The sequence below is a fragment of the Loxodonta africana genome, chromosome X, assembly GCF_030014295.1.
Source record: "Loxodonta africana isolate mLoxAfr1 chromosome X, mLoxAfr1.hap2, whole genome shotgun sequence".
In the NCBI taxonomy this organism is placed as follows: Eukaryota; Metazoa; Chordata; class Mammalia; order Proboscidea; family Elephantidae; genus Loxodonta; species Loxodonta africana.
In genome coordinates, this window is record NC_087369.1 from 66,225,214 (window position 1) to 66,513,571 (window position 288,358).

The window sequence follows — 288,358 nt, forward strand, 5'->3', positions numbered from 1 at the left end:
TTGAATTATATATGATGTGGGGCACCTTAATCTAGTCATACCTGAGAGACCAAAATAAATATGACCTCGTCTCCTGCCCTGACAAGTTTTGAGGTGAGAGAGACCCAGACACAGGCTATAACAACACACTATATAATTAGTGTTGGAATACAGGGGTCCATAGGAGCAATTGGTGTGGGAACTCAAAGGAGCACATTCCTCCCGGGGGGACAGAAGTACGCAAATAGGAACGGGATACAGGGTGGGGAAAAAGAGAAATCAAATGGGGAATAAGAGACAACGACTGAGATAAGGGGGGAGTAAGCAGAAAAATAAGCTACATTGAGAAAAATGGAAAGTTGGAAGTAGAGAGTGGAAGTAGCAGGCAAATAAGGACAGAATTCCCCTGCGGAGGTGGAAAGAGGCAGGACCACTTCCTCCCAGGAGTGGGGGGGGTGGGAACTGCAGGGGGAGAGAGTTCAGACCTAAGAAGATGCTGGAAGAGAGGGGACGCTTTCTGGACCCTTAAAGTGGATGAGGTAAGCTGAAGTTCCCAGTTTCAGGGAAGACCCTGTGGGGCCTCCGGGCTGTGGCTTCAGTGTGCCTGAAGACCCCTAAGGTTTAAAGACAACTTACGAGAGGTTCAGGACCTAACAGTATCAAAGTGATTGGCTTTAGAGGTGGTTGGACCCGGTTCGAGTGGGAGAAAGGAGGTGGCAGAATTCCCTTTGGGCCTCAGAAAGGAGAGATCTGGACTCAGTTCGGGCCTCAGGAAAGAGGGCTAGGGACACGGTTGGGACTTCAGAAAGGAGGGATTGAGAAATCACTTAGGTGGTATAAAGGGAGCAGAATCCAGTTTAGGAGGGAGATAGGAGACTGCAGGACTCCATTCAGGCTGGAAAAGGGGCCTATGCCCAGTTTAGGCCCTAAAAAGTAGGGATTGGGACCCTTTTGAATGGCTGAAAGAATACAGCTGAAGTGGGAGAAAGGAGAGCAAGGACACGGTTTCTGGTCTGAAAAGGGAAAGGCCAGGACCTTTCAAGGGGTACACAGAAGGCTTAATACCATTGGATTTGGGAGTGGGGTATCCCTGTTGCAGAAAGGGCAGGACTGGGAGGCACTTGCAGATGTGGAAGAGGGGAGCTGTGTTGGGGAAGAAGTGGTGAGTAGACTTAATAAGAGCAGAGGGAGAGGGCATATAGGAAAGGGGTGGGGGGGTGGGGGGTGGGGGGTGGGCGGTGTTGTGGAAGGGGCGGTGCTAGGAGGTACTGCAGAGCCCAGACAGGCGGCCAGTGTTGGGGGAAAAGTTGCATCCAGAGAAGTGATGCTTTTAGGAGTGGGCCAGGGGTGTGGACAAGATGTTCTGTTGCTCTGACAGCAGGAGGTGTGTGTCTGGAAATGAGCTGGTTAGAGATTGTCTGGTCCACCAAAGTGCATGTGCGCTGAGGGCCTTGAAGAAAGGCTTGTATTGGGATGGAAAGTGGATGAGTCTGAGATGAGAGGCTCTAATTGGTGTGCCTGTGTACTATCAAATTGCGGTAGGGGACACACGTTTGCAGATTCTTGGAGGCAAAAGGAGCTAGTGCTTAGAAGCCAGATGACCTGGGTTCCTAGGCATGACAGCCCAGATGTTGAAGGGTTTGGGGAACAACTTTAGGTGAGATTTCCTCCCCCCAACTCATTCTCCCCTAACACAGGTCCCTTCCCCTCAGGCTCAGCTCTTACTCAACCTCCCAGAGCAATGGATAGGAGAAATGACCCGTTATAGAATGCCCCTGTTTCAGGTGAGTCCTTTCTTGACTCTTAGTAGGCAGTCTGCCCGGTCCTAAGTTCTGCTACTGCTCTTGGGCTCCCTACCACCCTGTGCTTGTAATGCCCTGCCCAACATGTCTTAGCCCTCCCCTGCATGGTGGAGGGGAAGGAGAAGAAAACCTGCCTGACTCAATCCCCTGCTGCCTTCCCCTACCCCCTTCCTGCATCAGTTATTGCTCAGAGGAAGAGGGGGCCTTTGTGGACAGAGTGGTCTGTAGGGAGGTGAGATGGTCCAGAAGATCATAATCTTAAGTGAGTAGGGCCCTCTGCCTCCTTCTGGGAGTCTGGGACTTCTCTTTTCTCCAGATGTACAGGCTGAGTCCACAAAAGAGTGAAGTAGAGAAAGTATATTCTTTTAGTGCTTTAGTATAACTGTATAACCTGTGATTAAATCTTCAGTCTTTGAAAATGTCGATTACTTGCTTTGGAATCTGTCATGATTGTTCCTTTGTAGAAAAACAAGGTAATCAAGATTTTTTTGTTGATTAAACCATGTTCCTCTCCCAGGGAGCAAAACAATGAGCTATACCATTGAGACTAGAGATAAATGAACAAAACCAGGACCCATCTTGTGAATGAAAACAGGATGGCATCAAGAGACCTGCAAGACATCAACAATAGGTCACTTTATCATTATGTACACCTCAAAGAAGAACCAACATTCCTGGAAATCTCTAAACTCTGACCTTCTCCCTGAAAAACCCTCCAGTTAGCCCTTTTGGGGCAGACAGAATTTGGGAGGAACCTATCCCCTCTGTCTCTTGGATACCGGTATTCAATAAAGCCCTCTTGCTCTTTACCTTCCTCCTGTCTCAGCATCTGTTTTGTGGCAGGTGGCTCGAATCCATGATTTGTGGTAGCAAGAGCACAGTGTCTTTCTGATGTATATCCTAATGTTAACAACCAAGCACCCCCTGGCCATGGACCCACCAGGTGCCAACTGGCCTAAGGAAAGCAAGACCAAGAAGGCCTCTATTAAGGCTACTACTGAGGCCATACCTGCTGTCTCTCTGGTCTCACCTGCCAATGAGATTACTACCAACAAGTCCAAAGTAACTTTGCAGGCCTTAAACCTGCCAATACTCAGGCTTCCTCAGCCACTGCTCAGCCTAAAAAAGCCAAGAAGACAAAGAGAATTACTGCTAAGGCAACCCAAGGCTCCCAATCCCCATCTGGCAGTGTGGGTGCTACTACACAGATCAAGACACCTTTGCAGGCCCTAAACCTACCAGCCATCCCTCAGACTATACAGGCTCCAATTGCCAATAAGTCAGCCAAATCCCAGGACTTGATAGCCTCCACCAAGCCTAAGAAAGCTTCCAAGGCTAAGGAGGCTGTTGATAAGGCCACAGCTAGTGCCATCAAGATCTTACTGTCTCCAAAGGAAAATGAAGAACACAAAAGGCACAAGGAAAATATAAGTGCCATCAAGATCTTACTGTCTCCAAAGGAAAATGAAGAACACAAAAGGCACAAGGAAAATATAAGCCCAAGAGACAGAAAGGGCCACATAAACCAGAAACTCCATCAGCCTGTGACCGGAAGAACTAGATGGTGCCCGGCTACCACCAATCACTGCCCTTACAGGGAAAACAACAGAGAATCCCTGATGGATCGGGAGAACAGTTAGATGCAGACCTCAAATTCTAGTAAAAAGACCAGACTTAATGGTATGACTGAGACTGGAGGTACTCCAGAGGAGATGGCCCCTGGACTCTCTGTTAGCCCAAAACGAAAACCTTTCCCAGAGCCAACTCTTCAGACAAAGATTAGACTGGACTAAAAGACATAAAATGATACTGGTAAGGAGCGTGCTTCTTAGCTCAAGTAGATACGTGAGACTAAGTGGGCAGCTTCTGTCTGGAGGTAAGATGAGAAGGCGGAGGGGAACAAGAGCTGGTTGAATGGACATGGGAAATACAGGATGGAGAGGAAGAGTGTGCTGTCACATTATAGGGAGAACAACTAGGGTCACATAACAATGTGTGTATAAGTTTTTGTATGAGAAACTCAATTGTAAACTTACACTTAAAGCACAATAAAAATAAATAAAATAAAAAAGGTCTTACTGGCTCCAACTGCCACCCAAACAGCTACCCAAGGCCAAACTATGAATGAGACAGCCTATACCCTGGCTCAACAGCCTCTTCCCGAACCGAGAAAGCCTCCAAAGCCAAGAAGGCAACTGCTAAGTCCATAGATACTGACACTGAGCTCTTAAACCCGGTGCCATCAAGTCGATTCTGACTCATAGCGACCCTACAGGAGAGGCCGCAAATGCCACTGAAGCAGCAGCAGCTATCCGGCCCAAAAAACCAAAGGGCAGGAAGGCTTCCAATAAGGGCCCAAATTCTGCTTCTGAGGTCTCTGAGGTCCCAGCTGCCACTCTAATGATCACCAACCAAGCCCTGGCAGCCACCTTCTGGGGCAAGAGAGGTTCCAGGCCTTGGAAGGTTGCCGCTAAAGACTGGGCAGCTGAAAGCCAGACTTAAATTGCTGACCAAAGGGCCCAGACCAACATAAGTGCCCTTGAGACCCAGACTGCTGCTGCTTTCCAGGCCCCGGAAGATGACCACCTGGCTCAGTTGATTCTGGTGCCCACAACCAGGACCCAGGACAAGAGGAACTGAAAGGTGAGATCTCTGGCATCACCAACTTTGACTTCGAGTCTCTCTTTTTCCATTCCTCTATACCTGGTGTGTCCATTTCTTCTATAAAAGTTTACTGAGCATATTTACTTTGAATGAGATCCTGTATTCAGATAGGAGATGCTGAGAAGAATGTGATACAGTTTTTGCCCTCTGGCAGTTCACAGACTGGTGGGGACATAAGACATTCATACATTTAGGTACCACCTGGATGTAATTCACTTTGTATTTACATAGTAGCTGCCACATACCAGGGCTTGTGTTGGGCATGTTCACACAGGTTATGTCTTTATATCTTGAAAGTAACACTTACCAACTAGGGATCATAGTCCCAGCTCTACAGATAAAGAAACTGAATCCCAGAGAGGCAAACTGGCTTGTCCAAGGGGTATAGCTAGTACATAGTAGAGTCAGTAGTGGACAAAGGAAGAGGAGGAGCCTCAGGCCCTGCCTTGGCTTGCTTCTGGCCTGGAGGGGGAATGAAACTCCTGCCTGGAAGACAGTGAAAGACAAGTCTGGGACTCAAAGTGACCAGTGGCTGGTCAGGCCCCACTACAGAGAAGGGCTTAAGGGGGCTTTCTGTGGGAGGCAGGGTGAAGAGACAGAGCCATCTCTTTCCCCTGGTGATGCTGGGCATTCCTTCTTTCTGATGATGCAGTTCAAGCATCAGAATGGAGATAAGAGAGGTGGCAATAATTGCAGAAGGATAACATGGGGCCGTAGGCCTCCTCGACCCAGAGATGTGGCCATTTTGTAAGAAAGGGTAAGAATTCAATGCAGCTCAGTCTTTTCTTCCTCGCCTACACTCTTCTCTGCCACCCTTCCAAATTTTCTGCAGGCTGCTGCTGCTGTCCAGGCCCTGGCAGATCTCCCCATCTATTCCTCCTCTACCAGGAAAATAAGTTGGTGAAATATCTGCTGGTTAAGGACCAGGCAAAGATCCCCATCAAAAGCTCAGGTAGAGTCCTATAAACCCTCCCCCGAGCTTTGTTCTCCACTCCGCTCCTCTTCCTATGCCCCGGCACACAACCCTTTACCTTTTTGGCCTCCTCTTTCCCTCATATCTCCACCCCTGCCCTCCTCCCACTATGCCATGACTATTAACACAGTTCAGGACTCTGGCTGCACTGACCCCACAGGACTGCCAAAAGGGCTGCAGCTCTGTGTCCCCTGCTCAACCCAGCGGCTCTCGCCTTTCCCTTCCTGCAGACATATTGAAGGATGTCATCTGAGAATATGATGAATATTTTCCAGAGATCGTTGAATGAGCAAGCTATGCTCTGGAGACGGTGAAGGGGCAGCCCTGGGGGGTGGGCACAGTGAAGAAGCCTTGAATTAACATGTTTTTTTCTGGGAAGAGGAAACACTGGCGGCGTAGTGGTTAAGTGCTGCGGCTACTACCCAAAAGGTCGGCAGTTCGAATCCGCCAGGCGCTCCTTAGAAACTCTATGGGGCAGTTCTACTCTGTCCTATAGGGTCACTATGAGTCGGAATCGACTCGACAGCAGTGGGTTTGGTTTTGGGTTTCTGGGAGGGACCACAAAGACTTGCTAATCCACTGTGCAGATGGGCAGAATGGCCTCCGGAGGGGGGTAGACGAGCCATGGGTCACAGAGCAAGTCAGTGGTAAAAGCACAGCTAGGACCCAAACCATTCAACTAGCCTTGGCTTCTGTCCACTGCTGGACATGCCCTGTAATGTGTTTCAGATGCTTATCTCTCCCTTCCATTCCCCATTCTCTGTCTCCCTGGATTCCCACTAATCACAAGATGATGTTAAAAAGAATAGTACACTTAGCTTAGTGTTTTTTTATTAACTTTTATTGAGCTTCAAGTGAACGTTTACAAATCAAGTCAGTCTGTCACATATAAGTTTATATACACCTTACTCCGTACTCCCACTTGCTCTCCCCCTAATGAGTCAGCCCTTCCAGTCTCTCCTTTCGTGACAATTTTGCCAGCTTCCAACTCTCTCTATCCTCCCATCCCCCCTCCAGACAGGAGATGCCAACACAGTCTCAAGTGTCCATCTGATATAATTAGCTCACTCTTCAGCAGCATCTCTCTCCTACTCACTGTCCAGTCCCTTTCATGCCTGATGAGTTGTCTTCGGGAATGGTTCCTGTCCTGTGCCAACAGAAGGTTTGGGGACCATGACCACCGGGATTCCTCTAGTCTCAGTCAGACCATTAAGTATGGTCTTTTTATGAGAATTTGGGGTCTGCATCCCACTGATCTCCTGCTCCCTCAAGGGTTCTCTGTTGTGCTCCCTGTCAGGGCAGTCATCGATTGTGGCCAGGCACCATGTAGTTCTTCTGGTCTCAGGATGATGTAGGTCTCTTGTTCATGTGGCCCTTTCTGTCTTTTGGGCTCTTAGTTGTCGTGTGACCTTGGTGTTCTTCATTTTCCTTTGCTCCAGGTGGGTTGAGACCAATTGATGCATCTTAGATGGCCGCTTGTTAGCATTTAAGACCCCAGACGCCACATTTCAAAGTGGGATGCAGAATGTTTTCATAATAGAATTATTTTGCCAATTGACTTAGAAGTTCCCTTAAACCATGGTTCCCAAACCCCTGCCATTGCTCCGCTGACCTTTGAAGCATTCAGTTTATCCCGGAAACTTCTTTGCTTTTGGTCCAGTCCAGTTGAGCTGACCTTCCATGTACTGAGTATTGTCCTTCCCTTCACCTAAAGCAGTTCTTAGCTACTAATTAATCAGTAAAAAACCCTCTTCCACCCTCCCTCCCTCCCCCCCTCGTAACCACAAAAGGATGTGTTCTTCTCAGTTTTTACTATTTCTCAAGATCTTATAATAGTGGTCTTATACAATATTTGTCCTTTTGCCTCTGACTAATTTCACTCAGCATAATGCCTTCCAGGTTCCTCCATGTTATGAAATGTTTCACAGATTCGTCACTGTTCTTTATCGATGCATACTATTCCATTGTGTGAATATACCACAATTTATTTAACCATTCATCCGTTGATGGACACCTAGGTTGCTTCCAGCTTTTTGCTATTGTAAACAGAGCTGCAATAAACATGGGTGTGCATATATCTGTTCATGTGAAGGCTCTTATTTCTCTAGGGTATATTCTGAGGAGTGGGATTTCTGGGTTGTATGGTAGTTCTATTTCTAACTGTTTAAGATAATGCCAGATAGATTTCCAAAGTGGTTGTACCATTTTACATTCCCACCAGCAGTGTATGAGTTCCAATCTCTCCGCAGCCTCTCCAACATTTATTATTTTGTGTTTTTTGGATTAATGCCAGCCTTGTTGGAGTGAGATGGAATCTCATCGTAGTTTTAATTTGCATTTCTCTAATGGCTAATGATCGAGAGCATTTTCTCATGTATCTATTAGCTGCCTGAATATCTTCTTTAATGAAGTGCGTGTTCATATCCTTTGCCCACTTCTTGATTGGGTTGTTTGTCTTTTTGTGGTTGAGTTTTGACAAAATCATGTAGATTTTAGAGATCAGGCGCTGGTCTGAGATGTCATAGCTGAAAATTCTTTCCCAGTCTGTAGGTGGTCTTTTTAGTCTTTTGGTGAAGTCTTTAGATGAGCATAGGTGTTTGATTTTTAGGAGCTCCCAGTTATCTGGTTTCTTTTCATCATTTTTGGTAATGTTTTGTGTTCCGTTTATGCCTTGTATTGGGGCTCCTAACATTGTCCCTATTTTTTTTTCCATGATCTTTATCGTTTTAGTCTTTATGTTTAGGTCTTTGATCCACTTGGAGTTCGTTTTTGTGCATGGTGTGAGGTATGGGTCCTGTTTCATTTTTTTGCAAATGGATATCCAGTTATGCCAGCACCATTTGTTAAAAAGACCATCTTTTCCCCAATTAACTGACACTGGGCCTTTGTCAAATATCAGCTGCTCATATGTGGATGGATTTATATCTGGGTTCTCAATTCTGTTCCACTGGTCTATGTGTCTGTTGTTGTACCAATACCAGGCTGTTTTGACTACTGTGGCTGTATAATAGGTTGTGAAATCAGGTAGACTGAGGCCTCCCATTTTCTTCTTCTTTTTCAGTAATGCTTTGCTTATCCGAGGCTTCTTTCCCTTCCATATGAAATTGGTGATTTGTTTCTCTATCACCTTAAAAAATGACATTGGAATTTGGATCGGAAGTGCATTGTACGTATAGATGGCTTTTGGTAGAATGGACATTTTTACTATGTTAACTCTTCCTATCCATGAGCAAGGTATGTTTTTCCACTTAAGTATGTCCTTTTGAATTTCTTGTAGTAGAGCTTTGTAGTTTTCTTTGTATAGGTCTTTTACAACCTTGGTAAGATTTATTCCTAAGTATTTTATTTTCTTGGGGGCTACTGTGAATGGTATTGAATTGGTTATTTCCTCTTCGATGTTCTTTTTGTTGATGTAGAGGAATCCAAGTGATTTTTGTATGTTTATCTTATAACCTGAGACTCTGCCAAACTCTTCTATTAGTTTCAGTAGTTTTCTGGGGGATTCCTTAGGGTTCTCTGTGTATAAGATCATGTCATCTGCAAATAGAGATAATTTTACTTCCTCTTTGCCAATCCGGATGCCCTTTATTTCTTTGTCTAGCCTAATTGCTCTGGTTAGGACCTCTAGCACAATGTTGAATAAGAGCGGTGATAAAGGGCATCCTTGTCTGGTTCCCGTTCTCAAGGGAAATGCTTTCAGGCTCTCTCCATTTAGAGTGATGTTGGCTGTTGGCTTTGCATAGATGCCCTTTATTATGTTGAGGAATTTCCTTCAATTCCTATTTTGGTGAGAGTTTTTATCATAAGTGGGTGTTGGACTTTGTCAAATGCCTTTTCTGCATCAATTGATAAGATCATGTGGTTTTTGTCTTTTGTTTTATTTATATGGTGGATTACATTAATGGTTTTTCTAATATTAAACCAGCCTTTTTTGCATACGTGGTATAAATCCCACTTGGTCGCGGTAAATTATTTTTTTGATATGTTGTTGAATTCTATTGGCTAGAATTTTGTTCAGGATTTTTGCATCAATGTTCATGAGGGATATAGGTCTGTAATTTTCTTTTTTTGTGGTGTCTTTACCTGGTTTTGGTATCAGGGAGATGGTGGCTTCATAGAATGAGTTGGTAGTATTCCGTCATTTTCTATGCTTTGAAATACCTTTAGTAGTAGTGGTGTTATCTCTTCTCTGAAAGTTTGGTAGAATTCTGCAGTATAGCCATCCGGGCTAGGGCTTTTTTTTTGTTGGGAGTTTTTTGATTACCGTTTCAATCTCTTTTTTTGTTATGGGTCTATTTAGTTGTTCTACTTCTGATTGTGTTAGTTTAGGTAAAATTTTGGAATTTAGGTAGGTAGTGTTTTTCCAGGAATTTATCCATTTCTTCTAGGTTTGCAAATTTGTTAGAGTACAATTTTTCGTAATAATCTGATATGATTCTTTTAATTTCAGTTGGGTCTGTTGTGATGTGGTCCTTCTCGTTTCTTATTCGGGTTATTTGTTTCCTTTCCTGTATTTCTTTAGTCAGTCTAGCCAATGGTTTATCGATTTTGTTAATTTTTTCAAAGAACCAGCTTTTGGCTTTGTTACATCTTTCAATTGTTTTTCTGTTCTCCAATTCATTTAGTTCAGCTCTAATTTTTATGATTTGTTTTCTTCTGGTGCCTGATGGGTTCTTTTGTTGCTCACTTTCTCTTTGTTCAAGTTGTAGGGACAGCTCTCTGCTTTTGGCTCTTTCTTCTTTTTGTATGTGTGCATTTACCGATATAAATTGGCCTCTGAGCACTGCTTTTGCTGTGTCCCAGAGGTTTTGATAGGAAGTATTTTCATTCTCGTTGCATTCTATGATTTTCCTTATTCCGTTCTTAGTGTCTTCTATAACCCGGTCTTTTTTTCAGGAGGGTATTGTTCCGTTTCCAAGTATTTGATTTCGTTTCCCTAGTTTTTCTGTTATTGATTTCTAGTTTTATTGCCTTGTGGTCTGAGAAGATGCTTTGTAATATTTCGATGTTTTGGATTCTGCAAAGGTTTGTTTTATGACCTAATATGTCGTCTATTCTAGAGAATGTTTATGTGTGCTAAAAAAAAAAGTATACTTTGCAGTAGTTGGGTGGAGAGTTCTTTATAAGTCAATGAGGTCAAGTTGGTTGATTGTTGTAATTAGATCTTCCGTGTCTCTATTGAGCTTCTTACTGGATGTCCTGTCCTTCTCCAAAAGTGGTGTGTTGAAGTCTCCTACTATAATTGTGGAGGTGTCTATCTTACTTTTCAGTTCTGTTAAAATTTGATTTATGTATCTTCCAGCCCTGTCATTGGGTGCATAAATATTTAATATGGTTATGTCTTCCTGATCATTTGTCCCTTTTATCATTATGTAGTGTCCTTCTTTATCCTTTGTGGTGGATTTAAGTCTAAAGTCTATTTTGTCAGAAATTAATATTGCTACTCCTCTTCTTTTTTGCTTATTGTTTGCTTGATACATTTTTTTCCATCCTTTGAGTTTTAGTTTGTTTGTGTCTCTAAGTCTAAGGTGTGTCTCTTGTAGGCAGCATATAGACGGATCGTGTTTCTTTATCCAGACTGAGACTCTCTGTCTCTTTATTGGTACATTTAGTCCATTTACATTCAGCGTAATTATAGATAAGTAAGTGTTTAGTGTTGTCATTTTGATGCCTTTTTATGTTTGTTGTTGACAATTTCATTGTTCCACTTACTTTTTTTGTCCTGAGACGTTTTTCTTTGTAAAGTGTGTGATCCTCATTTTCATAGTATTTGACTTTATGTTTGTTGAGTTGTTACGTTTTTCTTGGGTTTTATTTTGAGTTATGGAGTTGTTATACCTCTTTGTGGTTACCTTAATATTTACCCCTATTTTTCTAAGTAAAAACCTAACTTGTATTGTCCTATATCGCCTTGTATCCCTCTCCATATGGCAGTTCTATGCCACCTGTATTTAGTCCCTCTTTTTGATTATTGTGATCTTTTACATATTGACTTCAATGATTCCCTGTTTTGAGCATTTTTTTAAATTAATCTTAATTTGTTTTTGTGATTTCCCTATTTGAGTTGATATCAGGTCTCTGTCTCTGTCACTCAGGTCAACTCTTTAAATCTGTTTTTGTTGTTCAGTGTTCGTAGATTGTCATGTATGTGATCGATTCACTTGTTTTTCCGAGTCTTTGTTGCAACAGGGATCCGAGGTAGCGTCTACCTAGTCATCCATCTTGGCCCCGCCTCCAGCTTAGTGTTTTATTTGCAGTGTCTTACTGATTTCTCATTTAAACAAACAAGCAAAAACCCTCAAAAACCTACATACCCAAAGAGCTTCAGAATGCTCAGGAAGCTGAGGGATGCCTAGGCTGAATTTGGTGATCTCATAAGCTGTTTTTTTTTACTTGGCAGATGTTTCGAGCCAATCTGAAGGAAACTGATAAGTAACTTGTATATTCTCATCAGCACTCAGGAATTCTCTGCAAGCATAGTGGGAACCTAAGCTGAAGGGGACGTGGTGGTAGGGGAGTTTTGTCCACCGTACTGCCCCTTCCCTGTCCTTTCTCCCCACATCCTCTTACACAGTCATAAAAAATGGGGCTTAAAAAGGCCCTGGTCCAGTTCCTGCACCTGGTTGGAGCTCTGGACATAGTAGTGGTACCTGAATGTGATTGCTTGAATGGTATCGAGACCTGGGGTGGGCCATTCCTGCTGTCAGGTTTTCTGTCTCTCCAGAGGCTTCCCCGGAAAGTCAGCCTGCCGTTGCTTGTCTCTTCCTGCTGGTACCTGGCCTGACCTTGTAGAGTGGTTTTCAAGAGAGGGCTCCCTGGTGCAGGTAGATCATGATTCTCGAAGGGCAGGAGAGTCATCAGTGGGGCTGTGTCTAGAGCTCTCAAAAGGCTGAGGGACCTGGGAGAGAAAGAAGGAATTCACAGAGGCTGAGTGCTTGTGTTGTACCAGGCTGACAGGCCTTCTTCCATCTTGGTAGCGTGGGGAGGGGATGATGTGATTTTCCCCACTTTACTGAGTAAATGTCTTGCCCGGGATTGCATAGAGCCTGGAGCATAGACTGGCAGAGAATTCTCCTAGGAATCTGGTAGAGGCTAGCCTAGTGAGCTGGCTGATGTGTTTTGCAAACAGTTGCTGGAATTAAACCTTCTTTCTGTAGTATTACTTCCTTAGGACAAAGGACACCCAAGCTGGGTCTCCTCATGGTGATTCTGGGTGTCATTTTTATGAATGGCAACAAAGCCAATGAGGGTGAGTGCCTGGGCCTGCAGCTGAATGGGTGGTCATGATCTGAATTCCATGTGTTCATTTTCTGCCCCTGTCTCCTCTTGCCTCCCTTGCAGCTGTCATCTGGGAGGTGCTACACAAGTTAGGGCTGCGCCCTGGGTATGATTGAGCTCTCTCAGTGCTTGCTGTCTGTGTTGTCCTTTGGCAAGAGAGGATGGTCCACATCTACCACGGCTTTCACCAGACTGGGTCCAGTACAACTAGATGGTGCCTGGCTACCACCACTAACTGCTCCAATAGGGATCACAATAGAGGATCCTGGATGAAGATGTAGAAAAATGTAGAACAAAATTGTAACTCGAAAAGAAAGACCAGACTTGCTGGCCTGACGGAGACTGGAGAAATCCTGAGAGTATTGCCCCCAGATACCCTTTCAGCTCAGTAATGAGGTCACCCCTGAGGTTCACCCTTCAGCCAAAGATTGAACAGGTCCATGGGACAAAACAAGACTAAAGGGGTGCACCAGCCCTGGGGCAGGGACCGGAAGGCAGGAGGGAACAGGAAAGCTGGTAATAGGGAACCCAGGGTTGAGAAGGGAGAGTGTCGACTTGTTGTGGGTTGTTAACCAATGTCATAGAACAACGTGTGTACTGTTTGATGAGAAACTAGTTTGTTCTGTAAACATTCCTCTAAAGTACAATGAAAAAAAATGAGAGAGAGAGAGAGGATGGACCCAGGATTGCATCAGCCTGGTGGTCTGGTGGAGTAGGTGAGGGGTTCTGGACTGGGTAGAGGGCCTTGGGTTCTGACTTGGGCGAATGGGGAAATTGTCCTGAACTCTACTCCCATTCTCCTCTATCTCTTCTAAGCTGAGATCTAGATAGACCTTCAGGACATCCCTGACAAAGAACCATCTGGCCTCACAGGTTGCTTCTAGTGACCATGAGCTCACTACCTTCCTGGCTTCCTTTGACACTGCTCGTGCTAGAGAGGTCTCTTTTATGTCGGGAAGTGACTCTGCCTTCATCTTGGCAGTTATGGTTTCTGTTCATAGTTTATTTTTCCTCTTGTCAGTGTTAGGCACTCGTTCTTCCAGGAAGTGAGGAAGCACGTCACAGAAGAATTTGTGAAGTGGAAGTAAGTGGTGTCTTGGGCTTTTGTCTGGCCTTGAAGTATTCTCAGTGTGCTGGTCTGGTTCAGAATGTGCTTAATCAGTCCCTTTCTTACACTAGCTTTAGAGAGATGGGCATCCTCTGTTCTAGAACTGAGGTCTTCCCACAATTCCCATGGTTGAACCTTTTCAGGGCTTGACCAGACCAAACACAAAGTCTTTGCTGCAGGGTGTCCTCAGAGCCAGGGGCCTGCAGAATTGGCCGTCTGTTGAAAACACACCCAACAGGAATTTGGGTTTACTCCTCGCAGGTGTCAGGATATTTTGGCCTTCCTGTGACATCATACCCTGCACATGTTTCTCCTGCAGCACCAAGTGACTACTTTGCACAGGGCCAATGAGAAATGGCTCAATATTGGAGGCCAAGAACCTGAACTGTATTTGGGAGTGAGTCTGCGGCTGGAGGGTCTTGGAAATCCTTTTCCAGGATCTTAGTTTAGTGCTTGCTTGGGTGAGTTGCCACCTGGTACCTGGTGGCTAGACAACAGGTTTGCTTGGCCAGAAGCAAGTTTCATTTCCTCTCTCCAAGGTACCTGAACACAAGAGAGTTCCCAACAGCAGACCACCTGAATATAAGTTCTTCTGGGGCATGCACTCCTACCATGAGAATAGCAGGATGATAGTCCTCAAGTTTCCGTGCGAGGTAATAGGAGAGATACCCTGACTTGGCGTATAGGGAAATGGACTATCTCTGGCTGGGGAAGGCTACATGTAGGAATGGGAAGGTAGAGAGCAGCCTGAAGATCATATATGAAGATTATGGAGCCTCATTTATGTTCTAGAATGCTGCTAGATGTATAGTTTAATTGTCTCATTTATTCCTCATACCTATTCTTATCGTTTCCCATATTACAGATGAAGACACTTGGACTCAGTGAGGTTAAGTAACTTGTCCACAGTCGCATAGCACCTAAGCTAAGAGCTGAAATTAGATCTCAGGACTGACACATGATAGAGCCCCATAACCAAAAAAACCAAACCCAGTGCCGTCGAGTCAATTCCGACTCTTAGCGACCCTATAGGACAGAGTAGAACTGCCCCACGGAGTTTCCAAGGAGTGCCTGGTAGATTCGAACTGCTGACCCTTTGGTTAGCAGCTGTAGCACTTAACCACTACACCACCAGGGTTTCCAAGAGCCCCATAGTAGGTGCTTAATCTATAATTACAAGGACTATTTTTCTTATAGTGATTATCATTTCTATCTCAGGTGGAGAAGAAAGACCCCAAGGGCTGGGCTTCTCAGTATCATGAGGCTGTGGAGATGGAAGTCCAGGCTGCAGCTGTGGCTGAGACTGAGGCCAAGGCTGAGACAAGAGCCCAAATGGGGACTGGAGTGGAAGCTGTGGCTGGGCCCTGGAACTGGGATGACATGGATGTCGACTGCCTAACAAGGGAAAAGTTAGACAACGAAGCTCAGGCCTGGAGTAGATTCGCATTTGAAACTGAAGCTAGAGCCAATGAAAATGCAGACGCCAGCAACACTGTTGACTTTAGTGGAGGAGCTAGCACCAGAACTAGCTTCAGCTATAGTGCTAGTATTAGCTTTGGTGGTGCACCCACCCCCAGTGGTGACTTTGGTGGTGCAGCTGTCATTACTTTCGGTGGTGCACACAGCACCAGTGCCAACTTCAGTAGCACAGCCAACGTTAGCTTTGGTGGTGTATCCAGCACTAGGTCTAGCTTCAGTGTTGGAACCAGCATTAGCTTTGGTGGTATACCCAGCACCGCCTCTAGTTTCAACAATGAACCCAGCATTAGCCTTCGGTGATTCCAGTACCAGTGCCAGTTTAAGTGGTGGAGCCAGCTCTGGCTTTGGAGGCACACTTGGCACATCTGCTGGCTTCAGTGGTGTGCTTGGCACCAGCGCCAGCTTCGGCAATGCACCCAGCCCTAGTGCAGTCTTCAGTGGTATACTCAGCACCAGCACTAGCTTTGGCAGAACAGTCAACACCAGTGTCTGCTTTGGTGGCTCTTCCAGCACCAGTGCTGGTTTTGATGGTATACTCAGCACTGGTGTTTTCTTCATTGGTTCCTCCAGCACCCGCACTGAATTTGGTGGCACACTAAGCACCGGTATCTGCTTCAGTGACTCTCCCAGCACTAGTGTCAGCTTTGGTGGGGCACTCAGCACCAATGCTGGCTCTGGCAGTACACCCAGCACCAGTGCTGGCTTTCACCAAAGCTGGTTTCAGGGGAGCAGTTAGCACCATTGCTGACTTCGGCACTCCTAGCAACAACATTGGCCTGGTGGAGCTCCTAGCACCAGCCTCTGCTTTGGCAGTGCATCTAGCACCAACCTATGCTTTGGTTCCTCTTCTAGTACCAGTGCCTGCTTCAGTGGTGCTACCAATGCTAGCCTTCATGATGGACCCAGCACCAGTACCAGTTTCAGCTTTGGCAATAGGTTAAGCACCAGTGCCAGATTTGGTGGTGGACTGAGCGAGCACCAACCAGTGCTGGCTTCAGTGGAAGACCAGGCACCAGTGCTAGCTTTGGTGGTGAAATGGTTGGCAGTGATGGTTTTAGAGGTGGGCTGGGCACTAATTCTGGTTTTTGCAGCACACTTGGCACCAGTGCTGGCTTCAGCGGTGGTCTCAACACCAGTACTGGATTTACTGGTGAACCCAGCACTAGCACCAGCCTCAGTGGTAGACCCAATTCTATTGTTGGCTTTGGCAGTGGACCAAACACTGGTGCTGGCTTTGACAGTGAACCAAGCATTGGTACTGGCTTCAGCAGTGGACCAAGAAGCAGTGCTGGCTTTGGTGATGGAGCCATCAGCCTTGGTGCCTGTAGCTTCTCCTATGGTTAGTGAGGTTTCAGGTAATTACAGCCTGGACCCATAGGGGATGGATAGAAGAGCTTGGGATTATAAGAAACCCATAGGTGGGAGGGAGATGGAGGCAATGAAGGAAGTATGAGAAAGCAGTATATTTGGTGCCAAAATGTGTTTGTCTTTGGTGTTTTGTTTTCAGGTTTATTTCCTATGTTTACAGGTACTGCTAATGAATTGCAGCAGCCTTTCCCATGGAGCCAGGGTATATCCTTGGAATCTTTCCCTGCACAGCAGTCTAAGCAGCTACTACTAATCAGCTGAAGGTGACATGCTATGTAAAATCTGTTTGCTTTCCTGCTTTATTGTTTACTCTCTGTGTTCTGTCATTTTTTCTTGGTATCAGAGTTACGTTAAATTTGCCAAATGAATTGAAAAGTTTTTTTACTGTCCTTTAATGTGCTTAGGTTTTTGTGAGTGACATTTTAGGTTCATAGAAAAGCTCAAGATCAGCATAACTCTTTCGGGAAGGTAGGGGTCCACCTTAGACTAAGAAGCAGTATGAGTCTCATGGGATAAGGAAAGCAAATATGCTTTCCTGGGGAAAGCATGGCAGACAAGAGGACAATGGCTTGAGCAAAATATGGAGGAGGAAAGCCTGGAGCAGAAGGCAGAGGGAGGGGGACCAAACAGTAAGTATACTTTCATTTTGAGGAGTTTGGGTAAGAATGGAAGTATAGGGGGATGTAACAAGAGGTAGATATGGGAACAAAAGAGAATTTTCTTGGGATACAAGAGAGAGACTTAAGCATCTTGCATAGCCTGTGGAGGAAAAACCAATAGAGAGGGACAGGCAGTAGATATGGAAGTCAGAGACTGACTGATGCAGTCCATCCCTGAGAAGATAGAATGGGATAGGGAGCCAGAGAATAGAAGATGACACTGACTTTGAACAGGATTTAAAGCTATCTGTGGAAGCAAATAAGTATAGATTAGATTCAAGCAGTGATCAATAACCTTGTAGTAAATTCCAACAAAAAAGGGGATGTGGGTCTTCCTGGGCGGTTGTGATAGAAGGACAAGGGAACAAAGGCAGCAAGTGTTCCCAGTACTGGCCCATAATAGAGGCATGGAGATGGCTGAGATGGACAGTAGGATCCAAGTTAGCTAGGGATGGAATAACAACAAGGAGGAAGAGGGCTGATGCAGTACAAGTACAAATATTGTTCATTCAAGAAAGAGCACTTGCCTGTCTTCTGTGTGGCAGGCACGCTACTAAGTGTCCTCTGAATAACACTGAGAGCTGTAAGGACTGGGAAACCAGTGGACAGGCATTGAGACGCTTGTACTTAAGAACTTGTTGCTGTTTTTAGGTGCCATCGAGTTGGTTCTGACTCATAGCAACCCTATGCACAACAGAACGAAACCCTGCCCGGCCCTGTGCCATTCTTACAATCGTTGCTATGCTTAAGCCCATTATTGCAGCCACTGTGTCAATCCACCTTGTTGAGGGTTTTCCTCTTTTCCACTGACCCTCTACTTTACCAAGCATGATGTCCTTCTCCAGGGACTGATCTCTCCTGACAACATGTTCAAAGTAAGTAAGACGCAGTCTCGCCATCCTTGCTTCCAAGGAGCATTCTGGTTGTACTTCTTCCAAGACAGATTTGCTCATTCATTTGGCAGTCCATAGTATATTCAATGTTCTTGGCCAACACCACAATTCAAAGGCCCAGTTCTTCACTCTTCCTTATTCATTGTCCAGCTTTCACATGCATATGATGCGATTGAAAATACCATGGTTTGGATCAGGTGCACCTTCGTCTTCAGGGTTACAACCTTGCTTTTCAAACCCCTATAGAGGTCCTTGGCAGCAGATTTGCCCAATGCAGTGCATCTTTTGATTTCTTGACTGTTGCTTCCATGGCTGTTGATTGTGGATCCAAGTAAAACGAAATCCTTGACAACTTCAGTCTTTTCTCCATTTATCCTGATGTTGCTAATTGGTCCAGTTGTGAGGATTTTTGTTTTCTTTATGTTGAGGTTTTTTTTTTTATGTTGAGGTGTAATCCATACTGAAGGCTGTGGTCTTTGATCTTCATTAGTAAGTGCTTCAAGTCCTCTTCACTTTCAGCAAGGAAGGTTGTGTTATCTGCATATCACAGGTTGTTAATGAGCCTTCCTCTGATCCCGTTGCCCATTCTTCTTCATATAGTCCAGCTTCTCGGATTATTTGCTCAGCATACAGATTGAATAAGTATGGTGAAAGGACACAACCCTGACACACACCTTTCCTGACCATAAACCACTCAGTGTCCCCTTGTTCTGTCTGAACAACTGCATCTTGATCTATGTACAGGTTCCTCATGAGCATAATTAAGTATTCTGGAATTCCCATTCTTCACAATGTTATCCATAATTTATGATCCACACAGTCGAATGCCTTTGCACAATCAATAAAACACAGGTAAACATCCTTCTGGTATTCTCTGCTTTCAGCCAGGATCCATCTGACATCAGTAATGTTATCCCTGGTTCCATGTCGTCTTCTGAAACTGGCCTGAATTTCTTGCAGTTCCCTGTCGACATACTGCTGCAGCCGCTTTTGGATGATCTTCAGCAAAATTTTGCTTGAGTGTGATATTAATGATATTGTTCTATAATTTCTGCAATCTGTTGGATCACCTTTCTTGGGGATAGGCATAAATATGGATCTCTTCCAGTCAGTTGGCCAGGAAGCTGTCTTCCATATTTCTTGGCATAGATAAGTGAGCGCCTCCAGTGCTGCATCTGTTTGTTGAAACATTTCAATTGATATTCCATCAATTCCTGAAGCCTTATTTTTTGCCAATGCCTTCAGAGCAGCTTGGATTTCTTCCTTCAGTACCATTGGCTCCTGATCATATGCCACCTCTTGAAATGGTTGAACATTGACTAATTCTTTTTGGTATAATGACTCTGTGTATTCCTTCCATCTTCTTTTGATGCTTCCTGCATCGTTTAGTATTTTCCCCATAGAATCCTTCACTATTGCAACTCAAGGCTTGAATTTTTTCTTCAGTTCTTTCAGCTTGAGAAACACCAAGCATGTTCTTCCCTTTTGGTTTTCTACCTCCACCTCTTTGCATATGTCATTATAATACTTTGTTTTCTCGAGGAGCCCTTTGAAAACTTCTGTTCAGTTCTTTTATTTCATCATCTCTTCCTTTGCTTTAGCTGGTCGACGTTCAAGAGCAAGTGTCAGAGTCTCCTCTGACATCCATCTTGGTCTTGCCTTTCTTTCCTGTCTTTTCAGTGACCTCTTGCTCTCTTCATGTATGATGTCCTTGATGTCATTCCACAACTCATCTGGTCTTCAGCCATTAGTGTTCAACGAACTAAATCTATTCTTGAGATGATCTCTCAAATCAGGTGGGGGATACTCAAGGTAGTGTTTTGGCTGTTGTGGGCTTGCTCTGATTTTCTTCAGTTTCAGCTTGAACCTGCATATGAGCAATTGATGGTCTGTTCCACAGTCGGCCCCTGGCCTTATTCTGACTGATAATATTGAGCTTTTCCATTGTCTCTTTCCACAGATGTAGTCGATTTGATTCCTGTGTGTTCCATCTGTATAGTCACTGTTTATGTTGGTGAAAAAAGATATTTGCAATGAAGAAGTTGCTGGTCTTGCAAAATTGATCATTTGATCTCAGGCATTGTTTCCCACCAAGGCCATATTTTTCAACTACCAATCCTTCTTCTTTGTTTCTGACTTTTGCATTCCAATCACTAGTAATTATCGATGCATCCTGATTGCATGTTTGATCAATTTCGGACTGCAGAAGCTGATAAAAATCTTCAATTTCTTCATCTTTGGCCTTAGTGATTGCTGCATAAATTTGAATAATAGTGGTATTAACTGGTCGTCCTTGTAGGGGTATGGATATTATCCTATCACTGACAGTGTTGTACTTCAGGATAGATCTTGAAATGTTCTTTTTGACAATGAATGCAACACCATTCTTCTTCAAGTTGTCATTCCCAACATAGTAGACTATATAATTGTCCAATTCAAAATGGCCCATACCAGTCCATTTCAGTTCACTAATGCCTAGGATATTGATGTTTATGAGCTCCATTACATTTTTGATGATTTTCAATTTTCCTGGATTCATATTTTGTGTATTCCAGGTTCCAATTATTAATGGATGTTTGCAGCTGTTTCTTCTCATTTTGAGTCATGCCTCATCAGCAAATGAAGGGCCTGACAGCTTTACTCCATCCACGTCATTAAGGTCTACTCTACTTTGAGGAGGCAGCTCTTCCCTAGTCATTTTTTGAGTACGTTCCAGCCTGGGGGACTCATCTTCCGGCACTATGTCAGACAATGTTCAGCTGCTATTCATAAGGTTTCCACTGGCTAATTCTTTTCAGAAGTAGACTGCTAGGTCCTTCTTCCTGGTCTGTCTTAGTCTGGAAGCTCACCTGAAACCTGTCCTCCATGGGTGACCCTGCTGTTATCTGAATACTGGTGGCATATCTTCCAGCATCACAGCAACAGGCAATCCCCCACAATACGACAAACTGACAGACATGTGGGGGTTTAAGAAGTTAGGGTGAGGAGAAGTCTAAATGATGCCAAGATCCATGGTGTGGCTGCTGACGGGGAGGAGACGATCACTGGCACTGAGGGGATCAGGGGCCTGGGAAGCCAAGGTATTCATTGCTTTGTTCATGCGGACAGTGAAACCACTCAGGAGGCAGCAAGAGTTGGAGTAGAAAGGAGTACTGTGGTTCAAATGCTAGATTCTTCTCTAAATGCAGGATGAAGGTGTCACGTACCCAGTCACACTGCTCATCAAGGAACAAGACCCACAGGCACTCACAGGGATCTATCTCCTCTCCCATCTTTGGAGGTGCTGCCCCAGAACCCTTCTCTCCAGGAAGCCCTCATCCATTCCCCACTGCCACAGCACCAGAGCCACTTCACAGTGTAAGGATCTTAAGGACAAAAGGAGAAGCCTTACAATCACCTCTTCGCCCTTCCTGTAAGCAGTAAGAGATGACTTTATTTGTCAGAGAATAGGAATTTAGAAGAAAAAAACTAAGCTTCATCCAGACTTAGACAGCTCCTCAGTTATAGTCAGTAATCAAGACCTGTTTTGGAGCTTGCTGAGAATTTCTTCACTGGAGGCAGGGCTCTCCCAATGAGACCAAGGCCATAGTCTTCTCATGATAGGACAGGAGCAGGAATAGAAGCTCCTCCAGGTGGGAAAACAGTAAGGAGAGGCAGTTTGGCCTCCTGGAGAGTGCTCAGTAGTGGGCAGGAACAGTGTCCAGAGCTTCCTCAGGTTCTCGGGTGATGTCCACATTCTGAGAAAAGAGATCCCAGGATTAATAGGAAGGAGAGAGAAGTGCACGGCCCCAACCCCTCTTCTGCCTCTTGTCCTCACTGCTAGGTTCCCCTGCTTCATCAAGGCCTGGACCCTGACCCTCCCTTGAGGCAGTTCTGGAGGTGGGGATCTCATCCTGAGATCCTTTTTGGCAGGACTTCTCTAGGCCAGCATCTCTATGGTGCCTCATGTCTGGGCTGCAATTCCTGTATTTCTGCTAATTATTCTATCTGTTGGTTCAAAACACCCAGGATCTGTGGAGTTCTGGGGAGCTTTTCTGTGGAGGAGGGGCTTTTACTGTGCACTGTGTCCACAGCCAACCTATGCCATGGAGTCCCGCACCTACCTCAGGCTTCTCCCGATGTGTGTTCACTGCCTCCACATTCAGGTAGATGGACTCCACTTTGCAGCCTCAGAAAAGAACAACCCCATCCGTAAGTCTCCAGTATAAGCATAGGTTTTCCCTGAGGTACCATCCCTGCCCCCTATACCCGCAGCTCCACACTGTGTAGATCGGGACTGCCTTGTAGGAGAAGAATTTAGACTAGCTGTGGGTTGTGTGGCGTAGTTGTTAAGTGCTATGGCTGCTAACCAAAGGGTCGGCAGTTCGAATCCGCCAGGAGCTCCTTGAAAACTCTCTGGGGCAGTTCTGCTCTGTCCTATAGGGTCGCTGAGTCGGAATCAGCTCAGCAGCACTGGGTTTGGTTTGGTGGGTTGTGTGGGAAAGACCTAAGAGGCAACAAATGAGGCTGTCCTTCCAGCTCTGCCCTTTATAGTTTCTGAGTTCCCTGGGCTCATTTGTAAATGAAGATGATATAGTTGATCTCTGGGGCCTCTCCCAACTCTTGTGGTTTGTGAGACAGCAACCTTTATAATATTTGGGGCTCTGGATCTTCCAAGCTATGTTAGGTGCCAGAGTGGTAGAAGAGACCTGAGGCCACTGCCTTGGGATGATCAATCTTGGGTAAAATTTATTAACGGAACAATGTGGTTAAGGCAACACCAGAGGTGTGGAAGGGCACAAAGGCATTCTAGACTGAAGAAGGTGGAGGAGGGCATCAGTGGGGCCTAGGGCTTCTAGAGAAAGCCCAATGCCTGTTGAAGCCCCTTAGCTCCATCCTGGTAGATTACACCTTACTTCAGGCTTCAGTATGCCATTCTGCTCTGTTCACACCCCAGAACAGATTTGATTTGGTCTCTTCCCTGCTCACGAACCTTTCATGGCTAACTAATGCTCCAGGAGAGAGTCTAACAGCCCAGGCTGGTCTTTGAGGCCGTTCTTCAATCTAGCCACAACCTACACTTCTTCTGGTCCCCACTGGGCCTCCTACTACAGCCTTCCAGGTCCTTCACCTGCCCCACTCCCCACCCAACAAAACCTATTAAAATCAAATCCTGCTGCATGTGAGCCCTTCTGCAGCTCAGCACTCTGATAGAGACAGAGGAAGTTGGGGCCAGACCCCAAATTTAGAGGCCATCCCAGGCCTTCCCTGTTCTCATCGTAGTTCCACAAGTCCCACCTCCACCAGGACATCAAACTACCTACCAAGGGAACCTCCCCCAAGACTCTGCTGGGCACATAGCAGGCACCAGGGGCATGCTTATGGCCTCTATGTGCCTTTCCTTGGATGAGGCAGGGCACTCACCATAAGCCACAGGTGTAAGTTTGAGCACTGTGTGCAGAGGGCACTTGAGATAGGGCAGCTCATCTGGAAAGGAAGAGAGAGCAGCCCTCAGAGAAGGACAGCCCTGGAGAAGGGCACTACCTTCCAGGATCCAGGCTTGCACCATCCTGCCCCTTCTCCAAGGTCTGCCTCACTGGGCCATGGGCCCATGCTCCCATCCTGTGTAGGGGGCAGTGCTGAAATCAGGTTGGGCAGGGAAGCAGAGAGCAGAGAGGCGGCCTCAGGAGCAGGGAGGGAAGAGGGCCCTGGGAAATGCAGACAGACTTTAGGTTCCACAGGAGGGCCAGGCTGGCCACCTCAGTGATGGGTCTACCTCCTCACTAACGGCCAACAGGAGACCAAGGCAGGCCTCCGTCTTGCCCCTGGCCTTGGGCCTTCCACAGGTGCTCCTACCTCAAAGGCCCATAGTTCATCTTAGCAAGTGTTTCCTGTGACCCTACTATGTGCAAGAGGCCAAGGCTGAGGTCTCTTGCCATTTGAAAGGTTCTGCAGCTTTCTCCTCAGCCCAGGCTGCTCTCTCTGACTCTTCACAGGCAGCCCTGAGAGGAGGGGAAGATTAGGCCCATTTCATGGACGAGAAAACCAAGGCCCTGAGTAGGAAGACACTTGCCTGAAGTTACACAGCCAGGAAGTGGCAGAGGTGGGACTTGAACCCAGGACCCTCTGAGGCCAAGATGTATGCTCTGCCCACTGCAGTCTGCTGCCATGCTCTTGCGGGACTCATGGTGTCATGTGGGCTACACACCCACCTACTCACCACTCTTCACTGACACCCACCCACCCACACTGCACATACCGCTCCCCATCCATCTTCATTCAGCAGAAGCTCCATTCCTCCTCGCTTCCCTGCCCTGAGGGTTCTCCTTGGCCTGCCACCACCCTCCTGGCCTCCTGAGACATCAAGTTAGGCATATCCCAGGGCAGCCACCCTCCTCATCCCCCTCGTCTTCATCACCATCACCATCATGCCCTGAGCAGTTTATGTGCACTCTCTTGTTCCATCCTCATGGATACTCTTTGGGGGTTACTGTTCCCCACTGAACAGATGAGGAAACAGAATTAGAAGAAGGAAGCGACATGCCTGAGGTCTCAAACCCAGCTCTGCCACTGCCTCAAAAAAAGGCCTTGGCCCAGCCTTTTCTCTCTCTGGCCCACAGTGTCCCCCTCTCTCACAGGACTAGATGTAACTCCGAGGTCCTGTGGGGCTGCAGTCTTAGTCACATCATCCTTCTGAGCCCCAGTTTCCTCACCTGAGGAATGGGTGTGAGAACATCTGCTCTGCCCTTCCCAGCTCCCCAGGCAATTGTGAGAAGCCCTATGCATGAAAGCAGGTGGAAAGTGGGAGTGGAGAAAGCAGTGCACAAGCAGGAGGTGCACATGCTCTCTCACTTTCCACACATATCTGAGAGGGTAGAGCCTCTGAAATGCACTTGGGATCAGCTCCTAACCCTGCCGCCTTGGGCCCTGTGACTTTGGGGAAGTCACTTCACCTCTCTGAGCCTTCATTTCCTCATTTCGACAATGGGGTTAGAGTGCCTGCCTTACGGTCTAAAAAGATAGCATAGAACAGTAAAGATGTGAGCAGTATTAGAAATCTAGCGGCCCAAGAAACCCCAAGCAACCCTCATTACCTTTTACCAGTGAGGAAATTGAGGACCATGCAGAGGAAATGACTTGTCCAATGCCAGGTTCTCAAGTTCCCTGGGTTCCAAATCTGGATGACCCCTCATTACACGCACTCTTTGTTTTGAAACTAGCATCATAGAAAAGATCCAAGTCTACAGGACACTGCAGACTTCAGATATCAGTTTCCTTTGTGCTCACATACTCTCAAAATATCCTGGAAATGCCAACACTTCAGCATCCACATGAGAAATGAACTCTCACACCTGAAGGTTATACAACAGTCCTTTGCCTGGCCACCTGCCCTAGTGTCAGGTTCACCATACATATCCAGTGTATAGATACCCTGTAAATATAATGTCTCAAAATCATAATTTGAAAAAATTTAAAATGCAAACATTGCTATCTTGGGGAAATCATTCCTCCAGCAAAGACAGAAACCTATAATCAGGATCATGTGGCCATGCAGGCCTCACTATTACCTGATGACAGCATGCTCCAGCGAAACACTGGCTAAGCTTTTTCAGGTTGAAGCAGACTGTTAATGTTGGCTTTGGAAATGTTAGCTCAGCATAATACTAATACTAATGCTAATATTAATACTAATACTAATAATAGCAGCTAACACTTACATAGCCTACACTATGTGTCATGAACTGCTCTACGCTCTTATTTAAACTTGTCTTATTTAAATCTCATCACTATTCTCTGCATTTTACAGATGAGGAAACTAAAGCCAGAGAAAAAAACCCAGAACTTGTCTTATTTAAATCTCATCACTATTCTCTGCATTTTACAGATGAGGAAACTAAAGCCAGAGAGGTTAAAGTAATTTGCCAAAGGTAATACAGATAGTATGTGGCAAAGCAAAAATTTGAACTCAGGCACCCTGGTTCTAGATACTGTGCTCTTAACCACTAACATATAAAGCTCCATTTTCTGGTGTCAGAGTCTCAAGTCATGTACAGCTTTGCACAGCACAAACAGAGAGGAAGGTGGTACCTGAGCTCTTATCCAGGAAGTAAGCCAGGAGGCACCGCATGACAGCCTGGTGGCAGATCACCAGTACATTCTCCTGTCGCTCTAGTTCCATTATAACTGGCTCCAGTCGCTGAACCAGATCCTCATAGGACTAAAGGTGAGAGAAATACTTGGGTAAGAAAGGGAGATGAGGCACATTTACCCAGAGTGGAAGAACTCTAGACTAGGAATCAGGAAAACTTGGCTCTGGTGCCAGTTCAGGTGTTCACCCAGCAGTATGACCTTAGGCATTTCACTTCCTTCTTAGGGTCTCAGTTTCTCATCTGTTAAATGAATAGATGTAATATAATGGACTGCACGTGATACATATTAATTATAATATATATTATAGCGAAAAATATACTAGACTAGATAAAGATAATAAAATTTCCCACTACAAAATACCTAGAAAAGCAGGATGAAATACAAATATCTTCTACCTGCATTGCTGAACTTTCAAGAAAATAATAGAAATTCATCGGGTTCCAAAACAAAGAAAAACCTAAAAAACAAAATGGTAAGTGGATATAGAAGCCACAGTTGCCATGGAGGCATTTGCCAATCTTAGTAACCAAGAGGCTTGGGTTTTAAAAACCTTTTAGAAACAGGAGATAAGGCCCTGGGTGTGCATGGCTGGGGAGTTGGGACTGAGACCTCCTTCATAAATCTGAGATTCTCAAAGGGCTACACCCTCAGTGAAAGTGTCGATTAGAAAAAAAAAAAATCCACAGGCAAAAGGAACCAATGAGAAAGTATATCAGTCTCTGCTTGGCCCTTGGTGGAAAAAATTAGGAAAAGCCTCCTCTAAGAATGTATAACCAAAATTACACTACCTATGAGATCTACATACCAGCAATCACGAAGATGATGCAGGACAGAGCAACATTTTGTTCTGTTATACATAGGGCCAACATGAGTTGAAGCCTACTCAATGACAATTAACAATAACAGCATGTGGTATACAAAATACCAAACTGAGAGTTTAATAAAAAGTGGTCCCAAGTTGTTAGTTCTCAGGAATGCCTGAAAGAAACAAATGAAAATTCCCTCTGGATTCTCTCAACTTGGGCTGCATGGGATTCCCACAGATAAATTCTTGCTAAACCAAAGGTCACATAACACAAGGAAATAAGCTACCTTGAGTGAGAGTATGCAGAAACAGGAGGAGAACCCTAAGAACTTAAGATAAAGGATGCACAATATAAAATAAATATACATGGAATTTTTAAAGAAATAAGAATTGGAATAAAAAATGTAAGGAAGAAACTAGATGCTATCAAGTATATGAGGTAGACCTGAAAAATAATTACATAGAATTTCAAGAAATGCAAAATACATTCATTAAAATTGAAAACTCGAACAATGAGGTAAACAGATTAGATACAACTTAAATAGTGATTTGGAAGGTAGAGCTGAAGAAATTACTCAAACGCAGCAAAGAGATAAAAAGAAGTTAAGAGACACGAAGGATACAGATGGACTATCAGATGTCTAATTGTATGTCCAGAAGGAGATAATATAAAGAATGTGAAAGAAGAATATTTAAAGATATAATGCCTGAGAATTTCCTCGGATTGATGAAGAATCCCAGTCCTCAGATTCAGGAAGTCCAACTAATTCCTAGTAAGGTAAATATAAAGAAATCAATATCTAGATATATCAGAGTAAATTTAAAAGCAACAACGACACAGAGGGCTTAAAATAAGCTAGAGAATGTTGTATGTACATACAATGAAATATTATGTAGCAGTAAAGAGAAACAAAGTTCTGATACATCCCACAACATGGATGGACCTTGAAAACATTATGCTGAGTGAAATAAGTCAGTCGCAAAAGGACAAATACTATATGAGCTCACTTATATGAAATAAGCAAATGTGTAGAAACCAAAGATTATTAATGGTTACTAGGGGTGAGAGGGAGGGGGAAAGAAGTTTTTGTTTGGGGGAGGGCATTGAGTTTATGTTAATGGTGGTGGAATATTTCAGAAAAGGATAACAATAATGGCAGCACAACATGAAAAATGTAATCAGTGTCACTGAATTGTAAGTATGGAAGTTGCTGTGCAGGCGAATGCTTTGGTGTTATATTTTTACCACACACACACAAAAATAAAAATAAGCCAGAGAGAAAAGGAGCAAAAATTAGACTGATTACATACTTCTTAGCTACATTAGAAGCCAGAATATAGTGGGGGCAATATCTTCAAAGTGCTGGAAAAAAACAACTGCCAAACTAGAGTTTTATAGTCAGCTAAAGAATCTTTCAGGATTGAGGAACCCTCCCACAAAAGACGTTTTTAAACAAAAAGAAGTGAATTTACTACCAACGTGCCCTCACTAAAGAAACTTCTAAAGGAAGATGGAAATTGAACCCAGACAGAAGACTTGAGGTGCAAGAAGAAAGAATGAGCAAAGGAATTGGTGAAAATATGGTTAAATCTAAGTCAACATAAACTCCATCTAATAAAAACAACAGCAGTAATAATTCATTTGAGGTTTAACACACAAGGTTGAACTGAAATACAAAACAACTAACATGTAAGTTAGGAGAGGAAGTGACCGGCAATTTAAAGTTCTTGTTTTGTTTTAGGAGAAGGTTGGAGATAATGATTTTATAGTTTGTTAATCACGCATAGTAAAATGTTAAGGGTTACCCCTAAATGAATCTTAAATAGGGATGTAAAAACTCTATCAATCCTAAAGAAAGTAGGAAAAGAGAAAAAATAGGCTAAGCACAGAGAGCTTAAAAGAAGAGCTCTTGAAATAAACTCAAATAAGTCAGTAATTACAATAAAAAAAATAAATGTAACAAACTTACCATTCAAAAGATAAATATTTTCAGTTTGTATTTAAAACAACAAAATCCAAGTATAAGCTGTTTACAAGAGAAACAAAAAATACAGAGAAGTTGAAAGTAATTGAATAGCTAAAGAAGAACCAGGTAAATGCTAACCAGAAGAAACTTTGTGTAGGTAAAATAATATTAAATAAAATACACTTTTAGGCAAAAAGCATTATTAGAAGAGAGGTTTGGTCACAATGTAATAATAAAATGTACAATTCACAAAGAGGATATAATTGTTTTAAATTTGTATGCCTCTAAAAACAGTCTCAAAACATATAAAATAAAATGAGGGCAAATAATGTCATTTCTGAGGATGAAGATAAAAATGTGAAAGTGCTTTGTAATTGAACAGAATATCTATTGTTCTAGCTTCCCTGATGTCCTGCTTTTTCTGGTAATTTTTCCCAGGAATTTGTATCAGAAATGGGCTATGACAAATAAATGCTGTAAAATGTAGCTTGACTAAGTGGAAAAAAAAAAGTGGAAGCTGGGTTAAAAACAATGAGGATTCACCCGATATGGGGGTAAGGAACTGATACTCTACTTCCTGTGGTAGCAAAGCCGTTGTTTAAACTATTCGCCATTGTCCCTTGAGACTCCAACCAAGTGGGGGTTTTAATGAACTTGACAACAAAAAGTAGAGCATGTTGAGATACTTCAAATGCCTTCAGTGAGGACCAGAGACAAGATTCACGATACAGTGGGCCCTCCTGAAAGCAGAGAGGGAATAAGCAGGCAAATATGTAGCTTTATAAAAAGTGGAATCTGTTAACAGGAATCTGAGATTGCCAACAGCCAGATAATCACGTGCCTAATGGGATGGCAAAAAAAAAAAAAAATGGGATGGCAGCTGCTACAAAATATGCTTTACCTTGTTTCTGAAGCTGTTCAGGAAAGTGAATCCTGGCAGTTGAATGGGGATACTAGGAAGGAGTCCTAGGAGTCAGGCCATCCCTCCAAACCTTACCTCTCCTTTGGGGTAGCGATAGTGGTATTTATCTTGGTCCCGTAGTGCAAACTCTTCAGGGTAGTGTTTCTGGATTTCCTCATAGGTCATCTCCTCACAGACACCCTGAGACACAAAAGAATTTTGGGACGTAAGTATTCACACAGTGAAATTCACACAGCCTTTACCATAGTTCTGAGACCAATAATCCTGGGACACTAGCATATGAGCATCTAGGTCTCTGTAAACGCAGTCTGGGTTCGTGCCTATTGTCTGTGCCTATGTGTGTGCAGGAGGTGTGTGGCTGTGTGCATGTGAGAGTGAATATATGTGTACAGGTATGTTCACTTGGAGTGTATGGTGTTTTTATCTGGTGTTATCTGTGGTGTTTTTATCTGGTGTTATCTGTGGTGTTTTTCTACGATTGCCCCATTAGGTGTGTAGGTATACATTGTACATGTAAATATATATTTTTAATAAATATGTGGGCATAAGGAGTTCTGACTGTGTTTACATGTGTCTGTGCAGCATATTTATAATATGTACTTGTGGTATGTTTAAGAACCTATGCCTTGTATTTGTGTGTGTATTTGTCTCAGCATATGTAGTGTGTTTGTGTGTGAGTGTGTTTGTAAGTACAGGGTGTCTGAGCACCTAATGCTGTGTCCTTGTGTGTGTCTCTGTGGTAAGTCTCACTGTATGGGTCAGCGTACCTGTGGCATGTATGTCTGTGAGTGTCCTTGATTATGTCTCTGGGGTATATGACCAAGTATCAGTGGCCCTGTGTCCAGTGTGTGCCGGTGTCTGAGGGTTATGTGAATTTGTGGTAGTGTGCTTGAGGCCATGTGTCTGTACTATGCGCATGCCTACAGTATAACTCTCTGGGTCAATGTAATGTATGCATAAGGCAAAGAGTGCATTTGTTTCTATGGTGTGTCCATATGTGTCTCTAGGTGTGTATGTTTGTGTGTCTGTGAGTATGTGTGTGCGTGTATGGTGCAGGGGTGCTGGTAGAGGTGTTTGAGAGGGGGCCTGTGTCTGACTAGTGGATTCATGTCTATGGTGGTGCTAGAGACAGAGATCAATCTGATTTGTCCCTGTCTTTACTGTGTTTGTAGGATAAATGGGGGTAAAACCAAACCAAACCCAGTGCCATCGAGTAGATTCCGACTCATAGCAACCCTATATAGGACAGAGTAGAACTGCCGCATAGGGTTTCCAAGGAGCGCCTGGTGGATTCAAACTGCCGTCCCTTTGGTTAGCAGCCGTAGCACTTACCCACTATGCCACCAGGGTTTCCAAAAGGGGGTAGACAGAGGAATAAATGGGAATACACAACAACATACATGATACGGGCTGTGGACACCCAGAGTCAGGGCTAGACATCTGACCCAGCCAAGATCTACCTGGAGGAACTGATGTCTAGTTGAGGCCTTGGAGTCGTATGTTTTGGCCTTCACTTGATCCCCAAGACACAAGTATAAATTCTGGCACATGGCTGGTTGTAGAGGAGTGTTTGTTGAATTAATTAGGGTACCCACAGGAACTGGGGTAGAGGAAACCCAGGGAATGAACCCAGGATCAACCCTACCACCCTCCAGTAGATCCACCCTTCTCCATCTTACCGCATCAATCTCGTTCAGTGCCTTCCACTGCTCATAGGGGACACCCAGGGCTTCAGCTGTCTGGATGGTCCTCTTCATGTGACTGGTCCACACCTTCAAGGAGCTGATGCCCTGGGACTGAATGAAGTTGGCTAGGGCATAAGCATACTAGGGTGTGGGGGCAGGTAGAGGAAGAGAAAGGATGGAAAGAGAAGTGAGAGAGGACAGGGTAGCCATGAGAACAAACTTAGATCTGCTACAAATAGTGGAGTGGTGATAAACAAGCAAGAGCAGAGAGTTTAAATGCTCCCAGTTTACAAAATGTCATACTTTTTCCCATGTGACTAAGGGTCAAGGGAATAGAAAAGAGTATGTACTTTTTTGTGTACGTGTGTGTGTGTTCAGTGTGCTTGCTCACTGAAACCCCTATTCACTTATTCATTCATTCAAACAGGCTCACCCCTAACATTCGTGGAGACTGGGACAAGAGTACAAATGGAGGCACACCACCCACAGTCCCTGTGCTTTCTCTTCCAATTCATGGCTCTGTTGTTCACTTCTAGATGCCTAGAGTACATGTGTATGGATAATCCAGTGACATGACCAAGCTCTACCCATACCCCACTCCACACATCCCCATGCCCCACTAATAGCAACCCCTTGGCCACCACTGGGCCTAGGGGTGCACATTCCTATGGCATGGGTTAACTTCAGAAGTACAGACTCTGGGATAGGCCCATGCAAGCACTGGAAGCAGGTGTTGAGCTATATGGGCAGAGAATTTCAGGGTTCTGGGTATGCAGAGTGTGGTCTAGAAGTTTGGGGGAATAAGATTTGGTGGGCATGTCCCTTTGACCCTTTGAATTTCTCATTGCTTGAGCAGGGGTCCTGATACTCGGTTCAAAGAGCATTCAAACATGTATTAACTGTGTGTGGTCCTGTGCTGTGTGCTGGAGTGTTCTGTTCTCAAAACGTGTCCAGTCAAGTGAGGGGAACTGACAGCACAGTGAAGTCAGGGCCATGATTGTTGACACTACAAGGGGCTGTGGGAGCCCACATGAGCAAGTGATTCACTTTTCTTGTGAGTATTAATCATAAATGGTGTGCGTAAGGAACGTTTGAACAAATGCATACATACAGGCACACACACACACACACACACAGGTATTTTACAGGTACATTTTAATTATGCATTATCACTCAGCAGTCAGTGTGCTCTGTGGAAGGAGCCCTTGACTAGCAGGTAGGACACGTGGGTCAAATTTTCCCAGTCCTTTACGAAGTCCCTGTGCACCCTTGGACAAAACCCTATCCTTCTCTGCCCTCTAAGAAGCCCTGGTGGCTCAATGGTTAAGCACTCAGCTGCTAATTGAAAGATCGGCATTTTGAAACTGTCAGAGCTTCCACCAGAGAAAAGACCTGGCAATCTGTTACCATAAGACAACAGCTGAGGAAACCCTGTGGAAAAGTTCTACTCTGTCGTATAGTGTTGCTATGAGTCAGAATTGACCTGATGGCACAAAACAACTGTGTCTTCTACTTCCTGCCTGTAAGATGCTAATGGCATTAACTTACCTAGCCTGGTCTCTGTGAGGCTCACATTAGATGGAAACACCCGGAGCACTCCCTGGCTCACAGTATGTGCTGCACAAGTGATAGCTACTGTGAATATGGTGACCATTGACGGGAAAGTGCTTTGTAAACCATCCGTGGTGCACTATGTCCACGGGAATGAATGTTGGGACCAGATGAGTGCGTGTACGTGTGCACGTTCGTGTGTGAGGGAGGCAGGCCATGTGGGGGTTGCCATGGTTCCAAACTGGGCCTTGAACTGTGTGGGCAGGGCACTGTGGCCTGCTCCAATGGGGTCCAGACAGAAACCAAGAGACCCTTGGCTGCAGGTGGTGCCATGGGGTGGAAGTGACACCTCCAGTGGACTCTTGCTCTGCTCTGAGGACCTGGAGAGGTGAGAGTCAGAGGTTAGCTTCTCCTATGCCTGGAGGATGCCGGTCTGAAGGTAACAGAAAGGGAACCATTAGGACTGGCCCTTCTGGTCCCCTGCCTTGCCTGGGGCACCTGCTGAGGAGGTCAGGCAGTAAGGCCTGGTTTTCAGTCCTGGCTCTGTCTTTTACCAGCTGTATGACCTGGGGGCACTCTCTGCTCCTCTCTGGGGCTTGGGTTCCTCACTCAGAAAACCGGTAATGCTGACCGCACAGAGCTGTTGTGAAGATTAAATGAAGCCACACATGCATTACTGTGCATAGTAGGTGTACAGCAGATGAGGAAGCTCCCTCCCTCCTGTAGTACATTCTCAACCCCTTAGAGATCCTCCCAGGAAGAGTAATACCTGTGCCCCCAAACCCAGGGACAGGGCCAAACACTGGGAAAATGTATCTTGTGGTTTAACCGGCACCCATTATCGGTAGGTCACTATGCTCCTTTGGAAAGAATAGGCCAATGCCATAATAGAATCAGTGATGGGCCACAACTGGGAGAGATAGAGCCCAGGGCCAGGTGAGAGATGAGGAGGGGAAGAGAGTTGAGGGTGGGGTTCCCGGACCAGGCCTTGGAGCAGGAGCTGGGCCTTGGGAGAGAAAAGAGGGCAGGAGGGAAGTAGTGGGGGACAAGTGATGACAGCGTAAGGACCTGTGGCTAGGGTGGGGATGGGGAATGTAGCATCATCCCTGAGTCTGGGAAGAGAAGATGGATTCAAGGGTGGGTACTTCAGGGCAGCTGTCCGTGCAAGTGATCATTACCAGCTGAGAGAGGGAACAGAAGAGGGCAGCCTAGGTGGGGGAAACTGCACAAGCAAAGGCACAGAGTTGTGAGAAAGATGAAGGGATCAGTCAGGACGGGGAGGAGGGTAGTTATTGTAATGGGGCTAAAGAAGCAGTCAGACTTAGGCGGGCGTTGAGTGCCTGGATGGACGCCATTCAATGGATGGTCAAGACTGAGTGGCTGATGGGATAGAAGAGGGGGAGTGACCAGAATCTGCTTCTACCCCATCACTGGGTCCTCTCTCCTCATGGCACAGGCAGTGGCCACCTCCCCCACCTGAGCTGGCCCAGCCAACCCATCTGGGTGCAGAAGGCTTACCTGCTTCCCCCGAGCTGAGAGGCCAGAGTCACCTCCAATGCGGCCTCTGAGGTTGAGTTCACTCTCACCATGCCGGCAAAGGTAGATGGAGCGGGGTGTGACGTGGATGTTCATGAGGTAGTAGACCGTGCGACTCTGGATGTGGTCCTGTACTCGGTTCACCATGTAGCGGGTGCCCACATCAAAGATCTTGATGTAGGACAGGTGTCTGGGCCAGATTCAAGCAAGAGCAATGACAGCTCAGGGCGCTGACAATGGTGGGGCCGATCCCAAGAAAAAGCCCCAACCATACACCCTGTTTTCAAACCTCTTCTACAATAAGATGCCATGTGTTGCCCTGTTCTGGGTACCTCTCCTAGAGACTTGATTCTGGGCCACTTTAAGGAGCTCATTGCCTGCTATCATTTCCCCCTTAGCTCCTTTCCTCACCCTCAGATTGAACCAGACTGTCTTTTCACCTTCCCTCATCACATTTCCAGCAGCTGGGGTCCTTTCCTCTGTGGTTCATACCTCTATCATACTCTGAGAGGGCTTTTCCTTTCCCCACCCTCTGCAATCCTGAGCCAAGCTCTGTCCTGCTGTTCTTTGAGCCTCTGCTATGAAGTTTGTACTTGATATTCTACAGGCAGCTGCCAAGTGGACATGGTATTTTGTCTGTGTGTGTGTGCATCTCTGTTTGTGTGTCTTTACACTCACTCAGAAAGGGGAGAGGGCTGGGTTCTTTCCCATCAGCCATGCAGTCAACAAGCACACTCCCCTTTGCCCTTCGTGCTTGGAGTTGGGACCCAGTGTCTCTCATTTGGAAGCTCCTAGACCAGTCATGAACATATACTTGGAAACACATGATTAATGCTCAACATCCACTCCACAGTCACTCAATATCTAAGGTGTGCCAAGTAGTGAGACATGGGGATATAGGAGTGGTGCACGACATCATTGAAGAACTTGTGGTTGCTGCACCCAGTTCCTTCTTTTCCCCTCAATTTTGTACTCTATCATAAACTAATAACTATACACAGAGTGATAATCAAACTATTTAATAACCTGTCTTCAGAAGAGTGGAGGGGGCACTGACCAATCAGAAAACCAGAACCCTGGAACAAAACTCCTGAGTTCTCTGCTGTGCCAAGCATTAATACTTTAGTTGCATTGCAGGGAGTTCCAGGAGGTCCCTGGGAAGAGGTGGAGGAGGCTAGGGCAGTGGAGTGACACCAGCAACACTGGTTGCACAGTAACAAAGCCAAATGAATTGAAATAACTGCACTAACTCGACAGAGGTAAGGGAGCAGCTGATGGGTTTAGTTCAGAAAGCCTCTCCTTTGATCTTCCAAGAGAAGTCTTCTATGCCTGCACCAGGTTCACCATGTTCATTTCTGTCAGTCATGTCCAATGGCTCCCTCAAAACACTTGCATTTGCTAAATACTTCCTGTGCATCTGGCAGAGAAGGGGGGCTTTAAAGTAAATAAATCCTCATAACTATTCTATCGAGCAGAGATTATCATCTGTTTAACAGGTGTGGAAACTGAGGCACATAGAAGGAAAGTGATTTGTCAAAAGTCAACTAATCAGGAAGAAGTAGACTTGGGATTTAAACCACAGAATGCTCCCCTCTCCTAGGACCCTCAGAGCCCAGGGGTAGGGAATATCTGATGTAGCCTTGTTGCTTGGTTACCATCTGTTCCTGACACACTAAGTCCTGGGTAGCTCTGGGAAAGCTTCCAAATTCCTCATCTAAATGTGATATTTTATGTGCCTTCACACACTGGTTCCACTTGGCCTCACTTACCTCACTATCCCATGCCCATACCCATAACTTCTCTGTCTCATTCTAGCCTTCATGCCTTTACTGTTACCACTGGAATACCCTCTGTACTCCTCTCCTCTTACTTAGATATAACTAGACCTTTGTATGTTCCCTTTGCTGAAAAGCCATTCCTTGCCTGGTTCCCAAAATGTAGCTCTATGCATCCATCTCTCAAGGGCCAGCATATTCACCTGCTCCAAGAATCCCTCTTTGAGCCCGGGGCCATATGAAGTCATGTAGAGGCCCTCCACACCAAAAATATGGTAGTTAACGCCCACTCCCCACCATGTATAATTTTAAATAAAAAATATAAACTATATATTTAAGTTGAAGGAGATCCAACCAGGTTCTGGTTTTATTTTTTTCCTTCTTGTCTACCTTGATGCTGTGTTTAAAATATCAAACATCAAATGCTTTCAAGATATTTTTCTTCTTATTTTTTGGTAGCACCTACCTTGCTGGCACCTGAAGCACATGTTCAGTGTATCTTTTGGGTAATCCAGCTCTCCCAGAAATTCCTCCTGCAAGCTGGGCTGGGTCCCCTGCTCTGTGCTTCTAAAGCCAACCCACTTGGTTTGCCATCCTCACAATTCTGATCAACTGCATACTCACTGTCTTTCCCAACCACTTGAGCATTCTGTCAGAACAGGGCACAGCTTAGGAACTAGGCCTTGATACATGGACTGTAAATGTCTAATGATGGAAAAATGATTAAATAAAATTGATTTAGATCTGTCTTCTTCATACACAAACTGACTCATCAAACACTAACTGAGCCCCTGTAGGAGTCTAGGCCCAGGGATGTGGGTTTTCTCAATGCTGTTCTTTCACTACAGCCCCTCTCCCTCAAGTTTCTTTCTCCAGGTTGCTGCTAGCCCTTATGGTGCCTTTGTGGATATTTGGGGGAAAAAGTGCCCCTTCCTCAGGGCATACATGGCCCCACTACAGCACACATGTCTTGGTGAGAGAAGCAAGGGTACCCTTGGCTTGGGTGGCCATATAGAGTCAACAACCTGCAAAATTGTACATAAAGGCCCTGATTCTCGCACTGAAAGTCCAAGCCTTTTTTTGGCACTTTTTATGATGTAGGGATGTGGGTGGGGGAGTGCCAGACTGGAAGTTTGGAGATATGAGTTTGAATATATATTCTTCCACTGACTCATTGTGTGACCTCAGGTAAACTTTTGCCCTGATCTGGGTCTCAGTTTCCCTGTCTAAAAATGGGACAATAGCAATGCTTGCCTCTCAGGACTTCAACTGGGCAAGGGTGAAAAAAATGCTCTTTTAAACTCCTTGGGTGGTAATGACCATTTGAGGCCTCCCTACACATCTCACTTGGGTCCCAAAGGATGTGGTTGATCAGATCCTCTCCCAGAGAGTAGGTTTCTGGGAACTCCCTATATCTGCCCTGTACTGCCAGTTAATGCTTTTTCTATCTTCAGCTGGTATTATGGCTGAAAGTTCCATGTTTTTCATGTGACTTCCCATATCCCAAGACATTATGGAAACTACCTGAGGATGGAGCCCACCTGTCCTTGTCTCTACTTGTATGCCCCCTACATACACTACAGCTCCAAAGGGCCAAGTACTTGTGAGAAGAGACGTGACCAGGAGACAGAATTTGTGATTAGGCTCCTAGCTCTACCCTTGACTTGTGATGGGAGCTTGGGCAAGTGATTTTAGCTCTCTGAGACTCAGTTTCCTCTTCTTAAATATTTATGATCATAAGATCTACTCCAGCCTCCTTTTTAGGGTTGCTGTGGGGATTCAATGAAACAAAGAAGGTAAACATGTTTGGAAACTAAAGTGTCATTCATGTGCAAAGAATGCTTTTGCAAGAATAATAGCATTAACCACAGTAGGAAGGCATTTGTTTCCAGAGATCCAGGTCCAGATCTGTCCATATCATTCAGGAAAGCACTACTTTAGTCATCTCATTAACACCTTACATACCAAGAAATCACTGCCTCATGGATAATTACAACCAGCAGGGCCCTTAAAGACAGAACAAGTCCAGCTCTCTGATATTACAGATATAGAAGTTGAGGCCCAGAAAGGGAGGACATTTTCCCAGGTCCTCCTACAGGCCATCACAAATGAGCTCAGGATCCAGACCTGGATGTTGGGGTGTTGGGCTCTTACCTGTCCAGTTCTTCATCCAAAGGCTGGTAGTTGACCTCATAGCACTCGATCCTCTTTAGAAAGTCTTCCAGAACCTTTTCCCGGTCACAGTCTATATAATCAGGACTGCCGAGTTTCACTTGCTATGAGAAGGGTAAAGGATAAAGGAACCAAGGGAGAGAGTGGGAGGCAGAGACTCTGACAGTGTCCTTAGGAAGGTCCCTTAGAGACCAATAAGTCAAACATCCCTCATTATAAAGGTGAGGAAACAGAGAGTTGGAGAAAGGGTCTTGACCAAATTACAAAATCAGTCAATTGCAGAGAAGCTGACATTGTGTAACTCCTCATCCCGAATCTCTGTGTGGTCAAACAAGTCCTGTTACATTATTTTCAGTTTCAGGACATGTACTGTTTAAGAAGAACATTTACAAGAGGGCTGGAAATTGTCTTGTGAGAAACAATTGAAGAACAGGAATTAGACATCTTGGTCTAGAGTCCTAATGGTTTACATGTATGGAGCGTTCACTGGTAAGTGTTTACATCTTATCTTTGAATTTCTGAAGAGCTGGCATCTGCTAATCTCTCAATACCAATCTTCTTCTCCCATATTCCCCATCTCAGGAAATGGTACTCTCATCCACCCTGTTATCTGAGCCTAAAAGGAATCTGGGAGTCATCCTAGGTTTCTCCCTTTCTATCATCCCCCACCTTGTAGCAGTCACCAAATCCTATCCACTCTACTTTCTAAGCATCTCTCCCACTGGCTTCATTCTCTCTTTTCTGAATGCAGAATGGGACTCATTCCTTTGTCTACAGTCTTCTTTCTTCTAATTTATTCCCCATTGTGACGGTTAAGATTGTGTGTCAACTTGGTTGTCCCATGATTCTCAGTGTTTACATGTGATCACTCCCATGATTAAATCTGCTGTGAGTAGCCAATCAGTTGAAAGGGATTTTCCTTGGGGGTGTGGGCCGCATCCGAATATAAGCAGACATTTTGGCTTTTTTGCTCACTGTGGATCCTGTGGCTGCCTTCTGTTCATCTGACCTCAGCTCTTGGGACTTGAGCTATCAGCTTATCTGCAGACACTGGAATTTGTCGATCTTCACAGCCTGAGAGCAGGAGTCCTACTTTCCGACCTGCTGATTCGCCAGCCCCTGAGGCTATGCAAATTAAGAAGAGCCTCTATCCTGATCCATGGACTTGGGACGTTCCAGCCTCTACAATAGCATGAGCTATTTCCTCGATATAAATCTGTCTCTGTATATTTACTGGTTTTGCTTCACTAAAGAACCCAGCCTAAGACACCTGTACTGGCAGTCAGAAGGGTATTTCTAACATTCACATCTGACTGTGGCATTCCCCTGCTTAAAACCCTTCACCATTTTCTCATATCTTTTAGGAAAAAGTATAAACTGTTTTAGCATGTGGCATATAGCTTGTCATGATTGGGCCCCAAATGATCTCTTCATCCTCATCTGCCACTGCTCCCCTATTCTTCGACACACTTTGCTTTAGTCAGTGTAAGCTACTGGAGATGTCATACTTAGTATATGTCATACTTAGTATATGCTATTTCCTTATTTCCCATTCTTTGCCTGCCAAACTCCTACACATCCTTCAAGATGCAGTTCAGTTATCATCTTTATTGAGAAGTCTTTCCTGATCCACGTCTGCCCCCATGCAAGGTTAGGTCCTCATCACTGTGCTTCCACAGCCTCCTCTGTTCCCTCATCTAAGCGCTGATCTCACAGAGTTTTGTCTATATACTTTTCAGTCTCCCTCACAGGAATTTGAGCTCAAGAGCACGACTCTATCCATTTCTCTATCTTTAATGCCCGGAACGGTGCTTGCCCCAGCTTCTGAGGGCGGATGAAGAGGAATTGGACATGTCCTGTGCCCTAAGAGGTAAAAGTAGGACCAATCAGTGGAAATTATGGGGAGGCAGATTTCAGCTTGAGTTTTTGGGCTGCATTTGAAAGCAATGAGACTTTTGTCTCCAGAGATAAAAAAAAAAAAAATTCTAGAAAAATATTTAGCTGAGATTTCAAGTATCTGATGGAGGGTTGAAGGAAATGATCTTTAATGCCTCTGCTATTCCTGAGCTTCAGTGATTTGATGAGCAGGGAATAGTAAACTATGTAAGTGATATAGTTCTATCTACATTAGAGTTAGGGCTTTTGCGTTACATAGTTAAGCCTGAGGTCTCGTCCCAGTTCTACCTCTTTCTGGCTGTGCCTTTGGTAGCTCACTTCTCCTCTTGGAGCCTCCGTTTACTCTCTCCTACTTTGAAATGATCCCTAACATGCAGGCATGTTGGGAAAAATCAGTTAAAAACAAGCTTGGTAAATGGTGCTTTTAGGAACTCTAAGTATGTTGGCTTTATTTAACTTCGTAGAATCATTGTGGGCCAGGATAATCAAGGAATGTTTTCTATAGCAAATGCAAGAAGCTCGGGAAGGACTTGAAATACCTCCTTTACTTTCACAGAGGTTTTTTTTAGGCATGATCCAAACCTGAGGCAAAGTAAAGGGGACCAAGTAACTGGTATTCCTTACCTTGATGTTTTCTGCAATGATGCCAGGGTCATTACAGATGGACTCAATGAAAAATACCTATAAGAGAAACAGAAGAGAGAATTCCAGCAAGAAATTATGTTTGGTAGGAGCCAAACAGAGCTCAACCCCTTCTCAATGGCTCTGAATCATCCTCTGACAACATAATGTTCTCAGGCTTCTGAGTTTTATGAGGCAAATTAGCTCTAAATTGAAGGGATCCAGATTGTTATTTTGTGTTTTTTAATGGTTTTTAGTTCTTATATATACTTCTTGTAGTGGTTATCTCCCCTCCTTCCTCATTCCCAACCCCCATGGTGTCAAGCTGTCAGCAATCATCTTCCATTGCTTATCATGGTACTTCCTCTTTCCTGTTCTGCTTTGTTGCTTCTAACTGTGACCTGGAAAGACAACCAAATTAAAGTGTTTGAGGCTATGGTACCTGATTTGGTTACTCTGAGGCCTCACGTCTGCCTGTCTCTGAGATTTGTGCTGGACAAGTAAGCTCTAGATAAAAGAGTGGGAATATTATTGTACCTTGTAACCATGTTCTTTAGCAAACTGAAGAATCAGTGACCGCCGTTCTCTGGTAGTGTTGGTGGCGTCAAAAACCTAAAGGTAGGTGATGAGATTGGCTTACTCTGAGTCTGGCACTGACAGAGCGCCTACTCTTTGTCCATCCCTGTGCTAAGTGGAGGGCTTTCAGAAGGGGTAGAATTTGAACAGGGTCTCAAAGGATAGGAAGTATTTGGAACTGGCTTATGTCAATTTAAAAAGCACTCATTGAGCCCAGAACTGCACCCAGATCCTGTGGGTAGAGAACAAGTGTGGATTACTAGGGCCATTTTATATGTGAAGTAACTGAGGACTAGAGAAAGAACTTATCTTGACCAAAGTCACTGACAGAGCAGTTAAGGCTCCTTTCTTATCACTTTGGAGGTCCTCAAGAACAGAAAACAACTTTCTATACTCAATATCTTAGATGGGACTTTTTGCTTATTTGAAAATCTCTTCTCACGTTAGAATTTGTAAATCCTACCCCAAGACTCTATAAGATTAAATTGACTAGATGCTTACGTAAATCACTAGAACTCAAAAATATACATACTGCAGTCTAGTATGGAAACCCTGGTGGCATAGTGGTTAAGTGCTACGGCTGCTAACCAAAGGGTCGGCAGTTTGAATCCACCAGGCACTCCTTGGAAACTCTATGGGGGAAGTTCTACTCTGTCCTATAGGGTCACTATGAGTTGGAATTGACTTGATGGCACTGGGTTTGGTTTTGGTTTTTGGTTGCAATCTAGTATGGTCCCACTGAACTCTTGGGGGTGGAGCAGTAGAGCATAATGTTTAATAAAAGTGTGGACTCTGGAGCTACACAACCTAGGTTTCAGCTCTGGCCCTTCTTCTTATACCCTGCGCCACCTTGGAAAATTATTTAATCTTTCTGTGCCTCATTTTTTCTGGGCTATAAAATGGTATATAATAAAAAACCTATCTCAATGGACAGGGTGAAATTAAATTATTAGTACACGCAAAGTGCTTAGAGTAATGCATGGCACGTGGTAAATGATCAGTGCACATTAGCTGTTCTTCATCCCAGCAGAAACCAGAGGAGAAAATGCAAAGTCATTTACCGCAACATGGCCTTCCTCATGGCTGAGATAGTCATGGACATCCTTCAGGGCTGCCAGGGCACACTGCCTGAATAAGACCAAGAAAGAAACAGAGACCTATCCTGCCACCCCACCCCCACCCCATGACGGATTCCTCCATTTTTTTCTGCATTATCTTCTGAATCATCTCACATATGTCCTACATTAATTTATGCATCTATCAAACACCTACACAAGGTGTCTTACGCTCTAGGTACCATACCAAGCACAGAAAGGTCACACAGTTGAGCAAGGCTCTGTGTGCACAGCTTAGGAGCGGGAATAAAGTGACATGTTCACGAAAAGGTGACTAATAATAGAAACCATAATATTAAGGGCTCCAACCTTGGGCTAATGGAGCTCAGGCTGAACTGATTTATGAATAATGGTAGAGCCTGAATATATGATCTGTGAAATAGAAGGCATTCCTGGCATGGGGTACAGTGAAAACATAGCTGTGACGGTGGCAATGTATTTATACATTCAGCAAAAATCTCTTTGGAGATTATTCTTTACTAGGATAAACATACCACCATTTGTCTGTCAGTTTGTCATCCTGTGGTGGCTTGTGTGTTGCTGTGATGCTGAAAGCTATGCCACTGGTATTTCAAAGACAAGCAGGGTCACTCATGGTGGGTAGATTTCAGTGGAGCTTCCACACTAAGACAGACTAGGAAGAAGGACCTAGTGGTCTACTCCTAGAAGAACTGACCAGTGAAAACCTTATGAATAGCAGCAGAACACTGTCTGATATAGGCCCGAAAAACAAGCCCCTCAGGTTGGAAGGCACTCAAAATATGATTGGGGATGAGCTACCTCCTCAAAGTAGCATTGACCTTAATGATGTGGATGGAGCAAAATTTGGGGGACCTCCATTTGCTGAGATGGCATGACTCAAAATGAGAAGAAACAGCTACAAACATCCATTAATAATCAGAACACGGGATATACGAAGTACGAATCTAGGAAATTGGAAGTTGTCAAAAATGAAATGGAATGCATATTTAACAGCCTAGGCATTAGTGAGCTGAAATGGACTGGAATTGGCCATTTTGAATCAGACAATCATATGGTCTACTGTGCCAGAAATGACAAATTGAAGAGGAATGGCATCACATTCACTGTCAAAAAGAACATTTCAAGATCTATCCTGAAGTACAATGCTGTCAGTGATAGGATAATATCTATATGCCTACAAGGAAGACCAGTTACTATGACTACTATTCAAATTTATGCACCAACCACTAATGCCAAAGATGGAGAAAGTGAAGAATTTTTGCCAAATTCTGCAATCTGAAACTGATCAAACATACAATCAAGATGCATTAATAACTACTGATGATTGGAATGTAAAAGTTGGAAACAAAGAAGAAGGATTGGCAGCTGGGAAATATGGCCTTGATGATAGAAACAACGCCGGAAATCCCATGATAAAATTTTGCAAGACCAACAACCCACTCATTGCAAATACCTTTTTTCAACAACATAAATGACGACTGTACATGTGAATCTTGTCAAATGGAATATACAGGAATCAAAATGACAACATCTGTGGAAAGAGATGATGGAAAACTCAATAACATCAGTCAGAACAAGGACAGCAGTTAACTTTGAAACAGACCATCAATTGCTCATATGCAATATCAAGTTGTAGCTGAAGAAAATTAAAACAAGTCCATGAGAGCCAAAGTACTACCTTGAGTATATCCCACCTGAATTTGGAGACCATCTCAAGAACAGATTTGACACATTGAACACTAATGATGGAAGACGAGATGAGTTGTGGGATGACATCAAAGATATCATACATGAAGGAAGCAAAAGGCCATTACAAAGACGGGAAAGAAAGAAAAGACCAAAATGCACGTCAGAAGAGACTCTGAAACTTGCTCTTGAATTGGGTGGGTGGAAGAAATGATTAAATAAAGGAGCTGAATGGAAGATTCCAAACAGCAGTTTGAGAAGACAAAGTATTATAATGAAATGTGCAAAGACGTGGGATTAGAAAACCAAAAGGGAAGAGCACTCTCAGCATTTCTCAAGCTAAAGAACTAAAGAAAAAAATTCAAGCCTCGAGTTGCTATTTTAAAGGATTCCATTTATGGGCAAAACATTGAATAACACAGGATGCATCAAAAGAAGATGGGAGGGAGGCGGGGCCAAAATGGAGGACTAGGTGGACGCTACCGCGGATCCCTCTTGCAACAAAGACTCAGAAAAACAAGTGAATTGATCACATACATAACAATCTACGAACCCTGAACAACAAACACAGATTTAGAGACGGAGAACGAACAAATACGGGGAGGCAGCGATTGTTTTCAGAGCCTGGAGCCAGCGTACCAGTCAGCGAATTTTCTGGAAAAACTAGTTTCCCAGTGATGGCTCGGAGACAGCAGTCCATATCAAACCACATAAAGAAGCAGACCATGACAGCTTCTCCAACCCCCCCAAGCAAAAGAATCAAAATCTTTCCCAATTGAAGATACAATCCTGGAATTATCAGATACAGAATATAAAAAACTAATTTACAGAATGCTTCAAGACATCACAAACGAAATAAGGCAAACTGCAGAAAAAGCCAAGGAACACACCGATAAAACTGTTGAAGAACTCAAAAAGATTATTCAAGAACATAGTGGAAAAATTAATAAGTTGCAAGAATCCATAGACAGACAGCATGTAGAAATCCAAAAGATTAACAATAAAATTACAGAATTAGACAATGCAATACGAAGTCAGAGGAGCAGACTCGAGCAATTAGAATGCAGACTGGGACATCTGGAGGACCAGGGAATCAACACCAACATAGCTGAAAAAAAATCAGATAAAAGAATTAAAAAAATGAAGAAACCCTAAGAATCATGTGGGACTCTATCAAGAAGGATAACCTGCGGGTGATTGGAGTCCCAGAACAGGGAGGGGGACAGAAAACACAGAGAAAATAGTTGAAGATCTCCTGACACAAAACTTCCCTGACATCATGAAAGACGAAAGGATATCTATTCAAGATGCTCATCAAACCGCATTTAAGATTGATCCAAAAAGAAAAACACCAAGACATATTATCATCAAACTAGACAAAACCAAAGATAAACAGAAAATTTTAAAAGCAGCCAGGGAGAAAAGAAAGGTTTCCTTCAAGGGAGAATCAATAAGAATAAGTTCAGACTACTCAGCAGAAACCATGCAGGCAAGAAGGGAATGGGACGACATATACAGAGCACTGAAGGAGAAAAACTGCCAGCCAAGGATCATATATCCAGCAAAACTCTCTCTCAAATATGAAGGTGAAATTAAGATGTTTACAGATAAACACAAGTTTAGAGAATTTGCAGAAACCAAACCAAAGCTACAAGAAATACTAAAGGATGTTGTTTGGTCAGAAAACCAATAATATCAGATACCAGCACAATACAAGGTCACAAAACAGAATGTCTTGATATCAACTCAAATAGGGAAATCACAAAAACAAACAAATTAAGATTAATTAAAAAAAATAATAATACACATAACAGCGAATCATGGAAGTCAATAGGTAAAAGATCACAATAATCAAAAAGAGGGACTAAATACAGGAGGCATTGAACTGCCAGATGGAGAGTGATACAAGGCGATATAGAACGATACAAGTTAGGTTTTTACTTAGAAAAATAGGGGTAAATAATAAGGTAACCACAAAAAGGTATAACAACTCCATAACTCAAGATAAAAGCCAAGAAAAACGTAACGACTCAACTAATATAAAGCCAAACACTATGAAAATGAGGATCTCACAATTTACTAAGAAAAACGTCTCAGCACAAAAAAGTATGTGGAAAAATGAAATGGCCAACAACACACATGAAAAGGCATCAAAATGACAGCACTAAAAACTTATTTATCTATAATTACGCTGAATGTAAATGGACTAAATGCACCAATAAAGAGACAGAGAGTCATGGACTGGATAAAGAAACACGATCCATCTATATGCTGCCTACAAGAGACACACTTTAGACTTGGAGACACAAACAAACTAAAACTCAAAGGATGGAAAAAAATATATCAAGCAAACAATAAGCAAAAAAGAAGAGGAGTAGCAATATTAATTTCTGACAAAATAGACTTTAGACTTAAATCCACCACAAAGGATAAAGAAGGACACTATATAATGATAAAAGGGACAATTGATCAGGAAGACATAACCACATTAAATATTTATGCACCCAATGACAGGGCTGCAAGATACATAAATCAAATTTTAACAGAACTGAAAAGTGAGATAGACACCTCCACAATTAAAGTAGGAGACTTCAACACACCACTTTTGGAGAAGGACAGGACATCCAGTAAGAAGCTCAATAGAGACATGGAAGACCTACTTACAACAATCAACCAACTTGACCTCATTGACTTATACAGAACTCTCCACCCAACGACTGCAAAGTATACTTTTTTTTTCTAGCGCACATGGAACATTCTCTAGAATAGGCCACATAATAGGTCATAAAACAAACCTTTGCAGAATCCAAAACATCGAAATATTACAAAGCATCTTCTCAGACCACAAGGCAATAAAACTAGAAATCAATAACAGAAAAACTAGGGAAAAGAAATCAGATACTTGGAAAATGAACAATACCCTCCTGAAAAAAGACTGGGTTATAGAAGACATCAAGGAGGGAATAAGGAAATTCATAGAATGCAACGAGAATGAAAAGACTTCCTATCAAAACCTCTGGGACACAGCAAAAGCAGTGCTCAGAGGCCAATTTATATTGATAAATACACACATACAAAAAGAAGAAAGAGCCAAAAGCAGAGAACTGTCCCGACAACTTGAACAAAGAGAAAGTGAGCAACAAAAGAACCCATCAGGCACCAGAAGAAAACAAATAATAAAAATTAGAGCTAAACTAAATGAATTAGAGAACAGAAAAACAATTGAAAGAATTAACAAAGCCAAAAGCTGGTTCTTTGAAACAATTAACAAAATTGATAAACCATTGTCTAGACTGACTAAAGAAATACAGGAAAGGAAACAAATAACCTCAATAAGAAACGAGAAGGGCCATATCACAACAGAACCAAATGAAATTAAAAGAATCATTTCAGATTACTACGAAAAATTGTACTCTAACAAATTTGAAAACCTAGAAGAAATGGATGAATTCCTGGAAAAACACTACCTACCTAAACTAACACATTCAGAAGTAGAACAACTAAATAGACCCATAACAAAAAAAGAGATTGAAACGGTAATCAAAAAACTTCCAACAAAAGAAAGCCCTGGCCCGGACGGCTTCACTGCAGAGTTCTACCAAACTTTCACAGAAGAGTTAACACCACTACTACTGAAGGTATTTCAAAGCACAGAAAATGACGGAATACTACCCAACTCATTCTATGAAGCCACCATCTCCCTGATACCAAAACCAGGTAAAGACATTACAAAAAAAGAAAATTATAGACCTATATCCCTCATGAACATAGATGCAAAAATCCTCAACAAAATTCTAGCCAATAGAATCCAACTACACATCAAAAAAATAATTCACCATGATCAAGGGGGATTTATACCAGGTATGCAAGGCTGGTTTTTTTTTTTTTTTTAATGCAAGGCTGGTTTAATATCAGAAAAAACATTAATGTAATCCATCACGCAAATAAAACAAAAGATAAAAACCGCATGATCTTATCAATTGATGCAGAAAAGGCATTTGACAAAGTCCAACACCGATTTATGATAAAAACTCTTACCAAAATAGGAATTGAAGGAAAATTCCTCAACATAATAAAGGGCATCTATGCAAAGCCAACAGCCAATATCACTCTAAATGGAGAGAACCTGAAAGCATTTCCCTTGAGAACGGGAACCAGACAAGGATGCCCTTTATCACCGCTCTTATTCAACATCGTACTTGAAGTCCTAGCCAGGGCAATTAGGCTAGACAAAGAAATAAAGGGCATCCGGATTGGCAAGGAGGAAGTAAAGTTATCACTATTTCCAGATGACACGATCTTATACACAGAAAACCCTAAGGAATCCTCCAGAAAACTACTGAAACTAATAGAAGAGTTTGGCAGAGTCTCAGGTTATAAAATAAACATACAAAAATCACTTGGATTCCTCTACATCAACAAAAAGAACACCGAAGAGGAAATAACCAAATCAATAACATTCACAGTAGCCCCCAGGAAGATAAAATACTTAGGAAAAAATCTTACCAAAGATGTAAAAGACCTATACAAAGAAAACTACAAAGCTCTACTACAAGAAATTCAGAAGGACATACTTAAGAGGAAAAACATACCTTGCTCATGGATAGGAAGACTTAACATAGTAAAAACGTCCATTCTACCAAAAGCCATCTATACATATAACGCACTTCCGATCCAAATTCCAATGTCATATTTTAGGGGGATAGAGAAACAAATCACCAATTTCACATGGAAGGGAAAGAAGCCTCGGATAAGCAAAGCATTACTGAAAAAGAAGAAGAAAGTGGGAGGCCTCACTCTACCTGATTTCAGAAGCTATTATACAGCCACAGTAGTCAAAACAGCCTGGTACTGGTACAACAACAGGCACATAGACCAATGGAACAGAATTGAGAACCCAGATATAAATCCATCCACGTATGAGCAGCTGATATTTGACAAAGGACCAGTGTCAGTTAATTGGGGAAAAGATAGTCTTTTTAACAAATGGTGCTGGCATAACTGGATATCCATTTGCAAAAGAATGAAACAGGACCCATACCTCACACCATGCACAAAAACGAACTCCAAGTGGATCAAAGACCTAAACATAAAGAATAAAACGATAAAGATCATGGAAGAAAAAATAGGGACAACCTTAGAAGCCCTAATACAAGGCATAAACAGAATACAAAACATTACCGAAAATGATGAAGAGAAACCCGATAACTGGGAGCTCCTAAAAATCAAACACCTATGCTCATCTAAAGACTTCACCAAAAGAGTAAACAGACCACCTACAGACTGGGAAAGAATTTTCAGCTATGACATCTCAGACCAGCGCCTGATCTCTAAAATCTACATGATTCTGTCAAAACTCAACCACAAAAAGACAAACAACCCAATCAAGAAGTGGGCAAAGGAGATGAACACACATTTCACTAAAGAAGATATTCAGGCAGCCACCAGATACATGAGAAAATGCTCTCGATCATTAGCCATTAGAGAAATGCAAATTAAAACTATGATGAGATTCCATCTCACACCAACAAGGCAGCCATTAATCCAAAAAACACAAAATAATAAATGTTGGAGAGGCTGCGGAGAGATTGGAACTCTTATACACTGCTGGTGGGAATGTCAATGGTACAACCGCTTTGGAAATCTATCTGGCGTTATCTTAAACAGTTAGAAATAGAACTACCATACAACCCAGAAATCCCACTCCTCGGAATATACCCTAGAGATACAAGAGCCTTCACACAAACAGATATATGCACACCCATGTTTATTGTAGCTCTGTTTACAATAGCAAAAAGCTGGAAGCAACCAAGGTGTCCATGAACGGATGAATGGGTAAATAAATTGTGGTATATTCACACAATGGAATACTACACATCAATAAAGAACAGTGACGAATCTGTGAAACATTTCATAACATGGAGGAACCTGGAGGGCATTATGCTGAGTGAAATTATTCAGAGGCAAAAGGACAAATATTGTATAAGACCGCTATTATAAGATCTTGAGAAATAGTAAAAACTGAGAAGAACACATACTTTTGTGGTTACGAAGGGGGGAGGGAGAGGGTTTTTTATTGATTAATCAGTAGATAAGAACTGCTTTGGGTGAAGGGAAAGACAACACTCAATACATGGAAGGTCAGCTCAATTGGACTGGACCAAAAGCAAAGAAGTTTCCGGGATAAAATGAATGCTTGAAAGGTCAGCGGAGCAGGGGCGGGGGTCTGGGGAACATGGTTTGAGGGGACTTCTAAGTCAATTGGCAAAATAAGTCTATTATGAAAACATTCTGCATCCCACTTTGAAATGTGGCATCTGGGTTCTTAAATGCTAACAAGCGGCCATCTAAGATGCATCAATTGGTCTCAACCCACCTGGAGCAAAGGAAAATGAAGAACACCAAGATCACACGACAACTAGGAGCCCAAGAGACAGAAAGGGCCACATGAACTAGAGACCTACATCATCCTGAGACCAGAAGAACTAGTTGGTGCCCGGCCACAATCAATGACTGCCCTGACAGGGAGCACAACAGAGAACTCCTGAGGGAACAGGAGATCAGTGGGATGCAGACCCCAAATTCTCATAAAAAGACCATACTTAATGGTCTGACTGAGACTAGAGGAATCCCGGCGGCCATGCTCCCCAGACCTTCTGTCGGCACAGGACGGGAGCCATCCCCGAAGACAACTCATCAGACATGAAAGGGACTGGTCAGCGGGTGGGAGAGAGACGCTGATGAAGAGTGAGCTAATTATATCAGGTGGACACTTGAGAGTGTTTTGGCAGCTCTTGTCTGGAGGGGGGATGGGAGAATAGAGAGAGAGGGAAGCTGGCAAAATTGTCACGAAAGGAGAGACTGAAAGGGCTGACTCAATAGGGGAAGAGCAGGTGGGAGTACGGAGAAAAATGTATGTAAACTTATATGTGACAGACTGATTGGATTTGTAAACGTTCACTTGAAGCTTAATAAAAGTTAATAATAATAAAAAAAAAGAAGATGGAAGGAATACACACAGTAACTGTACCAAAAAGAATTGGTCAGGAAGGCAGGGCCAAGATGGTGGAATAGACAGACGGTTCTGGTGAGCATTCTTACAACAAAGACCTGAAAAAACAAGTGAAATGTGAATATTTATGACAAGCTAGGAGCCCTGAATATCAATGGCAAGGTTAGAAAATAAACTGAGGGGCAGGGGGAGGAAGAGACAGTTCGGAAGTGGAGAGAAGGTACTGGACCAGAATCATCGGGAGCCCTCGAGCGCCATTCCTGGGAGCAGCTGTGGTGGGCCAGTACTAGCATTCAGCTGCATTTTCCTCAGAGAGAAGAAGCCAGCCACACAGCCTACTCACACCTCTGGAACCAGAGAAGACCGGCGCTCTCGGCCAAAGCTAAGTACTTGAGTATATTTTACTGCTCCCCCCGCCCCCACCCTGCTACCAAGCTGGCTTCAGTGGCTGATTTCCCCGGGTTTGAGATAGGCTCTGTTGAGCACCTAGAGCCATCCTCCCAACCTGGGAGAAGGAATAAATTTGCAATTAGGGGAAAAGATAATTTGCCAGCTCCACTAACCAGGGGAGCTCAGGACAAGAGTGGCTTCTATCCAGGCATAAACAGTCCATGGACTTTGAGTACCTTTCCCCTCTGCATGGACCTGTGTGGGCCTATTTCATGAGAAAAAGCTCTTGCTGGCAAACTACAACTGTTTCAGCTGTGCGGTGGAGAAGTGCGTATTTGATGGTTGACATTGCTTTGCCTCTTAAACAGGGTCCTCGCCTACCCACATCAGGGGCATAAGGACTGGTGGCTCCACTCAGGTCACCCAGCCACCTGTGACAGGGGTCCAAGGATAACTGGTAACTCCCAGTCCTTACAACCAAAAACATCAGGTGCCCATGGTCCGTCTTCAGAACCTACCCACCTGTACGCTCTAGGGAACGGGGTCATTCTTTCCTCAGAGATGCCTGGGGGACGATTCTCAGCCCCCTGACTTGTTCAGAGTGTGACACCCTGCTGCAACCAGATACCAGTACCTACACCAATCACCCCTTCCCTCTAAGACTGTAGGACAGAGCCTATACTACAAACTTGATGATCAGCTACCTGGACACCTGAGCTGAATTCATAGAAAAAAAGTGAATGACCCCCTAGACTGATATACCTGATAAAAGCTCTAGCCATCTGGTGACAGGACATCACAGCTCCAAAGGTGAAAATAATCAAGCCAGCTCACTCAAGCAACCCATCTGGGCATATCAAAACAAAACAAAACAAAATCAAGAAGCTGGGATACAGTGAGCAAACATAAAATAAACTACTACAATAACCTATAGATGGCTCGAAGAAAAAAGTCAATATCAAGTCACAGAAAGAAACAGACCATGATCGCCTCAATAAGCTCTCAAAACAAAGAATCAAGAGTTCTCCTACATGAAAGTGCATTGCTGGAATTACCATAGGCAGAATATAAAAGAACCCTTCAAGACATCAGGAAGGAAATCAGGCAGTATGCAGAACAAGCCAAGGAACACACAGATAAAGCAGTTGAAGAAATGAAAAAGATTATTCAGGAATATAATGAAAAATGTAATAAGCTGGAAAAATCCATAGACAGCAACTAGAAATTCGGAAGATTAACAATAAAATTACACAAGTAGACAACTCAATAGAAAGTCAGAGGAGCATAACTGAGCAAGTGGAAGGCAGAATTTCTGAACTCGAAGATAAATCACTTAGCACCAACATATTTGAAGAAAAATCAGATAAAAGAACTTAAAAAAATGAAGAAACCTTAAGAATCATGTGGGACTCTATCAAGAGAAATAACCTACGAGTGACTGGAGTACCAGAAAAGGGAGGGATAACAGAAAAAACAGAGAGAATTGCTGAAGATTTACTACCAGAAAACTTCCCTGATATCATGAAAGATGAGAAGATATCTATCCAAGATGCTCATCAAAATCCACATAAGGTAGATTTTAAAAGAAAGTCACCAAGACATATTATAATCAAACCTGCCAAAACTAAAGATAAAGAGAGAATTTTAAGAGCAGGTAGGGATAAACGAAGTCACTTACAAAAGAGAGTCAGTAAGAATAAGCTCAGACTACTTAGCAGAAACCATGCAAGCAAGAAGGCAATGGAATGACGTATATAAAAAATTGAAGGAAAAAAAATTGCCACCCAAGAATCACATATTCGGCAAAACTCTCTCTCAGATATGAAGGTGAAATGAGGATATTTCCAGATAAACAGAAGATTAGGGAATTCATAAAAACCAAACCAAACCTACAAGAAGTAGTAAAGAGAGTTCTTTGGTTAGAAAATCAATAATATCAGGTAACAACCCAAGACAAGAACACTGGGCAGAGCAATCAGAAGTCAACCAGACAGAGAAGTCATAAAAATAAATCAAGATTAAAAAACGCTCAAAGCAGGGAAACAGCGATGTTATTATGTAAAAGAAGACAACATTAAAACAATAAAGAGGGACTAAGTTTTTTTTTTTTTTTAAGAAATGTACTCATAGATCTTCCATATGGAGAGGAAGACAAGGCAATACAAAAAAATAAAAGTTAGGTTTAAATTTAGGAAAATAGGGGTAAATAAAAAGGTAACCACAAAGGAGACAAACTATCCTACACATCAAATAAAATATAAGAAAAAAATAGAGACTCAGCAGAAACAAAATCTACAACAACAAATATGAGGAAAGGACAATATATAAAGATAATCTACTCAGCACATAAAATTAAGTGGGAATAAGAAACTGTCAACAACACACAAAAAAGGACATCAAAATGATAGCACTAAATTCATACCTATCCATAATTACGCTGAATGTAAATGGACTAAATGCACCAATAAAGAGACAGAGAGTGGCAGAATGGATTAAAAAACACGATTTGTCTATATGCTGCCTACAAGAGACACACCTTAGACTTAGAGACACAAACAAACTAAAACTCAAAGGATGGAATAAAACATATCAAGCAAACTACAAACAAAAAAGAACAGGAGTGCTAATATTAATTTCTGACAAAATAGACTTTAAAATTAAATTCATCATAAAGGATAAGGAAGGGCACTATAATGATTAAACGGACAATATACCAAGAAGATATAAGCATATTAAATATTTAGGCACCTAATGACAGGGCTGCAGGATACATAAAACAAACTCTACCAACATTGAAAAGTGAGATACACGGTTCCACAATAATATTAGGAGAGTTCAACACGCCACTTTCAGTGAAGGACAGGACATTCAGAAAGAAGCTCAATAAAGATACGGAAGATCTAAATGCCACAATCAACCAACTGGACCTCGTAGACATATACAGCACACTCCACCCAACAGCAAGCAAGTATACTGTCTTTTCTAGTGCACATGGAACATTCTCTAGAATAGACCATGTATTAGGTCATAAAGCAAGCCTTAGTAGAATCAAAACATTGAAATATTACAAAGCATCTTCTCTGACCATAAGGGCATAAAAGTAGAAATCAATAACAGAAAAAGCAGTGAAAAGAAATCAAACACTTGGAAACCGAACAATAAAAAAAAACAATACCCAGCTCAAAAAAGACTGGATTATAGAAGACATTAAGGATGGAATTAAGAAATCTATAGAATCCAATGAGAATGAAAACACTTCCTATCAGAACCTCTGGGACACAGCAAAAGCAGTGCTCAGAGGTCAATTTCTATCAGCAGACGCACACAAACAAAAAGAAGAAAGGGCCAAAACAAAGAATTATCCATGTAACTTCAACAAATAGAAAGAAACAAAAGAAATGCTCAGGCATCAGAAGAAAACAAACGATAACAATTAGATCAGAACTAAATGAAATAGAAAACAGAAAAACAATTGAAAGAATTAACAAGACTAAAAGCTGGTTCTTTGAAAAAATTGACAAATTTGATAAACCATTGGCCAACCTGACAAAAGAAAAACAGGAGAGGAAGCAAATAACCTGAATAAGAAATGAGATGGGCGATATTACAACAAGCCCAACCAAAATTAAAAGAATCATATCAGATTACTATGCAAAATTGTACCCTAACAATTTGAAAACCTAGAAGAAATGGATGAATTCCTAGAAACACACTACCTACCTAAACTAACACAAACAGAGGTAGAATAACTAAATAGAGCCATAACAAAAGAAGAGATTAAAAAGGTAATCCAAAAACTCCCAACAAAAAAAAAGCCCTGGCCTGGACAGCTTCACTGCAGAATTCTACCAAACTTTCAGGGAGGAGTTAACACCACCACTACTAAAGGTATTTGAGAACATAGAAAAGGACAGAATACTCACAAACTCATTCTATGAAGCCAGCATACCCCTGATACCAAAATCAGGTAAAGACACCACAAAAAAAGAAAATTACAGACCTATATCCCTCATGTACATAGATGCAAAAATCCTCAACAAAATTCTAGCCAATAGAATTCAACAACATATTAAAAAAATAATTCACCATGACCAGCTATGCAGGGATGTTTCAACATTAGAAAAAAAATAAATGTAATCCATCATACAAATAAAAAACAAGAATTACATGATTTTATCAATTGATGCAGATAAGGCATTTGACAAAGTTTAACACCCCCTCATGATAAAAACCTCAGCAAAATAGGAATAGAAGGAAAATTCCTCAACATAATAAATGGCATTTATACAAAGCCAATAAATAGCCAATATCATCGTAAATGGAGAGAGCCTGAAAGCATTCCCCTTGAGATCGGGAACCAGACAAGGATGCCCTTTATCACCACTCTTATTCAACATTCTGCTGGAGGTCCTGGCCAGAGCAATTAAGGTAGATAAAGAAATAAAGGGCATCCAGATTGGCAAGGAAGAAGTCAAAGTATCTCTATTTGCAGATGACATTATCTTATACACAGAAAACCCTAAGGAATCCTCCAGAAAACTACAGAAACTAATAGAAAAGTTCAGCAGAGAATCAGGATACAAGATAAACATACAAAAATCAGTTGGATTCCTCTACAGCCACAAAAAGAACATTGAAGAGGAAATCACCAAATCAATGCCATTTGCAGTAGCCCCCAAGAAAATAAAATACTTAGGAATAAATCTTACCACACATGTAAAAGACTTAAACAAAGAAAACTACAAAAACACTTCTACAGGAAACCAGAAGAGACCTACACAAGTGGAAAATACATACCTTGCTCATGGATAGGGAGTCTTAACATTATAAAAATGTCTATTCTACCAAAAACGGTCTAAGGATTCAATGCAATTCCGATCCAAATTCCAAAGACATTTTTTAATGAGATGGAAAAATAAATCACCAACTTCATATGGAAGGGAAGGAGGCCCTGGATAAGTAAAGCATTACTGACAAAGAAGAAGAAAGTGGGAGGTCTCACTCTACCTGATTTTAGAACCTATTATACTGCAGCGGGTATTATACTGCCACAGGAATCAAAAGAGCCTGGTACTGGTTCAACAACAAATGTATAGACCAATGGAACAGAATTGAGAATCCAGACATAAATCCATCCACATATGAGCAGCTGATATCTGACAAAGCCTCCAAAATAGTTAAATGGGGAAAAGACACTGTTTTCAACAAATTGTGCTGGCACAACTGGATATCCATCTGCAAAAAAAATGAAACAAGACCCATACCTCACACCCTGCACAAAATGAACTCAAAATGGATCAAAGACCTAAATATAAAATCTAAAATGAAAAAGACCATGGAAGAAAAAATAGGGACAATGTTAGGAGCCCTAATACATGGCATAAACAATATACAAAACATTACGAACAATGCAGAAGAAAAACTAGATAACTGGAAGCTCCTAAAAGTCAGCTGTGAGTAAAAACATTACCCACAGATTGGGAAAAAGTTTCTAGCCATGACATTTCTGATCAGCGCCTGATCTCTAAAATCTACATGATGCTGCAAAAACTCAACTACAGAAGGAAAAATAACCCAATTATAAAATGGGCGAAATACATGAACAAACACTTCACTACAGAAGACATTCAGGTAGCTAACAGACACATGAGGAAATTCTCACGATCATTAGCCATTAGAGAAATGCAAATCAAAACTACAATGAGATTCCATTTCACTCCAACAAGGCTGGCATTAATCCAAAAAACAAAATAATAAATGTTGAAGAGTTTGTGGAGAGACTGGAACAGTTATACACTGTTGGTGGGAATGTAAAATAGTACAAACACTTTGGAAATCAATTTGGCACTTCCTTACAAAGCTAGAAATAGAACTACCATACAATCCAGCAATTGCACTCCTTGGAATATATCCTAGAAACATAAGAGCCTTTACATGAGCAGATATATGCACACCCATGTTCATTGCAGCACTGTTTACAATAGCAAAAAGATGGAAGCAACCAAAGTGCCTATCAATGGATGAATGGTTAAATAAGTTATGGTATATTCACACAATGGAATACTATGCACCGATAAAGAACGGTGATGAATCTGTGGAAGATTTTATCACATGGAGGAACCTGGAAGGCATTATGCTGAGTGAGATTAGTCAGTTGCAAAAGGACAAATTTTGTATAAGACCACTATTATAAGAACTTGAGAAATAGTTTAAACAGAGAAGTATATATTCTTTGATGGTTATGAGCAGGGGGAGGGAAGGAGGGTGGGAGAGGGGTATTCACTAATTAGATAGTAGATAAGAAGTAATTTAGGTGAAGGCAAAGGCAACACAAAATACAGCCAAGGTCAGCACAACTGGACTAAATCAAAAGTAAAGATGTTTCCTGAATAAACTGAATCCTTCGAAGGCCAGCATAGCAGTGGATGGATTTTGGGGGCCATGGTTTCAGGGGACATCTAAGTCAATTGGAGAGTGGCGTCTGGGGTCTTAAACGCTAGCAAGCGGCCATCTAAGGTGCATCAATTGGTCTCGACCCACATGGACCAAAGGAGAATGAAGAACACCAAGGATACAAGGCAATTATGAGCCCAAGAGACAGAAAGGGCCACATGAACCAGAGACTACATCATCCTGAGACTAGAAGAACTAGATGGTGCCCGGCTACAACCAATGACTGCCTTGACAGGGAACACAACAGAGAACCTCTGAGGGACCAGGAGAGCAGTGGGATGCAGACCCTAAATTCACGTAAAAAGATCAGACTTAATGATCTGACTGAGACTAGAAGGACCCTGGTGGTCTTGGACCCCAGACCTTCTGTTGGCCCAAGACAGGAACCATTCCCAAAGCCAACTCTTCAGACAGGGATTGGACTGGACAATGCAATGGAGAGGGATGCTGGTGAGGAATGAGCTTCTTGGATCATGTGGACACTTGAGACTATGTTGGCATCTCCCCCCTGGAGGGGAGATGAAAGGGTAGAGGAGGTTAGAAGCTGGTGGAATGGACAGGAAAAGAGAGAGTGGAGGGAGGGAGTGGGCTCTCTCATTATGGGGAGAGCAATTGGGAGTATGTAGCAATGTGTATATAAGTTTTTGTGTGAGTGACTGACCAGATTTGTAAACTTTCACTTAAAGCACAATAAAAATTAAAAAAAAAAAAAGAATTGGTCAGTGTTCAACCATTTCAGGAGCGGGCATATGATCAAGAACTGATGGTATTGAAGGAATTGACGGAATACCAACTAAGATGTTTCAACAAACAGATGCAACACTGGAGGTGCTCACTCACGCTTGCCAAGAAATTTGGAAGACAGCTATCTGGCCAACTGTCTGGAAGAGATCCTTATTTGTGCACATTCCAAAGAAAGGTGATCCATCAAAATGCAGAAATTATTGAACAGTACCATCATTAATACCACACACAAGTAAAATTTTGCTGAAGATCTTTCAAAAGTGTTTGAGCAGTACATCTACAGGGAACTGCCAGAAATTCAAGCCAAATGCAAAAGAGGATGTGGAACAAGGGATATCATTACTGATGTCAGGTGGATCTTGGCTGAAGGCAGAGAACACTGGAAACCTGTTTACCTGTGTTTTATTGACTATGCAAAGGCATTTGACTGTATGGATCATAACAAATTATGGATAACATTGTGAAGAATACGAACCTGTACATAGACCACAAGGCAATCATTCAAACAGAACAAGGGAATAGTATGTGGTATAAAATCAGGAAAGGTATGCATCAGGGCAGTATCCTGTCACCATACTTACTCAATCTGTATCTCAGCAAATAATCTGAGAGGCTGGCGTACATGAAGAAGAATGTGGCATCAGGATTGGTGGAAGGCTCGTTAACAACCTGCAATACGCATATGATAAAGCCTTGCTTGCTGAAAGCAAAGAGGACTTGGAATACTTACTGATAAAGATCAAAGACTACAGCCTTCCATATGGATTACATCTTGTCTTAGGCTGGGTTCTCTAGAGAAGCAAAACCAGTAAAGTGTATACTTATATAAAATGAGAGATTTATATCAAAGAAATGGCTCACATGGTTCTTAGATGCTGTACGTCCCCAGTCCATGGGTCAAAAAAGAAGATTCTCCCAATTCGTGTAGCCACAGGGGATGGCAAACCCAAGATCAGCAGGCTGGAAAGCAGGGGTCTTACAGAATTCTGCTGATTCAAGAAGCCACAGGGACTGGTGAACCCAAGGTCAGCAGGCCAGAGAGCAGGGCTGTAGCAAGCTGTGAAGACTGAGAAATCTCAAGTTCGTCAGGCGAGTTGCTAGTTCAAGCCCCAAGAACCAGAGCAAGAGCCAGCTGCAAGATCTAGAACAAGAAAAAGCCACTGCAAGGCAAGCAGGAAGGAACTAGGAGGAGGAGGGTGGAGAGATGACGGCTGAGGGGGCAGTGAGCTGCCACAGGCCTGGACCCCACTGGTATCACTCAGCAGATTCTATTATGGTATCATGGATCACATATCAGGTTTCATAAGGATGTGATCACAACATTACGCAACTGCCAATACACTGAGAATCATGGCCCAGCCAACCTGACACATATCTTAACCATTACACACCTCAACACAAACAAAACAAAAATCCTTACAACTGGACCAATAAGCAACATCATGATAAAAGGAGAAAAGGTTGAAGTTGTCAAGGATTTCATTTAACTTGGATCCACAATCAATGCCCATGGGAGCAGCACTCAAGAAATTAAACAACATATTTCATTAGGCAAATCTGCTGCAAAAGACCTCTTTAAAGTGTTAAAAAGCAAAGATGTCACTTTTAGGACTAAGGTGTGCCTGACCCAAGCCATGGTAACTTCAACTGCCTCAGATGCATGCAAATGTTGGAAAAAAAAAAAAGATGTCACTTTTAGGACTAAGGTGTGCCTGACCCAAGCCATGGTAACTTCGACTGCCTCATATGCATGCAAAGGTTGGAAAATAAAAAAGGAAGACCAAAGAAGAATTGATGCCTTTGAATTATGGTGTTGGCAAAGAATATCGAATACACCATCGACTGCCAGAAGAATGAGCAAATTTGTCTTGGAAAAAGTACAGCCAGAATGCTCCTTAGAAGTGAGGATGGCAAGACTTCCTCTCACATACCTTGGACACGTTATCAGGAGGGCAACTGTTGCTGAAGAAGGGTGTCATGCTTGATAATGTAGAAGGTCAATGAAAAAGAGGAAGACCCTCAATGAGCTGGATTGACACAGTGGCTGCAACAATGAGCTCAAGCATAGCAACGATTGTGAGGATGGTGCAGGACCGGGCAGTGTTTTGTTCTGTTGTGCATAGGGTCACTATGAGTCAGACCGACTTGACCACACTTAACAACAGGATGAACCTATGAATCAAGAAATGAGACCCAGGCTCTGCTATGGAATACTCAGAGTCTAGTAGTAGAGAGAGACCTTGAGGTTGAATGAATGAGACTGAAGAAACTGGAGTGGGCCAGTCTTAAGTGCTAGGCTGAGAAGTTTCTACTCTCTCCTGTACAAAGTAGGGCACTGTTAAAGGTTCTTGAACAACGATGGGCATAACCAGAAACAGGCATTGGGCAGGGTGGTGGAAAGGCTGTCCCAACCACCCTTTAAGGGTCTAGAGGGCCTCCTCCCTGATCAAGGTTGCTCTGCCCCACTACACCAATATCTGAACAAAGGCGTCCCTCTGCCAGGGAGCAGCTCCCAAAAGGCTGAATACTTACTTCCTGATTAATTGGGCCTCCATGTTGTCTGGGAGAAAGAATTCATAGTTCCTGTAGCTCACTGCTTCTCTTCGATACTGGCCTAAATTAAACACTGAAAGCAGGGGGCCACCAGTGAAAAGGTTGGGAGGGTCCCAGTGGGACCTCAGAGGTGAAAGGAGGTAAAATTTGTAGCTACATAATGTACTTATAAGAACACAAATTATGACCACCAGATGATTTCTTCCTCACAACAACCTTGCAAAGTAGGAATGACCATTTCCATTTTACAAATGAGGAAAGTTGATATAGGAAGTAACTTTCACAATTAGTAAATGGGGAGCTGGGACTCAAATCCAGGCCTGTTTGACTCCAAGCCTACTTTATCATGAACCCCAACACTTTTTTTCCCATATATGTACCTGTATGTATATATGTACATGCATGCATATATGTGTATTTTATGTATATATGGAAACCCTGGTGGAGTAGTGGTTAAGCGCTACGGCTGCTAACCAAGAGGTCAGCAGTTCGAATCCGCCAGACGCTCCTTGGAAACTCTATGGGGCAGTTCCACTCTGTCCTATAGGGTCGCTATGAGTCGGAATTGACTCAACAGCAGTGGGTTTGGTTTCTATATATATATATATAGAAATGCTGCCATTTCAACATTTTTTACACGTACAGTTCAGTGACATTAATTACATCCATCATATTGTGCAAGCATCATCACAATCCATTTCCAAATTTTTCCATCGACCCTTAACATAAGCCCAGTACCCCTTAGGCAATGACTCCCCCTTTCCTCCTCCCTCCAGCCCCTGGAAAGCACTAATAAATTGTAGTCTGTATACATTTGCCTATTCTAGATATTTCATATAAGCAGGATCATATAATATTTGTCCTTTTGTGACTAACTTATTTCACTCAGCATAATGTTTTCAAGGTTCATCCATGTCATATCGAGACTTCATTTTTCTCTATGGCTGAGTAATATTCCATGTATGTACTACATGTTTGTCCATTTATTTGTTGATAGACGTTTAGGTTGTGTTTTTTATCTATTTTGAATAGTGTTATAATGGACATCAGTGTACAAGTATGTTTGTATTCCTGATTTCAGTTCTTTTGGGAATATATCTAGAAATGCAATTACTGGATCTTATGGTAATTCTATGTTAACTTTTTGAGGAACTGACAAAATCTTTTTGTACCATTTTACTATCCCACCAGCAATGGATGAGTGTTCCAATTTCTCCACACCCTTACCATCTCATGTTGTTTTGTGTGTGTGTGTGTGTGTGTGTTTTAATCATAGCAATCTTAGTGAGGGTCAAGTGGTATCTCACTCTGATTTTTTTTTGCCTTTCCCTAATGACTAACGAAGGAGTCCTAGTGGTGCAGTGGTTAAGCACTCACCTTGCTAATTAAAGGATGACAGTTTGAGCCCACTTAGCTGCTCCATGAGAGAAGGATGTGGCAGTCTGCTTCCATAAAGATTAAAGCTTTGGAAACCCTGTGACGCAGTTCTACTTTGTTCTATAGGGTCATTGTGAATCAGAATTGACTCGATGGCTATGGTTTGCTTTTGGTTTTTTGGCATATCTTTGTTGTCCCTTATTTCCTCTAATACTGACACATTTTGTGTTTTACTGATTTTTTTATAATAATTTTTATTGAGCTTTAAGTGAACGTTTACAAATCAAGTCAGTCTGTCACATATAAGCTTATATACACCTTACTCCATACTCCCACTTACTCTCCCCCTAATGAGTCAGCCCTTGCAGTCCCTCCTTTCATGACAATTTCGCCAGTTTCTAACCTTCTCTACCCTCCTATCTCCCCTCCAGACAGGAGATGCCAACACAGTCTCAAGTGTCCACCTGATATAATTAGCTCACTCTTCATCAGCATCTCTCTCCTACCCATTGTCCAGTCCGTTCCATGTCTGATGAGTTGTCCTCGGGAACGGTTCCTGTCATTGGCCAACAGAAGGTTTGGGGACTGCGACCACTGGGATTCCTCTAGTCTCAGCCAGACCATTAAGTCTGGTGTTTTGAGAATTTGGGGTCTGCATCCCACTGATCTCCTGCTCCCTCAGGGGTTCTCTGTCGTGCTCCCTGTTAGGGCAGTCATCGTTTGTGGCCGGGCACCATCTAGTTCTTCTGGTCTCAGGATGATGTAGTCGCTGATTCATGTGGCCCTTTCTGTCTCTTGGGCTCATAGTTATCGTTTGACCTTGGTGTTCTTCATTCTCCTTTGCTCTAGGTGGCTTGAGACCAATTGATGCATCTTAGATGGCCGCTTGTTAGCATTTAAGACCCCAGACACCACTTTTCAAAGTGGGATGCAGAATGTTTTCATAATAGAATTATTTTGCCAATTGACTTAGAAGTCCCCTTAAGCCATAGTCCCCAAACCTCCGCCCTTGCTCCGCTGACCTTTGAAGCATTCAGTTTATCCCGGAAACTTCTTTGCTTTTGGTCCAGTCCAGTTGAGCTGACCTTCTGTGTATTGAGTATTGTCCTTCCCTTCACCTAAAGTAGTTCTTATCTACTAACTAATCAGTAAATAACCCTCTCCCGCCCTCCCTCCCTCCCCGCCTCATAACCACAAAAGTATGTGTTCTTCTCAGTTTATACTATTTCTCAAGACCTTATAATAGTGGTCTTATACAATATTTGTCCTTTTGCCTCTGACTGATTTCGCTCAGCATAATGCCTTCCAGGTTCCTCCATGTTATGAAATGTTTCACAGATTCGTCACTGTTCTTTATCGATGCGTAGTATTCCATTGTGTGAATATACCACAATTTATTTAACCATTCATCCGTTGATGGACACCTTGGTTGCTTCCAGCTTTTTGCTATTGTAAACAGAGCTGCAATAAACATGGGTGTGCATATATCTGTTCATGTGAAGGCTCTTATTTCTCTAGGGTATATTCCGAGGAGTGGGATTTCTGGGTTGTATGGTAGTTCTATTTCTAACTGTTTAAGATAACGCCAGATAGATTTCCAAAGTGGTTGTACCATTTTACATTCCCACCAGCAGTGTATAAGAGTTCCAACCTCTCTGCAGCCTCTCCAACATGTATTATTTTGTGTTTTTTGGATTAATGCCAGCCTTGTTGGAGTGAGATGGAATCTCATCGTAGTTTTAATTTGCATTTCTCTAATGGCTAATGATCGAGAGCATTTTCTCATGTATCTGTTAGCTGCCTGAATATCTTCTTTAGTGAAGTGTGTGTTCATATCCTTTGCACACTTCTTGATTGGGTTGTTTGTCTTTTTGTGGTTGAGTTTAGACAGAATCATATAGATTTTAGAGATCAGGCGCTGGTAAGAGATGTCATAGCTGAAAATTCTTTCCCAATCTGTAGGTGGTCTTTTTAGTCTTTTGGTGAAGTCTTTAGATGAGCATAGGTGTTTGATTTTTAGGAGCTCCCAGTTATCTGGTCTCTTTTTGTCATTTTTGGTAATGTTTTGTATTCTGTTTATGCCTTGTATTAGGGCTCCTAAGGTTGTCCCTATTTTTTCTTCCATGATCTTTATCGTTTTAGTCTTTATGTTTAGGTCTTTGATCCACTTGGAGTTCGTTTTTGTGCATGGTGTGAGGTATGGGTCCTGTTTCATTTTTTTTGCAAATGGATATCCAGTTATGCCAGCACCATTTGTTAAACAGACTATCTTTTCTCCAATTAACTGACACTGGGCCTTTGTCAAATATCAGCTGCTCATATGTGGATGGATTTATATCTGGGTTCTCAATTCTGTTCCATTGGTCTATGTGCCTGTTGTTGTACCAGTACCAGGCTGTTTTGACTACTGTGGCTGTATAATAGGTTCTAAAATCAGGTAGAGTGAGGCCTCCCACTTTCTTCTTCTTTTTCAGTAATGCTTTACTTATCCGAGGCTTCTTTCCCTTCCATACAAAGTTGGTTATTTATTTCTCCATCACATTAAAAAATGTCATTGGAATTTGGATCGGAAGTGCGTTGTATGTATAGATGGCTTTTGGTAGAATAGACATTTTTACTATGTTAAGTCTTCCTATCCATGAGCAAGGTATGTTTTTCCACTTAAGTAGGTCCTTTTTAGTTTCTTGTAGTAGTACTTGTAGTTTTCTTTGTATAGGTCTTTTACATCTTTGGTAAGATTTATTCCTAAGTATTTTATTTTCTTGGGGGCTACTGTGAATGGTATTGAATTGGTGATTTCCTCTTCGATGTTCTTTTTGTTGATGTAGAGGAATCCAAGTGATTTTTGTATGTTTATCTTATAACTTGAGACTCTGCCAAACTCTTCTATTAGTTTCAGTAGTTTTCTGGAGGATTCCTTAGGGTTTTCTGTGTATAAGATCATGTCATCTGCAAATAGAGATAATTTTACTTCCTCCTTGCCAATCCGGATGCCCTTTATTTCTTTGTCTAGCCTAATTGCTCTGGCTAGGACCTCTAGCACAATGTTGAATAAGAGTGGTGATAAAGGGCATCCTTGTCTGGTTTCTGTTCTCAAGGGAAATGCTTTCAGGCTCTCTCCATTTAGAGTGATGTTGGCTGTTGGCTTTGTATAGATGCCCTTTATTATGTTGAGGATTTTCCTTCAATTCCTATTTTGGTGAGAGTTTTTTTTTTTTAATCATAAATGGGTGTTGGACTTTGTCAAATGCCTTTTATTGATTTTTTTTTGTAGTGAACTATTTTGATTCTCTTCTTCCCTTTTGAGTGTTTGTTTTGTTTTTGTTTTTAGATATTTTCTTTGTGGTTACCACGTGTATTACATTTAACATCTTACATTTATAACAACTTGGATTAAATTTATTCCAATTTAACTCAGTAACCTTTGAAATCTGTAAATGTATACTGTTTTCCCCCACCCCATTTATGTTGTTATTATCACGAATCACATCTTTATGCATCATGTGTCCTGCAGCATACATTTATACTTATTTTTATGCACTTGTCATTTTAAAGCATGAAGGACATAACCACTAGAATTACCAAGAAAAATACCTTAAAACTTACCATTATATACCTACTCTTGTAATTACCTGTAAAGGAGTTTTTTTTTTCTATCTACAGCTTCAAGTTATTGTCTAGTGTCCTTTCTTTCCCATCTGAAGGACATCCTTTAGCGTTTTTATAAGGCAGGTCTACTGTTATAAACTCTGTGAGCTTTTATTTGGAAATGTTTAATTTTGTCCTCATTCTTGAAGGATAGTTTTTTTTTAATTGTGCTTTAGATGAAGGTTTACAGAGCAAATTAGTTTCTCGTTAAACAATTAATACACATATTGTTTTGTGACATTGATTGACAACTCCACTACCTTTCAACACTCTCCCCTTCTCGACCTTGGGTTCCCCATTATCAGCTTTCCTGTCTTGAAGGCCAGTTTTGCCAGATATGGTATTCTTGGCTGACAGTTCTTTTTTTCCAGCATTTTAAATATGTCATTAATTGCCTTCTGATCTCCAAGACTTGTGAGAAGAACACTGTGTTTCAGTATTTATGTTTGGTTTCTTTTTATGTGTCTATTTTTTATTTAAAGTCTCATTTTTTTCATGCATCATTTTCCTGATTTTCTTTAGCTCTTTATATTTTCCTTTAAATCTTTGAGCTTGCTTAATATTGTTGTGTTATATTCTTCCAATCTGTTTACTATTTGGGCCTCCATAAGTACAAATTCTCTCTCTTCATCTTGTTCACTTGAATGGATCATCATTTCCAGTTTGTGGCCTTGTAATTTTTTTGTTGAAAGTAGGACATTAAAATTTTACAAGGTGTTAGCTTTCTCAAGTCTCCTGAGTGTTTAGTGTTTTCAACAGCACTACTTTCTGCAAGAAACTCTTAGATGAGCAGAGCCTGCAGGCTTTGCTTACCATTTTCTTTCCCTTTCTGTGGCAACTCCATTTCAGTCCAGACCAAGGGTTCCGTCTCTCGGAGGCTCCCAAACAGAACAGAAAACATACTCTAGTCGATTCATCCTCCAGGGGGCACAGATTTGTCTTTGGTTATCGCTCCCTCCTCTGCTACATGATGGTTGTGTTTCCCTCCAGACCAAGTTTGCAGTCCTTTAGTGCCTCACAAACTGGTTAGAAAAGCCACACTAAATGAACCATCGTCTGGTGGGTGTAGCCCTCAGTCCTGATCGCTGCTCCCTCCCCAACTCTGTGAGGGCTCACTTATCTTGGAGTCAGAGATAGAGGCCTGTCACTATGCTCAGGTGAGCAATGGGCCAACAGGGACTGTGGCAGCCATCTGTCTGGCACGCTGGGAGGGTGAGGTGCAGTTATACCCTGAATGGAGCACCAGGGAGATCTGATCTGTTTATATCAAAGCTAGAGATCAGGACCCTTCCCTGTGCACAGGTGAGCCATGTGTTGCCTGGAGGAGTGGGCTCTGCTGTAGCCATCAGTTGCGAGTCACTGTAGCCATTCATGATGGCTTCCAATTTGTAAGGCTGGGTATGGGGGGGTGGAGACATTGGAAAAAGCTTTTTTTCTACCATAACAGATTTGTTGTTGCCTTGGGTCTGTCTGCAGCTCCTTGCAGCTGTCTTTTGTCCACCATTTTATAGTCCCTCAGGGCTGAGCAGATTTTTTCTCATTGCATTTCTTGGTGCATATGTGGAGAAGGTTGGGAACGTAAATCTGTTTGTGCAGTTATCTTCTCAGAATCCCCACATACTACATTTTTATACATTATGTCCCCCGTGGCAAAAGTTTATACTTATTTTTTATGCATTTGTGAGCATAAAGTATGAAAAATGTAACAACTAGAATTACCAAGCAAAAATATCTTAAAACTACCTTTAATGGAGATATTTTTTCTATGTACAGCTTTGAGTTAATGTCTAAAATGTCTAGTGTCCTTTTTTTCATATGAAGAGCTCCTGTTAGCATTTCTTGTAGGTCATGCCTAGTGGTTACAAACTCTCTCAGAATTTGTTTATCTGGAAATGTCTTAATTTCCCCCTTATTCTTGAAGGACAGTTTTCCAGATATAGAATTCTTGGTTGTCCAACACTGTTAATGCTTTACTCCATTGGATAGATAAGGAAGCTGTGATCCAGGGGGTAAAAACAATAATCAAGTGTCAAACAGTAAATGAGGTAGTGGCAGAATCATATTGGGCTTTCTGAATCCTAGTCCAATGTTCTTTCATTTCTCTGTATCATGAGGGAGAGCCTAAATTTGCTGCCCTCTCTAGGTCATTCCCATTTGTAATGGTGAAATAGTAGAGAGGAGGGAAGAAAAGGAGGAGAAAGCAGATAAGCAGCTGAAGAGGTAAGTCATATTTCACTCACTCATTCAACAAAGACTTTCTGAAGCCTACTATGTAAAGCAGGTCATGAATTCTGGAGTCTCAGCGATGAAGCAGATCCTCATGATGGGACCCTTAAGGAGCTCACAGTCCAACAGCGGGTCAAAGAGAAAACTAGTAAAGAGAGATCTCTCAACCAGTTTAAGTGTTTTAACGAGGCAACACAGAGCCAAGCAAGAGAGTGAGGGGAAAGAAGTACTAATTCCACTTGGAGTGATCAGAGAAGGCTATTGATACTCTTGTCTCAAATACTACACTGAGAAGCTTCCGCTTTCTCCTGTGGATGTTCTTGAATGACTGGCTAAGGAGCTCAGATTTAAACCTGCAGGCTAAGGGGGCCCTTGGAAGCTGTAGGCATGGTTAGCTTTGTACTTTGAAATATGACTCTGGAGGTCTCTGTGAGAATAGATTGGAGTGGAGCAAATGGAAAGCAGGGGCATTAGGGCAGAGACCCACCTGCTACTGTCCTATGTTTCCCTACACTCAAGAGTGGCTCCTTGAGCCTGAACTCCTCCACATAAGCTATTCCTTCTCTCCATCTCTTTTGCCAATGTCCTACTCCTTCCACAGGACCCAGCGCAAATACACTCTATCTGGGAAGTATTGCTGCCTTCCAGTTAGTGATTCTCTCCTGTGAGCCCCCTTAGCACTCTGTTGCAGAATTCCCAGGTGACAAGTGGTACTCTTGGCATCCCCAGCCACACTGAGAACTCTCCAAGGACAGGGCGAGAGTCTCATCCATTTCTGCTTCCCAATGCCTAGCATGGCGCATGGAAAACTCTTGAGGAACTCTTCAAAGTGAATTATAGAAAGTAGATGAATGGAATGAAAAAATTGGAGAAAGAGAGGAGAAGACCTGGAGAGGGAGAAGCAGGGAGACAGGTGGATACAGTGTTGTGATGGGCAAGAGAAAGAAGGATGGGGATAAAATGAAGAAAAAGAGAGTGTGGGGCCAACGTGGGATTATTTTCTCTTCCTATCAGTAGAGCCAGGCATTGAACCTCATATAATGAAATTCAGGCTTTGAAATCAAATAGACCTGGGTTAATATCCTGGTTCTGTCACTTACTGGCCTTTCAGGGCAAGGCACTTTTTGGGCAAGGTAATCACCTCTTTACCCTTAATTTCCTCAATTATAAAATGGTGATAAAATTGTAATTCTAATAAAAATGGTAATATTGTTATGTTAATGATAGTAATTGTAACCAAAATAGTTGTTTCTCATTGGCTTGTTTTGAAGTCTTGAGATCATGGAGCTCCTTGAGAGCAGACATCTGACCTTATTCGCTTCTCTACGTTCAGTGCCCAGCGTGGATTTGGTCACAGAGTATGTGCTCAATAATTTGTGAAATTTATCAGTGTAGTAGTAGTAGTAGTCTTATTACAGGAATGAAGGTGATGAGGAATTTTTGATGTGAGGCCTTTGGCCCCTCTGAAGCCTTCTACTTTGCTGTGTTTTCAGCCAGTGATCTGTAGGGGTCTGGATAACACAGGGTTCCAGAAACATACCTTTAGTTGGTGTTCCTATCCAGTTGAGATATCTTGTGAGCTTCGTGGAGATGTAGGTCTTTCCTCGAGCTGGTAAACCCACCATGATCACCATCGTGGGGGAATTGGTAAACTGTGGGATGGATGCTGGAATACAAACAGAGCCTTAAAAACTTATCCTCAGGTTCATATGAACTTCTGGTATCGGTTCAGAGATACAGGGTTGGAAAGAGCATCTCTTCCACCATTACAACAAGATTTAAAAAAAAAGCTGTAAAAAATGCAAATTAATAACTTTTCTTGAACTCATCAGAAAACTGAGGTTGCAGGGCAAACAGCTAACCCAAAATCTGTAGAGACAGGCATCTGTAGAAACAGGACTCAAGCATTTGCTTACCTGACATAAATACCACTAAGATTCAGCTAAAATATTTTAATGAATTACTAAAGACCGGCTGTGGGCTAGTATGAGTATGAAGTCCCTAGGGACTGTAGACAAAAGAGATTTTGCACCCTTTTACAGATTTCTAAGGAATCCCACCAGGTGGTGATACGGAAGACTAGGGAGAATCCTGAGAAAGATCTCCTGTAGTTCTGGGTTGGGGAGGGGAACAGCAGTCAATGCTGAAATTCTGCCCAGACCACTTCCACCATATCCCTTATGGAGCAAAGCCTTAATATTCACGGGAAAAAGCAACAGAAGTGTAGTCTGAGAGCACTGGTGGACACACACTGCAACTGACAGAAAGGAATGGTCCAAACCACTGAAACTCTGTACAGACCAGTCTACCCTATTGTCCCTAAGGGACAAAAACCTTAATCTGCAGAAGGAAGGGCAACAGAAAATGAGGGCACTGGTGGAAACCTACTACAACTCGGAAGGAAAACAGGGAAAAAATGCTCTAAACCTACAGGGAGGCCCAACAATATATCTGGAGGAGGGGCAAGAACACTTCTGAAGGCCACACCTCTAAGAATCAGGATAAAATTGTATAAGACTGAGTCTTAATCAGAACATTAAAGAATGTCCCTAATCCTCCACTCACCACTAAGGGACTAAATGCATCAAGTAAAAATAACAGTGGCTATGGGAATATATATCTGAAAGAACTGAAAACAGGGACTCAGATACTTTTACACCAATGTTCATACTAGCATTATTTACAGTAGCCAAAAGGTGGAAACAATCCAAGTGTCCATCAACAGATGAATAGAGAAACAAAATGTGATATATGCACATAATAGAATACTATTGAGCCATAAAAAGGGATGAAAGTCTGATACATGCTATGATATGGATGAACATCGAAAACATCGTGCTAAGTGAAATAAGACAGACACAAAAGAGAAAATACTGTATGATTCCACTTATATTAAAAATCTAGAATAGGAAAATTCATAGAGATAGAAAGTAGATTAGAAATCACCAGGGGCTAAGGGGCCTGGGGTATGAGGAGTTATTGCTTAATTGCTTAATGGGTACAGAGTTTCTGTTTGTGGTGATGAAAAGTTTTGAAAGTAGATAGTGGTGATGGTTACATAACATTGTGATTGTTATTCATGCCACTGAATCTTATACTTAAAAATGGTTAAAATGACAAATTTTATGTTATATATATTTTGTCACAATATAATTTTTTTATTTGGATAAGTTATAGGACAGCATTACATTACAAAAAGCAATGCAAATCCATGGTACCAAAATTACAGAAATTATACAGCAAAAAGGAGAAAATAAAAACCACTCATAATGAGTCCACCTAGCCATGGCCATTGTTACCATTTTGCTGAATAGCCATCCGGATATTTTTTCTAAATATTTAAATTTCAGTAATATTTTGTAGTTTTCAGTGCAATAATCTTGAACATTTGTGGTCAGATTTATCCCTAAGTATTTCATACTTTTAAATTCTATTGTAAACGGTATTTTTTGTTTTGATTTCCACTTGTTTATTGCTATTATTTAGAATGCAATTGCTTTTATTTGATCTTGAGTCCTGCAACCTTGCTACACTAACCTGTTGCCTATTGGTTCTAGTAGCTTTTTTTTTTTCTGAGGTTTCATCACAAAGACAATCATGCCTTCTCTGAATAAAGACAGCTTTTTTTTTCTTTTTTAAAATTCAAATGTCATTTTTTTTTCCTATCTTATTGTGTTGGCTAAAACTTCCAGTAAACTGTTGAATAGATCGATAAGAGAAGACATTCATGTTTTGTTCTTGATCTTTGGAGAAAACAAAATTAACATTTTAGCATTAAGTCTAATATTAGTTGCAGGTTTTTTTGTACGTGCCCTTTCACAGGTGTAGGTATGTCCCTTTTGTTTGTAACTTGCTGAGAGTTTTTATCACAGATGGATGTCGGATTTTGTCAGATGCTTTTTCAGCATCTATTGAGGTGATCATGTGGCTTTCATCTTTTAGTCAATTAATATGATGAATGACATTGATTGATATTCAAATATTAAAAGTCTTGCATTTCTGAGATAAACCACACTTGTTAGTAATGTATTATTCTTATTTTTATCTTATTGTGGTAAAACATATATATAAAATATTTGTCACTTTAACTGGTTTTAAGTGTATACATTAATCTAAAAAAAATAACATTGGAATGCTTCTAGAAGAGCTACAAGAGATAGACTGTCTCCAGGGAGCAGCGCAAATGGAAGAATCAAGGCAAAATATATATATATATAGTCTGAAGAGACAAAGAAATCATCAGAACCAGACACAGGTATGACAGATGTTGGAATTAGGGAATTTAAAATAGCCATGATTAACATGTTAAAGACTTTTTTGGAAAAACTAGACAATATGCAAGACCAGAAAGGTAATTTCAGCAGAGAGATATAAACCATAAGAAAGAATGAAACGGAAACACAAGAGAAAAAACACAGTAACAGACTGGAACGATGTCTTCAATGTGCTCATCAGTAGACTTGATACAGCTGAGGAAAGAATAGGTGAAGATGAAGGTAGGTCAATAGAAATTACATAAAATGAAATGTAGAGAAAAAAAGAGGAAAAGAAAAAAAGAACTGTAGGACAATATCAAACAGTATAATATTTGCATAACTGGACACTAGAAGGAGAAGAAAGGCAAAATGGGGCAGAAGAAATATTTGAAGAAACAATTGCCAAAAAATTCAAAATTAGTGACTGACACTGTGGGTCAAAAATTCAATTCAACCTTTGTCTTTGGTTCCTGAAAGATAGCCATTGAAATTTCTCAAACAATCAAGGTGCGTTTGTTTTGTAAAACATCCAGGTAATACTTAAGGATGTACAAATGAGTGGGAGCCCTAAAGACCACACCTGGTCAGCCAACCTTAGGAAAAGAGGAGGGCATGATGCAACCAATCATAAACATTCAATGATTCAATCAATCATGACTGTGTAATTAAGTCAAATAAAGGCCCTGAACACAAAAGTAGTTGGGTTTCCAGGTTGCTGGAAGATCTCAAAGCACATGGGAAGGTGGTGCATCCACTAGGACATGGAAGCCCAGCACCAGGAACCCTCCCAGACCTCATGTCTCTTTGGTTGTACTCTCTTGGGTTATAATAAATGGGTAACTGCAATAGGTAAACCAAAAAAAAAACCAAACCCATTGCCAATGAGCTGATTCTGACTCATAGTGACCCTATAGGACAGGGTAGAACTGCCCCCATAGGGTTTCCAAGGAACATCTGGTGTATATGAACTGTTGACCTTTTGGTTAGCAGTCATAGCTCCTAATCACTATACCACCAGAGTTTCCATGAATTCTGTGAGCTGTTCTAGAGAATTAACAAAACCACAGAGAGAAATGGGGGTGAGCAGGGGCTGGCATCTGCCTATTTAGCAGTCTGAAGGACAGAATACTTTTAATTTGTGAACTCTGACTTAGCTCTGCATGGTTAATTCACAGAATAGCTGCATATGCACTCTATCTGAAAGACAGAGTCCTTCTAACTTATGTGAAGACATAGCTCCGGGTGACCAGGAGTCAGAGAAAGACTGTGCAGGCACTCTATCTGAAGTACAGAGTCCTTCTCCCTTGTAAGGTCTGCTCTAACTCTGGGCAGTTAGGGTCAGAGAACGTGTCATGTGTGTGGCTGGCAACGAGGATAATGGAGATGTAGGAAGATGAAGACTGGATCCAGTTTCAGGTGGGAATTAAATTCATGCTGATCTTTACCATGCAATTATCAATAAAGGTGGGATTGGCCCACCTTGTCCCTTTAGTGTAGTTAATGCAGGCACCAAACCACAGGAGCAAGAAGCTCAGAAAACACCATGCAGGATAAATATCCCCAAACCCTACACTCTAGCTAGCAAATTTAAACTTCAGAAAGCCAGGAAAAAAAACAAAATCTTGAAGGAAAGGGGAAGGAGGAAACATCTTACCTAGGGAGGAACAAAGAGAAGTTCAGCAGGCTTCAGAAACCACATAAGCAAGAAGACTGTGGAACGAAACCTTTAAAATGTTCAAAGAAAGAAATCTGCCAGTCCAGAATTCTAAATTCAGCAAAATAATCTTTCAAAAATGAAGGCAAAATATTTTCCAAAAAAAACAAACTGAGGAAATTCATCACTAGTGGACCTGCCTAGGAAATTTTTTAGGTAAAAGGGATACGAAACAGGTCAGAAAATTAGATCTACACAAATAAATAAAATGAAAAGAGTTGGAAAAGGATAAATGAAGGCAAAGTATAACCTTTTATTTTTCTTATTATTAGTTGTTTTAAAAGATAACCATTTAAAGCAGTAATAGTAACAATGTATTCGGTGTTTACAGCATATGTAAAAATAAAATGATTGCAACAATAACATGAAGATGGGACATGAAATTGGGTGTAGTATTATGTAATGATGGATTCTCATTTAAAATGCACATTGTAAACTCTAGAGTAATCAAAAAGTTTTTTTTAAAGAACATACAAATAATAAGTAAATAAAACAAAAAACCAAACCCAGTGCGGTCAAGTCGATTCCGACTCAGCGACCCTATAGGACAGAGCAGAACTACCCCATAGAGTTTCCAAGGAGCGCCTGGCAGATTTGAACTGCCGACCCTTTAGTTAGCAGCCCTAGTACTTAACCACTACACCACCAGGGTTTCCAAATAAGTAAATAGAGGAGATAAAATGAATCATAGAAAATGTTCAGATGAAACCAGAGAAGGCAGAAAAGGAGGGGAAAAAGGAACAAAGAACAAATTCAATGAATAGAAAACAGTAAGATGGTAGATTTCAATCCAACTATATTAATAATCACTTTAAGTGTTAATCACCTAAGCAAATCAATTAAAAAACAGAGACTGTCAGATTAGGAATAAAAGCAAAATCTAACTATACACGATCTACAAAACATACAGCTGACTCCAGTTCTGGGACCTTCTTTTATCTCCCACTAACTAAACTATAAAGCCTTAATAGAATGTATGGAAACCTACTTGAAAACTGAAAAGTAAGTATTGACAAGTTGATCAGGGATAAACACGAGTTTGAAGTACCACCTAAACAGTTATGAGCTCAATGTATTTTCTCTCTCTCCAGTACCCCAGGCCTGAATTTAACATGGCCTGAAACCCAGAAGTGAACACTGTTTAGCAGACAGAGTGAGGTACAGGAGCCTTGTAGTTTTGGCTTGAGGAGTGAAAAACAGAACTCTTAAAGCTATGAATGAGAAAGTGGGGGAAATCCTCTGGGTTTTTATTTACTCTACTTCTTCTTTGGTTCCACAATGGGCAGTGGCAGCAAAGGTGGTCCCAGCAAAAAAGGTGTGTGGATTGAATTGTGTACTCTCAAAACAGCGTTGTAAATCATAATCCCTTTAATTCCATATGGGAATAGAATTTTCTTTGTTATGTTAATGAGGTCATATTAATCTAGTGTGTATCTTAAGCCAATTACTTTTTGAAATATCAAAAGAGCCCATCAGGCACAGAAGCAAGGAAGCACAGATTGGTGAAGATAGATAAAATATGAAGATCACCATGGAACCGAGGAACAGAAGCTGAAAAGAGACAAGGACCTTCTTTCAGAGCTGACAGAGAAAGAAAGTCTTCTCCTAGAGCTGGTCCCCTGAATTTGGACTTCTAGCCTCCTAAAAAAAATGAGAAAATAGATTTCTGTTCATTATAGTCACTCACTTCCGGTATTTCTGTTATAGCAGCACTAAGAAACTAAGACAAGTGGCCCAGAATGAGCGTCTTTAGGAATCAAAACTCTGAAGAAAAGGAACCTCCCTTTAGGCGGAGCCATGGCTCCAAGAGGGCAATATGAATCCTTACACTAATTTTTCCTCTCTCTCTATCCTCCAGCAACTTGTTCTTGGAAGTGGTACAACCATGAGAGTGGACAGTTTCTGAACAGAGGACTAAAATGGGAGTCCAAGTAACCAGGAAGCACTGGGAAGAGGAAGGAGCTTTAGAAAGCAACCGCATAAAGTTGTTTTGAAACTCTGGGGTCACCCCTGACCTGTGAGTTCTTTGATCTAATTTAACTAGCATACAAAGACTTAGAAAAATGAACTAGCAAGTAGATCTCCAGCCGTGTCCCAGTTTACCACTAGGTGGAGCATATGCAGGACAGACCTAAATAGTTCTGCAAAGTCTTTGAAAACGGTAACCTACAGAACGCTGAGGCAAAAACATCAACCTACTCCATAGGATATAAATAAGATTAAGAGTCTCAAAACAATTCTCACAATGTTTAGGACAAAAACTAAAATCGATCAGCATACAAATAACTATGAAAACCTCAACTAACATGGAAAAAGACAATCAATAGACGTGAATGATGAGATGACAGATTTAAAACTATTACAAGAATTCTTCAATGAGCAATCATGAACTATCTTGAAATGAATATTTAAATAGACTTGGCATCAGGCAGAGCCAAGATGGTGGAATAGACAGATGCTTCTGGCGAGCCCTCTTACAACAAAGACCAAAAAAAAAAAAAACCAAGTGAAATGAGTATATTTATGACAAGCTAGGAGTCCTGAACATCAAAGACTAGCTTGGAAAACGAACCGAGGGGCAGGGAGAGGAAGACACCATTCAGAAGTGGAGAGGAGTTACTGGACCTGAATGGTGGGGAGCCCTTAGGCACCATTCCTGGGAGCAGCTGTGATGAGCTGGTACTGGTGTTCAGCCCCAGTTTCCTCAGGGAGAAGCAGCCAGCCACACAGCCTACTCACACCTCCAGAAACAGAGAAGAATGGTGCTCTCGGCAAAAGCTAAGTACTTAAGTATATTTTACCAGACCCCCCCACCCCAATCCCAAGCCGGTTTCAGCGGCTGATTTCCCTGGGCCTGAGATAGGCCCTGTTGAGCACCTAGAGCCATCCTCCCGGCCTTGGAGAAGGAATAAATCTGCAATTGGGGGAAAAGATAATTTTCAGCTCTACTAACCAGGGGGACTCAGAACAAAAGTGGCTCCTGTCCAGGCAGAAATGGTACATGGACTTTGAGTATCTTTCCCCTCTCCATGGACCTGTGTGGGCCTATTTCAGGAGATTAGGCCCTTGTTGGCAGATTCCAAACAATTCCAGCTCTAGGGCAGAGAGGTAGGTGTTTGGTGTTTGACATTGCTTTGCCTCTTAAACAGGGTCCTCACCTACCCACATCAGGAGCCTAAGGACTGGTGGCTCCACTTGGGTCACACAGCCACCCATGACAGTGGTCCAATGATAACTGGTACCTCCCAGTCCTTACAACCAAAAACATTGGGTGCCCATGGTCTGTCTGCAGAACTCACCCAACTGTATAATCTAGGGAACAGGGACACGCTTTCCACAGAGACACTTGGGGGTCGATTCTCAGCCCCCTGCCTTGTTCAGAGTGTGATCTCCTGCTACAGCCATATACCAGTACCTACACCAATCACCCCTGCCCCTCTCAGACTGTAGGACAGAGCCTGTACCACACACCTGATGATCAGCTACCTGGACACCTGAGCTGAATTCATACAAGAAAAGTGAATGGACTCCCAGAATGATATACCTGATAATAGCTCTAGCCATCTGGTGACAGACGTTAGAGCTCCAAAGGTGAAAATAATCAAGCTACCTCACTCAAACATCCCATTTGGGCATTTTTTTAAAACAAAACAAAGCAAGAGGCTATGACACAGTAAGCTAGCATAAAATAAACTAATACAATAACTTATAGATGGCTCGGAGACAACAGTCAATATCAAGTCACATAAAGAAACAGACCATGATCGCCTCAACAAGCTCTGAAAACAAAGAATCCATAGATCTTCTAGATGAAAGTACATTCCTGGAATTACCAGAGGCAGAATACAAAAGGTTAATATACAGAACCCTTCAAGACATCAGGAAGGAAACGCAGCAGTATGCAGAACAAGCCAAGGAACACACAGATAAAGAAATTAAAAAGATTATTCAGGAACATAATGGAAATTTTAAAAAGCTAGAAAAATCCATAGACAGACAGGAACCAGAAATTCAGAATATTAACAATTAAGTTACAAAGGTAAACAACTCAATGGAAAGACAGAGGAGCAGAACTGAGCAAGAAGAAGGCAGAATTTCTGAACTTAAAGATAAAGCACTTGGCACTAATATATTTAAAGAAAAATCAGAAAAAAGAATTTAAAAAACTGAAGAAAGCTTAATAATCATGTGGGACTCTATCAAGAAAAATACCCTACGAGTGATTGGAGTAACAGAACAGGAAGGGATAACAGAAAATACAGAGAGAATTGTTGAAGGTTTGTTGGCAGAAACCTTCTCTGATATCGTGAAAGATGAGAAGATATCCACCCAATATGCTCATCGAACTCTCATCGAAAGTCACCAAGACATATTATAATCAAACTTGCCACAACCAAAGATCAGAGAGAATTTTAAGAGCAGCTAGGGACAAATGAAGTCACCTACAAAGGAAAGTCAATAAGATCAGACAAAAAAAAAATTTTTTTTTTTTACTTGGGAGAAACCATACAGGCAAGAAGGCAATAGGATGACTTTTATAAAAAAAATTAAAGGAAAAAAAATTGTCAGCCAAGAATCTTACATCCAGCAAAGCTGTCTCTCAAATATGAAGGTGAAATTAGGACAATTTCCAGATAAACAGAAGTTTAGGGGATTCCTAAAAAACAAACCAAAACCACAAGAAATACTAAAGGGAGTTCTTTGGTTGGAAAATCAACATCAGCTATCAATCCAACACTAGAACACTGGGCAGAGAAATCAGAAATCAACCCAGAAAGGGAAATCACAAAAATAATTCAAGATAAAAAAATGCTCGAAACAGAAACAGTGGTTATTATGTAAAAGAAGACAACATTAAAACAATAAAGAGATGAGGCAGGGCCAAGATGGCGGACTAGGTAGACGCTACCTCGGATCCCTCTTGCAACAAAGACTCGGAAAAACAAGTGAATCGATCACATACATAAGAATCTACGAACCCTGAACAACAAACACAGATTTAGAGACGGAAAACGAACAAATACGGGGGAAGGAGCGACTGTTTTCGGAGCCTAGAGCCAGCGTCCCAGTCAGGTTACCTTGGCGCCGAGATTAGGTCTGGGCCCAGGGGAGCTGAACTCATAAATCATGTGACGGCGCAAACAAGGGGCGCAGCCCTACCCCCCTGAACTGAACTTGGGAGGGGGCTCAGCCGGTCCGCGTGGGCGGCGTGGCGACGCGGCTGGTGGGAGAAGTCCTCGGGAAGCAGTGACTGGTTTTGGAGCCGGGAGTGCAGCATACCAGCCAGGGAAGCTTGGCACCAGGCTTTTGACTGGGTGCTGTCATGGCGGAAGCACGGGGCGCAGCTCTACTTCCCTGAACTAACACCGGGAGGGGGCCCAGCCGGTCCGCGGGGGCGGTGTGGTGACGCGGCTGGCAGAACGAGAAGTCCCCAGGAGGCAGTGACTGATTTTGGAGCCGGGAGACCAGCGTCCCAGCAGGGGAACCTTGACGCTGGGCTTTGGATTGGCAGCGGAGGATCTGACCGCGGCTTCAGCGGGCCAGACCCCCGGGGGCAATCTCCACACAGCCAGCACACATAGGCGAAACGCCCCTCGGGAATCTCAGATAAAATAGTCATTCCAAGCAAGACAAGCAACTCTGGCTATATTCTGAGGTACTACTCTCCTATCTCTCTGATCCCTCCCCCACCCTCCCCAGGTGGCTTCATTAACATAGGAATTTCCTGAGCCAGAGGGAGACGGCTCCGGCTCCATGGCGGCTTTGCTTCCCCCCCGCTTTTTTTTTTCTTTTGGTCTTTTCCTAACCCACTCTTCCGGCCTGAGAGAGGAACCACAAAAAACCCAGGGACCAAAAATCCATCCCTAATTGGACTAAAAACACAGAACCACCTACAGCCAAGCGTATATGATCCAAATCTCGGACTTTCATCCTTACAGGGAACAAGGTGGCAGTTCTAATCCAAAGGCAGTTCTGATAGGGATCTGACTGCATTTTTTTTTTTAGCGGATTTTCCGGAAAAACAAGTTTCCCAGTGAAGGCTCAGAGAGAGCAGTCCATATCAAACCACATAAAGATGCAGACCATGACAGCTTCTACAACCCCCCAAACAAAAGAATCAAAATCTCGCCCAAATGAAGATACAATCCTGGAATTATGAGACACAGAATATAAAAAACTAATTTACAGAATGCTTCAATACATCAGAAACTAAATAAGGAAAACTGCAGAAAAGGCGAAGGAACACACTGATAAAACAGTTAAATAACTCAAAAAGATTATTCAAGAACATAGTGGAAAAATTAATAAGTTGCAAAAATCCATAGAGAGACAGCATTCAGAAATCCAAAAGATTAACAATAAAATTACACAATTAGACAACGCAATAGGAAGTCAGAGGAGCAGACTCGAGCAATTAGAATGCAGAGTGGGAAATCTGGAGGACCAGGGAATTAACACCAACATAGCTGAAAAAAAATCAGATAAAAGAATTAAAAAAAAATGAAGAAACCCTAAGAATCATGTGGGACTCTATCAAGAAGGATAACTTGCGTGAGATTGGAGTCCCAGAACAGGGAGGGAGGACAGAAAACACAGAGAGAATAGTTGAAGATCTGCTGACAGAAAACTTCCCTGACATCATGAAAGACGAAAGGATATCTATCGAAGATGCTCATCGAACCCCATTTAAGATTGATCCAAAAAGAAAAACACCAAGACATATTATCGTCAAACTTGCCAAAACCAAAGATAAACAGAAAATTTTAAAAGCAGCCAGGGAGAAAAGAAAGGTCTCCTTCAAGGGAGAATCAATAAGAGTAAGTTCAGACTACTCAGCAGGAACCATGCAGGCAAGAAGGGAATGGGACGACATATACAGAGCACTGAAGGAGAAAAACTGCCAGCCAAGGATCATATATCCAGCAAAACTCTCTCTCAAATATGAAGGCAAAATTAAGATATTTACAGATAAACACAAGCTTAGAGAATTTGCAAAAACCAAACCAAAGCTACAAGAAATACTAAAGGATATTGTTTGGTGAGAAAACCAATAATACCAGATACCAGCATGACACAAGGTCACAAAACAGAACATCCTGATATCAACTCAAATAGGGAAATCACAAAAACAAATTAAGATTAATTAAAAAAAAAAGCTCATAACAGGGAATCACTGAAGTCAATATGTAAAAGATCACAATAATCAAAAAGAGGGACTAAATACAGGTGGCATAGAACTGCCATATGGAGAGGGATACAAGGCGATATAGAACAATACAAGTTAGGTTTTTACTTAGAAAAATAGGGGTAAATATTAAGGTAACCACAAAGAGGTATAACAATTCCATAACTCAAAATAAAAGCCAAGAAAAACGTAACGACTCAACAAACATAAAGTCAAACACTACGAAAATGAGGATCTCACAATTTACTAAGAAAAACCTCTCAGCACAAAAAAGTAAGTGGAAAAATGAAATTGTCAACAACACACATAAAAAGGCATCAAAATGACAATACTAAACACTTATTTACCTATAATTACGCTGAATGTAAATGGACTAAATGCACCAATAAAGAGACAGAGAGTCTCAGACTGGATAAAGAAACACGATCCGTCTATATGCTGCCTACAAGAGACACACCTTAGACTTAGAGACACAAACAAACTAAAACTCAAAGGATGGAAAAAAATATATCAAGCAAACAATAAGCAAAAAAGAAGGGGAGTAGCAATATTAATTTCTGGCAAAATAGACTTTAGACTTAAATCCACCACAAAGGATAAAGAAGGACACTACATAATGATAAAAGGGACAATTGATAAGGAAGACATAACCATATTAAGTAATTATGCACCCAATGACAGGGCCACAAGATACATAAATCAAATTTTAACAGAACTGAAAAGTGAGATAGACACCTCCACAATTATAGTAGGAGACTTCAACACACCACTTTCGAAGAAGGACAGGACATCCAGTAAGAAGCTCAATAGAGACACAGAAGACCTAATTACAACAATCAACCAACTTGACCTCATTGACTTATACAGAACTCTCCACCCAACTGCTGCAGCGTATACTTTTTTTTCTAGCACACATGCAACATTCTCTAGAATAGACCACATATTAGGTCATAAAACAAACCTTTGCAGAATCCAAAACATCGAAATATTACTAAGCATCTTCTCAGACCACAAGGCAATAAAACTAGAAATCAATAACAGAAAAATCAAGGAAAAGAAATCAAATACTTGGAAACTGAACAATACCCTCCTGAAAAAAGACTGGGTTATAGAAGACATTAAGGAGGGAATAAGGAAATTCATAGAATGCAACGAGAATGAAAATACTTCCTATCAAAACCTCTGGGACACAGCAAAAGCAGTGCTCAGAGGCCAATTTATATCGATAAATGCACACATACAAAAAGAAGAAAGAGCCAAAATCAGAGAACTGTCCCTACAACTTGAACAAATAGAAACTGAGCAACAAAAGAATCCATCAGGCACCAGAAGAAAACAAATAATAAAAATTAGAGCTGAACTAAATGAATTAGAGAACAGAAAAACAATTGAAAGAATTAACAAAGCCAAAAGCTGGTTCTTTGAAAAAATTAACAAAATTGATAAACCATTGGCTAGACTGACTAAAGAAATACAGGAAAGGAAACAAATAACCCAAATAAGAAATGAGATGGGCCACATCACAACAGACCCAACTGAAATTAAAAGAATCATATCAGATTATTACGAAAAATTGTACTCTAACAAATTTGGAAACCTAGAAGAAATGGATGAATTCCTGGAAAAACACTACCTACCTAAACTAACACATTCAGAAGTGGAACAACTAAATAGACCCATAACAAAAAAAGAGATTGAAACGGTAATCAAAAAACTCCCAACAAAAAAAAAGCCCTGGCCCGGACGGCTTCACTGCAGAGTTCTACCAAACTTTCAGAGAAGAGTTAACACCACTACTACTTAAGGTATTTCAAAGCATAGAAAATGACGGAATACTACCCAACTCATTCTATGAAGCCACCATCTCCCTGATACCAAAACCAGGTAAAGACATTACAAAAAAAGAAAATTACAGACCTATATACCTCATGAACATAGATGCAAAAATCCTCAACAAAATTCTAGCCAATAGAATTCAACAACATATCAAAAAAATAATTCACCACAATCAAGCGGGATTTATACCAGGTATGCAAGGCTGGTTTAATATTAGAAAAACCATTAATGTAATCCACCATATAAATAAAACAAAAGACAAAAACCACATGATCTTATCAATTGATGCAGAAAAGACATTTGACGAAGTCCAACACCCTTTTATGATAAAAACTCTCACCAAAATAGGAATAGAAGGAAAATTCCTCAACATAATAAAGGGCATCTATGCAAAGCCAACAGCCAACATCACTCTAAATGGAGAGAACCTGAAAGCATTTCCCTTTAGAACAGGAACCAGACAAGGATGCCCTTTATCACCGCTCTTATTCAACATCGTGCTAGAAGTCCTAGCCAGGGCAATTAGGCTAGACAAAGAAATAAAGGGCATCCGGATTGGCAAGGAGGAAGTAAAATTATCTCTATTTGCATATGACATGATCTTATACGCAGAAAACCCTAAGGAATCCTCCAGAAAACTACTGAAACTAATAGAAGAGTTTGGCAGAGTCTCAGGTTATAAGATAAACATACAAAAATCACTTGGATTCCTCTACATCAACAAAAAGAACATCGAAGAGGAAATAACCAAATCAATACCATTCACAGTAGCCCCCAAGAAGATAAAATGCTTAGGAATAAATCTTACCAAGCATGTAAAAGACCTATACAAAGAAAACTACAAAGCTCTACTACAAGAAATTCAGAAGGACATACTTAAGTGGAAAAACATACGTTGCTCATGGATAGGAAGACTTAACATAGTAAAAATGTCCATTCTACCAAAAGCCATCTATACAGACAATGCGCTTCCGATCCAAATTCCAATGTCAGTTTTTAAGGGGATAGAGAAACAAATCACCAACTTCATATGGAAGGGAAAGAAGCCTCGGATAAGCAAAGCATTCCTGAAAAAGAAGAAGAAAGTGGGAGGCGTCACTCTACCTGATTTCAGAACCTATTATACAGCCACAGTAGTCAAAACAGCCTGGTATTGGTACAACAACAGGCACATAGACCAGTGGAACAGAATTGAGAATCCAGATATAAATCCATCCACATATGAGCAGCTGATATTTGACAAAGGCCCAGTGTCAGTTAATTGGGGAAAAGATAGTCTTTTTAACAAATGGTGCTGGCATAACTGGATATCCATTTGCAAAAAAAATGAAACAGGACCCATACCTCACACCATGCACAAAAACGAACTCCAAGTGGATCAAAGACCTAAACATAAAGACTAAAACGATAAAGATCATGGAAGAAAAAATAGGGACAACCCTAGGAGCCCTAACACAAGGCATAAACAGAATACAAAACATTACCAAAAATGATGAAGAGAAACCCGATAACTGGGAGCTCCTAAAAATCAAACACCTGTGCTCATCTAAAGACTTCACCTAAAGAGTAAAAAGACCACCTACAGATTGGGAAAGAATTTTCAGCTATGACATCTCAGACCAGCGCCTGATCTCTAAAATCTACATGATTCTGTCAAAACTGAACCACAAAAAGACAAACAACCCAATCAAGAAGTGGGCAAAGAATATGAACACACACTTCACTAAAGAAGATATTCAGGCAGCCAACAGATACATGAGAAAATGCTCTTTATCATTAGTCATTAGAGAAATGCAAATTAAAACTATGATGAGATTCCTTCTCACTCCAACAAGGCTGGCATTAATCCAAAAAACACAAAATAATAAATGTTGGAGAGGCTGCGGAGAGATTGGAACTCTTATACACTGCTGGTGGGAATGTAAAATGGTACAACCACTTTGGAAATCTATCTGGCGTTATCTTAAACAGTTAGAAATAGAACTACCATACAACCCAGAAATCCCACTCCTCGGAATATACCCTAGAGAAACAAGAGCCTTCACACAAACAGATATATGCACACCCATGTTTATTGCAGCTCTGTTTACAATAGCAAAAAGCTGGAAGCAACCAAGGTGTCCATCAACGGATGAATGAGTAAATGAATTGTGGTATATTCACACAATGGAATACTACGCATCGATAAAGAACAGTGATGAATCTGTGAAACATTTCATAACGTGGATGAACCTGGAAGGCATTATGCTGAGCGAAATCAGTCAGAGGCAAAAGGACAAATATTGTATAAGACCACTATTATAAGATCTTGAGAAAGAGTATAAACTGAGAAGAACACATACTTTTGTGGTTACGAGGAGGGGAGGGAGGGACGGTGGGAGAGGGTTTTTTACTGATTAATTAGTAGATAAGAACTACTTTAGTTGAAGGAAAGGACAACACTCAATACATGGAAGGTCAGCTCAATTGGACTGGACCAAAAGCAAAGAAGTTTCCGGGATAAACTGAATGCTTCAAAGGTCAGTGGAGCAAGGGCGGGGGTTTGGGAACCATGGTTTAAGGGGACTTCTAAGTCAATTGGCAAAATAATTCTATTATGAAAACATTCTGCATCCCACTTTGAAATGTGCCATCTGGGGTCTTAAATGCTAACAAGCGGCCATCTAAGATGCATCAATTGGTCTCAAGCCACCTGGAGCAAAGGAGAATGAAGAACACCAAGATCACACAATAACTAAGAGCCCAAGAGACAGAAAGGGCCACATGAACCTGAGACCTACATCATCTTGAGACCAGAAGAACCAGTTGGTGCCCGGCCACAATCGATGACTGCTCTGACAGGGAGCACAATAGAGAACCCCTGAGGGAGCAGGAGATCAGTGGGATGCAGACCCCAAATTCTCATAAAAACACCATACTTAATGGTCTGACTGTGACTAGAGGAATCCCGGTGGGCATGGTCCCCAAACCTTCTGTTGGCATAGGACAGGAAACATCCCCGAAGACAACTCATCAGACATGAAAGGGACTGGACAGAGGGTAGGAGAGAGATGCTGATGAAGAGTGAGCTAATTATATCAGGTGGATACTTGAGACTGTGTTGGCATCTCCTGTCTGGAGGGGGGATGGGAGGATAGAGAGAGTTGGAAGCTGGCAAAATTGTCACGAAAGGAGAGACTGGAAGGGCTGACTCATTAGGGGGCGAGGAAGTGGGAGTAAGGAGTAAGGTATATATAAACTTATATGTGACAGACTGCCTTGATTTGTAAACTTTCACTTGAAGCTCAATAAAAGTTAATAAAATAAATAAATAAAAAATAAAGAGGGACTAAGAAATATAGTCATAGATCTTCTATATGGAGGGGAAGATATGGTGATACAAAGAAATAAAAGTTAGGTTTAAATTTAGAAAAATAGGAGTAAATAAAAAGGTAACCACAAAGGAGACAATCTATCCTACACATCAAAATAAAATACAAGAAAAAAAAGAGACTGAGCAGAAATAAAATCAACAACAACAAATAGGAGGAAAGGACAATATATACAGATAATCTACTCAGTGCATAAAACTAAGTGGGAAAAAGAAACTGTCAACAACACACAAAAAAGGACATCAAAATGATAGCACTAAATTCATACCTATCCATAATTACCCTGAATATAAATGGACTAAATTCACCAATAAAGAGACAGGGAGTGGCAGAACGGATTAAAGAACACGATCCAACTCTATACTGCCTACAAGAGACAAACCTTAGACTTAGAGACACAAACAAACTAAAACTCAAAGGATGGAAAAAATATATCAAGCAAACAACAATCAAAAAAGAGCAGGAGTGGCAATATTAATTTTTGAGAAAATAGATTTTAAAGTTAAATCTATCATAAAGGACAAGGAAGCACACTATATAATGATCAAAGGAACAATATACCAAGAAGATATAACCATATTAAATATTTGTGCACCCAATTACAGGGCTGCAAGATACATAAAACTAACTCTATCAGCATTGAAAAGTGAGATAGACAGCTCTAAAATAATGGTAGGAGACTTCAACACACCACTTTTGGTAAAGGACAGGACATCCAGAAAGAAGCTCAATAAAGACACGGAAGATCTAAGTGCCACATTGAAACAACTTGACCTCATACAGAACACTCCACCCAACAGCAGCCAAGTATACTTTCTTTCCTAGTGCACTCGGAACATTCTCTAGAATAGACCACATATTAGGTCATAAAGCAAGCCTTAGCAGAATCCAAAACATTGAAATATTACAAAGCATCTTCTCTGACCATAAGGCCATGAAAGTAGAAATCAATAAAGAAAAAGCAGGGAAAAGAAATCAAACACTTGGAAACTAAACAATACCCTGCTCAAAAAAGACTGCATTATAGAAGACATTAAGGATCGAATAAAGAAATCCATAGAAACCAATGAGAATGAAAACACTTCTGATCAGAACCTTTGGGACACAGCAAAAGTGGTGCTCAGATGTTAATTAATATTAATAAATGCACACAGACAAAAAGAAGACAGGGCCAAAATCAAAGAATTATCCCTACAACTTGAACAAATAGAAAGAGAGAAACAAAAGAAACCCTCAGGTACCAGAAGAAAACAAATAATAAAAATTAGAGCAGAACTAAATGAAATAGAAAACAGAATAACAATTGAAAGAGTTAACAAGACCAAAAGCTGTTTCTTAAAAAAACTAACAAAATCGATAAACCATTGGCCAGACTGACAAAAGAAACACAGGAGACGAAGCAAATAACCCCAATTAGAAGTCGGATGGGCAATATCACAACAGACTCAAATGAAATTAAAAGGATTATAACAGAATACCATGAAAAATTGTACTCTAACAGATTTAAAAACCTAGAGGAAATGTACAAAACTCTAGAAACACATTACCTACCTAAACTAACAAAAACAGAGACAAAATAACTAAATAAACCTATAACAAAAGAAGAGATTGAAAAAGTAATTTAAAAAACTCCCAACAAAGAAAAAGCCCTGGCCCTGATGGCTTCACTGGAGAATTCTACAAAACTGTCAGAGAAGAGTTAACACCACCACTACTAAAGGTATTTCAGAGTACAGAACGGGATGGAATACTCCCAAACTCATTCTATGAAGCCAGCATAACCCTGATACCAAAACCAGGTAAAGACTCAAAAAAAAAAAAAACAAAATTACAGACCAATATCCCTCATGAACTTAGACACAAAAATCCTGAACAAAATTTTAGCCAATAGAATTCAACAACATATCAAAAAAATTGATTCACCACCAAGTGGGATTCATACCAGGTATGCAGGGATGGTTCAACATTAGAAAACAATCAATGTAAGGACAAGAACCACATGATCTTATCAACTGATGCAGAAAAGGCATTTGACAAAGCCCAACACCCATTCATGAGAAAAACTCAAAGCAAAATAGGAATAGAAGAAAAATTTCTCAACATAATAAATGGCATTTATACAAAGCCAACAGCCAACAACATCCTAAACAGAGAGAGACTGAAAGCATTCCCCTCGAGAACAGGGACCAGACAAGTATGCCCTTTATCAGCAGTCTTACTCAACATTGTGCTGGAAGTCCCAGCCAGAGCGATTAGTCTAGTGAAATAAATAAAAGGCATCCGAATTGGTAATGAAGAAGTAAAAGTATCTCTATTTGCAGATGACATGATCTTATACACAGAAAACCCTCAAGAAACCTACTGAAGCTAATAGAAGACTTGACAAACTTACAAAAATCAGTTGGATTCATCTACACCAACAAACAGAACATCGAAGAGGAAATCATCAAATCAATAGCATTTACAACAGTCCCCAAGAAGATAAAATACTTAGGAATAAATCTAACCAGAGACGTAAAAGACCTATACAAAGAAAACTACAAGACACTACTGCAAGAAACCAAAAGAGACCTACATAAGCAGAAAAACATACCTTGTTCGTGGATAGGAAGACTTACATTGTAAAAATGTCTATTCTACCAAAAGTGATCTATAGATACGACGCAATTCTCGTCCAAATACCGGTGACATTTTTTCATGAGCTGGAGAAACAAATCCATCACCAACTTCAAATGGAACGGAAAGAGGCCCCAGATAAGTAAAGCATTACTGAAAAAGAATTACAAAGTGGGAAGCCTCACACTACCTGATTTTAGAACATATTATACCACCACGGTAGTCAAAACAGCCTGGTACTGAGACAACAACAGATACATAGACCAATAGAATAGAATTGAGAATCCAGACATATATCCATCCACATATGAGCAGTTGGTATTGACAAAGGCCCAAAGTCTGTTAAATGGGGAAAAGACAATCTCTTTAACAAATGGTGCTGGAGTAACTGGATACCTATCTGCAAAAAAATGAAACAAGACCCATAACACACACCATGCACAAAAACCAACTGAAAATGGATGAAAGACCTAAATATAAATCTAAAACAATAAAGTTCATTGAGGAAAAAATATGAACAAAGCTAGGAACCCTAATACATGGCATAAACAGTACACAAAACATTACCAGAACTACAAAAATAGCAAAAGAGAAATTAGATAACAGGGAGCTCGTAAAAGTCAAACACCTATGCTCATCCAAAGACTTCACCAATAGAGTGAAAAGATTACCTACAGATGGGGAAAACGTTTTTAGCTATGACATCTCCGATCAGTGGCTGATCTCTAAAATCTACATGATACTGCAAAAACTGAACAACAGAAAGACAAATAACTCATTTAAAAAATGGGCAAAGAATATGAACAGGCACTTCACTAAAGAAGACATTCAGGTAGCTAACAGATACATGAGGAAATGCTCACGATTTTTAGCCATCAGAGAAACGCAACTCAAAACTACAATGAGATTTCATCTCATCCCAACAAGGCTGGCATTAATCCAAAAAACACAGAATAATAAATGTTGGAGAGGTTTGGAGAGACTGGAACACTTCTACTCTGCTAGTGGGAATGTAAAATTGTACACCCACTTTGGAAACCGATTTGGTGCTTCCTTAAAAAGCTAAAAATAGAAGTACCATACGATCCAGCAATCCCACTCCTTGGAATATATCGTAGAGTAATATGAGCCTTTTTACGAACAGATAAATACACACCCATGTTCATTGCAGCACTGTTTACAAGATGGAAGCAACCAAGGTGCCCATCAGCGGATGAATGGATAAATAAATTATGGTATATTCACACAATGGAATACTATGCATCGAAAAAGAACAGTGATGAATCTGCGAAACATTTCATAACATGGAAGAATCTGCAAGGCATTATGCTGAGTGAAATTAGTCTGTTGCAAAAGGACAAATGTTTAGGACCACTATTATAAGAACTTGAGAAACAGTTTAAACAGAGAAGAAAATATTCTTTGATGGTTACTAGAGGGGGGAGGGCGGGAGGGAGGAAGAGAGGGATTCACTAATTAGATAGTAGACAAGAACTAATTTAAGTGAAGGAAAGGAGAACACACAACACAGGAGAGGTCAGAACAACTGGACTATACCAAAAGCATGGAAGTTTCCTGAATAAACCAAATGCCTTGAAGCCCAGTGTAGCAGGGGCAGGGGTTTGGAGACCATGGTATCAGGGGACATCTATGTCAATTGGCATAATAAAACCTATTAAGAAAACATTCTGCATTCCACTTTGGAAAATGGAGTCTGGGGTCTTAAATGCTAGCAAGCAGCCTTCTAAGATGCAAAAATTGGCCTCAACCCAAATGGAGCAAAGGAGAATGAAGAACACCAAAGACACAAGGTAAGTATGAGCCCAAGAGTCAGAAAAAAAATGGGCCCATAAATCAAAGACTACCTTAGTCTGACACCAGAAGAACTGGATAGTGCCCGGCTCCAACAGATGAGTGCCATGACAGGGAGCACAACAGAGAATTCCTGAAGGAACAGGAGAGCAGTGTGATGCAGACCCCAAATTCTTGTAAAAAGACCAGACTTAATGGTCTGACTGAGAGAGACTAGAGGGACCCCGGAGTTCATGGTCCCCAGACCTTCTGTTAGCCCAAGACAGGAACCATTCCCGAAGCCAACTCTTCAGACAGGGAGTGGACTGGACTATAAGACAAAAATGATCCTGGTGAGGAGTGGGCTTCTTTGATCAAGTAGACACATGACACTATGTGGGCAGCTCCTGTCTGATGGAGAGATGTGAACGTCGAGGGGGACAGAAGCTGGCTGAATGGACATGGAAACACAGGGTTGAGAGAAAGAATGTGCTGTCTCATTAGGGGGCGAGCAACTAGGAGTATATAACCCAGTACCCAGTGCCGTTGATATATAAAAAATAGCAAGGTGTATATAAGGTTTTGTGTGAGAGACTGACTTGAATTGTAAACTTTCACTTAAAGCACAATAAAAATAATTTTTAAAAAAGAAGCCATAGAGACCAGAGGGAAGTGGCACAACACTTTTAAAGCACTGAAAGAAAAGAATTGTCAACCCAGAATTCTATATCAAGATATCCTTCATGAAAGATACTGAAATAAAAATATTTTTAGTGAAAGAAAACTAAGCAAATTTGTAGCCAGCAGACTCACTAAAAGGAGTGCTAAAAGATTCTTCAGACAGAGGGAAATGGTAGCAGAAGGGAATTTAGAATATGAGGAATGAAGGAAGTGCAAAAAATGGTAAATATATTTTTCTGCACTTTTTGAGTCCTTTAAAACTTGTTGGATGGTAGAAAGCAAAAAAAGTACATAGCATGGTATAACATTGTATGTTAGGATTTTCAGTGTATGTAGACGTAATAGATAAGACAAATATAGCATGAAGGGAGAAGCATAAAGTGACATGAAACATAAACTAATGTATGCATATCCTGGATCATAATATAAACCTTAAGAAATTTAAATTTATTGAAATCATATAGAGTATGCTGTCAGTCCATAATTGAATTCAACTAGAAATCAAAAATAAATTGCAGGAAAAATTCCAAGGACTTGAAAATTAAATGACACACTTCTAAATAATTCATCAGTCAAAGAGGAAGTCTCTCAGTGAAAATTAGAAAATATTTTAAACTGAATGAAGACAAAAATACAGCATATCAAAATATGTGGGTGCAGCTAAAGCAGCACTTAGAAAAAAATTATAGCACTAAATGCTTATATTAGAAAAGAAGAAAGATTCCAAATAAGTAATCTAAGATCCTACTTCAGTAACCTAGAAAAAGAAAAAAATAAACCTATGTGAAGGAGAATGGAAAAAGCAGAAATCAAGACATGAAACCAAAAAAACAGTAGAGAAAATAAAGAAAATCAAATGATGGTTGTTAGAGAAAAATCCAATAAAATAGATAAGCTTGTAGCAAGACTGATAAAGAAAAAAGACTGAATACACAAATTAACAATATCAGGAATGAAAAAGGGAATACAGATTTCACATATATTAAAATGATAATAAGGGAATACAACAAACAACTCTAAGCACATACATTTGACAGCTTACATGAAATGGACAAATTCGTCAAAAACCACAAACTGCCAAAACTCACCCAAAATGCAATATATAATATGAATTCCTCTATAACAATTACTGAAATTGAATCTGTAGTTTAATATTCCCCACCTCCACCACCAAATAAATAACCAGGTAGATGGTTTTGCTGGGAAATTTTACCGAAAAACATGTAAGGAAGAAATAGCACCAAGTTCTATACAATCTCTTCATGAAAATTGAAGCGGAGAAAACGCTTCTCAATTGATTGTATGAGGCTAGCGTTACCCTGACTCCAAAACTAGAAAAAATGATGCAAAAAGATAAAAGTACAAACCAATATCCTTCATTAACATAAACACAAGTATCAGCAAATCAAATGTAACCATATATAAAATAAATAATACACTACAACCAATCACGGAATAGAAGGAATCTTCCTCAACCAGATAAAGGATATCTCCAAAAAACCTCCATCTAACATCATACTTTATGGCAAAAGGCCATAAAGTTATAATTTGTCAAATGTATGTGCTTAGAGTTGTTTGTTGTATTCTCTTATTATCATTTTAATATCTGCGAGGTCTATATTCTCTTTTTCATTCCTGATATTGTTGATTTGTGTATTCACTCTTTTTTCTTTGTCAGTCTTTCTCTCTGATAAAAAGGACAAGGCAAGGGATGTCCACTCTTACCAGTCCGACTCAACATAGTATTGGAAGTCCTAGTGAATACTATAAGGCAAAAAAGAAAATAAAAGGTATACAGTTTGGAAGTGAAGAAATAGAACTGTTTCTGTTCACAATGTGATTGTCTAAGTAGAAAATCTGAGGAAGAACAAAGCAAAACTCCTAGCACTAATAAACAAGTTTATCTAAGTTCACAGGATACCAGGTCAGCACACAAAAATCAATCATGTTCTCATAAACAATGAAAACTTCAAAACAAAGCAAAAAATTACAATAGCGGAGGTAGAGACAACTTGGTGCCCTAGACAGCCGCACCATGCTGTCCCTCTGCATCAAAGACCTAAAAAACTAAGTAAAACAGATACAAACATCAACATTAAATGAAGGGATAAAGAACTAAATCAAACACCGAATGGAAGAAGAAACTGACAAAAAACAGAGAACGAGGAGAGATACAAAGTGGAGGTCCCCTGCCAACTAACATGGCACAGCATCTCCATCTTGGAAAAACACCAGCAACAATACCAGACAGGAGTACAGGAAAGCAACTTCATGGAGCTCCCAACAGGAAACAGAGCACCTGGTAACCAAATAAACATACTTTCCCACCACTCACCCTTCTGGTAGCAGCAAGAACTCCTCCAGCCTTGCAGCCCCCATCACTGGAGTCCACAATACAAGACCCCCTCACCAGCCCACCCTGCCCCCTCCTACCACGTGGCTTTTTCCCCCCTCTTTACTCCTTTTCTTTCTCACTCCCATCTAGTCCCCTACACCACCTCCCCGCATTTCTGCAGGATCCTGCCCCACCACAGTGGCCAGAGAGCCACCAGCCTGACACTGACCCAGGTCCATCCCACCCCAACTGGCTGAATCCTGCCATGCCACCATTTTTGTTTGATTGTTTTCTTTTATTCCTTTTCTTTCTCCCCCCCCCACCTAGCCCTTTATGCCACATCCCCCCATCTCCTGCTGAACCCTTGCAGTGCCACAGTGGCTAGGGAGTCACCAGCCCACTGTCACCCTGGGTCTGCCCCGCCCCCACCTGCTGGCTCCCACCACACTGCCACTTGTTTTTCCTTCTTTGTTTTTCCTTTCTCTTCTGTCTTTTCTTTCTCCTTCCCACCTAGCCCTTTATGTCACTTCTCCTCCCTTCCCACTGCCACTTTTTTGGCTTTCTCTTTTCCCTCCTTCTTCTTTTTCTTTCTCACTCTCACTTAGTCACCTCCCCCCCTTCCCACCAGCCCCCTGCCATGTCTAAGGACCTGCTGATGCACCAGGCACCACTGCCCCGGGTTTGCCCCACCCCCACTCAAAGGCTGCCACCATGCTGCCATTTTTTTCTCTTTCTTCCTTTTCTTTCTCCCTCCTAGCCCTGTATTCCACCTTTTCCCCTTCCCTCCAGAGCCTGCTGTGCTGCTGCAGCAAGAGAGCCATGCGTGCACCAGCCTGCCACTGCTCCAGGTCCACTCCACCCCCATCCACAGGCCTCCACCACGCCGCCATTTAAAAATATTTTTCCTTTTCTTTTTTCTCTTTCTTTTCTTTCTCCCTCCCGCCTACCCCATACATCATGTCCCCTCCTTTCCCACCAGCCCCCAGGTGTGTCCTGCCCCCACTGTCCTGCCCCCACTTGCTGGCCCCAACATGCTGCCATTTTTCCCTTTTTTTCTTCTCTTAGTTTTCTTTCTCCCTCCCACCTAGCACTGTACACCATCCCCCACCATCCCCGCCATGCCAATGCAGATGGAGTGCCACTGGCACACTGGCCCACCACTACTCTGGGTCCTCCCTGACCCTACCTGCTGGTCCCCACTGTGCAGCCACTTACTTTTTTTATTATTTTTATTTAGTTAAAAATATTTTTTGTTTCTTCCTCCCTCCCACCTAGCCCAATAATCCACCTCCCTCTTCTTCCTGCTGCCCCCCAGGTCTGCCCTGCCCCCACTCACAAGCTACTACTGTGCCGATCCTTTTTTCCTTTCTTTTTTCACTTCTTTTTCCCTCCCACCCAGCCCCATACACCACCTATCCCCTTCCCACAGTGGCAGCATGGCTAGAGCATCCCTGGAGCTCAGGCCTGAGCCCTCTCCACCTCTCCCCTCCCCCCACTTGACCAACTTTTGAACGGAGGGAAGCAAGCCCATACATCTCCCTGTCCCACATCCCCACCCATCTGGCAGGGGCTGTGAACACTCTCACACTGTTGGACCAACATCAGGACGCAGACAGCGTTCACCCAGTCTGCTCTCAGCCACCTTGCTAAACCAGCGAAGAGTGAAGCGGGCTCACCCTTGCTGCTGCTTCCCTGCCCACCTGGACAAGGTGGTGACAGCTGTTGTGCCCACAGACAAGCAGCAAGCACGCCTGCCAGCCCACCTTGATACATCAAAAAAAAAAAAAGCAGGATAAAAAAAATGAACATATAATCAATAAATAAAGAAAATAATACCTCAAAGCCTCAGAGACAGTAGACAATATAAAGACATATAAAAAAGCAGAACAAGATGGCTCCAACAAGTGACCAAAACAAAGAGTCAGGTCTTTCCAGATTAAGAAAGAGATCAAATAAACCAAGGAAAAAATAGGCAAAATCATGGGAAAAAACAGGCAAAAGCAATGAAACATAGCCAAAATCAAGGAAAACAAAGACAAAGCAATAGAAGAAGTCAGGAAAATAATACAAGACAAAGAAGGACATTATATAATGATTAAAGGGACAATCCACCAAGAAGACATTTTACTTCAGAAGAAGTAAAATGAACCCTATTTGCAGATGATATGATCTTATACTTAGAAAACCCCAAAGATTGCACAAGAAAACTACTGGAATTAATAGAAAGATTCAGCAGAGCAGCAGGATCCAAGATCAATTTACAAAAATCAGTTGGATTCCTATACACCAACAAAGAGAACTTCAAAAAGGAAATCAGGAAAATAATACTGTTTATTATAGCCCCTAAAAAGACAAAATACTTCAAATAAATGTAACCAAGGACATTAAAGACCTATACAAAGAAAACTACAAAACACTATTGTAAGAAACCATGGAAAAACATACATTGTGAAAATGTCAGTTCTACCCAAAGCAATATATAAATATAATGCAATCCCAATCCAAATACCAGCAGCATTCTTTAACGAGATGTAAAAACTAATCACCAACTTTATATGGAAAGGAAAGAGGCCCCAAATAACCAAAGGATTATTGAAAAAAAAAGAACAATCTCAGAACTATATAGCCATGGTAGCTACTACACAGCTACTACACAGCCACAGTAATCAAAACACCCTGGTACTGGTACAATGACAAACAAACAGTCCAATGGAACTGAATTGAGAACCCAGACGTAAACCCATCTATGGTCAGGTGATCCTTGATGAAGCACCAAAGTCCATTAAATGGGAGAGAAAACTGATTTTAACAAATGATGCGGACAAAACTGGATGTCCACCTGTAAAAAAATGAAACAGGACACATACCTCACACCATACAAAAAAAGCTAATTCTAAATGGATCAAAGACCTAAATATAAAACTTGAAAAGATAAAGATCATGGAAGAAAAAATACAGACAATGCCAGGGGCCCTGAGGCATGGCATAAATACAATACAAACCATAACTAACAATGCACAAACACCAAAAGATAAACTAGATAACCGGGAGCTCCAAAAAATTAAGCACTTATGCTCATCAAAAGACTTCACCAAAAGGGTAAAAAAAGAACCTACAGATTGCCTATGACATATCTGACAAGAGTCTAATCTCTAAAATCTGTAGAATACTTCCACACCGCAACAACAGAAAGACAAATAATCCAATTAAAAAATGGGCAAAGCATATGATCAAACACTCTACCAAAGAAGAAAGTCAGGTGGCTAACAAACTCATGAGGAAATGCTTGCGGTCATTAGCTATTAGAGAAATGTAAATCAAAACTATAATGAAACGCCATCTCACCCCAACATTACTGGCACTAATCAAAAAACCAGAAAATAACAAATGTTGGAGAAGTTGGAGGGAAATTGGCTCTCTTATGCACTGCTGGTGGGAGTGTTAAATGGTACAGCCACTATGGAAAATGATATAGCTCTTCCTTAAACAGCTAGAAATAGAAGTACCATATGATCCATCAATCCCACTCCTAGGACTATATCCTAGAGAAATAAGAGCTGTCACACGAGTAGACATATGCACACCCATGTTCATTGCAACATTATTCACAACAGCAAAAAGGTGAAAACAACCTAAGTTCCCATCAACAGATGAATGGATAAACATCTGTTATGGTACATACACACAGTGGTATACTACGCAATGATTAAGAACAATAATGAATCCGAGAAACATCCCACAACATGGATGAATCTGGAGGGCATTATGCTGAGTGAAATAAGTCAATCACCAAAGGAAAAATATTATATGAGACCAGCATTACAAAAACTCAAGAAAAGGTTAAACACAGAAGAAAAAAATCTTTGATGGTTATGAGTGAAGGGAGAAGTGGGGAGGGAAAATAAGTAGATAGTAGACAAGGGTAACTTTGGTGAAGGGAAAGACAACACATAATATACAGGAAGTCAGCACAACTTGACCAAGACAAAGTCATAGAATCGTCCTAGACACATCCAAACACCTTGAGGGGACCTAGTTCCTGGGGCTGAGGGGTTGAGACCATTGTCTCACGAGTCATCTAGGTCAATTGGCATATAGCATAGTTCATAAAGAAAATGTTCTACATCCTATTTTGGTGAGTAGTATCTGGGGTCTTAAAAGCTTGTGAGCAGCCATCTATTTACTCCATCCCATCCAGAACAAAGGAGAATGAAGTAAACCAAAGTGATGAAGAAAATATTAGTCCAAAGGACTAATGGACCACATGAACCACAGCCTCCACCAGCCTGAGCTAGAAGAACTAGTTGGTGCCTGGCTACCACCACCGACTGCTCTGAAAGGGATCACAACAGAGGGTCCCAGACAGAGTGGGAGAAAAATTGTAGAACAAAGTTCAAATTGACACATACACACACAAAAGACCAGACTTCCTGGTCTGACAGAGACTGGAGGAGCCCCCAAGACTATGGCCCCCATACACCCTGCTAACTCAGAACTGAAGCCCTCCCAAAGCCCACCTTTCAGCCAAAGATTAGACAAGCCTATAAAACAAACAATAACACACATGAGGAATGTTCTTAATTCAGTCAAGTATATGAGACCAAATTGGCAACACCTGTCCAAAAGCAAAGACGAGGAGGCAAGAAGGGACAGGAAAACTGGACAAATGGACTTGAGTACCCAGGGTGGAAAGGGAAAGGGTGAGAGTGACGACACACTGCAGGGATTGCAACCAATGTCACAAAACAATTCGTGCATAAGTTTTTGAATAAGAAACCAAATTATGCTATAAAATTTCACCTAAAGCACAATAAAATGTAAATAAAAAATTACAGTAGCTCTAATAAAATAAAATACTTAGGTATTGTCATGGATTGAATTGTGTCCCCCAAAAAGATATGTGTCAACTTGGCTAGGCCATGATTCCCACTATTGTGTGGTTATCCTCCATTTTGTGATTGTAATTTTATGCTGAGAGGATTAGGGTGGGATTGTAACACCACCCTTACTCAGGTCACCTCCCCAATCCAAGGTACAGGGAGTTTCCCTGGGGTGTGGCCTGCACCACCTTTTATCTCTCAAGAGATAAAAGGAAAGGGAAGCAAGCAGAGAATTGGGGACCTCCTACCACCAAGAAAGCAGCACCAGGAGCAGAGCACATCCTTTGGACACGGGATGCCTGCATCTGAGAAGCTCCTTGACCATGGGAAGATTGAGGACAAGGTCCTTCCTTCAGAGCCAACAGAGAGAGAAAGCCTTTGCCTGGAGCCGATGCCCTGAATTTGAGCTTGTAGCCTACTAGACTTAGATAACTAAGACAGGTATAATGCTAACAATACATGTATAGGATCTGTTTTCTGAAAACTACAAAATACGATCAAAAGAAATTTAAAAACCTAAATTAATGGAAAGACATACTGTGTTCCTGGATTGGAAAACTTGACATAGTAAAGATGTCCATTCTCTCCAATGTGACCTATCCATTAAATATAATACCAATCAAAAACCTAGGAAGGTTTTTTTTATAAATATAGACAAGCTGATTCCAAAATTCATATGGAAGGGCAAAGGAACTAGAATAGCTAAAACAATTTGTAAAAGAATAACAATATTGGAGGAACATCACTACCTGCTTTTAAGATTTACTATCGGGGGCCTGGTGGCACAGTAGCTAAGAGCTTAGCTGCTAACCAAAAGTCAGCAGTTCAAAACCAACAACTACTCCCTGGAAACACTATGGGGGCATTTCTACTCTTTCCTATAGGGTCACTATGAGTCAGAATCAACTTGCAGCAATGGGGTATTTTTTGTTTGTTTTTGTTTTTAATAAAGGTACAGTACTCAAGATGGTGTGGTATTGATGAAAGGATACACATATACATCAATGGAATACAGAGCCCAGTAATAGAAATAGAGTGAGTGGTCAAATACAGTCAACTGATTTTGGACAAAGGCGCAAATGCAAATCAATGGAAAAAAGAGAGACTTTTCAACAATTGGAAGTCAATATGCAAAAAATGAGCCTCAACATATACCTCATACGTTATGCAAAGATTAACTCAAAATGGATCATACATCTATATGTAAAATTCAGATCTAGAAAACTTCTTAAAGAAAATAGAGGAGAAAATCTGTATAATATTGGGTTGGGTGATGAGTTTTTAGTTACATCACAAAAAAGCACAATGTATATAAAAGAAAAATTTTGAGAAATTAGACTTTATAAATAAATTTAAAATGTTTTCTCTGTGAATGGCACTGTTAATAGGAAGAAAAGAAATACCAGAGACTGGGAGGACATTTTTGAAAATTACATATCTGATGCATTCAAAATATATAAAGAACACTTAAAATTGAATAAAATGAAAAATCCAATTCAAAAAATGATACAATAACTGAACAAACATTTAACTAACCAATATATACACATGACAAAGAAGCTTATTAAAAGATGCTCAATATTGTTAATCTTTAGGGAAAAGCAAATTAAAATTGCAATGAGATACCACACACAACTAACAGAATGGCTAAAATTTAAATATCTATATCTTGGAAACTATGGGGCAGCTCTACTCTGTCCTATAGGGTCGCTATGAGTCGGAATCGACTCGACGGCAATGGGTTGGGTTTTTTTATATCTAGATAACTATAGTGATACCAAATGCTGGTGAGGATGCAGAGCAAGAAGACTCTTGTTCACTGCTTGTGGGAATTCAAGATGGTTCAGGCCTTTTGGAAAACAGTTAGGCAGTTACTTATAAAATTAGACATGTATTTACCATACGATCCAGTAATCCCACACCTAGGTATATATGAAAGTTAATTGAAAAATTATCTTTACACAAAAATGTGCATGAGAATGTTTATAGAGCTTTATTAATCATCACTAGAAACAACTTAGATGTCCTTCAATTGGTCAATGGATAAACAAACATCCATAAAATGAAATCCTATTTAGAAAATAAAAGAACCAACTATTGACTCAGGTAACAACTAGGCGGATTCCCAAATGCATTACACTGATAGAAGGAAGCCAGATCCAAAAGCTGACATGATACAATTTCACTGATATGACATCCAGGAAAAGGCAAAATTATAGGAACAGAGAACAGATCAGTGGTTGTCAGGGGCTGGGGGAAGTCAGAAGGGGAAGTTATAATGGTCTGTACAAAAGAAATTTTAGGATAATGGAACTGATCTGGTATGGTAACTGACTCTCTGCTTTTGTCAAAACCCACAGAGCTGTATATCATAAAGAGTGAATTTTACTGTATTCAGTTTTTTAAATATCAACCAGGATATCTGCATAAGCCACTATTGAATGTAGTTTGTGATGAATGAACATAAATTTATTATAAGTGTATAGAGTAACCTCACTGAACAGGGTGGAGATAGAGGATTTGACATAACTGTGGAAGAATGTGTTTTGACTGGATACTGTAAGACTAACAAAAAATGACTGTACATAAACACTTGGTAAATTTGTTTCTCAGAGGAATATGGGTAGCAATTCTGAAATTATGTGTATTCCAGGGTTGAAGAACTAAATAAATAAATTGTAGATAATGGGAGACAGACGTCTCACTGCCAGTGAAACAACTCAGATAATTTATTAGCAACAGACTCTCAATAGGAAAGATTATATGGTACGTACTACAAGAAGAAGAAAAATGATTCCAGAAGGAAGGCCAAGAGGCAAGAAGCAATAGTGAGCAAGTAAAATGGTAAACATATGGTAAAACTAAGCCAACATTGACTTGAGAAACAACAATAAAAATGTCTAATTTGTGGATTTAAATAATAGCCCAGAGACTTCTAGTTTCAGTACCAACATCAAAAGAGCTTATCTTTACAATAAGAAAAAATTTGGACAAACTGAAAATCAATTATTTTTCCTGGACCCATCAGTGACTTGAGGTCCTAGAGAAAATCGCCACTCTGAAATCTGAAGAGGTAGGCACTTGCAGAAAGACACAACATCCAAGATTTGCTTACCTGGAGCAGAAGGCACTGGATGATGGGAACTGGTAGGACCACTTAAATAGTAATTTTGACAAACTCCTGGAAGCTAAGCATTGACTAGCATGAGAATGAGAAGCTCCTGGGAGCCACAATCTTGGCAGGCGGGAGGCACCACACTTTCACAGAATTTTCCTCCAGGAATCCCACACGGCTTTCACAGGCAGGATCCAAGAAAAGTCCCATGTGACACTGGCATGGGGAGAGGAAGAATAGCCATTCTGAACACCTTCCAGACTCTTCTCCCATACAAAGGCCTGTGTTCCAGAAGGAAGGACTTCAAGATTCTGAAATTTTATACTAGCTAAGGGAAAGGAAATCTGTTCCATACCAGCCCACTCCAGGCTTCATATCTCACCTAAGGAAAAAAAAGCCATAGTTCACTGTCCACTGTAGAAAGGACATCAAGGAAATTGATTGGGAGAACTGTAATCAGGAAATGGATTAGGGGATGAGGAACAGAAACACTTCTGAAGGTCACAGCCCCAAGACCACTGTAATCAGGAGACTAGAGAATATCCCTTCTCCCACACCCTACCACCATGCTAATTAGTATCCAGTAATAATAACAGTGATTAAGCTAGGAGAGCTAGAAGACTGAGACTCTCTGGGGAGCTGCACAAAGGGAAGTCCACAAACAAAGAAGGGAGACAAAAATGTTAACTAGAGAAATTTGTAGCCTCTGGTACCTGCACCTAAAAGCAGTACTAATACAAAACACAGAACAACACTTAGCCAGATTAACATAAATTCTTACACTAAAGACATATTTACTGGTAGAACACATCCACCTTTCAAAACAATAACAAGACATACCAAAAGGCAAGACAAAACACAGTCTGAAAGGACAAAGCAATCATAAGAACCAGACTCAGATACAACACAGATGTTGGAATTACTAGACAAGGAGTTGAAAATTACTATGATCAATATGTTAAAAACTTTAATGGAGAGAATTACAACGGTCAGGAACAAGATGGTGGCATGAGTAACTTCACACCTGTCCCTCCACAAAAACTCCAAAAAATACAGTGAGGTGGGGCCAAGATAGCAGAGTAATCAGACACTTCCAGTGGCCAAGCTTACAACAAAGACCTGAAAAAAAACAAGTGAATAGATCATATATATGACAAGCTAGGAGCCCTGAACATCAAAGGCAAAGTTAAGAAATCGGGCTGAGCATCAGGGGGAGGGAGAGATGGTTCAGAAGCAGTGAGCAGTTGCTGGACCTCACTCAGTGGGAACCAGCAACCCTCAGCCCTGATCCCCTGGCCCAACCGCAGCAGGGCTGGTGGTAGCGTTTGGGATGTGGTTTCCTCAGCCAGTGAGAGCAAGTGGAAACAGTAAAGAGCTTGGCAAAAGATAAGTGCTTGCATATACTTTATCGTGTGGTTCTAACAGCACAGCTGCAAAAGAACACTCTACCATTTATCTGATCCCTTATCCCTCTCCCCCAGCCCCGATATGGCTTCAGTGGCAGTCGATTTCCCTGGGTCTGAGATAGGTCCTGCTGTGCACTCTGAGCCATTCTCCTGGCCTTGGAGAAAAAAACAAATTAACAAGGGGAGAAATAATCTGCTGGATCCCCTAAGCTGGAAACTCAGGACATAAGTGGCTCCTGTCCAGGCACAAGCACTCCATGGACTTTGAATGCCTTTCACCCCTGCATGAATCTGTGTGGGTGCATTTCAGTAGCATAGGCACTTGTTGGCACAGTACAACAGTGTATGTGCCTGAGGTCTGATTTCAGCTATTACAACTGTGCAGTGCAGAGGCAGGTTTTTGATGTTTGACACAACTCTGCCTATTAAGCAGTGTCCTCACCTACCCACATCAGGGGCCTGAGGACTGCTGGCTCCGCCCATGCCACCTAGAAACCCAGGACAGGGGTCCAAGGATAAGTCCTTACAATCAAAAGTACTGGGTGTCCATGGTCCACCAGTACAGCCCACCTACCTGGGTGCTCTAGGGAACAGGGATGTGCTTTCCCCACAGACACTCAGGGGATGGTTGCCAGCCCCCTGCCTTGATCAGAGTGTGACCCCTGCTGCAACCAGATACCTGTGCCTACACCAATCATCCCTGTTCCTCTAAGACTGTAGGTGAGAGCCTGCACCACACACTTGGTGACCAAATACCTGGACACCTGAGCTGAATCCATACAAGAAAAGTGAATGGACTCCTAGGCTCACAGACATGGAAATAGCTCTGGCCATCTGATGTCAGGACGTCAGAGCTTCAAAGTCACCAATAAAAAAGCTACCTCAGTTGAGCAGCAGCCTATTTGGGCTAATCAAAACAAAATAAGAAGCTAGGATACAGTAAGTAAACATAAAATGAATTAATACAATAACTTATAGATGCCTCAGAGACAACAATCAATATCAAATCACATAAAGAAGCAGACCATAATCACTTCAAAAAGTTCTAAAAAAAAAAAAAAAAGAATTGAGGAATCTTCCGGATGAAGATGTATTCCTGGAATTACCAGGGCTAGAATACAAAAGATTAACATACAGAACTCGTCAAGAGATCAAGAAGGAGATCAGGCAAAACGAAGAACAAGCCAAGGAACACACAGAAAAAGCAGTTGAGGAAATTAAGGTTATTCAAGAGCATAAAGAAAAATTTAATAGGCTGCAAGAATTCATGAGAGACAGCAATCAGAAATTCAGAACAACAATAAAATTTCAGAATTAGGCAACTCAGTAGGAAGTCAGAAGAGAAGAATAGAGGAAATGGAAGTTAGAATTAGTGAGATTACAGTAAAACACTTGCCACCAATATATTAAAAGAAAAATCAGATAAATAAATTTAAAAAAAATGAAGAAACCCTAAGTGTCATCTGGGACTCTATCAAGACAACCTAAGAGTGACTGGAGTACCAGAGCAGGGAGGGAGAAAAGAAAATACAGAGAGAATTGTTGAAGATTAGTTGGCAGAAAACTTCCCTAATATCTTGAAAGATGAGAAGATATCTATCCAAGATGCTCATTGAGCCATACACAAGGTAGACCCCAAAAGAAAGTTGCCCAAGCCGTATTATAATCAAACTTGCCAAAACCAAAGATAAAGAGAGAATTTTAAGAGCAACTAGGGATAGTTGAAAAGTCACCTACAAAAGAGAGTCAATAAAAATAAGCTCTGACTACTCAGCTGAAACCATGCAGGCAAGAAGGCAATGGGATGACATATATAAAAGCTTGAAGGAAAAAAAAAAAACTAGCCAGCCAAGAATCATATATCCAGCAAAACAGTCTCTCACGTATGAAGGCGAAATTAGGATATTTCCAGATAACTGGATTTTACGGAATTTGTAAAAACTACAAGAAATATTAAAGGGAGTCCTCTGTTTAGAAAATCAATAACATCAGATAACAACCCAAGACTAGAACACAGGACAGAGCAGCCAGATATCAACCCAGATAGGGAAATCACAAAAATAAATCAAGATTTAAAAAAAACGCTCAAAACAGAGAAACGGCAATGTCATTATGTAAAAGACGACATTAAACCAATAAAGAGGGACTAAAGAATGTAGTCATAGATCTTTTATATGGAGACGAAGTTAAGAAGATATAAAGAGATAAAACTTTGGTTTAAACTTAGAAAACTAGGGGTAAGTAATAAGTTAACTACAAAGGAGACTAACAGTTGTATACATCAAAGTAAACTGTAAGAAAAACATAAAGACTCAGCAAAAACAAAATCAACAATAATGAAAAAGAGGAAAAGATGATATATAAAGAAAAACTACTCAGCACAAAAACTTCAGTGGAAAAAAGAAAAAGTCAACAACACACAAAAAAGACATCAAGTCGACAGCACTAAACTCATAAAAAACGTTTCCATAATTACCCTGAATGTAAATGGACTAAAAAAAATGCACCAATAAAGAGACAGAGGGTGGCAGAATGGATTAAAAAAAAGCATGATACATCTATATGCTGCCTACATGAGACACACCTTAGACTTAACACAAACAAATTAAAACTTAAAGGATGGGAAAAAAATATCAAGCAAACAACAATCACAAAAGAGCAGGAGTGGCAATATAAATTTCTGACAAAATAGACTAAAGTTAAATCCACCACAAAGGAAAAGAAAGGACACTATATAATGATTAAAGGGACAATAAACCAACAGAATATAACCGTATTAAATACTGATGCACCCAACAACGGGGCTTCGAGATACATAAAACAAATTCTAACAGCATTGAAAAGCAAGAAAGACAGCTCCACAATAATAGTAGGAGACTTCAACACACCACTTTTGGTAAGGGACAGAACATCCAGAAAAAAAGCTCAATAAAGACATGCCACAATCAACCAACTGGACTTCATAGACATATACAGAACACTCCACCCAATAGCAGCCAAGCATACTTCCTTTGCCAAAGCACATGGAACATTCTCTAGAACAGACTACATATTAGGTCATAAAGCAAGCCTTAACAGAATGCAAAAAACCTAACTATTACAAAGCATCTTCACTGATCATACAGCCATAAAAGTAGAAATCAATAACAGAAAAAGCAGGAAAAATAAATCAAACACATGGAAACTGAACAACACCTTGCTCAAAAACTAATCAGTTATAGAAGAAACTAAGGATGGAATAAAGAAATTCATAGAATCCAATGAGAATGAAAACATTTCCTATGGGAACTTTTGGGACACAGAAAAAGCAATCCTCAGAGGTCAATTTATATCCATAAATGCACACATAAAAAAAGAAGAAAGGGCTAAAAAAAAAAAAAAGAATTATCCCTATGACTTGAACAAATAGAAAGAGAGCAACAAAAGAAACCCTCAGGAACCAGAAGAAAGCAAGTGATAAATATTAGAGCAGAATTAAATGAAAGAGAGAACAGAAAAAAAATTGAAAGACTTAACAAGACCTAAAGCTGGTTCTTTGAAAAGAACAACAAAATCGATAAACCATTGGCCAAACTAACAAAAGAAAAAAAGGAAAGGAAGTGAATAAACCAAATAAAAAATGAGATGGGCAATATCACAACATATCCAACTGAAATTAAAAAAATCATATCAGATTACTATGAAAAATTGTAGAATAACAAATATGAAAACAAATTTGGACAAATTTCTAAAAACACACTACCTACCTAAACTAACACAAACAGAGGTAGAACAAATAAATAAACCCATAACAAAAGAGAGATTGTAAAGGTAATTTAAAAACTCCAAACAACAACCAAAAAAAAACCCTGGCCACGAGGGCTTCACCAGAGAATTCTACCAAACTTTCAGAAAAGAGTTAACACCACTACTACTAAGGGTATTTCAGAGAATAGAAAAGATGGAATACTCCCATACCTATTCTATGAAGCCGGTATTTCCCTGGTACAAAACCAGGTAAAGACACCACAAAAAAAGAAAATTACAGACCTATATCCCTCATGAACTTAAACGCAAAAATCCTCAACAAAATTCTATCCAATAGGATCCTCTTTCCGAAGGTGGAGCCAAGATGTTGAAATAGATGGACGCTTCTGGAGAACTCTCTTACAACAAAGATCAAAAAAAAAAAAGTGAAATGAGTATATTCATAACAAGCTAGAGGCTTGAGCATTAAAGACAAGCTTAGAAAATGAACTGAGGGGCAGAGGGAAGAAGAGACAGTTCAGAAGCAGAGAGGAGTTACCGGACCTGAACTGTGGGGACCCATCAGGCACCATTCCCGGGAGCGGTTGCGGCGGGGTGGTACTAGCGTTCGGCCGCAGTTTCCTTAGGGAGAAGCAGCCAGCCACACAGCCTACTCACACCTCCGGAATCAGAGAAGAACAGCGCTCTCGGCAAAAGCTAAGTACTTGTGTATATTTTACCGCACCCCCCCATCCCAAGCCGGCTTCAGTGGCTGATTGCCCTGGACCCGAGATAGGCTCTGTTGAGCACCTACAGCCATTCTCCCAGCCTTGGAGAAGGAACAAATTTGAAATTGGGGGAAAAGATACTTTGCCAGCTCCACTAACTGGGGGAGCTCAGGACAGAAGTGGCTCCTGTCCAGGCATAAACAGTCCATGGACTTTGAGTACATTTCCTCTCTGCTTGGACCTGTGTGGGTCTATTTCAGGAGAATAGATTCTTGTTGGCAGACTCTAACTGTTTCAGCTGTGCATTAGAAAGGTGGGTGTTTGAGGTTTGACATTGCTTTGCCTCTCAGACAGGGTCCTTACCTACCCACATCAGGGGCCTAAGGACTGACACTCAGGTCACCCATCCACCCATGACAGGGGTCCAAAGATAACTGGTACCTCCCAGTCCTTATAATCAAAAACATTGGGTGCCCATGGTCTGTCTGCAGAACCCACTGACCTGTACACTCTAAGGAACAGGGACATGCTTTCCACAGAGACACTTGGGGGATGATTCTCAGCCCCCTGCCTTGTTCAGAGTGTGACCACCTGCTGCAACCAGATACCAGTACCTACACCAATCAACCCTGGCCCTCTAAGACTGTAAGCCAGAGCCTGTACCACACACTTGATAATCAGCTACCTGGAAACCTGAGCTGAATTCATACAAGAAAAGTGAATGGACTCCTAGACTGATATACCTGATAGCAGCTCTAGCCATCTGGGGACAAGACGTCAGAGCTCAAAAGGTGAAAAGAATCAAGCTAGCTCACTCAAGCAGCACATTTTGGCATATCAAAACAAAACAAATCAAGAAGCTATGACATGGTAAGCAAACATAAAATAAACTAATAAAATAACATAGATGGCTCGGAGACAACAGTCAATATCAAGTCACATAAAGAAACAGACCATGATCGCCTCAACAAGCTCTCAAAACAAAGAATCAAGGGAAATTCTAGATGAAAGTGCCTTCTTGGAATTACCAGAGGCAGAACACAAAAGATTAATGTACAGAATCCTTCAAGACATCAGGAAGGAAATGAGGCAACACGCAGAACAAACCAAGGAACACACAGATAAAGCAATTGAAGAAATTAAAAAGATTATTCAGGAACATAATGAAAAATTTAATAAGCTGGAAAATCTATAGTTAGACAGGAACAAGAAATTCAGAAGATTAACAATAAAATTACAGAAGTAGACAACTCAGTAGAAAGTCAGAAGAGCAGAATTGAGCAAATGGAAGGCAGAATTTCTGAACTTGAAGGTAAAGCACTTGGCACCAATGCATTTGAAGAAAAATCAGATAAAAGAATTTTCAAAAAATGAAGAAATCTTAAGATTCATGTTGGACTCTATCAAGAAAAATAACCTATGAGTGACTGGAGTACCAGAACAGGGAGGGATAACAGAAAATACAGAGAGAATTGTTGAAGGTTTGTTGGCAGAAAACTTCCCTGACATCATGAAAGATGAGAAGATATATCGTCAAGATGTTCATCAAACTCCACATAAGGTAGATTTTAAAAGAAAGTCACCAAGACATATTATAATCAAACTCACCACAACCAAAGATAATTTTAAGAGCATCTAGGGATAAACAAAAAGTCACCAACGGAGGAGAGTCAATAAGAATAAGCTTGGACTACTCGGCAGAAACCATGCAGGCAAGAAGGCAACGGGATGATATATTTAAAAAATTGAAGGAAAAAAATTGCCAGCCAAGAATCTTATATCCAGCAAAACTGTCTCTAAATATGAAGGTGAAATTGGGACATTTCCAGATAAAGAGAAGTTTAGGGGATTCGTAAAAACCAAACCAAAACTACAAGAAGTACTAAAGGGAGTTTTTTGGTCAGAAAAACAATAATATCAGGTATCAACCTAAGACAAGAACACTGGAGAGAGCAATCGGAAGTCAATCCAGACAGGGAAATCACAAAAATAAATCAATATTTTAAAAAATGCTCAAAACAGGGAAACACCGATGTTATTATGTTAAGGAAGACAGCATTAAAACAATAAAGAGGAACTAAGAAATGTAGTCATAGATCTTTCATATGGAGAGGAAGACAAGGTGATACCTAGAAATAAAATTTAGATTTAAATTTAGAAAAATAGGGGTAAATAAAAAGGTAACCACAAAGGAGACAAACTATCCTACACGTCAAAATAAAATACAAAAAAATAGAGACCTGGCAGAAACAAAGTCAACAACAACAAATATGAGGGAAGGACAATATATAAAGGTAATCTACTCAGCACATAAACTTAAGTGGGAAAAAGAAATGGTCAACAACACACAAAAAAAGAAATCAAAATGATAGCACTAAATTCATACCTATCTATAATTACGCTGAATATAAATGGAATAAATGCACCAATAAAGAAACAGAGAGTGGCAGAATGGATTAAAAAACACGATTTGTCTATATGCTGCCTACAAGAGACACACCTTAGACTTAGAGACACAAACTAAAACTCAAAGGATGGAAAAAAATATATCAAGCAAACGATAAGCAAAAAAGAAGAGGAATAGCAATATTAATTTCTGACAAAATAGACTTTAAACTTAAATCCACCACAAAGGATAAAGAAGGACACTACGTAATGATTAAAGGGACAATTGACCAGGAAGATATAACCATATTAAATATTTATGCACCCAATGACAGGGCTGCAAGATCCATAAAACAAACTCTATCAGTATTGAACAGTGAGATAGATAGCTCCACAATAACAGTAGGAGAATTCAACACACGACTTTTGGTGAAGGACAGGACATCCAGAAAGAAGCTCAATCAAGACACGGAAAATCTAAATGTCACAATAAACCAACTCGACCTTATAGACATATACAAGGTAATTATGAGCCCAAGAGACAGAAAGGGCCACATAAACCAGAGACTACATCAGCCTGAGAACAAAAGAACTAGAAGGTGCTGGCTATAACTGATGACTACCCTGACAGGGAACTCAACAGAGAACCCCTGAGGGAGCAGGAGAGCAGTGGGATGCAGACCCCAAATTCTGTTAAAAAGACCAGACTTAATGATCTGACTGAGACTAGAGGGACCCCGGTGGTCATGGCCCCCAGACCTTCTGTTGGCCCAGGACAGGAACCATTCCCAAAACCAGCTCTTCGGACAAGGATTGAACCGGACGATGCAACAGAGAGGGATGCTGGTGAGGAGTGAGCTTCTTGGATTAGGTGGACACTTGAGACTATGCTGGCATCTCCTGCCTGGAGGGGAGATGAGAGGGTAGAGGGGGTTAGAAGCTAGTGAAATGGACACAAAAAGAGAGAGTGGAGGGAGAGAGTGGCCTGTCTCATTAGGGGGAAAGCAATTGGAAGTATGTAGCAAGGTGTATATAAGTTTTTGTGTGAGAGACTGACTTGATTTGTAAACTTTCACTTAAAGCACAATAAAAATTAAAAAAAATTCTATCCAATAGAATTCAACAACATATAAAAAAATTACCGTGACCAAGTGAGATTCATACCAGGTACGCTGGGATGCTTCAACATTAGAACAACAATTAATGTAATCCATCATATAAATAAAACAAGACTAGAACCACACGATCTTATCAATTGATGCAGAAAAGGCGTTTGACAAAGTCTAACACCCACTCATGATAAAAAAAACACTCAGCAAAATAGGAATAGAAGGGAAGTTCCTCAACATACTAAAGGGCATTTATAAAAAGCCAACAGCCAACATCGTCCTAAATGGAGAGAGTCTGAAAGCATTCCACTGATAATGAGAACCAGAAGAAGATGCCCTTTATCACCACTCTTGTTCAACATTCAGCTGGAGGTCACAGTCAGAGAAATTAGGCTAGATAAAGAAACAAAGGGCATCCAAATTGGTTGGGAAGAATTAAAAGTAACTCTATGTGCAGATGACATGATCTTATACACAGAAAACCCTAAAGAATCCTCAAGAAAACTACTGAAACTAATAGAAGAGTTGAGCAGAGTATTAGGATACGAGGTAAACGTACAAAAATAAGTTGGATTCTTCTACACCAACAAAGAGAATGTCAAATAGGAAATCATCAAATCAACACCATTTACAGTAGCCCCCAAGAAGATAAAATACTTAAGGAATACATCTAACCAGAGACGTAAAAGACCTATACAAAGATAACTACAAGACAGTACTGAAAGAAACCAAAAGAGACCTACATAAGTGGAAAAACATACCTTGCTCATGGATAGGAAGACTCAACATTGTAAAAATGTTTATTCTGCCCACAGCGATCTATAGACACAATGCAATTCTGATCCAAATACCAATGACTTTTTTTTTAATGAGATGGAGAAACAAATCACCAACTTCATATGGAAGGGAAAGAGGCCCTGGATAAGTAAGGCATTACTAAAAAAGAAGAAAAAAGTGGGAGGCCTCACACTACTTGATTTTAGAACCTCTTATACCACCTCAGTAGTCAAAAGAGCCTGGTACTGGTACAACAACAGATACATAGACCAATGGAACAGAATTGAGAATCCAGACATAAATCCATCCACATATGAGCAGCTGATATTTGACAAAGTCCCAAAATTAGTTAAATGGAGAAAGGATAGTCTCCTTAACAAATGGTGCTGGCATAACTGGTTAGCCATCTGTAAAAAAAAACTGAATCAAGACCCATACCTCACGCCATCCACAAAACCTAACTCAAAATGTATCAAAGACCTAAATATAAAATCTAAAATGATAAAGTTCACAGAAGAAAAAATAGGGACAATGCTCGGAGCCCTAACATATGGCATAAACAGTATACAAAACATTACTAACAATGCACAAACACCAGAAGAGAAACAAGATAACTGGAAGGCCTAAAAATCAAACAATTATGCTCATCCAAAGACTTCACCAAAAGAGTAAAAAGAGAACCTACAGACAGAGAAAACATTTTTGGCTACAGCAAATCCAGTCAGTGTCTGATCTCTAAAATCTACATGATACTGCAAAAACTCAACAACAAAAAGAGAAATGACCCAATTAAAAAGTTGGCAAAGAATAGGAACAGACACTTCACTGAAGAAGACAATCAGGTGGCTAACAGATCTGTGAGGAAATGCTCATGATCATTAGCCACTAGAGAAATGCAAATCAAAACTACAATGAGATACCATCTCACCCCATTAGGCTGGCATTAATCCAAAAAACACAGGATAATAACTGTTGTAGAGGTTGTGAGAAGACTGGAACACTTATATACTGCTGGTGGGAATGTAAACTGGTACAACCATTTTGGAAATTGATTCTGCGCTTCCTTAAAAAACTAGAAATAGAACTACCATAGGATTCAGCAATCCCACTCCTTAGAATATACTATAGAGAAATAAGAGCCTTTACACATACAGATATTTGCACACCCATGTTCATTGCAGCACTGTTTATAGTAGCAAAAAGATGGAAGCAACCAAGGTGCCCATCAATGGATGAATGGATAAATTATGGTATATTCACGTAACGGAATACTAAACAACAATTAAGAACAATGAAGAACCCGTGAAACATCTCATAACATGGAGGAATCTGGAAAGCATTATGCTGAGTGAAATTAGTCAGTTGCAAAAGGACAAATGTTGTATGAGACCACTATTATAAGAACTCAAGAAATAGTTCAAACACAGAAGAAAATATTCTTTCATGGTTACGAGGGTAGGGAGGGAGGGAGAGAGGTGTTCACTACTTAGACAGTAGACAAGAACTATTTTAGGTGAAGGGATAGACAACACACAATACAGAAGTCAGCACAACTGGACTAAACCAACATCAAAGAACTTTTTTGAATACAACAGAATGGTTTGAAGGCCAGAGAAGCAGAGATGGGGGTCTGGCGACCATAGTTTCATGGGACATCTAGGTGTATTGGCATAAGAAAATGTATTAAGAAAATGTTCTGCATCCCACTTTGGTGAGTCGCGTCTTAAATGCTAGCAAGCAGCCATCTAAGATGCATCAATTGGTCTCAGCTCACCTGGAGCAAATGAGAATGAAGAGTATCAAAGACACAAGGTAAATATGAGCCAAAGAGACAGAAAGGGGCACATAAACCAGAGACTACATCAGCCTTAGACCAGAACTAGATGGTGTCTGGCTACCACTGATGACTGCCCTGACAGGGAACACAACAGAATCCCTCATGGAATGGGAAAACAGAGGGAGGCAGACCTCATATTCTCATACAAAGACCATACGTAATGGTCTTACTGAGACTAGAGGGACCCCAGACATAATGGTCCCCAGACCCTCTGTTAGCACAAGACTGGAACCATTCCCAAAGTCAACTCTTCAGACAGAGATTGGACTGGACTGTAACAGAAAATGATGCTGATGAGGAGTGAGCTTCTTGGCTCAAGCAGACACATGAGACTATGTGGGTAGTTCCTGTCTGGAGGTGAGATGAGAAGGCAGAGGGGGACAGGAGCTGGCTGAATGGACACGGGGAATAAAAGGTAGAGAGGAGGAGTGTGCTGTCTCATTAGGGGGAGAGCAGCTATGATTACACAGCAATGTGTGTATAATTTTTGTATGAGAAACTGACTTGATTTGCAAACTCTCACAGCAAAATAAAAAAAAAATACATGCAGAAACTGGTAGAAACAACTTTGTCAGAACTCTAGAAACCAAAGGGTTAAAGCAACTAAATGAATCCTGAATCAAGAAAAAGGAGATGAATAAATGGTAGGAAATCTTTGGCCTTCTAATCACCTGTACCCTGCCTCCTCCCTGGATTGTCCTGACTCCCTTAAAAGGCCCAGACTCCTAGAGGGGGACCCTTGTCTCTGGCTCTAGACAGAGAAGAGCAGACTTCATTTAAAGATTATTCTGTATTTTTGTTTTAACCAGTCTGGGGGCTGCTTGAAAGACTGAAGCAATATGCTTATCTTAGTTCAGCCTCTCTTTGAGCTCACACAGAGATGAAGGGTAGCAGGAAACGGCATATGGCTGTAATCTCCTGTAACTGGCACTAAAAAGTATAATCCAGTAATACAATAGGCACCTAGGGACCGATTAGAGAAGCTGGAGAGGGAGTCTTTTTTAGAAATTGATGTTAGTGTTAGGTTCCATTGAATCAGTTCCGACCCATAGCGACCCCATGTATAACAGAATGAAATGTTGCCTGGTCTTGTGCCATCCTTACAATAGTGGATATGTTTGTGCCCATTGTTGCACTGTGTCAACCCATCTCATTGAAGGTCTTCCTTTTTTCACTCACCCTTTACTTTACCAACTGGGATTGGTACCTCTTGAAAACATGTCCAAAGCAAGTGAGATGAAGTCTCCCTATCCTCACTTCCAAAGAGTATTCTGGCTGTACCTCTTCCAAGATAGATTTGTTCATTCTTCCAGCAGTCCATGGTATATTCAATATTCTTTGCCAACACCATAATTCAAATGTGTCAATTCTTCTTTGGTCTTACTTTTTCATTGTCCAGCTTTCACATACATATGAGGCGACTGAAAATATCACGGCTTGGGTCAGACACACCTTAGTCATTTAAGTGACATATTTGCTTCTTAACACTTTAAAGAGATTTTTTGCAGCAGATTTGTCCATTGTAAGAGTTGCATGATGACATCAAGGACATTATGTATGAAGAAAGGAAAAGTTCACACTAAAAGGCAGGAAAGAAAGAAAAGACCAAAATGGATGTCAGAAAGACACTCTAAAACTTCTTGAATGTAGAGGGGAACCAAGGTAAATGGAAGAAATGATGAAATAAAAGAGGTGAACAGAAGATTTCAAAGGGCATCTAGAGAAGACAAAGTAAGGTATTATAATGAAATATGCAAAGACCTGGAGTTAGAATACCAAAAGGGAAGAACATGCTTGGCATTTCTCAAACTGAAAGAACTGAAGAAAAAATTCAAGCCTAAAGTTGCAATATTGAAGGATTCTACAGGGAAAATATTAAATGACGAAGAAAGAAGATGGAATGAATATACAGAGTCACTCTACCAGAAAGACATGGTTGATAGTCAACCATTTCAGGAGGGAGTATATGATCAACGATACTTGTCTTGGTCATCTAGTGCTGCTGTAACAAAAATGCCACAAGTAGATGGCTTTAACAAAGAGAAATTTACTCTCTCACAGTTTAGCAGGCTACAAGTCCAAATTCAGGGCAATGGCTCCAGGGGACGGCTTTCTCTCTCCATCAGCTCTGGAGGAAGGTCCTTGTCTTCAGTCTTTCCTTGGTCTGGGAGCATCTCAGCACAGAAACCTCTGGTCCAAAGGACATGCTTTGCTCCCAGCACTGCATTCTTGGTGGTATGAAGTCCCCTGTCTCTCTGCTTGCTTCTCTCTTTTATATTTCAAAAGAGATTGGCTTAAGACATTATCTAATTTTGTAGATCTCATCAACATAACCACCGCTAATCCATCACAGTGATAGGATTTACAACACATAGGAAAATCTCATCAAATGACAAAATGGTAGACAATCATACAATACTGGGAATCATGACTGTCATGGATTGAATTATGTCCCCCCCAAAATGTGTGTATCAACTTGCTTAGGCCATGATTTCCAGTATTGCGTGGCTGTCCTCCATTTTGTGATTTTAATTTTATGTTGAGAGGATTAGGGTGGGATTGTAGCACCACCCTTGCTCAGGTCACCTCCCTGATCCAAGGTAAATGGAGTTTCCCTGGGGTGTGGCCTGCACCACCTCTTATCTCTCAAGAGATAAAAAGGAAAAGGAAGCAAGCAAAGAGTTGGGGACCTCATATTATCAAGAAAGCAGCACTAGGAGCAGAGCATGCCCTTTGGACCTGGGGTCCCTGTGCCCAAGAAGCTCCTCGACCAGGGGAAGACTGATGACAAGGAATCTTCCTCCAGAGCAGGCAGAGAGAGAAAGCCTTCCCCTGGAGCTGACATCTGAATTCGGACTTGTAACCTACTAGACTGTGAGAGGATAAATTTCTCTTTGTTAAAACCATCCACTTGTGGTATTTCTGTTATAGCTGCACTAGATAACTAAGACAATGACCTATCCAAGTTGACAGATATTTTGGGGGGACACAATTCTATCCAATACAGTACTGAAGGAAGAAGTCGAAGCTGCACCGAAGGCATTAGTGAAAAGCAAGTCTCTAGGAATTGACAGAATGCCAACTGAGATGCATCAACAAATGGATGCAATGCTTAAGTGCTCACTCATATATGCCAAGAAATTTGGAAGACAGTTACCTGGCCAACTATTTGGAAAAGATCCATATCTGTGCCCATTCCAAAGAAAAGTGATCCAACAGAAAGCAGAAATCATAGAATTTTAGAAATTAAGACTTTCAAAAGCACTGTGTATACGGAAAAATTGAGAAAGGCACATACATGCCCAGTTCAAGATGCATGTTCAGAAGTTACCTGAGTGCTTGCTTCGGCGGCATATATTCTAAAGTTGGAATGATACAGAGAAGATTAGCATGGCCCCTGCACAATGATGACATGCAAATTCATGAAGCATTCCATATTTTTGGGTTGAAAAGGGAAAGTGTTGACATGTCCCGGGGTTGTTAACCAACATCATGCAAAAATGTGTGTACTATCTGATGAGAAACTAGTTTGTTCTGTAAACTTCATGTAAAGTACAATAAAAAAGAAATTGTGAACATGTTTCCCATAGGATAGAAATTAATTTATGACAGCTTAATGGAGAGTACAATGGGATCATTAAACTTTGGTCCTTAAAAAAAAAAAAGAAGTTACTTGAGAAGACCCTATACTTTGACCTCGACTGATCCATAGTTTCAGGACAGGCTTGGCTTAGTGTTGAAAGAGGGCCCTGCACGGAGCCAATTTGCAAAGGCTGGAAGACTGGGACAGGATTCCACCCCCCTCCAACATCCAAGGAAATCTCTGTCAACAAATTAGCTGAACACAAGCAAAGAAACAGAGTTTTCAGTGCCCACACATGTCCAGCAAAACAGTCTTTGCAAAGATAGAGTAAGTCATGAAATAAGTGGATGAATACAGCCTTGAACAATTAAAAGAAACAAAAATTGAAAAAATGCAGCAAACCCTGGGAAGGAGGAGAATCTGATTTCCAGAGCTACCACATGACACTGTTCAAATGTCCTGGCTTCATCAAAAAAGTCACAACGCATACAAAGAAACAGGAAAGGACAACCCATTCAAAACAATGAAATTAAGTATCAGAAACAACTTCTGTGGAAGTTCAGATAATTCTCTTACAAGACAAAGATTTTAAAACAACAATATAAAATATGTTCAAAGAGTTAAAGGAAAACACTGGTAAAGAATTAAAAGAAATCAGAAAACTGCATGAAAAATGAGAATATCAATAAGACATAAATAATAAAAAGGAACTGCACAGAATTACTAGAGCTGAAAAGTAAAACAACTAAATAAAAATTCACTGTAGGGGTACAACATCATATCTGAGCTGGCAGAAGTAAGAATCAGAGAACTCGAAGACAGAATAATTGAAATTATTGAGTCTGGAGAGAGAAAATTGAAAATTGCCTAAGGGATGTGTGGGACACATAATATACATATTTTGGTAGTTCCAGAAGGAGAAGAGAGAAAGAGGCAAAAGAATATTTCAAGAAATAATGGCTGAAAACCTCTAAATATGACAAACGTCATAAATCTGCATATCCAAGAAGTTCAATGAACTGCAAATAGAATAAACCCAAAGAGATCTGTTATAAACATAAACTCAAAACCAAAGACAAAATCTTAAAAGCAGCAAGAGACAAGCAAATCACCACATACAAGGGATTCTCAGTAAGATTAAACACCAATTTTTCCTCAGAAACAATGGAGGCCAGAAAGCAATGAAATGACATATTTAATGTGCTGAAAGAACTGTCAGCCAAGAATTCATCTGGCAAAACTGTCCTTCAAAAATGAGGGCAGAACTAGGACATTCCCAGATAAACAAAAGCTGAGGGAGTTTGTTACTATGAGACCTGCTTTACAAAAATTGCTAAAGGGAGTTCTTAAGGTTGAAATGAAAGGACACCAAACAGTAACTTGAAAGCAGAGGAAGAGAAGGAAAAATTCCAGTAAATCTAATGCCATGGGTAAACAAAGAGGCCAATTTTATTCTATTTCTTGTTTTTTAACTCCACTTGTTTTGTCCTTGTCATGGGTTGAATTGTGTCCCCCGAAAATATGTGTATCAATTTGGTTAGGCCATGATTCCCAGTATTGTGTGATTGTCCACCATTTTGACATCAGATGCGATTTTCCTATGTGTTGTAAATCCTATCTCTATGATGTTAATGAGGCAAGATTTGAGGTAGTTATGTTAAAGAGGCAGGACTCAATCTACAAGATTAGATTGTGTCTTAAGCCAATCTCTTTTGAGACATAAAAGAGAGAAGCCAGCAGAGACATGGGGGCCTCATACCAGCAAGGAAGCAGCACAGGGAGCAGAGCATGTTCTTTGGACCTGGGGTCCCTGAGCCTGAGAATCTCTTCGACCAGGGGAAGACTGATGACAAGGACCTTCCTTCAGAGCTGACAGTGAGAGGAAGGCTTCCCCTGGAGCTGATTCCTTGAATTTAGACTTGTAGCCTACTAGACTGTGAGAGAATAAATTTCTCTTTGTTAAAGCCATCCACTTGTGGTATTTCTATTATAGCAACACTAGATGACTAAGACAGTCTTACATGATTTAAAATGGCAAATACATAAAATAATTATAAATGTATCTCATTGGGCACACAATGTATAAAGCTGGAATGTGTGACAATAGCAATATAAATGTGAGCGGGGAGGTTGTTGTTGTTAGGTTAAATAGTATACAAAAACTATGGTGTTGGCAAAGAATATTGAATATACCATGGACTGCCAAAAGAACAAACAAATCTGTTTTGGAAGGAGTACAGCCAGAATGCTCCTTAGAAGCAAGGATGGCGAAACTGAGTCTCACATATTTTGGACATGTTATCAGGAGGGATCAGTCCCTGGCCAAGGACATCATGCTTGGTAAAGTAGAGGGTCAGCAAAAAAGAGGAAGACCCTCAAGGAGATGGATTGTCACTGGCTGCAACAATGGGCTCAAGCATAACAATGATTGTGAGGATGGTGTAATCATAGGTGTTTCGTTCTGTTGTACATAGGTTCACTTTGAGTCGGTACTGACTCGATGGCACCTAACAACAACAGCAACAACATGTTCATACCAGCATTATTCACAATACCCTGAAAGTGGAAAGAACCCAAGTGTCCATCAATAGATGAATGGATAAATGAAGCATGGTATATACATACAATGGAATACTATTGACCCATAGAGGGAAACAACGTTTTGATACTTGTTATAACATGGGAGGACACTGAAAACATTCTGAGTAAAATAAGTCAGACAAAAAAAAGACAAATATTGTATGATCCCACTAGTATGAAATATTTAGAATAGGCAAATGAATGAAGACATGTTTATTAGTGATTACCAGGGGCTACAGGTTGGACAGAATGGGGAGTTTTTGCTTAAGGGGTACTTAGTTTTTTGGAGGGTGATGTAAACTTCTGGAAATGGATAGTGGTTGTGATTGTGCAACATGGTGAATGTAATTAATATCACTGAATTATACACTTAAAGTATTTAAAATAGCAATTTTTGTTGTATATATGTTGCCACAATAAAATTTAAACAAAAATGCTCTAATGGAAAATGTAGAGCAGATAAATATTGCCAACAGAGAGATGGAAACTATAAGAAAGAATGAAAATGAAATGCTAGACATCAAACAAACAAACAGTATGTTATGGATTTGGATGTGTTTCCAAAAAATATATGTTGAAGTCCTAATCCCTGTCTGTGAATGTGAACCTGCTTGGAAATAAGAATTTTCTCTTGTTATGTTAATGAGATTATACCTCAGCAGGGTGAGTCCTGAACCTAATCACTTCTGAGTAGTGTCTTATAAACGGGAGTACAGACACAGAGAGATAGGTGCACAGGGGGAAGAGAGAAATCATGTGACAATAGAGGCAGGTGCATCTATAATCAGCAAAGGAAGCCCAAGGACTGTTGGAAGCCACTAGAAACTTGGAGAGAGGCCCACAGAAAGAATCAACAAGGCCAAGACCTTGATTTGGACTTTTAACCTCTGGCATTGTGAGAAAATTAATTCCTGTTCTTCAAAGTTACACACTATGTAGTATTTCATTATGGCAGCACTAGCAAACTAAGAGACAGTAACAGAAATGAAGAATGCCTTTGATGGGCTGATCAGAAGATGCAATGCAGCCAAGGAAAGATTCAGTGAACTTCAAGATAGGTCAACAGAAACTTCCCCAACTAAAATTCAGAAAGAAAAAAATGAAACAAAAAAGAACAGAACATTCAAGAACTAACAATATTAAAATGCATAACATATGAAAAATTTGAATACCAGAAAGAGAAGTAAAAGAGAATGGGGCAGAAAAAATACTTGAAGAAATAATGGCCAAAATTTTTCCAAAATTAGTGATGGATACCAAACTACAAATCCAAGAAGCTCAGAGAACAAACAGGACAAATATCAAAAATAAAATCACAAACAAACATACCGAGATACATCATATTCAAACTCCAGAAAACCTAAGAGAAAATGGTGAGGGAGGACACCTTACCTTCAGAAGAACAAAGATTACAGCAAATGTCTTGTCAGAAATCATGTAAACAAGAAAGTGGAGTAAAAACTTTAAAGTGATATGGGGGGGAAAAAAAAGCCAACCTAGAATTTTATATTCAGCAAAATTTTCCTGAAAAAGAATAAATTAAAGACTTTCTCAGATAAACAAAAAATGAAGAAATTAATTGGTAGAAGATGTGCCCTGCAAGAAAAGTTAAAAATTCTTCAGACAGAAAGAAAATTATGTAAGTTAGAAATCTGAATATACATAAAGAAAGAAAAAGAGTTGGGGAAACATGAAGATAAAGTGTTTTCATATTCTTAATTTACCTAAGAGGTAACTATATTTTTAAAGCAATAACCATAACAATGTTTTGGTGATTGTAGTATATGGATAAATGGAATAAAGCATTGCCTCAAGGGAAATGAGGGAGGAATTGGGAATACTTGGGTATAAGTCACCTACACTACACCTGAGTTGGTATAGCATTGTTTGAAGATGGAAATAAATTATTTTAAGATGTCTTAGGGTTCTCTAGAGAAACAAAACCAGAGATCTCTTTCTCTCTCTATCTATCTATATACAGGCATATACTTGTATAAAAAAAAAACATAGATACATATATATGCATATATTTATATAGAGAGAGAGATTTACTTCAAGGAATTGGCTCACACCATTGTGGAGGGCTCACAAGTCCAAAATTCATAGGTCAGGCGACAGGCTTGTGTCTAAAAACTTGTAGGTCAGGTGACAAGAACAGTGAGGAATAACAGTGTTATTTAAAAATGATTATTTATACTCTGGAGGCAGAATACACCCTAGGGAAACTCGCTTTTTTCTCTTAAGGCCTTCAAGTGATTGAGTCCTGCCCATAATAAGGAAGATATTCTTCTTTATCAAGGAGCCCTGGTGGTGCAGTGGTTAAGCACTTGGCTGCTAACTGAAAGGTCAACAGTTTGAATCCACCAGTCACTCTGGGAGAAAGATGTGACAGTCTGCTTCTATAAAGACTTACAGCCTTGGAAACACTACGGGACATTTCTACTCTGTCCTGTAGGATCAACTATGAGTCAGAAGCGATTCAACAGCAATGGGTTTGGTTTTTGGATTCTTTACTTGAGACCAACTGATTTAATCATATGCAACTACTTTATAACAGCAAGTAGAATAGTGTTTTACAAAACTACTGGGTGCCATAGTCTAGCCAAGTTGACACATAAAATTAACCATCACAAATGGAACTTATAACTGTAGAAAAAACTGTACAGCAACCACTAAAACAGTTTTCAAAAACACATGTAAATGACAAGTAAATAGAAGAGGTAAAAAAAAAAATCATTAGAATTGCTCAAATAAAACCAGAGAAGATAGAAAAGGGGGACAGGGGAATAAACAAAGAACAAATGAAATGAATAGAAAACACAAAAACCGTAGATTTCAATTACATGGTGGTTAAGAGCTCAGCTGCTATCCAAAAGGTTGGCAGTTTGAATGCACCAGCTGCTCCTTGGAAACCCTATGGGGCAGTTCTACTCTGTCCTACAGGGTCACTATGAGTTGGAATCGACTCAATGGCAACAGGATATATATATATATATAAAATATATATATATATATACATATATATATCAATAATTACTTTAAATGTGAATGTTCTAGATACATGATTGAAAGACATAGTGTATCACACTGTATTAAAAAAGCACCAATTCAAATAAAAAGACTGAGATAGGTTAAAAATAAAAAAAGTCCCAGCCCTGGAAGCCTCTTTATTCCCACTGGCCTGAGACTGTCCTTCTCCATAGGGACATACCAGAGTACCAGGAAAACAACAGCAATGAGGACCCTATCAAAATAAGAGGCTGGGGCAGGAAAGATCTTTTCTCTCTGCAGGTGGGCCAGGGGGCATCCTTAGGGGCAATCCTGCCACAGACAGAACCTGGACCGGAAAACACTCTCCGAACCTCACTGGCAGGGAGGATCCAAATACAACAAATGCCCAGTTAGGAAATCTTCACGGACCTGAGGCTCCTACCCCCACTCAGACACTGGTTGGACTATCCTGGCAAAAAGTTTTCTGCATCCTCAAGAATCTCCAGCAAAAAATTGACAAACCACTTGCTGGGCTGACAAGGAAACAAAGAGAGAAGACAAAAATGGCCAAAATAAGAAATGAAGGTGAGACATTACAACTTATCCAGTTGAAGTAAAAAGGATCATAATAGATTATAAAAAGTGTACTCCAATAAAATTGATAACTTTGATGAAATGGACAAATTTCTGGAGACACTTAACCTACATAAACTGACTCAACAGAAGTAGAATACCTCAAGAGACCCATACTAAGCAAAGAGATAGAGTTAGTAAAAAAAAAAAAAAAAAAAAAAGCATCCCAACAAAGAAAAGTACGGGACCAGAAAGCTTCATTGGGAATTCTATTGAACATTTAGAGAAGAACTGACACCGTTCCTGTTCAAAGTCTTCCCAAAAATAAAGAAGGAATAGTCCCTAACTCTTCTGTGAAACCAGCATTACCCTGGCACAAAAACCAGACAAAGACACCACAAGAAAACTACAGACTAAGATGCCAAAATTTCAATGAAATACTAACAGAGTCCAACAGCTTATTAAAAGAATTACACATAATGACCGAGTGAGATTTATTACAGGAATGCAAGATTGGTTCAGCATTAGAAAACCAGTCAATGTAATATACCACATTAATAGAACAAAGGAAAATAACCACATAATCATCTCAATTAATGCAGAAAAGGCATTCAATAAAATCCAGCACATTTTCTTGATAAAAACTCTCAACAAGATAGGAATAAAAGGAAAGTTAAGGGCATTTATGAACAACCAACATTATATTCAATGGAGAAAGATTGAGAAGTTTCCTCTTGGAAACAGGAGCTCAACAAGAATGCCCACTCTCACCACTGCTATTCAATATGGTCCTGGAAGTCCTATCCAGAGCAATAACCAAACCAAACTCACTGCCATCGAATTGATTCCAACTCATAGCCATCCAAATTGGAAAGAATAGGTAAGACTATCCCTATTTGCAGATGACATGATCCTATATACAGAAAATCTAAAAGAATCTACTAAAAGCTTCTAGAACTAATAGAGGAATTTAGCAAAGTTGCTGGATACGAGGTCAATACACAAAAATTAGTTTGTTTCTCTACACCAGCAATGAGAAATCTGAAAAGCAAATTAAGAAAACAATTGGATTTACAATAGCATCTAAGAGAATAAAATATCTAGGAATAAATTTACCCAGGGACGTGAAAGACTTATACAATGAAAATTACAAAACATTGCTGAAAGAGACTAACCAAACCCAAAAACCCATTGCCGTCAAGTCAATTCCAACTGATAGCAACACTATAGGACAAAGTAGACCTGCCTCATATGGTTTCCAAGGCTGTAAATATTCACAGAAGCAGACCGTCACACCATGGAGTGGCTGCTGGGTTTGAAACACTGACCTTTCAGCTAGCAGCTGAGAGCTTTAACCCCCACACCATCAATGCTCTTGAAAGAGACTAAAGAAGACCTAAGTACCTGGAAAGATATTCTATGCTCTTGGATTGGAAGACTTAATACAGTCAAGATGTCAATACCACCTAAAGAGATCAACAGAAACAATGCAATCTCCGATCCAAATTCCAACAGCATTCTTTACAGAAATGGAAAAACTAACCCTCACTTCTATATGGAAAGACAAAAGCAATTCTGAAGAGGAACAAAATAGGAGGCCTCACATTTCCTGACTTCAAAACATATTACACAGCTATAGTAATCAAAACAGCCTGGTACTGGTTTAATGTTACACATATAGACTAATGGAATAGAATTGAAAACCCAGAAGTAAATACAAACATCTATGGTCAATTGATTCTCAAGAAGGGAGCCAAATCCATTCAAAGGGGAAGGAAGAGTCTCTTCGACAAATGGTGCTAGCAAAACTGGATTTCCACATGCAGAAAAATGAAACAACATCCATACCTCATGCCATAAACAAAAACTAATTCAAAATGGATTAATGACTAAGATGTTAAATCTAAAGCCATAAAATTCTTGGAAGAAAATACAAGAGCAAAGCTTTGGGACTTAGTTTTTTTCAATTGTAGATTTTCAAACACAATGAATGCACAAGCAACAGAAAACAAAACAGATAACTGGAACCTCATAAAAGTTAAATACTTAAGTTCATCAAAAGACTTTATCAGATTTCCAGCCAACTTGGCACCACAGACAGAAGCACCATGCTGTCCCTTCACAGCAAAGACCCAAAAAACTAAGTAAAACAGAGACAAAAGCTATTCCTGGAACCTGAAGTGTCAAATGAAGAGATAAAGAACTCAGCCAAACACAGAATGGCATAAGAAACAGAAAGAGGACAAAGAGCAAGGAAAGATATGTGCAGAGGGCCCCTATCAGCTAACACAACATGGAAACACCATCTTGGACTCCTGTTGGGGATCGGCAGACAGGCAGCACGGGAAAGCAGCCTCATAGAGCTCCCAGCAGGAGATAGAGCACCCGATAACCAGCAATATATGTTTTCCAATCCCCCATCCTCTCCCCTCTGCTCTACCTCCAAGCTTCCTGGGTAGCTGCAGTGGCTCCACCAGCCGGAAAGTGCAACGTCCATGCCGCTTGGATTCGCCCCACCCACAACAGAGATCAGAGGACAGGGAGTACGGGAAAGCAGCTTCACAAAGTTCCCAGCAGGAGACAGAGCACCCAGTAACCAGCGATACACACTTTCCAATCCCCCCATCCTCTCCCCTCTGCTCTACCTCCAAGTTTCCTGGCTAGCTGCAGTGGCTCCACCAGCTGGGAAGTGCAGTGTCTGTGTTGCTTGGATTCACCCCACCCACATCAGTCTCCTAACCCCCACCATTCTTCTCTACCCCCTTAGCCTCCTCTGTTTCCTGCCAGCCACAGTCTCTTGGCCAAGAAGCAACTATGTGGCCATGGGCCACTTGGATTCACCCCGCCCATACTGGCCAGCTTCCTGAACTGGTGTTGCCTCTTTACGTTTTTTTGGTTTCTTCTGTGTGCCCCGACCACCTCCCCTTTCTTTCTTTCAAACACCTTGCTCCATGTGCCATCTTTGCTTCTTCATGAAAGGCTGTGAAGTCCCACTCAACTGGGGAACAACTCCCCTAGCCAATGACAGCATGCTAGTGGGATCCCTGGGCCTTTATTATTTTTTTCAACTTTTTGCTTGTTTTGTCTAGTTTGTTTGTTTTCTTTATCTTTTTTTTTGCTTGGGAGCCCCTTCTAGCCAAGCTGCACTGCACGGCTTGGGAGCCACTCCCCCAATCTGTGCAGCCACATAGGTGGGATCCCTGGCGACATTTCCTTTTTTCTTTCTTTTTTTTTTCTCTCTCTCTTTTTCCCTTTCTTTCTTCATTTCTCAGTTCTTGTTTCTCTACACTTTTCCTCTCTCCTGAATACCTGGTGCTGTGTGACATCTATACCTGCTCTAGCCAGGCTATACTGTGTAGCCTGGGAGCTGCTTACCCAGTCTTCACAACCACACCGGTGGGACCCCTGGGGGCTTTTATTTTCTTTTCTAAATTTTTATCTAGTAATTTTTTTTCTTTATCCTTATTTCTTTTTTTTACTTTTTGCCTTTTTCCATTTCATGGTTTCTCATTTCTCCACTCCAAATGCAAGCTCCCTTAGCACTCTTTTTTTTCCCACTGTTTGTGTTTGACTCTTGTTTCTCTCTCCTCTTTCCAATACCAATAATAGCTCCGCACATCACAACCTCCTTACTCCTTCCTGCCTACCTGTACCATGTGCTGAACATCACACCTCCAAGGAGCACAAGCACGGACTACCAGAACCTGCCCAGCACTGATCCCTGGACCACCCTTTTGGCCCTAGTGCATGCCAAAACAACCCATCCCAGCCAGATCCCTTCAGCTGGACCAGACCAGCTGCACCATAGCTGAGTGACTGGCCCTGCCCATTGGACAAGGAGGTGAAAAGTACAATGACTACAGATGAGCAAACAACAAAGAATGCACAATGAGAACGTTTCCTGTGTGTATTTTTCAGGTGGAACGGGAAGAAACTGCTGTGGACCCATATCACCGACAGCAGGATGGATTCTAGGCGGGGCCAAGATGGCTGACTAGGTAGAAGCTACCTCAGATCCCTCTTGCAACAAAGACTCGGAAAAACAAGTGAATCGATCACATACATGACAATCTACAAACCCTGACCATCAAACACAGATCTAAAGAGTTGACCTGAGTGACAGAGACTGAGAACGAACAACCATGGGGAAGCAGCAACTGTTTTCGGAGCCTGGAGCCAGCGTCCCAGTCAGGAAACCTCGGCGCCGGGCTTTGGACTGGGTGTAGGGGAGCTGAGCACGGCATCCTGAGACAGTGCAAACACGGGACACAGCCCTATCCCCCAGAAGTAACCTCAGTAGAAGCCCAGCCAGTGCTTGCAGGCAGTGCAGTGACGCGGCTGGCAGAAGGAGAAGACACCGGGAGGCAGCAACTGGGTTTGGAGCCGGGAGTGCGGCGTCCCAGCTGGGGAACATTGGCGCTGGGCTTTGGACTGCGAGCGGAGGAACTGACCACAGCTTCTGAGACACCGCAAGCACAGGATGTGGGCCTGAACCTCGGGGGAACTCTCTACCCAGCCAGCGCACACAGTCGACGTCCCCCTCAGGAATCTCAGATAAAACAGTCATCCCAAGCAAGATAAGTAACTTTGTCTATATTCCGGGGTGCTACTCTCTCCTATTTATCTGAACCCTCCCCTCCTCTTCCCAGGTGGCTTCATTAACATTGGAATTTCCTGAGCCAGAGAGTGAAGGGTTCTGCGGTCTTTCCTTCCTTCCTTCCTTCCTTCCTTCCTTCCTTCCTTCCTTCCTTCCTTCCTTCCTTCCTTCCTTCCTTCCTTCCTTCCTTCCTTCCTTTCCCTCCTTCCGTCCCTCCCTCCCTCCCTCCCTCCCTCCCTCCCTCCCTCCCTCCCTCCCTCTCTCCCTTCTTTCTTTCTTTCTTTTTTTTTGGTCTTTTCCTAACCCATTCTCCTGGCCTGAGAGAAGCAGCTACAAAAAACCCAGGGACCAAAAATCCTTCCCTAATTGGACTAAAAACACAGAACCAGCTCCAGCCAAACATATGTGACCCACAGTCTTGAGCTTTCATCCCTACAGGGAACAAGGTGGCTATTATAATGCAAAGGCATTTCTGATAGGGATCTGACTGTAATTGCTTAGCCGATTACTGGAAAGACAAGTTGCCCAGGTCTGATATCTCTGCCTATTCAACAGAGCCCTCACTGAGCCGCAACACGGAACTGAGGGCTGAAGCTCTCCCCAGACCACCTAGCCTCTTCCCTTAGGGCTCTAAGGAGGGTGACACCTACCAATCTGTAGAGGTACTTGCATTGGGGGCCTACAGTACAGCTGCAGAGCCCACCCACCAAAGTGCTTTAGGAATAGAGACACACCTAACTCACTGGCACTTGCAGGAAGACTGTCATCATTCTGCCCTCCCCCCGGAGTGTGAAACCCTGCTGCTACTAGAATCTGGTGCACACAACTATCACCAATACTTCTCTAGGTGGATAGGTGACAGTCTGCACCACATACTTGATGACCCAAAATCAGATTCTACTCAAGAATAGTGAATGGACTCTTAGGCTTATATATCTGGTAACAGCCCAAACCAGCTGGTAATAGGACATAAGTGAGTCAAGGGCTACAACAATCAAGACAGCACAATCTAGTAGCCCATCTACGTATATTGAAAGAAAACAAAACAAGATAAGACTCAGTGAGCAAATATAGAATAAATCACTACAATATCTTACAGATGGCTCGGAGACAGCAGTCGATATCAAACCACATAAAGAAGCAGACCATGACTGCTTCTACAACTCCTGAAACTAAAGAATCAAAATCTTTCCCAAATGAAGATACAATCCTGGAATTGCCAGATGCAAACTATAAAAAACTAATTTATAGAATGCTTCAAGACATCAGGGATGACCTCAGAAATGAAATAAGGCAATCTACACAAAAAGCCAAGGAACACACTCATAAGCAGTTGAAGAACTCAAAAAGATTATTCAAGAACATAGCAGCAAAATTAATAAGCTGCAAGAATCCATAGAGAGACAGCATTCAGAAATCCAAAAGATTAACAATAAAATTACAGAATTAGACAACGCAATAGGAAGTCAAAGGAACAGACTCGAGCAATTAGAATGCAGAGTGGGAAATCTGGAGGACCAGGGAATTGACACCAATATAGCTGAAAAAAAAATCAGATAAAAGAATTAAAAAAAATGAAGAAACCCTAAGAATCATGTGGGACTCTATCAAGAAGAATAACTTGCGTGTGACTGGAGTCCCAGAACAGGGAGGGATAACAGAAAATGCAGAGAGAATAGTTGAAGATCTGTTGGCAGAAAACTTCCCTGACATCATGAAAGACGAAAGGATATCTATCCAAGATGCTCATCGAACCCCATTTAAGATTGATCCAAAAAGAAAATCACCAGGACATATTCTCATCAAACTTCCAAAACCAAAGATAAAGACAAAATTTTAAAAGCAGCCAGGGATAAAAGAAAGGTCTCCTACAAAGGAGAATCAATAAGAATAAGTTCAGACTACTCAGCAGAAACCACGCAGTCAAGAAGGCAATGGGATGACATATATAGAGCACTGAAGGAGAAAAACTGCCAGCCGAGAATCATATATCCAGCAAAACTCTCTCTGAAATATGAAGGTGAAATTAAAACATTTACAGATAAACAGAAGCTTAGAGAATTTGCAAAAACCAAACGAAAGCTACAAGAAATACTAGAGGAAATTGTTTGGTCAGAAAAGCAATAATATCAGATACCAGCACAACACAAAGTCACAGAACACAACATCCTGATATGAACGCAAACAGGGAAATCACAAAAACAAATTAAGATTAATTTTAAAAAGAAAAAAACACTCAACACAGGGAATCATTGAAGTCAATATGTAAAAGATCACAATAATCAAAAAGAGGGACTAAATACAGGTAGCATAGAACTGCCATATGGAGAGGGATACAAGGCGATATAGGACAATACAAGTTAGGTTTTTACTTAGAAAAATAGGGGTAAATATTAAGGTAACCACAAAGAGGTATGACAACTCCATAAATCAAAATAAAAACAACAAAAATAAAAATAACGACTCAAAAAACATAAAGTCAAACACTATGAAAATGAGGATCACACAATTTACAAAGAAAAACCTCTCAGCACAAAAAAGTAAGTGGAAAAATGAAATTGTCAACAACATACATAAAAAGGCATCAAAATGACAGCATTAAACACATACTTATCTATAATTACGCTGAATGTAAATGGACTAAATGCACCAATAAAGAGAGAGAGAGTTTCAGATTGGAAAAGAAACACAATCCGTCTATATGCGGCCTACAAGAGACACACCTTAGACTGAGAGACACAAACAATCTAAAACTCAAAGGATGGAAAAAAATATACTAAGCAAACAATAAGCATAAAAGAGCAGGTGTAGCAATATTAATTTCTGACAAAATAGACTTTAAAGTTAAATCCACCACAAAGGATAAAGAAGGACACTACATAATGATTAAAGGGACAATGGACCAGGAAGATGTAACTATATTAAATATTTATGCACCCAATGACAGGGCTGCAAGATACATGAATCAAATTTTAACAGAACTGAAAAGTGAGATAGACACCTCCACAATTATAGTAGGAGACTTCAACACACCACTTTCAGAGAAGGACAGGACTTCCAGTAAGAAGCTCAATAGAGACATGGAAGACCTAATTTCTACAATCAACCAATTTGACCTCATAGACCTATACAGAACACTCCACCCAACTGCTGCAAAGTATACCTTTTTTTCTAGCGCACATGAAACATTCTCTAGAATAGACCACATATTAGGTCATAAAACAAACCTTTGCAGAATCCAAAACATCGAAATATTACAAAGCATCTTCTCAGACCAAAAGGCCCTAAAAGTGGAAATCAGTAACAGAAAAATTAGGGAAAAGAATTCAAATACTTGGAAACTGAACAATACCCTCCTGAAAAAAGACTGGGTTATAGAAGATATTAAGGAGGGAATAAAGAAATTCATAGAATGCAACAAGAATGAAAACACTTCCTATCAAAACCTATGGGACACAGCAAAAGCAGTGCTCAGAGGTCAATTTATATCGATAAATGCACACATACAAAAAGAAGAAAGAGCCAAAATCAGAGAACTGTCCCTACAACTTGAACAAATAGAAAGTGAGCAACAAAAGAATCCATCAGGCACCAGAAGAAAACAAATCATAAAAATTAGAGCTGAACTAAATGAATTAGAGAACAGAAAAACAATTGAAAGAATTAACAAAGCCAAAAGCTGGTTCTCTGAAAAAATTAACAAAATTGATAAACCGTTGGCCAGACTGACTAAAAAAATACAGGAAAGGAAACAAATAACCCGAATAAGAAACAAGATGGGCCACATCACAACAGACTCAACTGAAATTAAAAGAATCATATCAGATTATCATGAAAAATTGTACTCTAACAAATTTGCAAACCTAGAGGAAATGGATGAATTCTTGACAAACACTGTGTACCTAAAATAACACAATCAGAAGTAGAACAACTAAATAGACCCATAACAAAAAAAGAGATTGAAACCGCAATCAAAAAACTCCCAACCAAAAAAGCTCTGGCCCGGACGGCTTTACCACAGAGTTCTACCAAACTTTCAGAGAAGAGTTAACACTACTACTACTACATTTTAAAAGCATAGAAAATGACGGAATACTACCTAACTCATTCTATGAAGCCACCATCTCCCTGATACCAAACTAGGTACAGACATCAGAAAAAAAGAAAATTACAGACCTACATCCCTCATGAACATAGACGCAAAAATCCTCAACAAAATTCTAGCCAATAGAATTCAACAACGTATCAGAAAAATAATCCACCACGACCACGTGGGATTTATTTTCTGCAAGCCTGGTTTAATATTAGAAAAACCATTAATGTCATCCACCATATAAATAAAACAAAAGATAAAAACCACATGATCTTATCAATTGATGCAGAAAAGGCATTTGACAAAGTCCAACACCCATTTATGATAAAAACTCTCACCAAAATAGGAATTGAAGGAAAATTCCTCAACATAATAAAGGGCATCTATGCAAAGCCAACAGCCAATATCACTCTAAATGGAGAGAGCCTGAAAGCATTTTCCTTGAGAATGGGAACCAGACAAGGATGCCCTTTATCACCGCTCTTATTCAACATTGTGCTAGAAGTCCTAGCCAGAGCAATTAGGCTAGACAAAGAAATAAAGGGCATCAGGATTGGCAAGAAAGAAGTAAAATTATCTCTATTTGCAGATGACATGATCTTATACACAAAAAACCCTAAGGAATCCTCCAGAAAACTACTGAAACTAATAGAAGAGTTTGGCAGAGTCTCAGGTTATAAGATAAACATACAAAAATCACTTGGACTCCTCTATATCAACAAAAAGAACATCGAAGAGGAAATAACCAATTCAATACCATTCACAGTAGCCCCCAAGAAGATAAAATACTTAGGAATAAATCTTACCAAGGATGTAAAAGACCTATACAAAGAAAACTACAAAGCTCTACTACAAGAAATTGAAAAGGACATACTTAAGTGGAAAAACATACCTTGCTCATGGATAGGAAGACTTAACATAGTAAAAATATCTATTCTACGAAAAGCCATCTATACACACAATGCACTTCCGGTCCAAATTCCAATGTCATTTTTTAATGTGATGGAGAAACAAATCACCAACTTCATATGGAAGGGGAAGAAGCCTCGGATAAGTAAAGCATTACTGAAAACGAAGAAGAAAGTGGGAGGCCTCACTCTACCTGATTTTAGAACCTACTATACAGTCACAGTAGTCAAAACAGCCTGGTATTGGTACAACAACAGGCACATAGACCAGTGGAACAGAATTGAGAACCCAGATATAAATCCATCCACATATGAGCAGCTGATATTTGACAAAGGCCCAGTGTCAGTTAATTGGAGAAAAGATAGTCTTTTTAACAAATGGTGCTGGCAGAACTGGATATCCATTTGCAAAAAAGTGAAACCGGACCCATACCTCACACCATGCACAAAAACTAACTCCAAGTGGATCAAAGACCTAAACATAAAGACTAAAACGTTAAAGATAATGGAAGAAAAAATAGGGACAACGTTAGGAGCCCTAATACAAGGCATAAACAGAATACAAAACATTACCAAAAATGATGAAGAGAAACCCGATAACTGGGAGCTCCTAAAAATCAAACACCTATGCTCATCTAAAGACTTCACCAAAAGAGTAAAAAGACCACCTACAGACTGGGAAAGAATTTTCAGCTATGACATCTCCGACCAGCGCCTGATCTCTAAAATCTATATGATTCTGTCAAAACTCAACCACAGAAAGACAAACAACCCCATCAAGAAGTGGGCAAAGGATATGAACACGCACTTCATTAAAGAAGATATTCAGGCAGCTAACAGATACATGAGAAAATGCTCTTGATCATTAGCCATTAGAGAAATGCAAATTAAAACTACGATGAGATTCCATCTCACTCCAACAAGGCTGGCATTAATCCAAAAAATACAAAATAATAAATATTGGAGATTGGAACACTTATACACTGCTGGTGGGAAGGCAAAATGGTACCACCACTTTGGAAATCTATCTGGCGTTTTCTTAACAAGTTAGAAATAGAACTACCATACAACCCAGAAATCCCACTCCTTGGAATATACCCTAGAGAAATAAGAGCCTTCACACAAACAGATATATGCACACCCATGTTTATTGCAGCTCTGTTTACAACAGCAAAAAGCTGGAAGCAACCAACGTGTTCATCAACGGATGAATGGTTAAATAAATTATGGTATATTCACACAATGGAATATTACACATCGATAAAGAACAGTGACGAATCTGTGAAACATTTCATAACATGGAGGAACCTGGAAGGCATTATGCTGAGCGAAATTAGTCAGAGGCAAATGGACAAATATTGTATAAGACCACTATTATAAGATCCTGAGAAATAGTATAAACTGAGAAGAACACATACTTTTGTGGTTATGAGGGGGGGAGGGAGGGAGGGTGGGAGAGGGTTATTTACGGATTGGTTAGTAGATAAGATATACTTTAGGTGAAGGGAAGGACAATAGTCAATACACGGAAGGTCAGCTCAACTGGAATGGACCAAAAGCAAAGAAGTTTCTGGGATAAACTGAATGCTTCAAAGGTCAGTGGAGCAAGGGCAGGGGTTTGGGGACTATGGCTTAAGGGGACTTCTAAGTCAATTCGCAAAATAATTCTATTATGAAAACATTCTGCATCTTACTTTGAAATGTGGCGTCTGGGGTCTTAAATGCTAACAAGCAGCCATCTAAGAAGCATCAATTGGTCTCAACCCACCTGGATCAAAGGAGAATGAAGAACACCAAGGTCACACAATAACTATGAGCCCAAGAGACAGAAAGGGCCACATGAACCAGAGACTTACATCATCCTGAGATCAGCAGAACTAGATGGTGTCCGGCCACAACCGATGACTGCCCTGACAGGGAGCACAACAGAGAACCCCTGAAGGAGCAGGAGATCAGTGGGATGCAGACCCCAAATTCTCACAAAAAGACCATACTTAATGGTCTGACTGAGACTAGGGGAATCCCGGCGGGCATGGTCCCCAAACCTTCTGTTGGCACAGGACAGGAACCATTCCCGAAGAGAACTCATCAGACATGAAAGGGACTGGACAGTGGGTAGGAGAGAGATGCTGCTGAAGAGTGAGCTAATTATGTCAGGTGGACACTTGAGACTGTGTTGGCACCTCCTGTCTGGAGGGGGATGGGAGGATAGGGAGAGTTGGAAGCTGGCAAAATTGTCACGAAAGGAGAGACTGGAAAGGCTGACTCATTAGGGGAGAGCAAGTGGGAGTACAGAGTAAGGTGTATATAAACTTATATGTGACAGTCTGACTTGATTTGTAAACGTTCGCTTGAAGCTCAATAAAAGTTTAAAAAAAAAAAAAAAGACCAGACTTAATGCTCTGACTGAGACTAGAGGATTCCCGGCGGTCATGGTCCCCAGACCTTCTGTTGGCCAAGGACAGGAACCATTCCTGAAGAGAACTCATCAGACATGGAGGGACTGGACAATGGGTTGGAGAGAGATGCTGACGAAGAGTGAGCTACTTGTATCAGGTGGACACTTGAGGCTGTGTTGGCACCTCCTGTCTGGAGGGGAGATAGGAGAGTAGAGAGGGTTAGAAACTGGCAAAATTGTCATGAAAGGAGGGACTGCAAGGGCTGACTCATTAGGGTGAGAGTAAGTGGGAGTATGGAGTAAGGTGTATATAAGCTTATATGTGACAGACTGACTTGATTTGTAAACGTTCACTTAAAGCTCAGTAAAAATTATTTTAAAAAAGGAATGCATAATGATCAGAGACAACCAAATAAAAAAAGCAAAATGAAACAACCAAATCTACAATCAAGATACAAAGGAAATAACTACTGTATGTCCCGAAGACAGCAGGCAATATCAAAACATATAAAAAACGAGGGCAGGATGGTTCCAGTAGGTATCCAAAATAAAACACCAAATGACTGAACAGTAGAAGAAAAGGAACTAGAACTACATGACAGGGAATTCAGATCTCTAAGATTGAGAATGATACAAGAGTTGAAGCAAAAAGCAGACAAAAATGAGGAAAAAAGAGACAAATTTATGGAAAAGTCATACAAATTCAAGGAAACCACAGACAAAGAAATGGAAGAATTCAGGAAAATAATACAGGAAGAAAATGCCAAAATATAAATGCAAATAGAAATCACACACACACACACAAAAACAACAATAAACAGCAAGATTTCAGAAATGGACATTATCATAAAAGGGCTGAGGAACAGATGTAAAATGATTGAAGAGAGGATAAGCAAAGCTGAAGACAAATACTTGGGTACAACTCTGAGAAAAAATCAGAGACAGCAACGAACAGAAATGAAGAAACCCTGAAAACTATGTGAGATACAATCAAAAGCCAACATTTTTGAGTGATTGGAATTCCAGAACAGGGAGAGAAAATGTAAAACACAGAGAGGATCACTGAAGAGTTACTGACAGAAAACTTCCCTAATATCATGAATGATGAAAAACTGACCACTGAAGAAGCTCAGTGAACCCCTTATAGGATAGAACCCAAAAGAAAAACACCAAGGCATATCATAATCTCACTCGCCAAAACCATAGACAAAGAAAAAATCCTGAAAGCGGATCAAGAAAAACAAAAATTCACATACAGAAGAGAAACAATAAGACTAAGCTCTGATTATTTGACAGGGACCATGCAGGCAAGAAGGCAATATGATGACATATATCTTGAAAGAAAAAAATTGCCAATCAAGACTAGTATATCCTGCAAAATTTTCATTCAAATACGATGGTGAAATTAGGGCATTTCCAGATAAACAGAAATTAAAGGACTGTAAAAACCCAACCAAACTTACAAGAATTATTAAAGGGAGTCCTTCAGTCTGAGAAAAAACATCAGACCATAGCCTGAATCCAGGATGCAAGATTGTACCAGCCAGATACCAATGTAGGAAATGAACTCTCAAGGACTACCCAAAACCAAAAGAATTGCAACAGGGAACCAGGGAAGTTAATCTGTAAATGACATCAGAACAATAAAAGAGGGAATAAGCGGTGTAAGTACAGAACTTTCTAATGGAGAGGAAAGCAAAGCGATTCCAAGTAATAATAGACTGGTTCAAACCTAGGAAGATAAGGGTAAATTTCAAGGTAACCACAATGAAGTTAACAAACCTACTCATCAAAATAAAGAAAAACAGTCTCAATAAAAACAAAATCTACAAAAACAAAAGAAATGAAAAGGAACTCAGCAAAGGAGAGTAAGAGGAACAAAGAAAAGTTAGCACCCCCAAAAAAGCACTACAAAATGACAGCAATAAACTCACACTGGTCAATAATTACACTGAATGTAAATGGCCTAAATGCACCCATAAAGAGACAGAAAATGACAGAATGGATACAAAAAGAGGATCCATCAATACGCTGTCTACAAAAGACACACCTTAGAAACAAAGATGTAAATGCATTAAAAATCAAAAGATGGAAAAAATATATCAAGGAAATAACTATCGAAAAAGAGCAGGAGTGGCAATACTGGTTTCAAATAAAAGAGACTTTAAAACAAAATCCAGCACAGAAGACAAAGACGGGCAGTATATAATGATAAAAGGGATGATCCATCATGAAGATAAACATCTACACACCCAATGACAGGGCTCCAAAATACATAAACTCTAACAGCACTGAAAAGAGACACTTACACAATAATAGTAGGACACTTGAACACACCACTCTCAGTAAAAGACAGAACATCTATAAAGAAATTCAACAGAGCTACAGAAGAGCTAAAGAGCACAGCCAACTTGACCTAATAGACATATATAGAATACTCCACTCAACAGCTGCAGAGTACACATTCTTTTCCAAAGCACCACAGAATGTTCTCCAAAATAGACCACATCTTAGGCCACGCAGCAACCCTCAACAAGATTCAAAACGCTGACATAATACAAAGTATCTTCTCTGACCACAACACCATCAAAGTAGAAATTAACAATAGGAAGAGTAAAGAAAAAAAATCAATTATATGGAAACTGAATAACACCTTGCTTAAAAACCACTGCGTAATAGAAGAAATCCCCCATGTGTCTGTCAGTTTGTTGTACTGTGCGTGTTGCTGTGATGCTGGAAGCTATGCCGCTGGCATTCAGAAACCAGCAGGGTTACCCATGGAGGACAGGTTTCAGCTGAGCTTCCAGCTAATACAGACTAGGAAGAAGGACCCGACAGTCTACTTCTGAAAAGAATCAGCCAGTGAAAACCGTATGAATATCAGTGGAACATTGTCTGAAATAGTGCCAGAGATGAGCCCCCCAGGTTGTAAGACACTCAAAAGATGGTTGAGGAAGAGCTGCCTCCTCAAAGTAGAGTCGGCCTTAATGACATGGACGGAGGAAAGCTTTCGGGACCTTCATTTGCTGATGTGGCACGACTCAAAATGAGAAGGAAAGTTGCAAACATCAATTAATAATAGGAACCTGGGTTGTAGGAAGTATGAATCTAAGAAGATTGGAAATCATCAAAAATGAAATGGAACACACAAACACAGATATTCTAAGCATTAGTTAGCTGAAATGGACTGGTGTTAGCCATTTTGAAGTGGACAATCATATAGTCTACTATGCTGGGAATGACAACTTGAAGAGGAATGGTGTTACATGCATTGCCAAAAAGAACATTTCAAGATCTATTGTGAAGTACAACGCTGTCAGTGATAGGATGATATCCACATGTCTACAAGTAAGATTAGCTAATACGACTATTATTCAAATTTACGCACCAACCACTAAGGCCGAAGATTAAGAAATTGAAGATTTTTATCAGCTTCTGCAGTCTGAAATTGATTGAAAATGCAATCAGATTGCATTGATAATTACTGGTGATTGGAATGCAGAAGTTGGAAACAAAGAAGAAGGATTGGTACTTGGAAAATATGGCCTTGGTGATAGAAGCAATGCCAGAGATCAAATGACACAATTTTGCAAGATCAGTGACTTCTTCATTGCGAATACCTTTTTTCACCAACATAAATGGCAACTATACACATGGACATCTGGAGATGGAATACATAGGAATTATATCGACTCCATCTGTGGAAAAAGATGACGGAAAAGCTCAATATGATCAGTCAGAAAAAGGCCAGGGGCTGACTATGGAACAGACCATCAATTGCTCATATGCAAGTTCAAGTTGAAACTGAAGAAAATTAGAGTAAGTCCACGACAGGCAAAGTATGACCTTGAGTGTATCCCACCTGAATTTAGAGACCATCGCAAGAATAGATTTGATGTGTTAACACTAATGACAAAAGACATTATGAGTTGTGGAATGACATCAAGGACATCATACATGAAGAAAGCAAGAAGTCATTGAAAAGAAAGGAAAGAAAGAAAAGACTAAGATGGATGTCAGAGGAGACTCTGAAACTTGCTCTTGAACGTCAAGCAGCTAAAGCAAAAGGAAGAAATGATGTAAAAGAACTGAACAGAAAATTTCAAAGTGCAGCTTGAGAAGACAAAGTAAAGTATCATAATGACATAGGCAAAGGGCTGGATATAGAAAACCAAAAGAGAAGAACATGCTCCGCATTTCTCAAGCTGAAAGAATTGAAGAAAAAATTCAAGCCTTGAGTTGCAATAGTGAAGGAGTCTATGGTGAAAATATTAAATGACATATGAAGCATCAAAAGAAGATGGAAGGAATACACAGAACCATTATACCAAAAATAATTAGTTGATGTTTAACCATTTCAAGAGGTAGCATATGATCAGGAACCAATGGCACTGAAGGAAGAAATCCAAGCTTCTCTGAAGGCATTGACAAAAAACAAAGCTCCAGGAATTAACGGAGTATCAATTGAGATGTTTCAACAAACAGTTGCAGCGGTGAAAGTGCTCACTTACCTATGACAAGAAATTTGGAAGACAATTAACTGGTCAATTGACTGGAAGAGATCCATATTTATGCCTATTCACAAGAAAAATGATCCAACCGAATGTGGAAATTATCAAACAGTATCATTAATATCACAAGCAAGGAAAATGTTGCTGAAAATCATTCAAAAGTGACTACAGCAGTATACTGACAAGGAACTGCCAGAAATTTAGGCCCGATTCAGAAGAGGATGTCGAACCAAGAATATCATTGATGATGTCAGATGGATCCTGACTGAAAGCAAAGAATACCAGAAGGATGTTTAACCTGTGTTTTATTGACTATGCAAAGGCATTTGACTGTGTGGATCATACAAATTATGGATAACATTGCAAAGAACGGGAATTCCAGAACACCTAATTGTGCTCTTGAGGAGGCAATTGTTCGCAAAGAACTAGGAGTACTGAGTGGTTTAAAGTGGTTTAAAGTAAGGAAAGGTGAGTGTCAGGGTTGTATCCTTTCACCAAACCCATTCAATCTGTATCCCGAGCAAATAATCTGAGAAGCTGAACTACATGAAGGAGAACAGGGCATCAGGATTGGAGGAAGACTCAATAGCAACCTGCATTACGCAGATGATATAACCTTGCTTGCTGAAATTGAAGAGGGCTTGAAGCACTTACTGATGAAGATCAAAGACTACAGCCTTCAGAATGGATTACACCTCAACATGATGAAAACAAAAAATCCTCACAACTGGACAAATAAACCACAATATGATAAATGGGGAAAATAGTGAAGTTGTCAAGGATTTCATTTTACTTGGATCCACCATCAACGTCCATGGAAGCAGAATTGAAGAAATCAAAAGACATCGCACTGGACAAATCTGCTGCAAAGGGCCTCTTTAAAGTTTTGAAAAGCAAAGATGTCACCTTGGAGACTTAGGTACACCTAACCCAAGCCATGGTATTTTCAATTGTATCGTAGTCATGTGAAAGCTAGACAATGAAAACTGGATGAAGAATTGACACCTTTGAATTGTGGTGTTGGTGAATAATATTGAATATACCACGGACTGCCTAAAGAACGAACAAATCTGTCCTGGAAGATGTACATACAGAATCCTCATTTGAAGCAAGGACGGCAAGACTGCATCTTACATAATTTGGACGTGTTGTCAGCAGGGATCAGTCCCTGGAGAAAGACATCATGCTTGATAACGTACAGAGTCAGCAGAAAAGAGGAAGACCCTCAACGAGATGGATTGACACAGTGGCTGCAACAATGGGCTCAAGCATAATAATGATTGTAAGGATGGCACAGGACTGGGAAGTGTTTCATTCTGTGGTACATAGGGTCGCTATGAGTCAGAACTGACTCAATGGCACCTAACAACAAAAGAAGAAATCGGAGATGGAGTTAAAAAATTTCTAGAATCAAATGAGAATGAAAACACATCATACCAAAACCTTTGAGACACAGCAAAGGCAGTGCTTAGTGGTCAATTTATAGCAATAGATGTACACGTCAAAAAAGAAGAAAGGGCAAAATCAAAACATTACCTGCACAACTTGAACAAACAGAAAGAGAACAGCAAAAGAGGCCCACAGCCACCAGAAGAAAGGAAATAATAAAGATCAAAGCAGAAACAAATGAAATAGGGAATAGAAAAATAATACAAAGAATCAACAAAACCAAAAGTTGGTTCTTTGAAAGGATCAACAAAATCAACAAAGTGACAAAAGAAAAACAGGAAAGGATGCAAATAACCCAAATAAAGAAATGAAATAGGGGATGTTGTAACAGACCCAACTGATATAAAAAGGATCATAACAGAACATTATGAAAAACTATACTCCAACAAATTTGAAAACCTAGAGGAAATGGACAAATTTCTAGAGACACATTACCTTTACAAACTAACACAAAATGATGTTGAAAATCTGAACAGATCCATAACAACAGAAGAGATGGAAAATGTAATGAAAAAAAAAAAACTCCCAACAACAAAAAAAGCCCTGGCCTAGATGGCTTCACTGGAGAATTCTACTAAACATTCAGAGAAGAGCTTATGCCAGTGCTGTTCAAACTATTTCAAAACATAGAAAAGGAAACAATACTTCCGAATTCATTCTATGAAGCTAGCATAACTCTGATACCAAAACCAGGCAAAGGCACCACAAAAAAAAAGAAAGAAAATTACAGACCAATATCTCTCATGAATATAAAAAATTCACGAATATAGAGTGCAAAAATTCTCAACAAAATTCTAGTCAATAGAATTCAGCATCATATCAAAAAAATAATACATCATGACCATGTAGGATTCATGCCAGGTATGCAAGGATGGTTCAACAATACAAAATCAATCAGTGTAATCCACCACATAAATAAAAGGAAAGAAAAGAATCATGTGATCATCTCAATTGACACAGAAAAGGTATTTGACAAAACCCAACGCCCATTCCTGATATAAATTCTCAATATAGGTATAGAAGGAAAATTTCTCAACATAATAAAAGCCTTCTATGCAAAACCAATGGCCAACATCATTCTTAATGGAGAGAGGCTGAAATCATCACCCCTGAGAACAGGCACAATACAAGGATGCGCTTTATCACCACTCCTATTTCACATTGTGTTGGAAGTCCCAGCTAGAAAAATAAGACAAGAAACAGAAATAAAGGCACTCAAATTGGTGATGAAGAAGTTAAATTCTCCCTATTTGCGGATGATATGATACTATACATAGAAAACCCAAAAGGCTCAAAGAGAAAACTACTGGAACTAACAGAAAGATTAAGCAGAGTAGCAGGATATAAGATAAATGTACAAAAATCAGTTGGATTCCTATACACCAATAAACAGAATGATGAAAAGGAAATCAGGAAAATAATACCATTTACAACAGTCCCTAAAAAAATACAAAAAATTTGGGAAAAAATCTAACCAGGGATGTAAAAGACTTATATAAAGAAAGCTACAAAACACTACTGCAAGAAAACAAGAGAGATCTAAGTAAATGGAAAAACATATCATGTTCATGGATAGGTAGACTCAACGTTGTGAAAATGACAATTCTACCCAAAGCGATTTACAAATACAATGCAATAACAATTGAATATCAACAACATTCTTTAAAGTGATTGAAAAAGTAATCATTAACTTTATATGGAAAAGGAAGAAGTGCTGGATAAGTAAAATGCTATTGAAGAAGAATAAAATAGGACTCGCACTACCTGACTTCAGAATCTACTATACAGCTACGGTAGTCAAAACAGCCTGGTACTGGTAAAATGACAGACATATTGACCAATCGAACAGACTTGAGAATCCAGATGTAAATCCACCCACCTATGGTCACCTGATCTTCAAAGAGGGCCCAAAGTCCATTAAATGGGGAAAAGACAGTCTTTTTAACAAATGGTGCTGACAAAACTGGATGTCCACCTGCAAAAAAAAAAAAAAAGAAAGAAACAAAACCTGTACCTCACACCATATACAAAAGCTAACGCAAAATGGATCAAAGCCAAAAACTATGATGTTCACAGAAGAAAAAACAGGATCAACGCTAGAGGTCCTAATACACAGCATTAACAGGATAGAAACCACAACCAACAACACAAAAGCTCCAGAGGATAAGCTAGATAACTGTATCTTCTAAAAATTAAACACTTACGCTCATCAAAAGCCTTCACCGAAAGAGTAAAAAGAGAACCTACAGACTAGGGGAAAAAATCAGACAAAGGTCTAAACTCTAAAATCTACAAGAAAATCCAACACCTCTATGACAAAAACAAATAATCCAATTAGAAAACAGGCAAAGGAAACGAACAGACACTTCACCAAAGAAGACATTAAAGGGCCTACAGACACATGAGAAAATGCTCACAATCTCTAGAAATGCAAATCAAAACCACAATAAGACACCATCTTACCCCGGCATTACTGGCACGAATGAACAAAACAGGAAATAACAAATGTTGGAGAGGCTGCAGTGAGATCAGAACTCTTATACACTGCTGGTGGGAATGCAAAATGATACAACCATTTTGCAAAACGTATGGCACTTCCTTAAAAAGCTAGAAATAGAAATACCATATGGTCCAGCAATCCTACTACTAGGAATATATCCTAGAGAAATTAGAGTCATCACACGAATAGACATATAAACACCCATGTTTGTTGCAGCATTGTTCACAATAGCAAAAAGATGGCAACAACCTAGGTGCCCATCAACAGATGAATGGATAAACTGTCGTACATACACACAATGGAGTATTATGCAATGATAAAGAACAATGATGAATCTGTGAAGCATCTCATAACATGGGTGAATCTGGAGGGCATTATACTGAGTGAAATAAGTCAGTCACAAAAGGACCAAAATTGTATGAGACCACTACTGTAAAAACTCATGAAAAGGTTTACATACAAAAAGAAACAATCTTTGATGGTTATGAGGGAGGGGAGGGGTGGGGATGTAAAAACACTTAAATGAACAATAGATAAGCAGAAACTTTGGTGAAGGGTAAGACCATTCACAATACTGAAGAAGCCAGCACAACCTGTAGAAGGCAAGGTCAAGTAGCTCCACAGACACATCTAAACTCTCTGAGGGACCAAATTGCTGGGCTGAGGGCTGTGGCAACCATGGTCTAGGGGAACATCTAGCTCAATTGGCATAACATAGTTTCTAAAGAAAATGTTCTACAGTCTGCTTTGGTGTGTGTGGCATCTGGGGTCTTAAAAGCCTGCGAGCAGCCATCTAGGATACACCACTGGTCTCACCCCTTCAGGAGCAAGGAGTAATGAAGGGAACTAAAGATACAAGGGAAAGATTAGTCCAAAGGACTAATGGACCATATCTACCCTATCTACTGAGTCCAGTACAACTAGGTGGTACCCGGCTACCACCACTGACAGCTCTGACAGGGATTACAATACAAGTTCCTGCACAGAGCTGGAGAAAAATGTAGAACAAAATTCTAACTCCAAAAGAAAGACCAGATTTGCTGGCCTGACAGAGACTGGAGAAACCCTGAGAGTATGGCCCCCGAACACACTATCAGCTCAGTAATGAGGCCACTCCTGAGGTTCACCCTTCAGCCAAAGATTGAACAGGCCCATGGAATAAAACAAGACTAAAGGGGCACACTAGCCCTGGGGCAGGGACTGGAAGGCAGGAGGGAACAGGAAAGCTGGTAATAGGGAACCCAAGGTTGAGAAGGGAGACTGTTGACATGTCATGGGGTTGTTAACCAATGTCATAGAGAAACTAGTTTGTTCTGTATACTTTCATCTAAAGTACAATTTTAAAAAAAGGAAAAAAAAAAGAATTCATCAAAAAAGTAAACAGAGGGCTTCCGGCCAAGACGGCTGACTAGGTAGACGCTACCTCGGATCCCTCTTGCAACAAAGACTCAGAAAAACAAGTGAATTGATCACATACATGACAATCTACGAACCCTGACCAACAAACACAGATTTAAAGAGTTGACCTGAGTGACAGAGATGGAGAATGAACAACTACAGGGAAGCAGCGACTGTTTTCGGAGCCTGGAGCCAGCGTCCCTCTCAGGTATCCTTGGCGCCGGGCTTAGGACTGGGTGCAGGGGAGCTGAACACAACATCCTGTGACGGCGCAAACATGGGGCGCAGGCCTACCCCCCTGAACTGACCTCGGGAGGGGACCCAGCCGGTCAGCGCGGGCGGTGCTGCGATGCGGCTAGTGGGAGGAGAAGTCGCCGGGAGGCAGCGATTCATTTTGGAGTCGGGAGTGCAGTGTCCCAGCCGGGAAACCTTGGCGCGGGGCTTTGGACTGGGCAGAGGGGAGCTGAGCACCACATCCTGTGATGGTGCAAACATGGGGCGCAGCCCTACACCCCTGAACTGACACTGGGAGGGGGCCCAGCCGGTCCGCGGGGGCGGCGGGGCGCCGCGGCTGGCGGGAGGAGAAGTCCCTGGGAGGCAGCGACTGGTCTTGGAGCCGGGAGAGCAGCGTCCCAGGCAGGGAACATTGGCACCGGGATTTGGACTGGGCACACGGGAGCTGAGCACCACATCCTGTGATGGTGCAAACACAGGGCGCAGCCCTACATCCCTGAACTGACACTGGGAGGGGGCCCAGCCGGTCTGCGCTGGCGGCGCAGTGACGTCGCTGGCAGGAGAAGAAGTCCCTGGGAGGCAGCAACTGTTTTTGGAGCCGGGAGTGCAGCATCCCAGCCGGGAAACCTTGACGCTGGGCTTTGGACTGGCAGCAGAGGAACTGACCGCGGCTTCTGCGGGCCTCTCGGGGGCAATCTCTACCCAGCCAGCACACATAGGCGACACGCCCCTCGGGAATCTCAGACAAAATAGTCATCCCAAGCAAGATAAGGAACTTTGTCTATATTCCGGGGTGCTACTCTCTCCTGTTTTTCTGAAACCTCCCCTCCGCTTCCCAGGCAGCTTCATTAACATTGGAATTTCCTGAGCCAGAGGGAGAACTGCTCCGCGGATTTTCTTTTCCCTTTTTATTTTTTTTTGGTCTTTTCATAACCCATACTTCCGGCCTCAGAGAAGCAACCACAAAAAACCCAGGGACCAAAAATCCTTCCCTAATTTTTGACTAAAAACACAGAACCGGCTCCGGCCAAGCATATGTGATCCACAGTCTCCAGCTTTCATCCCTACAGGGAACAAGGTGGCTATTATAATGCAAAGGCATTTCTGATAGGAATCTGACAACATTTTTTTTTAGTGGATCTACTGGAAACACAAGTTTCCCAGGTCTGATATCTCTGCGTATTCAACAGAGGCCTCACTGACCCACAACAGGGAACCGAGGGCTGAAGCTCCCCCCAGACCACCTACCCTCCTGCCTTAGGGGTCTAAGGAGGGTGACACCTACCAATCTGTAGAGGTACTTGCATTGGAGGCCTAAAGTACAGCTGCAGAGCCCACCCACCAAGGCGCTTTAGGAATACAGACACACATACCTCACTGACACTTGGGGTAGCCTGTCAGCATCCTGCCCCGCTTGGAGTGTGAACCCCAGCTACTACTAGAATCTGGTGCACACAACTATGACCACTACTTCTCAAGGTGGATAGGTGATAGGCTGCATCACACACTTCATGACGTAAAATCAGATTCTACTCAAGAATAGTGAATGGACCCAGGCATATATATCTGGTAACAACCACCAAACCACCTGGTAATAGGTCATAAGTAAGTCAAGGGCTACAACAATCAAGACAGCACAATCTAGTAGCCCATCTATGTATATTGAGAGAAAACAAAACAAGATAAGACTCAGTGAGCAATTATACAATAAATCACTACAATATCTTAGTGATGGCTCGGAGGCAGCAGTCGATATCAAACCACATAAAGAAGCAGACCATGACAGCTTCTACAACCCCCCAAACAAAAGAATCAAAATCTTTCCCAAATGAAGATACAATCCTGGAATTATCAGATACAGAATATAAAAAACTAATTTACAGAATGCTTCAAGACATCAGGGATGACCTCAGAAATGAAATAAGGCAATCTTCAGAAAAAGCCAAGGAACACACTGATAAAGCAGTTGAAAAACTCAAAAAGATTATTCAAGAACATAGTGGAAAAATTAGTAAGTTGCAAGAATCCATAGAGAGACAGCATTCAGAAATCCAAAAGATTAACAATAAAATTACAGAATTAGACAACGCAATAGGAAGTCAGAGGAGCAGACTCGAGAAATTTGAATGTAGACTGGGAGATCTGGAGGACCAGGGAATTAACACCAACATAGCTGAAAAAAATCAGATAAAACAATTTTAAAAAATGAAGAAACCCTAAGAATCATGTGGGACTCTATCAAGAAGAATAACTTGCGTGTGATTGGAGTCCCAGAACAGGGAGGGAGGACAGAAAACACAGAGAGAATAGTTGAAGATCTGCTGACAGAAAACTTCCCTGACATCACGAAAGACGAAAGGATATCTATCCAAGATGCTCATCGAACCCCATTTAAGATTGATCCAAAAAGAAAAACACCAAGACATATTATCATCAAACTTGCCAAAACCAAAGATAAAGAGAAAATTTTAAAAGCAGCCAGAGATAAAAGAAAGGTCTCCTTCAAGGGAGACTCAATAAGCATAAGTTCAGACTACTCAGCAGAAACCATGCAGGCAAGAAGGCAATAGGATGACATATATAGAGCACTGAAGGAGAAAAACTGCCAGCCAAGGATCATAGATCCAGCAAAACTCTCTCTCAAATATGAAGGCGAAATTAAGATATTTACAGATAAACACAAGCTTAGAGAATTTGCAAAAACCAAACCAAAGCTACAAGAAATACTAAAGGAAATTGTTTGGTCAGAAAACCAATAATATCAGATACCAGCACAACACAAGGTCACAGAACACATCATCCTGATATCAACTCAAATAGGGAAATCACAAAAACAAATTAAGATTAATTTAACAAAATGCTCAAAACAGGGAATGATTGAAGTCAATATGTAAAAGATCACAATAATCAAAAAGGACTAAATACAGGTGGCATAGAACTGCCATATGAAGAGGGATACAAGGCGATATAGGACAATACAAGTTAGGTTTTTACTTAGAAAAATAGGGGTAAATATTAAGGTAACCACAAAGAGGTATAACAACTCCATAACTCAATATAAAAACCAAGAAAAACGTAACGACTCAGCAAACATAAAGTCAAATACTATGAAAATGAGGACCACACAATTTACAAAGAAAAACCTCTCACCACAAAAAAGGAAGTGGAAAAATGAAATTGTCAACAACACACATAAAAAGGCATCAAAATGACAACACTAAACACATATAAAAAAAACACATACTTATCTATAATTATGCTGAATGTAAATGGACTAAATGCACCAATAAAGAGACAGAGAGTCTCAGACTGGATAAAGAAACACGATCCATCTATATGCTGCCTACAAGAGACACACCTTAGACTTAGAGACACAAGCAAACTAAAACTCAAAGGATGGAAAAAAATATATCAAGCAAACAATAAGCAAAAAAGAGCAGGAGTAACAATATTAATTTCTGACAAAATAGACTTTAAACTCAAATCCACCACAAAGGATAAGGAAGGACACTACATAATGATAAAAGGGACAATTGACCAGGAAGATATAACCATATTAAATATTTATGCACCCAATGACAGGGCTGCAAGATACATAAATCAAATTTTAACAGAACTGAAAAGTGAGATAGACACCTCCACAATTATAGTAGGACACTTCAACACACCACTTTCGGAGAAGGACAGGACTTCCAGTAAGAAGCTCAATAGAGACACAGAAGACCTAATTACAACAATCAACCAACTTGACCTCATTGACTTATACAGAACTCTCCACCCAACTGCTGCAAAGTATACTTTTTTTTCTAGCGCACATGGAACATTCTCTAGAATAGACCACATACTAGGCCATAAAACAAACCTTTGCAGAATCCAAAACATCGAAATATTACAAAGCATCTTCTCAGACCACAAGGCCATAAAAGTGGAAATCAACAACAGAAACATTAGGAAAAAGAAATCAAATAGTTGGAAACTGAACAATAAAAAAAAATACCCTCCTGAAAAAAGACTGGGTTATAGAAGACATTAAGGAGGGAATAAGGAAATTCATAGAATGCAACGAGAATGAAAATACTTCCTATCTAAACCTGTGGGACTCGGCAAAAGCAGTGCTCAGAGGCCAATTTATATCGATAAATGCACACATACAAAAAGAAGAAAGAGCCAAAATCAGAGAACTGTCCCTACAACATGAACAAATAGAAAGTGAGCAACAAAAGAATCCATCAGGCACCAGAAGAATACAAATCATAAAAATTAGAGCTGAACTAAATGAATTAGAGAACAGAAAAACAATTGAAAGAATTAACAAAGCCAAAAGCTGGTTCTTCGAAAAAATTAACAAAATTGATAAACCATTGGCCAGACTGACGAAAAAAATACAGGAAAGGAAACAAATAACCCGAATAACAAATGAGATGGGCCACATCGCAACAGACCCAACTGAAATTAAAAGAATCATATCAGATTATTATGAAAAATTGTACTCTAACAAATTTGCAAACCTAGAAGAAATGGATGAATTCCTGGAAAAACACTACCTACCTAAACTAACGCAAGCAGAAGTAGAACAACAGAAAACAAAAAAAAAGCCCGGGCCCAGATGGTTTACTGCAGAGTTCTACCAAACTTTCAGGGAAGAGTTAAGAAAATGACCGAATACTACCGAACTCATTTTATGAAGCTTCCATATCCCTGATACCAAAACCAGGTAAAGACATCACAAAAAAAGAAAATTACAGACCTATATCCCTCATGAACATAGATGCAAAAATCCTCAACAAAATTCTAGCCAATAAAATTCAACAACGGATGAAAAAAGTAATCCACCATGACCAAGTGGGACTTATACCAGGTATGCAAGGCTGGTTTAATATTAGAAAAACCATTAATGTAATCCATCATATAAATAAAACAAAAGACAAAAACCACATGATCTTATCAATTGATGCAGAAAAGGCATTTGACAAAGTCCAACACACATTCATGATAAAAACTCTCAGCAAAATAGGAATTGAAGGAAAACTCCTCAACATAATAAAAGGCATCTATACAAAGCCTTTTTTTAAATATACAAAGCCAATAGCCAAAATCACTCTAAATGGAGAGAGCCTGAAAACATTTCCCTTGAGAACAGGAACCAGACAAGGATGCCCTTTATCACCGCTCTTATTCAACATTGTGCTAGAGGTCCTAGCCAGAGCAATTAGGCTAGACAAAGAAATAACGGGCATCAGGATTGGCAAGGAGGAAGTCAAATTATCGCTATTTGCAGATGACATGATCTTATACACAGAAAACCCTAAGGAATCCTCCAGAAAACTACTGAAACTAATAGAAGAGTTTGGCAGAGTCTCAGGTTATAAGATAAACATACAAAAATCACTTGGATTCCTCTACATCAACAAAAAGAACATCGAAGAGGAAATCACCAAATCAGTACCATTCATAGTAGCCACCAAGAAGACAAAATACTTAGGAATAAATCTTACCAAAGATGTAAAAGACCTAAACAAAGAAAACTGCAAAGTGCTACTACAAGAAACTAAAAAGGACCTACTTAAGTGGAAAAACATACCTTGCTCATGGATAGGAAGACTTAAGATAGTAAAAATGTCTATTCTACCAAAAGCCATCTATACATACAATGCACTTCCGATCCAAATTCCAATGTCATTTTTTAAGGTTATAGAGAAATAAATCAACAATTTCATATGGAAGAGAAAGAAGCCTTGGATAAGCAAAGCATTACTGAAAAAGAAGAAGAAAGTGGGAGGCCTCACTCTACCTGATTTCAGAACCTATTATACAGCCACAGTAGTCAAAACAGCCTGGTACTGGTACAACAATAGGCACATAGACCCATGGAACAGAATTGAGAACCCAGATATAAATCCATCCACATACGAGCAGCTGATATTCGACAAAGGCCCAGTGTCAGTTAATTGGGGAAAAGATAGTCTTTTTAACAAATGGTGTGCATAACTGGATATCCAGTTGCAAAAAATGGTCTTTTTGTATGTGTGCATAACTGGATATCCATTTGCAAAAAATGAAACAGGACCCATACCTCACACCATGCACAAAAACTAAAGCCAAGTGGATCAAAGACCTAAACATAAAGACTAAAATGATAAAGATCATGGAGGAAAAAATAGGGACAACCTTAGGAGCCCTAATACAAGGCATAAACAGAATACAAAACATTACCAAAAATGATGAAGAGAAACCAGATAACTGGGAGCTCCTAAAAATCAAACACCTATGCTCATCTGAAGACTTCACCAAAAGAGTAAAAAGACCACCTACAGACTGGGAAAGAATTTTCAGCTATGACATCTCCGACCAGCGCCTGATATCTAAAATCTATATGATTCTGTGAAAACTCAACCACAAAAAGACAAACAACCCCATCAAGAAGTGGGCAAAGGATATTAACACGCACTTCACTAAAGAAGATATTCAGGCAGCTAACAGATACATGAGAAAATGCTCTCGATCTTTAGCCATTAGAGAAATGCAAATTAAAACTACGATGAGATTCCATCTCACTCCATCAAGGCTGGCATTAATCCAAAAAACACAAAATAATAAATGTTGGAGAGGCTGCGGAGAGATTGGAACACTTATACACTGCTGGTGGGAAGGCAAAATGGTACAACCACTTTGGAAATCTATCTGGCGTTATCTTAAACAGTTAGAAATAGAACTACCATAAAAAAAAAAAAAATAGAACTACCATACAACCCAGAAATCCCACTCCTCGGAATATACCCTAGAGAAATAAGAGCCTTCACACAAACAGATATATGCACACCCATGTTTATTGCAGCTCTGTTTACAATAGCAAAAAGCTGGAAGCAGCCAAGGTGTCCATCAACAGATGAATGGTTCAATAAATTGTGGTATATTCACACAATGGAATACTACGCATCGATAAAGAACAGTGACGAATCTGTGAAACATTTCATAACATGGAGGAACCTGGAAGGCATTATGCTGAGTGAAATTAGTCAGAGGCAAAAGGACAAATATTGTATAAGACCACTATTATAAGATCTTGAGAAATAGTATAAACTGAGAAGAACACATACTTTTGTGGTTATGGGGGGGAGGGAGGGAGGGTGGGAGAGGGTTTTTTACTGATTAGTTAGTAGATAAGAACTGCTTTAGGTGAAGGGAAGGACAATACTCAATACATGGAAGGTCAGCTCAACTGGACTGGACCAAAAGCAAAGAAGTTTCTGGGATAAACTGAATGCTTCAAAGGTCAGTGAAGCAAGGGCGGGGGTTTGGGGACTATGGTTTAAGGGGACTTCTAATTCAATTGGCAAAATAACTCTATTATGAAATCATTCTGCATCCCACTTTGAAATGTGGCATCTGGGGTCTTAAATGCTAACAAGCGGCCATCTAAGATGCATCAATTGGTTTCAACCCACCTGGATCAAAGGAGAATGAAGAACACCAAGGTCACACGATAACTGAGAGCCCAAGAGACAGAAAGGGCCACATGAACCAGAGACCTACATCATTCTGAGACCAGACTAACTACTTGGTGCCTGGCCACAACTGATGACTGCCCTGACAGGGAGCACAACAGAGAACCCCTGAAGGAGCAGGAGATCAGTGGGATGCAGACCCCAAATTCTCACAAAAAGACCATACTTAATGTTCTCACTCAGATTAGAGGAATCCCGGTGGCCATGGTCCCCAAACCTTCTGTGGGCCCAGGACAGGAACCATTCCCAAGGACAACTCATCAGACATGAAAGGGACTGGACAGTGGGTAGGAGAGAGATGCTGATGAAGAGTGAGCTATTTGTATCAGATGGACACTTGAGACGGTGTTGGCATCTCCTGTCTGGAGGGGGGATGGGAGTATAGAGAGAGTTGGAAGCTGGGAAAATTGTCACGAAAGGAGAGACTGGAAGGGCTGACTCATTAGGGGGAGAGCAAGTGGGAGTACGGAGTAAGGTGTATATAAACTTATATGTGACATTTTGAAAAAAAAATCATATTAGTATATTACAAATTTGGATTTTTAAAGTTTTTTTTTGTTATTTTAGTAAGAATGTGTCACTTAGTTTCCTTTGTCTTCCTATGCATTTTATTTTATGCATTAAAGAATTTATTTTTTGAAAAAAAAATAAAAATTGTCTCTAAAAAAAAGTAAACAGACAACCTACAGATAGTGAAAAAAATCTTTGGGAATGATATAGCTGATAAAGGTTCAATATCTAAAATATATAGAAAACTTCTACAACGTAATAACAAAAAGAAAAATAACTCCATCTAAAACTGGCCAAGGGATGTGAACAGAGGATATTCAAATGGTCAACAGACACATGAAAAGATGTTTAACGTTATTAGCCATCAGAGAAATGCAAATCAAAACCACAATGAGATACCATTTCATTCCCACTAGGGTGGTCAAGATTAAAAAAATGAAAATACGTGTTGGAAGGAAGGGATGTGGAGAAATTGGAACCCTCATCCATTGCTGGTGGGAATACAAAATGGTGCAGCCATTGTGGAAAACCGTCTCGCAGTTTAAAAAAAAAAATCTAGAGGTAGAGCTGGCATATGACCCAGCAATTTCACTCCTAGGTATATGCCCTAGGGATGTAATTGAAGTGACATGAACAGACATATTCACACCTATGTCCATCTCAGCAGTATTCAGAATAGCAAAAACATGAAAACAATGTACCATCAATGCATGAATGGATAATTAAAATGTGATACATACTTACAATGGAATATTACTCAATGATAAAGAAAAATGAGCTCCCAAACGTCTTTGGAACATGGATGAACCTGGAGGACATCATGTTGAGTGAAATAGGTCAATCACTACATATATATATATAGTATGTTCTCACTTTTATGAAGTGACACGAATAGGTAAATATACAGGGACTGATGTTCATTAGTGGTTACCAGGGGTAAGGGGGCAGGGAGAGGGAGAGAAGTATTCCTTAGGTAGCAGTCACTTTTTATTTATAGAAATGGGAAAGGTGGCATCAAATATGAGTGAAGTTTGCACAGCATGACCAATGTAACTGATGTCAATAAGCTGTACCTAGGGAAAAGGGAAGAATGGGTGAATGCTAGGTTGTGTATGGTTTTGCAATAACAACAACCATAAAAAGAGGGGGTTACAGTTACCGATACTAATTAGATGTAACCAATCACCTCATGGTATTACCTCTCTTGGTTTGGGGGCTTAGGGCCATGGTCTCATGGGACAATCCAATAAATTGGCATAATATAATTCTTAAGATTTATGTTCTACTGCTCAGAATGATGAGTAGTGTCTGAGGTCTCAAAAGCTAATGAGCAGCCATCTAATATAAGACTAACCAAAAAAAAAAAAATCCATTGCCATCGAGTTGATTCTGACTCACAGCAACTCTAAAGGACAGAGTAGAACTGCCCCATAAAGTTTCCAAGTGCCACCTGGTAGATTTGAACTGCCAACCTTTTGGTTATCAACTGTAGTACTTAACCACTATGCTACCAGGGTTTCCAACATAAAACTATTGGTCTTTATTCATCTGGAACAAAAGAGAAAGAAGGAAACCCAAGAATCAGAGAAGGAACTGGACTACAGGACTAATTGTCTACATGAACCCTGCCTCCTCCACCCTGAGACCAGAACTAGATGTGCCTGGTTACCACTACTGAACATGCTGATTCAGAACATGATAGAGAAATCCTTATAAAAAGGGAGAAAAAAGTGGAACAAAACTTCAAATTCTTAAAAAATCCAGACCTACTAAATCCTATTGAGGCTGGAAGAGTCCCCAAGACTATGGCCCTGAGTTGTTCTTCAAACCTTGAATTGGAACTATCCCCTGAAGTCACCTTTAAAATAAGTAACAGTTTAGCCCAAAGAGTAAAGACTGTCACCCTTGAGTATTGCATTTTTTTAAAAAAAATTATCTATATAAGACCAAAGGGTCAAGAGCTATTTTAAAGCACAGAAGAGAATGTTGGGGGGGGGGGAAGGATATTAAGTAAATGGAAGTGAAACAACTAGAACAGAAATAATGAGAATGTTGACACAATGTGAAGAATTTAAACAATGTCACTGATCATTATGTCTAGATACTGTGGAATAGGAGCAGTTTTGCTGTGCTTATTATCACCAAAAATAAATTTGGGAAAATGATATATATGATATGAATATTAGAACTTTATGAAAATCAGAGAACTTGTGAAATGGAAAAATTACTAAAACCAAACCAAACCTGTTGCCATTGAGTCAATTTTGACTCATAGCAACTCTATAGGACAGAGTAGAACTGACCCACAGGGTTTCCAAGAAGTGGCTGGTGGATTTGAACGGATGACCTTTTGATTAGCAGCTGCAAACTGACTTAAAGAGGTGGGGCAAGATGGAAATGTGAGTGGACGCTCCCATTTACTCCCCCAGCAACTAACTCACCGAGCAATGAATAAAAACAGGCACATACTGAGATTTCAGAACTCCAGGCAGGAGCTGAGGTATTGGGGAGTCGGGGTGAGTCCAGAATCAAGGGAGAGGAAGAAAGGGGTCAGCTCAGAAGCCAGGAGATCCTACCCAATAACAATGGAAGTATGCGCTCATTGCAGCCATTTGCGGATGGGGCTGGGTAATTAATACCCCAAACATGGAACACAGAAAAGGAAAAAAAGCTAATCTGAAGAAGCTCAAGCCTGATTATCTTAAAGCTGTGCAAATTCGCCATGGAAACTCATAGGCCATGCAACCAGGAGGGGGAGAAGGGAGACTGTGGTGTTGTGTGAGAGTGCTGTTGAATCTTGCTAAGGACCCAAATGGACGGGCACTACACCAGGAGGAATGGCAAGGGCAGCAGAGCAAGGAGAATACTCCAGATTGACAGGGACAAAGGAAATGGCTCATAGTGGGGCACTGTGGGAGTGTCTGTGCAGGGATGCCAGTGAGAGAGAGCCCCACACTGTCACCACAGGAAAGTCAAGCCCTATGGCTTACAGTAGAGTCTCTGAACAACTAAACCTCCCACCTCCCACACATGCATATTGAATGCCAGAGACCAAGTACGCAGAGCTCCTGAATCAGCCCTGAAAAAACCTAAAGATAAGAGTGCCATCTAGTGATTCTCAGGAGAAGATATCAAGCCCACTGATGCTGAGTCATTTTGCCTCATAGTGAACCTATGGGGCTGAGAGAAGCTGCCCTGTGGGGTTCCAAGAGCTGTGGGTCTTTGCTGAGGTGGTCTGCCGCATCTTTCTCCTGCAGAGCAGCTGGTGAGTGTGGGCCCCAGTCTTTCCGTTGGCAGCCAGGCACTTGTCTGCTGTGCCACCAGGGCACCCAACAGAAAATTTTCCCACAATAAACCCATTGCCGTTGAGTCAATTCTGACTCATAGTGACCCTATAGGACAGAGTAGAATGGCCCTGGGGAGTTTCCAAGGAGCACCTCGTGGATTTGAACTGCCGACCTCTCGGTTAGCAGCTCATGTACCTGGTAACGGCTCTAGCCATCTGGTGACAGGATGTTACAGATTCAAAGGCACCAATAAAAAATTTAGCCCATGTGAGCAACCCATTTGGGCACATCAAAACAAAACAAAACAAGAAGCTAGGACACAGTAAGCAAACATAAAATAAATTAATACAATAACTTATAGATGACTCAGAGACAACAGTCAATATCAAATCACATAAAGAAGAAGACCACGCTCACTTCAACAAGCTCCCAGAACAAAGAATCTTGTGGATGAAGGGATCTTCCTGGAATTACCAGAGGTAGAATACAAAAGATTAATATACAGAACTCCTCAAGAGATCAGGAAGGATATCAGGCAAAATGCAGAACAAGCCAAGGAACACACAGAAAGAAGCAGTTGAGAAAATTAAGAAGGTTATTCAAGAGCATAAAGAAAAATTTAGTAGGCAGCAAGAGTTCATAGAAAGACAGCAATCAAAATTCAGAAGATAAACAATAAAATTTCAGAATTAGACAACTCAATAGAAAGTCAGTGGAGCAGAACTGAAGAAATGGAGGTTAGAATTAGTGAGATTGAAGATAAAACACTTCGAACCAGTATAGTCAAAGAATAATCAGATAAGGGAAATTTTTTTTTTAATGAAGAAAACATAAGAATCGTGGGATTTTATCGAGAGAAATAACCTACGATTGAATGGACTACCAGAACAAGGAGGGAGAACAGAAAACACAGAGAGAATTGTTGAAGATTTGTTGGCAGAAAACTTCCCTGATGCTGTGAAAGATGAGAAGATATCTATCCAAGATGCTCATCGAGTCCCACACAAGGTAGAAACAAAAAGAAAGTCACCAAGACATATTATATTCAAACTTGCCAAAACCAAAGATAAAGAGAGAATTTTAAGAGCGGCTAAGGATAAATGAAAAGTCACCTACGAGGGAGAGTCAATAAGAATAAGATCGGACTACTCAGCAGAAACCATGCAGGCAAGAAGACAATGGGATAACATATATAAAGCCTTGAAGGAAAAACAAAATAGCCAGCCAAGAATCATACATTCAGCAAAACTGTCTCTCAAATATGAAGGTAAAATTAGGACATTTCCAGATAAAAAGAAGTTTAGGGAATTTGCAAAAACTAAACCAAAACTACAAGAAACGCTACATGGAGTCCTCTGGTTAGAAAATCAATAACATCAGATAACAACCGAAGACTGAAACACAGGACAGAGCAACCATATATCAATCCAGATAGAAAAATCACAAAAGTAAATCAAGATTTAAAAATGCCTAAAACATGGAAATAGCAATGTCATTATGTAAAAGATGACAACATTAAATCAATAAAGAGGGACTAAAAAATGTAGTCATAGATCTTTCATATGGAGAGGAAGTCAAGATGATAAAAAGAGACAAAAGTTTGGTTTAAACTTAGAAAAATAGAGATAAATAATGAGGTAACCAAAAAGGAGACTAACAATCCTGCAAATCAAAATAAAATACAAGAAAAACATAAAGACACAGCAAAAACAAAATCAGCAAAAATCGAAGAGTGTAAAGACAATATATAAAGAAAAACCATTCAGCACAAAAAATTAACTGCGAAAAAAAACTGTCAACAACACACAAAAAAAGAAGTCAAAATGACAGCACTAAACTCTTAAAAAAAAATTTTTTTTTTTTACCTATCCATAATTACGCTAAATGTAAATGGAATAAATGCACCAATAAAGAGACAGAGAGGGGCAGAATGGATAACAAAACACAATCCTTCTATATGCTGCCTACGTGAGACACAACTTAGACTTAAAAACACAAACAAACTAAAACTCAAAGGATGGAAAAAATATATCAAGCAAAAAACAATCAAAAAAGAGCAGAAGTGACAATATTAATTTCTGGCAAAATAGGCTTTAAAGTTAAGTACCTCACAAAGGATAATAAAGGACACTATATAAAGATTAAAGTGACAAATACCGGGAGGATATAACCATATTAAATATTTATGCACCCAATGACAGGGCTTCAAAATATATAAAACAAACTCTAACACCATTGAAAAGTGATATAGACAGCTCCACAATTACAGTAGAACTTCACAGCAAACCACTTTTGGTGAAAGACAGAACATCCAGACAGAAGCTCAATAAAGACACGGAAGACCTAAATGCCACCATCAACCAACTTAATGTCATAGATGTACACAGAACACTCCACCTGACAGCAGCCAAGTATAGTTTCTTTTCGACCGTACATGGAATATTTTCTAGAATAGAACACACTTGCAGTCATAAAGCAAGCCTTAACAGAATCCAAAACATCGAAGTATTACAAATCATCTTTTCTGATCATAAAGCCATAAAAGTAAAAATCAACAACAGTCTGTTTAACAAATGGTGCTGGCATAACTGGATATCCATCTGCTAAGAAATGAAACAAGACCCATACCTTACACCATGCACAAAAACTAATGCAAAATGGATCAAAGACATAAACATAAAATCTAAAATGATAAAGATCATGGAAGAAAAAACAGGGACAACGCTAGGAGCCCTAATACATGGCATAAACAGTATACAAAACATTACTAACAATGTGCAAACACCAGAAGAGAAACTAGATAACTGGAAGCTCCTAAAAATCAAACACTTATGTTCATCCAAAGACTTAACCAAGAGAGTGAAAAGATTACCTACAGACCGGGAAAAAGTTTTTGGCTATCAAAAATCTGATCAGTGTCTGATATCTAAAATCTACGTAATACTGCAAAACCCCAACAACAAAAAGACAATCAACCCAATTAAAAAGTGGACTCTTCACCAAAGAAGACATTCAGATGGCTAACAGATAAGTGAGGAAATGCTCACAATCATTAGCCATTAAAAAAAAACCCACTGCTGTTGAGTCGATTCCGACTCATAGCGACCCTATAGGACAGAGAAGAACTGCCCCATAGTGTTTCCAAGGAGTGCCTGGCGGATTTGAACTGCCGACTTCTTTGTTAGTAGTCGTAGCACTTAACCTCTACACCACCAGGGCATTAGCCATTACAGAAATGCAAATCAAAACCATAATGAGATAGCATCTCACCCTAACAAGGCTGGTAATAATCCAAAAAACAAAATAATAAATGTTGCAGAGGTTGTGGAGAGACTGGAACACTTATACACTACTGGTGTGAATGCAAAATGGTACAACCACTATGGAAATTGATTTGGTGCTTCCTTAAAAAGCTAGAGATAGAACTACCATACGATCCAGCAACTCCACTCCTTGGAATATATCCTAGAGAAATAAAGGCCCTCACACAAATGTATATGTGCACGCCCATGTTCATTGCAGCACTGTTTACAATAGCACAAAAATGAAGCAACCAAGGTGCTCATCAAAAATTGAATGGATAAAAAAAATATGGCATATCCACATAATGGAATATTACCGAATGATTAAGAACAATGATGAATCCATGAAACATCTCATTACATGGAGGAATCTGGAAGGCATTATGCTGAGTGAAATTAGTCAGCTGCAAAAGGACAAATATTGCATGAGACCACTATCATAAAAACTCTAGAAAAAAGTTTAAACACAGAAGAAAGTATACAGTGATAGTTACAAAGGTGGGGAAGGAGGGAGAGGGGGAGTTTCACTAATTATATTGTAGACAAGAGCTATTCTAGGTGAAGGGAAAGACAACACACAGCACAGGAGAGGTCAGCACAACTGGACTAAACCAAAAGCAAAGAAGTTTCCTGAATAAAACCAAATGCTTCAAAGGCTAGAGTAGCAGGGACCAGGGTCTGGGGACCATGGTTTCAGGGGACATCTAGGTCAATTGGCATAACAGAATGTATTAAGAAAATCTTCTGCATCCCACTTTGGTGAGTGATGCCTGGGGTCTTAAATGTTAGGAAGCAGCAATCTAAGATGCATCAATTGGTCTCAACCTACCTGGAGCAAAGGAGAATGAAGATTACCAAAGACACAAGGTAAATATGAGCCCAAGAGACTGATGGGGCACATAAACCAGAGACTATATCAGCCTGGGGCCAGAAGAAATAGATGGTGCCCAGCTACCACTGATGACTGTCCTGACAGTGAACACCACAGAGAATCCCTGATGGAGAAAGAGAACAGTGGGATGCAAACCTCAAATTCTGGTAAAAAAAAAAAAAAAAGACCAGACTTAATGGACTGACTGAGAATGGAGGGATCTCAGAGGTCATGGTCCCCAGACTCTCTGTTAGCCCAAGACTGGAACCATTCCCAAAGGCAACTCTTCAGACAGGGATTGGGATGGACTATAAGACAGAAAGTTATACTGCTGAGGAGTGAGTTTCTTGGCTCAAGTAGACACATGAGACTATGTGGGCAGCTCCTGTCTGGAGGCGAGATGAGAAGGCAGAAGGAGACAGGAGCTGGTTGAATGGACACAGGGAATACAGGGTGGAGAGGAGGATTGAGCTGTCTCATTAGAGGGAGAGCAGCTAGGAGTACATAGCAAGTTGTGTATAAGTTTTTTATGAGAGTTTGGTTTGATTTGTCAACTTTCACTTAAAGCACAATAAATAAAAATAATAAAAACCACTGGGGAATAGAAGAAATCAAAAATGGAATAAAAAATTTCCTAGAATCCAACAAGAGTGTTCAGAGGTCAATTTATTACAATATATACACATATCAAAAAAGAAGAAAGGGACAAAATCAAAACATTAGGTATATAACTGAGTGAACAGAAAGAGAATAGCAAAAGATGTCTACGGCCACCAGAAGAAAGGAAATAATAAAGATCAGTGCAGAAATAAATGAAATAGAGAATAGGCAAACAATAGAAATAATCGACAAAGCCAAAAGTTGCTTCTTTGAAAGAATTAACAAAATTGACAAACCACTGGCCAAACTGACAAAAGAAAAATGAGAAGACACAAATAACCCAAATAAGAAATGAGATGGGGGACATTACTACAGATCCAACTGAAATAATAAGGATCATAACAGAGTATTATGGAAAAGTATACTCCAACAAATCTGAAAACCTAAAGGAATTGGATAAATTTCTAGAAACACACTACCTATCTAAACTAACACAAACTGAGATAAAAAACCTGAACAGACTTGTAACAAGAGATTGAAAAGGCATTAGAAATAAATTCCAAACAAACAAAAAAAAAAGCCCTGGCTCAGATGGCTTCACTGGAGAATTTTGCCAAATATTCAGAGAAGAGCTTGCAACAGTACTACTCAAACTATTTCAGAACATAGAAGAGGAAGGCATACTTCCAAATTCATCTTATGAAGCCAGCATAACCCTGTTACCAAAACCAGGTAAAGAACCACAGAAAATGGAAATTACAGACCAATATTGCTCATGAATACAGATACAGAAATTCTAGGTAATGGAATTTAGCATATGAAAAAAATAACACAGCATGACCAAGTGGGATTCATACCAGGTATGCAAGGATGGTTCAACATTAGCAAATCAATTAACAAAATGAACCACCTAAATAAAACAAAAGAATCACATGATCATCTCAATAGACACAGAAAAGACAATTGACAAAGTCCAATACATGTTCCTGATATAAACTATCAATAAAATAGATGTAGAAGGGAAATTCCTCAACATAATAAAGGGCATTTATACAAAACCTAAGGCCAACATTATTCTTAACAGAGAGAGGCTGAAAACATTCCCCCTGACAACAGAAACAAGACAAGGATGTCCTGTATCACCACTCTTATTTAACATTGTCCTGGAAGTCCTAGCTAGAGCAATAAGGCAAGAAAAAAACAAAAAACAAAGGGCATCCAAATTGGTGAGGAAGCAAAACTACCCCTTTTTGCAGATGATATGATACTATACATAGAGAATCCAAAGGGCTCCACAAGAAAACTACTGGAACTAATAGAAAGATTCAGCAGTGTCGCAGGATACAAGACAAACATTAAAAAATCAGTTAGATTCCTATACACCAATAAAGAGAACTACAAAAAGGAAATCAGGAAGGCAACATCATTTATAGTGGCCTTGAAAAAATAAAATAGGCATAAATCTAACCAGGAATGTAAAAGACCTATACAAAAGAAAACTACAAAACATTACTGCAAGGAACCAAACATAAATGGAAAGACATACCGTGTTCATGGACAGGTAGAATCAACATTGTTGAAAATGCCAATTCTACCCAAAGCAAAACCACAAATACAATGCAATCCCAATCCAAATAACAATGGCACTCTTTAATGAGATACAAAAACTAATCATCAACTTTATATGGAAAGTAACACACTCAAACCAAGTGCCATCGAGGTCCCAAATAAATAAAGCACTGTTGAAGACAAAGAATAAAATAGGAGGACCTGCACTACCTGACCTCAGAACCTACTATACAGCTACAGTAGTCAAAGCAGCCTGGTACTGGTACAACAACAGACACATTGACAAAGGGAACACAATCAAGATCCCACATTTAAATTCATCCACCTACAGTCACCTGATCTTTGACAAAGGTCCAGGGTCCATTAAATGGGGAAAAGACAGTCTTTTTAACAAATGGTGCTGGCAAAATTGGATGTCCATCAGTTTAAAAAATGAAACAGAACCCATACCTCACACCATAAACAAAAAATAATCCAAAATGGATCAAAGACCTAGATATAAAACCAAAAACTATAAAGATTATAGAAGAAAAATTAGGGCCAACACCAAAGGCCCTAATACATGATATAAATAGGATACAAACCATAACTAACAATACACAAACACCAGATAAGCTATATAACTGGAATCTTCTAAAAATTAATTATTTATGCTTACCAAAAGAGTAAAAAAAGAACCTACAGACTGGGAAAAAAAAAATTGGCTATGACAAATCTGACAAAGTTCTAATTTCTAAAATCTGTAGGAAAATCCATCACCTCCACAATGAAAAGACAAATAATCCAATTAAAAAATGGGCAAAAGATATGAACAGACACTTCACCAAAGAAAACATTCAGGCAGCCAACAGGCACATGAGGAAATGCTCGAGATCACTAGCCAGTAGAGAAATGCAAATCAAAGCTACAATGAGATACTATCTCATCCAGACATTACTGGCACAAATCAAAAAAAAAAAAAAAAAAAAGAACGAATGTTGGAGAGGCTGTGGGGAGGTTGGAACTCTTATGCACTACTGGTGGGGATGTAAAATGGTACAGTCATTTTGGAAAGCGATATGGTGCTTCCTTAAAAAAGCTAGAAATAGAAGTACCATGTTGTTGTTAGGTGCCATCGAGTCGGTTGTGACTCATAGCGACCCTATGCACAACAGAACGAAACACTGCCCGGTGCTGAGCCATCCTGAGCCATAGGATCCAGCAATCCCATTCCTAGAAATATATAGAAATAAGAGCCATCACACGAATAGACATATGCACACTTATGTTCATTGCAGCGTTATTCACAATAGCAAAAAGATGGAAACAACCTAAGTACACGTGAACAGATGAATGGATAAGCAAACTGTGGTAAAAAATTGAATACCACGTAGCAATAAAGAACAATGGTGAATCTGTGGAACATCTCACAGCATGGATGAATCTGGAGGGCATTATGCTGAGTGTAATAGATCAATCACAAAAGGACAAATAATGTATGAGACCACTATTATAAAAACCGGTGAAAAGGTTTACACTGAGAAAGAAACAATCTTTGATGGTTACTAGGGAGGGGAGAAGTGGAGACGGAAACCTGTTGCCGTCGAGTCTGACTCATAGCCACCCTATAGGAGAGAGTAGAACTGCCTCATATGGTTTCCAAGGAATGCCTGGTGGATTTGAACTGCCGGCCTTTTGGTTAGCAGCTGTAGCTCTTAACCACTATGCTACCAGAGTTTCCAGAGAGGGAAAAGCCCTAGACAATAGATAAGTGACTTTGGTGAAGGGTAAGACAGTACCCAATTCTCGAAAAGTCAGCACAACTTCACCAAAGCAAGGTCACAGAAACTTCATAGACACACCCAGATTCCCTGCAGGACCAAATTACTGGGCTGAGAGATGTGAGGGCCATGGTCTTGGGGGACATCTAGCTCAATTGGCTCTACATCCTACTTTGGTGAGTAGCATCTGGGGTCTTAAAAGCTTGTGAGTGGCCATCTAAGATATTGTAGTGGTCCCACTCCATCTGGGGCAAGGGAGAATGAAGAAAACCAAAGACACAAGGGAAAGATTAATCTAAAGGACTAATGGACCACAAGTACCACAGCCTCCACCAGAGAGTCCAGCACAACTAGATGGTGCCCAGCTGTCACCACCGACTGCTCTGACAGGGATCATAATTGAGGGTCTAGACAGAGCTGGGGAAAAATGAAGAAAAAAATTCTAACTCACAAAAGAAGACCAGACTTAGTAGTTTGACAGAGACTGGAGGAACCCCCCAGAGTATGTCCTCTGGACACCCTTTTAACTCAGTACTGAAATCACTCTTGAGTTTGCCCTTCAGCCAAAGATTAGACAGACCCATAAAACAAAATGAGACTAAATGGGCACACCAGCTCAGAGGCAGGTACAAGAAAGCAGGAGGAGACAGGAAAGTTGGTAATGGGGAATGCAAAGTTGAGAGGGAGAGAATGTTGACATGTTGTGGGGTTTGCAACCAATGCCACAAAACAACATGTGTATTAATTTAATGAGAAACTAATTTGCTCTGTAAACCTTCATCTAAAGTACGATAAAAGAAAGAAAAAAAAATTAAAAAACTAGAATCAAACATAAATGAAAACACAACATATCAAAAGCTTCGGGACACACAAAAGCAGTACTCGGGGAAATTTATAGCAATAAATACCTATATTTAAAAAAGAAGAAAGATCCAAAATCATTAACTTAAACCAACAACTTGAACAAAAAAAGTAAGAGCAAAAGAAGCCAAAATCTACCAGAAAAAAAGAAATAATAAAGATTAGGGCAGAAATAAATTATATTGACAATAGAAAACAATTGAAAGAATTAACAAAACCAGAAGTGGGTTCTTTGAAAGGACCAATAAAATAGAGAAACGTCTGGCTGGACTGACAAAAGAAAAAATCCCGAAGAGGCAAATAACCAAATTAGCAAAAGAAATTGGTGACATTACAACTAATCCAAAAGAGTTAAGGAATATCTTACTGAAAACTGTGAAAAATTGTACTCCAACAAATTAGAAAACTGATGAAATGGACAAATTCCTCGAAATGCACTACGTACCCAAACTAACACAAACAGAGGTAGAAAATTTAAACAGACCCATTACAAAAGAAGAGGTAAAAGATGTCATCAAAAAACTGCCAAAGATAAAAACAACAAAAGCCCAGAACTGGACAGCTATCCTGGAGAATTCTACCAAACATTCAGAGAAGAGCTGACACCAATTCCACTCAAACTCTTCAAAAACATAGAAGAGGAAGGAACACTACCAAACTCTTTCTCTGAAGCCACCAGAACCCCGATACCTAAACCAGGAAAAGACACAACAAAAAAGAAAATTACAGACATAGATGCAAATATTTTCAACAAATATGAACATAGATGCAAATATTTTCAGCAAAATTCTAGCCAACAGGCTTCAGCAACATATCAAAAAAATCATCCACCATGATCAAGTAGGAGTATACCAGGACTTCAAGGGTGGTTCAACATTAGAAAATTAATCAATGTAATCCACCACATAAACAAAACAAAGAAAAAGAACCACATCATCATATCAATTGATGCAGAAAACACATTCGATAAAATTCAACACACTTTCCTGATAAAAACTCCCAGCAAAATAGGAACACAAGGGAAATTTATCAACACAATTAAGGGCATACATACAAAACCTACAGCCAACATTATACTCAATGGAGAAAGGCTGAGAACAGGAACAAGACACGTATGCCCATTATGACCACTCTTATTCAACATTGTACTGGAAGTCCTCGCCAGTGCAACAAGACAAGAAAGAGAAATAAAAAGCATCCAAATAAGAAAGGAAGGAGTAAAACTATCTATTTGTAGATGACATGATCCTATACATAGAAGACCCTAAAGATTCCACAAAAACCTGATGGGACTAATAGAAGAATTCAGCAACATTTCAGGGTACAAGATCAACACATGAAAATCAGTTGGGTTCCTCTATGCTAAGACTGCTCCAAAAAAGAAATCAAGGAAACAATACCATTTACAATAGCCCACAAATTGATAAAATACCTAGGAATTAACCTAACCAGGGACATAAAAGACTTAGACAATGAAAATTATAAAACATTACTACAAGAAACTAAAAGGGACCTATGAAAGTGGAAGGACATCCCATGCTCATGGATTGGAAGACATAATATAGTAAAAATGTTAATCCTACCTAAAAAGATCTACAAATTCAGCGCAGTCACAATATAAATCCCAACAATGTTCTTTACTGAAATGGAAAAACTATTGACCAACTTCATATGGAAAGGAAAGAAACCACGAATAGTCAAAGCAATTTGAAGTAAAAGAACAAAGCAGGAGGTCTTAAACTCCCTAATATCAAAACACACTAGACATCCTCTATAATCAAAATAGTCTGGTATTGATTCAGTAACAGGCACATAGACCAGTGGAATACAATTGAGAAACCAAAAATAAATGTAACCATCTATTCACAGACCATCAATTGCTCCTATGCAAGTTCCATTTGAAACTGAAGAAAATTAGAACAAGTCCACGAGAGCCAAAGTACAACCTTGAGTATATCCCACCTGAATTTAGAGACCATTTCAAGAATAGATTTGACACATTGAACACTAATGACCAAAGAGCAGATGAGTTGTGGAATGACATCAAGGACACCATACATGAAGAAAGCAAGAGGTCATTAAAAAGACAAGAAAGGAAGAAAACACCAAACTGGATGTCAAAAGAGACTCTGAAACTTGCTCTTGAACGTCGAGTAGCTAAAGCAAAAGGAAGAGATGATGAAGTAAAAGAACTGAACAGAAGATTTCAAAGGGTGGATCAAGAAGACAAAGTATTATAATGAAATGTGCAAAGACCTGGAGATAGAAAACCAAAAGAGAAGAACACGTTCGGCATTACTCAAGCTGAAAGAACTGAAGAAAAAATTCAAGCCTCGAGTTGCAATGGTGAAGGATTCTATTAAATGACACAGGAAGCATCAAAAGAAAACAGAAGGAATACACAGAGAATTGGTCGATATTCAACCATTTCAAGAGGTAGCATATAATCAGGAACCTATGGTACTGAAGGAAGAAGTCCAACCTACTCTGAAGGCATTGGCAAAAAACAAGGCTCCAGGAATTGATGGAATATCAATTGAGATGTTTCAACAAATGGATGCGACCCTGGAAGTGCTCACTCATCTACGCCAAGAAATTTGGAAGACAGCTACCTGGCCAACGGACTGGAAGAGATCCATATTTATGCCTACTCCCAAGAAAGGTGATCCAATGGAATGCGGAAATTATCGAACAATATCATTAATATCACACACAAGTAAAATTTTGCTGAAGATCATTTAACAGCGGCTGCAGCAGTATATTGACAGGGAACTGCCAGAAATTCAGGCCAGATTCAGAAAAGGACTTGGAACCAGAGATATTGCTGATGTCAGATGGACCCTGGCTGAAAGCAGAGAACACCAGAAAGATGTTCACCTGTATTTTATTGACTATGGCAAACACATTAGACTGTGTGGGTCATGACAATTATGGATAACACTGTGAAGAATGGGAATTCCAGAACACTTAATTGTGCTCATGAGGAACCTGTACACAGATCAAGAGGCAGTTGTTCGAACAGAACAAATGGATCCTGCGTGGTTTAAAGTTGGGAAAGGCGTGTGTCAGGGTTGTATCCTTTCATCATACTTATTCAATCTGTATGCTGAGCAAATAATCCAAGAAGCTGAACTAAATGAAGAACAGGGCATCAGGATTGGAGGAAGACTCATTAACAACCTGCGTTATGCAGATGACACAACCTTGCTTGCTGAAAGTGAAGATGACCTGGAGCACTTATTGATGAAGATCAAAGACCACAGTCTTCAGTATGGATTACACTTCAACAAAAAGAAAACAAAAATCCTCACAACTGGACCAATAAGCCACATCATGATAAACAGAGAAAAGATGTTGTCAAGGATTTCACTTTACTTGGACCCATAATCAACAGCCATGGAAAGAGCAGTCAAGAAATCAAAAGATGCATTGTTGTTGTTGTTAGGTGCCATTGAGTCGGTTCCAACTCATAGCGACCCTATGCAAAACAGAACGAAACACTGCCTGGTCCTGTGCCATCCTTAAACCATTAATACGCTTGAGCTCATTGTTGCAGCCACTGTGTCAACAGTTAAGAGTCTTCCTCTTTTCCGCTGACCCTGTACTCTGCCAAGCATGATGTCCTTCTCCAGGGACTGATCCCTCCCAACAACATGTCCAAAGTATGTAAGATGCAGTCCCGCCACCCTTGCTTCCGAGGAGCATTCTGGTTGTACTTCTTCTAAGACAGATTTGTTTGTTCTTTTGGCAGTCCCTGGTATATTAAATATTCTTCACCAACACCACAATTCAAAGGCGTGAATTCTTCTTCGGTCTTCCTTATTCACTGTCCAGCTTTCGATGTGATTGAAAACACAGCATACGATGTGATTGAAAACACCATGGCTTGGGTCGAGCACACCTTAGTCTTCAAGGTGACATCTTTGCTCTTCAACACTTCAAAGAGGTTCTTTGCAGCAGTTTTACCCAATGCAATGTGTCTCTTGATTTCTTTTTTTTTAAATAATTTTTATTGTGCTTTAACTGAAAGTTTACAAATCAAGTCAGTCTCTCACACAAAAAGCCATATACACCTTGCTACACACTCCCAATTACTCTCCCCCTAATGAAACAGCCCGCTCGCGCACTTCACTCTCTTTTTTCGTGTCCTTTTCGCCAGCTCTAACCCCCTCCACCCTCTCATCTCCCCTCCAGGCAGGAGATGCCAACATAATCTTAAGTGTCCACCTGATTCAAGAAGCTCACTCCTCACCAGCATCCCTCTCCAACCCACTGTCCAGTCCAATCCATGTCTGAAGAGTTGGCTTCGGGAATGGTTTCTGTCCTGGGCCAACAGCAGGTCTGGGGGCCATGACTACCAGGTCCTTCTAGTCTCAGTCAGAGGATTAAGTCTGGTCTTATGAGAATTTGGGGTCTACATCCCACTGCTCTCCTGCTCCCTCAGGAGTTCTCTGTTGTGTTCCCTGTCAGGGCAGTCATCGGTTGTAGCAGGGCAACATCTAGTTCTTCTGGTCTCAGGATGATGTAGTCTCTGGTTCATGTGGCCCTTTCTGTCTCTTGGGCTCATAATTACCTTCTATCCTTGGTGTTCTTCATTCTCCTTTGATCCAGGGGGGTTGAGAGCAATTGATCATCTTAGATGGCTATTTGCTAGCGTTTAAGACTTCAGACGCCACTCTTCAAAGTGGGATGCAGAATGTTTTCTTAATAGATTTTACTATGCCAATTGACTTAGATGTCCCCTGAAACCATAGTCCCCAGACCCCTGCCCCTGCTACGCTGGCCTTTGAAGCATTCAGTTTATTAAGGACACTTCTTTGCTTTGGCTTAGTCCAATTGTGCTGACCTCCCCTGTATTGTGTGCTGTCTTTCCCTTCACCTAAAAGTAGTTCTTATCTACCATCTAATTAGTGCATACCCCTCTCCCAAACCTCCCACCCTCCCTCTTCTCATAACCACAAAAGAATGTTTTCTTCTCAGTTTAAACTATTTCTCAAGTTCTTATAATAGTGGTCTTATACAATATTTGTCCTTTTGCAACTGACTAATTTCACTCAGCATAATGCCTTCCAGGTTCCTCCATGTTATGAAATGTTTCACAGATTCCTCACTGTTCTTTATCAATGCGTAGTATTCCATTGTGTGAATATACCATAATTTATTTATCCATTCATCCATTGATGGGCACCTTGGTTGCTTCCATGTTTTTGCTATTGTAAACAGTGCTGCAATAAACATGGGTGTGCACATATCTGTTCGTGTAAAGGCTCTTATTCCTCTACGATATATTCCAAGGAGTGGGATTGCTGGATCCTGTGGTTGTTCTAACTTTCTAAGGAAGCACCAAATTGATTTCCAAAGAGGTTGTACCATTTGACATTCCCACCAGCAGTGTATAAGAGTTCCAATCTCTCCATAGCCTCTCCAACATTTATTATTTTGTGTTTTTTGGATTAATGCCAGCCTTGTTGGAGTGAGATGAAATCTCATTGTAGTTCTGATCTGCATTTCTCTAGTGGCTAATGATCGTGAACATTTCCTCATGTATCTGTTAGCTACCTGAATGTCTTCGTTAGTGAAGTGTCTATTCATACCTCTGCCCATTTTTTAATTGGGTTATTTGTCTTTTTGCAGTTGAGTTTTTGCAGTATCATGTAGTTTTTTTTTTTTTTTGTCTTTTTGCAGTTGAGTTTTTGCAGTACCATGTAGATTTTAGAGATCAGGAGCTGATCAGAAATGACATAGATAAAAGCTTTTCCACAGTCTAGGCAGTCTTTTTACTCTTTTGGTGAAGTCTTTGGATGAGCATAAGTGTTTGATTTTTAGGAGCTCCCAGTTATCTAGTTTTTCTTCTGCGTCCTTTATAATGTTTTCTATACTGTTTATGCCATGTATTAGGGCTCCTAACATTGTCCGTATTTTTTCTCCCATGATCTTTCTCGTTTTAGATTTTATATTTAGGTCTTTGATCCATTTTGAGTTAGATTTTGTGCATGGAGTGAGGTATGGGCCTGTTTCATTTTTTTTGCAGATGGATATCCAGTTATGCCAGCACCATTTGAAAGACTGTCTTTTCCCCATTTAACTGTTCTGGGGCCTTTATCAAATATCAACTGCTCATATTTGGATGGATTTATGTCTGGATTCTCAATTCTCTTCCACTGGTCCATGTATCTGTTGTTGTACCAGTACCAGGCTGTTTTGACTACTGTGGCGGTATAATAGGTTCTAAAATCAGTAATCCAAATCTAGTAAGGCCTCCCACTTTGTTCTTCTTTTTCAGTAATGCCTTATTTATCCGGGGCCTCTTTCCCTTCCATATGAAATTGGTGATTTGTTTCTCCATCTCATTAAAGAATGTCCTTGGGATTTGGATCAGAATTGCATTAAATGTATAGATCACTTTTGGTAGAATAGACATTTTTATAATGTTAAGTCTTCCTATCCATGAGCAAGGTATGTTCTTCCACTTATGTAAGTCTCTTTTGGTTTCTTGCACAAGTGTACCGTAGTTTTCTTTGTATATGTCTTTTCCTTCTCTGGTAAGATTTATTCCTAAGTATTTTATCTTTTGGAGGGCTACTGTAAATGGTATCGATTTGGTGATTTCCTCTTCAATGTTCTTTTTGTTGGTGTAGAGGAATCCAACTGATTTTTGTGTGTTTATCTTGTATCCCGATACTCTGCTGAACTCTTCTATGAGTTTCAGTAGTTTTCTGGAGGATTCCTTAGGGTTTTCTGTGCATAAGATCATGTCATCTGCAAATAGAGAGACTATTACTTCTTCCTTGCCAATCTGGATGCCCATTATTTCTTTATGTAGCCTGATTGCTCTGGCTAGGACTTCCAGCACAATGTTAAATAAGAGTGGTGATAAAGGGCATCCTTATCTGGTTCCTGATCTCAGTGGGAATGTTTCCAGGCTCTCTCCATTTAGGGTGATGTTGGCTGTTGGCTTTGTAGAAATGCCCTTTATTATGTTGAGGAATTTTCCTTCTATTCCTATTTTGCTGAGAGTTTTTATCATGAATGAGTGTTGAACTTTGTCAAATGCCTTTTCTGCATCAATTGATAACATCATGTGATAAATGTCTTTTGTTTTATTTATTTGGTGGATTACATTAATATTTTTTCGAATGTTGAACCATCCCTGCATACCTGGTATGAATCCCACTTGGTCATGGTGAATTATTTTTTTGATATGTTGTTGAATTCTATTGGCTAGAATTTTGTTGAGGATTTTTGCATCTACATTCATGAGGGATATAGGTCTATAATTTTCTTTTCCTGTGGTGTCTTTACCTGGTTTTGGTATCAGGGATATGATGGCTTCATAGAATGAGTTTCGTAGTATTCCATCCTTTTCTATGCTCTTAAATACCTTTAGTAGTAGCCGTGTTAACTCTTCTCTGAAAGTTTGGTAGAACTCTGAAGTGAAGCCATCCGGACCAAGGTTTTTTTTTTTTTTTTTTTTTTTTGTGGCAGGGGGTGGTGGAGTTTTTTGGTTACCTTTTCAATCTCTTCTTTTTTTATGGGTCTATATAGTTGTTCTACCTCTGTTTGTGTTAGGTAGGTAGTGTGTTTCTAAGAATTCATCCATTTCTTCTAGGTTTTCAAATTTGTTTGAGTATAGTTTTTCATAGTAATCTGATATGATTCTTTTAATTTCAGTTGGGTCTGTTGTAATATCGCCCATCTCATTTCTTATTCGGGTTAATTGCTTCCTCTCCTGCTTTTCTTTTGTCAGTTTGGTCAATGGTTTATCAAGTTTGTTGAGTTTTTCAAAAAACCAGCTTTTGGTCTTGCTAATTCTTTCAATTGTTTTTCTGTTTTCTATTTCATTTTGTTCAGTTCTAATTTTTATTATTTGTTTTCTTCTGGTGCCTTTGGGTTTCTTTTTTTGCTCTCTATTTGTTAAAGTTGTAGGGATAGTTCTTTGATTTTGGCCCTTTCTTCTTTTTGGATGTGTGCATTTATTGATATAAACTGGCCTCTGAGCACTGCTTTTGCTCTGTCCCAAAGGTTCTGAAGGGAAGTTTTTTCATTCTCATTGGATTCTATGAATTTATTCATTCCATCCTTAATGTCTTCTATAATCCAGTCTTTTTTGAGCAGGGTATTCTTCAGTTTCCAAGTGTTTGATTTCTTTTCCCTGCTTTTCCTGTTATTGATTTCCACTTTTATGGCCTTATGGTCAGAGAAGATGCTTTGTAATATTTCAATGTTTTGGATTCTGCTAAGGCTTGCTTTATGACCTAATATGTGGTCTATTCTAGAGAATGTTCCATGTGCACTAGAAAAGAAAGTATACTTGGTTGCTCTTGGGTGGAGTGTTCTGTATATGTCTACAAGGTCAAGTTGGTTGATTGTGGCATTTAGATCTTCCGTGTCTTTATTGAGCGTCTTTCTGGATGTCCTGTCCTTCACCAAAAGTGGTGTGTTGAAGTCTCCTACTATTAATGTGGAGCTGTCTATCTCACTTTTCAATGCAGAGTTTGTTTTATGTATCTTGCAGCCCTGTCATTGGGTGCATAAATATTTAATATGGTTACATCTTCTTGGTGTATTGTCCCTTTAATCATTATATAGTGTCCTTCCTTATCCTTTCTGATGGATTTAACTTTAAAGCCTATTTTGTCAGAAATTAATATTGCTACTCCTGCTCTTTTTTGATTGGTGTTTGCTTGATATATTTTTTCCATCCTTTGAGTTTTATCCCTCGCTGCTCTTATAATTCTCTCTTTATCTTTGGTTTTGGCAAGCTTGATTATAATATGTCTTGGTGACTTTCTTTTAAGATCTACCTTATGTGGAGTTCGATGAGCATCTTGGATAGATATCTTCTCATCTTTCACAATACCAGGGAAGTTTTCTGCCAACAAATCCTCAACAATTTTCTCTGTATTTTCTGCTATCCCTCCCTGTTCTGGTACTCCAATCACTCATAGGTTATTTCTCTTGATAGAGTCCCACATGATTCTTAAGGTTTCTTCATTTTTTTAAATTCTTTCATCTGATTTTTCTTCAAATATATTAGTGCCAAGTGATTTATCTTCGAGTTCAGAAATTCTAGCTTCTATTTGCTTAATTCTGCTCCTCTGACTTTCTATTGAGTTATCGAATTCTGTAATTTTATTGTTAATCTTCTGAATTTCTGATTGCTGTCTGTCTATGGATTTTTCCAGCTTATTAAACTATTCATTATGTTCCTGAATAATCTTTCTGATTTCTTCAGTTGCTTTATCTGTGTGTTACTTGGCTTGTTCTGCATATTGCCTCATTTCCTTCCTGATGTCTTGAAGGATTCTGTGTATTAAACTTTTGTATTCTGCATCTGGTAATTCCAGGAATGCCCTTTCATCTAAAAGATCCCTGGATTCTTTGTTTTGAGAGCCTGTTGAGGTGATCATGCCCTGTTTCTTTATGTGACTTGATATTGGCTCTTGTCTCTGAGCCATCTGTAAGTTATTGTATTAGTTTATGCTTGCTTACTGTGTCTTAGCTGCTTGCTTTGTTTTGGTATACCCCTATGGGTTGCTTGAGTGAACTAGCTTGATTATTTTTGCCTTTGGAGCTCTGGTGTCCTGTCTCCAGCTGGCTAGAGCTGTTATCAGGTATATCAGTCTAGGAGTCCATTCAGTTTTCTTTTATGAACTCAGCTCAGGTTTCCAGGTAGCTGATATTAAGTGTGTGGTACAGGCTCTATCTTACAGTCTTAGAGGGGCAGGGGTGATTGGCATATATACCCATATCTGATTGCAGCAGGGGGTCATGCTCTGAACAAGGCAGGGGGCTGAGAACCGAACCCCAAGTGTCTCTTAGGAAAATGCATCTCTGTTCCCTAGAGCGTGCTGGTGGGTGGGCTCTGAAGAGGGACCATGGGCACCCAAAGTTTTTGTTGTAAGGACTGGGAGGTACCAGTTATCCCTGGAGCCCTGTCCCAGGTGGCTGGGCGACCCATGTGGAGCCACCAGGCCTTAGGTCCCTGTTGTGGGTAGGTGAGGAACTTGTTTAATAGGCAAAGCAATGTCAAACGTCAAACACCCACCTCTCCACCGCACAGCTGGAATGGTTAGAGTTTGCCATCAAGGGCCTATTCTCCTGAAATAGGCCCACACAGGTCCATGCAGAAGGGAAAGGCGTTCAAGATCCACGGACGGTTTATGCCTGGACAGGAGCCACTTCTGTCCTGAGCTCCCCCAGTTAATGGAGCTAGCAAATTATTTTCCCCCCAGTTGAAAATTTTTTCCTTCCCCAAGGCCAGGAGGATGGCTCTAGGTGCTCCCCAGGGTCTATCTCTGGCCCAGGGATTCAGCCGCTGAAGCTGGCTTGGGGTTGGCGGGGCACGGTAAAATACACGCAAGTACTTAGCTTTTGTGGGAGCGCCCTTCTGCTCAGATTCCGGAGGCGTGAGTGGGCTGTGTGGCTGGCTGCTTCTCACTGAGGAAACTGCGGCCGAACGCTAGGACCTGCCTACTGCTGCCGCAGCCGCTCCAGGAATGGTGCCTGAGGGCTTCCTGCGATTCAGGTCCAGTAACTCCTCTCCGCTTCTGAACGGTCTCTTCCTTCCCCTGCCCCTCAGTTCATTGTCTAAGCTTGCCTTTGATGCTCAGAGCTCCCAGCTTGTGACAAATATACTCCTTTCACTTGTTTTTTTCGGGTCTTTGTTGTAAACAGGGCTCCACGGAAGCGGCTGTCTTTTCCGCCCTCTTGGCTCCACCTCCCTGCTCTTGATTTCTTAACTGCTGCTTCCATGGCTGTTGATTGTGGATCCAAGTAAAATGAAAGCCTTGAGAACTTCAGTCTTTTCTCCGTTTGTCATAATGTTGCTCACTGGTCCAGTTGTGAGGGTTTTTGTTTTCTTTATGTTTAGGTGCAATCCATACTGAAGGCTGTGGTCTTTGGACTCCATTAGTAGCTGCTTCAAGTCTTTTTCACTTTCAGCAAGCAAGGTTGTGTCATCTGCACATCAAAGGTTGTTACTGAGTCTTCCTCCAATCCTGATGCCCTGTTCTTCTTCATATAGTCCAGCTTCTGAAAAAAAATTTTTTTTTCTTGTATTATTTGCTCAGCATACAGGTTGAATAGGTATGGTGAAAGCATACAATCCTGACGTGCACCTTTCCTGACTTTAAACCAATCAGTATCCCCTTGTTCTGTCCGAACAACTACCTCTTGATCTATGTAAAGGTTCCTCATGAGCACAATTCAGTGTTCTGTAATTCTGCAATGTTATCCATAATTTGTTATGATCCACACAGTCGAATGCCTTTGCACAGTCAATAAAACACAGGTAAACATCCTTCTGGTATTCTCTGCTTCCAGCCAGGATCAATCTGACATCAGCAATGATATCCCTGGTTCCATGTCCTCTCCTGAATCTGGCCTGAATTTCTGGCACTTACCTGTCGATATCCTGTTGCAACCATTTTTGGATGATCTTCAGCAAAATTTTGCTTGCATGTGATATTAATGATATTGTTTTATAATTTCCACATTCGGTTGGATCACCTTTCTTGAGAATAGGTATAAGTATGAATCTCTTCCAGACTGTTGGCCAGGAAGCTGTCTTCTATATTTCTTGGCATAGACGAGTGAGCACCTCCAGCACTGCATCTGTTTGTTGAAACATCTCAATTGATATTCCATCAATTCCTGGAAACTTGTTTTTTGCCAATGCCTTCAGAGCAGCTTGGACTTCTTCCTTCAGTACCATTGGTTCCTGATCATATGCCACCTCTTGAAATGGCTGAACATCGACTAATTCTTTTTGGTATAATGACTCTGTGTATTCTTTCCATCTTCTTTTGATGCTTCCCGCGTCCTTTAATATTTTCCCCATAGAATCCTTCACTCTTTTATCTTGAGGCTTGAATTTTTTCTTCAGTTCTTTCAGCTTGAGAAACGCTGACCCTGTTCTTCCCTTTTGGTTTTCTATCACCAGCTCTTTGCACATGTCATTATAATACTTCACTTTGTCTTCTTGAGCCACCCTTTGAAACCTGTTCAATTCTTTTACTTCATAATTCTTCATTTTGCTTTAGGTGCTCAATATTCGAGACCAAGTTTCAGAGTCTCTTCTGACATCCATCTTGGTCTTTTCTTTCTTTCCTGTCTTTTCAATGACTTCTTGCTTTACTCATGTATGATATCCTTCCCCAACTCGTGTGGTCTTTGGTCACAAGTGTTCAATGCATCAAATCTATTCTTCAGATGGTCTCTAAATTCAGGTGGGATATACAAAGGTCATATTTTGGCTCTCGTGCACCTGCTCTGATTTTCTTCAGCTTCAGCTTGAACTTGCATATGAGCAATTGATAGTCTGTTCCACAGTCAGCCCCTCGCCTTCTTCTGACTGATGATATTGAGCTTTTCCATCATCTCTTTCCACAGATGTAGTCAATTTGATTTCTGTGTGTTCCATCTGGCAAGGTACATGTGTATAGTGGCCGTTTATGTTGGTGAAAGAAGGTATTTGCAATGAAGAAGTCGTTGGTCTTGCAAAATTCTATCATGCAATTTCTGACATCATTTCTGTCACCAAGGCTACATTTTCTAACTACCGATCGTACTTCTTTGTTTCCAACTTTCGCATTCCAGTTACCAGTAATTATCAATACATCTTGATTGCATGTTCGATCAATTTCAGATTGCAACAGCTGATAAAAACCTTCTATTTCTTCATCTTTGGCTCTAGTGGTTGGTGCATAAATTTGAATAGTAGTCGTATTAACTGGTCTTACTTGTAGGCATATGGATATTATCCTATCACTGACAGAGTTGTACTTCAGGATAGATCTTGAAATGTTCCTTTTGACGATGAATGCAACACCATTCCTCTTCAAGTTGTCATTCCCAGCATAGTAGACTATATGATTGTCCACTTCAAAATGGCCAATACCAGCCCATTTCAGCTCACTAATGCCTAGGATATTGATGCTTACGTGTTCCATTTCATTTTTTGATGATTTCCAATTTTCCTAGATTCATATTTCTTACATTCCAGGTTCCGATTATTAATGGATGTTTGCAGCTGTTTCTTCTCATTTTGAGTCATACCACATCAGCAAATGAAGGTCCTGAAAGCTTTACTCCATCCACATCATTAAGGTTGACTTTGCTTTGAGGAGGTAGCTCTTCCCCAGTCATCTTTTGAGTGCCTTCCAACCTGGAGGGCTCATCTTCCAGCACTATATCAGACAATGTTCTGGTGCTATTCATAAGGTTTTCACTGGCTAATACTTCTCAGAAGTAGACTGCCTGGTCCTTCTTCCTAGTCTTTCTTAGTCTGGAAGCTCAGCTGAAACCTGTCCTCCATGGGTGACCCTGCTGGTTTCTGAATACCGGTGGCATACCTTCCAGCATCACAGCAACATGCAAGCCCCCACATTACCACAAACTGACAGACTCGTGGGGGAATGACACATTGCATTGGGCAAATGTGATTCAAGAAACCTCTTTAAAGTGTTGAAAAGCAAAGATGTCACCTTGTAGACTAAAGTGTATCTGATCTAAGCGATGGTATTTTAAATCACATCATATGCATAAGAAAGCTGGACAATGAATAAGGAAGACCAGAGAAGAATTGATGCCTCTGAATTGTGGTGTTGGTGAAGAATATTGAATATACCGTGGACTACCAAAAGAATGAATAAATTTGTCTCAGAAGAAGTACAACCAGAATGCTCCTTGGAAGCAAGAATGGCAAGACTACATCTTGAATACTTTGGGCATGTTGTCAGGAGGGATCAGTCCCTGGAGAAGGACCTCAGGCTTGGTAAAGTACAGGGTCAGTGAAAAAGAGGAAGACCCTCAACAAGACAGATTGACACAGTGGCTTCAGCAATGAGCTCAAGCATAACAACGATTGTGAGCATGGGTAGGACAAGGCAGTGTTTTTTTCTGTAGTATATAGGGTCGCTATGAGTCAGAATCAATTCAATGGCACCTAACAACAACAGCAACATCTACGCACAACTGATTTTTAACAAGGGGCCAAAGTCTGTTCAGTGGGGGCAGAAACAGTCTCTTTAGTAAATGTTGTTGGCAAGACTGGATATCCACCTGCAGAAAAATAAAACAGGACTCACATCATACACACAAAAAAACTAACTCTAAATGGATTTAAGACCTAAATTTTAAAATAAAAAATCATAAAATTCCTGGAAGATAACATAGGAAGAAAACTATGGGTCCTAATCTTTTGTAAAAATAGGATAACAAACATTACAACAAACATACAAATAGAAGAAGACAAAATAGATAAATAGGACCTCTTAAAAATTAAAAACTTATGCTCATCAAAAGACTATTATTCTGGGGGAGGCGGGGCCAAGATGGCGGACTAGGTGGATGCTACCGGGGATCCCTCTTGCAACAAAGACTCAGAAAAACAAGTGAATCGATCACATACATAACAATCTACGAACCCTGAACAACAAACACAGATTTAGAGACGGAGAACGAACAAATACGGAGAGGAAGCGATTGTTTTCAGAGCCTGGAGCCAGTGTACCAGTCAGCGGATTTTCTGGAAAAACTAGTTTCCCAGTGATGGCTCAGAGACAGCAGTCCATATCAAACCACATAAAGAAGCAGACCATGACAGCTTCTCCAACCCCCCCAAGCAAAAGAATCAAAATCTTTCCCAATTGAAGATACAATCCTGGAATTATCAGATACAGAATATAAAAAACTAATTTACAGAATGCTTCAAGACACCACAAACGAAATAAGGCAAACTGCAGAAAAAGCCAAGGAACACACCGATAAAACTGTTGAAGAACTCAAAAAGATTATTCAAGAACATAGTGGAAAAATTAATAAGTTGCAAGAATCCATAGAAAGACAGCATGTAGAAATCCAAAAGATTAACAATAAAATTACAGAATTAGACAACGCAATACGAAGTCAGAGGAGCAGACTCAAGCAATTAGAATGCAGACTGGGACATCTGGAGGACCAGGGAATCAACACCAACATAGCTGAAAAAAAATCAGATAAAAGAATTTAAAAAAATGAAGAAACCCTAAGAATCATGTAGGACTCTATCAAGAAGGATAACTTGCGGGTCATTGGAGTCCCAGAACAGGCAGGGGGGACAGAAAACACAGAGAAAATAGTTGAAGAACTCCTGACACAAAACTTCCCTGACATAATGAAAGACGAAAGGATATCTATTCAAGATGCTCATCGAACCCCATTTAAGACTGATCCAAAAAGAAAAACACCAAGACATATTATCATCAAACTCGCCAAAACCAAAGATAAACAGAAAATTTTAAAAGCAGCCAGGGATAAAAGAAAGGTTTCCTTCAAGGGAGAATCAATAAGCATAAGTTCAGACTACTCAGCAGAAACCATGCAGGCAAGAAGGGAATGGGACGACATATACAGAGCACTGAAGGAGAAAAACTGCCAGCCAAGGATCATATATCCAGCAAAACTCTCTCTCAAATATGAAGGCGAAATTAAGATATTTACAGATAAACACAAGTTTAGAGAATTTGCAAAAACCAAACCAAAGCTACAAGAAATACTAAAGGATATTGTTTGCTCAGAAAACCAATATCAGATACCAGCACAATACAAGGTCACAAAACAGAATGTCTTGATATCAACTCAAATAGGGAAATCACAAAAACAAACAAATTAAAATTAAACAATAATAATAATACACGTAACAGGGAATCATGGAAGTCAATAGGTAAAAGATCACAATAATCAAAAAGAGGGACTAAATACAGGAGGCACAGAACTGCCAGATGGAGAGTGATACAAGGCGATATAGAACAATACAAGTTAGGTTTTTACTTAGAAAAATAGGGGTAAATAATAAGGTAACCACAAAAAGGTATAACAACTCCATAACTCAAGATAAAAGCCAAGAAAAACGTAACGACTCAACTAACATAAAGTCAAACACTATGAAAATGAGGATCTCACAATTTACTAAGAAAAACATCTCAGCACAAAAAAGTATGTGGAAAAATGAAATGGCCAACAACACACATGAAAAGGCATCAAAATGACAACACCAGAAACTTATTTATCTATAATTACGCAGAATGTAAATGGACTAAATGCACCAATAAAGAGACAGAGAGTCACAGACTGGATAAACAAACACGATCCATCTATATGCTGCCTACAAGAGACACACCTTAGACTTAGAGACACAAACAAACTAAAACTCAAAGGATGGAAAAAAATACATCAAGCAAACAATAAGCAAAAAAGAAGAGGAGTAGCAATATTAATTTCTGACAAAATAGACTTTAGACTTAAATCCACCACAAAGGATAAAGAAGGACACTATATAATGATAAAAGGGACAATTGATCGGGAAGACATAACCATATTAAATATTTATGCACCCAATGACAGGGCTGCAAGATACATGAATCAAATTTTAACAGAACTGAAAAGTGAGATAGACACCTCCACTATTATAGTAGGAGACTTCAACACACCACTTTTGGAGAAGGACAGGACATCCAGTAAGAAGCTCAATAGAGACACGGAAGACCTACTTACAACAATCAACCAACTTGACCTCATTGACTTATACAGAACTCTCCACCCAACTGCTGCAAAGTATACTTTTTTTTCTAGCGCACATGGAACATTCTCTAGAATAGACCACATATTAGGTCATGAAACAAACCTTTGCAGAGTCCAAAACATCGAAATATTACAAAGCATCTTCTCAGACCACAAGGCAATAAAAGTAGAAATCAATAACAGAAAAACTAGGGAAAAGAAATCAAATACTTGGAAAATGAACAATACCCTCCTGAAAAAAGACTGGGTTATAGAAGACATCAAGGAGGGAATAAGGAAATTCATAGAATGCAACGAGAAGGAAAATACTTCCTATCAAAACCTCTGGGACACAGCAAAAGCAGTGCTCAGAGGTCAATTTATATCGATAAATGCACACATACCAAAAGAAGAAAGAGCCAAAAGCAGAGAACTGTCCCGACAACTTGAACAAATAGAAAGTGAGGAACAAAAGAATCCATCAGGCACCAGAAGAAAACAAATAATAAAAATTAGAGCTGAACTAAATGAATTAGAGAACAGAAAAACAATTGAAAGAATTAACAAAGCCTAAAGCTGGTTCTTTGAAACAATTAACAAAATTGATAAACCATTGTCTAGACTGACTAAAGAAATACACGAAAGGAAACAAATAACCCGAATAAGAAACGAGAAGGACCACATCACAACAGAACCAAACGAAATTAAAAGAATCATTTCAGATTACTACGAAAAATTGTACTCTAACAAATTTGAAAACCTACAAGAAATGGATGAATTCCTGGAAAAACACTACCTACCTAAACTAACACATTCAGAAGTAGAACAACTAAATAGACCCATAACAAAAAAAGAGATTGAAACGGTAATCAAAAAACTTCCAACAAAAAAAAGCCCTGGCCCGGACGGCTTCACTGCAGAGTTCTACCAAACTTTCAGAGAAGAGTTAACACCACTACTACTTAAGGTATTTCAAAGCACAGAAAATGACGGAATACTACCCAACTCATTCTATGAAGCCACCATCTCCCTGATACCAAAACCAGGTAAAGACATTACAAAAAAAAAAAATTATAGACCAGTATCCCTCATGAACATAGATGCAAAAATCCTCAACAAAATTCTAGCCAATAGAATCCAACTACACATCAAAAAAATAATTCACCATGATCAAGTGGGATTTATACCAGGTATGCAAGGCTGGTTTAATATCAGAAAAAACATTAATGTAATCCATCACATAAATAAAACAAAAGATAAAAACCACATGATCTTATCAATTGATGCAGAAAAGGCATTTGACAAAGTCCAACACCGATTTATGATAAAAACTCTTACCAAAATAGGAATTGAAGGAAAATTTCTCAACATAATAAAGGGCATCTATGCAAAGCAAAGCCAACAGCCAATATCACTCTAAATGGAGAGAGCCTGAAAGCATTTCCCTTGAGAACGGGAACCAGACAAGGATGCCCTTTATCACCGCTCTTATTCAACATCGTACTTGAAGTCCTAGCCAGGGCAATTAGGCTAGACAAAGAAATAAAGGGCATCCGGATGGGCAAGGAGGAAGTAAAATTATCTCTATTTGCAGATGACATGATCTTATACACAGAAAACCCTAAGGAATCCTCCAGAAAACTACTGAAACTAATAGAAGAGTTTGGCAGAGTCTCAGGTTATAAAATAAACATACAAAAATCACTTGGATTCCTCTACATCAACAAAAAGAACACCGAAGAGGAAATAACCAAATCAATACCATCCACAGTAGCCCCCAAGAAGATAAAATACTTAGGAATAAAACTTACCAAGGATGTAAAAGACCTATACAAAGAAAAGTACAAAGCTCTACTACAAGAAATTCAAAAGGACATACTTAAGTGGAAAAACATACCTTGCTCATGGATAGGAAGACTTAACATAGTAAAAATGTCCATTCTACCCAAAGGCATCTATACATATAACGCACTTCCGATCCAAATTCCAATGTCACATTTTAAGGGGATAGAGAAACAAATCACCAATTTCATATGGAAGGGAAAGAAGCCCCGAATAAGCAAAGCATTACTGAAAAAGAAGAAGAAAGTGGGAGGCCTCACTCTACCTGATTTCAGAAGCTATTATACAGCCACAGTAGTCAAAACAGCCTGGTACTGGTACAACAACAGGCACATAGACTCATGGAACAGAATTGAGAACCCAGATATAAATCCATCCACGTATGAGCAGCTGATATTTGACAAAGGACCAGTGTCAGTTAATTGGGGAAAAGATAGTCTTTTTAACAAATGGTGCTGGCAGAACTGGATATCCATTTGCAAAAAATGAAACAGGACCCATACCTCACACCATGCACAAAAACGAACTCCAAGTGGATCAAAGACCTAAACATAAAGACTAAAACGTTAAAGATCATGGAAGAAAAAATAAGGACAACCTTAGGAGCCCTAACACAAGGCATAAACAGAATACAAAACATTACCAAAAATGATGAAGAAAAACCAGATAACTGTGAGCTCCTAAAAATCAAACACCTATGCTCTTCTAAAGACTTCACCAAAAGAGTAAACAGACCACCTACAGACTGGGAAAGAATTTTCAGCTATGACATCTCAGACCAGCGCCTGATCTCTAAAATCTACATGATTCTGTCAAAACTCAACCACAAAAAGACAAACAACCCAATCAAGAAGTGGGCAAAGGAGATGAACACACATTTCACTAAAGAAGATATTCAGGCAGCCACCAGATACATGAGAAAATGCTCTCGATCATTAGCCATTAGAGAAATGCAAATTAAAACTACGATGAGATTCCATCTGACACCAACTAGACTGGCATTAATTCAAAAAACACAAAATAATAAATGTTGGAGAGGCTGCGGAGAGATTGGAACTCTCATACACTGCTGGTGGGAATGTAAAATGGTACAACCGCTTTGGAAATCTATCTGGCGTTATCTTAAACAGTTAGAAATAGAACTACCATACAACCCAGAAATCCCACTCCTTGGAATATACCCTAGAGATACAAGAGCCTTCACACAAACAGATATATGCACACCCATGTTTATTGCAGCTCTGTTTACAATAGCAAAAAGCTGGAAGCAGCCAAGGTGTCCATCAACGGATGAATGGGTAAATAAATTGTGGTATATTCGCACAATGGAATACTACGCATCGATAAAGAACAGTGACGAATCTGTGAAACATTTCATAACATGGAGGAACCTGGAAGGCATTATGCTGAGCGAAATTAGTCAGAGACAAAAGGACAAATATTGTATAAGACCACTATTATAAGATCTTGAGAAACAGTAAAAACTGAGAAGAACAATACTTTTGTGGTTACGAAGTGGGGAGGGAGGGAGGGAGGGAGGGAGAGGGTTTTTTATTGATTAATCAGTAGATAAGAACTGCTTTGGGTGAAGGGAAAGACAACACTCAATACATGGAAGGTCAGCTCAATTGGACTGGACCAAAAGCAAAGAAGTTTCCGGGATAAAATGAATGCTTGAAAGGTCAGCGGAGCAGGGGCGGGGGTCTGGGGAACATGATTTGAGGGGACTTCTAAGTCAATTGGCAAAATAATTCTATTATGAAAACATCCTGCATCCCACTTTGAAATGTGGCGTCTGGGGTCTTAAAAGCTAACAAGCAGCCAGCTAAGATGCATCAATTGGTCTCAATCCACCTGGAGCAAAGGAAAATGAAGAACACCAAGGTCACATGACAACTAGGAGCCCAAGAGACAGAAAGGGCCACATGAACCAGAGACCTACATCATCCTGAGACCAGAAGAACTAGTTGGTGCCTGGCCACAATCGATGACTGTCCTGACAGGGAGCACAACAGAGAACTCCTGAAGGAACAGGAGATCAGTGGAATGCAGACCCCAAATTCTCATAAAAAGACCATACTTAATGGTCTGACTGAGACTAGAGGAATCCCGGCGGCCATGCTCCCCAGACCTTCTGTCGGCACAGGACAGGAACCATCCCCGAAGACAACTCATCAGACATGTAAGGGACTGGTCAGCAGGTGGGAGAGAGACGCTGATGAAGAGTGAGCTAATTATATCAGGTGGACACTTGAGAGTGTGTTGGCAGCTCTTGTCTGGAGGGGGGATGGGAGGATAGAGAGAGAGGGAAGCTGGCAAAATTGTCACGAAAGGAGAGACTGAAAGGGCTGACTCAATAGGGGAAGAGCAGGTGGGAGTACGGAGTAAGATGTATGTAAACTTATATGTGACAGACTGATTGGATTTGTAAACGCTCACTTGAAGCTTAATAAAAGTTAATAAAAAAAACTGAAAAGAAAAAAAAAGACTATTATTCTACATTTTACTGTGGTGAGCAGTGTCTGAGGTCTTAAAAGCCTGTGAGCAGCCATCTAGGATACTCCACCAGTCTCACTCCTTCCGGAGCAAGGGAGAATGAAGGAAACTAAAGATACAAAGGAAAGATTAGTCCAAAGGACTAATGGACCGTAGCCTCCACCAACTAGATGATGCCTGGCTACCACCACTGACTCCTTTGACAGGGATCACAATACAGGGTTCTGGACAGAGCTGGAGAAAAATGTAGAACTCTAACTCAAAAAGAAAGACCAGACCTGCTGGCCTGACAGAGACTGGGGAAACCCTGAGAGTGTGGCCCCTAGATACCCTATCAGCTCAGTAATGAAGTCACTCCTGATGTTCAGCCTTCAGCCAAAGATTGGACAAGCCCATAAAACAAAATAAGACTAAAGGGGCACACCAGCCCTGGGGCAAGGACTAGCAGGCAGGAGGGGACAGGAAAGCTGGCAATAGGGAACCTGAGGTTGAGAAAGGAGAGTGTTGACATGTTGTGGGGTGGTTAACCAATGTCATAAAACAATACATGTACTGTTTAATGAGAAACAAGTTCTGTAAAACTTCGTCTAAAGTACAATAATAATAATAAAGACTTCATAAAAAAGAGTAAGTAGACAACCTACAGGCTGGAAAAAAATCTTTGGAAACAATTTATCTGATAAGGGTCTAATCTCTAAACTCTATAGAAAACTGCAACAACTCAACAACAAAAAGACAAAAAACCCCATCACAAAATGGCCAAAGGATGTGAATAGAACCTTCAGCAAAGAGGACATCCAAGAAGACAACAAATATGAGAAGATGTTCACTATCATTAGCCATTAGAAAGATGCAAATCAAAACTACAGTGAGATAATTCTTACCCTAGCTAAGATGGCACTTATTAAAAAAAAAATAACCAGTGCTGGCAAGGATGTGAGCTTAAAGGATAAAATGCTTATCTGTTGCTGGTGGGACTTTAAAATGGTACAACCACTATGGAAAACGGTATGGTGCTTTCTCAAATAACTAGAAATAGAGCTACTCTATGATCCAGCAATCCCACTCCTAGGTATATACCCTAGAGATATAAAAATAATGACACAGACATATGCACACCTATGTTCGTTGTTGCTTTATTCTCAATAGCAAATAAATGAAAACAATCGAAGTGTCCATCAATGGATGAATGGATAAGCAAACTGTGATACATACATACAATGGAATGCTACACAACCATAAAGAATTTTGAGTCTGTGAAACATATTATATCATGGATGAACCTGGAGGGCATAATGCTTAGTGAAATAAATCAAGCATATAAGGACAAATATTATATGATCTCTCTTTTGTAAGAAGACAAGGACAGATAAATAGAGAGAAACCAATGTTCATTGGTGGTTATCAGGAAGAGGGTGAGGAAAGTATGTTTTATACAGTAGAGGCTAGTTATTTTTGGTGATGGGAAAAGTGGCACTGATTGTGGATGCAGTTAGCACAGCACAACCAAAAAAAATAACGAACTTTTGAGCACATATGAATGGACATAGGCAAACTGGTACAGGTGCACACATAGGTGGGAATAGATAGAAGTCCCTATAGGTACATGTAAATACATGTAAATACAAATATGCAGGTGCAGGCACATATATTCATTGAAGACACATGTCTATTTACTCCTCAGCTGTAACCAAACATCTTCCAATATTGGTTTTCTGGGTTCGAAGACTTAGGACCATAGTCTCATGGGACAATTCAGTCAGTTGGCATAACATTGTTCACAAAAGTCATGATCTGCTTCCTAGTGAAGTGAGAAGTGTCTGGGGTCTTAAAAGCTTGCAAGCAACCATCTAAGACAACTACGGGTCTTGACTCGCCAGGAGCAAAACAGTAAGAAAGTAACCAAAATCACAGAGAAGAAACAAGTCTACAAGAGCCACAACCTCATCTACCCTGAGACCAGAAGAACTAGACAGTGCCAGCTACCACCAATGACCATTCTGACTGGGGTCACAATAGTTGGGAGAAAAATATGGAGCAGAACTCAAATTCTTACAATAATAACCATTTTTTTTAAGCCAGACAAACTGGAACAGCAGAAAACAGAAGACCCCCCGAGACTATCACCCCAAGACACCCTTTAAACTTGAAACCAAGCCAATCCCCTGAGATTGCTGTTTAGCAAAATAGCAGAGTGACACACAAAGTAAAGGATATTACCCATAAGATCAGTTCTTAAAAACCATCAGTATGAGGCCAAAAGGTCAACAATTTCTCAAAAGCAAAGATGAGAAGATAAGGGGGCAGGGAAACTAGAGTACTGGAAAGGGAACAAGCAGAAGACAAAGAGAATGTTCACACATTGTGCTAAATGCAATTAACGTTACTGAACAATTTGTGCGGAAATTGTCAAATGGGAAACTAACTGGCTCTGGAAACTTTCACCAAAAATTCAATAAAATATTATCTTAAAAAAACTGACTTAAGTAGAAATAACAAACTTGAATGATTCTATAACTACTGAAGAAATTGTACCAGCAAAAATTTTTCTTACAAAGAAGACACCAGGCCCAGTTAGTTTTACCTGGAAGTTCTGCAAAATATTTAAGGAATAGATTGTTCTTTGGACAACTTATGTCAGAGAACAGAATGAAAGGAAATCATCTTCATCTCATTTTATAAGGCTAGTATAACCTCTATACCAAAATCAGACTGAGACAACATGAGAATGAAAAAATTACAGGCCAATCTTATTCATGAACATAAATGCAAAAATCCTCAATAAAATATCAGTGAACTAAATCCAGCAATTTTTATTTAACCCTGGAATACAAGATTAGTTTAAAACAAGAAAAACCTCTAATGCAATTCACCACACGTTTAATAAAATTCAACATCCACTTATCTTAAAAAAATTATTTTGGCAAACTAGGAATAAATGGGAACTTCCTTAACCCTGTTAAATGGAATCAACAAGAAAACTACAGCAACATCCTCAGTTGGTGAAACTTTAAAAGCATGCCCTGTAAAATCAAGTTCAACATAAGAATGTCCACTATTATCATTTCTATTCAATATAGTACTGCAAATGGTGTGTGCTTGTGTGTGTGTGTGTGTGTGTGTGTGTGTGAGAGAGAGTGAGTTGGATGTGGGAGGTCCTAGCAGTGCAGTAATACAAGGAAAAAAGATAAAAGGTGTAAGAATTAAGGAGGAAAAAAGAAAATGTCATTTACACACAAATTACCAAAATTACTAAAAAAGTTTAGCAAGGTTGCCAGTTACAAAATCAATATATAAAAATCAATTATATTTGTACATATTGACCACGAACTGTAATAAGATGTGATATTTAAAAAAGGTTGTTGTTGTTGTTAGGTGCGGTCGAGTCGGTTCTAACTCATAGTGACCCAATGCACAACAGAACAAAACACTGCCGGGTCCTGCGCTATTCTCACAATCATTGCTATGCTTGAGCCTATTGTTGCAGCCACTGTGTCAATCCATCTCATTGACGGTCTTTTTTGCTGACCTACTTTACCAAGCATGATGTCCTTCTCCAGGGACTGGTCCCTCCTGATAACATGTCCAAAGTGTGTGAGAGGAAGTCTCGTCATCCTTATCTATAACGAACATTCTGGCTGTACTTCTTCCAAGACAAATTTGTTCGTTCTTCTGGCAGTCCATGGTATATTCACTATTCTTTGCCAATACCATATTTCAAAGGTGTCAATTCTTCTTCAGTCTTCCGTAGTCATTGTTCAGCTTTTGCATGTGTATGAGGCGATGGAAAACACCATGGCTTGGGTCAAGTGAACCTTAGTCCTTGAAGTGACATCTTTGCTTTTCAACACTTTAAAGAGGTCTTTGCAGCACATTTGTCCAATGCAATGTTTCATTTGATTTCTTGACTGCTGCTTCCACGGGCATTGATTGTGGATCCAAGCAAAATGAAACCCTTGACAACTTCAATGTATTCTCCATTTATCATGATGTTGCTTATTGGCCCAGTTGTGAGGATTTTTGTTTTGTTTATGTTGAGGTGTAATCCATACTGAAGGATGTAGTCTTCGATCTTTATCAGTAAATGTTTCAAGTCCTCTTCACTTTCAGCAAGCAAGGTTGTGTCATGTACATAACGCAGGTTGTTAATGAGTCTTCCTCCAATTGTGATGCCCCGTTCTTCTTCATATAGTCTAGCTTCTCTGATTATTTGCTCAGCATACAGATTAAATAAGTATGGTGAAAGGATACAACCCTGGCATACACCTTTTTTAGCTTTAAGCCACGCAGTATCCCCTTGTTCTTTTCAAAGGATTGCTTCTTGGTCTAAGTACAGGTTCCTCGTGAACAAAATTAAGTGTTCTGAAATTTCCATTCTTCGCAATGTTATCCAAATATGTTATGATCCACACAGTCAAATGCCTTTGCCATAGTCAATAAACACAGGTAAACATCTTTCTGATATTCTCTGCTTTCAGCCAGGATCCATCTGACATCAGCAACGATATCCCTGGTTCCACGTCCTCTTCTGAATCAGGCCTGAATTTCTGGCAGTTCCCTGCTGATGCACTGCTGCATCCACTTTTGAATGATCATCAGCAAAATTTTACTAGTGTGTGACATTAATGATATTGTTTGATAATTTCCACATTCAGTTGGATCACCTTTCTTTGGAATGGGTGCAAATATGGATCTCTTCCAGTCAGTTGGACAGGTAGCTGTCTTCCAAATTTCTCGGCATAGACAAGTGAGTGCTTCCAGTGCCTCATCCGTCTGTTGAAATATCTCAGTTGGTATTCTGTCAATTCCTGGAGCCAAGTTTTTGACCAATGTCTTCAGTGCAGCTTGAACCTCTTCCTTCAATACCATCAATTCCAGAGCATGTGCTACCTCCTGAAATGGTTGAATGTTGGCCAGTTCTTTTTAGTTCAGTGATTCTGTATATTCCTTCCATCTGCTTTTGATGCTTCCTGCATCATTTTATATTTTCCCTGTAGAATCTTTCAATACTGCAACTTGAGGCTTGAATTTTTTCTTCAGTTCTTTCAGTTGGAGAAATGCTGAGCGTGTTCTTCCCTTCTGGTTTTCTGTCTCCAGGTCTTTGCACATTTCATTATAACACTTTACTTTGTCTGCTCAAGCCGCCCTTTGAAATCTTCTGTTCAGCTCTTTGACTTCATCATTTCTTCATTTCCCTTTAGCTACTCTACATTCAAGAGCAGCTTTCAGAGTCTCTTCTGACATCCACTTTGGTCTTTTCTTTCCTGTCTTTTTAATGACCTCTTGCTTTCTTCATGTGTGATGTCCTTGATGTCATTCCACAACTCGTCTGGTCTTTGGTCATTACTGTTGAATGCACCAAATCTATTCTTGAGATGGTCTCTAAATTCGGGTGGGATATACTCAAGGTCGTATTTTTGCTCTCATGGACTTGTTCCAATATTCTTCAACTTGAACTTGCATATGAGCAATTGATGATCCGTTCCAGTCAGCCCCTGGCCTTGTTCGGACTTTTCCATCGTCTCTTTCCATTAATGTCAATTTGATGCCTGTGTATTCCATCTATCGAGGTCCATGTGTATAGTCATCGTTTATGTTCTTGAAAAAGGTATTTGCAATGAAGAAGTCATTGGTTTTGTGAAATTCTATCATGCAATCTCCAGCGTTGTTTCTATCACCAAGGCCATATTTTCCAATTACCAGTCCCTCTTCCTTATTCCCAATTTTCGCATTCCAATCACCAGTAATTATCAATGCATCTTGATTGCATGTTTGATCAATCTCAGACTGTAGAAGTTGGTAAAAATCTTCAATTTCTTCATTTTGGCCTTAGTGGTTGGTGGGTAAATTTGAGTAATAGTCATATTAAATTGTCTTCCTTGTAGGTGTATGGATATTATCCCATCATTGATAGCGTTGTACTTCAGGACAGATCGTGACATGTTCTTTTTGATGATGAATTCAACACTGTTCCTCTTCAATTTTTCATTCCCTTCATAGTAGACCATATGATTGTCTGATTCAAAATGGCCAATACCAGTCCATTTTAGCTCATTAATGCCTAGGATATCGAAATTTATGTATTCCATCTCATTTTTGATGACTTCCAATTTTCCTGGATTCATTCTTTGTACATTCCATGTTCCAGTTATTAATGGATGCTTGCAGCTATCTCTTCTCATTTTGAGTCATGCCACTTCCACAGATGAAGGTCCTGAAAGCTTACTCCATCCATGTTGTTAAGGTCGACTCTACTTTGAGGAGGCAGCTCTTCCCCAGTCATATTTTGAGTGCCTTCTAATGTGAGGGACTCATTTTCTGGCCTTATATCAGGCAATGTTTTGCTGCTGTTCATAAGGTTTTCACTGGCCAATTTTTTCAGAAGTAGACTGCCAAGTCCTTCTTCCTAGTCTGTCTTATTCGGGAGGCTCCACTGAAACCCGTCTACCAAGGGTGACCCTGCTGGTAACTGAAATACTGGTGGGAACGCTCCCAGTATCACAGCAATACACAAGCCACCACAGTACGACAAACTGACAGACACGTGGTGGAAAAAAAAGGTACTGTTTACAATAGCAACAAAAAAATAAAAGTACCAAGGACCTTGCACATCTTAAAATGATGGGCTCTTTATAGATTAAATTATAAAACTTTACTCAAATAACAGGAAAAAAGTCAAAATAAGTAGACATACCTTGTTTAAGAAAGACCCAATATCACAAAGATATTAACACTCCTCAGATTGATCTACAGATTGAATGTCCTTCCAATCAAAACCCTAAAAGTTGTGTTTGTGTGTGTGTGTGTGTATAACTTGAAAAGCTAATTCTAACATTTATGGGGAAGAGCAATGGGCCAAAAATAGCCAAGATACTCCATGAGAAGAACAAGATGGAAGGGTTTGCTCTACCAGGATAAATGTACAGGAATGTTCATTGCAGAACTGTTCATCATAGCCAAACTAGAGACTACCTAAATGCTCATCAACAGTAAAATGGATAAATGAACTGTGAGATATTCACAAAATGTAATATTGCACAGTAATGAGAATGACCAAGTTACAACTGAATGCAACAATAATATGGATGACTCACACAATGTTGAACAAGAAAGCCACAAAAGAATGTACACAGCTGTTCAAGCACTTTACACATGTTAATGTATTTAATTCTCTGAACAATCTTATTAAGTGATTGTTTACCTCTTCCCTTTTCCACCTAGCCCCCTGTCTCTAGTGGGGACCAAACAGGTCTTCTACAGAGTGTGTTCCAAGCAAAGGTGATTCAGACCTGTCTGGGGTTAATAGCCTGGCCTCCTTTGCACTGGAGGCAGGGCAGATATTGCTCAGGGCAGGATTTGGCAACCACAATCAAGGTTTTTTGGGTCTGTGGCCTGGCACAATTCAGTGAATTACTGAGTGATTATCTTGTGCATACAGAGTTCCATGCCTTGCTATGGTAATTACAGAGTGGAAGTGGCACAGAATAAACATTGACTGAGCATCTACTGTGTACCAACCAGGCTCTGGGCTTGATGCTGGGGAGATGATGATTAATGAAATCATGCACCCACTTCCTTGTTTAAATAATAATGACAGCTAACGTTTACTGAGTGCTTATATGTGCTGGACACTCCTGTAAGCACTTTACATTCTGTAACCCATCTAATCTTCACAGCACTATGATTAGCTTCATTTTACAAATGAGGAAATGGAAACACAGAGAGATTAAGAAACTTGTCCAAGGTCACAGAAGCAGGAGGTGGCAGAGCTGGGACTCAAACCTAGCCACTCTGGATCTAGAACCTCTTAATCACTGATCACCCCAACAACACTGGGAGGTAGGTATTAACCCTGTTTTGCAGCTGAGGAAAGTGGGGCTCAGAACTAAAGTGACCACATATTTATTGAGCACCTTGTATGTGAAAGAGACTATATTAGGTAATTTATGTATATTATCTCTCTAACCTGAAAGACAGAGTTCCCAGGAATATAAGGGAGGATCCATGTATGCAGAGTGGCTTGCCTGCTTGCTTGCTAAACTTAACAGCCCCTTAGAAAGAACCAAGAGTGGCTGGGTGAGTGGGGGTGGACTTTAATTCTCAGTCTCATCCAGGACCCTAAATGAGTGAGTGAAACTACTGGTAGAGAGAAGAAGGAAGAATAGGAGGCTGGCTTTTGTCCTCTCTCCTTCCTTCTCCATCCACGCCCTACATCCTATATACTATATTACACAACTTACATCTTCGTAGATCCTCTAAGCAACTACTCCTTCCCCCCACTAACCCTGAGTGGAATCTGGGTCAGCTGGTCCTTGAGAGGTCTGAGTTCCACAGTCCACAGCTGCCTTATCTCTGCCTACCTTATGGCTCCTCAGACCATAATCCTTGGGCTGGAAGCACCCTGGTCCACAAATGGCCCCTGTTATCTATGGGTAATAGTCTACTCCAGTTTTCAAAAAATATTTACAGGATTTATGTGCTTCTCTTTTGCCCTTGCCCTTCACTTTAAATTTTCAAAGTGAATACGACACTAGCAGGCTGTCCCTGAGAGACTGAATGTGTTCTTTCTCAAATCTCCAGAAGAGCAAAAGTGTCCATATGTGCCAAAAAGGCAATGCAGGAAACATGACACCCAGCCTTTGCCAAGCCAGTTAGGTAAAGACTTATAAGAAGAGGCTTGGGAAAGGGGAGGAGCAATACTGACCAGTGACATGGTACTGCTGTGTACCCAGCACCTGTCCCCTAAGAAATGCTGCCAGGAATCATCACCTCATTTCACCCAGGCACTATCAGACAGGACCAGTTTCCAGACACTTCAGCTAAGATCACCAAAATGGAACATTCTGGCTATCACTGAATAGCCCGAAACTAGAAACCTCAAATTCCAAACAAGAAGCATTCCAAATAAGCTTTGAATGAGAAATGAAAATTTTCTAGCCAAAGATCCCACTGATTAAGTTGGTCTTTATCTAACCTTCATTCTTTTTCTGTCCTATCCCTTTGTCTCTCTCTCTCTTCTTTACTCACCTTTTCTGACATTAGCCTCTTATTCTACAGGTATTTTGCCCAATTGCTCATCTATTCCAACTTCCAAGTCAAAGTGGGGGGCAGGGGGGTGTGCCCTTTGCTCCTTTTCTATATCCACTCTACCATCACCACCTTGAAGCCCACACAAGCAAACCCCACTTACAGCCCCTTCTCCATTGCAGCCTGCTGCTGCTGCTGCTGCTGCTGCTGCTGCTGTGTGGAATCCAGATCTTCTGCAGCCTGGTTTGGGTGAGCTCTCCCATCTCTCGGGACATCTTAGGCACTGTAGCTAATGACACCACTAGCCACAAGGTACCAAGCCTCACGTCCTACCTTACTAGCTGTCCCTTCTGTTGCTGTGGCTACAGAAGGTGGACAGGGCTTGGATGGGAGTGCACTGGGTTTCTGAGCCCTCTGACAGCCTGTCTCCAGCCCCCTCTTCTCTTTCCTTTAGACCTAGCCTGCCTCTGCACCTGTATGTACCAGTGGGGGCTTGAGTGCAGGAGACAGAGGTTGGGCAGAGGTCAGCAGAGGCCTCTGAAATACAAGGGCTATGTACATTGGAGATAAGTTGGAGTCCAGCAAGGGAGGCAGCCAACAGGACTGCCCAGGTCTGGCCAGTTGCTTCCCTCCAATTAAGAGAGGACTAGTAGAGTATGTAAATAAAAGACCAAAGATCATGTGCTCACATCGTGTGTGGGGTGGGAAGGCAAAGGTGATGGCGGCAGGTCTCAGTGGCTTTTGCAGCTTTGAAATAAAAAGTAGGCTCAAGTAGAATGTCAAGTTACAATCCAGAACCAGAGGTCAACATCAGAAATGCAAGGTCCTCCAGTAGAAACAAAGTCCCTACCAAAAAAATGCAGTTTTAAGCTAGCAATGAAAGGCCTGAAACTGGAAGTAGAAGGTTCCCTGCCTCACTTACCTCCCCCTCTGCCCCTGCCCAATGAAAATGGCATTGCAACTTTTGTCTTCCCCTGGACTCTGCTGCCTTCCCTGCTGTGAGGCCTCTCTCTCCTAAAATGTGCTGCCTAGGGCACTCTTGGAGAGATGGGCACTATCTACTCATCTTTATACTTTCTCCAGCCAAGGCTAAATAAATCAGAGTAAACCTTACACCTTGAAATGAGGAGTTGAGTGCAGTAATTGCTGGGGAAAGAGATGGTAGGCAGCACCCCACATGGCTGCCAGCTGCCATCACATGCTCTAGGGAGAAAGGCATTGTGATCTGATCCAGAACCTGGCTAAAGTGTTTTGTGCCAAGCCTTGGGGATGGAGGCTTAGGTGGAGGCTGCAGCAGGGGGTGTGTGGGGAGCAGTGAACCATGGCCTCAAAGTAGGATAAATTCATAGGCCAGAGCCAACCCACCTGGATGTCTCTCCTCCAACCACCGACCCCCCTCATTGTTTTGAGGCTTTTATGTGTACAACACATGTAACTGCACACTTTGCCTGGAAGATGTCCAAGTGTGCTCTTACTTCATTCCTTTCCAACCTTCCCACCCCCGATGAACCGCCAGTGATTGGCTGCAAAGGAGCTCGACTTTGCACAGGGGCAATCTCTTACCCCCTAATGCTCTCACCTCCACCCTACCTTTTACAAAGTTCCCTAAAATACATTCTTAGCACCCTGGTCTACACAAGGGTTAGATTCCCTCCAGCTGTTGTATGTAAAACATACCAGACTTTCAGTATACTCCAGATCCCACCTATCTAAATGAACCTACTGAGACAGTGGATCACAGTAGTTAAGGACAATGGGCTCTGGAGACATACTGCTGTTTTGTGCCATTGAGTTGTTTGAACCCCCAACCTTTTGGTTAGTAGACAAGTGCTCAGCCACTACACCACCAGCACTCCTTACCTGAGTGGAATCCCACCTCTACCCCTTTCTGGCTGAGACCAGGGGCAAAAGACAATTTTTCAGTGTCTCAGTTTTTCATCTGGAACATAGGAATGATAACAGTACCTACTTTCTTAGGGTTATTGAAGATTCACAGTGTTAATACATGTAAATGAACCTGGTAAATGGTCAATATATATTACCTAACACTATGACAAGGTCAGTGGTTTGAACCCACCAGCTGCTTGGCGGGAGAAAGATGTGACAGTCTGCTCCCGTAAAGATTTACAGCCTTGGAAACCCCATGGGGCAGTTCTATTCTGTCCTATAGGGTCTCTATGGGTTGGAATCAACTTGAGGGCAATGGGTTTGGTTTGGGTTTTAACACTGTGACTCCCTTTCTGAAGTTTACTTCAGATCAATCACTTCTTTGGCTAATTTGAAACCTCTAATGCTGAGCATACAGGAAACAATAAAGAAAGCTTATAGTATCATGACAAAGAGTTAACATTTGTAATACATAAAAAAAATTTTATGTAGAGAGCTACAAATCTGTAGAAGGATGAATTCTTTTTTTTTAATATAGACTTATGTTAGAGTTGAAAAGTCCCTTACAGATCATTTCATCTAACCCTCTCAGATAAGAAAACTGAGGCCTAGAGAGGAGAAGTATTGCCTAAGGTCATATAGAAAATCAGTGGTCAAGTCAGGAGTAGAATACTGGGGACCTAATTTCTCCAAGTCTCAGACTTTTCTTTGGTTAATTGATCAATCTAGATTGATTTAAGAATGTGGTCTTTGAACTCAAAGAAGAAACTAGTCTACAGGAAAAACAGGCTACACGAACCACAGCCTCATCTACCCTGAGACCAAGAACTAGATGGTACCTGGCTACCACTACCGGCCATTCTAATCAGGGCCACAATAGATGGACCCTTGTAGAATTGGAGAAAAAATGTGGAACATACCTCAAATTCCTTAAAAAAGAAAACAAATTTATTGGACTAGTCAACACTGGAGGACTCCCTGAGACTACTGCCCTGAGATACTTTTTAAACCTTGAATCGAAACTAACCCCTGAGGTCATCTTGTAACTAAATAACAGATTGGCTCACAAATAATGAATATCACCCATAAGTACTCTGTACTGTGCTCCTTTAAAACATCACCTATATGAGACCAAACGGTCAATAATTACTTTAAAACATAGATGAGAATGTAAGGGGGCAGGAAAACTAGATTAATGGAAATGGAACCATAATGGAAATAATGGGAATGTTCATGCATTGTGAAGAATATAACCAATGTCACTGAACAATTTGTTGTGTAAACCTTCACCAAAAACCCAATAAAGTACTATAAAAAAAAATGTGGTCTTTGAGATTAGTTTAGAACCTCTGTAGTCTCAGAACTAGACTTTGGAAGAGATACAACTCTCCTAATTCTAACAAGTCTGCCAACTGGTATCACCCTGTTAATACTAATAACCTTAATAATAACCATGTATGTTTTGCATGGCCCACAAAGCAACAGCATACCTCTTATCCTTACAAACATCCTCACAGCCTCACATTGAAACAGTTTACCCAAAGTAATCCAGCCAATCACATGAACCCCTCTTTTATGTGAACAATTTTGCCCTCATGACCTTGCCAAGAGGAGAGATAATCTTAGTAGCAAGAAATCTGAGATAGGCTAGCTGGCTTTCGGCAAAGTATGAAAGGGTAAACCTGGGATCCAGGCTGGAAAACACAACTTAAAACTGCCTGGAACTAGCTGTGAGACTCCTCACCACTGTTACCAATTCTGATCCGAGAAGCAGGGGAACAAAACAAACTTTCTGGAAAGGCCTCAGCCTGGCATTCAAGGCTTTTCTCAATCAACTCCCAACCTACCTCTCCAGCCATGTGTCTTCTTAGACACCCATGCTCAAATTGCACTGGCTGACTCACTGGTCCCCAAAACACATGGAGCACTTTCCTTCCTTTGGGCCTTTGCTTAGCCTGGAATGCCTTCTCTTCCCTTCCATTCTCAGTGAAACCAGACTCACACTCCAAGGCCTTGCCCAGTGGTCACCTCCCCTGGGAAGCCTTCCTGTATCCTTAAGACAGGCTTTGTCTTTGGTTCTCTCATTGATAATATACCTCTATATATCTGAACAAGTACCCACCATTGTTTTACTGGTCCGCTTTTCCACTAGCCTGAGAGTTCCTTGAGGATGGGAACTGGATCTCAATGATCTGTGACCTGTTTCCAGGGTCCAGCTTAGGCCCTGGCACAGAGATACTTGCTCAATGTATGTTTGTGCAATCTATGTCTCTCTGTTGTATATGAGATGAATTTGTGGACAAATAATCCCAGTTCAACAAGGTACATGTTATAACAGAGAGCTATGCAGGGAACTGGGTGGTGGGATTAACTTGGTCTGAGGGTAGAAGGTGGCATCTAGAAAGATTTCTCAAACTTGAATGTGGAACAATGGAGTAAATGAAAGAACAAAAGTCCCCTTCAAAAGGTCTAATGAAGTGGTTGCAGAAAAAGGGTTCACTCATTATCAGAGACTCACTTAACATCAAGAGCTGAGCTGCAAATTCAAAAACCAGGCTATCTCTAAGGAGGAAAAGTATACACTGTGACTTCTTGGGGCCCCACAGATCCTGACCCTCCTCCCCAAGTACAGGGCACGTGAGAATCCCATTAAAAGCAGCATCAAGGAATCACTGATGGGCAATAAAATCACAAATGGGGATCGGCCTATCGGTAATTCCTTGAGCATGTGAGTGTGATGGCATTTGTCAGGAGTGTGGAATGTGGAGGCCAGGTGCATGCATCTGAGTACCAGACCTTCTGTGGCGGCAGCCTAGGACCCACTTCCTTCTCAGTCATTGCCTTGGCCCGTCATCTCCCTACTATTTATCAGCTCCATGCCTAGAACTCAAGGGTCACTGCATCCTAATCCTAGGAGCAGCTGTCTAAATACCATAGGGGGGTTGCTGGTATTGCTTGTGGAGGATACAGAAAAAGTAAGATCATTAATCTCAGATGGAGCATGGAAGTCCTGAAATGTCTCTAAAGAGCTTTGGTTCTTGTCCTCCCTCCTCTCTTGACCTTCAGACAGCCCTCTGAGGGAAGTAAACTAGGAACTTTGATTTCCATTTTACTGTGGAGGCTATCGAAGCCAGAGAAGCTACAGAGCTTGTTCAAAGTGTCACATCAAACCAACCCTACTTTATACAACAGTGGGGAGGCAAGAGATATAATTTCTATGACTCAGGTCATTCAAAACTGGAATAGAGCAAGCTGGAGGGACTTCCAAAGGTGCTAGGAATTGTCCTTTGGACCAGTGTCCTAGAGATAGGTCAGAATGGGGTTTAAAAATGTGTATAGATTGATAGATCTAGATTTAGATACAAATAGATTAGATATAGACATAATTTTCCCCTATTCTCCCATTCCTTTAATCCACATCTCAACTGACCAACTATCCAAAGAAATTTTGCCGAAGAGCCTAAAGAGTGGATGTGGATTTGTTTACTCCCAAGCACTTTTCCTTCTGTCGCACCTACCTGTTCTCTTAGAAGTTTTTTCTTCCATTGCTAATTATCCAACGCTGGGCTTTCTTGCATTTACAGACCCCCAAAGCAGGTCCAGTGCGTGGCATCAAAGAGGGAGCCTGGAGGCTTTGTTGGTTCCCTGGGAAGGCTGAGGAAGCACCCTTGGTAAGGGGACGGGGTGTGCTCTGTTGAAATATCAGCTGTTGTGGTTGCCAAAAAAGTTCCTGAGCCACCCAGAGCCTTTTCTCTTCAGGCCAACCATATGTTCACCTTGCCCCAAAGGTCAGAACTAATATTAACAAGCCACCTCAGGACAAGGAAATTAAAACCAGCAATGGAGACAGGCAAGATCTGGATTTCCCTAGGGATGAGTTTCAGATTGGTCTTCAGTGTAAATGGGCACAATCCCCTACTGGAAAGCAACTTGTCAAGATGCAACAAGAGCAATACGAATATTCGTTCTCTTTGTCCTAGTTGTACCACTCCTGGGATTCAGTCACTCCCAAAGCATGAAAAAGCTCAAGGCACCAAAATATTTAAATTGCAGAGCTATTTTCTGACGGCAACTGAGAGGCAACCTTGAAGTCCTCACGGAGGAAATGCATTCACAGGGTCCTTTCTGCATCCATTGAGGATGGTAGCTCTAAAACTGTGGAATAATGGGGAAAAATAGTGATGCTGCAAATCTGAACAAGGAACCTAAGGATGCAGTTATGCTTCTTCCTGGACATTGGCTATGCCTATAATTTCTATTTTTATGCTCTCAAAAATAAGCCATGAACCAGTTGATGCTCTGGCTATTGTCCTTTGTTCTTTAACTCAATCAACAAATATTTATCACCACCTAATATGTGCTGTGTCCTGTATTAGGGGCTGTAGCTAACAAGATGAATCAGAAATGGCCATTGCTCTCAAGCTGCTGGCAGTCTTGCAACAGAAATGGAAATCAATCATAGCTCTGCATTGTGATAAGTGCTGTGACAAAATGGGCTACAGGGTGCAGCGAGGGTCCAGAGGAAGAGACCTAACTGGGGAGGTGGGTAGTCAGGAAAAGCATACTCAGGAAAGCAGAGCTTGAGCTGATTAAGATAGGGTTTGAACTCTGGCTCGATCACTTTGACTGTCAGACTGAGGTGAATTCACTCAACCTCAATGCCCCTTACTGGGTTGTCCTGAGAATGAAATGAGATAATTTAATGTATATGGAAGAGACATGGGCTGCATTGGGAAACACCGCGGCTCTGGAGCTTGGGCAGCCCACTTCAATTCTCTGGGCCTTGATTTTGCTCCTCTGAGAAATGGAGCCAAGAGCAAATATACGTCAGGCCACGTTTTTTGGGATGCTGTGAAGCCCAAGATGGAGTCCCTGGGTGAAGCAACTAGTTAATGCGCTTGGCTGCTAATCGAAAGGTTGGTGGTTTGACTCCACCCAGAGCTGCCTCAGAAGAAAGGCCTAGTGATCCACTTCCAAAAAACAAGCCATTGAAAACTCTATGGAGCGCAGCTCTACTCTGACACACATGGGGTTCGCCATGAGTCAGAATCAACTGGATGGCAAGTGGTTTTTATGTGTCCCAAGACAGATAATAGTTACAGGGCGGTTTTGAGACCCACTCCCTTCGACAAATAGAGCCAGAGACTGCCACCCTACAGGCCCTCTTCCAAAGTCTTATCTCTGCAGAACCCTTCTTACCGCTTCCTCTTCCAGCCACGAAACTTCCTGCTCCACCCCAGCCCCTCCACCTCCCCCCACCACCCGTACACCCTCGGTCATTCTGCTAGCGCAGTTGCAGCAGTCACTTCCGGGGTGCAAGTGCCACAGCCATCCGCGCATTTAGGTGGGCGGGCTGTCCCACTGCAGACGAAGCTTCGGTCGCTGCAGTTATGTTTCCGATTCCGACGCTTAGAGTGGGGAAATCCCAAGGTGGCTCTGAGCAGTAGAGAAGCGCAGTAAGACTGAGGTGTATACGCGAGTATGCGGCCCTAGGATCGGGAGCAGTACCGGAGCCTCCCTTCCTCCGTTTGTCCTCGGCGGCTGCACCGCCCCCTTCAGCTCACCCAGTCCCTCCTCCCGCCATGGAGAATAGAGGAGCTCGAAACCCCGCCCCACGTGCGACAGACCCTGGTGCTGCACGCAGGAGGACGCGTGCGCAAATGCGTCCAGGAGGCGGGGCCTAACCCTCTTCTGAGCGCGACCGTTTGCTGGCGCCTAGGTTTGCCGTGGCGCAGAAGGTGTTGCGTTTTCCGTTCAAAATGTTGCGCGTTTTGAGTTGGAACATCAATGGGATACGTAGCCCCCTACAAGGGGCGGTATGCCAGGAGCCCAACAACTGCACCGCCATGGCCTTAGGGCGCCTTTTGGACGAGCTGGATGCCGATATCGTCTGTTTCCAGGAGACCAAAGTGACCAGTGAGCACACCTGAATTCAGCACCCCACGATACTTCCCTTTTCCGTCAGCTGTTGCCCCCGACCCATCTCTTTTTACTTTCCCACTTTCCTATCCCTTAGTGTCTTTCCTCTAGGCTCCAGCTCAGAATCCTGATCCCTCCCCCTTAAAACCCCGTGTGACACCCCAGTTTAGGTCCTCTAGTTCCCGCTTAATCTCCTGGCCTCAGCTCAATCCTAATTCCCTCCCCCTCTCAACCCACATCCCTGCCCAGATTCTCTAATTCCCATTTATTGTCTTGCACCCCCGCCCCGTTCGAACTCCATAATTTCCTCCTCTCCACATCTCCATTTCGGATCCCGAGTTCCCCTTATCTACCCCTATCTGTCCTCCCCAGCTTAGATCCCCTAATCCCCACCTCATCTCTCACCCCAAGCTGCTTCTTGTTGTTAGTTGCAGTAGGTTCGACTCCACTCTTGGCGACCCCGTTTGTGCACAGTGGAACTGCTCCATAGGTTTTTAAAAGCTGGCCTTTTGGAAGCAGACCTCCAGGCCTGTCTTCTGAGGTACCCCTGGGTGGGTTCAAACCACCAACTTTTCAGCTGGTAGTTGAGCACTGTAACTGTGCCACCCAGAGACCCCAAGCTTAAAAAAAAATAGACCCCCTCTAATTTCCTCTCCCTCCCACCCATTTCCCATCTCAGCTCAGTTTCCTGATTCCTTCCCTCTCCCACATAACCCCTCTCATACCCCCACCTTCTCCCTCTGACCCCAGTTGAGCTTCCCTAAGCTTCTCTTCATCTCAAATTCCCTATTCCCACTCTCTCCCATATCTTCACCTTCCTCACCCAGCTCCCTCCCATCACCTAGTCCTCCCCACTCTTAGCTCTGACTCTTTCCTCCTCTCACCTGATATTCACCCACCCACTCCATAGCCTCCTCCCTTCATCTAATTCTGACGTCAGTTCCCTCTCTATCCACCACCTTTCTAGCTCCTTCTCTAATCATGGACCCTTCATTTTTCCCTCCCAATGCTGATGTGTTAAAGGAATTAGCCTACATCTGTAATTCTGGGCCTTTGTGTGTTCCTGGGCCCTAGTTCTATCTCTGACTTAATCTTACTTTTTCCCCCCAGGGGATGTGCTGACAGAGCCCCTGGCTATCGTTGAAGGCTATAACTCCTATTTCAGCTTCAGCCGCAACCGTAGTGGTTATTCTGGTAAATGGGACTTTTTTAAAATTAGGGATGGAGGCAGGTGGGAGGAATGGTTTCCAATATTTGATGAGAAGGTAATAAAAGATATCGGTTTTTAGTCCACGAGAGAGCTAAAGCCACATAAAATTAAGTTGTATGAAGTATAATTTTTATGCATAAAATTATCCTGTTGGACCTCAGAAGCACAGTAGTGTATTGGTTAATTGCATGAGCCAGACTGCCTGGGTTTGAATCCTGGCTCACCTCCTAGCTCTGTGCCCTCTGGCAAGTTACCTAACCTCTTTGTGCCTCAGGTCCCTCAGCTGGAAAATGCCTATTTCCTAGGGTTCTTACAAGGTTTAAGTGAATTAATCCATGTGATAATAATAGCTAACACTTATAGAGCACTTACCATGTATCCATGTAAAACACTTAGAACATTAGCTGTTATTATTATTCTGTGGCTTTTATAGAGGAGGGAACTGAGGCTCCAAGGTTTGAATAGAGTTGCCTCAGACTCTAGGGAGTCATCCATGAGTTTGGAGACTGGTCAACTGTGCCACACTTTATGAAGATGACTCAGGTGTGTGGGGGCAGTTGAAGGGGGACAGGCTGTGCAACAGGCTGTTGGCTGCCAGTCTTGCTCAGAGTACCCTATCTGTCTCCAGGTGTAGCCACCTTCTGTAAGGACAGCGCTACCCCAGTGGCAGCTGAAGAAGGCCTGAGTGGCTTGCTTGCCAGTCAGAATGGGGATGTGGGTTGCTATGGAAATATGGATGAGTTCACCCAAGAGGAACTTCGGGCTCTGGATAGTGAGGGCCGAGCTCTCCTCACACAGCACAAGATCCGGTAATAGCCCACATCTTCATGCAGCTGAGCACTGCTGGTTTCACTGTGCGAGTGAGGTTACGCCAAAGCTCACCTTTTAAACATACATTCACCATGGGAAAGTTTCCAGACTTGCCTTTCCTTTCTAGCCTTGGCTGGGCTACTCACTATGTCACCTCAGACAAATCCTGTTCCCCTCTGAATCCCATCACTACAGTAGGGGTGCTGGCCTGGAGGTCTGGCTCTCTTATTACCATATGTACCTCAACAGCAGCTTATCCAGTGCTGAACTCATTTGCCCCAAGTTGCTCCTCTTTCTGGGTGTTTTGTCTTTGTGAATGACAGCACTGTCACCCGGTTTACCTGAGTGTCATCATAGATGACTCTCTCCCTGACTCACCTGTTGTCATTCCCCCAAGAACTGTGCATGTTAGTTCATTCATATCTCTCTAACCCCTTTTTTCTCTTCCATCCCACAGACAACCAGTAAGTAGAAGCCACATGGTGGGGGCGGGGCGGGGGTCTGTGTGTGAAAATGACCCCTTTTATTGAGGGGAGAATTTCTCTTCTCCTTAGCACATGGGAAGGACAGGAGAAGACCTTGACCCTAATCAATGTGTACTGCCCCCATGCGGACCCTGGGAAGCCTGAACGGCTGGCCTTTAAGATGCACTTCTATCGCTTGCTGCAGATCCGAGCAGAAGCCCTCCTGGAGGCTGGCAGGTACTGCAGTCCTGGGTAGCAAGACTTCCTTGAGCTTGTCCTAGATGCCCAGCCCTGTGCCAGCCTTCCTTGGAAGGGATGTGGGATCATTGACTTTAACTTCCTTCACAGCCTAATTGTAGACACCAGTATGTACACTCACCTGAATAGGCCCTGCTTTCTTAAAGAGCTGTGAGGACAAGATAAATTGGCAAAAACATGGATTTTGTAGTCAGATACATCTAAGTACCTATCCCGGCTTCCCTTTTTAACTCATTGTGAGTCCCAAGGCTAGTCCTGTCTCTCTTTTCTCTTTTGACAAGTGTTTGAATCCCTACCTCACGGAATAGTTTTAAGGATGAGGTGAGATGAGGAAGGTAAAATTAAAAATCTTGGTCAGGGAAGACTGAAAGATTTCCAGGGAGGAACAGGAAAGGTGAGGGTGGTCTGGAGTACTCAAGGGATGATTTCTAGAGGAAGTGGTTCCTGAGCTCAACTTTGAAGGACGAGAAAGATGCCATTAGGTATAGATCAGTGAGGCAATTAGTTCAAACTGGGAATAATGTGACCTTTGGAGACCAGAATTGGTAAGGTGTGAAATGCAGCAAGGTTGTGGTAGGATTGGAGCAGTAGGCTGCTATGAATTGCTGTTAGTTAGAAAGCTTCAATGTGGGAGGTGGCCTGTCTGAGCTCTTGGGTCTAGGAAAAAGTATATGAAGTCAGGACTACTTCTTCCCTTTCTCAAATGTCCAGTTGACAATCCCACTTCATGTTTTTCAGCCATGTGATCATCCTGGGTGACCTGAACACAGCCCACCGTCCCATTGACCACTGGGATGCAGTCAATATGGTAAGGGTCTCTGTAGACCCCTGGCCTCGCTCCTGACTGTGGTTCTGCACAGCCAGCCAACCAATGCTGGGTACTGGGTTGGTGACAACTTCCTTCATGGAAAAAGAGAGCCAGCTTTGAAATACTGTTCTCAAAGCACTGAGGATTGGTGGTATATTCAGCAGGTACCACAGACCTTGCCTTTGGCCTGGCCCTGAGGCTACATGCTAGGGACTCAGTTATACTTCAGATCTAACTCTTAGCTCCTTGAAACTCTCAGTGTGGTGGTGGGCTATAGACACATGACCAGCCCATTATAGAATGGTATCCTCAGGGCTGAGGTAGAAATGGAGATCCCAGAAGGCCAGGGGATCCCAGGGATAGGATTCCTAGGTTAACCTGGACATCAGGGGAGGCATCTAAAAATGGATGAATCTTATGAGTAGAACTGAGCTCGGGGGTAGGGAGGAGAGCAAAGTATTCTAGCATGGGCAAAGGCTTCAAGATGAGAATTTGTCTGGTGTGTCTGGGGAAGTGCAAGTCCCATTCTTGTTAGAGGGTGACATGGGAAAGGAGGTGAGTGGCAGGAGATGGGACTAGAGAATCCTTTGGGAGCTAGATTTCAAGAGCCTTGAACCCCACATTGCCTTTGTCACTTCCCTAAAATACTTTACTTCCTGCTCATGAACCTTCAGTACCCCTCTGTAACTCTGTGAGGTAGAGAAGACATCTAGGCTTGGCATTCAAGGCTCTTTCTGGTCTGTGCTCAGTCTCCATTTCCAGCCTCAGTATTCCTACACACTTCATCCACTGCATCCAGGTCATCTCTCTGCCCTTTGCAAAGGCTATTTTCATTCTAGCTTTGGTCACTGTGCTCTGAATGGTGAGCTGCTCCTCCCTTCTATGTCTTTTTTTCTTATAGTGACTGCTCAGCCAGTGGTTCTGAAACCCTGACTGCACATTAGAACAAGGAGCTTTTACAAAAATGTCAATACATTGGTGTCACCCCAGACCAATTAATTCAGAATCTCTTGGGTACGAGACCAGGGTAGTGGTTTGTTTTAAAATATTCCAGGGTGATTTTATTGTGCAGCTAGGTTTGAGAACCACTGTTCTAAAATCTCCAAGCCAGTTCTCGTCTTCACTTGCCTCATAAAGGGAGAGATCAATAACTTGTTCTGGCACAGTCCAACTCAGCACTGAGCTTGGCACAAAGAAGGGGCTGTGGCAAACGTCCTTGATTAGATACAGAGGAACCATATAAACACAGATGTGACTCCCAGCTGGAAAATTGAGCCAAAATGAGTGGCAGTGGTGGTATGGGGTGAGTGGGAGGGGGCGGAGAGTGTACACTACAAAGTACAAGCCTTCAGTCCCTGCCTGCCTTATTCCTCAGCAAGCATTTACCTGAGTCTGATCTTTCTGCTTCCTGTGAGAGCATCATATACCTTTATGCCTTCTCTTCTAAGTTCAGAACTTTCCTAGGTTTCTCAAGTATACCTCCTACATTCTTCTTTCAAAGAAAAGAGAACTAATGGTATTTGGTCATGTGACAAACACCCAAAAAACTCATTGTTGTTGAGTCAATTCCAACTCATAACGACCCTATAGGACAGAGTAGAACTACCCCATAGGGTTTCCAAGGAGTGCCTGATAGATTCGAACTGCCAACCTTTTGGTTAACAACCAAGCTCTTAACCACTGCACCACCAGGGCTACATCGTGACAAACACAGTCTTTCGAAAATAGCAGAATATGTCCACTTCCCACCAGACCTACTCTTCTAGTCTTCTCATCTCCCTAAATGGCACCATCATCCCCTCAGTCGCGCCAACTAGAAACCTGGGAATTGTACTAGTATTGTCCTTCTTTACCCCCTTTCCCACATTCAGCTGGTAAGCAAGTACTGTTGATTCCAACTCCAAATCATCTTTTAATTTCAATGATTTTTCTCTTTCCTCTGGCACTGTCTCCTAGCTGGTATTCTGGCCCCCAGTCTCACCTCCACTCAAGTCTTGGTTTCACTGCACTCTCCCTCCAGACACCTACCATAGAGGCTGGTCTCTCAATTGGCACACTCTCTTCCTAGGTTACTCCTGCTTAGCCTTGAGATCTCAGCTCCAGATCAATTCCTGAAAGAAAACCTCCTTGGTCCCCAGGACTAGATCAGGTCTGCACTTTATCTCTAGCTTGTCTGGAACATAATAGGTGTTCTATGAACATTTGTTACATTGAATGAGTGGGTGAAGTGTGTTGAACAGATGGGTCAGGATGAGAGCCAAAGGAAGTATTCAAACATGGATCCTTGGAGCACCTCAGCTGGTGGGCGGGTATTGTGCTTAGGGGTGCACAGTGAGGGCTGTTATACACACAAGCTAAATCAAAAAGTGCCAGAGGGTTTAAATGAGAAGGCAACAGTCTTCCTAACTCCTAACCCCAACCCTACTCCCCAGAGGTAACTACTTTTAGCTTTCTGTTTTCCATTCTTTTGGTGAATAGTTCTAGGAATTGTTTTGATTAGGCAAACAAACAAACTCAGATTTGCCATTTATGGAATAATACAGCCTGGTGCAGAGGGAAAAAAAAAACTTGAGTTTTTAAATCAACAAAGAAATCTAATCCCATTTTTTACAGTTCTAAACTGTAATTTGGGACAACCAAATTTTCTTGTGTATAGAATAAAGCAGTTGGTCTAAATCTCTTCCAGTTTCAGGCTTCTGAGTTCTGCTTGTCTTTCATTCTCCTCTGCCTTTTTCTCCCCAGGAATGCTTTGAAGAGGACCCAGGGCGCAAATGGATGGATGGCTTGCTCAGTGTCCTGGGGTGCCAGGCTGGGGCCCATATAGGGCCCTTCATCGATAGCTACCGCTGCTTCCAACCAAAGAAGGAGGGAGCCTTCACCTGCTGGTCGGTGGTCAGTGGCGCCCGCCATCTCAACTATGGCTCCCGGCTTGACTACGTGCTGGGGGATAGGGCCCTGGTCATAGACACATTCCAGGACTCCTTCCTGCTGCCGGAGGTGATGGGCTCTGACCACTGCCCTGTGGGCGCAGTCTTGAGCGTGTCCTCTGTACCCACAAAACAGTGCCCACCCCTTTGTACCCGTTTCCTCCCGGAATTTGCAGGCACCCAGCTCAAGATTCGTCATTTCCTAATTCGCCTTGAACAAGATCCTGTGTTTGGGCATTCAGCACTGAAGCTCAGTAATCAAACCCAGGTACAGACACGTCAAAACAAAGCCAGTGTGCGCTCAACCAGGCCCCGGCCAAGCCAGGCTGGCTCCAGCAGAGGCCAGAAGAACCTGATGAGCTACTTTCAGCCATCCTCTAGCCATCCTCAAGCCTCTCCAGACTTGGAGCTTCCTAGTCTGATGGGTGTCCCTGTGACCCCAGTGACCCCAGAACAGGAAGCAGCAGCCAAAATGGTGGAAGTGCAGGCCAAGGCTTCAGAGACCAAGTATGAGAAGGAGGTGAGGACCTTGTGCTGGAAGTCTGTGCTGGCGGGCCCCTCACCCATGCCCCTCTGTTGGGGCCACGGGGAGCCATGTGTAATACGGACTGTGAAAAAGCCAGGGCCCAACCTGGGCCGCTGCTTCTACATATGTGCCAGGCCCCGAGGTCCTCCCACTGACCCCTCCGCCCGATGCAATTTCTTCCTCTGGAGAAGGCCCAGCTGAACCAATTCAGGCCTAGTCAACCCTGTACAACATCTAGGGCCAGCTCCCCCCCTCGTAAGCGCCCAATGCTGCTGCTTCTTTCCCCAAAGCCCCTTTTTTCTTTCTCCTCCTCCCTCAAGGACCCCTCCCTTTTCCCTTTCTCCTTCTCCTCCAGGGCCACTCTTCCTCTGTCTTCCTGCTTTGCTCCTCCTCATTGGTGAGTTTTTGGTGCCTTGATGCTGTGACCCAGTCCCTCACCCCACATCCCATCTGTCAGAAGTACATGGGAACCAGTTGCCCCAGGAACTGTGCTTTTAAACCCCATTCTACCTTGCTGGGAAATGCATTTATGCATAAATAAAGCCTGTGTTTCAACATACCACATCGTGTGGACATTTTAGACGTGCTCCATAAAGTTGAGTTAGAGAAGCTGCTTCAATGCTGGGTTTGCCCACTGCCTGTGGCCTGATGATACAGCTTTCAGGGAGAGGGGAGGAGGGAGGATTGAAAGGGCTGAAGTTGAATCGGCAAGGGAGGTGAGTATGGTGTGGCCGTAAATCAGAGCCTCCGAACTTACATGTTCCACAGCTGCAACAAATAGGCTACAGGGTGACAAGATACGGATCCCTCAGCCTTCACAGCTGCTAGGCAGGACCTGGGACCATACAAGCCTCCTTAGCAAGTGGCCTCATTAGTTTACACAAGTGTGCCATGCAAATATTTTTTGTGTGCTCTAAGTTGGGAGAACTGCCTTGAACAAGTTGCTCACCATAGCCAAGCCTATTTTCTCACCTTGGGAAACCAGACTGGTAAGTCCTGTTCTATAAGATGCTATGGGAAGGAAAGAGGATAATGGATCGAGGAGGTTATCCATCCCCCCTTGTGGAAAATACCTCCTCAGTTTTGGGGAACCACTCCTCCCCTCAAGGCAGTTTGGCTAGGGCAGGCTCTGTCTCCTGACTTCAAGGGCTACCTGAGGCCCGGGTTTCCTGGTTTACTGGTAAAGAGTCAATCCCTGGATTTTTGTTGAAACCATTGGGAAAGAGTTATAAATCTGCCAAGTGCCCCAGCTCTTTGTGCAGCTCACTGGTTTTTGCCATTTCCTTTCTGGGCGTTTATGAGTAAAATGGGGTGGTCAGACCGACAAGTGGTCTACGTTTCCCTCATGACTCTGTCAATTCTCTGAAGAGGTCAGACCTAGTGCAGTTGCCTGTGTCCAACAAAGAGCTACAAATGTTGCAGTTTGCTCTTTATTTTCAGGTTCAAGTCAGCTAGAGGCACACAGTGAAGCAGAAAGTAGGTCCAGCCCTAAGTGAAATGCAGGTGGGGTTAGGATCCCAGGCAGCTGGTTTCTCAGGCATAGGTGGTGACATACTGGGGTCCCATGTTCCCAAAGTAAGAACGTTCCCACTCACTCATGAGCTTGAAGTGCACAGGGCGGCGACAGAAATTGCAGGCAGCCATAGACATGTCTTGGAGGGGCAGTCCCACCTCAGTCCATGCTACCAGCAGCTTTTCTGAAGGTGGTAGGGGAGGGGAGGGAAGGAATTGGTTAGAATAGGCTTCCTAATCCTTGTGTCAGTACAGATGCTCAAAAATATTGATCCCCTCAGCCCTTCAAGGTGCCATGGAACCAGAAGTAACCTCTGTTTTCTCCAGTGTGTGCCATGAATGTTACCATTTGTCTATGTGTGCTACGATGTGTAAAAGATTGGAAAACACTCAGTTGACACAGTTTGAAGCCACACTATCCTGGCCTGGAACACTCCTAAGTACAGGACATGTTGTGTGCCCAGAAGTTAATCCATTTGATTGGAAACTCCAAGCCTGATGAAGATGACACTGGCAGTAACCACAGGGTCATTAGTGCTGTGACCAGGAAGCCTGGGGGCGGGGGGTACCTAGGAATATGGGAACCCAGAGGAAGGAACCTGACTGAGCTGAAGGAAGTACCTCAGGTGTGTACCAGGGCTTGGTCCTTAGCCCTTTCTATGCTTACTCCCTTGGTGATCTTGTCTAGTCTTTAAATACCATCTATGTATTGATGATTCTGAAATTTTCTTCTCCAGCCCAGACCTCTCTCCTGAACTCCAGACTTGTATATCCAACTGCCTCTCTGTATCTCTACCTGGCTGTCTAGTAGACATCTCTTAACATAAGCACAACTGAGCTACTGATCTCCCTGCCCTCCAGCAAGCCTGCTCTACCTGCAGCCTTCCCCATCTCAGTTGATGGCAACTCCAGTTAGTCTAAAAATTTCAGATCTGATCCTTTATTTTTTTTCTCTCCCAACCCATATTCAATCTTCAAAATCTGACCACTTACCATCTTCATTGCTACCATCATGTCTGAGCCACCATCATCTCTCAGCTGGAATGTTACAGTAGTCCCCTAATGGGTCTCCTTGCTTCCACCTTTACTCCCCTTCAGTTTTATTCTTAACATAAACGTCAGAGAGATTCTGTTAAAACCTGAGTCAGATTATGTCACTTCTCTGCTCAAATCCTTCCAAAGGCTCTCCATTTCAGAGAAAAACCCAAAATCCTTCCAATGGCCTTCAACAACCTGGCCTCGCATTACCTTTTTCTCCTCAATTTTCTATCACTTTCTCACTTGCTTACACCACTCCATCCACACTCCTTTCCTTATTGTTCCTCAAATACAAAAGCAGTACTCCTGTCTTAGGGTTTTTTCTGCCTTAGGCTATTCCTGCTGCCTGGGATGCCCTTCCCTTAGATACAGCTAACACCTTCACCAACTTCAAATCTTTGCTCAAGTGTCACTTCAATTGTGTCTACTCTTACCACTCTATTTAAAACTACAACCCTCCTCCAAAGTGTCCCTGCCCTAGCTCCTGCCTCTAGCACTTCCTATTCCCCTTATCCTGCTCAGTTTTTTTCCATAGCACTTAAAATTGACACTCTATATAATTAGCTTTAAAAAAAATATTGCCTGTCTCCTTCCTCTAAGATGTAAATTCCACAAGGGTAGGGATTTTGTGTCTGTTTTGTTTACTACAATATCCTTAATGCCTAGAACAGTGTCTAACACACAGTAGGCACTCAATAAATATTTGTTGAAAGAATGAATGAAGGGATGCCTGAGTTAGGTTTAGAAGATGAAGAGAAGTAAGCCAGAATAAGGGGTAGGAAGGGAAGCAAAATGGGGGAACTATAAATCAGTGTAGCTAGAGAAGTAAAATAAATGCAGGGAAGAGGTGAGGGCATAGGGGTCATCATTTGGAAGGCACCAAATGCCATGCTAAAGATCTTCAACTCTATAGGTCAGTGGTCTCCAAACTTTGGACTGCACATCCCTATCAGTACAAATGTTTTGGGATATACTTATGATCTATGTATATTTATTTATGTACTATATATGTATATCATTGTCAGTCTGTATATTAAAGATCAGTATCAGTAATGCTTAATTTCCTGTTTTTTAAGATAAAAACAATCATGTAATTAAAATATTCTATGTCACCCTGAGGACTAAGGTGTGCCTGACCCAAGCCATGGTGTTTTCAATCGCCTCATATGGATGCAAAAACTGGACAGTAAATAAGGAAGACTGAAGAAGAATTGACATCTTTGAATTGTGGTATTGGCGAAGAATATTGGATATACCATGGACTGCCAAAAGAACAAACAATTCTGCCTTGGAAAAAGTACAGCCAGAATGCTCCTTGGAAGCAAGGATGGTGAGACTGTGTCTCACATACTTTGGACATGTTGTCAGGAGGGATCCGTTCCTGGAGAAGGACATCATGCTTGGTGAAGTAGAGGGTCAGCGAAAAAGAGGAAGGCCCTCAATGAGATGGATTGACACAGTGACTGCAGCAATGGGCTCGAGCATAGCAACAATTGTGAGGATAGTGCAGGACCGGGCAGTGTTTCATTCTCTTGTGCATAGCGTCACTACGAGTCAGAACAAACTCAACGGCACCTAACAACAACATTCTATTTCCTTACCCTATGGATCATCTTGCATACCCCACCTTGAAAACCACTGCTCTAGAGTTCAGACAATAGGGACCATGAAGAGGTTTAAGCAAGGGAGCAATATGGTCAGATTTGCACTTTTGGAAAAATCTCTCTGGTGGTCAGTATGGAGAAGGAATTAGAGAGAGAAGAAGACAAACCAGTTAGGAGGGTGTCATGTTGACATGGATTGAAGAAATGGCAGTGGAGAAAAGGGTACAGATTTGAGAGAGATTGTAGAGAGCATTGGCAGGATTTCAGGATGAGCTGGCTATGGGGTTAAGGGACAGGTAAAGTCATGGTGCATGCTTCTCATATTTCTCTCCTGCAAAGGCTCAGCATAAGTGAACACTCGGAGATCTAAGAGTACTGAGAGCTCTATAATTGAAGCCTAGAGCAACAGAGAAGAGTGAACAAAGGGTCTAGGAGTCTCATCAGCTCTGAGAGGCAGTAAAGCCTAATGGTTATGACCATGGAGATTAGAGTCAGACTCCCCAGTTCAAACCTAGTATCTATGTGTTGTGGAGTAGTAGTTATATATTTTTGTGCCTAAATTTTTACACATACAAAAGACATGATCGTAATAGTATCCCTATCTCATGAAGTTGTGCGGATTAGATGAGTCAATGCATGTAAAGTGTTTCAAACAGTGTTTGGCACGTGGTAAGCACTTCATAAATGTTAGCCAGCATTATTTAATATTTTTCAATGAATGAACGAATGGCATCTACGTATTTTGTCCTTCTTGAGCTCTCACACTGCCTATGCTCCAGCGAAACTCTGTTTTCCTATCTCTAGGTCTTTGCTCATGGAATTCCCTTCTTCTGGAATGTTTTTGCCCCATATCCACATGTTCATCAAGGTACAGCACCAGGACTTCCCTTACCCCATAACACCTCCCTAATTTCACCCTCCTCACCTTCTCTTGCCATAAATGAGCTCTCTCTCCAACTCCTAGAGCACTGAGGCTCATTATATTAGACCAGGACCATTCATGTTTGTATCTGTCTCCTCTGCTAGACTATCAGTTGCTCAAAGGACTTGTCTGCGTGTCTTTCACCCAACAGGCCTGGAAGGAGCACCTATTATATGCCAAGCCCTGTGCTAAAAACTTCACCCAACAGAAATCCAGTAAAAAGGTAAATTAACTAAACTGGCATCTTTCAGGGTAAAACTCAGTGTACTCAGTTCTACAAGGCTCTCAACCTGGCCTCTCTCTGGCATTGTCTCTGTAGACTCACAGCTGGACACTCCTCTCCCCTACTCCATTCTTACCACCCTACATTCCAGTAACACCTGCTTCTTGTTCTTGATATATCCCAGGCTGCTTCTCACCTTTCTCCTTCCCTTTATTCATGCTCTTCCCTCTGCTAGGACTACCTCTTCCATGCCCTCTTCCTTCTATTGGTTTAGTCCCACATGCCTTGCAAGACTCAGCTCAAGTATCACCTCCACTAGGAAGCCTGCCTTGAATCCCACAGGCTGGGTCAGGCCCCCCTCTCTGTTCCCACAACTCCACCAAACACTGCCTTTGTTGAGCACTGGTAATCCCTTGATGCCATTGTTTGTCCACTATGGCCTCCCCAACCAAACTGGAGCCCTACAAGTCTAGGAGTCTCATCCGTTTGTGACTCTAACATAGGGCCTGGCACACAATAGGTGTTGAAGAAACATTTCTTAAACTGAACAGCATCTATCCTCTCATATTCTTCAAATCCTGGGGCTGAGGGGATGGGGGAGTGCTGCAGGTATACATGACTTACCCACAAAATCTTCCATCATCTGAGGGCTGTGGTGGGGGGAGGGTGCCAGGCGCAGCAGCTCCTCACCCCGGGGGACAGTTGGGTAGTTGATGGCTTGCACATAGATGCCATGCTTGGTGAGCAGGAGATCACAAATCTTGCTGTTTAGTGCTGCATCACCCACCTGGGCTCAGGATAAAGACCTATTAGAATCTGATATACTGGCCCCACCATCACCAGATCCATTAAGGAGGTGAAGGGAAACAGGTCAAGAAAGGTAAGTGGATTTGGGGACAGAAGTTTTCATAAGCGGCTTAGTGGCAGCTCCAGTATTTTTACCAAGGGCAGGCTCAGAGGCAGCAATCTGGTTCGGAGGGAGTGGGATCGAGGTGGTGCTAGGGGCCTTGTCTTGAAGCTGTTTGCATAACAAGCACACTGGTTTTCCTTAGCTGGTATGTTTATTTGGGGTGACAAGATAAACCCCACTGCCCAGCCACCTTGGGTACTGTCACTGGGTTAATCCAAAAGCAGATACTTTAAAAAGCAGCCTTTCAAGAGAATATTGGGTTAGTCCAAGAAGCAATGACTATTCCTTTCTCATGCATAAAATAGTCACAAAAAAGTGTCCTTTCCACTCCCCAACTCACTGACACACAAATAGATGCCATTTAAGAAGTAGCAGTTCATTTTTGAAGGCAGTAAACACTCAAAGGTAGTTGGGAATCCAAAATAGCAACTAGTGCCATGGCTTTGACGTTAGTCCTCAGTAAGAAATGTGTTTTACACCATGACACATAATACAGGTACATATGCACATATGCAAAACTGAAACACACTTCTGACAAAATGATACCCTTACTATGTGCCATGTGCTCCAACATTTTCTATTCTATTTCTTCTTCCTTTTTTTTTTAAATGATATTCATAACCCACTAAGTTTATTTCAGGACTCATTAATGGTCTTGATCTACAGTTTGAAAACACTGAACTATATAGGTCATGGGTACTCAATATTGTGAGGGTTAGGATAGCCTAACAAGCATGTGATAATAGCTAAAGCGAAAGAGAGAGAGAGTCTGGTTATATCCAGAATGGTTGATAATTTTTCCAAAGGGGAACAAAGCTGGCAATAAGGAGGATGATTAACAGGAAAGCAACTAGTTGATGGCAGGAGCAGATATCGTGTTGCTGGAAGTGGGGAGGATTCCAGAAGAGATAAGTGGGGAGGACAATGGGCAGGTAGGGCTCTCACCCGGATGGGAATGATGTGGCTGGGGCAGGGGATGACAGGAAGGCCCCTGTCCATTAATAGCTGGCGCATGTGCTTGACGTTGCGCTGGTGGGTCCGCCTCAGGATTTGGCCTTCCACTCCCTTGAGGAGCCGCACAGACTCCAGAGCCCCAGAAAGCACCATGGGGGGCAATGACGTGGTGAAGATGAAGCCCGCAGCATAAGAGCGCACCATGTCCACCAAGTCTCGGGTGCCGGCTATGTAGCCACCCACACAGCCAAAGGCCTTGCCTGGAGACAGAGAGGAGAGGGATATGCACAGACCCCATAATTAGCCCCCAGAGGAACAGGATCACGCCCCAGGTAACATAAGGAGGCAAACCAGAACATGGGGCTCCAGGTTCTCATCCTAGGCCTCTGTTCATCTCTCCTGTCCATGACAAGGCAGACAGCTGATAATTCCACTGCTTTGAGATAAGGCTTTCAAGGCCTGCCATATGCGATGACTAGATAGGCAGGAGCTGGGTGGGGAGCCTCAGTTAGTTAGGGCCAAGAGTGGAGCTTAAATGAAGCTTGATGGTGGTGTGGAGGAGGGGTTGAGAAACACAGCTCTCTACTTACTCAAGTTGAACCTGGCTATTTGGCCCAGCTTAGGGGTCTTCTCAAAGAACCCTTCCAGACTTTCTCAGGAACGCTGCAGGGGAGTGGGAGTGGAGGGAAAGAATCTAGAAGGACACCAGAGTGGGGTTCTGAATACTACCCAAATATATCCTGCAGTTTTGGGGAAGAGGAGGAGTGAGGCCCTGCAGGGACCTCCTCTTTGAGTTGTATATAAGGGAAGCCCAAGACACTTACTCACCAAGAGTTCCAGAGACAATGTCAATCTTGTGCATGATTCCATCACGCTCCCCAATCCCAGCACCCCGTGATCCATACAGTCCTACAGCATGGACCTCATCCACAAAGGTCAGGGCCCCGTACTGATGGGCCACGTCACACATTTCCTCAAGTGGACAGATGGCACCTGAGCAAAATCAAGGGACAAAAGTAGGGGATAGTAACACTTTTCCAGCTCCATCTCCAGAGTGTAATTTACTGTGCATCCCTCCTTTGGATTGAAAAGAGGGTTGTAGAGAAGGAGGAGGGTGTATACCCTCATTTGTGGCAATTCCAAACTTCTTTATATGCCACGACTGCCTTCACCCCATCTCCACCCCAGCTGTGTGTGTGTATTGCAGTTCTCTGTCTTTCTCTTTTTACTTCATTCTGAAGTCTGTCTTTGTGTTTCAGCACTTGTCCTCCTATCTCTGCCTCCTTTGGTGTTTTTCCTGAAAGTCTGTGTATCTAATCTAGAGTTGACACTAGCGTATATGATGTCTTTGTTTAAATAAATTGTAAAAAATCACTTTTTGCTCCAGGTTAATGCAGTCCTAATAGCACAATTCACCCCCTCAGCCCAGTGCTGTTAGTAACCCCATCAATATATTTATTATTGATTGGTCCTCCTTGTTTCCATCTTTCTGGCTTTCTGTTATTATCTCTCTTATTGCATCATGTCTGTCTGTGTTTTATGTGTCTATGTTTCAGTCTCTACTGTATTCTCTGTCTCCCTCCTCCCTCCACCCCACTATTTGTGTCCCTTTCTGTCTGCCTCTCTGACAATCTCTCTGCTTCAGGCTTTCTTTCTCTGTACCTCTGTGTCTCTGAGTTTCTGTGTGCTTCTGTCTCTCTGTCTTTTCTGTGTGTCTCTGTGGGAATGTCTTTCTCTCAACATACATCCCCGAGGGCTTCCCTCCCACAGGCTCAGTCTCAATCTAGGGAATGACCACAAAATCTCTGTGAAAGCACATTAGAACTAATCTATATTCCTCTCCAATTCCACACAAATTTTTTATTTTCTCCATGTTATTCTAGACATTTTCGATGCTGACAGTTGTTGACAAGGTCTTCAAATGTCCAGAATCTCATATACAGAGACTTTGTGGCTACTTTATATATACAAGAACGCACATCTTCTGCCACTCCCCATTCCTCTCCACTCCCTGGAAACTGCTGAGGTGCAGAGAGTTGGGATACGGAAGAAACTTTCTCCAGGTAGTACAGGAGATCCAGGTAAGGCTTAAAGAATATGAGCAACTGGTGGGACAACGTGAGGAAGCCAACCACAGGAAGTGGGGCCTGATACAACGAAGACAGTGTGATGACTCAGGCATCCTTTCAACAGGAGAAATTCAGCCCTAGGATTGACAATTTAAGTTTTCACCAATCAATCAATAAGGCACCATTAATTTGTAAATGTAAGGAAGTAGAATGGTCCTAACATGCTTTCAAATAGAGAAATAAGGAATTGGAATAATCTCAATGGTAGAAATATAAAAATGAGATAGTTTTACTTTATTGTCAGTTGTAGAAATGTGAGAGTGGGAATGATAAGTTTCTTACATGTATTAACTCATGTAATTCTCACAGCACTCACCTAAATTTTTCAAAAAAGGCAACTGAGACACAGAGCACTTAAGAAACTTTCCCGAGCTAGTAAGCTGCCATGCTAGCATTTAAAAGTGGGTAGTCTGGTTCCAGAATCTGTGCATAACCTCTACATGATGCTAATGGCACTTCAGTTGACTAAATTAGGAAAGACGGTGGACTCTCCCTTGTTTCAGCTGGAAAGGTGACAAATTGGAATGAAATGAGGACTTATTCCCTTAAATAAATCTGGAAAGGGTTAGAGGGCCATGAACAATACAAGATGGATCCTGCCCACAAAGGACTCTGAGAGAGAATCAGACTACCTTACTGAGCAATGACCTGGGCCGGGAGAAACCACACCAAACACCTGACTTCATGGTAACATCAATTGGAACCCATTAACTAGTACAAAAACAACCCCATCCATCATAGATTAGACATGTTTTTATTCCTGGGTCCCTTACACATGTCCTTGCACATAAGCACTAAGGATATAAACCCCCACCTCACACTGCCATGTGCAGACCTCTACCCAGGTGACTCGGCATATCCCTGTCAGTTGCAGAAATCTTGGTGCCGACCAGTATCTGTAAGTTCCCTAATAAAAGCTAGATCTGATCAACCTGGCTTTTTCTGCCTCTTTTTTTTGAAATCCGACCTGTGCCCCTCCAAGCCACTCCTGCTGCTGGTGTTTTAGGGTGCAACAAAAGGAATGCCTAGAACACCTGATTTCTACTCAAAAGAGGCAGCACTAGAATGATTTGAGTATTGTTCCAGTTGTGGGAAGACAGGAGGTAGAAGGGTAAAGGCCTCTTATTTCTACTTAAAGCATATTAAATAGGATGGCTCCAATCATCTCTAATTCTTATAACTAGGTATTTATTTTACCTTGGGGAAAATTGAGGCTCAAAGAGTTAGAGTTAAATTAATTTACCCGAGGTCATACAGCCAGAGGTAGAACCTTGGTAGATAGGATTTCAAATCTCTTTGACTTGAAAACCTGTTTTGGCTCCAATGCTTAATACTGGACCTTGAAAAAAATCCCAGGCAATGGTTTCTGAAATTTTCCATTGCAGAAACCAGGAACTGGAATGATTGGTTTGCACATCATTTCTAATGGAGGAAGTGTAGCATGAGGGACTTGGAATTATACATCATAGGGTGCAAATACTCACTCTGGCACCAATTTGCTGATCTACCCAAGACAATTTTTATGCTGTCTCTGAACTTTAGTTTCTTTATCTGTAAGATGAGTGTACTAGTCATGCCTCCATTTACTAGCCATGTGACCTTGGGTAATTTACTTCATTTATTTGTGCTTCAATGTCCTCATGTAAAAAGTGGAAATAATAACACATCATAGAATTGTGAAGATTAAGTGAACTAATACATGGAAAACACTAAGAAATTTGTTTGGCAATAATAAGCACTCTAAACATTAGCTATTATTATTATCATTATGGTTTTTGTGAGACAGATACTAGTAAACATACACTCACACATGTACATACCATCCATGGAGTGAACAGTTTCAAAGGCCACAATTTTAGGTGTCTCTGGATTAGAATTTTTTATAAGTTTCTTCAGGTGGTCAGGGTCATTGTGCCGGAACACAAACTTGGCTGCTCCACTGTTGCGAATACCTTGGATCATGGAAGCATGATTGCCTGCATCTGAGTATATGATGCATCCTAAAGAACCAGATGTATAACTCTTAAGCTTCTGTCCCAGTACTCCTACCTGAATCTCATGACTGACCTGGAAGGGGGAGAGAGCCAATCCTTTTCTATCTTCGAAGATGTTGTTCTGCTTCTTTCTCTTCTGGAAGCCTTCATGACACCACTCCCTCCATTCCTTCCCCTTCCTGAAATTCTAACTCCTACATCCTTCCCTCAAGTCATATCTAACCCTGGTCTGGCCTATGATTGTATTAGGGTGAAGGAAAATTTAACTTCCCAGGAATCTCTGGGGCTTCCTGAGTACAGGGTTCTTGGTCATCCAACACATAAGATCAAGTCTTGGAAAGGGATTTATCCCAGGGAATGCTTGTTGACTTGGACTGATGCTAGATTCTTCCTGGCCTAGATGAAATCCAATCTCTTCTAGGTAACATCTTTCTGCTTATAGTTAAAGGGCTGGGTACTTACTAGGTTTTCATAGCTTGAACCATAAGCTCATGGCATGTCAGAGCTGGAAGAGCCATTTTAATGACCATGAAATTCAGCCCCTTTGGTGTAAGGAGGTGGGAAGCTAAGGTCCAGAGAGGGGTAGGACTTTCTCCAGGATCTGAAGAATGCAGGGCTTTTTACTGAGCAATTCTAGGAGAGTAGATGTGGGTGAAGAATTGATGAGGAGAGTTGATTCCCAACCTCTCCAAAAATGCACTGACATCAGGGAACTGTGGCTTTTCTCAGGAGTAAGGAATCACTTTTGCCTAGGAAAATCAGGCATGGATTTCTGGCGGACATGCCTTGAAGGACAATGATACTGGGAGTTTCTTGAGACTAGAAACTACATCTGTTCACCTTTCTGTCACTGGTACCCACCATACGACCAGGTATACAGTAGATGCTAAGTAAACATTTCTTAAGTGAATGGATGAATAAACAAATGACTGAATAATAAATAAGTGAATGAGTATATGAATAAATATATTCCTGAATGGAAGAGTGAGAAATATGGTGTCAAAAGATAAGACTGAAGAGGTAAGTAGAGACTAGAATATGGAGGGTTTTAGAAGCCATGATAAGGAGTTTGGGTTTGGTCCTAAGGTCAACGGGGACCCATTCTGACTGCTGTGAAGAACAGATTGTAGGAGAAGGGCAAAGGTGAAATCAAGAAAATGATGGTAGTCTAGGCTAGGATGGTGGCAGTAGAGATGGAAAGAAGTTGAATTCTAATGGTTGAGGAGGAGGTTGAAAGAAAAAAAATTCTCAAAGATATTGGGTTTACTTGGAGGTTATGGGTGGTGTTGGAAAAGTTCCTGAGAAGTAATTGGGGGTGTTTACAGTGTATTAAAGAATCAGCAGGAAGTGAGGAATTAGACAGCAAATGTGGAGACATCTCTCAAGCAGTTTTCCTGTTACAGGAAAGAGAGAGATACAGTAGTAGCTAGAGAATGATGATGGATTGAGGTAACTTTTTTCTTTTTTTTAAAGACCCAAGACTTGAACATGTTTCAGGGCCAAGTTGGTACAGAGGAAGAAGATGAAGATACAGGAAGGGGATATGAAATGGATGACCAGGATTCCTGAGGAGGTAGCAGGGAATGCAACACAGTGTACCAGTGATAAGAGGGAAGGAACAAGGAGAGGACAGGTGGGGATGCTCATGATTTTGCAGGTAGTTTGTAGCAAGGAATTGAAGACATTCCTTTCTGGGGTCTTCAATTTTCAGTGCAGTAGGAGGTGAGGTCTTATGCTGAGGGTGAGGGTGGTAGAGGTGTGGGAGGGCTGAGGGTAATGAGGGTTTGATAAAGCTTCTGTGAAGACTTGGGGAACTGCCTGGGAAAATAGGATTGCCAGGCAGCTTAAAGGAACCAGTAGAGGTTGAGGACCATGAATTTTTTGCGGCTCCCATCTGAGCAATTGTGTGAGCCCTGAATTGACATAGACAAAGTGGAGAGTTGTATTCATCCAAGGTTGGGGCTATGATGGAAGGACTTCAGGCATATTAGTTGAGGACATTATTGTCTAGAGAGTGGGAGCCAGGGAGATGAAATCCATTTACAGGTGAAGGGAATGGCTTTAGGTAGAAGGAGAGATACTCCTTCCATTGAAAAAGGAAAGACTGAGGGAAAGGTAGATGAACAATCTGATAAGTTTGTGTATGGTGGCAATAAGTCAAAGGAGGTCCTGTCTGGTGGCTTCTATTTTCTTTGTAAAATAGGAGGTGAAGTTATTTGCTAAGAGTGAAGGAGGAGGTAGCCAAAGGTTTGAGAAAGGGGAAGAAGGTTTAAAGAAGTTGCTTTGGAAACATAAAAGGACTGTTTAGGAGTGTTAAGAGCCCAGGTGAGTTGGAGGGTGATGAGTTTACAATGTTACCTTTCTGTGAGATTGGATGATATTTCCCAGTAGTGTTCCTCAGCCTAGGTACAGAAGGAGTGAAAGCAGATATAGTCACTCAGCATTAAGGCAGTGCAAGGCGGGTAAGAAGCAAGAGCAATCGGAGCAAGTGAACTCAGAAGAGAGGGAAGAAGTGATGGAAGTAGTGAGGCTGGATGCTATAGTGCAGGATACCAGCCCTGAGCCAAGCTCGGTCCTCGGGCTCACCTGGAAGGATCTTGGCCAAGGTGAAGAGAGTAGAGTCATTGGCCACAAAGCAGGAGGAGAAGAGCAGGGCTGAATCCTTCTGGTGCAGCTCAGCTAGCTCCTGCTCAAGCTCCACATGAAACTTACTGGTGCCTGAGATGTTGCGGGTGCCACCAGCTCCAGTTCCATGACGCTGCAGAGTCTCCCTGACCAGGAGAAAACAGAAAGGAGGAAAGGAAAAGAAACTCTTGTTAGGCACTGAGGAACTGCGTATGTTTCCCTCCCCTGGTGGAGGTCAATGTTGACTTAGTGATGCTATATAAGCTGTGTCCTATGTGACAAAGTGGGAGGGGAGAATGGGGAAGACAGGGATACATGGTCCCTCCTTCTTAGGCTGGAGGCAGTCAGGGATGAAGGAAGAAACTAGGTTTATTTTGAGCAGCATGAGAAACCTTCTAGAGGAGGTCACACTCAATCTGTGGCAAGACTCATTCCCCAGGCAGATTAAGAGCTCATGGAGAGTCGGCCTTGCTTGGTTTCCTCCCATCCTTCTCCTCTATGGCATTGGATATCCACAAGTTTGAAAAACATGGCATGTTGACTGACTTAGTCTATATCCTGGGATTAGATATGCTGGAGGACCTTCAGCAAGAGGGATGATAAGTAGAACTGGTTTCTACTGCCAGCTGTGCCTTGTCATTCCATGTGTGGCTTTGATTCCTCTCTGGGTGTGTCCCCATAGCTCATGACCCAGACCTTACAACTCACTTTGTGGCCTGCAAGACCCGAGGGTGCCTGCTCATGCCCAGGTAGTCATTACTGCACCAGACAGACACATCCTTTGAGGACATAGATGCCTCAGAGAAATGTTGGGCAAAGGGGTATGAATCAGCCCAGCGATTCACAGTCTTGAATACACGGTAGGTATGGTCCTGTTTCTTCTCCATGATCTTGTTCCTGAAAAACTGGTCATAACCAAAGACGTGGTTTCCTGCAGGAGTAGAGATGGGGATGGAAATAATTCATTTTAAATCTCTTCCTGGCTAGTCCACGGCTTATCCATGATGTTGACTTTGAGTTCTCCAATTCTCATTGCATTTATTTATTTATTCACTTAGTCATTGACTTACTGGACCACAGTAACTCTCTACTCCTTCAGTCAACGAACACTGCTTACTCATTCATTCATTCATTCAGTAATTCATCCACTCTTTCACTCAGGCCTACCCTTGGCATGGCTTCATGCCTTTTTCCAAGGTTAGTGTGGCAGCCTCCTTACTGGACGCACTACTTCCAGAAAGAGTATTGACAGAGCTAGTTTCTAGTTATCATTCTACCACTTCATAGATGTGTGACCTTGAGCAAGTCATGAATCCTCTCTCAGTTTTAATTTCCTCATTTGTATAATGGGGCTAATAATACCCTTCCTTCCAGAGTTGTGATGACAAACAGCATTTAATACACCCAAACTAATGTCTGGCACATAGCAATATTAGTATTATTACTATGACAATAGTAGGAGGAGCAGGAATCCCTGGGTGATGCAGTTAATGTGTTTGGCTGCTAACCAAAAGGTTGGAGGTACAACTCCATCCAGAGGTGCCTAGAAAGAAAGGCCTGGCAATTTACTTCCAAAAAATAGGCCATTGAAAACCCCATGTAGCACATTTCTACTCTGACACACATGGAGTTGCCATGAGTTGGAATATACCAGTATAAATGAGTTGATATATTAGTAGTGATGATAGGAGCCCTGGTAGTGCAGTGGTTAAAGTGATTGACTGCTAACCGAAAGGTCAGCAACTCAAAACCACCAGCGGCACTGTGGGACAAAGATGTGACAGCCTGCTTCCATAGAGATTTACAGCCTTGGAAACCCTATGGAGTCTCTATGAGTTGGAATTGGCTCAGTGTTAATGGGTTTGGTTTGTTTGGTTTTTTAGTAGTGATGGAAATAGCTAATATTTAGTTATGTTAAATACAATAGCCCAGGTACTATATAATAGTAATAATAATAAAATAGCTAATATTTAATCATATTCTTATAGTCAACATTTAATGAGTGACTATTCTGTGTAAGGCACTCTCCTAGGAACTTCATAGGTGTTATTTCATTTATTCCTCACAACAATCTTATGTGGTAAGTTATATTAATATCTCCAATAAACCACAGCCTCTATTAGCCTGGAACCAGAAGAATTAGATGGTGCCTGGCTACCACTACTGACTGCTTTCACTGGGATCACAATAGTAGGTCCTGGACAGAGTGGGAGAAAAATGTAGAACAAAATTAAAATTCATAAAAAAGATCAGATTTACTGGTCTGATAGAGACTGGTGGGACTCCCAGGACCATGGCCCTTAGACATCTTTCAAACTTGGAAGTGAACTCACTTCTGGAGATCACCTCTCAGCCAAACAATAGACAGGCCTATAAAAGAGAACAGTAACATCCCTGAGGAAGGGGCACTTCAGAACAGTCAACCATACCAGACCAAAAGGGCATCATTTGCCCAAAAGCATAGTTCAGAAGGCAGGAAGGGGCAGGAAAGCTGGACAAATGGAAACAGGAAACCCAAGAACGAAGGGAGGAGAGTGCTGACACATTGAGGACATTGCAACCAATGTCACGAAACAAGCTGTGCATAAATTGTTGAACGGGAAACTAATTTGCTCTGTAAACTTTCACCAAAACCACAATAAATGTTCAAAAATAATAAAAAGTACCACTGAAAAGTATGAATTAATTTTATTTTAATTCCATTTTAAAGATGAGGAAACTGAAGCATAGAGAGGTTAAGTAACTTGACCAAGGTCATGCAGCAAGTAAGTAGTCCCCAAATAAATGACTCAGACAGAGCCCACCTCTTTAACCACTGTCACTACAAAATGGGACAACCCTATTTTCAGGATAAATTGAAATGTATGCAAAGGGCTCTTTAAACTCGAGAAACTTATACTTGAGACAGAAATCACGTTGTTGCAGATAGCAACTTACACAGCTCCTGGGGTGTAAAATCTTAACATCTTTACTGTAGGGATGTTTGGAAATATGTATCAAGAGTCTTTAAAATGCACATGCCGACATACCTACAGAAATATTTGTGCCATATTTAACAGACAAGTGATTAGTATCAGAATTTATTTTTTAATATCTCTGAAAAATTACTATGAAAATGTTTCAACCTAGTAGAAAAATGGGCAAGGAATATGAACAGACAATTCAACAAATGTAGCAAAAGATGCTTAATTGAGGAAAATCAAATTAGAAAAATAAATTTTCACCCATCAGATTGGTAAAGATTTAAAAGTGTGATAATATCAAGAGTTGGAGAGGATGTGAGACAATGGAAACTCTGACTAACTAGCACAGCCACTTTAGATGGGTAATTGTCAGTTTTTGTTAATATTTAAAATATGCATACCCTAGCATTTCCACCCCTTAGTGTCTATTGTAGAGAAACACTTGCCTATGTGAACTAGGAGGTATATTCGGAAGATTGGTGCACCATTGTTAGTAATAACCAAAAAAAGAAAAAGAAGAAGCAACGCAATAGAAGAATAATGAATAACTATGTATCTCTGGTAAATCCATACTACAAATATTACAAAGCATTTTAAAACGAGGTAGATATACACTATCTGAATTAACATGGGAAGGTCTCCAAGACATATCGTTGAATGAAAAAAGAAAGTCTCAGAACACTATGTATAGTAAAATATCACTAAGAAAAAAAAAACACAAAAAGGGTAATACTATATATCTTCTTTGGGTGTATTTATATCTATGTGAAACCAAGGAAGAATTTCCAGAATAATACAATCCAAAAAGGTAAAAATGGTTAACTTGTGTGAGGCAAAGGGAGTTGGAAGTGGTGGTGAAAGAAAACATTAGCCTTATCTGAAATGTTCTAACTTTTTATAATAAATGTTTTTTTCTTGAAATACTTGTGTAATTAAAAATGAACTTTTAAAAAGCTTTTAAAATATACATATTTTACCCAGAAATTCCACTTAAAGAACTTCTCAAGAACTGATGGCACTGAAGGAAGAAATCCAAGCTGCACTGAAGACATTGGCCAAAAACAAGGCCCCAGGAATTGACAGAATATCAACTGAGATGTTTCAACAAATGGATGCAACCCTGGAAGTGCTCGCTTATCTATGCCAAGAAATTTGGAAGACGGCTACTTGGCCAACTGACTGGAAGAGATCCATATTTATGCCTATACCAAAGAAAGTGATCCAATGGAATGCTGAAATTATCGAACAATATCATTAATATCACACACAAGTAAAATTTTGCTGATGATCATTTAAAAGCAGTTGCAGCAGTACATCTACAGGGGATTGCCAGAAATTCAAGCCAGATTCAGATGAGGAAGTGGAATGAGGGATATCATTGCTGATGCCAGATAGATCCTGGCTGAAAGCAGAGATCAGAAAGATGTTTACCTATGGTTTATTGACTATACAAAGGCATTTGACTATGTGAATCATAACAAATTATGGATAGCATTGTGAAGAATGGGAATTCCAGAACACTTAATTGTGCTCATGATGAACCTGTACTTAGACCAAGAGGCAGTTGTTCGAACAGAACAAGGGGATACTGCACGGTTCAAACTTTAAAAGGTGTATGCCAGGATTGTGTCCTTTCACCATACTTATTCAATCTGCCTGCTGAGCAAATAATCTGAGAAGCTGGACTATATGAAGAAGAATGGGGCATCAGGATTGGAAGAAGACTCATTAACAACTTGCGATATGCAGATGACACAACCTTACTTGCTGAAAATGAAGAGGACTTGAAGCACTTACTGATGAAAATCAAAGACTACAGCCTTCAGTATGGATTATACCTCAACATAAAAAAAAGACCTTCCCACTTGGGCCAATAAGCAGCATCACGATAAATGGAGAAAAGATTGAAGTTGTTAAGGATTTTCATTTTACTTGGATCCAGAATCAATGCCCATGGAAGCAGCAGTCAAGAAATCAAAGGAAGCATTGCGTTGGTAAATCTGCTACAAAAGATCTCTTTAAAGGGTTAAAAAGCAAAGATGTCACTTCAGGGACTAAGATGCGCCTGACCCAAGCCATGGTATTTTCAATCACCTTATATGCATGTGAAAGCTGGACTATGAATAAGGAAGACTGAAGAATTGATGCCTTTGAATTACGGTGTTGGCGAAAAATACTGAATATACCATAGACTACTGGAAGAACGAACAAATCTGGCTTGGAAGTACAGCCAGAATGCTCCTTTAACTTTCCTTCTTTATAGTTTCCTGTGTCTTTTGCAAAACATTTTACAATGAGTTGTATTCCTTTTACATTAGAAGAAGTAAAGTAAATTCCGTTATGAAAAAAATGATTATAAAATAAAAGAGAGGAAAAACGTCTGTGAAGGATAAGAGTTTTTGAGGGAAGCATGAGGAAGAAACAATGGGAATAAAGTGAATATTTAACGAGGCCTCATAACAAGCTAGAAACACTTACATAAATATAATTTTATTACTTCCTCATGATAACATGTTGAAGTAGATATTAAAATCTTACTGAGGCTCAGAGAAAGGGCATGACTTACGTGACAAAGCACAGAGATCCAGCAAGTGCCAGCACTAAAATTTAAACTCAGAGTCCCTTTGGTTACAAAGCCCTCCCTTGCCCTTTCCTCTACCCTGTCAGAAGCCCTTTCAGCACTAGTTCCCTATCCCAACACCTCAGCAAACTCACTGGCCGTGTTGTTCTGAATTAGGTGCATGACCTTCTCTGAAATCTGCTCTGGCTCCTGGGAACTGGGGATGGGGCAGTGGCTTCCTCTGGCTGGGTAAGGCCAGGGAACTGGGCAAGTCTGACAGGGAGTGTGGGGTTGCATTGGCCATGAAGAGGGGGGATAAAAAAAGAAAGCATGTGCTCTCCTCTTTAAGCCCAATGCAACACATGAAAATTCAAGTTTATGAAGTAGGGAAGCATTTTACAGAGAGAAGAAATCTTGTGCAAAGAGAGCTTCTCCCCATCTCCCTTCATGGAGATTCCTATAATGTCAGGAAATCTTCCATAAGGGTGAATCACACCCTCCCTACTAGGACTTTCCCTTGGGGGCAGCCACTCTGGGTCCTGCACTTGGGAGGTAGATACAAAGCATTGCACTTTACTACACTTTTATGAATATCGTTAAAATACAATTTTGAAATTTTTGTCCCTAATGATATCCCAAAAAGCCTATAAAAGATATCAGCAATACGGTCATCTCTCGAGTGTGATTATTTTGGGTAGCCTGTACCATTTGAGTTGACCTGGGGCTCTACACCCTTCTAAAGGATGTACCTGCTCCCAAATATTTCTCTTTTATGAAAATCCAGATTGTCTTTTTTAATGTGGGCACCCAGCCTGGTGAGATCCATTCAACTACCTGGGATAAAGAAGGCAGAGCTTGAGACAGCTCATCTTAGACTAATGGTTGAAAGTTATAGGAGCCTGTGTGTGTGTTGGAGTGGGGGTGGGGTTCCTCATTCTGTGCACAATCTAAGTTATTGCCTACCATGGCTCTCCTGGAAAAGACTGGACTTCCCATTATGGGATGTGTACTAGCTGCCTTTGGATTAGCCTAGCTCAAGACTGTGATGAAGTGGGTTCAAGCAGAGGTTAGATGAGGTGGGCTCTGACTCCAACCTTTCTTGAAAGCCGTCACATCTTCCTGGATTTCTGGGGCTGCCTTCTGCACAAATTTGCTCTTCCCATCCTGGAGTTCTGACAACATGAAAGGACAGTGGCCCTTGGCTGAAGATGGAGAGTCTGCAAAAAGGCAACAAAATAAGTGGGGATTAATTTCTAGCCATAAGTTCAGTTCAACAATGATTACTCAGACCTACTCTATGCCAAAGCCCTATCTTAGCTTCTAGGCTGGTGGGAATGACACATACTGAAGACACATTGTAATAAGTGCTGGGATGGGAGGGAAGACAGAGGCTATGGAAGTCCAGAAGAGGGTGGGGACATGAACCAGAATTGAAATTGGACAGGCTGGAGGTCTGGGCAGACTTCTCAGAGGAGGTGATGCCCAAGCTAAGTAAGGAAGGAAAAGTATGAGATACTCAGGTAAAGGATATGGAGACAGGGTCATCTGAAGCTGAGGAAAGTATAGGAGCTAAAGCACAAAAGCTTAAGACAATAAGGTTGATTCAGGCAATTTTAAGCAGTTTCAGCATGATTGAAGTATAGCATGTAAGGGGCATGAGAGTCAGGCTGTTTCTAGAAAACTCATCAGAAGTCAGATCCCAGGTATATTTTTTAGGCCAGTTCATTCTGCCTTAACACTTTTCACAAGACCTCTCCTAATTATTAGGCAACAATGGCCAATATGACTTGGAACCTTGTGTTTTAATTTTTCCAAGATCTAGAAAGTCTTCCCATTTCCCATAGCCTCTTTTTACCTCCTCCAGCCTTGGTTGCCTCAAAGTGGATTTGAGAACAGGTTGGTCCTTGGGTGGCCAGGATGGGACAGCGTCCAACACCAAACAGGAACTGGTGAGTCTTAACCACCTTGCCCAGGAGGCCTGTGAGGCCCCGGGACAGCACTGGGCAGCACTGTAGCAACAGGGCCACTGCCACCATCTTGAGTCCGAAGTCCTGAAGAAGGTGTGGAACAGGTGAGATTCTGTCATGAGGGCCTGGCTAAAGCCAAGGGTCATTCTTGTGCTGGATCCTTTGCCCTTAGCCTCCCATCCAATGCTTGCTGCCTTACCCAGGGTAAGAACTTTTTCCCCAATGTTAAAATGTACCAATAGGGCATCAGAGAGGAGGAAATAGGAGACTGATCCCCAGTCAAAGTGGTGGAGGTAAAAATACCAACTAGAAGTCAGAAAGCCTGGATTCTGACTCAGGCTCTGCCACTGACCCCTTTTGTGATAATGAGGATCATTGAAATTTGTTTGTGTGTGGCCATACGAGAGTTGACAACCTACCAAACCTTTGGACAACACTTAAGGCCAAGAATTTTTCTAATACTGGCCTGCCAATACAGACAGATGCTACTGATCAGGGCTCTTGAGGCTCAGTCCAGAGCATTTCCTGAGCAGGCCCAGCCAAAGGAGGGAGAAGGAGAGGAGGCTACAAGTTTATGGAGATTCAGAAAACAGGAAGAAAAAGCAGACTCCAGGCCCTATAGACCATGTGCATCCAGGCTGCTATATTTCTGTTTATGGATTTGCTTCTGGCTTAAAAAAAAAAAAAAGCACGGATAAGGGAGAAAGCAAAAGTGGGACCCTATGGGGCTGGAAGACAAGGCACAAAGCCATAGTCTATGAAGCAAGAGGGAGAGATTAAGAGAGAGGAGAGAAAGGGGACAGAGAGGTTAGAGAGGTTATAGAAAAAGCAACCAAGTGGCATATAGTAGATGCTCAATAAATATTTGTTGAATTTGAGAGTAAATTAATGAATAAGTAAGGACTCAAATGGAGGAAAGAGAAGGGGAGTAGGGAAAGAGACAGAGGAAAAGAAAAAGAAAGGGAAAATGAAGAAAGCAAAGAGAGGACAAAGTTGTGCTAGTGGTGGAATTAGAAGAATAGAAATTGAGAGAGATAAGGAGACCAAAGCCAGAGGGAAAGGGGGATGGGATAGAGGTGAGAACAGACAGGAAGAGGAGGACTGATCCAGAATGACAGAGGACAAGAGGATGACAAGAAACACAGACGAGAGTCTGAGACGAGAGAGAGATTGAATGACACAGAGATTGACCACAGAGAAAGAGTTCTGTCAGAGAAAGAGTTGAGAGAAAGCAGGCAGAAACAAAGGGATGGACAGAGGAATATAGATGGAGGGAAAGAGAGAGACATACAAAGAGAAACAGAGGGAGGACTAGCTAGCAAACTGAGGGACAGTAATAAAGTGAGACAGGCAAAAAGAGAACTATTAAAAAAAAAGAAACCAACAGAGGGAAAGGGAGAGACAGGGGTAGAAGCAGAGACAGGCAAAGGGGCACAAAAAGGGCACTAGGGAAGATCAAGGAGCTTAGAGGAATAGTCAAAGACTCAGAAAATTGGGGACAGAGACAGAATGGGGACACAGAGAGAGGAGACAGAAGAATTTGAGAGCAGGAGAGAAGAGAATCTAGCAGGGTTAGAGAGTCACAGTCAGGCACAAAGATAAAGGAGGAATGCTGCCAGAGATTGGGGAGGGACCAACAAAGAAGAGTTAGGGGAAGAGACACACGGCCCTACTGAGGGAGATGATGGACAGACTGAAGGATAGAGAGAAGAGAATAGAGAAAATGACAAGATCAAAGGATAGAGACAACCTGCTAAGGCAGGGTGCGGGTTTGTGGGGGAGGGAGGGCTTAGAGATACCAGGAGAAAGACAGAGAGAGCAAGAGGGATAAATAGAATGAAAGAAAAAGGGCAAGTTGGAGAGCCAGAGTCAGAGGGTAAGACAGGTTGAGGGACAGGACAATGGGAGAGATAATGGGGTAACAGAATCTAACAGCACTTCCCATGTATAGGGCCTTAAGTTGTGAGGGACAAATGATCAAGAGGAGATTGTGGCCCTGACCTCCTCACATGGCAACCTCCCTCATCTCTTACAGGGCAACACCTCTCTTCCTGATCTCACAGAAGTAATAATGCCTACCTCACATAAAAAAAATAGTAGGCAGTTAATTCAATCCAGTGTCTACCCCATATCTAGAGATATAAATTTCCCTTCCCCTGACTGCCTGCAAAGGCTAAAGCACTCAGGGTTGAGCCTGCAGACCACAGATAAAGTTCCCACGGGTTATCACCATTGGGGTCTGACCACTCCCCAGGCTGAGAGCAGGGCGTGGGAGGGAAGAGGAGCCCCTTCCTGGAATCGCATCTAAGCATCTGGCTGGGGCTGACCCTAGGTATTGGCAGGGAGGAGGGTTGGATGGCCCAGGGAGAGGTAGGTAAGAAAAATGGCCGGTTTCCAGGCTCCTGCAAACTCCTTTCTTCAGCATCAACACTGACAGCAATAATGATAATGTCATTAGAGCTCCTTGTAGGGGCAAAATCCACGGTGGATCTAATGTCTAATCCAGTGTATAAAATTGGAATAAGTTCATTCATCTCTAAGGGAATATTGGCTATGATATTCTCAGGGTCCTGGGAAAATATAGACTATTTCTTGAAGCTTATTGAATTCTCAAGTTTTTCAAGCTGCAGTTCAAATTTCTCCATTTCTGAGACACTTTTCATGGATTTTCTCCTCAACTTGCCTGGCCATTTTTGTGACCCATAACCTTACAGTCTAGTGACCTGGGATCTGTTTCCATTCCATCCCACTGCCCATCATAAGAATGAGGTAAGCGAAATTAAACCAAGGAAGCACTTTAGGCAAAGCACAGGCTTTGGAGCCAGACTACTTGGTTTAAATCCTGACCCTACCACACTAGTTCTGGGGCCTTGGAAAAGTCATTTCCCTTAGTATCTGTAAAATGTAGATAATAACAGGGAGAGCCTACAACACAGGGGGGTGAATATTCAGTGAGATAATCCATATAAAGTGTTTAGAAGAGTGCCCCAGAGTAAGTACTGAATTTAAGTATTAACTATTTTTATTTCCTCCATTTTCTGTGTAAGGAAGGTGAAGGTACAAACAAAGGAAAACTGAAAATCTGGAAAGCTAAAGAGCTGATTTTTATCCCAATCTTGTTATAATTTATTGTGCGAACTGGGCTCTGTAGTTTGCCTCTCTGAGCCTCAGTTTCCTCACAGATATTGAACTGGATAATTGCATAGATCCCATCTGGTTCTGATAGCCAATCAATCACAGAGCACTCACTGTGCCAGGCCCTGTTATAAAAGCTTAATGTGCATTGACTCACTTAATTCTCATGACAACCCTGGAAGGGAGACACTAATATCATCTCTATTTTAAAGCTGAAGAAATGAGAGCTTCCTACCCTTTTGCTCTGTTTCAAACCCCTGCTGATAATTTGCATTTCTAACAAGTAGGGGTAGGGACCAATTCTGAGATCCACTAGTAGAGCCCAAACCAAACGAAACCCATTGCCATCTAGTTGATGCCAACTCATAGTGACCCCATAGGATTTCCAAGGTTGTAAATAGATATGGAAGCAGACTGCTACATCTTTCACCTGAGGAGCTGCAGGTGATTTCAAACCGCTGACCTTTCGGTTGGCAGTCGATTACTTTAATCACTGTGCCACCAAGGCTCCTGCTAGGAGAGCAGTGGTTCACAAAATTTATTATATATAAAAATCGCCTGGGGATTTGTTAAAATGTAGATTCTGATTCAGTACATCTGGGGTGGAAATGCAAATTCTCAGCAGGGGTTTGCACCAGAACAAACAGGTTCAAAGCCCTGGAAGAAACTAAGGCCCCAAAAGATTAGATAACCTGTCTAGGGTCTGTCACAGACCAAGTTAGTAGCAGAATCAGGATTTGAACCTAGACAATCTGGTTCCAGAGCCCACTAATTTAGCCACTATGGATCTGGGATTCAAACATTACATGTTTTCTTGACTGAGAATCTAACTCCAGACATTCATCCCCTCTGCTGTATCCCAATACGAGTCCTTTTCCAGGACATTTGATTTTGAACTGTGACAAATGCCTTTACAGTAAAGGCTTTACCAAAGGGACAGATCTCTAACTAAAGTAGAATTTCAGGTACTGTTAAACATTCATTCCCTTCATTCCACCTTTTAACAGCATGTGTACCCATGTGTGGTAATCGTCAAGGGCCTTCTTAAAGCAATACAAAGCAACCCAAAGAAATGATGGTGAAATTTTAGGCCAAGTGACAGATTATTGCTCAAAAATTTCCCCTGCACCTTTAAAATCCCATTTTATATCAGCACCAATCTGCAGTCTCAGGGCCAGAAGGGTCAACCACATTCCTACCCCAGTGGAGAGCCAGAAATCATTCATTATAACATTCCTTGGTCCCTCCCTCGCCTTTCTGGGCTTGCTTTGCAAGAATCAGTTAGGTCTGTAGGGAAGTGGTTACTTCTCAGGAGTTGGAAGCATCAAGCCTTACTTCTCTCCCTACCACACTCTCCCCACTATTGAGGAATTATAAAAAATTTTAGACACCTGGATTACAGAATCAGAAATTCTTAGAAACAGAAAAATTTAGAAGACAACATCAAAATTAGAAGGGGTTGTGAAAATCATAGCCCCAATCCCTTTTTTTCTGAGGGTGAGTAACTTGCCTAGGGTTCCACAGTGGATTAGGGTGAGAGTACAAATCTTTCAGTGACACAGTATTCCTCTTTCACCTTTCCACCTTAGTTTTGATAATCTCTGAATGCTCTCAAATCTCTTGTTACCCAATTCATTATTGCCACCATCTCCACACTCCCTCAGTTTTTCCTCCCCAACTCTGGCCCCTAGGCTCTGATCCTTTGGACTGTGCGGTCAGCCAAGAAGAGAGAGGGCGTATAAAAGAGGAAGGGATAGAGAACTGCAGGGAGAAATATCAAGACATTTTTCTAGGAGACAGAGAAGAAGAAGAGAGAGAGAGAGAAAGTCAGGAAGACTAAGAGAGAGTTGAAGAAAAAGACAGAAAGGGGGAGAGACAGATTGAGAGAGCAAGAACTCAGCGGGAAGAAAAATAAGAGAAAGTCAAAGTGTCAGACAGACGAAGCGAAGTGAGAGTGATCTTGAACACTAATAAATGAGAAAAAACAGGGGGAGAGAGGTAAAAGAAAACTGAAGACAGGGAGAGGCAGAAAGAGACATGGGAAGAGAAAAAAAGAAAATGACAGACATATTCCAAAAAACAGATGCAGAGAATATCAGATCTAGTCAGGCCAGAGAGTCAGTGGGTGACATAGCTCTGAGGTGGGCAGGTAGACCAGAGAGAGGACACCAGGCTGAAAGCAGCTCTTACCTGTTGCCCTGCACTGAGGACGAACAAATGACGGGTGGGTGCCGTGGGTCAGGACTTGGCATTTATTCCTTCTTCTCCAGCTCAGCTCCACCCACCACGCCTTTCCCTGGCCTGGCCCTGCATTGGCCCCAGAGGTATCTCAGGGCCGTGCTGGAGATAAAACCCAAAGAAGTCCCCTCTTACCTCCCCCCTCACCCAGCACTAGTTCCCCCTCTCTATCTTCTTTCCCTGTTTGGGGTAGTAAAATGACCTCATTGGGCTTTGGAATCAGACTGTTCATATGTATAGCTAGGGCACCTTGAGTAAACTCACCTCTCTGTTGGTTTCCTCAACTATAAAAAAAGAGCAATAAAACACAGAAGCAACTGTAGTACAAGTGGGAAGAGCTTTGGAGTCAGATCTAGATACAGTGTTGTGCTTATGAGCTCTAAGCCTCAGTTTCTGTAATGACTACACCCTGGGATTATTGTGACTATGTAACATCATGTACAGAAAACACTTAGAATAGTGCCTGGCCCAAAGAAACAACAGCTAACGTGGATTAAGCACTTACTATGCACCAGACCCTTTGTTAAGTGCCTTACATGGGTTAATTTAGCCCATCCTCATAAGGATATAGAGAGATAGGCACTATTATCCCCACGTTACAAAGGAAGAAACTGAGGCTTGAAGAGGTGAGGTAACGTATCCACAATTACCCAGCTAGTAAGTACAGAGCCTACCTAGGAACCCAAGCAGTCTTGTTCCCAAAATGATACTCTTTAAGCACTACAATTTTCTCTTAAAATATAGAGTTAAAAATTTGAAGTTCTCTTTCTTCTTTTTTCTGTCACATCTCATCTGTTTTGAATTTTCTTCTTTTCTCGCTCTCTTCTTTCTCTTCTCTTTTCTATCCTAGGACAGCAGGACTATCTCATAACCAGGCAATTTCATCTGTGGATCAGATTATCATCATTAATATATTTACATAAGATGGAGCATACTCTACATATTAGTCTGAAAAATTATTTTTTCCCCATTTGACCACAGGCCAATACGCCATGAAGGTCTTTTCACATAAGGTCATTTTGTTTAGAGGAGCTATAATATTCCAGTATTTGAATATACCATAATTTATTTAACCGTTCCTTTATTGATGGACATTTAGATTGTTTCCAGGGATTTTTCCTACCTTCATTATGAATAATGTTGCAATAAACATCCTTAGGCATAATGGGAGAGAATTTTTTTGTATAAAGCCCCCTACAAAAAAGAATTCCTGGGTAAAAGGGTATATATACATTTAAACTTTTTATACTGCCAGTTTACCCTATACACGCTCTACACATACCCACAGTGGTGTACGAAAGTGTGTGCCTGTTTTCTCACAAACTCACCAACACCACTCATTATTTTAAACATTTTAAAACCTTTGTTAATCTGTTAAGTACTAGAAATGGTATCTCAATGTTGCTTTGATTTGTCTTATTATTATTGTTTTTTAAATTTTTTATTGTGCTTTAAGTGAAAGTTTACAAATCAAGTCAGGTTGTAATACAAAAATTTATAAACACCTTGCTATATACTCCTAATTGCTCTCCCCCTAATGAGATAGCACACTCCTTCCCTCCTCTATTTCTTTTCGAGTCCATTCAGCCAGCTTCTTACCCACTCTACCCTCTCATCTTCCCTTCGGACAGGAGATGCCAACATAGTCTTATGTGTCTACTTGATCCAAGAAGCTCATTCTTCACCAGTATCATCGTCTATCACACAGTCTGGTCCAATTCCTGCCTGAAGAGTTAGCTTTAGGAATGGTTCCTGTCTTGGGCTAACAGAAGGTCTGGGAGCCATGACCACTGGGGCCCTTCTAGTCTCAGTCAGACCATTAAGTCTGGTGTTTTTAGGAGAATTTGGGTCTGCATCTCACTGCTCTCCTGCTCTTTCAGGGGCTCTCTGTTGTGTTCCCTGTCAGGACAGTCATTGGTTGTAGCCAAGCACCATCTAGTTCTTCTGGCCTCAGGCTGATGTAGTCTCTGGTTTATGTGGCCCTTTCTGTCTCTTGGGCTCGTAATTACCTTGTGTCCTTGGTGTTCTTCATTCTCCTTTGGTGCAGGTGGGTCGAGACCAATTGATCCATCTTAGATGGCCACTTGCTAGCGTTTAAGACCCCAGACGCCACTCTCCAAAGCAGCATGCAGAATGTTTTCTTAACAGATTTTATTACGTCAACTGACATAGACATCCCCTGAAACCATGGTCCCCAAACCCCTGCCCCTGTTACGCTGGCCTACGAAGCATTCAGTTTATTCAGGAGACTTCTTTGCTTTTGGTTTAGTCCAATTGTGCTGACCTTGCCTGTACTGTGTGTGTTGTCTTTCCCTTCACCTAAAATAGTTCTTGTCTACTATCTAATTAGTAAATACCCCTCTCCCTCCCTCCCCACCCTCGTAACCATCAAAGAATAATTTCTTCTGTGTTTAAACTACTTTTTGAGTTCTTATAATAGTGGTCTCATATAATATTTGTCCTTTTGCAACTAATTTCACTCAGTATAATGCCTTCCAGATTCCTCCATGTTATGAAACTTTTCGTGGATTCATCATTGTTTTTTGTGTGAATATACCATAATTTATTTATCCATTCATCCATTGATGGGCACCTTGGTTGCTTCCAACTTTTTGCTATTGTAAACAGTGCTGCAATGAACATGGGTGTGCTTATATCTGTTCGTGTAAAGGCTCTTATTCCTCTAGGATATATTCCAAGTAGTGGGATTGCTGGATCCTATGGTAGTTCTATTTCTAGTTTTTTAAGGAAGTGTGAAATCGATATCCAAAGTGATTGTACTGTTTTACATTGCCACCAGCAGTATATATGTGTTCCAGTCTCTCCACAACCTCTCCCACATTTATTATTTTGTGATTTTTGCATTAATGCCAGCCTCGTTGGGGTGAGAAGGAATCTCATAGTTTTGATTTGCATTTCTCTAATGTCCATTGTATTGGGTAAATCTGCTGCAAAGGACCTCTTTAAAGTGTTGAAAAGCAAAGATGTCACTTCAAGGACTAAGGTTCACTTGACCCAAGCCATGGTGTTTTCCATCGCCTCACACACATGCAAAAGCTGAACAATGACTAAGGAAGACCGAAGAAGAATTGACACCTTTGAAATATGGTATTGGCAAAGAATAGTGAATATACCATGGACTGCCAAAAGAACGAACAATTCTGTCTTAGAAGAAGTACAGTTAGAATGATCCTTAGAAGCAAGGATGGCAAGACTGCATCTTACATAGTTTGGACATGTTGTCCGGAGGGATCAGTCCCTGGAGAAGGACATCATGCTTGGCAGAGTACAGGGTCAGCGGAGAAGAGGAAAACCCTCAACTAGGTGGATTGACACAGTGGCTGCAGCAATGAGCTCAAGCATAACAATGATTGTAAGGATGGCACAGGACCGGGCAGTGTTTTGTTCTGTTGTGCATAGGGTTGCTATAACTCGGAACCAACTCAAAGGCACCTAACAACAACAACAATAGCTAATGATCCTGAGCTTCTCCTGATGTATCTGTTAGCCACCTGAATGTCTTCTTTAGTGAAGTGTCTGTTCATATCCTTTGCCCATTTTTACATTGGCTTATTTGTCTTTTCGTAGTTGTTTTTGCAGTATCATGTAGATTTAAGAGATCAGACGCTGATCGGAAATGTCATAGCTAAAAGCTTTTTCCCAGTCTGTAGGTAATCTTTTTACTCTTTTGGTGAAGTGTTTGGATGAGCGTAGGTGTTTGATTTTTAGGAGCTCCCAGTTATCCAGTTTTTCTTCCGTATTGTTAGTAATGTTTTGTATACTGTTTATCCCCTGTATTAGGGCTCCTAGTGTTGTCCCTATTTTTTTTTCCTTGATCTTTATCCTTTTAGATTTTATATTTAGGTCTTTGATCCATTTTGAGTTCATTTTTGTGCATGGTATGAGGTATGGTTCTTGATTCATTTTTTTGCAGATGGATATCCAGTTATGCCAGCACCATTTGTTAAAAAGACTGTTTTTTTCCCCATTTAACTGAATTTGGGCCTTTGTCAAATATCAGCTGCTCATATGTGGATGGATTTATGTCTGGATTTTCAATTCTGTTCCATTGGTCTATGTATCCATTGCTGTACCAGTACCAGGCTGTTTTGACTGCTGTGGGGGTATAGTAGGTTCTAAAATCAGGTAGAATGAGGCCTCCCACTTCTTCTTTTTCAGTAATGCTTTGCTTATCCTGGCCTCTTTCCCTTCCATATGAATTTGGTGATTTCTTTCTCCATTCCATTAAAAAATGTCCTTGGGATTTGGATCAGAATTGAGTTGTATCTATAGATGGCTTTTGGTAGAGTAGACATTTTCACAATGTTAAGCTTTCCTATCCATGAGCAAGGTATGTTTTCCCACTTATATAGGTCTCTTTTGGTTTTTTGGAGTATTGTCATGTAGTTTTCCTTGTATAAGTCTTTTACAACTCTGGTAAAATTTATTCCTAAGTATTTTATCTTCTTGGGAGCTACTGTAAATGGTATTGATTTGCTGATTCCCTCTTCGATGTTCTTTTTGTTGGTGTAGAGGAGTCCAACTGATTTTTGTATGTTTATCTTGTATCCCGATACTCTGCTGAACTCTTCTATTAGTCTCAGTACTTTTCTTGAGGATTCCTTAGGGTTTTCTGTGTATAACATCATGTCATCTGCAAATAGAGATACTTTTACTTCTTCCTTACTAATCTGGATGCCCTTTATTTCTTTATCTAGCCTAATTGCTCTGGCTAGGACATCCATCACAATGTTGAATAAGAATGGTGATAAAGGGCATCCTTGTCTGGTTCCCCATCTCAAGGGGAATGCTTTCAGACTCTTTCCATTTAGGGTGATGTTGGCTATTGGCTTTGTATAAATGCCCTTTATTATGGTCAGGAATTTTCCTTTTATTCCTATTTTGCTGAGAGTTTTTTTCATAAATGGGTTTTGAACTTTGTCAAATGCCTTTTCTGCATCAATTGATAAACTCGTGATTCTTGTCTTTTGTTTAATTTATATGATGGATTACATTAATTGTTTTTCTAATGTTGAACCATCTCTCCATAAAAACTGCCAGGCACTCCTTGGAAACTCCATGGGGCAGTTCTACTCTGTCCTATACGGTCACTATGAGTGATGATGATGATCCCTCCATACGTGGTATGAATTCCACTTGGTCATGGTGAATTATTTTTTTGGTATTTTGTTGAATTCTATTGGCTAGAATTTTGTTGAGGATTTTTGCATCTAAGTTCCTGAGGGATATAGGTCTGTAATTTTCTTTTTTGTGACCTGGCTTTGGTAACAGGTAATATGCTGGCTTCATAGAATGAGTTTGGGAATATTCCGTCCTTTTCTATGCTCTGAAATACCTTTAGTAGTAGTGGTGTTAAATCTCTGAAAGTTTCGTAGAACTCTGCAGTGAAGCCTCTGGGCCTGGGTTTTTTTTTGTGGGGGGGAGTTTTTTGACTACTGTTTCAATCTCTTCTTTCATTATGTGTCTATTACCTCTGTTTGTGTTAGTTTAGGTAGGTAGTGTGTTTCTAGGAATTCATCCATTTCTTCTAGGTTCTTAATTTGTTAGAATACAATTTTTCGTGGTAATCTGATATGATTCTTTTAATTTCAGTTGGATTTCTTGCAATATCACCCATCTCATTTCTTATTCGGGTTATTTTCTTCCCCTCCTGTTTTTCTTTTGTCAGTTTGGACAGTGGTTTATCAATTTTTTTATTTTTTTCAAAGAACCAGCTTTTGGTCTTGTTAATTCTTTAATTGTTGTGTTTTTTATTTCTTTTACTTCTGCTCTAATTTTTGTTATTTCCTTTCTTCTAGCTCCTGAAGGTTTCTTTTGTCTCTTTCTATTTGTTAAAGTTGTAGGGATAATTCTTTGATTTTTCCCCTTTCTTCTTTTTGGATGTGTGCATTTATTGATATAAATTGACCTCTGAGCACTGCTTTCACTGCGTCCCAAAGGTTCTGATAGGAAGTGTTTTTATTCTCATTGGATTCTATGAATTTCTTTATTCCGTCCTTAATTTCTTCTATATACCAGTCTTTTTTGAGCAGGGTATTGTTCAGTTTCCAAGTGTTTGATTTCTTTCCCCTGCTTTTTCTGTTGCTGATTTCTACTTTCATGGCCTTATGGTCAGAGAAGATGCTTTGTAATATTTCAATGTTTTGGATTCTGCTAAGGCTTGCTTTATGACCTAATATGTGGTCTATTCTAGAGAATGTTCCATGTGCACTAGAAAAGAAAGTATACTTGGCTGCTGTTGGGTGGATTGTTCTGTATATGTTTACAAGGTTGAGTTCATTGATTGTGGCATTTAGATCTTCTGTGTCTTTCTTGAAGTTCTTTCTGGATGTCCTGTCCTTCACTGAAAGTGGTGTGTTGAAATCTCCTACTATAATCGTGGAGCTGTCTGTCTCACTTTTCAATGCTGATGAGTTTGTTTTATGTATCTTGCAGCCCTGTCATTGGGTGCATAAATATTTAATATGGTTATATACTTCTGATATATCATCCCTTTAATCAATATATAGTGTCCTTCCTTATCCTTTGTGGTGGATTTAACTTTGAAATCTATTTTGTCAGAAATTACCGTTGCCACTCCTGCTGTTTTTTGATTGTTGTTTGCTTGATATATATTTTTTCCATCCTTTGAGTTTTAGTTTATTTGCGTCTCTAAGGTGTGTCTCTTGTAGGCAGCATATAGACGGATTGTGTTTTTTTTTTTAATTTAATCCATTCTGCCACTCTCTGTCTCTTTATCGGTGCATTTAGTACATTAACTTTCAGTGTAATTATGGATAGGTATGAGTTTAGTGCTATCATTTTGATGTCTTTTTTTTTGTGTGTGTGTTATTGACACTTTCTTTTTCCCACTTAATTTTTTGTGCTGAATAGTTTATCTTTATATATTGTTTTTTCTTCTTATTCGTTGTTGGTGATTTTGTTTCTGCTAAGCCTCAATTTTTTTCTTGTATTTTATTTTGAGGATTAGCTTTTTTTTAGGATAGTTAGTCTCCTTTGTGGTTACCTTAATATTTACCCCTATTTTTCTAAATTTAAACCTAACTTTTATTTCTTTATATTGCCTTGTCTTCCTCTCCATATGAAAGATCTATGACTACATTTCTTAGTCCCTCTTTATTATTTTTATGTGGCCTTCTTTTACATAATGGCATCACTGGTTCCCTATTTTGAGCGTTTTTTATCTTGATTTATCTCTGTGATTTCCTTGTCTGGGTTAACGTCTGATTGCTCTGTCCAGGGTTCTAGTCTTGGGTTGATACCTCATCTTATTGATTTTCTAACCAAAGAACTCCCTCTAGTATTTCTCGCAGTTTTGGCTTCGTTTTTATGAAATCCCTAAACTTCTGTTTATCTGGAAATGTCCTAATTTCACCTTCGTATTTGAAGGCCATTTTTTTTCCTTCGAAACTTTATGTATGTCATCCCATTGCCTCCTTGCCTGCATGGTTTTCTGCTGAGTAGTCCGAACTTATTGACTCTCCTTTGTAGGTGATTTTCGTTTATCCCTACCTGCTTTTAAAATTCTCTCTTTATCTTTCGTTTTGGCAAGTTTGATTATAATATGTCTTGGTGACTTTCTTTGAAAATCTACCTTACATGGAGTTCGATGAGCATCTTGGATTGATATCTTCTCATCTTTCACTATATCAGGGAATTTTCTGCCAAGAAATCTTCAACAGTTCTCTCCGTATTTTCTGTTATCCTTCCCTGTTCTGACACTCCAATCACCCGTAGGTTATTTCTCTTGTTAGACTCCCAAATGATTCTTAAGGTTTCTTCATTTTTTAAAATTCTTTTCTCTGATTTTTCTTCAAATATATTGGTGCCATGGACTTTATCTTGGAGATCCCCAGTTCTGCCTTCCGTTTGCTTGATTCTGCTTCTCTGACTTTGTATTGAGTTGTCTACTTCTGTAATGTTATTGTTAATCTCCTGAATTTCTGATTGGTGTCTCTCTGTAGATTCTTGCAGCTTATTAAATTTTTCATTATATTCCTGACATAGTGGAAAAATTAATAAGTTGCAAGAATCCATAGAGAGACAGCATGCAGAAATCCAAAAGATTAACAATAAAATTACAGAATTTGACAACGCAATAGGAAGTCAGAGGAGCAGACTCGAGCAATTAGAATGCAGACTGGGAAATCTGGAGGACGAGGGAATTAACACCAATATAGCTGGAAAAAAATCAAATAAAAGAATTTAAAAAAATGAAGAAACCCTAAGAATCATGTGGGACTCTATCAAGAAGAATAACTTGCGTGTGATTGGAGTCCCAGAACAGGGAGGGAGGACAGAAAACACAGAGAGAATAGTTGAAGATCTGCTGACAGAAAACTTCCCTGACATCAGGAAAGACGAAAGGATATCTATCCAAGATGCTCATCGAACCCTATTTAAGATTGATCCAAAAAGAAAATCACCAAGACACATTATCATCAAACTTGCCAAAACCAAAGATAAAGAGAAAATTTTAAAAGCAGCCAGGGATAAAAGAAAGGTCTCCTTCAAGGGAGAATCAATAAGAATAAGTTCAGACTACTCAGCAGAAACCATGCAGGCAAGAAGGCAATGGGATGACATATACAGAGCACTGAAGGAGAAAAACTGCCAGCCAAGGATCATAGATCCAGCAAAACTCTCTCTCAAATATGAAGGCGAAATTAAGATATTTACAGATAAACACAAGCTTAGAGAATTTGCAAAAACCAAACCAAAGCTACAAGAAATACTAAAGGATATTGTTTGGTCAAAAAAGCAATAATATCAGATACCAGCACAACACAAAGTCACAGAACAGAACATCCTGATATCAACTCAAATAGGGAAATCACAAAAACAAATTAAGATTAATTAAAAAAAATGCTCAAAACAGGGAATCATTGAAGTCAATATGTAAAAGATCACAATAATCAAAAAGAGAGACTAAATACAGGTGGCATAGAACTGCCATATGGAGAGGGATACAAGGCGATATAGGACAATACAAGTTAGGTTTTTACTTAGAAAAATAGGGGTAAATATTAAGGTAACCACAAAGATGTATAACAACTTCATAACTCAAAATAAAAACCAAGAAAATCGTAACGACTCAGCAAACATAAAGTCAAATACTATGAAAATGAGGATCACACAATTTACAAAGAAAAACGTCTCAGCACAAAAAAGTAAGTGGAAAAATGAAATTGTCAACAACACACATAAAAAGGCATCAAAATGACAACACTAAACATTTACTTATCAATAATTACGCTGAATGTAAATGGACTAAATGCACCAATAAAGAGACAGAGAGTCACGGACTGGATAAAGAAACATGATCCGTCTATATGCTGCCTACAAGAGACACACCTTAGACTTAGAGACACAAACAAACTAAAACTCAAAGGATGGAAAAAAATATATCAAGCAAGCAATAAGCAAAAAAGAAGAGGAGTAGCAACATTAATTTCTGACAAAATAGACTTTAAACTTAAATCCACCACAAAGGATAAAGAAGGACACTACATAATGATAAAAGGGACAATTGACCAGGAAGATATAACCATATTAAATATTCATGCACCCAATGACAGGGCTGCAAGATACATAAACCAAACTTTAACAGAACTGAAAAGTGAGATAGACACCTCCACAATTATAGTAGGAGACTTCAACACACCACTTTCGGAGAAGGACAGGACATCCAGTAAGAAGCTCAATAGAGACACGGAAGACCTAATTACAACAATCAACCAACTTGACCTCATTGACTTATACAGAACTCTCCACCCAACTGCTGCAAAGTATACTTTTTTTCCTAGCGCACATGGAACATTCTCTAGAATAGACCACATATTAGGTCATAAAACAAACCTTTGCAGAATCCAAAACATCAAAATATTACAAAGCATCTTCTCAGACCACAAGGCCATAAAAGTGGAAATCAATAACAGAAACATTAGGGAAATGAAATCAAATACTTGGAAAATGAACAATACCCTTCTGAAAAAAGACTGGGTTGTAGAAGACATTAAGAAGGGAATAAGGAAATTCATAGAATGCAATGAGAATGAAAATACTTCCTATCAAAACCTCTGGGACACAGCAAAAGCAGTGCTCAGAGGTCAATTTATATCGATAAATGCACACATACAAAAAGAAGAAAGAGCCAAAAGCAGAGAACTGTCCCTACAACTTGAAGAAATAGAAAGCGAGGAACAAAAGACTCCATTAGGCACCAGAAGAAAACGAATAATAAAAATTAGAGCTAAACTAAATGAATTAGAGAACAGAAAAACAATTGAAAGAATTAACAAAGCCAAAAGCTGGTTCTTCGAAAAAATTAACAAAATTGATAAACCATTGGCCAGACTGACTAAAGAAATACTGGAGAGGAAACAAATAACACGAATAAGAAACGAGAAGGGCCACATCACAACAGACCCAATTGAAATTAAAAGAATCATATCAGATTATTATGAAAAATTGTACTCTAACAAATTTGCAAACCTAGAAGAAAAGGATGAATTCCTGGAAAAACTCTACCTACCTAAACTAACGTAAGCAGAAGTAGAACAATTAAATAGACCCATAACAAAAAAAGAGATTGAAACGGTAATCAAAAAACTCCCAACAAAAAAAAAGGCCCTGGCCCAGACGGCTATACTGCAGAGTTCTACCAAACTTTCAGAGAAGAGTGAACACCACTACTACTAAAGGTATTTCAAAGCATAGAAAATGATGGAATACTACCCAACTCATTCTATGAAGCCACCATCTCCCTGATACCAAAATCAGGTAAAGACATTACAAAAAAAGAAAATTACAGACCTATATCCCTCATGAACATAGATGCAAAAATCCTCAACAAATTTCTAGCCAATAGAATTCAACAATATATCAAAAAAAATAATTCACCACGACCAAGTGGGATTTATACCAGGTATGCAAGGCTGGTTTAATATTAGAAAAACCATTAATGTAATCCACCATATAAATAAAACAAAAGACAAAAACCACATGATCTTATCAATTGATGCAGAAAAGGCATTTGACAAAGTCCAACACCCATTCATGATAAAACCTCTCAGCAAAATAGGAATTGAAGGAAAATTCCTCAACATAATAAAGGGCATGTAGAAAAGGCCAACAGCCAACAGCACTCTAAATGGAGAGAGCCTGAAAGCCTTTCCCTTGAGAATGGGAACCAGACAAGGATGCCCTTTATCACCGCTCTTATTCAACATTGTGTTAGAGGTCCTAGCCAGAGCAATTAGGCTAGACAAAGAAATAAAGGGCATCCGGATTGGCAAGGAGGAAGTAAAATTATCTCTATTTGCAGATGACATGATCTTATACACAGAAAACCCTAAGGAATCCTCCAAAAAACTACTGAAACTAATAGAAGAGTTTGGCACAGTCTCAGGCTATAAGATAAACATACAAAAATCACTTGGATTCCTCTACATCAACAAAAAGAACATCGAAGAGGAAATCACCAAATCAATACCATTCACAGTAGCCCCCAAGAAGATAAAATACTTAGGAATAAATCTTACCAAGGATGTAAAAGACCTATACAAAGAAAACTACAAAGCTCTACTACAAGAAATTAAAAAGGACATACTTAAGTGGGAAAACATACCTTGCTCATGGATAGGAAGACTTAACATAGTAAAAATGTCCATTCTACCAAAAGCCATCTCTACAGACAATGCACTTCCGATCCAAATTCCAACGTCATTTTTTAATGTGATAGAGAAACAAATCACCAACTTCATATGGAAGGGAAAGAAGCCTCGGATAAGCAAAGCATTACTGAAAAAGAAGAAGAAAGTGGGAGGCCTCACTCTACCTGATTTCAGAACCTATTATACAGCCACAGTAGTCAAAACAGCCTGGTACTGGTACAACAACAGGCACATAGACTCATGGAACAGAATTGAGAACCCAGATATAAATCCATCCACATATGAGCAGCTGATATTTGACAAAGGCCCAGTGCCAGTTAATTGGGGAAAAGATAGTCTTTTTAACAAATGGTGCTGGCAATAACTGGATATCCATTTGCAAAAAAATGAAACAGGACCCATACCTCACATCATGCACAAAAACTAACTCCAAGTGGATCAAAGACCTAAACATAAGGACTAAAACGATAAAGATCATGGAAGAAAAAATAGGGACAACCCTAGGAGTCCTAATACAAGGCATAAACAGAATACAAAACATTACCAAAAATGACGAAGAGAAACCAGATAACTGGGAGCTCCTAAAAATCAAACACCTGTGCTCATCTAAAGACTTCACCTAAAGAGTAAAAAGACCACCTACCGATTGGGAAAGAATTTTCAGCTATGACATCTCCGACCAGCGCCTGATCTCTAAAATCTATGTGATTCTGTCAAAACTCAACCACAAAAAGACAAACAACCCAATCAAGAAGTGGGCAAAGGATATGAACACACACTTCACTAAAGAAGATATTCAGGCAGCTAACAGATACGTGAGAAAATGCTCTCGATCATTAGCCATTAGAGAAATGCAAATTAAAACTACGATGAGATTCCATCTCACTCCAACAAGGCTGGCATTAATCCAAAAAACACAAAATAATTAATGTTGGAGAGGCTGCGTAGCAATTGGAACTCTTATACACTGCTGGTGGGAATGTAAAATGGTACAACCACTTTGGAAATCTATCTGGCATTATCTTAAACAGTTAGAAATAGAACTACCATACAACCCAGAAATCTCACTCCTCGGAATATACCGTAGAGAAATAAGATCCTTCACACAAACAAATATATGCACACCCATGTTTATTGCAGCTCTGTTTACAATAGCAAAAAGCTGGAAGCAGCCAAGGTGTCCATCAACAGATGAATGGGTAAATAAATTGTGGTATATTCACACAATGGAATACTACGCATCGATAAAGAATAGTGACGATTCTATGAAACATTTCATAACATGGAGGAACCTGGAAGGCATTATGCTGAGCGAAATTAGTCAGAGGCAAAAGGACAAATACTGTGTAAGACCACTATTGTAAGATCTTGAGAAATAGTATAAACTGAGAAGAACACATACTTTTGTGGTTACGGGGGGGGGGAGGGAGGGACAGTGGGAGAGGTTTTTTTACTGATTAGTTAGTAGATAAGAACTGTTTTAGGTGAAGGGAAGGGCAACACTCAATACACGGAAGGTCAGCTCAACTGGACTGGACCAAAAGCAAAGAAGTTTCCGGGATAAACTGAATGCTTCAAAGGTCAGCGGAGCAAGGGCGGGGGTTTGGGGACCATGGTTTAAGGGGACTTCTAAGTCAATTGGCAAAATAACTCTATTATGAAATCATTCTGCATCCCACTTTGAAATGTGGCGTCTGGGGTCTTAAATGCTAACAAGCGGCCATCTAAGATGCATCAATTGGTCTCAACCCACCTGGATCAAAGGAGAATGAAGAACACCAAGGTCACACAATAACTAAGAGCCCAAGAGACAGAATGGGCCACATGAACCAGAGACCTACATCATCCTGAGACCAGAAGAACTAGTTGGTGCCCCGCCACAATCGATGACTGCCCTGACAGGGAGCACAACAGAGAACCCCTGAGGGAGCAGGAGATCAGTGGAATGCAGACCCCAAATTCTCACAAAAAAACCATACTTAATGGTCTGACTGAGACTAGAGGAATCCCGGCGGTCATGGTCCCTAAACCTTCTGTTGGCCCAGGACAGGAATCATTCCCGAAGACAACTCATCAGACATGAAAGGGACTGGACAGTGGGTAGGAGAGAGATGCTGATGAAGAGTGAGCTATTTATATCAGGTGGACACTTGAGACTGTGTTGGCATCTCCTGTCTGGAGGGGGGATGGGAGGATAGAGAGAGTTGGAAGCTGGCAAAATTGTCACGAAAGGAGAGACTGGAAGGGCTGACTCATTAGGGGGAGAGCAATTGGGAGTACGGAGTAAGGTGTATATAAACTTATATGTGACAGTCTGACTTGATTTGTAAACGTTCACTTGAAGCTAAATAAAAGTTAATAAAAAAATTTTTTTCATTATGTTCCTGAAGAACCTTTTTAATTTCTTCAACTGTTTTATCTGTGTGTCCCTTGGCTTGTAGTGCAAATTGCTTGATCTCCTTCCTTAGGTCTTGAAGAGTTCTGTTTATTAACCTTTTGAATTCTGCATCTGGTAATTTCAGGAAGACACCTTTACCCGGAAGATCCTTTGATTCTCTGTTTTGAGAGCTTGTTGAAGCAATCATGGTCTGTTTCTTTAATGTGATTTGATATTGAATGTTGTCTCCAAGCCATCTATAAGTTATTGTATTAGTTTATTTTATGTTTGCTTTCTGTATGCTAGTTTCTCGCTGTATTTTATTTTGATATGCCCAAATGGGTTGCTTGAGTGTGCTAACTTGATTATTTTCACTTTTGGGGCTCGGATGTCCTAGCATCAGATGGCTAGAGTTGTTATCAGGTATATGAATTCACCCATTTTTCTTGTGGGGATGCAGCTCAGGTGTCCAGGTAGTTGGCCTTCAAGAGTGTGAACAGGCTCTGTACTACAGCCTTAGAGGATCAGGGGTGTTTGGTGTAGGTACCAGTATCTGGATGCAGCAGGAGGTCACACTATGAACAAGGCAGGGGGCTGAGAACCTTCCCCCGAGTGTCTCTGAGGAAAGTGTGTCCCTCTTCCCTAGGGCATGCAGGTGGGTGGGTTTTGCAGACAGACCATGGGTTTGCAATGCTTTTGGTTGTAAGGACTGGGAGGTACCAGTTATCCTTGGATCCCTGTTGCAGGGGCTGGGTGACCTGAGTGGAGCCACCAGTCCTTAGGCCCCTGATCTGGGGAGGTGAAGACCTGTTTAATAGGGAAAGCCATGTCAAATATCAAACACCCACCTCTCCACCACACAGCTTAAACAGTTGCAGTCTGCCAGCAAGGGCCTATGCTCCTGATATAGGCTCACACAGGTTTATACAGGGATGAAGGATCTTCAAAGTCCACTGACCATTTATGCCTGGACCGGAGCCGCTTCTGTCTTGAGCTCCCCAGGTTAGTGGAGTTGGCAAATTATCTTTTCCTGGTGTTGTGAATTTTTTCATTCTCCAAGTGGGAGAATGGCTTAGGACACTCAGATGGGCCTATCTCAGGCCCAGGGAAATCAATAGCCACTGAAGCCAGCATGGGGGCTGGGGGCACTTTAAAATATATGCAAGTACTTAGCTTTTGCTGAGAGCACTGTTCTTCTCTGGTTCTGGAGGTGTGAGTAGGCTGTGCGGCTGGCTGCTTCTCCCTGAGGAAACTGTGGCTGAACGCTACCACCAGCCCACCACAACTGCTCCTGGGAGTGGTGCCTGAGGGATCTCAGCGATTCAGGTCCGGCAACCCCTCTCCACTTCTGAATGGTCTCACTCTTCCCCTGCCACTTAGTCTGTTTTCTAACTTTGCCTTTGATGTTCAGGGCTCCTAGCTTGTCATAAATATAATCGTTTCACTTGATTTTTCGGATCTTTGTTGTAAGAGGGATGGCCGGAAGCATCTGGCTATTCTGCTATCTTGGCCCCGCCTCCTTATTGATTTGCCTTTTTTTATTATTAATAAGATTGAGCATCTTTTCAAATGCTTCTTTGTCATTTGCATATTTCCTCTTGTGAATTGCCTGATCTAGTTCTTTGCCCTCTCTTGGGATGGGTTGGAAGTAAAGAGTAGTGGGTTAAATGTAAGAGTTTTGTCAGGTTTATCCAGGTTTTCTTACTCAGTAGCTATATGGTTCACTAAACTTCAGATTTCTTATCTGTAAAATGGAACGATCATAGACCATACCCCATAATGTTGTTGTAAGGATGAGATGTAACTATTATTATTGTTGCTGTTTAAATTTTCCTTTTTGAGATGTAGGAGACCTTTGAATAATATGATTATTAACCCTTTTTTGTGATGTTTTTCACTCCACCTGGATTTATTCTTTCATTTGACAACTTTTTATGGAGCACCTACAGTGTGCCAGGCACTGTGCTAGGTCCTGGGGATACAGCTATGAAGAATTGGATAGTATGAATATAGCATGGTGTGCTTAACCATTTTTTTTTAATTCAAGATTGTCTCCAGTTCTCCTGGAAGGTATTTCAAGTAGAGCTGCAATAACCCCAACCTCCAACTCTTTACCTGGCCAATCATTTGTCACTTTGAAAACTGAGCTTAGATATAATCACTACTGGAAAGTCTTCCCTAACCCCCTGGCTGAACCTGGTCCCTTCCTTTAGACTCCCATACCCCTGGGTCCCCTCCCAACACTTATCATGCTGTACTTTCCATGCTTTGTTTTACGTTTTCCTGTCCCATTTGACCTTCAGCAGCTTGAGAACAGGGGTCTGAAACATTTGTCAGGAACACGTGTCAGAAGTGCTTGTTGCATTTAGTTGCTTTTTCTCTGCTTCTCCCACCCATTCTGCCTATTCACAAGAAAGGAACTGGGGGATGAAATCCACCAAGGTTGGTATTCCTCGAAGCTGTCCTAGACAAGTACGTGAAATGCCCTTTTGGAGTAAAGTGGCTCAGGATTCCCAGGTTGTTGGGGCAGCTGCTTAGGCTGAGCCTCTGTACTATATCTGGCCCAGAGAGTGTGCCAGAGTATACACCTGTGGTCATGCCCAACATCACCTCTCCTTTTGGGGAAAATGTTCCTTTTCTCTTTGGGTGGTAGTTGTGTGGGTTTCATTTCCTTGGGAGGCAATGCAGTTTGGGGGGAATGAGTTCCTGTCCCAGGTGCTCACGTGGCACTCCTCAGTGAATATTTCCCTGACTTTTCTTCCCACAGTTCCCTCTCTATCTTTGTTGATTTATTCTATGTCTTGGCTGTTAGTTGTTGTGGAATCCATTCTGACTCATGGTGTCAAACTCATGTGTGCTCCATAAGCCCTGACCTTTTGGAAGTACATTGCCAGACCTGTCTTTGAGGCACCTCTTGGTGGGTTCCAGTCACCAACCTTTTGGCTAGTAATCAAGTACTCAACTGTTTGTGCCACCCAGGGACTCCTACCCACCTGGAAATTTCTTTGGGGTTATGGTCTAGGTCTGATTTATTTCTGTATCCCCAGTGTCAATCTGTCAATGAGTAGATGTTTAGACAATCTTTGAATGAATCCTCTTTAGTGATTAAATATTCCCATGCCCCCTTCCAATGTTTAGAAATAAGTAAACTCAAGTTCCACCACACAGCATTGACAATTTCATATGTTTTCTTCCAGGTTCTTTTGTATAAGTTTTTTTTTTAAGAATATAGATTACTTTAAAAAAACACATTATGTTATAATCATTTCCGTTGCCTTAATATTTCCTGATAAACATTTTTAAATAGCAACTTAATAGTACATGATGTGGCTATTCCAACTTTTTATTCTGACTTTCCAGCAGTGTTGGCCATTTAGGTGTTTCAATTTTTCACTTTGCAGTTTCACTGTAATGAATATCAAGGTGCTTAAAGCTTTGTTTGCATCTCAGATTATTTCCTTAGCATTGATTTTCTAAAAGTTTTATTGAGGCATAATTTACATGCCATAAGGTTCACCTATTTTAAGTGTACAATTCAATGGTTATTAGTATATTTACAGATTGTGCATCCATCATCACAATCTAGTATTAGTGTTGATTTGTAGTAATGGAATTACTTGACCAAAGAATGAGGAACTTTTAAAGGTTTTTCAGAAATATTATTAAATACCTTTCCAAAAGGTTGTATCAGTTAATGATGGGCCAAACTATTTGTGACAGTTGGGGGTTGAGGAAGATACATAGAGCTTTGTTGAGTCACTCCCTGCCAGGTTGGTCTCACTATCAGCATTTCTGTCCTCCATTAACTATGCCCCTACCCAGACTCTGGAATGAACCTCAAAGAACAGCCTATATCCTCATGAATTCAGATAGCCATGTCCCAGGTGCTCTGTTGTTCCTTCAGAGTGTATTTGCATTCCTTGTTAGTTGTTTCACAGTCAGAAGCTAAAGACTCAGTTTCTTTTCCATGGATATCCAGTTAGACTATATAAGGGGTGTTTAAAAATTCTGGTTTTGAATCCTGGTGTGGCCACTGACTAGTTGTATAACCTAGTATCTTGGTTATCCACTGCTGCTATAACAGAAATACCACAAGCGGATGGCTTTAACAAAGAGAAATGTATTCTCTCACAGTCTAGGAGGCTAAAAGTCCAAATTCAGGGTGCCAGCTCCAGGGAAAGGCTTTCTTTGTCAGCTTTGGGGGAAGGTCCTTGTCGTCAATCTTCCGTGATCGAGGAGCTTCTCAGTGCATGCAACAATATTTATTGTGAAAAGTGAATATGCCTGAGTGCCTGCTAACCTCTAATAGATTGATCTTGAGTTTAAAATCCATGCAAAGTATACTACTGGAATTTCACCTGTCTTAAACGCTCTATAGTGGTAGGGCCAATATGTTTAATGAATGGATAATTTAATAAATAAATAAATAAATGTAAATACAACTAAAAATTTTATGACAAAGCATTGTACTTACTGTTTAATAAGTGTTAGCCATTATTATTTTTTAATGATTATTACTATTATCATGCATATAAAACACCTGCACAGTGCATGGCATATGGTGAGGAAGATCATCTAATGGTAACTATCATTATTGCAACTCTTACTTATAAGAAGAGTATTGAGACCACAACTTTTTAATGGTTTTTAAGAGTGCTTTCAGAGGCAGACCAAGATAGGGGAATAAATAGTTGTTACCATTTATCCCCCTGCAACTAACCCACTGATGACAAATTAAAACAGGCACAGACTGAGATCTCGGAGCTCTGGATGGCAGTTGAAGTGCTGGAGAACTGAGGAGAGTCATGGAACAGGGGAGAGGAGCGGGGTCAGCAGAGAAGCTGGGAGTTTCTGGCTGCTGGCATCCAGAGGACTTGGCTCAATGAGGCCATTTTGGGATAGGGACGGCAACTCCCTGAACAAAGAACACAGGATGGGAGCTAAGCTGAGGAAAGTGTAGTCTGATTAAGGTGGTGCAGTTGGCCAAGGGAATTCACATGCCACACATTTGGGAAGGGGCAAAGGGAAACTGAGATGCTGAGAGTGGGCATTACTGAATTTTGCTGAGAACCGAGGCTGACGGTCACTAGGACCCAAGGCAGCAGGGGAGCCATGGAATACATCCAGAACCCAGGGAGAGAAAAATACATCAAACAGGCAGCACAGTAGGAAACAATTAGCCCCCATCCATAACTCACCTTGGGAAAGATGGGTACCACCACTTCCACCCCTAGCCAGTGGAAAAGTCCTGCACATACACAATTAGTCACAGAGAGAAAGCTGCACCCCAGTCCTAGAAAGGAATCCAGCCCCAGGAGTGCACTATCTGGGGAAGTCTTCGGCCAAATCCATGGAAGACAGAGGGACCCTAACACTAGTAAAATCAGCCACCTTATGGCAAATCAGCCAGGGTAAGCACCCAGAGACTTAAAACTTTCCAAAACTTAAAACCTAAAACTTGTGGAACAAATTAGAACCCAATATTAACAGAGGTAAATCCTCAGACAGAATTGCTACTCAGCACTGAAAGAACCAAAAGTCCAGAGTGCCCTCCAGTGGAACTTACGAGAAGATAGTGGAGGTAAACCTAAGAAAAATAATTCCTTGAAATACAGAAAACTCTAAATTTCAAATTATAAAATAAGATACTAGAATACCACATGATCAATAATAATAATAATAAAACACACAGGATCACAAGAGAAGAAGGCCCAATCAAAAGAAAAACGTGAAGAAACAGAAATTTTTCCTATGGAGACCAGGATAATGGAAAAAATAGAACATTTCCAGACAATAATGTTAAATATGTTAAAAGAAAGCAAAGAACAAGTAGAAAACAAACTAACAGAGATCAGGAAACAAAATGAGAAACTGAATAAGATTGAAAACATTAAAAATAAAAACAAAGAGAAATACTGGAACTGAAGACAAATAACTGAATTAAAAAACGTGAGAGAAGCATTCAACAATATATTTGAACAGATAGAAGACAGAATAAGTGAACTAGAAGGCAAAATAACTGAAATTATTAAGTCTCAAGAAAAACAAGAGAAAAGAACAAAGCCAAATGGAAATGTGGGATTCAATTAAGAAAACTAACATCAGAATTATTGGAATTCTAGAGTATCATGATAATAATAAAGGCATAGAAAGAATTTTCCAAAAGATAATACATAGTGAATTTACAAGATCTGAATAAGGAACCAAGCTTGCAAATACAGGAAGCTACACAAACTCCAAACAGAAGAAATAAAGAGGTCCTCTCCAGGACACATTGTAATAAAATTCTTGAAAACCAAAGACATGGAGAGAATTCTGAAATCAGCAAGAGAAAAGCAGAATATAACATATCATGGTTCCACCAAAAGAATTAATGACAGATTTTTCCCCAGAAACACTGGAGGCCAGAAGATAATGGAGTGACATGTATAAAATACTGAAGGAAAACAACTGCCAACCAAGAATTCTTTACCCAGCAAAGTTGTCATTCAAAAATGAGGGGGATATCAAGATATTCCCAAATAAATAGAACCTTGGGAAATTTGCCACTACCAAACCAGCTCTGCAAGTATTACTTAAGAGAGCTCTTCAAATGGAAAGGAAAGAGCATTAAATAAATACTTGAATCTACAACGGGAAGTAAAAATAAATATGTAAGAGAGATCTCCAAAAAAAAAAAGTTACAGCATAAGCAAATATAAGGACCAAGTATGTATTTTCAGGGAATAAACTCAGTAGTTAAGTTTCCCAAGCAATAGAACATCAAGTGTATAAGAAATAAGTACAAATTAAATCTATCAGATATAGGAAATATAGCGATGTCAATGGAGACTCACCAACAGAAAAGGGGGAAGGAGGAGCAAAACAGGAACACTTGTAGCATGTTAATGTTACATGTTAGTTGTTTGTATGTTAAATGTTGTTGCAATTGCCAGTTGTGTAATGTAATATTAGTGGTAACCTCTAAGAAAACGCCTAGAAAAAATACACAGAAGAATTAATGGAAGAAATATTCATCACAAAACAAAAACAACTAAACACACACACAAAAAAAATTAGAATAAAAAGTCAAACATATTTTTATAGTATTCAAAAAGCAAAATGAATGAAGTAGATACTCTGTTTTCAGTAATAACCTTAAATGTAAATGGTCTAAACCCCTCATGCAAAAAGCAGAGAGTGACAGGATGGATAAAAACCATAACCCATCCTTTTGCTGCCTACAAGAAACACTATTTTATTTTATTTTTGGAGGGGGGCTTTAGGTGAAAGTTTACACCTCCAGTTAATTTCTCCTCCAAGAATTTATACACATATTGTTTTGTGACATAGGTTGCAATCCCCACAATGTGATAGCATCCTCCCCCTTTCCACTCCAGGTTCCCTGTGTGCATTCATCCTGTTCCTGTCCCTTCTTGCCTTCTAATCCTGCCTTTGGACAGGAGCTGCCCATTTGGTCTCGTATATCTGATTGAACTAAGAAGCACGCTCCTCACATGTATTATTTTTTGCTTTATAACCCACCCAAAAAAACCAAACCTGTTGCTGTTGAGTCGATTCCTACTCACAGCAACACAACCCTATAGGACAGAATAGAACAGCCACATAGGGTTTCCAAGGATCGCCTGGTGGATTCAAATTGCTGAACTGCAGCTGAACTCCTAACCACTACACTGCCAGGGTTTTTGTTTTATACTCCTGCCTAATCTTTGTCTGAAGAGTGGGCTTCAGAAATGGCTTCAGTTCTGGGTTAAGAGACCTTCCGGGGGCCATAGTTTTGGGGGTTTCTCCAGTCTCCATCAGACCATTAAGTCTGGTCTTTCTATGTGAATTTGAATTCGGTTCTACATTTTTATCCTGCTGTCTGGGACTCTCTGTTGTGTTCCCTGTCAGGGCAGTCATTGGTGGTAGCTGGGCACCATCTAGTTCTTCAGGTCTCAGGCTGGTGAAATCTCTGGTTCATTTGGTCCTTTACTCCTTTGAGCTGGTATTTTCCTTGTGTCTGGTTTTCTACATACTCCTTTGCTCTGAGTGAGATGGGACCAAGAGATGTATTTTAGATGGCTGCTCACAAGCTTTTAAGACCCCAGATGCTACTTGCCAAAGTGGAATGTAGAACATTTTCTTTATAAACTATGTTATGCCAATTGACCTAGATGTCCACCAAAACTATGGTTCCCAGGACCCAGTCCCAGCTACTCTGTACCTCAAAGTAGAGAGTACTCTGTCCAGGAAACTTCTTTGATTTTGCTTTGGCCCAGTTGTACTGACTTTCCCTATATTGTGTGTTGTCCTTCCCTTCACGGAAGTTGACGCTTGTCTACAATCTAGTGAGTGATTTCATCTTCCTTTCCCTCCCCACTCTTGTAAGCATCAAAGAATACTTTTTTCCTGAGTTTAAACCTTTTCTTGAGTTCTTATAATAATGGTCTCATACAATATTTGTCCTTTTGTGACTGACTTATTTCACTCAGCATAATGCCCTCCAGACTTATACACGTTGTGAGATGTTTCACGGATTCATCATTGCATAGTATTCCATTGTGTGTTCGTACTATACTTTGTTTATTCCTTCATCTGTTGATGGGCGTTAGGTTGTTTCCATCTTTTTCTATTGTGAATAGTGCTTTAATAAACATGGGTGTGCATATGTCTATTTGTGTGACGGTTCTTATTTCTCTAGGGTATATTCCTAGGAGTGGGATTGCTGGAAAATTTCTAGCTTTTTAGGGAAGTGCCATGTCATTTTCCATAGTGGTTGTACCATTTTACATTCCCATCAGCAGAGAATAAGGGTTCCAATCTTCCCACAATCTCCCCAACATTTGTTATTTTGTGTTTTTTGGATTAGTGCTAGCCTTGTTGGGGTGAGATGAAATCTCATTGTAGTTTTGATTTGCATTTCTCTAATGGCTAATGATTGTGAGCATTTCCTCATGTGTCTGTTAGCTGCCTGAATGTCTTCTTTGGTGAAGTGTCTGTTCACATCCTTTGCCCATTTTTAATTGGAATATTTGTCTTTTCGTTGTTGAGGTGTTGCAGTATCTTGTACATTTTAGAGATTAGACCCTTATCAGATATGTTGTAGCCAAAATTTTTTTCCCAGTCTGTACGTTCTTTTTACTCTTTTGGTGAAGTCTTTAGACTAGTGTGTTTGATTTTTAGGAGCTCCCAGTTATCTAGTTGCTCTTCCAGTGTTTCTGCATTGTTAGTTATGGTTTGTATACTATTTATGCCACGAATTAGGGCCTCTAGCATTGTCCCTATGTTTTCATCCTTGATCTTTCTCATTTTAGATTTTATATTTGGTCTTTGATCCATTTCGAGATAGTTTTTGTGTATGGTATGAGGTATGGATCCTGTTTCATTTTTTTTTTTTTTACAGATAGATAATCCAGTTATGCCAGCACCATTTGTTAAAGAGACTGTCTTTTCCTCATTTAATGAACTTTGGGTTTTTGTCAAATATCAGCTGCTCATACGTGGGTGGATTTACGTCTGGGTTCTCAATTCTGTTCCATTGGTTAACGTGTCTGTAGTTGTACCAGTACCAGCCTGTTTTGGCTACTGTGGCAGTATAATTGGTTCTAAAATCAGGTAGCGTGAGGCCTGCCACTTTGTTCTTCTTCTTCAATAATGCTTTACTTATCTAGGGCCTCTTCCCTTTCTGTAAGAAGTTGGTGATTTGTTTCTTCATCTTGTTAAAAAAATGTCCTTGGAATTTGGATTGGGATTACATTGTATCTGTAGATTGCCTTGGGTAGAAGTGACATTTTCACAATGTTGAGTCTTCCTATGCATGAGCATGGTATATTTTCCCACTTATGTAGGTCTCTTTTGGTTTCTTGCAGTAGTGTTTTGTAGGTTTTTTTTTTTAATAGGTCTTTTACATCTCTGGTTATATTTATTCCTAAGTACCTTATCTTCTTGGAGGCTATTGTAAATGGTATTGATTTGGTGATTTACTCTTTGTTGGTGTGGAGGAATCCAACTGATTTTTGTGTGTTTAGCTTTTATCCTGGTACTTTGCTGAAATCTTCTATTAGTTCCAGTAGTTTTCTCGTGGATACTTTGGGGTTTTCTGTGTGTAAGATCATATCATCTGCAAATAGGGGTACTTTTACTTCTTTCCAGTTTGGATGTCATTTATTTCTTTTTCTTACCTTATTGCTCTGATTAGGACCTCCAGCACAATGTTGAATAAGAGTGATGTTAAAGGGCATTCTTGTCTGGTTCTGGTTCTCAAGGGGAATGCTTCCAGCCTCTTTCTGTTTAGAATGATATTGGCCATCATCTTTGTATAAATGCCCTTTATTATGTTGAGAAATTTCTCTTCTATTCCTATTTTGCTGAGAGTTTTTTTTTTTAATCGGGAATGGGTGTTGGACTTTGTCAAATGGCTTTTTTGCATCGATTGATAAGATCTTGTGGTTCTTATCTTTTGTTTTATTTATGTGATGAATTACATTGATTGTTTTTCTAATGTTGAACCATCCCTGCATACCACTTGGTCATGATGAATTATTTTTTTGATATGCTGTAATTGTATCAGAATTTTATTGAAGATTTTTGCTTCTATGTTCATGAGGAATATTCTTCTGTAATTTTCTTTTTTTGTGGTGTGTTTGCCTGGCTTTGGTATGAGGGTTATGCTGGCTTCATAGAATGAGTTCAGGAGTATTTCTTCCTTTTCTATGCTCTGAAGTACTTTTAGCAGTATTGATGTTAACTCTTCTCTGAAAATTTAGTGGATTTCTTCAGTGAAGCCATCTAGGCCAAGTTTTTGTTGTTGTTGGGAGTTTTTTTGTTTGTTTTTTGTTTTTAATTATCTCTTCAATCTCTTCTTTTGTTATGGGTTTTAGTTTTTTCTACCTTGGTTTCTGTTAGTTTAGGTAGGCAGTGTGCCTCTAGAAGTATGTTCATTTCTTCTAGGTTTTCAAATTTGTTGGAGTACAATTTTTCATAGTATTCTGTTATGATCCTTTTTATTTCAGTTGGGACTGCTGTGATACCACCCAACTTGTTTCTCATTTGGGTTATTTGCTTCTTCTCCTCTTTTTCTTTATTCAGGTTGGCCAGTGGTTTGTCAATTTTGTCGATCTTTTCCAAGAACTAACTTTTGGTCTTGTTGACTCTTTCAATTGTTTTTCCATTCTCTAGTTCATTTATTTCTGCTCTAATCTTTATTATTTCCTTTCTTCTGGTGTCTGAGGGCTTCTTTTGCTGCTCTCATTCTGTTTGTTGTAGGGTTAATGTTTTGATTTTGGTCCTTTCTTCTTCTTGGATGTGTGCATTTATTGCTATAAATTGATGTCTTAGCACTGCTTTTGTTGTGTGCCAAAGGTATTGGTAAGACGTGTTTTCATTCTCATTTGATTCTTTAAATTTCTTTATTCCATCCTTGATTTCTTGTACAACCCAGTAGTTTTTAAGCAAGGTGTTGTTCACTTTCCATGTATTTGATTTTTTTTTCTTGCTGTTTGTTATTGATTTCTACTTTTATAGCATTATGATCAGAAAAGATGCTTTATATTATTCTGATGTTTTGGATTCTGTTAAGGCTTACTTTGTAACTTAAAATGTGGTCTATCCTGGAGAATGTTCCACGTGCTTTGGAAAAGAGTGTATACTTGGCTGCTGTTGGGTGGAGTGTTCTATATATGTCTGTGAGGTCAAGTTGATTGATTGTGGCATTAAGATTATCTATATCTTTTTTGAGTTTCTTTCTAGATGTTCTGTCCTTCACCAAAAGTGGTGTGTTGAAGTCTCTTACTATCATTGTAGAGCTGTCTATTTCTGTTTTCAATGCTACTAGAGTTTGTTTTATGTATTTTGGAGCCCTGTCGTATGGTTTGGTCCTCCTGGCGTATTGACCCTTTAATCATTATATGGTGTCCTTCCTTATCCTTTGTGGTGGATTTTGCTTTAAGACTATTTTGTCAGAGATTAATATTGCCACTCCTGCTTTTTTTTGGTTGTTGTTTGCTTGATATATTTTTCTCCATCCTTTGAGTTTTAATTTGTTTGTGTCTTTGTGTCTAAGGTGTGTCTCTTGTAGACAGCATATAGATGGATCTTTTTTTTTTTTTAAATCCATTCTGCCACTCTCTGTCTCTTTGTTGGTGCATTTAGGCCATTTACTTCTGTGTAATTATTGATGAGTATGAGTTTACTGCTGTCATTTTGATGGGCTTTTTGTGTGTGTGTGTGTGTGTGTGGTGTTGACAGTTTCTTGTTCCACTTAATTTTCTGTGCTGTGTTCTTTCTGTTTACGTATTTTTTTCCATCTTTTTCATTATCGTTGATTTTGTGTTCACTGAGTCTTTATGTTTTTTATCTTTTTTATTTTGATGAATAGGTTTGTTAGCTTCCTTTGAGGTTATGTTGAAATTTACATTTATTTTTCTAGGCTTAAACCAATCTTTTTTTTCTTGATATTGCCTTAACTTCCTCTCCATAAGGAAGTTCTATGACTACGCTATTCTCTCTTTTTTCTTTTGACATTGTCATCATTTACATATTGACATCTCTTGTTCCCTATTTTCAGTCTCTTAGCTTTGCTTTGTTTTTGTGAATTTCCTATCTGGGTTGATAACTGGTTGATCTCTGTCCCGATCTTTATAATTTTGGTTTGCTTTTTACAAATTCCCTAAACTTCTGTTTATCTGAAATGGCCTAATTTTACCATCATATTGAGAGACAGTTTTGCTGGATATATAATTGTTGGGTGGCAATTTTTTCCTTCAAGGCTTTGTATATACCTTTCCATTGCCTTCTCGCCTATATGGTTTCAAATCTTAGTCTTATTGGCTCTCCTTTGTAGATGACTTTTCGATAGCTCATTGCCTTATCTTCCTCCAGAAGCTTTCCTGGTTCTTTAATTTGGGTGCTTGCTGTAGCCATCTTGACCTGCTTCTTTAAGTGATTTGATATTGACTCTTGTCTCCAAGACATCAGTAAGTTATTATATTTATGTATTTATTTATGTTTGTTTACTGTGTCTTAACTTTTTTTTTTTTTTTTTGCTTTGATATACCCAAGTAGGCTGGGCATGTGAATTATCTTGGTTGTTGGCTTCTTTGAAGTTCTCATGTCTTATCTCCAGGTGGCAGAGCATATACCAGGTGTTCGAGCCCAGGACTCTGTTCACTTTTCTTATGGGAGTGCTGCACAGGTGTCCAGGTCATCAATCATCGAGTGTGTAGTGCAGACTCTTACCTACAGTCCTAGGCAGGCAGAGATGCATAGGGGTGTTCAGAGCAGGTACAGGTATCTGGCTGCAGTGGGGGGATATGCGTGGAGCAAGGTAGGGGGCTGACGGCTGCCTCTGGGTGCCTGGATAGAGGGCATGTCCTTGTCCCATAAAGCAGCTAGTGGGAGGTACTGCAGCTGGTCTTTGGGCACCCAGTGTCCTTGGCTGGATGGATTTGGAGGCACCACTAATTCTCAGACTCCTGTTGTGGGTGGCTGGATGGAGTAGGTTGTACCACCAGCCCTCAGGCCCTTCGTGTGGGTAGGTGAGGCCCCTGCTTAGGGGGTAGGACAGTGTCAGATGTCACAAATCTGCAGCTCCTCCTTGGCTGCTGCAATTGAAAATGGGCTTCAGTGTATGCCCTGCTGTTTAAAGATAATGAGGGCGTGCAGTGTCGAATCAGCCCACATAGGTCTGGGCATGGGTGAAGGGTGCTGTAAGTCCATGGTCCCCTTATTCCGGTGCTTGAGCAAAGGGGCAGGGTCTCCAGTTCAGCACTGAATTCCTGGCTTAGGGACCATGGCATTTTTTCAAGCCACAAGACTGGTGTGGGTGTGGAGAACCCTGAGTTCCTGGCTTAGGTGGATTAGCAGTCATTGAATACAGCTGGACTGGTATCACAGTGCAGTAGGGTGGGGGGGGTGGATGAGAGGAAGGAAGCACTTCTGTGCTGTGAAACTCTGGAAGAGAAAGGGATTATTTTGCCCCCACATGGTTGGTTAGAAGCTTGCACTTAACTTTCTCAGGCCTGGTGTCACTCTTACTTGGTTCTGGAGGTGTGTGCAGATTTGTTGCTGCTTGCTGCACCTGATGTGGTGAGGCTTGTCTTTGAATGATGCTGCTTGCCTGCACAGACTCAGCTAGCAGGGCACTTGCAATCTGTACTTATCCACTGCTATTGAATTGTCTCTCCTACCACCTGCCACACAGTTCAATTCTTCAGCTTTTTCTTTGATGGTTAGGGTCCCTAGGCTGTCATATATAATCAATTCATCTGTTTTTTTGGGTCTTTGTTGTAAGAGGGATGACAGGAAAAGTCTGTCTATTCCACCATCTTGGCCCTACAAGAAACACACTTCAGATATAAGGACACAAACAGACTGAAAATAAAAACTTGGAAAAATATTCCATGCAACTGGTAACCAAAAAAGAACAGGGATGGCTGTTCTGATATCAGATAAAGTAGACTTTAAGTCAGAATCTAAGAGATAAAGGAAGGCATTAGATAATAATAAAGCACACTTAAGATATAAAGACACAAACAGATTGAAAATAAAAGGATAAAAAGAATGTTCCATGTACGCAGTAACCAAAAAATAGCAGGGGTAGACATACTAATCAGATAAAATAGACTTCAGATCAAAATCATTACAAGAGATAAAGAAGGACATTACATAATAATAAAAGAGTCAATCCATCAAGAAGACATAACAGCTATAAATATACGAGCACCTAACATCAATGCTCCAAAATACATGCAACACGTACTAATATGAAAAGAGAAATGTATAACTCCACAATAATAGTTGAGAATTTCAATGCACCACTTTCAATTCTAGAAAGAACATCTAAAAAGAAGATCACTAAGGACATTGAGGACTTAAATAAAACCAATTTGACCTAATGTACATATATATAGAACACTCCACCTATCATCAGAACAATACATTTTTCTCCAGGGCACATGGATCATTTTCCAGAATAGATACTATTGCTAAGCCATAAAACAAGTTTCAACAAATTCAAGAAAACAAACCATACCACACATCTTCTCTGACCATAACTGTATTAAGCTAGGAATCAACAGTAGAAAAAAAAAGTAATTACATGGAAACTAAATAACATTACTAAAAAAAAAACTATTGGGTTATAGAAGAAATCAAAAGTGGAATTCAAAATTACTTTGAATCAAATTAAAATGAAAACACAACATATCAAAAAGTTTTGGACACAGCAAAAGCAGTGCTCAGAGGGACATTAATACTTACATTAAAAAGAGGAAAGATCCAGAATGAATAACTTAAATTGACAACACGAACAAATAGAAAAGGAAGAACAAAAGAAAACCAAAGCCACCAGAAGAAAGAAAATAGTAAAGATCAGAGCAGAGCTAAATGAAATAGAAAACAGAAAAACAATAGAAAGAATCAACAAAACCAGAAGCTAGGTCTCTGAAAGGATCAATAAAATAGACAAACCACTGGCTAGACTGACAAAAGAAAAAAACATGAAGAGGCAAATAACCGAAATAAGAAATGGAAGTGGAGACATTGCAACAGACCCAACTGAGATAAAAAGCATACTATGAAAAACCATATGCCAACACATAGCTCTGGTGGCGTAGTGGTTAAGAACTCAGCTGCTAACCAAAAGGTCAGCAGTTCAAATCAGCAGCCACTCCTTGGAAACCCTATGTGGCATTTCTGCTCTGTCCTATACAGTGACTATAAGTTAGAACCAACTTGACAGTGCTTAAGAACGACAACAACAGTATATATACACACTTCACTGGTTTTGCTTCTCTAGACAGCCCAGCCTAAGACAATCCCCAAAACAATAAAATACCTGGGAATTAACCTAACCAGGGACACAAAAGTCCTATACAATGAAAATGACAAAAAACCACTACAAGATACTAAAAGAGACCTACATAAATGGAAGAACATCCCGGGCTTATGGAGTAAAAGACTTAATATAGTGAAAATGTCAATACTACCTAAGATGATCTACAGATACAATGCAATCCCAATAAAAATCCCCAAAACATTCTTTACTGAAATGAAAAAACTAGTGACCAACTTTATATGGATAGGAAAGAGGTCCCAAATACCCAAACCACTATCGAAGAAGAACAAAGTAGGAGGCATCACACTCTCTGATATCAAAACATACCACTGTATTTTTATGCAAATCATGCATGCCTTCTACATTTGTTTTAATAAGTGCTGCTATGCCAATTTTTTTTACATGTTTCAAAAAATTAGCATAGCACACTTATGAAAATACCTCGTGTGGGAGGAAATGGTTGGCAAACAAAATATGGTATACAACCACTCTAATCAAAACAGCCTAGTATTGGTTCAGTAATAGACTCATAGAACAGTGGAATAGAATTGAGAACCCAGAAATAAATGCACCCATTTATGGGCAACTGATTTGTGACAAGAGGTCAAAATCCATTAAGTGGGGTAAGGAACAGTTCCTTTAATAAATGGTGCTGGCAAAACTGGATGTCCACTTGCAGAAAAATGAAACAGGACCCATACTTTACACCACACACAAAGCTAATTCAAAATGGATCAAGGGCCTAAATGTTAAACCTAAACATATAAAGTTCTTGGGAGATAACTATGGGACTGAATTTTTTGTAGAACTAGGCTAACAAACAACTACAAATGCACAAATAGCAGAAGAAAAATTAGATAATTGAGGCCTTATAAAAATTAAAAATTTATGTTCACCAAAAGACTTTATCAAAAGAGTAAAAAGACAACCAGAGACTGGAAAAAAAAGATCTTCAGAAAGGGACTTATCTCTAAAATATATAAACTTCAACAAGTCAACAACAAAATGACAAACAATCCAATTAAAAAATGGGCAAAGTATATAAACAGACACTTCACCAAAGAGGACATTTAAGCTGCCAACAAACACATGAAAAGATGCTCAAGATCATTAGCCATTAGAGACATGCAAATTAAGACTACAATGAGATATCATCTCACCCTGGCTAAAATAGCTCTAATTTAAAAAAATGAAACAAACAGATAACAACAAAAGTTGACTAGTATGTGGGGAGATTGGAACCCTTATCCATTCCTGATGGGATTGTAAAATGGTACAACCACTATGGAGAATGGTATGGTGCTCCCTGAAAAGGCGAGAAATAGAACTACTTTATGATGGCACCGGGTGGTGGGTTTTTATGATCTAGAAATCTCACTCCTAGGTATATACCCTAGGAACCTAATATAAGTGACATGAACAGACATAAACACAGCTATGTTCATTGCATCATTATTCACAATAGCAAAAAAATGGAAACAGCTTAAGTGCCCTTCAGTGGGTGAATGGATAAGCAAAATGTTGTACATGCATACAAATGGACGTTATGGATTGAATTGTTTCCCCCCCCCCACAAAATGTGTGTCAACGTGGCTGGGCCATAATTCCCAGTATTGTGTGATTGTCTACCATTTTGTCATCAGGTGTGATTTTTCTATGTGTTGTAAATCCTACCTCTATGATGTTAATGGAAAACCCTGGTGGTATAGTGGTTAGAGCTATGGCTGCTAACCAAAAGGCAGTTCAAATTCACCAGGTGCACCTTGGAAACCATATGGGGCAGTTCTACTTAATGAGACAGGATTAAAGGCAGTTATGTTAATGAGGCAGGACTCAATCTACAAGATTATATTTTGAGTCAACCTCTTTTGAGATACAAAAAAGAGAAGTCAGCAGAGAGGTGAGGGACCTCATACCACCAAGAAAGTAGTGCCAGGAGCAGAGTGGGTCCTTTAGACCTGGGGTCCCTGCGTTGAGAAGCTCCTAAACCAGGGAAAGATTGATGACAAGGACCTTCCCCCAGAGCCAATAGAAAGCGAAAGCCATTCCCTAGAGCTGGTGCCCCAAATTCGGACTTCTAGCCTCCTAGAGTGTGAGAGAATAAAATTCTGTTTGTTGAAGCCATCCATTTGTGGTATTTCTGTTATAGCATCATGTGATAACCAAGTCCTTGATAACCAAGCACTTGATAACCAAGTGCTGCTATAACAGAAATACCACAAATGGATGGCTTCTCTCTCTGTAGGCTCTGGGGGAAGGTCTTTGTCATCAACCTTCCCCTGGCCTAGGAGCTTCTCAGCACAGGGACACTGGGTCCAAAGGACACGCTCTTCTCCTGGTTCTTCATTCTTGATGGCATGAGGTACCTCTATCTCTCTGCTCACATCTCTCTCCTTTTATCTCTTGTAAGATAAAAGGGGATGCAGGCCACACCTCATGGAAACTTCCCTTACATTGGATCATGGATGTGACCTGAGTAAGAGTGTTGTATCCCGCCCTAATCTCCTTTAACATAACCTAATCTTTCCTCATTAGCCACAGGCAGAAATTAGGATTTACAACACATAGGAAAATTACATCAAAACACAAAATGGAGGACAACCACACAATACTGGGAATCATGGCCTAGCCAAGTTGACACATATTTTTAGGGGACACAATTCAATCCAAAACAGCATGGTAGTACTAAAAGATGCCCTAGGGGATCGCTTGTATTTCAGACTTCCTTTTCTTTACCTCCATTATGTAATAACAGTCCAATTTCTGGTTAGTAATCAGGATTGATTACACTAGTCGGTATCATAACTTCTTTCTTTTCCTCTTGATTCAGAGGCATGAGAGCCCAAAGTGGCTGGGTAACAGCTTAACTTCCAGTTCAAATGGAATCACTGTTGTCTTTTCTGGTGGAATCATTCCTCTCTTTGTAACTAAGACCAGTAGACAATAAGATAGAGCATAGGTCACAGGGATAGGAAGCAAAATATTTGCTAGTGGATCACTGAGGGTAATAGTAAGTGCTGCAACTCCCACTTCCACCCCTTGAGGTAGTGGGAACTTTCTCCTCCAAGGTTTTGGGGTTGCACAGTTTTCAAAGAAGCCTTGGTTCAGTGGTACCTAACTGGTTCAAACAAGTGTGGCAACTTCTGCCTTTTCCAAGCTGGCAGAATCAAAGGGGCAGAGCACCCTATAGTGGAATCAGTCAGGCCACTGACTATAAAGATAACAGAATTGGTAATCATGGTTTACAAAAGTAGCTTGGAAAAGGCATTGAACAACAGTTGACTACAGCCTACATTAATAACAGCAGCTCCTGAGGAGTGGGAGAATCAGGTACTTTTTATTTTTCTCCCTAAGGTACAAGAAAATCTCTTTCAAAACACTAGAAGGATGGGCTCTGAATCAGAGTCCTTGATATCCACACAAATTCTGGAGTGCAGTCTTTTCAGCAGTAAATAGAGGAGGTCGCTGAGTAGACTGTTACAGTCTTCAATAAGTAAGTGAAAATACACACAATTATAATCCCTAAAGAAGATTCTAAGTCCTAGAGTTACCACAATATGAAACTCAAATGTCACAGTTTCAACAAAAAATTAGAAAGCATACAAAGAAGCAGTAAAGGACAGCCCAATCGAAAGAATGATTTGAGGAGACATTAATCAGCCCTATGGAAGTCCAGATAATGGACAAAATAGAAGACTTTAAAACAACAATATTAAATATACTGAAAGAATTTAAAGAACACAGAGTTATGAACTAAAGGAAATCAGGAAATAAAATTAGTGTTTTAATAAGGAGATAGAAACTATAAAAAAGAATGAAACAGATATATTGAAGGCAAAGGAGACAATAACTGAAATAAAAGAAAAAATATGTTGGAAATGGGGGATGGGGCCAAGATGGCAGAGTAGTCAGATGCTTCCAGTGGTCTCTCTTAAAACAAAGACCTGAAAAAACAAGTGAATCGATTATATATATGAAAAGCTAGGAACCCTGAACATAAAAGGCAAAGTCAAGAAATTGGACTGAGTGGCAGGAGGAAGGAGAAATGGTGCAGAAGCAGTGAGGAGTCGCTAGACCTGACTTGGTGGGAACTGGCACCCCTCAGCCTCGATCCCCTGGCATGACCACAGTGGGGCCGGCGGTAGCATTTGGGACAGGGTTACTTCAGCGAAAGAAGGTAAGTGAAGTGGCACAGCCCCAACCCCTTGGCAAGATGGCAGCAGGGCCAGCAGTAGTGTTTGGAATGAGGTCTACATAGCCACGGAGAACCAGTGGCACAGAATCTTGTCATGCCTCTGGAATCAGCAAAAAAACAGTGCTCTCGGCACGAGATAAATGATTTCGTCTAATTTACAGCACCGATCCAATAGCATCCCTTTGGAAAGAACTCTCTCCCATCTATCTGATCCCTCCTCCCTCTCCCCGAGCCAGCTTCAGTGACAGTCAATTTCCCTGGACCTGAGATAGAGCCTGCTGCGCACCCTGAACCATTCTCCTGGCCTTGGAGAAGGAATAAATTAACAAATGGGGGAAAATAATCTGGCAGCTTCCCTAACTGGGAAATTAGTGCAAAAGCAGATCCTGTCCAGGCAAAAGTTGTCTGCAGACTTTGAATGACTTTCACCACTGCGTGGACCCATCTAGCCCCATTTCAGCAGCTAAGCTGTTGTTAAATTGCAAGGGTGTATGTACCTGAGGTCTGACGTTAACTGTTTCAGCTGTGTGGTCAAGAGGCAGGTTTTTGACATTTGACACCACTCTGCCCATTAAGCAGGGTTTTCACCTAAATATCAGTGACCTGAGGATTGGTGGCTCCACCCACAACATCTAGCCATCAGCAACAGGTGTCCAAGGATAAGTGGTACCTCCCAGTGCTTACAGTTAAAAGCACTGGGTGCCTGTGGTATGGTTGAAGAGCCCACCCACCTGTGCACTCTAGAGAACAGGGATGCACCTTCCTCACAGACACTCTGGGGAAGGTTGTAAGCCTGTGGCCTTGCTCAAAGTATGACCCACTGCTGCAACCAGAAACCTATGCATACATTAAGATCGTAGGTGATCGTAGGTGAGAGACTGCACCACGCACTTGGTGACCGACTACCTGGACACCTGAGATGAAACCAAACAAGAACAGTGAATGGATTCCTAAGTTCATATACCTGGTAACAGATCTAACCATGTGGTGACAGGACATTAGAGCTTCAAAGCCTCCAATAATCAAGTTAGCTCACTCAAGTAGCCTATTTGGGTATATCAAAATAAAGCAAGATGCTAAGATATAGTAAGCAACTATAAAATAAATTAATACAATAACTTATAGATGGCTCAGAGACAACAGTCGATATCAAATCACATAAAGAAGCAGACCATGATTGCTTCAACAAACTCCCAAAACAAAGAATCAAGGGCTCTTTCAGATGAAGATGTATTCCTGGAATTACCAGATGTACAAAAGGTTAATATACAGAACTCTTCACGACACCAGGAAGGAAATCAAGCAAAACACAGAACAAGCCAAGGAACACACAGATAAAGCAGTTGAGGAAGTTAAGAATGTTATTGAAGAGCATAATGAAAAATTTAAAGGGCTGCAAGACAGCAATCAGAAATTCAGAAGATAAACAATAAAATTCTAGAACTAGACAACTCAAGAGAAAGTCAGCAGAGCAGAGCTGAGAAAATGGAAAAAGAATTAGTGAGACTGATGATAAAACACTGGGAAACAATATATTTGAAGAAAAATCAGATAAAAGAATTTAAAAAAATGAACAACTCGTAAGAATCATGTGGGACTCCACCAAGAGAAATAACCTAGGAGTGATTGGAGTAGCAGAAAAGGGAGGGATAAGAGAAAATACAGAGAGAATTGTTGAAGATTTGTTGGCAGAGAACTTCCCTGATATCATGAAAGATGAGAAGATATCTATCCAAGATGCTCATCTAACCCCACACAAGGTAGATCTCAAAAGAAAGTCACAAAAACATATTATAATTAAACTTGCCAAAACCAAAGATAGAGAATTTTAAGGTTGGCTAGGTATAAATGAAAAGTCACCTACAAAGGAGAGTCAATAAGAATAAACTTAGACTACTAAGCTGAAACTATGCAAGCAAGAAGGCAACGGGATGACATATATAAAGCATTGAAGGAAATAAAAAATTGCCAGCCAAGAATCACATATCCAGCAAAACTGTCTCTCAAATATGAAGGCAAAATAGGACATTTCCAGAAAAACAGAATTTTACGAATTTTGCAAAAACCAAACCAAAACCACAATAGTAAAGGGAGTTCTCTGGTTAGAAAATCAATAAAATCAGATAACGACCCCAAACTAGAACACAGGACAGAGAAACCAGATATCAAACCGCATACGGAAATCACAAAAAACAAACAAATACTCAAAACAGGGAAACAGCGACGTCAGTATGTAAAAGACAACAGCATTAAGTCAATAAGTAGGGACAAAATAATGTAGTCTTAGATCTTTCATATGGAAAGGATAGCAAGGTGATATGGGCAGATTAAAAGTTGGTTTAAACTGAGAAAAATAGGGGCTAATATGAAGGTAACCACAAAGGAGAATAACAATCTTACACATCGAAATAAAATACAAGATAAACATAAAGACTCAGCAAAAACAAAATCAACAACAATGAATAAGAGGAAAACAAAATTTATAAAGAAAAACTACTCAGAAAAAAAATTAAGTGGAAAAAAGAAACTGTCAACAACACAAAAAAGGCATCAAAATGACAGGACTAAACTCATACCTATCCATAATGACGCTGAATATAAATGGACTAAATGCACAAATAAAGAGTCAGAGAGGTGCCGAATGGATAAAGAAAATGATAACTCTATATGCTGCCTACAAGAGACACACTTTAGACTTAAAGACATAAACAAACTAAAGCTCAAAGGATGGAAAAAATACATATCAAACAAATGACAGTCAAAAAAGAGCAGGAGTGGCAACATTAATTTCTGACAAAATAGAATTTGAAGTTAAATCCACCACAAAGGATGAGTAAGGAGGCTATATAATGATCAAAGGGACAATTTACCAGGAAAATATAACCATATTAAATATACATGCACCCAATGACAGGGCTTCAAGATACAAAAAACAAACTCTAACAGCATTGAAAAATGAGATAGACACCTCCACAATAACAGTAGGAGATTTCAACGCACCACTTTCAGTGAAGGACAGAACATCCAAAAAGAAGCTCAATAAACACATGGAAGATCTAGATACCACAATCAAACAACTTAACCTCATAGACATATACAGAACATTCCACCTAACAGCAGCCAAATATACTTTCTTTTCCTACCCACATGGGACATTCTATAGAACCGACCACATATTAGGTCACAAAACAAGGCTAAACAGAGTCTAAAACATCAAAATATTACAAAACAACTTTTCTGACCATAAAGCCATAAAGCTAGAAATCAAAAACAGAAAAAACAGGGAAATCAAACAAATGGAATCTGAACAACACCCTGTTCAAAAAAGAATGGGTTGAGAGGTGGGGCCAAGATGGCTGACTAGGTAGAAGCTACCTCAGATCCTTCTTGCAAAAAAGACTCAGAAAAACAAGTGAATCGATCGTATACATGACAATATAAGAACCCTGACCATTAAACACAGATCTAAAGAGATGACCTGAGAGACAGAGACTGAGAACGAACAACCACGGGGAAGCAGCGACTGTTTTCGGAGTCTGGAGCCAGGGTCCCAGTCAGGAAACCTTGGCTCTGGGCTTTGGGCTGGGCACAGGGGAGCTAAGCACGGCATCCTGAGATGGTGAAAACACGGGACTCAGCCCTAGCCCCCATAAGTGACCTCGGGGGTAACCCAGCCAGTGCATGCAGGCAGTGCAGCGGTGTGGCTGACAGTAGGAGAAGACATCGGGAGGCAGCAACCGGTTTTGGAGTCGGGAGTGCGGTGTCCCAGCTGGGGAACCTTGGTGCTGGGCTTTTGACTGCGAGCGGAGGAACTGACCACGGCTTCTGAGACAGCGCAAGCATGGGACGTGGGCCTGACCCTTGGGGGCAATTTCTACCCAGAGAGCACACACAGTAGACGCGCCCCTCGGGAATCTCAGATAAAACAGTCATCCCAAGCAAGATAAGTAACTTTGTCTATATTCCGGGATGCTACTCTCTCCTATTTATCTGAACCCTCCCCTCCCCTTCCCAGGTGCCTTCATTAACATTGGAATTTCCTGAGCCAGAGAGTGAAGTGTTCTACGGTTTTTCTTTCTTTCTTTTTTTTTTTCCTAACCCATTCTCCTGGCCTGAGAGAAGCAGCTACAAAAAAACCAGGGACCAAAAATCCTTCCCTAATTGGACTAAAAATACAGAACCAGCTCCAGCCAAACATATGTGATACACAGTCTCGGGCTTTCATCCCTACAGGGAACAAGGTGGTTATTATAATGCAAAGGCATTTCTGATAGGGATCTGACTGTAATTGTTTTAGCAGATTACTGGAAAGACAAGTTTCCCAGGTCTGATATCTCTGAGTATTCAACAGAGCCCTCACTGACCCACAACAGGGAACTGAGGGCTGAAGCTCCCCCCAGACCACCTAGCTTCCTGCCTTAGGGGTCTAAGGAGGGTGACACCTACCAATCTGTAGAGGTACTTGCATTGGGGGCCTAAGGTACAGCTGCAGAGCCCACCCACCAACGTGCTTTAGGAATAGAGACACACCTACCTCACTGGCACTTGGAGGAAGCCTGTCAGCATCCTGACCCCCCTGGAGAGTGAACCCCAGCTGCTACTAGAATCTGGTGCACACAACTATCACCACTACTTCTCTAGGTGGATAGGTGACAGTCTGCACCACACACTTGATGACCCAAAATCAGATTCTACTCAAGAGTAGTGAATGGACTCTTAGGCTTATATATCCAGTAACAGCCCAAACCAGCTGGTAATAGGACATAAGTGATTCAAGGGCTACAACAATCAAGACAGCGCAATCTAGTAGCCCATCTACATATATTGAAAGAAAACAAAACAAGACTCAGTGAGCAAATATAGAATAAATCACTACAATATCTTAGAGATGGCTCAGAGACAGCAGTCGGTATCAAACCACATAAAGAAGCAGACCATGATTGCTTCTACAACTCCCCAAACAAAAGAATCAAAATCTTTCCCAAATGAAGATACAATCCTGGAATTGCCAATGCAGAATAAAAAAACTAATTTACAGAATGCTTCAAGACATCAGGGATGATCTCAGAAATGAAATAAGGCAATCTACAGAAAAAGGCAAGGAACACACTGATTAAGCAGTTGAAGAACTCAAAAAGATTATTCAAGAACATAGTGGAAAAATTAATAAGCTGCAAGAATCCATAGAGAGACAGCATGCAGAAATCCAAAAGATTAACAGTAAAATTACAGAATTAGACAACTCAATAGGAAGTCAGAGGAGCAGACTTGAGCAATTGGAATGCAGGGTGGGGATAAGGAGGACAAGGGAATTGACACCAATATAGCTGAAAAAAAATGAGATAAAAGAATTAAAAAAAATGAAGAAACCCTAAGAATCATGTGGGATTCTATCAAGAAGAATAACTTGCGTGTGATTGGAGTCCCAGAACAGGGAGGGATAACAGAAAATACAGAGAGAATAGTTTAAGATCTGTTGGCAGAAAACTTTCCTGACATCATGAAAGACGAAAGGATATCTATCCAAGATGCTCATCGAACCCCATTCAACACTGACCCAAAAAGAAAATTACCAAGACATATTATCATCAAACTTGCCAAAACCAAAGATAAAGAGAAAATTTTAAAAGCAGCCGGGGATAAAAGAAAGGTCTCCTACAAAGGAGAATCAATAAAAGTAAGTTCAGACTACTCGGCAGAAACCATGCAGTCAAGAAGGCAATGGGATGACATATATAGAGCACTGAAGGAGAAAAACTGCCAGCCAAGGATCATATATCCAGCAAAACTCTCTCTCAAATATGAAGGTGAAATTAAAATATTTACAGATAAACACAAGCTTAGAGAATTTGCAAAAACCAAACCAAAGCTACAAGAAATACTGAAGGAAATTGTTTGGTCAGAAAACCAATAATATCAGCTACCAGCACAACACAAAGTCACAGAACAGAACATCCTGATATCAACTCAAATAGGGAAATCACAAAAACAAATTAGGATTAATTTTAAAAAGAAAAAAATTCTCAAAACAGGGAATCATTGGAGTCAATATGTAAAAGATCACAATAATCAAAAAGACGGACTAAATACAGGTGGCATAGAACTGCCATATGGAGAGGGAAAGAAAGGGATATAGGACAATACAAGTTAGGTTTTTACTTAGAAAAATAGGGGTAAATAATAAGGTAACCACAAAGAGGTATAACAACTCCATAACTCAAAATAAAAACCAAGAAAAACATAACGACTCAGCAAACATAAAGTCGAATACTATGAAAATGAGGATCACACAATTTACAAAAAAAAAAAGTCTCAGCACAAAAAAGTAAGTGGAAAATGAAATTGTCAACAGCACACAAAAAAGGCATCAAAATGACAACACTAAACACTTACCAATAATTACGCTGAATGTAAATGGACTAAATGCACCAATAAAGAGACAGAGAGTCTCAGACTAGATAAAGAAACACGATCTGTCTATATGCTGCCTACAAGAGACACACCTTAGACTTAGAGACACAAACAAACTAAAACTCAAAGGATGGAAAAAAATATATCAAGCAAACAATAAGCAAAAAAGAAGAGGAGTAGCAATATTAATTTCTGACAAAATAGACTTTAAAGTTAAATCCACCACAAAGGATAAAGAAGGACATTACATAAGGGTTAAAGGGACAATGGACCAGGAAAATATAACCATATTAAATATTTATGCACCTAATGACAGGGCTGCAAGATATATAAAACAAACGTTAACAGAACTGAAAAGTGAGACAGACACCTCCACAATTATAGTAGGAGACTTCAACACACCACTTTCGAAGGACAGGACTTCCAGTAAGAAGCTCGATAGAGACACGGAAGACCTAATTGCTACGATGAACCAACTTGACCTCATAGACTTATACAGAACACTCCACCCAACTGCTACAAAATATCCTTTTTTTCTAGCGCACATGGAACATTCTCTAGAATAGACCACATATTAGGTCATAAAACAAACCTTTCCAGAATCCAAAACATCGAAATATTACAAAGCATCTTCTCAGAAGACAAGGCCATAAAAGTGGAAATCAATAACAGAAAAATTAGGGAAAAGAAATCAAATACTTGGAAACTGAAAAAAAGACTGGGTTATAGAAGACATTAAGGAGGGAATAAAGAAATTCATAAAATGCAACGAGAATGAAAATACTTCCTATCAAAACCTCTGGGACACAGCAAAAGCAGTGCTCAGAGGTCAATTTATATCGATAAATGCATACATACAAAAAGAAGAGCGAGCCAAAATCAGAGAACTGTCCCTACAACTTGAAGAAATAGAAAGCGAGCAACAAAAGAATCCATTAGGCACCAGAAGAAAACAAATAATAAAAATTAGAGCTGAACTAAATGAATTAGAGAACAGAAAAACAATTGAAAGAATTAACAAAGCCAAAAGCTGGTTCTTTGAAAAAATTAACAAAATTGATAAACCATTGGCCAGACTGGCTAAAGAAATACAGGAAAGGAAACAAATAACCTGAATAAGAAACGAGAAGGGCCACATCACAACGGACCCAACTGAAATTAAAACTCATATCAGATTATTACGAAAAATTGTACTCTAACAAATTTGCAAACCTAGAGGAAATGGATGAATTCCTAGAAAAACACTACCTACCTAAACCAACACAATCAGAAGTAGACCAACTAAATACTCCCAAAACAAAAAAAGAGATTGAAACGGTAATCAAAAAACTCCCAACAAAAAAAAAGCCCTGGCCTGGACACCTTTACTGCAGAGTACTACCAAACTTTCAGAGAAGAGTTAACACCACTACTACTAAAGGTATTTCAAAGCATAGAAAATGACGGAATACTACCTAACTCATTCTATGAAGCCACCATCTCTCTGATACGAAAACCAGGTAAAGACATCACAAAAAAAGAAAATTACAGACCTATGTCCCTCATGAACATAGATGCAAAAATCCTCAACAAAATTCTAGCCAATAGAATTCAACAACATATCAAAAAAATAATTCACCACAACCAAGTGGGATTTATACCAGGTATGCAAGGCTGGTTTAATATTTAAAAAACCATTAATGTAATCCACCATATAAATAAAACAAAAGACAAAAACCACATGATCTTATCAACTGATGCAGAAGAGGCATTTGACAAAGTTCAACACCCATTGATGATAAAAAGTCTCAGCAAAATAGGAATTGAAGGAAAATTCCTCAACATAATAAAGGGCATCTATACAAAGACATAAAAAAAATTTTTTTTTTTTATACAAAGCCAAGAGCCAACATCACTCTAAATGGAAGGAGCCTGAAAACATTTCCCTTGAGAATGGGAACCAGACAAGGATGACCTTTATCACTGCTCTTATTCAACATTGTGTTAGAGGTCCTAGCCAGAGCAATTAGGCTAGACAAAGAAATAAAGGGCATCCGGATTGCCAAGGAGGAAGTAAAATTATCTCTATTTGCAGATGACATGATCTTATACACAGAAAACCCTAAGGAATCCTCCAAAAAACTACTGAAACTAATAGAAGAGTTTGGCAGTCTCAGGCTATAAGATAAACATACAAAAATCACTTGGATTCCTCTACATCAACAAAAAGAACATCGAAGAAGAAATCACCAAATCAATACCATTTGCAGTAGCCCCCAAGAAGATAAAATACTTAGGAATAAATCTTACCAAGGATGTAAAAGACCTATACAAAGAAAACTACAATGTGCTAGTGCAAGAAACTAAAAAGGACCTACTTAATTGGAAAAACATACCTTGCTCATGGATAGGAAGACTTAACATAGTAAAAATCTCTATTCTACCAAAAGCCATCTATACATACAATGCACTTCCGATCCAAATTCCAATGACATTTTTTAATGTGATGGAGAAGCAAATCACCAACTTCATATGGAAGGGAAAGAAGCCCCAGATAAGTAAAGCATTACTGAAAAAGAAGAAGAAAGTGGGAGGCCTCACTCTACCTGATTTTAGAACATATTAAACAGCCCCAGGAGTCAAAACAGCCTGGTACAACAACAGGCACATAGACCAATGGAACAGAATTGAGAACCCAGATGTAAATCCATCCACATATGAGCAGCTGATATTTGACAAAGGCCCAGTGCCAGTTAATTGGGGAAAAGATAGTCTTTTTAACAAATGGTGCTGGCATAACTGGATATCCATTTGCAAAAAAATGAAACAAGACCCATATCTCACACCATGCACAAAAACTAACTCCAAGTGGATCAAAGACCTAAACATAAAGACTAAAACGATAAAGATCATGGAAGAAAAAATAGGGACAACCTTAGGAGCCCTAATACAAGGCATAAACAGAATACAAAACATTACCGAAAATGATGAAGAGAAACCCGATAACTGGGAGCTCCTAAAAATCAAACACTTATGCTCATCTAAAGACTTCACCAAAAGAGTAAAAAGACCACGTACAGATTGGGAAAGAATTTTCAGCTATGACATCTCCGACCAGCGCCTGATCTCTAAAATCTATATGATTCTGTCAAAACTCAACCACAAAAAGACAAACAACCCAGTCAAGAAGTGGGCAAAGGATATGAACACACACTTCACTAAAGAAGATATTCAGGCAGCTAACAGATACATGAGAAAATGCTCTCGATCATTAGCCATTAGAGAAATGCAAATTAAAATTATGATGAGATTCCATCTCACTCCAACAAAAAAAAAACTGGCATTAATCCAAAAAACACAAAATAATTAATGTTGGAGAGGCTGCAGAGAGATTGGAACTCATACACTGCTGGTGGGAATGTAAAATGGTACAACCACTTTGGAAATCTATCTGGCGTTATCTTAAACAGTTAGAAATAGAACTACCATAGAACCCAGAAATCCCACTCCTTGGAATATACCCTAGAGGAACAAGAGCCTTCACACAAACAGATACATGCACACCCATGTTTATTACAGCTCTGTTTACAATAGCAAAAAGCTGGAAGCAGCCAAGGTGTCCATCAACGGATGAATAGGTAAATAAATTGTGGTATATTCACACAATGGAATACTACGCATCGATAAAGAACAGTGACGAATCTGTGAAACATTTCATAACATGGAGGAACCTGGAAGGCATTATGCTGAGTGAAATTAGTCAGAGGCAAAAGGACAAATATTGTATAAGACCAGTATTATAAGGTCTTGAGAAATAGTATAAACTGAGAGGAACACATACTTTTGTGGTTACGAGGTGGCTAGGGAGGGAGGGTGGGAGAGGGTTATTTACTGATTAGTTAGTAGGCAAGAACTACTTTAGGTGAAGGGAAGGACAATACTCAATACACGGAAGGTCAGCTCAATTGGACTGGACCGAAAACAAAGAAGTTTCCGGGATAAAATGAATGTTTCAAAGGTCAGTGGAGCAAGGGCGGGGTTTTGGGCACTATGGCTTACGGGACTTCTAAGTCAATTGGCATAATAATTTTATTATGAAAACATTCTGCATCCCACTTTGAAATGTGGCATCTGGGGTCTTAAATGCTAACAAGCAGCCATCTAAGATGCATCAATTGGTCTCAACCCACCTGGATCAAAGGAGAATGAAGAACACCAAGGTCACACGATAACTATGAGCCCAAGAGACAGAAAGGGCCACATGAAACAGAGACTTACATCATCCTGAGACCAGGAGAACTAGATGGTGCCTGGCCACAACCGATGACTGCCCTGACAGGGAGCACAACAGAGAACCCCTGAGGGAGCTGGAGATCAGTGGGATGCAGACCCCAAATTTTCATAAAAAGACCAGACTTAATGGTCTGACTGGGACTAGAGGAATCCCGGTGGTCATGGTCCCGAAACCTTCTGTTGGCCCAGGACAGGAACCATTCCCAAAGACAACTCATCAGACATGGAAGGGACTGGACAATGGGTTGGAGAGAGATGCTGACGAAGAGTGAGCTACTTGTATCAGGTGGACACTTGAGACTTTGTTAGCATCTCCTGTCTGGAGGGGAGATAGGAGGGTAGAGAGGGTTAGAAACTGGAAAAATTGTCACGAAAGGAGAGACTGGAAGGAGGGAGCAGGCTGACTCATTAGGGGGAGAGTAAATGGGAGTATGGAGTAAGGTGTATATAAGCTTATATGTGACAGAGTGACTTGCTTTGTAAACTTTCACTTAAAGCAGAATAAAAATTATTAAAAAAAAAACGAATGTGTTACAGAAGAAACTAAGGACAGAATTAAGAAATTCATAGCGTCCAATGAGAATGAAAACATTTCCTGTCAGAATCTTTGGGGCACAGCAAAAGCAGTGCACAGAGGTCACTTTATAGCAATAAATACACACATCCAAAAAGAAGAAATGGCCAAAATAAAGGAATTATTCCTACACAATGAACAAAGAGAAAGAAACAAAAGAAACCCTCAGGCACGAGAAGAAAGCAAATAATAAAAATTAAAGCAGAATTAAATGAAACAGAGAACAGAAAAACAATTGAAAGAGTTAACAAGACCAAAAGCTGGTGCTTTGAAGAGATTAACAAAATCGATAAACCATTGGCCAGGCTGACAAAGGAAAAACAGGAGAGGAAGCAAATAACCCGACTAAGAAGTCAGGTGGGTGATATTACAAAAGACGTAATTGAAATTAAAAGAATCATATGAGATTACGATGAAAAATTGTACTCTAACAAATTTGAGAACCTAGAAGAAATGGATGAATTCCTAGAAACACACTACCTACCTAAACAACACAAACAGAGATAGAACAACTAAATAGGCCCATAACAAAAGAAGAGATTTGAAAGGTAATCCAAAAACCCCCAACGAAAAAAAGCTCTGGTCCGGAAGGCTTCACTGCAGAGTTCTACCAAACTTTCAGAGAAGAGTTAACACCACTATTACTAAAGGTATTTCAGAGCATAGAAAAGGATGGAATACTCCCAGACGCATTCTATGAAGCCATCATAACCCTGATACCAAAACCAGGTAAAGACACCACTAAAAAAGAAAATTACAGACCTATATCCCTCATGAACTTAGATGCAAAAATCCTCAACAAAATTCTAGCCAATAGAATTCAACAACATATCAAAATATAATTCACCGTGACCAAGTGGGATTCATACCAGGTATGCAGGGATGGTTCAACATTAGAAAAACAATTAATGTAATCCATCATATAAATAAAACAAAAGACAAGAATCACATGATTTTATCAATTGATGCAGAAAAGGCATTTGACAAAGTTCAACACCCATTCATGATAAAAACTCTCAGCAAAAGAGGAATAGAAGGAAAAATTCTCAACATAATAAAGGGCATTTATACAAAGCCAATAGCCAACATCATCCTAAATGGAGACAGCCTGAAAGCATTCCGCTTGAGATCAGGAACCAGACAAGGATGCCCTTTATCACCGCTCTTAGTCAACACTGTGCTGGACTTCCTAGTCAGAGCAATTAGGCTAGATAAAGAAATAAAGGGGATACAGATTGGCAAGGAAGAAGTATCTCTATTTGCAGATGACATGATTTTATACACAGAAAACCCTAAGGAATCCTCAAGAAAAGTATTGAAACTAATAGAAGAGTTCAGCAGAGTATCGGGATACAAGATAAACATACCAAAATCAGTTGGATTCCTCTACACCAACAAAAAGAACATTGAAGAGGAAATCACCAAATCAGTACCATTTACAGTAGCCCTGAAGAAGATAAAGTACTTACGAATAAATCTTACCAGAGATGTAAAAGACTTATACAAAGAAAACTACAAAACACTTCTGCAAGAAACCAAGAGACCTACATAAGTGGAAAAACATACCTTGCTCATGGATCTTAACATTATAAAAATGACTATTCTACCAAAAGCGATCTATACAGTTATTGCAATTCTGATCGAAATTCCAACGACATTCTTTAATGAGATGGAGAAACAAATCACCAACTTTATATGGAAGGGTAAGAGGTCCTGGATAAGTAAAGCATTACTGGAAAAGAAGAACAAAGTGGGAGGACTTATTCCACCTGATTTTAGAACCTATTATACCACCAGAGTAGTTGAAACAGGCTGGTACTGGTACAACAACAGATACATAGACCAATGGAACAGAGTTGAGAATCCAGACATAAATCTATCCACATATGAGCAGGTGATATTTGACAAAGGCCCCAAAACCATTACACGGGGAAAAGACAGTCTTTTTAACAAATGATGCTGGCATAACTGGATATCCATCTGCAAAAAAATGAAACAAGACCCATACCTCACTCCATGCACAAAAACGAGCTCAAAATGGGTCAAAGACCTAAATATAAAATCTAAAATGAAAAAGATCATGGAAGAAAAAAATAGGGACAATGCCAGGAGCCCTAATACATGGCATTAACAGTATAGAAAACGTTATTAACAATGCAGAAACACCAGAAAAGAAACTACATAACTGGAGCTCCTAAAAGTCACACACCTATGCTCATTCAAAGACTTCACCAAAAGAGTAAAAAGATTACCTACAGATTGAGAAAAAGCTTTTAGCTCTGACAATTCCAATCAGCATTTGAAGTCTAAAATCTACATGATACTGCAAATCTGAACAACAAATATCAAAAAACCAAATTAAAAAATGGGCAAACGATATGAACAGGTACATCATCAAAGAAGACATTCAGGTGGCTAACAGATACATGAGGAAATGCTCACGATCATTAGCCACAGAGAAATGTAAATCCAAACTAAATGAGATAGGATTTCACCCCAACAAGGCTGGAATTAATCCAAAAAACACAAAATAATAAATGTTGGAGAGGTTGTGGAGAGACTGGAACACTTATACACTGCTGGTGGGAATGTGAAATGGTACAACCACTTTGGAAATCGGTTTGGCGCTTCCTTATAAAGCTAGAAATAGAACTACCATACAATCCAGCAACCCCACTCCTAGGAATATATCATAGAAACATAAGAACCTTCACACTGACAGATATATGCACACCCATGTTCATTGCAGCACTGTTTACAATAGCAAAAAGATGGAAGCAACCAAGGTGCCCATCAATGGATGAATGCATAAATTATGGTATATTCATGTAACGGAATACTACGCAGTGATTAAGAACAACGATGAATCCATGAAACATCTCATAACGTGGAGGAATCTGGAAGGCATTATGCTGAGTGTACAAATGTTGCATGCGACCAGTATTATTAGGACTCTAGAAAAAGTTTAAACACAGAAGGAAATATCCCTTGATGGTTATGAGCGTAGGGATGGAGGGAGTGCAGTGTTCCCTAATTAGATAGTAGACAAGAACTATTTTATATGAAGGGAAAGACAACATACAATATAGAAGAGTTCATCAGAACTGAATTAAACCAAAATCAAAGAAGTTTCCTGAATACAACCAAAATCTTCGAAGACCAGTGTAGCAGGGATGCGGGTCTGGGGACCATGGTTTCAGGGCACATCCAGGTCAATTGGTGTAACAAAACATATTAAGAAAATCTTCTGCACCCCACTTTGGTGAGTGGTGTCTGGTGTCTTAAACACTAGTAAGTGGCCATCTAAGATGCATCAGTTGGTCTCAACCCACCTGGAGCAAAGGAGAATGAAGAACACCAAAGACATACAGTAAAGATGAGGCCAAGAGACAGAAAGGGCCACACAAACCGGAGACTACATCAGCCTGAGACTGGAAGAACTAGATGGTGCCCAGATACCACCGATTACTGCCCTGACAGGGAACATGATAGAGATTCCCTGATGGAACAGGAGAACAGTGGGATGCAAATCTCCAATTCTTGCAAAAAGACCACACTTAATGGTCTGACTGAGACTAAAGGGAACCCAGAGGTCCTGGTCCCTGGACCCTTTGTTAGCCCAAGATTGGAACCATTCCTGATGTCAACTCCTCAGACAGGGATTTGACTGGACCATAAGATAGATAATGATACTGGTGAAGAGTGGTTCATGTAGGCACATGAGACCATGTGGGCAACTCCTTTCTGGAGGTGAGATATGAAGGAAGAGGGGAATAGGAGCTGGTTGAATGGACACAGGGAATACAGGGTGCAGAGGAGGAATATGCTTGTCTCATTAGAGGGAGAGCAGCTAGGAGTACATAGCAAGGTGTGCATAACTTTATGTATGAGAGACTGACTTGATTTGTAAACTTTCACTTAAAGCACAATAAATAAAGACACATTGGAAGGATTCAACAATAGATTATATCTGGCAAAAGAAATAATAAGTGAGCTAGAGGAAAAAGCTATAGAAATTATTTAGTCTCAAGAGAAATAGGGAAAAATTAGCAGAGCTAAATGGAATTGTAAGATACACCAAGTGAATCAACAGATGTGTCACGGGTATCCCAGAAAGAGAAGAAAGAAAGGTACAGAAAGAATCTTCAAAAAAATAATGGCAGAAAACTTCCCAGACTTGATGAAGGAGTTGAATTCACAGATCCAGGAAGCAGAATGAACTCTATCCAAGTAAAATAAAGTCAAAAAGACCCACACTGAGACACAGTATAAGCAAAGTCTTGAAAGCCAAAGATAAAGAGAGAATCCTAAAAGCAGCAAGGGAGAAGCAAATTTTAACATAAAAGGGGCCCTCAGTAAGACTAAGTGACGATTTCTCCTCAGAAATTTTGGAGGCCAGAAAGCAATGAAATGGCACATATAAATGCTGAAATAAAAGAACTGTCAGCCAAGAATTTTTTATTTAGGAAAACTGCCCTTCAGAAACAAGGGAGAAATTAAAACATTCCCAGATAAATGAAAGCTTAGGGAGTTTATTATCACCAAACCTGCCTTGTAAGAAATGATAAAGGGAGTTCTTCAGATAGAAAAGAAAAAGCACTAGAAAACTATTCAATGCCATACATGATGCTGGAGGGGGGAGAAGAGCTCTCCAGTAAAGGTAGTGTTATGG

At 40.7% G+C, this 288,358-nt stretch overlaps 3 protein-coding genes, 2 non-coding genes and 2 pseudogenes across 9 annotated transcripts; 5 read left to right on the forward strand and 2 right to left on the reverse strand.

The window, feature by feature from the left end:
- The first annotated feature begins 1,720 nt into the window (after positions 1-1,720).
- LOC100662053 (trophinin-like) lies at positions 1,721-17,529 on the forward strand (annotated as a pseudogene).
- On the forward strand, positions 13,982-14,110 carry LOC111747770 (small nucleolar RNA SNORA11). The gene has a single exon (XR_002783718.1). It is a non-coding gene; the product is annotated as a small nucleolar RNA SNORA11 (small nucleolar RNA).
- On the forward strand, positions 15,949-16,794 carry LOC135228849 (trophinin-like; annotated as a pseudogene).
- Positions 17,530-18,256: 727 nt separating the features above from the next.
- Positions 18,257-203,968, reverse strand: PFKFB1 (6-phosphofructo-2-kinase/fructose-2,6-biphosphatase 1). 3 transcript variants are annotated; one of them, XM_023539368.2, is made up of 14 exons: positions 202,167-203,968; positions 70,566-70,691; positions 61,754-61,847; positions 42,901-42,967; positions 41,801-41,875; positions 41,267-41,323; positions 38,729-38,850; positions 34,782-34,989; positions 31,707-31,853; positions 30,103-30,207; positions 26,271-26,400; positions 23,607-23,669; positions 22,307-22,371; positions 18,257-21,940 (listed from the first exon to the last, which is right to left on the reverse strand). In XM_023539368.2, exons 1-14 carry the CDS (start codon positions 202,192-202,194, stop codon positions 21,881-21,883), a joined length of 1,347 nt encoding a protein of 448 aa, XP_023395136.1. In that variant the 5' UTR covers positions 202,195-203,968; the 3' UTR covers positions 18,257-21,880. The 3 variants fall into 3 exon arrangements, with proteins under 3 accessions (XP_023395136.1, XP_064134429.1, XP_064134428.1); XM_064278359.1 differs by lacking the exons at positions 18,257-21,940; positions 22,307-22,371; positions 23,607-23,669 and adding an exon at positions 29,109-29,165 and having other exon boundaries at positions 26,288-26,400; XM_064278358.1 differs by lacking the exons at positions 18,257-21,940; positions 22,307-22,371; positions 23,607-23,669; positions 26,271-26,400; positions 30,103-30,207 and having other exon boundaries at positions 31,787-33,643.
- On the forward strand, positions 118,110-118,216 carry LOC135228981 (U6 spliceosomal RNA). The gene has a single exon (XR_010319844.1). It is a non-coding gene; the product is annotated as a U6 spliceosomal RNA (small nuclear RNA).
- Positions 203,969-204,140: 172 nt separating the features above from the next.
- On the forward strand, positions 204,141-214,653 carry APEX2 (apurinic/apyrimidinic endodeoxyribonuclease 2). 3 transcript variants are annotated; one of them, XM_023539367.2, is made up of 7 exons: positions 204,141-204,564; positions 205,678-205,761; positions 206,406-206,586; positions 207,142-207,288; positions 208,048-208,117; positions 210,860-211,564; positions 211,926-214,653. In XM_023539367.2, the coding sequence occupies exons 1-7, from the start codon at positions 204,408-204,410 to the stop codon at positions 212,109-212,111; spliced, it is 1,530 nt and encodes a 509-aa protein (XP_023395135.1). In that variant the 5' UTR covers positions 204,141-204,407; the 3' UTR covers positions 212,112-214,653. The 3 variants fall into 3 exon arrangements, with proteins under 3 accessions (XP_023395135.1, XP_003420421.1, XP_010598219.1); XM_003420373.4 differs by having other exon boundaries at positions 210,860-212,041; XM_010599917.3 differs by lacking the exons at positions 204,141-204,564; positions 206,406-206,586 and having other exon boundaries at positions 210,860-212,041.
- On the reverse strand, positions 212,861-238,515 carry ALAS2 (5'-aminolevulinate synthase 2). The gene is made up of 10 exons (XM_064278357.1): positions 238,297-238,515; positions 232,860-233,055; positions 232,099-232,221; positions 226,190-226,412; positions 225,443-225,627; positions 222,683-222,862; positions 219,562-219,726; positions 218,725-218,993; positions 217,494-217,656; positions 212,861-213,267 (listed from the first exon to the last, which is right to left on the reverse strand). Exons 2-10 carry the CDS (start codon positions 233,038-233,040, stop codon positions 213,104-213,106), a joined length of 1,653 nt encoding a protein of 550 aa, XP_064134427.1. The 5' UTR covers positions 233,041-233,055; positions 238,297-238,515; the 3' UTR covers positions 212,861-213,103.
- Between the last annotated feature and the right edge of the window lie 49,843 nt (positions 238,516-288,358).

Bases quoted from the DNA above. Each gene is read 5' to 3' on its own strand.
- PFKFB1 (XM_023539368.2), bottom strand. From the start codon at position 202,194: ATGGAAGAAAAAACTTCTAAGAGAACAG. The intron at 61,848-70,565 runs GTATGTTTCTGG...CCCTGCTTTCAG, and splicing joins GATAGGAACACCAACTAAAG to TGTTTAATTTAGGCCAGTAT. The intron at 41,876-42,900 runs GTAAATGACTTT...ACCTACCTTTAG, and splicing joins ATGAGGAAGGCCATGTTGCG to GTTTTTGACGCCACCAACAC.
- ALAS2 (XM_064278357.1), bottom strand. From the start codon at position 233,040: ATGGTGGCAGTGGCCCTGTTGCTACAGTGCTGCCCAGTGCTGTCCCGG. The intron at 219,727-222,682 runs GTATGTACATGT...GATTTTGCTCAG, and splicing joins AACTGTTCACTCCATGGATG to GTGCCATCTGTCCACTTGAG. The intron at 218,994-219,561 runs GTGAGTAAGTGT...CTCTGTCTCCAG, and splicing joins CATTGTCTCTGGAACTCTTG to GCAAGGCCTTTGGCTGTGTG.
- APEX2 (XM_003420373.4), top strand. From the start codon at position 204,408: ATGTTGCGCGTTTTGAGTTGGAACATCAATGGGATACGTAGCCCCCTA. The intron at 204,565-205,677 runs GTGAGCACACCT...TTTTCCCCCCAG, and splicing joins CCAGGAGACCAAAGTGACCA to GGGATGTGCTGACAGAGCCC. The intron at 208,118-210,859 runs GTAAGGGTCTCT...TTTTCTCCCCAG, and splicing joins ACTGGGATGCAGTCAATATG to GAATGCTTTGAAGAGGACCC.